The sequence below is a fragment of the Narcine bancroftii genome, chromosome 3, assembly GCF_036971445.1.
Source record: "Narcine bancroftii isolate sNarBan1 chromosome 3, sNarBan1.hap1, whole genome shotgun sequence".
NCBI classification, from domain to species: Eukaryota; Metazoa; Chordata; class Chondrichthyes; order Torpediniformes; family Narcinidae; genus Narcine; species Narcine bancroftii.
The window spans coordinates 200634233-200922590 of NC_091471.1; the positions used below are offsets into that span (position 1 = coordinate 200634233).

General features: G+C 41.6%; 2 protein-coding genes across 4 annotated transcripts; one reads left to right on the forward strand and one right to left on the reverse strand.

The window, feature by feature from the left end:
• Positions 1 to 17851: 17851 nt before the first annotated feature.
• naf1 (nuclear assembly factor 1 homolog (S. cerevisiae)) lies at positions 17852 to 235420 on the reverse strand. Of its 3 annotated transcripts, XM_069926274.1 has the most exons (10): positions 235336 to 235420; positions 232058 to 232641; positions 208232 to 208364; positions 147941 to 148034; positions 109788 to 109870; positions 99696 to 99856; positions 80418 to 80469; positions 41357 to 41447; positions 27569 to 27677; positions 17852 to 18939 (listed from the first exon to the last, which is right to left on the reverse strand). In XM_069926274.1, the coding sequence occupies exons 2-10, from the start codon at positions 232621 to 232623 to the stop codon at positions 18795 to 18797; spliced, it is 1434 nt and encodes a 477-aa protein (XP_069782375.1). In that variant the 5' UTR covers positions 232624 to 232641; positions 235336 to 235420; the 3' UTR covers positions 17852 to 18794. The 3 variants fall into 3 exon arrangements, with proteins under 3 accessions (XP_069782375.1, XP_069782373.1, XP_069782374.1); XM_069926272.1 differs by lacking the exon at positions 17852 to 18939 and having other exon boundaries at positions 26233 to 27677; XM_069926273.1 differs by lacking the exons at positions 17852 to 18939; positions 235336 to 235420 and adding an exon at positions 235100 to 235324 and having other exon boundaries at positions 26233 to 27677.
• Positions 235421 to 240167: 4747 nt separating this feature from the next.
• On the forward strand, positions 240168 to 255055 carry LOC138756361 (uncharacterized). The gene is made up of 2 exons (XM_069922871.1): positions 240168 to 242055; positions 254812 to 255055. Exon 1 carries the CDS (start codon positions 240592 to 240594, stop codon positions 241963 to 241965), a length of 1374 nt encoding a protein of 457 aa, XP_069778972.1. The 5' UTR covers positions 240168 to 240591; the 3' UTR covers positions 241966 to 242055; positions 254812 to 255055.
• Positions 255056 to 288358: the final 33303 nt, after the last annotated feature.

Sequence of the window (288358 nt, forward strand, 5' to 3'; positions counted from 1 at the left end):
TACAGAGCCGTTGTCATACCCACGCTCCTGTTCAGCTCTGAATCATGGGTCCTCTACCGGCATCACCTACGGCTCCTAGAACGTTTCCATCAGTGATATCTCCGCTCCATCCTCAACATTCATTGAAATGACTTCATCACCAACATCGAAGTACTCAAACTGGCAGAGTCCGCAAGCATCGAATCCATGCTGCTGAAGACCCAACTGCGCTGGGTGGGTCACATCTCCAGAATGGAGGACCATTGCCTTCCCAAGATCATGTTATATGGCGAGCTCTCCACTGGCCACCGAGACAGAGGTGCACCAAAGAAGGTACAAGGACTGCTTAAAGAAATCTCTTAGTGCCTGCCACATTGACCACCACCAGTGGGCTGATATCACCTCCAACCGTGCATCTTGGCTCCTCACAGTTCGGCGGGCAGCAACCTCCTTTGAAGAAGACCGCAGAGCCCACCTCACTGACAAAAAACAAAAGAGGAAAAACCCAACAACCAACCCCAACCAACCAATTTTCCCTTGCAACCGCTGCAACCGTGCCTGTCCCGCATCAGACTTGTCAGTCACCAACGAGCCTGCAGCAGGCGTGGACATTACCCCTCCATAAATCTTCGTCCGCGAAGCCAAGCCAAAGAAATAAGAAAGTCTGATCATTGGAAGGGTGTTGTTCCCTCCCAGAACAACCAGGTTACTCAAATACTGACTGATGTGCTGCAATGTTATCAAAACCCATTTTCGTAGTTAGAGTGGTCTGCAAGATGACTGGCTCCTTTGCACAATACTCATATTAGCAACTGAGTCTTTTGACATCTTCTCACACATTTCAAGAACCCACACTGATTTCCTCTTCTAGTTTCTCCTCACGGTTATCTTGCTGTTACTCTTCACCCTGGTGCCTCCACTCTTTCTATGGCAGTGCAAAGTACCTGTCGCTTCTCCTGTGGCACGACACAGAGCGCACCGGAGGCTCTGGAGGCCGCAAGACACCCAGAGCAAAAACATAATAGGAGATCGTCACCAAGAGTTCACAGAGAACTACACTCCTTAGACTTCTCATAGGAGCGGTATCCACACAGGAGGAAAAACCCAACAACCAATTTTCCCTTGCAACCGCTGCAACCGTGCCTGCCTGTTCCGCATCAGACTTGTCAGTCACCAACAAGCCTGCAGCAGGCATGGACATACCCCTCCATAAATCTTCGTCCGCGAAGCCAAGCCAAAGAAAGAAGAAAGTCTGATCATTGGAAGGGTGTTGTTCCCTCCCAGAACAATGAGGTAGTCCTCATTGATGTTCATTGAAGGTTGGCAGTGTTGAAGCCACAATTGGCTTGGATCTCTCTCGCAAGTCACTGTTCATCTCAGTTTTCTAGTCTTGGGATCTTGCCAGCCTGTAGCTGCTATTTGGATCAGTAAAGGCAGTCCCCGGGTTATGAACGTCCAACTTACTTATACTTACGAACAGACTATGTGCAGCTTCTGGTGCGTCAGCTCAAGTAAGGAGAATGCCACCCTCCATTGTAAGTTGGATCACATTTTAACACTGTTGAGTGTGCCTACTTCAAGAAATTGACTTCAGTAATCTTATATGCATTGAAAGATAAAATATTTACTAAATACGAAGACAAACATTTGACTGACGTATGTACTTTTCCGATCTACCTATAAATTTGTCTTAAAGACAGGCTTAGGGACGGATCACGTTCATAACCAGGGTATTGCCTGTATCTCTGTTGCGTCAAGAACATCACTGGTGGTCTCTGCTAAGGGTGAAAGGGGAACATTTTAAAGGGAATATTAGAGGGAACCTCCTCATGTCAAGAGTGGTGGGAGTGTGGTGCGTGCTGACAGCTGAAGAGGACATTCAAGAAAAATTTGGACAGGTACATGGTCGAGAGAGTATGGAAGGACATGGTCCAGGTGCAGGCCAGTGGGACCAGACAGAAAAAATGATTGGCACAGACCAGAAGGACCAAGTGGCCTGTTTCTGTGCTGCAGTGTCCTATAGTTCTACTCTAGAAGAATTCATCGACTTCACATTCATCGCAAAGGATACAGGAAATCTCTTTCAGTTCAGACATCCCAGGGTTCCGGATGTGGAGGCACACGCAGAGCCAATATTCTTCACGTGTGAGCGAGGTTAGAAATAGGAGGATAATGCAGCTTAACACATGGCTGAACATATTTTCATCAGGAAGGTTCATTTGCTCTTTATTAATGGTGAAGTAGTTAACTGAATTACCACTCTCTGAGAGAAGCCAGAGAGTGGTAGTTTATGATGACCTCTCAGAATGAAGGCCTGTGACTAGTGGTGTTCCTCAGGGTTCAGAGCTGTGTCCATTTTTATTTTTTATCTGTATCAACGATCTGGATGATAATGTGCTAAATTGGATCAGCAAGTTTGAAGAATACACAAAGATTGTAGTTGTAGTGGAAGGCTTTCAAAGTTTGCAGATCTGGAACAGCTGGAAAAATGGGCTGAAAAATGGCAGATGGAATTTAATGCAGACAAGTATGAGGTGTTGTATTTTGGAAGGACAAACCAAGGTAGGACATACACAGTAAATGGGAGGGCAAAGAGGAGTGTGGTATAAGAGTGGAATCTATGAATACAGATACATTATTCCCCAAAAATAGCATCACAGGGGTTGTAAAGAGAGCTTTTAGATCATTTGTTTGCATAAATCAAAATAATGAATATTGGAGTTGGGATGTCATGCTAAAGTTTTATAAGGCATTGGTGAGGCTAAATTTGGAGTATTGGGTACAGTTTTGGTCACCTCACTACAGGTACACAATTCTTTATCTGGACATCTAAAATCTGGAAAGCTCCAAAATCAGGCAAGTGGGGACCAGTGGTCGGGGGTGGTGGCCAGAGGAGACTGGCGGGCGGCCAAGGGACCGTGGTTGGTGGAGGCAGCCGGGTGACTGAGGGACCGGGGTTGGGGGAGACAGCCGAGGGACTGGCAGGGGAGACGTCCAGGTAGCTGAGGGACTGCAATTGGGGGAGGTGGCTGGGCAGCCGAGGGACCGTGGTTGGTGGAGGCGGCCGGGTGACTGAGGGACTGCAGTTGGGGAAGACAGCCGAGGGACGGGCAGGGGAGACGTCCAGGCGGCCGAGGGTCCGCGGTTGGGGGAGGTGGCTGGGCGGCTGAGGGACCACGGTTGAGGGAGACGGCCAGGGGACCGTGGTTGGGGGAGACGGCCAGGGGACCATGGTTGGGGGAGACGGCCGGGCGGCTGAGGGACTGGTAGTGGAAGGAGGTGGGGGTGGATACGACAGCACAATTTGGGTGGGCTTTCCAAAATCTGGAAAAATCCGAAATTCAGAACACACTGTCCCCCCAAGGGTTCCGGATAAAGGATCGTGTACCTGTACAGTAAAGATATCAGTAAGATAAGATTTACACGATTATTGCCTGGATTTCAGGTACTGAATTACTGGGAAAGATTAAACAGGTTAGGACTTTATCCCCTGGAGCGTACAAGAGTGAGAGGTGATTTGATAGAGGTATTTAAAATTATGAGGGTATAGACAGAGTAAATGTAGACAGGCTTTTTCAACTGAGGATAGGTGAGATACAAGTCAAGTTTATTGTCATCTGATTGTACTTGACCCGATGAAACTGCATTCTCCGGTCCTCGGTGGAAAACAATCAGACACGCAACCAAACACAACACACATGCAGACAAAAAAAATATATTTGCAGGACAAGTATTTCATCTATACAAATAAATATTGTTTCCTAAATATGAGAGTCTTGGAGGGTTAGTGTGAGCAGTTCCTTTGCTTGTTCAGCATTCTCACTGCTCATGGCAAGAAGCTGTTCCTTAGCCTGGTGGTGCTTTATCTCTTTTATCTCTTCTCTGATGATGCTGTGTGCAGGGAGGAAGGGGTCCTCAATGATTTTGCACACCCTTTTCAGACAATGATCCCAGTAGATCATGTCACTGTGGAGGAGGGAGACTCCAGTGATCCTTTCTGCTACTCTTATGGTCCTGTGGATTGACTGTCAATCCATTTCTCTGCAGCATCCAAACCACACTGTAATGTAGCCGGCCAGGATGCTCTTGATAGAGCTCCTATAGAAGGTTGACATAATGGTGGCTGATAACCTTCCCTGCTTCAGTCTTCTCAGAAAGTCCAGTTTGCAGCCATATTGGAATTATTCATGATTTCAAGAAGGTCAGTAACAATAGCTGCAAAATTTCTCCGCCGTAAGCCACTGGCTGCATCTGTTAAGTTAATTCTGAGGAACCAGGCTAACAATGTAATAAGGGATCAGTCAGCAGAAGGGAACACGATAAGGCCTTGTTCAAATCTGAATGCTATTCCTCATTATCCATACATTGCCTTCACTTTTCATGCATAATACCTGCTGTGTCGTGAATGAATTTCGTCAGAGGTAGATTACCGTCATGACAAGTAGCTCTTCCCGCTTACAAATTTTGCTGAGATTCATCGAAGGGTGACTTAAACCACTATAAGCCAAGACACACCATCAGTTTGGAAAAGAAGAAAGATGAAGTGACAGGATTATCCAGTGAGGCAGAAAGGGTCAGCATATTTTTATTCAAAGAAAATATTTGGCAACAGCTTCATCAAGAATGCACACAAGTGCCTCACTGAGTAGCAAACTGCATTTTAAACACCACGCTCAAATTCTAAATCTCCCACAAAGACACTGTAAATGAAACAGCACATGCGCCCTGTACAGGTTCATCCATCGCTAACACGATGATTAACAGACGTTTCTCACACAGCATAGATAGAGCTTTCATAGATTTAGCCACTTCATGGATTCAATCAGTTGAAAATGCTGTCACATTTACACAATGTCTTGTTTCACTGTCCACTACTTCTACCCATGGAATCACCACATACTGCTATTGATTTATTATGTCATTATTATGTCACCATCAGAAACCTTTGAACAATCCATATGAGTCTGCTATTACAGCTTAACCTGAACAAGTCACCGCTGCTAGAACTGATCGCACTCTGATACCAAGCCTCACAAATTGTCCTGGGTATTTACCTGATGCCTCTGGAGCTTGGATCATTTTGAGACCCCTCAATGGCACAGTTAGTGGAGCTGTTGCCTCACAGCTCCAGCGACCTGCCTCAGTCTTAACCTCCAATACACCAGAGAAGCACAAAAACTGCAGAATCTTGAGCGAGCCTTCTAATGAAGGGTACGGACCCGAAACATTGACTAACCATTTCTATCCAATGACTCTACCTGACCTGTGGAATCCCTCCAGCTTTTCTTTGTTCTCTTGGTGCAGTCTATTTGCATGGTCCCCTTTATTCACATAGCTAGTGTCCACACTCATTGCAGCCTGGCATGGCACAGCTTGGTTTCCATTGTTCAGATGTTTATGTGGTCTTTCAGGTGTTAGTGGTTCGGTTGTGGACATCATCATGGCTTCTTGTGCTTTGTTTGGTCCCTCTGATAAAACCAATAGTTCATCATGACAAAACTCTGCTTCAAAAAGTTTGTCAAGAGAAAGAATCCTCTGGAGCTAGCCTTCCCTACTCCTTCTTTGCCTGTCAGCCTTGACAGAAGGTGTTTCCTTTCTCAAGCTGGCATTGCAGTTCTGGTCTCTTTACTTGAGGAAAGATATATTGGCTTAGAGGTTTACGAGGTTGATTCCTGAGATGAGGGTGTTGGCCTAAGGAGAGATTGAGTCACCTGGGACTATACTCACTGTAATTCAGAAGAATGAGAGGGAATCTTATATAAACATAAGATTATGAAAAGGACAGATAAGTTAGAGAAAGAAAAGTTGTTTCTAGTTTTGGTGAGACTAGAAGTAGGGGACACAGCCTCAAGATTATGGAAAATTGACTGAGGACAGAGGTAAGGAAGAGAAAGGAGTGGAGGCTGCCTCATTAAATAGATTTAAGACAGAGCCAGTTATATTTTTGCATAGAATTAAGGGTCACGGGGAAAAGGCAGGTAGGTGGAGCTCTCCATGGCCAGATGAGCTGTATTCTTATTGAATGGTGGAACAAGTTCAATGGGCCAGGTGGCTAAATCCTGTTCCTATTTCCTGATATGTTAGGAGAATCAGTTTGTTACCCTGTCGGATGCAGGGATTTTTTTTTTAAGTTAGAAGTGCCAACTGGTGGGGTGGGGTGTGGGGGAGGGGGTTGGATGTTGTTGAGACATTGGATGACATAATTTCTAATTCCTCTTCCAGTCTGTCCCTCAAGATAAAGGTGACGTTTAAACAACATTGTAGATTTCAGGTCTGCTGCTTTTGGGATGAAAAGATGTAATTGACTCTCAGGGAGGAACCAGCATTGAATCCTTTTTTAATTATGAGTCTTCATGTAAATCTGTAAACCCCAGTAACTCATAATACTCAGTTAGCTTTCAAAGAACTTGCTTCCTTAATATGGATGAGTAGTTCTCATCTGAAGAGGTTATATCCTACAACACTGTTCATATTGTACTTGCAGTTCAGTTGAAGATCCATATTTAACTGAGTGACAGTGAGACTCAGTGCCAGAAAGGCTCTCAGTGGACAATCTTGGTAATGAGAAGTGGAATATAAAATTCTCAGATCTGATTAAATTAAAAAAAATCAAAGAACAAGAAAACTGAGGACATTCCTCAAAAGTGAAATAGGAAGAAAGAAACAAGAAGACAAGAAAGAAATGAAACTATGGGACAGAGTGGGAAGGTCATTGAAGATAAGAAAGCACAGTGGCAATCAGTATTTGCTTGATGCTCATACATTTTCAAACTGAATTAAAGATTATGGAACAAAAAATAATGATTTGTAAATAGCAAAAGAAGGATTTTATCATCAGAGGTGGGCTTCACTTATTAGAGTGAAACACAAAAATCTGTAGACGCTGTGATCGCAGTGAAAGCACAGAAACATTGGAGGAACTCATGTCTCGCAGCACCCTTAGGAAGCGAAGATATATTGCCGACGTTTTGGGCATGAGCCTGCAGTATTCTGTGATTCAACTCTACTGCTCGTGCTACAGATCACAATAGATGTTTCATTTGATAAGATTATTTAGAAGCTAAAAGCTCATTTGAACCCAACACCAACTCAAAGATTTCAAATGTACAGATTTAATACTTGGAACAAGGTGCCAGAAGAAGCAATTAAGCATTTTGTTGTAGGACTGAGGAAGTTAGCAGACCAACGCAAGTTCATCATATTCCCACATTGAGAGACAGATGATTGTGTGGGTTAAGTGAGAAGGAAATACAGGCCAAACTGTAAATTGCTCTTGAGAAGGTAGTGATGATTGCAGTCACAGCTGCAAAATATGAAGTTCTAGTTGACTCAGGGTGCAGATCTGAATTTATTGGACAAAGTTACAGAGACAATAACGGCAGCTTCAACCAAGTGATCCCTGTTCAGTAAAAATATAGAAATGCTGGAGGATCTAAGCAGGTCTCGCAGTGTCCATAGGAGGTAAGGATATATTTCTGATGTCTGAGCCCTTCTTCATGGTATGGGAAGAAGCAGGCAGGTGCCTGAATAAAAGAAATGGCAGGGGAGAAGTACAGACCAACAGACAAAAGGTGATAATTTGATTTGGAGAAGAGGACAGGAGAAAGAAAAGTAGATGGGGCGGTGGAGGGTGGCGGGGGGGGGGGGGGGGGGAGGCAGGGAGGAGGGCTAACGGAATCTGGATGTCACATTTAACGGCATCTGGTTGGAGCATGCACAGATGGAATATGAGATTTTGTCCCTCCAATTTGTGGGTAGTCTCAGTCAGGGAGATCATGATGAGACCATGGCAAGGGAATGGGGTGGGGAATTGAAATGGATGGCCACTGGGAAATCAGTGTCTGCAGACGTTCGTGTTTCACTTCTCTTAATCAGCTTGGTCACGTGGGCTTTGAGCATGGTTTTAGCACAAAACTCGTTGACTGTGGAAATCCAAAGTCCAGGGAAAGTCTCAGAACATGTGAATGCAAAATGAAAAAAGCCGTATACTCACGATCAGGGAAATCATGCCAGCTTCCCACTCAGAGCAGATTGTTTTTGTAATTGTAAGAACATAGAACATCTGGTACTACTTTGTACATGTAAATGGAACATGGCTGCTGCAAGGAGACCAACTGAATAACAGAGAGGTGCTCTGCCTACCACTCAGGTTAACAGTGAAATTGATGAATACATGTTGAACAGTATTCATCTTGCTCCTCTCCCATGCTATGGATAACAAGGAGACTAAAAACTGCAGCAAGTTCACAACTAGAGATCAAATCAGGACACTGTACTGAGTTGTGGGTACTCTAGCAGGCTGCTCAGAAATGGAGTGATATACCTGAAGTGTCACTATTGAGAAGTCCTATACATAAAGAATAAAGTTCTGTTATTCAGGCGCTCAAGAAAAATCTAGCAGAGACTGGAAGAAGCACCAGGATCCAAGGAAAAATTGAGGTCAACTGTCAATACTCGAAGGAGACTATATTCAAAAGCTGACACTGTTAGATGGGGACTTAGGGCTAACATGATCTGCTTCAGCTCAATGATCAGTGGAGCAGAGATGGATAAAGAGTAAACAGATAGTCCTTCCATCCCTCACCTGGTGTGGCATACATTGAGCTCCTGTACCATGCGAGTCCCCTGAGCCATCTTCTGTTCCATTCATGGTGTTGTGCATTGCTAAGCCAAGGCCACTCACAAATTGAAGGAACTATACCTTATATTCTCTTTTGGCCCTCTCCAACCAGATGGCATTAACATGGACCTGCAGTTTGTGTAGGCCCCTTTCCCTGTGCTTCTCTCTCCAGATCCCTCTATCTCCCATCTCTTCCCTTCATTCTCCTGACAGGAGGTAACCCTCAAACATCTCCCCTGTCACTTCTCAGCTTCTTTCTCTTCTACTCTCCCATCTGCATCCACCTGTTAGCCTGCACACTTCCCCCAATCTCCTCTCTTTTTATTCAGGCATCTGTCTATTTTTTCATTATTCCTGACAAGGGGCCCAGGTACAGTGATAGGTGTACCACACAAAGGTGTGGTTTGCATACTATCTAGAAAGTCTATCTAAACATATAAGAACAGAATAAAATGCATTAGAGTGAGCTTGCAAGGAGAGATCAGCTTGAATGGAGTAAAGGTAACATTATTTGTGTGAGCCTCTTTAAGTAGCCTGATAATAAATAATAGGAAAGAAGCTCTCCTTGAACAGAGGAAGCTCTTGGTGGCATGTGGCAGAGAAAACACAACAGAGAGGAACATTGTTCATCAGAAATCTTCTCCACAAGATGATGTTGACCAATTATCAAGTTCGAGATTTATTGTTAGAAAATCTTGGAAGAAGAGATATTAATTGCTGTCAAAGGAAAGAAAGGGTTTATTTCTGAAATGTATGCATTATTACAGGAAAATATGATTAAGGTTGATGTATATAAAATTAAAGACAAATGGGAGAAAGATTTATCTATCACATTATTGCAGGAGGAATGGTCAACTATGTGTGTAGATAGTGTTATGAAATTAATTAATGTGAGATATGGTTTGGTTATAATTTTTTTACATCAGTTGCATTTGATTCCTGAAAAGCTGAAAAAATATGGTTTTAGTTCTTCGAATTTGTGTTTTCGATGTGGAGAACAGACAGATTCAGTATGGGCATGTATAAACCTTTTTGGGAAAAAAATTATTGTTTTTTAAGATTTATTTAAGATGGATTTGCAACTTGTGTTTAATGGGTTATATGAATACACTAGTGACGGTTTTGCGATTGGACAAATCTCAAATTGCATTTATACGTTTGGGGTTGGCAGTAGCTAGAAAGTGTATAGCTATTACGTGGAAGAACAATGTTGTATTGAATATGCAAAGATGGCATAATGAATTACAATCGTGTCTTTATTTGGAGAATATAACATACAATTTATGAAATAATAACTTTTTTTTTGTTAAAATGTGGACTTTATATATGAAATGTATGGGTTTGGATATAAGGTCAATTTTCTGCTTTACGATTTAAAGGGTTGGCACACCAGGCAGCAACTGTTAATTACCTGACATATGTTTTTTTTGTGCTCCAATGTGGGAGGGGTTATAGGAGGGGATAGGTGGGGGTGCAGGAAAGGGGAAGGGGGAGGAATTTAGTGTTTTTTTTTGGTAGACTGTTTTGTATGTATTTTTAAAAATTTATAGATAAAATTTTCAAAAAAAAAGATGATGTTGACCAAGCTGAAGGAAATCTTTGAGGATGTTAAAAACCTTAGAATCACCACCTTTCATGTCGGTCTGGGACCTTGGTGAATGGATGATGTGAGAATGAAGTAACTATGGAATCAATCCTCCAAAAACTGAGAAATAAATAGTGGAAAAAAACTGGAAGATAAGGTGACATTGCTTCAACTCAAGTTGGGCATTGTAAGAGAAATTTTGTAGGACAAATAAATGACAGGAGTCTAGACACCTCTGGTGCTATATCCTCAAGTGCCAATAAGGGGGGGATTTCTATTGTTTTTCTTTTTCTCAGGGTTTCAGGAGGATTGTGTGGTTGGGGGGGGGATCTTTTTTCTTTTCAACTTGTATGATTAATTGTAAATGAAATATATGTAATGTGTGTAGTTGGTTTCTTCCGATCAGCAGCAAGGGAATGCTGCTTTACCTGTGCATCTAGTACACTGGGTTACCATAAACTGTAGGAGGTGAAAAACCCGCCCTTATTTTTTAATCTCTCCCAGGAACTCAAACTGTCTTATCAGGAGAAGCAAGATTTCACCTGCACAACTTCCAATCCAGTGCATTTGGTGCTAATGATGTGGAATCCTTGACACTTGGGACTGCTTCGCAGTTCAGTTCTCAGGGGAAACTCCAAGTTTACCGTTGTTGTCACTCCCACTCTGACCTATCTGTCTATGCTCTCATGCATTGCTACAATGAGGCACAGCAATGGTGCCACTAGCGTTGGTACCACCCAGTGCGGTAACTCATGGTGTCAACCCCACCGCCCCACCCCCATGGACTTCCTCCTGTACCAGACCACACAGAATCCTTAGTAATGGTCTTTGTACTAATGTTACTCGTAAGTCATAATTTCTGTTTATCACAGAATGTAATGACAGTCGTAGTGAGATAAACAACTAGCAAAATTAAAATTACACCTTTAAATTACAACATTAGTAGTTAGAACATTATTAGTAACTGAGCGGAAGCTCCTTTTTTGATTTTTCTCCTTCCTTTCCTTTAATCACTACTTCATTTCTCAAATGAATTATTGATATAGATTCACAAATATTAATTACCACAATATTGAAGCAGAAACATAAGAAAATTTGACAAAAGCAACGACCATAAAAACACCAGCAGCAACAAAAACAACAGCGTGTGCTTGTAGCGTGTGGAGGCGAAACCATGTGATTCGAAGCATCATTGTAATTGGGTAATAATGACAGCCCTGACTGGAGGGTAATAGAAAGTTCAAAAAGTTCAAAAAGTAAATTAGAATAGAGTTTTAGCCTAATATGATACATATTAGCTGGGTTTGCTAAATATATATTTATTGTTATAACTCACTACAGGGATACTTTTATTTAAAAAAAAATACTTTTTGGCTGAAACACTGCACAAAAATTTTAGTCAGTCATTTTGGTGTCATCCCCTCTGATGGTGTCACATGATGTGATCCGCACCCCCTGCACACCACACACCCCAGTCATGCCAGTGAAGTTTTAAGGAACATCATCTAATCTTCCATCTGAGCACATTCTGGGCTTGTTATTGAATTCAATCATTTTAATTTTGTCTTCTCTATTTTGAGATGGAAATTTAGAGATTGAGCACAACGACAGGCCCTTCCAGCCCATGAGTCGGTACCACCTAGATATAATTTAACGAACTAACTCCATACATCTTTGAAATGTGGGAGGAAGCCAGAGCACCCGGAGGAAACATACCTGGACATGGGGAGAATGCCCAAATTCTTTACAGTCAGTGCCGGACTTGAGCCCGGTCACTGGTGCTGTAATAACGAAGCACTAGCCCCTATGCTAACCGTGCTGGGGAACAGGACACTTGTCCTCCCTATGCTAGGATGGCCCGATCCAAACCTCGGCAACATCTCTATCGTGTAAAATTAACTGAATTTTCTCTTTCCCAGATCTGTCAAAGGATCTTCAACCTGAAATGTTAACTCCATTTCTCGATTCACAGACACTGTCTGGCCTGTTGAGTATTTATTTTGGGTTTCCAGCACTTACAGTTTGATTTTCAGGAAAGAGACAAGTGCTGAAACTACATAGCAACCACAATGCCTAAATAACTCATGCCTGTTTAAGCCAGTGCAACTTGCACACAAAAGTCACACAACCACATCACTCCCATGAATGCAGGATCCCAATGACATCATCACACTACTAGTCAGGAGGGCTCCTTCGCAGCGTGACTTCATTCCCTATGAGGCCAAATGCATCCCAGCCCGTTTCACCTTCATCTGCTGCATCAATGGCCTTCCACCCATCCATCACAAGGGTAAAAGTGAAGTGCTTTTTTATGGTTGTCTATCATTCAACTGTATTTGCAATTTCTCAGATGGCAAGGCAGATCATTAACGATAATGAGTTTATCGTCAAATGCATTGTACAATGTACGCATGCAGCAAAATTCTTACTTGCTGCAGCTGAACAGGTACTTTGTTAAAAAGAACAACTACAAGACAACTCGAAAAGTCTATTTAATCGAATTAAAAAGAGAACAATAGAGAAACATATAGAAAATAATTATTCAGTTATCCTCGTGCAAATAAAAGTATCTTATTCCTACGTCACCAAGACCTTAAAGTCAAACACATACAGCACACAAACAGGCCTTTAAGCCCACTCCCATGATAATCATTTTGCTCATCTACAATAAATTCCATTTGCCTGCATTAGGACCAAATCTCTCTCTATCTTGCCTTTCCCAAGTAATTGTATCTGATTCCACTGGTAGCACATTCCAGATATTAACCACTCTGTGTTGGAGGGGGTGGGGGGGGGGGGGAACACCTTACCCCTCAAGATCTTTAAAATCCAACATTTCTTTCACCATAGACCTGCACCCTCTTAGTTTTGGACTCATTTTTTTTCACCATCTATGATTCTCGTGGTTTCATGTACTTCTATCAGGTCAATCCCTCAGCCTCCTTCACTTCAGGATAAATAAGACCAGCCTCCCCGCACCACCCCCCCCCCCCCCCCCCCCCCCCAACCACCCCCTGATAACTTAAATCCTCCAAACCAGACAATATCCCAGTGGATCTCCTCTGCCCCCTCCCTCTGGTACAGTTACATCCTTGAGATAATCCTAATGATGTAATGGCAATGAGTTTGTCATACACACTGTACCTGTGGACTGAAGCTTTTGTTTGTCTCAGCGAAAAGGGTGCTTTTGTTTAAAAAAAGAGACAACTCTAATAGTATATAGGAATAATTAAGTTACCCAGAATGGAGATAATAAATGTAAAAGACAATTATAAATATTCACAGTTAGTGCAAGAAAAAAATTGCATTTCAATAGCATCTTTCGTGGTGCTGGAGTAGTTTTTGATTTCTGGAGGAAGGAGAGGTGCCCTCACCTGGAGGTGCGAGATTTCAGTCTTCGCACACTTGATCAATTCAATTATGCTCTTAACTTGTGCTTTGTTGATGTTAGGAAGGCTTGGGGTGTTAAGAGGTGAGCCACCCACCACAAGGGAACCCCGCCTTTAACCTGGTTCTTGTAGCCACACAGAACTCTTATCAAGTAATCTTCAAAATGCAAGGTGCTGAAATATTCAGAGTCGCTTGGCAACAGTAGCTGTGATTAGGTTAGAAGAAAGATATTCTGTGATTTGTAACCTTGCATAGGCTTTTCACCAAGTCACTTCCTGGATGAGTGCTACTCAGGGCAAGAAAACAATTCCATCATCTTCTCAAGAGTAATTCATAAAAAACATTAACTATTTGCTTTGACAATGATCCACAATTAATTTAAAAACAACAGTCTGGACCAAGCACATAATTAATGTGGCTCCAATAGATTCTGTAACAAGTGATTCACTTGCTGATTCCCCAGGCCTTTCCACCATCTGTATTGCATTAAGAGTGATTAGGTGTAATTTGTGTGACGGTGTGAAAGCTTGAAACCATACAGTAATTCTTCCCCTGCCTATCCACTTCTTGTAGATACTTGGTTTCTTGCTTGCAATCGAACACCATGTTGAGTTGCTAAGGACATTTTATGGAAGGCGTTCAGTGCAGCCACGTAGCTCACTAAATCTGCAAAGTAAACATTCAGGGCATTTACAGATGTTTATTTGCAGTTGAAATTATGCATTCAGAACATGAAAGCCCTTGCAAAATTCTCTCGTGTGCTGCTACTATTTTGCCAGAGATCCTACTTCCAAGAGAACAGTTTGGAGAAGTGTCAGGTAATTATAGGCAAATGTTATTAGGATATGTATAACATATGTAACCACCTTCTCTATCCACTGAACCACCAATTTTGGTATAACCTGCAAACTTACTTACCATGCTGCACCAAAACTGGCAACTTTGGATATGTTAGCGTATTTTACTCTTCTCCATCTACTCTAAACCAAAATACAGTATCTGAAGGTGAACACTATTATTTTAACCTCACTCTTTCTCACTATAAAATGTGAAGGGTAAACAGAACCCTTCAATAATTTATTGTAGGTGACATCTAATAGCATCAAATGTCACATGCAAAGTAAACAGATTTTAGGTAAATTGTAAATGGGACAAGTCTGTGTGCTAGAAAGTTTGGTTTAAATGTTGCTGAACAAAATTCAATCTGCAAACTTAAAGAGGACAGTGATCAAATTAATCAAAACAGACATGCACTGGATTTATGGCAATAATACGAACCTACTTTTGTTTTATTCTCTTCTACACAGAGTCATAGAGTTTGACAGCATGGAAACAGACCCTTCAGTTTGCTCCATGCTGATCATATGCCTGCCTTTAACGAATATCCCTCTAAAGCTTTTCCATCCACACACCCATCTAAATGTTTCTAAACTCTACCACTTCCTCTGGGAGCTGGACCCATGTACATACCACTGCTTGTGTGAAGAATGTGCCACTCAAGACTCTTAATTAAATCTTTCTCCTCTCTCCTTAAATCTATACCCACTAGTGTTACATTGCCCTATCCAAGGAAAAGAGTATGATTTTCTTATCCATGCCTCTCATAATTTAATAAGCCTCTATAAGGCTGCCCCATAGCCTCCTCCATTCCAGGGCGAAAACATCCAGCCTATCCATCTTCACTTTATAATTCAAGCCTACCCATCCTGAAAACATGTTTGCGACTCCTTCTTGCACCCTTTCCAGCCTAATGATATCTGTCCTATAGCTGGGTGGCTAGAATTGTGCACAATACTATAAGTGCGGTCTCATGTACAATTATGCCATCGTGTTCCTGCTCCTATACTCAATGCCCTGACCAATGTAGGCTGTCTACCTATGTCATCAGTCTCATGGAACTATATACCTGTACCCCCACATCTCTCTGCATGACAACATATTCCAGGGCTCTATCATTCATTGTCCTGCCCTGGTTCATCCTACCGAAGTCTTAACTCGCACTTGCTTGAGTTAAATTCCATTTTTCATTCTTTGGCCCACTTTCCCAGCTCTTCTTTATCTTGTTGTGCTCTTAGGTAACCACCTTCACCTGTTCTTCTTGCTGGTAGATGTTGTGAGTTTAGGAAATGCTGTCACAGAAACATAGGCAATTAACTGCAATGCATTTTATAGATGGTGGATACTGCAACCACTATGCACCACTGGTGAAGAGAATCAATATGAAGGATGCTGGATGGAGTGCTGGATGGTGTCATGTTTCTTGAGAGTTGTTGGAACTGCATTAATTCAGGAAAATCCAGACTGTTCCTTAACTCTCCTGTCTTGTGCCTTGAAGAAAGCCTCGATCACGAAGCAAGTCACTTCCCATAGTGTACGTCACCTCTGGCCTGCCATAGAATTTATATGGCTGGTCCAGAGGAGTTTCTGGTCAGTGGTGTTGCCAAGACATGATGGGGGACATCTCAGCAATAGTAATATAATTGAATGGCAAGGAAATGTGGTTGGCCTCTCACTTGTTGAACAAGGCCAGGAATTTTTAAAAAATCTATGATCAGGAGGTTTAGCACTTGCCTGAAAGGTGAGTTCTTCATCGTTTGATCCCTAGTACAAAGTACTTTTTTAATTTTACCCATTATTTACAATGTAAATTGTGAATTGTGCAGAGTTTATATACAATTACAAAATACCAACCAGAAGCAGCAGAGAGTGAAACAGTGAGAAGCTATTTTCTGTCATGCGTTAACTCGAATCAGAATTTATTATCATGAATATGTCACAAAATCTTTTGGTTTGTGGCAGCATCAGAGTGAACTACACAATACTTTTGATTTTCATTGGGTCCTAGCTGACTGCTGTCTTCTTTCATTCCCCATCTAACAGCTGTAAGTATCTCTTAATCTCAATTTTACTCCATTGTTTCTGTTCAACACTGATAAAAGGTCTTTAATCTGAAATGTTAGCTGTTTTCCTTCCACAACTGCTGAGTATTTTCAGCATTTTCTTTCTGCAGATAAGCATGATAAAATAAAAATATTCCTACCAAATTTACAAACATATGCCTCATGTTAATTCCTGATAAACTATTATTGCAATCCTTCAAAATGGACTGCAAAACTGACACGTTTATTGTTATTACAAGATTATTTCTTTTGCTTTACATGCCACTTTTTTTGATTATGCAGGTCTAGCTCCTGGCAAAGGATATCCTTAATCTATCTGACTAAATAGGTGCATAGATTGAGAGAAAAGAATTGCTTACAAGCTGAGAAATGTGGCTCTTGCCTTTGAGATAGAAGCGTGTACGTTCAAGCTACACTCCAGGGTTTCAACATGCAACACGTTCTTTAAACAGCATTCTATCAGAGATGCAGTCATTAAAAGGGGATTTTAAACTGACGTCTCTGCTCTTTAAATGAATGTAAAAGGAAGGTCCTTTTGGCAGTTCCCAGAGCATGAGGAAAAAGTCCAAATGTAAAGGAGGAGAACCTCCACCAAAACGCATAACCACGTACCTCTTCAAATGTGCGGAGGCCGTCTCCAAGCCACATAATCTCAGAGAGGGATAATCGGCAGAATACAGCGCTCTGCAAATTGATCTGAATGTAGAGTTGCGCTAAGTGGTTGTTTAGGGACATGGTGATGATGTTGTCAGCCTGTGACCCATCTCCCCACTCACCCCTCTCCCTCCAAGTCAGGGATGGCGGGGCAGTGGGAGCCCTCGGGGCAGCGGGAGCTGTCAGCGGGGACCAGCAGGGCAGCAGGAGCCATCAGGGGGTGGCCTCACCAGTCCACTTCGGCCTCCGGGGCCACTCTCTGCAGCTCAAAACATGGCAGAACAATGGCCGTCTTCCCTACCCATAATAGCCCACACAGCTGGAAATGTTCTGGGAACCATAGAGAGAATCCAGCTGCTTCAGGGATTATGGGTAGGGAAGACGGCCATTGCTCTGCTGTGTTTTTATGACGGATGGTACCAGTCGCCCCGCTTCCATCGGTTCTGGAGGGTGCTATAAGGTGCCTCTGGATATGAATGGGACGCTGGAGCAGCCTTTTAGGGGGCTGCTGCCTGAAAGGTGAGTTCTTAGTTTTCCATCCGATCCTGTAGCTGCCCTCCAGGTGGAGGCCTGACATGAAATGGCCTTGAGCCTGGTCTTAGACCCTTATTTAGACCTCCTTTTTTTTTCATTTATTAAATTACTGTTTGATTGTTACAGACAAATTTGTATAATTTGCTAAATTTTTAACAATTTAATGGATACAAACTTTATAATGTCATGTTTGATCAAAGTTGCAACCTGTTAGGCCAAAATCTTTTTTACATTTTTATCTCTTCTGATAATAAACTATGGCATTCTTAAACTTTGACCAGTAGAAATCAATATCATGGCATATCCAAACAGAGCCTCTCCTTGCAGTTTATAACTTAAAGCTTTAAAATACATGAATCATCTACACCAGGGCTTCAAAGACTTTTAGCTCATGAAACCCTTTGGGGAGCACTTGGAAATCACAGAACCCCAATCATCAATTACAATTTAAAAGACCTGGTACATATACAAGCATAGTAAGAAAGTAAATTAACTCACAATTCTCGATGTTGAAATCATTAGTTGCCTCAAATTTGCATTTAATCAATGGGATGCCTTCCGACATCACAATGTGTGTGGGGGGGGGGGGGGGGGGAAGAATCTCTACTCAGTAGTTGGTCTGGGTGGCAAATGACAAGAGAAGACCAGTCCGTTGCTGATGTCACCTCCTCCACCACGCCAGTATTGCTGGTTGTTGATGAGGTGAGTGGGAATCTGTTCTCCATTAATGTCACAATGGCGGGGTGGGGGAAAATCCTCCTTCATCCATTGATGATTGGCTGTGTGCAGACAAGCAGGCCGCTGATTGACAGGTGAGGACGGGCACAACCGCTCTGGGTGGCATCACAGTGGAGGCTTCGTTTACTGATTGGCTGTGCGGGCAATGGTGACATAACCCACCACCATCAGTTGGTGATTTGACAGGCGAGGTCAGCAGGCGCAACTCCCCCACCAAGCCCGTCCACTCACCAATGTCACAATGGCGCCACAGCCTGGTGTTTGGCTGCGCAGGCATGGAGAAGTGACATCACAACATTCCCCCACAATTATTCACATGCTAATTGGTCCAGAACCCCACCCCACCGGATCCTTTGACAGACAGGCTGAGCCCAGGCGCCAATTGCAGTGGGTATTATACAAATGAGCAGCAGAGGTGAGCATTTGAGGAGGGCTGTGTGCGTCTCACCCTCTCTGTCATTTCTTCCAAGGAACCCCTACACAATGAGCTGAAATGTTGTAGAGGTAGATTGGCCAATAAGGCCATCATTCTTTTTTTCCTGGAAAAAAAATTAAATTTGGATTATAAACCAGATAACAGTGAACCAGCTGGTCATTACATAGCCTCTTCAGTTTGGCATTAATTGAACTACTAGACATAATGCAGGAGAGTTTTAATTCTGCTATGCTGGGGGAAAAGATGTGCAAGATGATTCATGATGCTAACCAATTGTTGAAAAGACCCAAATTATTTATCTTGAGCTTTCCTACTTTAGACCACGAGTGAACTGAAATCAATACCAGTGCAGCTGAGCAAAATGACCAGCAAGTTACTCAGGATATCACAGGGTAATAAATGATTGCCACGAACTTTTCCAGCAATGCCCATAAACCAAAGGAAAAACTATCAATGAGTAAATGTGCAGCTAACTTCAATTTTTGTAGCACAAGCAAAGAGATTGAATGTCATCAATAAAATTTGCTATTTTCTGGGTCAAACTAGTAGGAGATATCTTACACTGCATTACAAAGCTCAAATCTGCTATGAAAATACTAGCTTAAAGCTTTCCTCCCAGTTCAGTTAAATATACTTAGTAGATAATCTCACAACTGAATACAGCTACATTTGTGGGAAACACCTTACTATCTACTGAAAACAATGTGCCTTTGTATATAAAATGGTATTTCATTGCTATTTTCAGCAGGTCGTAGAGATTAATGTGCAAAAAGGAATTAAAGTCAACCAGAAGCTTAGTTACAAATGAAAGCAATCAGAAGTGAGGAAGTTCTGAGGCATCTATGGAGAAAAGTACAGTAAAACCCCTGGTATTCAGCACCTTTGGGGGTTGGTAGATGTCAGATATGCGAGTTTTCCAGTTGCTTGAAACTGCTTGTTGCGTGCATGGAGAACTAACGGCAAGGCGTGCCAATTTTATACTTCTGCATTTTTTTACCCATATATTTTGTGATTTTTTTTGCCAGTTGCTTGAATTCCAGATAACAGTAATACTGTTAGTATTGAAAGGAGCAGGCTGGAAATGGAATTTACAAAGCTGATCTTGCAGGAAAGGGAGGACTTGTGGCGGCTCACCACAAGGCAGGTGAACCGCTTGTAAGCCACGCAGCCGGCCAAAATGGCACCGTCGGAGGTTTCCCTTCCTTCCAGCTCGGGACTCAGAAAACCGCGCTTGGGGACCATGTGATGCCCGGGTGACGTCAGCACCCTCCAGGGCAGTTCTTAGCCAGGTCCGGGCTGGGAGTATAAGTGCAGCCCAGCAGCCTGCATAAACTAGTCTGCTCACTGAGCTCAACTGGTCTGGTTGTGTGTGTTCTTTCAAGAGCAGTGTAGCTGCTGCTACAGTTGGTGACCCTGATTGGTTCAAACATCTTTGAACCCATCATGAGCGAGCCTGAGATCAGCGCTATAGCGGTGAAACTGTATGAATTCTGGGTTCAGGAGCCGGAGACCTGGTTTGGCCATGCGGAGGCCCAATTTCACCTCTGCCAGATTTTGTCCGACACGACCAAATACTACCATGTGGTCGTTGCCCTGGACCAGGCCACCGCCAGACGCGTGCTGCACCTTGTTCAGCCCCCACCCGCCGTGGACAAGTACAAGACCATCAAGCGAGTGCTTACCTGGTCCCTCAGACTATCAAGACACCAGCGAGCCGCTCTGGCGCTGCACCTCGATGCCCTGGGGGACAGGTCCCCGATGGAACTGATGGACGAGATGCTCGCGCTCATGGGTGAGCATACCAACTGCCCACTTTTTGAGCACATCTTCCTCGAAAATATGCCCAGGGACATCCACCTGCTGCTGGTTCAGGAGAGCTTCACTGACCCGAGGAAGGTCGTCCCAGAAGACCCAAGAGCTATGGCTCGCACGATTCTCAGAAGGCTCAGTGGTCCAGGGCATGGGCACGACCATGCCAAGCCCACCCCTAGCGCTGCGGTAGAGAACCCAGCCCATGCAGGGGCCCCCAAAAGCATAACCAAGGCCACAGCATCCACTTCAGGCCTCTGCTTTTACCACCAGCGCTGGGGAGCCAAGGCCCGCAAGTGTCATCAGCCCTGCTCGTTCCAGGGAAATGACCAGGCTGGCCATTGTTAACGGCTGCGGCGGCTGGTCAAGGACACAGCCTCCTCTACCTGCGGGACTCAGTCAGTGGCCTGCGGTTCCTTATTGACACTGGAGCCCAGATCAGCGTCATCCTGGCCACGACCATCAAATCCAGGAACCGAACTCGTGGACCTCCCCTCCGTGAGGCCAACGCAACGGCAATCCGGACGTATGGAGACAAGACAGTCCACTTCCAGATCAGCAAGTGGAATTTTGCGTGGAGGTTCACCGTCTTGTACCTTCTGACTGCCATCCTGGGTGAAGACTTTCTCCTCGCACATGGGCTTCTGGAGGACATTTGTGGTAGGCGCCTGGTGGACGGCCGTACCTTCCAGGTCGTTCGCCTCAACATTGCCCGCTCAGAGCAACCGCAGATGGCCAGAATCAGCACGCCCAGAGACGAGTTCCAGCAGATCCTGGACGAGTTCCCGACACTCCTCAAGCCACAGTTCTCCGCTGCCTCGCCGCACTACGGGGTGTTCCATCACATCCCCGCCCAGGGCCCGCCGGTACACGCCAAGGCACGCCGGCTCCTGCCTAACCAGCTCCAGGTAGCGAAAGAGGAGTTTTCACACCGGTTGGAGCTGGGGATCATTCAGCGGTCCGACAGCCCGTGCGCCTCACCTCTCCACCTGGTCCCGAAAGCCTCCAACAGCTGGGGTCCCTGCGGAGACTATCGACGACTCAACGAGGCAACTGTTCCTCACTGTTACCCCATCCCTCACATCCAGGACTTTGCGGACAACCTGCATGGCACAAGGGTCTTCTCCAAGGTTCACCTGGTGTGTGGATATCACCAGATCCTGCTGCACCCTGAGGACATTCCCGAGACGGGCATCATCACCCCTTTTGGTTTGTTCGAATTCCTGCTCAAGAACGCCGCTCAGACCTTCCAGCAGACTCTGTGGGAAGGGACTTGGATTTTGTCTTTATTTATTTGGACGACATCCTCATCGCCAGCAAGGACCGGGTGCAATACAAGGCCCACCTGCGTGCCCTTTTCTCCCAGCCGGCCAACTTCGGCCTTACCATCAACCCGGCGAAGTGCCAGTTTGGGAAAGAGTCCATGCAGTTCCTGGGCCATATCAACATGCTGAAGGAACCACGCCCAGCGCTGTGAAGGCCGCCGCTATCAGGGAGTTCCCATGCCCAGACAGCCTCAAAGGGCTGCAGGAGTTCGTGGGTATGGTCAACTTTTACAACTGCTTCATCCCAGGAACTGCGTGCATCATGCAGCCACTGTTCGCCCTCATCGCAGCCAAGCACAAGATGTTTGCTTGGAACCCAGAAGCCTGCACTGCATTTGAGGCCACCAAGGACACTCTGGCGAAGGCCGCCATGCTCGCCCACCCGCACACCGACCTGCATATGGCACTCTCTGTCAATGCCTCTGTCACAGTCATCGGTACCATCCTGGAGCAGCAGGTGAATGGACATTGGAAACCACTGGCATTCTTCAGCCGCCTGCTTCGCCCGCTGGAACGCGTATAGTGCCTTCGACCGCAAGTTACTGGGCATGTACCTGGCAGTGTGGCATTTCCGCTATTTTTTGGAGGGGAGGACTTTTATCATTTTTACAAACCCCTCACCCAGGCGCTTGCGATGGCAAAGGATCCCTGGTCGGCCCGCCAGCAGCGTCACCTCTCCTTCGTGTCGGAGTTTACCACGGAGATTCGGCACAAATGTGGTTGCCGATGCACTCGCAACCGGCCATCTGCATGCTGAAGCCTGGCCTGGACTTCGACCAGCTCGCCTGGGACCAGGAAGCTGATGAGACGAGGGGCTTCAAGACTGCCGTCACCGGCTTGTGGATCCAAGACCTCCCAACTCCAAGCAGTGAAGGCACCATCCTGTGTGATATCTCCTTGCCAGTGGTTCCCCAACAGTGGCTCAGGCAGGTCTTCGGTCACATCCACGACCTTTCACATCCGTCCATCAGGTCCACGATCCGAATGGTGGGAGAACTGTTCATATGGCATGGGCTGCGGAAGCAGATTGCGGGCCAGTTCGACGTCCTGGCTCACCTCACCAGCGATTGAGGTGTCCAGTTCACATCTGCGCTCTGGGCACAGCTCACCAACAGGTTGGGGATACAGCTACACTGCACCACGCCTACCACCCGCAGGCCAATGGACTGGTCGAACATCTGCACCGCCACCATAAGTCGGCGCTCATTGCCCGCCTCAACAGTCCTGACTGAACGGACGAACTGCCTTGGGTGCTCCTGGGCATCCGCTCCATTCCAAAGGAAGATCTGCAGGTGTCATCAGCTGAGCTGGTCTACGGTGTGCTGCTGGCACTACCTGATGAGTTCGTCAACACATCTCACAATCCCCAGCGGTCACCGCATGAACTACTTCCTCACCTCAGGGCATGCTTGGACTCCTTGGAACCCCCACTGCTGCCCAGGCATGGCACCCGCCCGACTCACATTCCCGGCGAGCTGCTTTCCGTGGAGTTCATTTTCGTTTGGCGCGGCACCTCTGCAACGACCATACGAGGGGCTGTACAGGGTTATACAGCATTCTGGCTCGATGTTCACGCTGGACTTGGGGGGCAGGTATGAGCTGTTTACCATGGACAGGCTGAAGCCAACGCACCTCGATCCCACTGAGCTCATGGTCGTTGCCCAGCCCAAGAAGCAAGGCCGCCTGGCAAAAAAGGACATTGGCGCTGGTTCTGGTGGAGGGGGGTGGAGCTGCGTGGCGGCTCACCACAAGGCAGGCGAACTGACCACGCTTGTAAGCCACGCATTGGGGCAGCCAGCCAAAATGATGCCGTCGGGGGTTTCCCGTCCTTCCAGCTCTGGGCTCAGAAACCTGCGCTTGGGGTCCATGTGACGCCTGGGTGACGTCAGCGCCCTCCAGCACAGTTCTCAGCCAAGTCTGGACTGGGAGTATAAGTGCAGCCCAACAACCTGCAATAAGCTAGTCTGCTCAATGAGCTCAACCCGTCTGGTTGGGTGTGTTATTGCAGGAGCAGTGGAGCTGCCGCTACAGACTCAAAAATTAATCATTCCTTTCAAACTGTCCTCCTATTGACACTTGGTATTCAATCACACTCCTTCTGAAAGCTCATGGCAGGATTACAGAAATGCTTTCCAATAGCTAGTAGTGAGAAGGATTTTTGACCTAGTGGAGCATTAATCTTCAGCTGACTTCTCTTCATATCTCACATGGTTAATAATGTCTGATAAACCTATTGCAATTTTTTTGAAGAGATCACAAGTAGAATTGACAGGGGAGATGCAGTGGATGTTGTGTATTTTGACTTTCAAAAAACCTTTGACGAGATGGCACACGAGGATGCCAAACAAGACAAGTCATGGAATTACAGGAAAGATACTAGCATGGAAAGAGCATTGGCTGATCGGCAGGAAACAGTAGAAATAAAGAAAGGGATTCTATAAGGGTTGGTGTTTGGGCTGCTTCTTTTTACATTGTACATAAATTATTTGGATTATGGAATAGATGGCTCTGTGGCTAAATTTGCAGATGATACCAAAATAGGCAGTAGGACGGGTTATGCTGAGAATACGGAAAGGCTGGAGAGAGACAGATAGATTGGCAAATGGACAAATAGGTGGCTGATTAATACAATGTTGGAAAGTATATCTTCATGTACTTTGATAGAAGAAAGAGACAAGCAGATTATTATTTAGAAGGGAAGAAAGAAAATTCAAATTTCCATGGTGCAAAATGACTTGGGAATCCTCATGCAGGATAACCTAAAGGTTAACCTCCAGGTTGAGTCGGTGGTGAACAAGGCTAATGCAATGTTAACCTTCATTTCTAAAAGAATAGCATATAAGAGCAAGGATGTAATACTGAGATTCTGTAAAGCACTGGGTGCGATCTCATTTGGAAAACTATGTTCAGTTTTGGGTGCATTATTTGAGAAAAGACATGCTGGCATAGGAGAGGGCTGAGAGAAGATTTACTAAAATGATACCAGGAGTGAAAGGGTTAGCATATGAACAATGATTGTGGCTCTTGAACTGTACTTGTTGGAATACAGAAGGACAAGGGGGAATCTCATAGAGGCACTTGAGATGCTGAAAAGCCTGGAGAGATTAGATGTGGCAAGGATGTTTCTCATAATAGGGGATTCTAGGACAAGAGGGCATAACTTCTAGGGTGTCAATTTAAAACAGAGAAGCAGAAAAATCTCTTTAGTTGGAGGGTCATGAGTCTGTGTAACTTGTTGTCACAGGTGGCTGTAGAAGTGAGGTTGTTGGATGTTTTTAAGGCAGAGATTGACAGGTATTTGATTAGTCAGGACTTCAAGGATTATGGGGAGGAATCCGGGGAGTAGGGGTGAGTGGGAGGATGGATCAGCTCATGACTAGAAATGGCGGAGAAGACTCAGTGGGTCAAAAGGCTTACTTCTGCTCCTATATCTCATGATCTTGTCACACATACACCCAGTGGTCAACACAGGGATTCCTCCTGATTTTCCAAACCAAGGTGTTAATGGTATATCATAAACAGGGTTAGCAGAGTCAGGCAGGGGAAGCAGCAAAGGTGCTGGGTGAGGACTACAACCTTGAGCAGACCACAAACAATATTGAAGTAAAACACAAAAGTCTACACAAAATTACTGGAGGAACTCAGCAGGCCTCGTAATGTCCAGAGAAGGTAAAGATATATAACCAATGCTTTGGGCTTGAGACCTTCAGCTTTTGAAACCAAGAAATTGAAAGTCAATCTGGTTGGAAGGGTTTGAAAAGCAAACAGCTTGGAAATCAGTTTCTTGGGAGTATTCAAGGACCAACAACAAGCTGCAAGAGCAAGAAAATAATTGGGCTGTTAAATATGATTAAAATTATGCAAATAGGTGTGGAAAGGAGACAATGGCAAGAAGATTTAAAAATCATCAAGTGAAATCGAGCTTTGCAGAGAAGTTGAATTGCTGCACATTAAATGGCTTTGATGGTGAGAATGATTACAGATTCAAGAAAATCAAGATTTTTATCAGAATGGGCAATTGGGTAAGGCAGCAATCGTGTAAGGCAGCAATCGTTGATTGGTTGATTGCAAAGTATCAATTCTCTATCTTTATGTTTGTGCTACTTTAAATTGCACATAAACCATTGAAGGACCCTCAGGACATTGGACACATTTTACTCCATTGGTCACTACTACAACCAAGTTTGCTCAGATCTGAGAGTAGTACAATTATCTAGTCTATGCCAAATCTTTGAACACATTAAATCAACAACACGTACACATTAACAAAAAAAAATCATTTTATTTTGTCTAAATTTAACATTGTTAATCAATTCGTTCAGACAATCAGACATTAGACTTACTTCCCAATGAAAAGCAAATACAAAAGTGTGCACAGAAATGAAGTGAATGATTGCTATAGCACAAAATAAATGAAAATTTAAATACAGAGCTTAATGAAAGTTGCATACAGAATTGAATGTTTAATTCAAACTTGCACGTAAAAAGACAAAGATGGAATTAGTTCCATAATACATATCAAAAGTAACTGTGTTCTTCAGACTTGGGGCATTGATAAAAGATTTGTCAATTATTTTCTAAATATTTGAGTTTTATTGTCACATGTGGAAGGTCCCCTGATAAATTACCAATGATAAATTTAACATCAGTACCAGGACTACTGCATTTACAAAAGAGAATAATACCAGGTAAGAAGGGGGTGAAACCAGTGATTGGCTGTTTTTAGCTCATCAGAAATCTCTTTTACTTTGACCACAGTAGCAAAGAAAATTGGGTATGGTGCAAAATGATTTGACAATGTGCTTTGGTTAATTTTGCATTTCAAATGAACACCAACTGCATCAAAAGGTGATTGCTTGAAACAAGTAATTCAGTGCGCATACAAAATTGCATTGCTTTTACCTCAGTACTTAAGAGAACTCAAGTTCAGTCTATAATGACCAAAATTTAGCTCTTGCTTTTCAGCTGAGATCAGGACTTTGTCTGGCCACTGGCAGCACAGACTATGATCACTATGGCCACTAATTGTTGCCAGTCCTACATTAGCACAATTTGGAAACCACAAGTTGCATTATTTTTCACCCCATCTACCAAATGTCATTCATTATTTAAAGAATTCACACTAACGTTGTTACCTCACTGGATGATGGCATAATACAGAAGCACTTCTAATAGGGGGGTCTGAATGCAAAATCAGGCTGGCTTTGTGGAGGCAACTGGGGTGAGAATTGAGAATTTAGCAGCTGTGAAGAAGCATTGCGGAAGCAAGAAAAGGGAGAGTTTGGAAAGCAAGGAGGATGTCTTATATTTGATTCTGAACAGCCAGTGCTCATTGAGTGAGGAGGGACAGAAGGGGGAGGAGGAGGAGGTGGAATAGGTGGTAGTGGTGGAGGAGGATGGGATAGAAAAGGAGGTATGTTATTTGATACAGGAGGCCAAAATGAAGGAGGATATGGACAAGGCATCATTGGACTAGATGCGACTGGCTGTGAATTGGATGGATGAAATCTTGGAGGTCCACAAGGTGGCCCTTGATTAAAAGATGGACCAAAGGATCCCCATGGCTGAGCATATCCACAATGAGCTGGGTTTTCAAACCTGGCTGAAGAATAGGGACCAAACCCTTGACCAGAACTGTGCTGAAATCCTCTCCCACGCAATGACTGAGCTTGAGTTTGTTGCGATGCTTGCCCATCTTCTTTTCTACCTATAATGATCAATGATATAGATTTAGCAACATAGATTATTTGCATCAATCGCTACATGACGTACTATTCAAAATGAAGAGCAATACAATGCAAAACTAGGTAAAGAAATAAAATAAAAATGTGTTTTGGTATACATTATTGTCATTGGATTTATGACCTAATTTGTGAGCCAAAGCAACCCAACATTACATTCCTGTTCCTTCTGTCAAATATCAGGCCATATGTTGATTTATTTGTTTTTAAATGCCAGAAGTTAAAACAATTGTGTGACAGCATGCATCAAAGATCAAGCTAATAACTAGAAAATCCTGCAAACTATGGACAGCTTTGTTAACAGAGGAAACCCCCACCTCTCTACCACGGAGGCCCGCACCAATAATCAAGCAGCTCCTTCTCCTCACATCCTTCATTGCAAGAATGAACATATTTCTACAAAGTAGTGTGGTCGAAAGAGTGTAAGTTTAAGATTTTAAGAACTTTCCCATGCCAGTGAACTCGATGCATCTTCTCAGCAATGATCGTCAGCCACAGATTCTGCATACATCAAGGACTTGGAAAGCTGCAGTTAACCACAGCTTCCTAAGGGATTTGATATCAACCCCCATTACTCTTAAAAACCTCATACCTTGATGAAGGGCTCCAGCCCAAAACATTGGTTACGTATCTTTACTACATAAAGCACACTGTTGGACCTGCTGAGTTTCTCCAGTATTGGGTTTTTACTTCAACCACAGTGTCTGCAGGCTTTTGCGTTTAATCTTAAATATCTACATGACTGATATCCTGAACACAGCATCAGCTACAATGCCAGCACTGATGATGGATGGTTCCACGTGGAGACACATTCCATTGCTATAAGCAGCACAGTGTTTAACAAAGATGTCACAGTGATGAAACAACAGTTCTGAATCAGGGAATTATATTATAATACATCCATAGTAACCGCAATCCACCTCAACAAAGCCTTGCTCTGAGGTTGGCATTGATTTTCTGTAAAAGAGAGTAGAACAAGTGGACTTCGCAAAATAATGACACACGGCCAGAATGGTCTTCATCTCAAATCAATGAAACTGTTGCTGTAGGGTCTTCAACAATACATCTTGTTCAAAAGCAAAGTGAGTGTCTCAAAAGGTCAACGGCATTCCAAGCAAAGACCTCATTCTAGATATCTGGACTAGACCTTTGACATAAGGCAGCAGCCCCAAACCTGTTTTTTTTTAAATAAATTTTTAGACATACAGCCCACGAGCCCGTTCCTTCCAATTGCACCCAATTGACCTGCAACTCCCCCTCCCCCACTCCCGTACATTTTGAAATGTGGGAAGGACCCGGGGCAGTCAGAGGAAAACAACACGGACAGAGAGGATGTACAAATTCCTTGCAGACAGTGCCGGATTTGAACCCCACTTGGTGGCGCTGTTCCGGCATTGTGCTAACCGCAACACTAACCGTGCTGCCCTATGTGAACTAAACAAGGAGTTAAAGAAGAAATTTCCAGATGCTGGGGATGAATGCAGTGGACAAGAAGCAAGTCTCTCATGACCTCAAAACCATAACATCAAATTATTAGTTGCTCTCAGTGCCATATGATGCGTACAATAATAACAACAGAAATTGCTTGAAATACTCAGCAGATCAGGCTCCATGTGCAGGGAGAAAAAGCCAGTTAACATTTTAGGTCAAAGACCGTTCACTGAAACTACCAAGGTGACAAAATAAGTTGTTTAACTTCAAGGAGGTTGGGGAGGGGATTGTCTCTGAAAGGTAAATTTTATGGAAATGAGAAAAGATCTAGGAAGAGTGGCTTGGGTATGTTGCTTTCTGAAAAGGATGTGTTCAGTAAGTGGAAGGCCTTCAAAGGCGAATTTTTGAGAGTACAGAATTTGCAAGCTCCTGTCAGGATTAAAGGCAAAGTTAACAGGCATAGGGAACCTTGGTTTTCAAGGGATATTGGCGATCTCATTAAGAAGAAGAGGGGTGAATAGCAGGTATAGGTATACAATCCTTTATCCGGAACCCTTGGGGGACAGTGTGTTCAGAATTTCGGATTTTTTTGGATTTCGGAAAGCCAGAATTAAGCCCACCCGAATTGTGCTGCCGTATCCACCACCACCCCCTTCCAGTCACCTGCCTCTCACCCGTCCGACTTGCACTGCCTGTCTCCCCCCCCCTCGCCCGCCCGACTCGCGCTGCCGGCTCCCCACTTGCCGGATTTTAGATGTCCGGATAAAGAATTGTGTACCTGCATAGGCAACAAGGACCAAATGGGGTTCTTGCAGAGTACAGAAAATGTAAGAAAATACTTAAGAAGGAAATCAGGAAGGTAAAAAGAAGACAAGAGGTTGCTTTGGCAGATAATGTGAAGGTAAACCCAAAGGGATTCTACAAGTACGTTAAGAGGAAAAGGACAACAAGGGATAAAATTGGTCCCCTAGAAGATCAGAGTGGTCATCTATGTGTGGAGCCTTATGAGATGGGGGAGATCTTAAATAGGTTTTTGCATCAGTATTTACTCAGGAAACTGGCTTAGGGTATAAGGAAGGAAAGGAAACAGGCAGGAATGGCATAGAGCATATGGAGATTAAAGAGGAGGAGGTGCTTGGTGTCTTACAGTGAGGAAAGGTTGATGAATCCCCAAAGTCTGACATGATAGTCCTTTGGACCTCGAGGGAGACTAGTGTTGAAATTGCAGGGGCCCTGGGAGATATTTTTAAAATGTCCTTAGCCAAGGGTGAGGTGCTGGAGGATTGGGGGGGTAGCTCATGTTGTTTAAAAAAGGCTCCAAAAACAAACAAGGAAATTACAGGCCAGTGAGCCTGACGTCAGTAGTGAGTAAATTATTGGAGGGTGTACTAAGAGATTGGATATGAAAGTATTTGGACAGCAAAGGCTGATTATGGATAGTCAGCGTGGCTTTATTTAATGCATCTTATAGGTTTTCAAGGTTACCAAGAAAGTAGACGAAGGAAAGACTGTGGATGTTGTCTACATGGACTTCAGTAAGGCCTTTGACAAGGTTCCACAATGGAGATTAGTTCAGAAGGTTCAGACACTAGGTATCCATGGATAGGTTGTAAACTGGATTTGAAATTGGCTGAATGGGAGAAGACAGAGAGTGGTAATGGATAGTTGCTACTTAGACTGGAGGCCTGTGATTAGTGATGTGCCTCAGGGATTGGTGTTGGGACCATTGTTGTTTTTTGTCTACATCAATGATCTGGATAAAAACGTGGGAAATTGGATCAGCAAGTTTGCTGATGACACTAAGATTGGGGACATTATGGACAGCAAGGAAGGCTTTCAAAGTTTGCAGAGGGATATGGAACAACTGGAAAAATGGGCCAGAAAATGGCAGATGGAATTTAATGCAGACAAGTGTGAGGTGTTGCATTTTGGAAAGACAAACCAGGGTAGGACATGCACAGTAAATGGTAGGGCACTGAGGAGTGTGGTAGAACAACAGGATCTGGGAATACAGATACATAATTTCCTGTAAAGAAAGATTTCTGGATCATTGGGATCTCTTCTGGGGAAGGTCAGACCTGTACAAGAGGGACGGACTCCGCTTGAACTGGAGGGGGACCAATGTGCTGGCAAGCAGATTTGCTAGAGCTGTGGGGGTAGGTTTAAACTAGTTTGGCAGTGGGGTGGGGAACAGAGTGTGAGAGCAGTGTCCAGGGAGTATGGCCACCTAGATAGGAATAAAAAAGATAACAAAGGTAGAATGGAGATTAGGGTAGAAGGTAAAAAAGAGAATATATGTGAGGGTCATTCTCTGAGATGCATATATTTTAATGCAAGAAGCATAGTGAACAAGGTAGATGAGCTGAGAGCATGGATAGATACTTGGGTCACGATATTGTGGCAATTAGTGAGACCTGGCTACAGGAGGGGCAGGACTGGACACTTAATATTCCAGGATACATTTGTTTTAGATGTGATAGACCAGGGGGTAAAAAAGGAGGAGTTGCTCTGCTTGTTAAGGAGGACATTACTGCCGTGAGGTGGCAGGATGGTACGGAGGGATCGACCAGTGAGGCTGTTTGGGTGGAATTGAGGGGTAGAGGAGGCAAGAGGGTGCTAATAGGGGTGTATTACAGACCACCAAATGGGCCAAGAAAACTAGAGGAACAAATTTGTAGGGAGATAATGTATATGTGTGAAAATCATAGGGTAGTGATCATGGGAGATTTTAACTTCCCACACATTGATTGGGATACCCAGACGGTTAGAGGGCTGGATGGGCTGGAGTTCGTTAAATGTGCTCAGGATTGTTTTTTAAATCAGTTAGTAGAAGAACCGACTCGGGACGGTGTAATACTGGATCTCCTGTTAGGGAACGAGCTAGGTCAGGTAGCGGACATTAATGTTGGAGAACCAATTGGGTCTAGTGATCATAATTCTGTTAGTTTTAGGGTAGTTTTAGGGAAGAGCAAGGAGAGGCCTAAAGTTGAGGTTCTGGATTGGAAAATAGCAAATTTCGAAGGAATAAGAAGAGATTTGGGGAGTATTGAGTGGGACAGGATATTTTCAGGTAAGGATGTTAATGAAAAATGGAGGATATTCAAAAAAGAAATTTTGAGGGTACAGAGTAGTTATGTCCCAGTGTGGATCAAAGGAAAGGCTGGAAGTCATAGGGAGGCTTGGTTTTCGAGGAATATTGGAAATTTGATTAGGAGAAAAAGGGAGGTGTACAAGAGGTATAAAGAGCAGGGAGCTGAGAAGTTGAAGGAGGACTACAAGGAGTGTAGAAGGAATCTTAAGAAAGAAATTAGAAAGGCCAAAAAAAGGCATGAAGAGGCTTTGGCTGACAGAGTAAAAATAAATCCAAAGGGTTTCTATAAGTACATTAAAAATAAAAGATTAGTGAGAGATAAAATTGGACCCCTTGTAGATAGCGAGGGTAGGCTGAGTGAGAAGTCTGAGGAAATGGGGGAAATTTTGAATGATTTCTTTGCCTCGGTATTCACTAGGGAAAAAAATGTTGAACCAGTTGAAGTAAAGAAAAATAGTGGGGAGGTCATGAAGCATATAAGGATAACCGAGGAGGTAGTGATGGCTGTGTTAAAAAAGATAAAGGTGGATAAATCTCCCGGACCGGACAAAATATTCCCTAGGACACTCAGAGAGGCTAGTGGACAGTTAGTGGGGACATTAACAGAAATATTTAGGATGTCACTGGCCACGGGGGTGGTGCCAAAGGATTGGAGGGTGGCGCATATGGTTCATTTGTTTAAGAAAGGGTCCAAATGCAAACCTGGGAATTATAGGCCTGTAAGTCTGACGTCTGTGGTGGGCAAGTTGATGGAAAGTGTTCTGAGGGATGCTATTTACAAATTTTTGGAGGTACAGGGATTGATAGGGAGTAATCAGCATGGTTTTGTCAGGGGTAGATCATGCTTGACAAACCTGATTGAGTTCTTCGAGGGGGCTACAAAAAAGGTTGATGAAGGGAAAGCTGTGGATGTTGTCTCTTTGGACTTTAGTAAAGCTTTTGACAAAGTTCCCCACAGGAGGTTAGGAAAAAAGGTGGAGGCATTAGGTATAAATAAAGAGGTAGTGAAATGGATTCAGCAGTGGTTGGATGGGAGGTGTCAGGGAGTAGTGGTAGAAAATTGTTTGTCCAATTGGAGGCCGGTGACTAGTGGAGTTCCTCAGGGTTCGGTCCTGGGTCCACTATTATTTGTTATATATATTAACGATCTGGATGTAGGGGTGGAGAATTGGATAAGCAAGTTTGCGGATGACACAAAGATTGGTAGTGTTGTGGACAGTGAGGTAGATTACCGTAGTTTAAAAGGTGATTTAGGAAGGCTGGAGGTGTGGGCTGAGAAATGGCTGATGGAATTTAATACAGATAAATGTGAGGTGCTACATTTTGGAAAGGCAAATTTAAATAGGTCATATACATTGAATGGTAGACAATTGAGGAGTGCAGAGCAACAAAGGGATTTAGGAGTTATGGTAAATAGTACCCTCAAGGCTGATACTCAGGTAGATGGTGTTGTGAAGAAGGCATTTGGAATGTTGGCCTTCATAAATCGGAGTATTGAATTCAAGAGTAGGGAGGTTATGATGAAATTGTACAAGGCATTGGTGAGGCCAAATTTGGAGTACTGTGTACAATTTTGGTCACCAAATTATAGGAAAGATATAAACAAAATAGAGAGAGTGCAGAGAAGGTTCACGAGAATGTTGACAGGATTTCAGGGTCTGAGTTACAGGGAAAGGTTGTGCAGACTGGGGCTTTTTTCTCTGGAGCGTAGAAGATTGAGAGGGAATTTGATAGAGGTGTTTAAGATTTTAAAAGGGACAGACAGAGTAAATGTGGATAGGCTTTTTCAATTAAGAAAGGGGGAGATTCAAACTAGAGGACATGGTTTAAGATTGAAGGGGGAAAATTATAAGGGGAACATGAGGGGAAATTTCTTTACGCAGAGGGTGGTGGGGATGTGGAATGAGCTTCCGGCAGACGTGGTCGAGGCGGGATCATTGGTTACATTTAAGGAAAGACTGGATCGTTACATGGATAGGAGGGGACTAGAGGGGTATGGACTGGGTGCTGGTCAGTGGGACTAGGAGGGTGGGGATTTGCTACGGCATGGACAAGTAGGGCCGAACTGGCCTGTTCTGTGCTGTAAGTGGTTATATGGTTATATGGTTATAAATCAAAGTATTGAGTGTAGGAGTTGGGATGTTATGGAAAGGTTAATTAAGATATTAGTAAGGTCAAATTAGTAAGGTTCTGGTCACCAAGCTACAGAAAAGATTGAAAGGGTGCAAAGAAGATTTACTAGGATGTTGCGTGTCTTCAGGAGTTGAGTCACAGGGAAAGATTAAACAGGTTAGGACTTTATTCCTTGGAGCATAGAAGAATGAGGGGTGATTTGATCGAGGTTTACAAGATTATGAGGGGTCTTCTTTGGCTTGGCTTCGCGGACGAAGATTTATGGAGGGGGTAAAAAAGTCCACGTCAGCTGCAGGCTCGTTTGTGGCTGACCAGTCCGATGCGGGACAGGCAGACACGATTGCAGCGGTTGCAAGGGAAAATTGGTTGGTTGGGGTTGGGTGTTGGGTTTTTCCTCCTTTGCCTTTTGTCAGTGAGGTGGGCTCTGCGGTCTTCTTCAAAGGAGGCTGCTGCCCGCCAAACTGTGAGGCGCCAAGATGCACGGTTTGAGGCGTTATCAGCCCACTGGCGGTGGTCAATGTGGCAGGCACCAAGAGATTTCTTTAGGCAGTCCTTGTACCTTTTCTTTGGTGCACCTCTGTCACGGTGGCCAGTGGAGAGCTCGCCATATAATACGATCTTGGGAAGGCGATGGTCCTCCATTCTGGAGACGTGACCCATCCAGCGCAGCTGGATCTTCAGCAGCGTGGACTCGATGCTGTCGACCTCTGCCATCTCGAGTACCTCGACGTTAGGGGTGTGAGCGCTCCAATGGATGTTGAGGATGGAGCGGAGACAACGCTGGTGGAAGCGTTCTAGGAGCCGTAGGTGGTGCCGGTAGAGGACCCATGATTCGGAGCCGAACAGGAGTGTGGGTATGACAACGGCTCTGTATACGCTTATCTTTGTGAGGTTTTTCAGTTGGTTGTTTTTCCAGACTCTTTTGTGTAGTCTTCCAAAGGCGCTATTAGACACAGCAAATGCAAGTAGGCTCTTTCCACAGTGGAGAACAATACGAAAGGACATGGCTCTAAGGTGAAAGGAAAAAAGGTTTATGGGAAACTTCTTCACTCAGAGAGTGGTGGGAGTATGGAATGAGCTGTCATCTGATGTAGTAAATGTGGGCTCACTCTTAAGTTTTAAGAATGAATGGATAGATACATGGATGGGAGAGGTCTGGAGGGTTATGGAATTGGTGCAGCTCAGTGGGACGAGTAGAATGATGTTTTGGCACAGACGGGAAAGTCTGAATGGCCTGTTTTCTGTGCTGTAGTGTTCTATGGTTCTATCTGCTTTACCACTGGAATAAACTATAAACAAGTTTATCAGGTCAATGAATGAAAGGGAACACTTGGACAGTGGTATCTTGGGCACAAGAATGGGGGACTTGCAAAATACAGAGCACTAAGACATGTCTGGTATGTTGAACTGGACAAGTCTTTCATCCCCAGATGGAAAAAAGGGGGAGAAAAAAATAAACCAAGCCAATATATGAGATGGATGACTGATATTGACAGAAATGAAAGGTACCCAAAGTTGTAGAATTCAATGTTAAGTCAAGAAGGCTGCAGCAAGGTGTTATTCCTCAAGTTTGTGTTGTGCCTCCTTGTAATAGTATTGAAACGCACAAATTTATAGGTCAGAATAGGATAGAGAATTAAAGTGACAGGCAATAGAAAGTTCAGGATTTTCCCTGTGGACTGAAAGCAAGTGCTCTGTAAAGTGATAAGCCAATCTGTGTTTAGTTTCTTGAATGTAGAATCCACATTGTGAACACTGAATACAGTATACTAGATATACTTCAGAAATTATCAAGGATCCACACCAACCATTTTTATGTATTATTGTGTCAATAAAAAGAAAATACAAACACATATCTATATTAGAAAATACAAACATTTGAGAAATTTGTCTGAAATATAGAGTATTAAATATTTGATATGGACTGTATAAAATTTGATGGGTTAGTAGATTTAATCAGCTGCCTTGATATCTTTAGAAGAATATTAAATGATTGTATGAAATGATTGGTACAAAAACTGTCAGAGTTTAATTGTGCTTAGGACAGCAGCTTATGAATTCAAGTTTAATTGTACTACCTGGAAAACACCCAGGTTTTAGTTAATTTTTGTGTGACTATAATACTGATAAAATCAGCTTACAAAATTAAATTGAACATATTCACCAATGTCCCTTCAGAACATTTTATAATGAAAAAGAACACAAGGACTAAATTACAACAAATGCAAAACTGAAAAGAATATCATTATCTTCTCTGATGGCAACTGAACTAAAATTATGGATTCACTCAACTTGTATGAAGAAATTTAATGGTGGTACTAAAAGGATCAAAAACCTGACATTAATTATCTTCATTTTCCAGATATTCACCAGTCTGCCGTGCATTTGCAATTTTCTTTTTATTCAATATCAAGGGATAGGTTGTTTTGAATTAGTCCTAAATAGGACTTGGTCAGGAAGTTGGGAGGGTATGGTCCCTGTAAAATCAGGCTGAAAGGGGAGGAGAGGTGAAGATGTGTCTTTGAAGGGATGGAAACTGTGGCAAATAATGTAGAGACAGGTGGAGAACTCTATTTTAGTTGTCTTGGAGGAAAGCAGTGAGAAGAGAGGCACAAGAAATGGAAAAGATGTTGTCATGGGCTTAACTATGGTTGGGGAACCCTCTTCTTGGAAGATGCATTTTCCCCTCTCATTCCCTTTGATATTTTGCAAAGGCTATTCTCTTTGTGACTCAATGATCCACTCTTTCAATCTCTTCAATCACCCCATTCCAAATTGAGACAAAGTAACACCTATCCTTTACCATGTACTACATTTATAATCCTCTCCAGTGGAGAAAACAAATACAAATTTGGTGACTGCTTGGCAGAACACCTTCATTCAATCCGCAGGGCAACCCCGAGCTTCCTGCCAATCTAATTCTCCATCCTCACTTCCACCCTGAGATATGGGTTGTAACCTCCTGCCCTATGGCAATTAGATTCACACAAGCTTCCAGAATGTAACCTCACACCTGACACATTTCAGGCACCTGAATTCTACTTCAGGCAACTTGATGGATTTGTCTATATCAGTAACACGTTTGTGATGTCAGCTCTGTCTGCTTTTTTCCCTCTTTTTTAAAAAAATTCTCTGGGAGTGGAGGACACTCACAGGCTGAGCTGCCAGGCATGTCTCCAACCTCTGCATTTCACACGCTTACATTCTTTCATCTACATTTTCTTCTCTAACTGTTCTCATTTACTCATTGACTGGATAACCTTGTTTATGGTTTAACTGCATGGCCATCCTATTTTACCTTATCATAGACAGCCCCTTCCTCACCCTGCTTGCAGCTTAACAAGCTCTTTTTTGTCTCCAGCAAACAATGAGAAGGTCAAGTAGTAAGTAATCATGTGCATTTACTATAAACTTTGCACAGGAATAACTTTCTCCAAGACTCCCTAGTTCACTCTGCTCTCCCACCCATCTTTCCATTCCCTTTGGCACTTCCCACTGCAAGCAACCGCAATAGATGCAAAACTTGTCCTGAGATCTCCCCTCTCTCACCTCCAACCAGGGCCATTTCCAAGTGAGGCAGAGTTTCACATGCACTTCACCCAGCCTATTCCACTACATTTGGTGCACTTGATGTGGCCTCTTTGGCATCGATGAGACCAAAAGTAAATTGCATTACCACTTTGCTGTTTACCTGCACCATGAACTCCTAGTTGCCAGCCATTTTAATTTCTCTCACCATTCTCACACAAACATGTCTTTCCTCTGATTGATCCACTGCCAGGGCAAATTCAAACACAAATGTGGAACAACCTGTCATAGTCCTCCTGGCTAATCTAAAGACCAATGGGATTTTCCAATTTCAGGTAACCCCTTCCCTAGTCTGGTTCTACTGTTTCCATCTGTCCTTTACCTGCTCCTGTTCTCACATTTCTTTCAATCCACACCACACTAATTGCTCTCTCTTCACCTCCCACATATCACCTGTTGGAGCCTTAAAAGTTCCCCTTCACTTTTTATACATGTCATCTCCCCTTTGCCTTGAAAGAGACCTGATTTGAAACAATGGATGTCCATTTCTCTCTGTGGATACTGCCTCACATGCTGAGTCCCTCTTGCTCCTCATTGCCTGCTCAAGATTCCAATATCTACTGATCTGCTGAGTATTTCCAGCATTTTCTGTTTTGATTTTAGATTTCCAGCATCTGCAATTTAATTTTATTTATTATAAAAATTAAGCTACAGGAACACCAAACTTTTCTGTGGGAAATATAATTGCCATTCTCAAACCAATGCCAATTAACAAGGATGAGTGATTGGTTGAATGATGGGATAAAGAGCGATTTGACTAATCAATTACATGATTTAAAAAAATCTTTCTATTGATTTTTAGTACTGTAATTTCTTTAACCAAGAAATTATCCCAAACTAGCTTCTAGATCTGCCACAATTCTGATCACTTGGATCTCTCAATGACTCTTCATAACTTTGGTCTATGATTAATAAACTATGGCTTTAACTCCACTACCAAATTTGGATAAATGGCTCTCTGTTCTATAATTTAACTCATTTACAAGTGTACTGGAAAGCCAAGCCCCAGGAAAGATCGCTGGTCACATGCAATACATGCTAATGATCCTGATCCTTTGCTCTTACTCATCTCCTATCAAATTCACTGAGTTCAAATTTAGTGAGAGTGTGTACATACATGACAATCCCGGGATTTTTTCTCCCACAGCCAGGCAGAATTTCTACTTATCATTAGTGCAAAGAGAAACTGTACTCATGAAAAGATACATGTACAAAACAGAGAAATGTAAACAAAATGTGCAATACAGAAAAAAAAATTTGTAAAGTCAAGGTCCTTAGATGAGTCTTTAGCCCTTTTCACAATGACTAACCAGTAGATTGGCTGTTCAGTGAACCTGTTAAAGAAGCTGTTTTCGCTGGTCACATTGGGCCACTGTTAACCTGTTCTCTGCATCCTTTCACATTCATCGCAAGGTATCCCTAGGAATAGAGGAGTCTGACCTCCACAGGTGACATCTGAGTGATGCATCAAGTGATGATGGACCTGCCTTAAATCCTGATCATTATAATCTTGAATTTAAACAAAATTAATCATGCCTAATTATAACATAATCAAGCATTATCTATAGCACAGTATGAGCTCTTTGTCCCCTGTTGCACTTAACTATATTTTCTCTATAAATTTATAAAGGATCGTGAGAAAGTGGTAGCGGCGGTAGCACACAATTTATAAAGACCGTGGGAAAGAATGATGGCAGACCTGCCCTCCCAAAATTCCATGCAGCAGAGAAAGGCCTGTATGCATGGAGCACTTATGGAGGGGGTTCGTTGCTGCACAGAATTTTGGGAGGGCAGGTCTGCCATCACTCTTACTTGTTGCAACTTTCCCATGGTCCTTTAGAAATTTATAAAGGTTTATATAGGTAGGCAAAGTTTATACCTTCTTTTTAATCTTTTGTTTCCTTCATGTCCCTGCACTCACGCAAAAACGTCATCAACTACTTTGTCCCTGGATAATCCATGTCCCTTTCACACTCAGCTAATTGGCACACAGGTGTCAGATGACCATGAGATGATAGAACCTACCTAGGCGGTCCATCCTCAGCATGATTTGACAACTGCATGCTGATTAAGGAGATTTCACACTGGACTCTAAACTAGTATATTGGCCATTATTACAGGTACACAATCCTTTATCCAAAACCCTTGGGGGACAGCGTGTTCCAAATTTCGTATCTTTCCAGATTTCGGAAAGCTAGATTTAAGCCCACCTGAATTGTGCTGCCATATCCACCCCCACCCCCTTCCAGCTGCCATCTCACCCCCCCCCCCCTCATCCACCCGACTCTCGCTGCCAGTCTCCCCCCCCTCACCCGCCCAACTTGCGCTGCCGGTTTCTCCCCCTCGCCGCCTGACTCGTGTTGCTGGTCTCTCCCCACTTGCCGGATTTTGGAGCTTTCCGGATTTTAGATGTCAGGATAAAGGATTGTGTACCTGTACTAGGACAAGGTGCCAGTATGAAAGGGGCTTCTGAATGAGTTTTATGTTTAGAAGCTTGATGATGGAGCAAGTGCTCCTGAACCTAGTGGTACAAGTCTTGTGGCCCCCATATCACTTTCATAATATAGCAGCATGAGCTGGGTGGGGTGGAACCCACAGCAGCAATCCACGTAGATATCGACGGTGGGGAGAGTTTTGGTTGTGATGTGTCCACTACCTTTTGCAGTGCTTTCCGCTCAGAGGTAGTGGTGTGCCCATACCAGGCCGCGATGCAGCCAATCAATGTATTTTCCACTACACATCTGTAGAAGTTTGCCAAGGTTTCGGGTGCCATGCCAAATCTCCGCACACTCCTGAGGAAGCAGAAGCACATCGGGATGTGGCCTCAGCTCCGTTGAGTTTCTTTTTAAGCAGGGAACTTGTTATTTACACAGACTTCTACAAGTCAAATAACATCTATTGACATTTCCTTATATTTTCATGAGATAAGGCTGAAATGGCCGTGCTGAAATGGAAACAATCAATTGTGAAAAGACACTTGAATATTTTCTTTCCAGATACCATGCTGAAATTGGACGGGCATTTCTGGAGGACTCCTTCATCAACTAAAGTACAAATGGCCTTTGCTGTTATTTTTTTCTTTGCTGGGCTTCATATTCAAACTATGGGCACATTTTCCACTCTCAGATGAAAAAAAACCAAGATGCCTGGTATTGATAATGGACTACAAAATACTTCTGGAAATTGCTTATCTCCAGGATGTAATTATTTTTGTGACAAAATATATGATTTTACTGTAGCAGGTAATGTTCATTTATGCACAAAAAACAATGTACTTATTGATTAGAAGTGTTTATTTTACAGCAGGTGAGACTTTTAACTTGACCAGCTGAATTGCCTGGATTTCTAGATAAGTGCCTAATGAGTAAAGACAGAGACCAGTTAAAACAATGAGTAACTCACCAGTTCGAGAGTTTTTATCTGCAGGATTCTGCTGCTTCTTCTTCTTTCGCTTTGCCTCTTTTTCTTTTTCATCATCACTGAAATCCAGAGCCTATTAAAAATGAGCATTGTTTGGTTTATGACTAGTTCTTCATGGGTTTCCTCCACACTGAGAAAATCAGTTATCAACCAAACGAATTTAAATGAGACATCTGTGTTACCTATAATCCGTTCAACTTCCATTTAAGGACATTAATGCCCTTAAACACTGAACACAAGAACATTAACACCAAACCCCATTACCTACATTTAGATCCATTATGGAATTATTACAACTGAAATTAAATAGATGGTCTGTCAATTTATGACACTAAAATTGCACAGGAAGCATATTCAGAGGAAAGAGTTGAGACATTGATGAATGTGCATCTCCCAATAAAAATGGTAGCTCACTGCACTTTTACAAACTTTATCTAAAATGTTTTTGGACATGAAAAAAAAATCACCCATATAACCTCTGGTTTGCACCCTTCTAATAATAACTAACATTCCATTCTTATGGCCAAGGCAGGTTATTGCAAATTGTTTTATTGCACAGCAACAGTGAAATGGTATGAGCAATACATTGTGCCATTGTAAAGTGGCTGGGCAATAAGGAAAATCTCACTTGAGAATGCTAAAGGCCAAGATGATTTATGTTCCTCAGGAAAACAGTCAGAGATAGTTTTAGCTGTACTCCTTAACCATATTCTCCATCAATCAAGATTCAGATATCACTCTGTTGGACATCTTAAAGCAGTTTAACATGTCAATCCAGAATTGCTGGGGCATACAATAGGGTGGTTTCAGTGTTCATTGAGGAAGTGTTTTCCCCAAGGCAATCCAAACATTCACAATTAACTGCAGTCAATTTTATCTGGTTGTCTCCAAGTGCCATTACACTGGACAACATCTTTTTCAAAATGTTTGCTTCCTGAAAAATATTGAGGATTATGATAGACATCTTCAAGCTGATAATTTCGGATTTGCTGTATCACGTTGGAAGTTGGAGAAACTTTAAATTAACTTTGATTGAATTGTTTAATCGCATACTGACGCTGACACATTATGTTAGTTCAACTGAACTAAAAATGTTTTGCTGCTGATTTTCATTTGTACTCAGCATCTGATGCCTCTCATGTCAGAATCCAACAACAGTCGGCCAGCAGGATTCCAGTTGACCTGATACTGCTTTTCCATGGCACAATGTCCTGTTGAAACCTTTCAATATGTTTGTCACTGACTACATCAAGATTAACAGGGAAGACGTCCAAGTGTGAATGCAGAAAATGCACTTTCAATGACACATTGCACTTCATGATTTTGCCTGCTTGAAATAGACTTAAAATATGATAAGAAATCACAAAAATAGGTTATATCTAAAAATGGTACGTGACCTGAAAGTTTACAGGTGATTTTCAAGATCAGCAGGCCAAAATTCATAAAATGTATCCCAAGGTGTTCAGGAAGCAAAATATTTGTTGTCCAGTCTTATTACTCCATCTAATAGGTGTGATGGGCAACATTACAACTCTATCCTTATGGAATTACGATAAAGCAAGTAATTAAAGCTGACAGTCATTAAGGTATAGAATGCTGTTTTCCTTCAGATCAGACAAATAATGCAGTGAAATGACAATTACTAAATGGTTGTCACAGAATTCACCAAAATGCTCAAGTCAAAGCTCTTCCATTAACAATCCTTCTTCAATCAACACTGTGGAAAGAACTAAGAGTTCTTGTGGACAACAGTCTGCTATAACTGAACAATATCTACTAAACACTAGAAAACAGTTCACAACTTGAGGTGTTGTTTTTGAAACACAAGTACAAGTTCTTAGTTTCAACATAAGATTGATGTCTTTGATAAACATTTTATTTCTCATTGAAATTTATCAGTTAACAAAATAGTTTTATGATATTGATATAAAGCTTGATGTATTAATACCAACTTACAGAGTTTTCTGTCAGAATCTGATTCTAATCATCTCAGGACCTTTAAGTGCCACTGGCAACTCTTATTATCACTCTTACTACAAAGCAACTCTGCAAGTGGTTTGAGGAAAATAATGCAACCAACACCAGATCAAACTGATCAGACATTGCCAAAATTAATTACTGATCTGAGTAGGGTGGCTAGATGTCCAGTTTTAGACTTTTGAGTTCTCCGGTGACTTTTGAGCCACCTTGAGCCAGACGTTAATTTGTCCTCCATTTGGGGGTGTAGGCCCTACATCCCCAAATTAAGGAACAAAAGGGGACTTACCGATGCGGCATCCCGGGGTCCTTAAGCCTTGCGCGACCATGTTTTTTCTTGTGTCATCACTGTTTCCTCATTCAAGCCCCTCTCCCTTGAGACGCAGCGGAAGAGGAGCACAAGCCTGCTGCACAACGTGCCTTGATTGGCATCAGGCCGGGCCAAAGGGGAGATGGAAACGGCTGCGGACATGGAGAAATTGCGACCTTTCACGAGGCTGGAGTGGCAGCGGAGAGCTGGTAAAGGAGATACCGTGTCTTGCATCCATCATCCTGTATGCACCAAGAGCCAGTGTCTGCCGCACCCAGTGTGGGCTCAGAATCAGTGTCTGCATCACCCAAGTTGCACCCGGGGCTATAACCTGCAACCCAACCCGTGTGTCTGAGGTGGGTGTCCACTTCTGTCAATGGGTGCTTGGGGTAGGTGCCTGCTGCTGCCGATGTGTGCCCGCTGCTGCTGCTGGGTGTCCGGGGTGGGTGCCCTCTGGTTTTGCACCTTTCTGAAGCAGGTGGCCGGTGGTCCCAATGTCCTCCACCCATCCCAACAGCTGAGAGTTTCTGATGCTGACTCTTGCAGGTCCTTCATTTTGTAAAGTTGGAAATGGCCACTCTAGATCTGAGCCAAGTTAGTCAACCACAAATTAAATACTGCAACGAGCTTTGGTACACAAGGATTTTTAAAAAAATTACAATGGGGCCATTTAGCTGGTCAAACCTGTCCCATGCCTTTCAAAGAATTCCACCCAGAAAAATGCAAGATTTCAGAATGGGTTCATCTATCATTTAAATTTGATATTTTGGCCCAGAACTGTGGTTCTCTTAGCTAACCAAAGAAGACAGTGCAGACAAATTCATGAAATGGATCAGATTTATTGTCAGAGTACATACAGAACATTACATACAACCTTGACTCTCTTTATCCTGCAGGTGAAGCAGATAGTGCAAGAAAAACTGTACACAATGTACACATGTAAACAAAGAAAGAAATGTAAATAGCTGACTGTGCAATAGAGGAAAAAAACAAACAATACAGTGCAAAAGTAAGAGTCCTTAAATAACTTTATTGTTGAGGAGTCTGATAGTGGAGGGGTAGCAGCTGTCCTGAACCTGGTGGTGCGAGTCATATGGCACCTAATCTTGTTTCCTGATGGTAGAAGCGAGAACAGAGCATTGGCTAGGAAGAGGGGATCACTAATGACTGCTGCTCTCTGACAGCAGCATTCCCTGTAGATGTTCTCGATGGTGGGGTTGGTTTTTCCTGTGAGGTCTTAGACTGTGCCCACTACCTTTTGGCAGGCTTTATGCTCAAGGGTACAGGTGTCCCCATACCAGACTGTGATGAAGCCGGTCAGCACACTTTCCACCACACATCTGTAGAAATTTTCCAAGGTTTCCGATGGTATGCCCCAAATATTCAAGATGAACTACTACAATATTACTTGCTTCAGCTTTTAGTTTTGTTCAGGTGCCTCGCCGTTCACCGTGGGTGATCATGTTTCTCCATCCATCACATTGATATTGAGGGAACTATTTAAAACATTTGATTGGGAAGGCTCAGCCTAATCTTTTTTGTCATAAAGAACAAATGTTTGGAAGGACTTTCAATAATAGTGCAAAAGGTCAAAATCAATCACCATCTTGTTATATAATCACTGTAAACTTTTACTTCCACTGAAGCCTGGAAATGAAAACAGGACAGAAATACATACCACTGCTGATCAATAGTGCAACATAGCTTTAAAGTCAAAATAAAATTTAAGAGAGCATTTAAAAATTAATGTATAGTTGCTATTCTCTAACTTGATGGTAACAGTATTTTGCTGCAACAGAATCATTGGGCCCAGAATACAATTAAGCAGAACAAATTCACACCACACCCCATTGCCACACACACTCATACCTGTTCATGGCCTCACATACTACTTAAGTTAAAGCCACCTGTAAATTGGAGAGACAAACAATACTCCATCTTGGCAGTTTCCAACCAGTTGGCATCATCCTCTAACCCCTTCTCCCAGTATCTCTCATTCCCCATGCCTCTGACTCCCTATCTGCAGCTCGCATCCCCTTTGCTTATTTGTCCAATCAGAAAGCTCTTTCTTAGCCCTCTCCCCCTATCATTTCTCAGCTTCTTTCTCTTCTATCATCCAGCTCATATCCACCTGCTCGCTTGTGTTCCCCTCCTCTCTCCAACCTTTTTATTCAGGTGTCTGCCTGATATTTGGCATTCCTGATGGATTCAGGCCTGAAACATTGATTGCCTTTTAATTTCTATCGATGCTGTGTGACCTGCTTATATTTTCCAGTACTTTTGTACACTGCATTAGATCCCACCATACCTTGTTACTCCTTTACATTATCCACCCCTTCAAAGTGAGTATTGGAAAAGGCAACCAGCAACTGAAACATTGATGAACAAAAGGGTCCAAAGTTCCTTTCCCTAGCCAAAGTTATTTAAGCATTGCGAAAGAAAGAGGAAGGCCTTGGAAGGATACATTTGATTGGACAATGTCAAACCGGGAACAGAAATGGAAAGAAATAGGGGACAGAGAGAATGGTCTGAATCATGCTGAACTAGCTCGGGCTTCCCCTAATTAAATAGGAGCTGAACCACTGCAATATGTACCTAAACTCATGATGTGCAGAGTGACAGGTGACCAGAGGCGGAGCCCTGTCTTGCTGAAACTCTTCAGCATCATGGTAGGGAACTGCCTCTCCCAATCAGACCCATTGTGAGATTGGAAGACCCCATTAATTTAAATATGGATTTGGCAGCTAGAGATTTCCATATAACCATATAACCACTTACAGCACAGAACAGGCCAGTTCGGCCCTACTAGTCCATGCCGTAACAAATCCCCACCCTCCTAGTCCCACTGACCAGCGCCCGGTCCAGACCCCTCCAGTCCTCTCCTATCCATGTAACTATCTAGTAAATGTAACCAATGATCCCGCCTCGACCACGTCTGTTGGAAGCTCATTCCACATCCCCACCACCCTTTGCGTAAAGAAATTTCCCCTCATGTTCCCCTTATAAATTTCCCCCTTCAATCTTAAACCATGCCCTCTAGTTTGAATCTCCCCTACTCTTAATTGAAAAAGCCTATCCATGTTGACTCTGTCTGTCCCTTTTAAAATCTTAAACACCTTTATCAAGTCCCCTCTGAATCTTCTACGCTCCAGAGAAAAAAGCCCCAGTCTGCACAACTTTCCCTGTAACTCAAACCTTGAAATCCTGTCAACATTCTCGTGAACCTTCTCTGCACTCTCTCTAAATTTGGTGCCTGCCACATTGACCACCGCCAGTGGGCTGATATCGCCTCAAACCGTGCATCTTGGCGCCTCACAGTTCGGAGGGCAGCAACCTCCTTTGAAGAAAACCGCAGAGCCCTCCTCACTGACAAAAGACAAAGGAGGAAAAACCCAACACCCAACCCCAACCAACCAATTTTCCCTTGCAACAGCTGCAACCGTGTCTGCCTGTCCCGCATCGGACTTGTCAGCCACAAACGAGCCTGCAGCTGACGTGGACATTACCCCTCCATAAATCTTCATCTGCGAAGCCAAGCCAAAGAAGAAAAGAAGAAGAACTTGGTGATCAAAACTGTACACAGTACTCCAAATTTGGCCTCACCAATGCCTTGTACAATTTCATCATAACCTCCCTACTCTTGAATTCAATACTCCGATTTATGAAGGCCAACATTCCAAATGCCTTCTTCACCACACCATCTACCTGAGTATCAGCCTTGAGGGTACTATTTACCACAACTCCTAAATCCCTTTGTTGCTCTGCACATCTCAATAGCCTACCATTTAATGCATATGACCTATTTAGATTTGCCTTTCCAAAATGTAACACCTCACACTTAACTGTATTAAATTCCATCAGCCATTTCTCAGCCCACACCTCCAGCCTTCCTAAATCACCTTTTAATCTACAGTAATCTTTCTCACTGTCCACAACACCACCAATCTTTGTATCATCCGCAAACTTGCTTATCCAATTCTCCACCCCTACTTCTAGATCGTTAATATATATAACAAACAATAGTGGACCCAGGACCGATCCCTGAGGAACTCCACTAGTCACCGGCCTCCAATTGGACAAACAATTTTCTACCACTACTCTCTGACACCTACCATCCAACCATTGCTGAATCCATTTCACTACCTCCTCATTTATACCTAATGCCTCCACCTTTTTTCCTAACCACCTGTGGGGAACTTTGTCAAAAGCTTTACTAAAGTCTAAATAGACAACACCCACAGCTTTCCCTTCATCAATCTTTTTTGTAACCCCCTCGAAAAACTCAATCAGGTTTGTCAAGCATGATCTACCCTTGACAAAACCATGCTGATTACTCCCTAGCAATCCCCGTACCTCCAAATATGCAAGGGCATTTTTATTTATTTTAGTTGCTTTGTGTTTTACTGCAGTTTAGTCTTTAATTATATTTTATAATTTGAATCATTTTTAAATGTCACATTACAGGCCCAGAGGATCCCAAAACCTAGCAGCAATAGAAATTCACCAAGATTAATGGTTACTTAAACAAAAGTTACTTTTAATTTTCTTTAAACATAAAACAGGATCAAACTTTAACTTATTACTATTAACTTAACCTAACTTAGCGCCCTTCTAATTCTAAGCACACATGTATATAATATGTGTATAAGTTCAGAAAAGTTATTTTGAGTCACAGCCCAATCTCACTTCTCACTCCTCCAAGTTCACCGGTATCAGGCAATTCTTATACTGTACACAGAATTTAATATTTACGAATCTTCACTAGGTTTTGGTGCTTGAAAGGTAAATGGTTACCGCACAGGAAAGTTCTTGTCGGTGTTTAGAGAGATATTTGTTGCTGTTGGACACAAATTGATTCCTTTCGATCAGCCACTTCAGTGTCTTTCTGAAGAAACTTGCCCCATCAGGGTTTTCCAGATGATAACCTCTTTCTTTCAGGTCATCATATCACCATATATAACCATATACAGCACAGAAGAGGCCAGTTTGGCCCTACTAGTCCATGACGGAACAAATCCCCACCCTCCTAGTCCCACTGACCAGCACCTGGTTCAACATTATACAGCCAGCCATTTCCTCTTGTATGGATCACAAGGGCTTTGAACAGGCTGAACTTAGAACTCACCACCCATCTTCAAAATGGGGCTTTTCCACAAGCTTGCCAGCTTGTCCTGTTCCAGTCCTAGCTGCTGCTGCTGAACTGTAGAACTGAATTCTCTCTCTCTCTCTCTCAATCAGAGAAAACCACATGACCCTCTTAGAACAACAAACTGCAGTCAGACTGGCACCAGATATAGTCTTCTAAGTCAGTTCATCTGATGCTTTCTAAAACAATAATCTATTACTCCACCACATGCCCAATTAACACCTACTTGGGAACTCCTTATAGGCAATCTTCAAAGTTTTTGCAAAAGCACTCGGAACCTGGACTGTCTGGCTTGAGCGGATTAAGCATTTTAAATGAGATCTGTGTTGTGAAGTGTTTGTATCTTTTTATAACCTAACTGGAAAAAACCCCACAATTTATCTCTTTTAAAACAAATATATGTACAATATAAAATATAACATAATCTGTCACAGTCAGAATATCAAAAATGCTTAAAAACATGAATTACAACATCAATTTTGATCAAAAAATAGCAAATCTGCCAGATGCTGGGGTTGAGTGCAATACCCAAATGTGCTAGAGTAGTGATTCCCAAAGTGGGCACCGCCGCCACCCCCCTCCCTCCCATGTGGGCGGTGAAAAGATCCAAGGATGTGGTGAGGGAAAAGGGGACAATGAGGGAGCGATGAGGAAAAAGGTGGCATTCTGAACGTTCAGTCTTATTATTCACTTTGTTGCAAAGTTTAATGAAGAAACCAGTGCAGTAATTTTCTGTTCAGACACAGGGTAGCAGTAGTGAGCAACTAACCCCCTTCTCAGTGTCCCCACTAAACCCCCCTCAGCTCTGTCACCACCCCACCCTCTCAGCATTGCCACTAAACCCCTCTCAGCACTGCCACTAACCACCACCCCAGCACCGCCACTAACCTCCCACACAGTTCAGCGCTACCACTAACCTCCCACCCCATTCAGCGCCACCACTAACGCCCCCCACCCCGCTCAGCACCACCACTAAACCCCCCACTGCGCTAAGTGTCACCACTAACCCCCCCCACCCCCAACTGTATGGGGGTGTGCGCTGAGACACTCGGGATGTGGTCTGGAGGCCAAGCCAGCGGCAGCCCGAAAAAGTCTGGGAACCACTGTGCGAGAGAAACTCAGCAGGTCACGCACTATCTATAGGAAGTAAAGGGTGATCAACATTTTGAGCCACAGCCCTTAATCAAGGTATGAGCAAAAGCTTTGAGGTTCCCTGTGGATAGATGAGGGGAGAGGAAGATGTGTAGCTGCTCCCTCCACGACTTCTTGGTCCACAGATTTGAGAAACGGGAAAGGTAAGACCAGACTTGTACGGGTGTATTATAGACCACCCAATAGTCAGAGTGAATTGGAGGAGCAAATTTGTATAGAGATAGCAGACTGATGTAAGAAACAGAAAGTTGTGATTGTAGGAGGTTTTAAGTTTCCACATATTGACTGCGTCTCCCATACTGTAAAAAGGGCTGGATGGTTTGGTTTGTTAAATGTGTCCAGGAAAGTTTTCTAAATCAATATGTTGAGGTATCTACAAAAGAGGATGCAATACTTGATCTATTATTAGGTAACCAGACAGACCAGGTGACAGATGTATGTGTAGGCAAACATTTTGGGTTTCAAGTTCATTAGTTTCAAGTTAATTATGGATGAGGATAGGTCTGGTCTTCAAGTTGAGATTCTAAATTGGAGAGAAAGACCAATTTTGTGGAAATGAGAAAGGATCTAAGAGAAGTGGATTGGGATAAGTTGTTTTCTGGCAAGGATGTGTTCAATAAGTGGAAGGCCTTCAAAGGCAAAATTTCGAAAGTGCAGTGTTTGCATGTTCTTATTTGGATTAAAGGCACAGTTAACAGGCATAGGGAGCCTTGGTTTTCAAGGGATATTGGCAATCTGGTTAAGAATAATATAAATAGCAGGTATAGGCAACAAAGAGCAAATGAGGTACTAGAAGAGTAGAGAAAATATAAGAAAATACTTAAGAAGGAAATCACAAAGGTAAAAAGAAGACATGAGGTTGTTTTGGCAGATAATGTGAAGGTAAACCCAAAGGGATTCTACAAGTATATTAAGAGTAAAAGGATAAGGGACAAAACTGGTCCCTTAGAAGATCAGAATGGTCGTCTATGTGTGGAGCCTCACAAGATGGGGGAGATTGCAAACAATTTTTTTGCATCAGTATTTAATCAAGAATCTGGAATAGTGTATAAGAAGGGAAATAAGCAGTAGTTGCATGGAAAATATAGATATTAAAGAGGAGGAGGTTCTTGCTGGCTAACAGTGAATAAAGGTAGTAAATCTCCCAGGCCTGATATGATATTCCCTCAGGCCTTGAGGGAGATGAGTATAGAAATTGCAGGGGCCCTGGCAGAAATATCCACGTGAGGTGCTGGAGGATGGAAGGAAGCTCCTGTTGTTCCATTGTTTAAAAAAGGCTCCAAAAGTAAACCAGGAAATTACAGGCTGGTGAGCCTGATATCAATAGAAAGTAAATTATTGGAGGGTGTTCTGAGAGATCAGGTATTTGGACAGTCAAGGGCTGATTAAGGATATCTGGCATGGCTTTGTGCATGGTAGGTTGTGTTTAACATTTGAGTTTTTCGAGGAGGTTAGCAAAAGGAAGATGAAGGAAAGGTTGTGAATGTTGTCTACATGGACTTTAGTAGGTCCCACACAGGAGGCTAGTTCAGAAGGTTCTGTCACTAGGTATCCATGGAGAAATTGTAAACTGGATTCGAAATTGGTTAAATGGGAATAGACATATTTGTAGCGGAAAATTGCTTCTCAGACTGGAGGCCTGTGATTAGTTGTGTGCTTCAGGGATCAGTGCTGGGACCATTGTTGTTTGGTGTCTATTTAATGATGTGGATGATAATGTAGAAAATTGGATCGGCAAGTTTGCTGATGACACTAAGATTTGAGGCGTTGTGGACAGCGAGGAAAACTTTCAAAGCATACAGAGGGATCTAGACCAAATGGAAAAAATGGTCCAAAAGGTGGCAGATGGAATTTAATGCAGACAAGTGTGAGGTGTTGCATTTTGGAAGGACAAACCAAGGTAGGTTATAGATAGTAGATGATAGGGCACTGAGAAGTGTGGAGGAACAAACAGATCTGGGAATACAGATACATAATTCCCTGAAACTGGCATCACAGATAGACAGGGTTGTAAAGAAAGCTTTTGGCATCTTGGGCTTCATAAATCAAAGTATTGAGTATTGGAGTTGGGAAGTTATGGTGAGGTTATACAAGAAATTGGTGGTCAAATTTAGAGTATTGTGTGCAGTTCTGGTCATCAAACTACAGGAAGGACATCAGTAAGATTGAAAGAGTGCAGAGAAGATTTACTAAGATGTCGCTGAGTTGTCAGAAATTAAGTTACAGGGGAAGATTATACAGGTTAGGACTATATACCTTGGAGCTTAGAAGAATGAGGGGAGATTTGATAGAGGTTTACAAAATTATGAGAGGTTATAGACAGAGTAAATGCGACTAGACCCTTTTCACTTAGATTAACATAACATAACAACAATTACAGCACGGAAACAGGCCATTAGGCCCTTCTAGTCCGCACCGAACCAAACACCCCTTTCTAGTCCCACCTCCCTGCATAATGCCCATAACCCTCCATCTTCTTCTCATCCATAAACCTGTCCAACCTTTTCTTAAATAATACAATTGACTCCGCCGCCACTATTTCTCCCGGAAGATCATTCCACACGGCTACCACTCTCTGAGTAAAGAAGTTCCCCCTCATGTTACCTCTAAACCTCTGCCCCTTAATTTTTAACTCATGTCCTCTTGTTTTAATCTTTCCTCCTCTTAACGGAAATAGTCTATCCACATCCACTCTGTCTATCCCTTTCATAATCTTAAATACTTCTATCAAATCCCCTCTCAACCTTCTACGCTCCAAAGAATAAAGACCTAATCTGTCCAATCTCTCCCTATACTCTAGATGCTTAAACCCAGGTAACATTCTGGTAAACCTTCTCTGCACTCTCTCTACTCTGTTTATATCCTTCCTATAATTAGGCGACCAGAACTGCACACAGAACTCCAAATTAGGCCGCACCAACGTCTTATACAATCTCAACATCTCCTCCCAACTCCTATATTCCATGCAATGATTGATAAAGGCCAGCATACTAAAAGCCTTCTTCACCACCCTATTCACGTGAGTTTCTACCTTCAGGGAACGATGTACCGTTACTCCTAAATCTTTCTGCTCTTCTGTATTCATCAATGCTCTCCCATTTACCACGTATGTCCTATTCTGATTCTTCTTACCAAAATGAAGCACCTCACACTTATCAGCATTAAATTCCATCTGCCATTTTTCAGCCCACTTTTCTAAGCAGCCCAAATCCCTCTGCAATCCTTGAAAACCTTCTTCATTATCCACTATTCCACCTATCTTAGTATCGTCTGCATATTTGCTAATCCAATTCACCACCCCATCATCTAGATCATTAATGTAAATAACGAACAACAATGGGCCCAATACAGATCCTTGAGGCACACCACTGGTGACCACTGGTCACCGGCCTGACAGACAATTATCCACTACCACTCTCTGGCCTCTCCCTTTCAGCCAATGTTCAATCCATTTGACTATCTCAAAATTTATACCTAAAGACTGTACCTTCCTAACTAACCTTCCATGTGGTACCTTATCGAAGGCCTTACTGAAGTCCATATAGACAACATCCACTGCGCTATCCTCATCCACATTCCTAGTCACCTCTTCAAAAAATTCAATCAGATTGGTCAAACATGACCTTCCTCCCACAAATCCATGTTGAGTGCTCCTGATCAGAGAGATAAATACAAGAGGACATGGCTTTAGGGTGAAAGGTTTAGTGGGAACATTTTACTCAGAGTGTGGAACGAGTTGCCATCTGACTTGGTAAATGCAGGTTCACTCTTAAGTTTTAAAAATAAACTGGATAGATACATGGATAGGAGCGATCTGGAGGGTTCTGGAATGGGTGCAGGTCAGTGGGAATAGTGGTATGATGTTTTTGGCACCGACTAGAAGGGCAGAATGGCCTGTTTTCAGTGCTGTAGTTTTCTATGGTTCTATGGAATGGGGAGAGGTGGGGAGTTGGTGAAAAGGAGACAGAATCATAGGGGAAAGAGAGACTGTGGGAAGGGAGGGTTAATGGAATTTGGTGAAGTTGATGTTAATGCCGTCTTGTTGGAGAGACAGAATATTAGGTGTTCTTCCTCCAATTTTGTGGCAGTGCATGTGCATGTCGGTGTGGGAATGATGAGGGAATTTATGAAGATTAAATTAATAAATGTCAGTACATTGTATGTTAGTTAATCAAACAATTCCAAATTGAATTCTGAATAGAGTAATAAATCTAAGGACCTTTCACCTGCATCGAGTGTTGTAGATATTCTTCATGGTTGAAAGAGAGACCCCAATTATCTTTTCTGCTGACCACTATCCTCTGCAGGGCCTTGTGGTCTGAGGTGGTACAGCTTCCAAACCAGGCGGTGATGCAGTTGCACAGGATGCTCACAATACATCCTCTGTCGAATGTAGTGAGGATGGAGGTGGGGGATGAACTTCACAGGAAGTAGAGGCACTGCTGGGCTTTCTTGGCTACAAAGCAGGTGTTATGGGACCAAGTGGGATTCTCCACCTAGTGCTTTCCAAGGAACTTGATAATCTTGACCTCAATGGTCGAGCCATCAATGGTCAGCGGAGTGTGGTTCCCCGAGCCCTCCTGAAGCCAACAACCATCTCTTTTGTTTCATTAATGTTCAGATACAGGTTGTTAGCTCTGCCACAGTCCATTAGCGACTGTACTTCATCTCTGTGTGCTGATTCCTTGTTCTTAATGATAAGGCCCATTACAGTCATGTTGTCAGCAAACAATGACATGGTTCGAGCTGTGTTTAGCTGCATAGTCGTGGGTCAGCAGTAAGCTAACCACACAACCTTGGGGGGGGTTCCCTGAGCTGAATGTGATCGCTTTGAAAAGTGCTGTTACTGATCTGGTCTGCTTGTGATCTCCCCGACAGTAAATCAAGGTGGTTAGACCCAGCAGACTCAAATTCCTTTTCAGGTACTGAGATATGATAGTGTTGAATGCTGAACTTGAATTAATAAACAACATTCGACCATACAAGTCCTTATTTTCCAGGTGGGTGAAGGCAAGATGGAGGGCAGTGGCATCATCCGCACAGCGGTTGGATCTATATGTGAACTGCAGGGGGTTCAGTGAGGGGGGGGGGGGGCAGCAGGAGCTTGATATGCCCCATGATGAGCCTCTCGAATCACTTCAAAACAATGGACGTGAGTGCAACAGGGCAGTAGTCAATGAAGCAGGATACAGACAACTTCTTTGACACGGGTCAAGGGTGGAACTACATTAGGTAGTTCCTGAATCCACATGGGAAAGAAGTTATTGAATTAATCATTGATAACCATCTTGAAAATCATATCTGCGAATTAATCCAAATAAAAATTGAGAAAAGAAAAAAAAAAGAACCCTAAAATCTAAATCTAATCTAACCCCTCCCTCTAATCAAGGTTATCTTTGTAAAAGAAAAGGGAAATTATGGATCGGATAGTGACCTCCAGACTTTGGACAGAGAATCTCCAGAACATTCAAAATTCTTAAATCTTCCAATTACAACAGTATTCTCTGAATGGCCCCACATCTGTACAAATTGAAATTTCTATCTTTAATGTTGTATCTAATGTTCTCCAAGCTTAAATAGGACGTTACATCATGTATCCACTGAGTATGGGTAGGAGAAGGGTGATCTTTCCATTTCAATAAAATTGCTTGTCTGGCTATCAGGTTGGTAAAGGCTAAAACTTTCTCCTGAGTTGCAGATGGAAGTATATCTGGCTTAAGTGAAAAATCAAACAAAACAATTAACGGCCATGGTTCTATCTTAAAAATCGTTGATAAAGTTTGGAAAGTGTCTTTCCAATATTTCTCTAAATTTGGGCACTCCCAAAATATATGGATCAGTGAAGCTTCAAAAATTTTACACTTCTCATGTAGTGAATCAATAACTGCATAAAAACAAAATAATTTAAGTTTGGACATATGCATTCTATGTACCACCTTAAATTGTAATAAGCATTCTTTTTTCTTTGGCTTGGCTTCGCGGACGAAGATTTATGGAGGGGGTAAAAAGTCCACGTCAGCTGCAGGCTCGTTTGTGGCTGACAAGTCCGATGCGGGACAGGCAGACACGGTTGCAGCGGCTGCAGGGGAAAATTGGTTGGTTGGGGTTGGGTGTTGGGTTTTTCCTCCTTTGCCTTTTGTCAGTGAGGTGGGCTCTGCGGTCTTCTTCAAAGGAGGTTGCTGCCCGCCAAACTGTGAGGCGCCAAGATGCACGGTTTGAGGCGTTATCAGCCCACTGGCGGTGGTCAATGTGGCAGGCACCAAGAGATTTCTTTAGGCAGTCCTTGTACCTTTTCTTTGGTGCACCTCTGTCACGGTGGCCAGTGGAGAGCTCGCCATATAAGCATTAATCAAGCTGAAAGTACACAGTGATTTTCAGGGAGATATTAAAGATGTCGGTGACAATATCTGCTAGCTGAGCTGCGCATCCTCTGAGCACTCTGCCGGGAATGTTAGCTGGTCCAGCAGCTTTACGCGAGTTGACCTTGCCTAACTCTCTCTTCACATCAGCCACTGCAAGACACAGCACCTGATCATTTGGAGAAGTAGTTTTCTTTGCCGTCACAACAATTTTTGCCTAAATTTCGCGTCGAGGTTGTTCAGTGCATCTGGGAGGGAGGCATCACCAGCACAGGCAGATGTGTAGCCTTCTGGTTGATGATATCTTGGATGCCCTTCCACATGCGTCGCATGTCCTTGTTGTCCAGGAAGTGACTACAAATGTGCTGGGCATGTCTTACTCTGTAAACTGCCTGAAGGAAATTTGTAATTGTTCTATCTTGGGTATTTGGACCTGAACATGTCTCTCCAAGTTAACCTACAGCCTCTCATTCAAACAAGCATCTGGGATGCAAATCCAAGTTTTTACAACATTCACTCTTCCTGTGAAAAGGCAGTGGCCACATTCATTTGTTTAGAATCTTTTCTTTTCAAAGTTATTAGATGTTCATTTGAAAAAAATTAAAAACTCCATAACAATTAACAGTCCTATTGGTTGAAAACAAATTTGCATGATACAAGCTGTTCCAGACTGCAATAGCGAGCACACTTCCTAAGAAGGCTGAGGCAGGCAAGATGACCAGCCACCAGTCTGTAAACTTTCTACAGGAGCTCTATTCAAGAGGGTCCTGGCCAGCTGCACTACTGTGAGGTATGGTTACTGCAGAGCATCAGATCCGAGATCAATCCACAGGACCATAAAAGTGGCAGAGAGGAGAGTCTCGCTCTCCTCCATTGATGTGATTTACCATGATTGTTGTTCAAAGATGGCTTACAAAATAAGGGAAGACACCTACACAGCATCGTCCAACTAGTGTACTCCCATAGGGAAAAAGATACAGAAGTATCAGAGCCAAAAACCACCAAGCTGAGGAACAGCTTCTTCCCACAGGCATTGAGACTGCTGAATGACTTCTAAACAACACTCTGTGAGTCTACTATTCATTAATCACATTTATTTTAAAATATGTACACATGCACTGAGCATATACTGTGTGATATCTGTGTTGTCTGAAGCATGTTTTGAATTGTTCTGTACCATGAACTGGAGAGCGCTGTCTTGTTGGGTTGTACTGGTACAAGCACCAATAAACTTGAACTTGAAATCCATTGCATGATGTAAACCCCAACTCCCTCCTCCCCTGAACCCCAATAGCAAAGGAAAAAAAAGAAATAAAGAAAAAGCATAGAAAAAGAGAGAAAGAAGTAAGAAAGAATAGAAACCTGGTTGCCGGAGGACCCCCCCCCCCCCCCCCCCCACATGGCATCAATAATTTATATTCTTTAATACATCTGGAGAAGGTTAACAAGGATCAAAGGTTAAAGAAAAGATATATAAATTAATTCCTCAATTTATAGATACGGGGGTCAAATTTTCAAGAATACATCATACTTATTTCTCAAATTTTAAGTAATCTTCTTCAAAGGAACACAGCTGTGCATCAAAACCCAGGTGGGTATCAGATTTCCAGGTTACTTTTATACGTTTTCTTGCTACTGTTAAAGCAATTAAAAAAAACTCTTTGATATATAGGTATTTGACCAAAAAGGTGTCACTTTGGGGCAAGTCCAAGTTGAACGTAAAAAAGTACCTATGGCCTACCACATCTAAAACATTAATCTGGTAAATCTGACTACAATTTATTTAACTTTCGTGGTGTAAGGTATAATTGATGTTAAAAATCACATTGAACCCATTTGTATGTACAAATACCTTTGCTCCCTATAGACACTGCATAACCTGCTGAATTTCTCTAGCATTCTGCATATTGCAGTGTGACAAATCTATGCATTTCCACAACTGTTTACTGGGTAAACACGGTAAATAAATAAATACAAATAAATTTGTATTTACCGTGTTTGTCATACTATCTCAGCAAAAATCTGACCAATTTGATTAATTAATATTAGTATTTAGGACTGTTTCTCACCATTGTCTGGACCTATTATATCCTCTGTTTAAAGTTCCCTTCTGCAATAAAGTGTACATAGCTGAGATAATTTTCTTAATGTATCTACAATGCTTGAACATTCCTACATCACCACATTTCGGTAAAAGCCATTGCAGGACCAAATTTATCTCTTAAATAAGCCTGCATTTGATCATAACAAAATTTTACTTTATTTTCTGTCCCATTTTTATTTTTTAATTGTTCAAATGACATTAAATTCCTTCTTTTGTTATAATCTTTTATACATCTAATTCCTTTCTGAGACCAAATATTTAAAAATTGATTATCCATTGAAAATGGAATAAGTTGATTTTGAATCAAAGGCATTTTCATCAGGTCAGCACTCCTCATTCCAATTTTGTTGTTTACGTTATTCCAAATATTAATCAAATGTTTCAACAAGGGTGCTTTCCTCTGCCGAAATAATTTTGATTCTCATTTATATACAAAATCTTCTAATTTCCTCTCTCTTATTTTATCAATTTCTATTTTAACCCATGCTGGTTTCCTTCCTCATCAAAAAAGGTCAAAAATCTCAATTGAGCAGCATTAAGATAATTTTTTTTAAATTTGGTAATTGTAAACCTAACCAGAATTTCCATGTCAATTTATCCAAAGAAACTCTCAAAATCTTACCCTTCCAAAGAAAATTTCTAATGTTTTTACAGTATAACTCCAATTATCCATTTTGGATAAACGGGTTTTTCAGAGAACTGATCATTTTCTAAAAAAAAAGGCCAGTAGCAACAGCAAATCACTTGTAACAGTGTTTAAACAACTAACAACAAGGTAAGGCTTTTTAAGCAATAAAATAATGTTTAAGTCTCACCAATCATGCCCATCACCCACACCTCCCCACTGAGGCCCCATTCATGCCAGAAGCCCGAGGGTCAAAATCCTGTCCAGGACACCGCGGTCCGCTGTTGCCGGTGCTGGGGGCCCGCGGTCCCCAGTCAGTTTGGCTCCGAATTTTTTTTGGATAAAAGTGGATTTCAGAGAACCAGATTTCAGATAATTGGAAATGTACTGTATTTAATTATTGGTAAAGTTTGAAATAAATATTGCACTTTAGGAAATATATTCATTTTAACACAGTTAACCCTACCCAATAATGTTACTGGCAATATTTTCCACTTATTCAAATCCTTACCAATTTTCTTAAGTAAAGGTTCATAGTTTAATTTATATACATTCTCTAAATTATTATCTACTCGCATCCCTAAATATTTTATTTCATTTACTGGCCATTTAAAATGAAAAATTTGTTGACACTGAGTATAATCCCCTATAGTAAGGGGCATAATTTCACTTTTATCCCAATTTACTTTATAACCAGACACCTTACCATATTCCACCAATCTTGAATATAACTTACATAATGAACCTATTGGTTCCGTCAAATAAATCAGAACATCATCATCAAATAAATTAATTGTGTATTCTTCATGAATAACCTTCAATTCTTTAATGTATCAGTCCAGTTCAGTTCTGCAAGAGGTTCAAGTGCTAATATAAATAAAGCAGGTGGTAAAGGGCATCCTCGCCTATTTGATCTACCAAATGAAAACGGAGTCAAGGCTTGCCCATTTGTTACAACTTTAGTTTTAGGACTATTATATAAAGCTTTAACCCAATTTATAAATATCCGTCCATCCCAAATTTTTCAAACGCCTCTAACAAAAAATCCCATTCTAGTCTATCAAACACTTCCTGCTTCCAAAGCAATTGCTACGCTTAAATCTCCCTTCTTTTGTGTTGTGTATTATACCAAGTAATCTACTTACAGTATCGGTAGATTTTCTTTCTTTTAAACAAAGCCTGTCTGGTCCATATTTATCAACTTTGGTAAAGATTTTGTCAATCTATTAGCTACAATTTTTGCAATGATCTTATAATCTATATTTAACAAAGAAATCACTCTGTCAGATGATGGTTTTAAAGGGTCTCTACCATTTTTTGGTATTACCATTATTATCACAAAAGAGAAAGATAACAGGAGCTTATATGTTACCATCACCTGAGATAATATACACATAAAAAGAGGAATCAATAAATTTGTTCTTTATAAAATTCAAGCAGGAAACCATCTTCTCCCAGAGATGTATTACTCTGTAATATGCTCAATGCTTCCCTCACCTCTCAGCCCCCTGCTCTACTCACTTTACACTTACGACTGTGTGGCTCGGTAAGACAATAACACCATCTACAAATTTGCCGATGATACCACGGTAATGTGTTATATAAAGGAAGGTGATGAGTCTCCATACAGGAGGGAGATTGAAAACTTGGTTGAATGGGGCACCAACAACAACCTTGCATTCAATGTCAAAACTAAGGAGCTGATTGTTGACTTCAGGAAGGGAAATCCAGAGGTATACAATCCAGTGATCATTGGGGATTCAAAGGTGGAGAGGGTGAGCAAATTTAAGTTCTTGGGAATCACTATCTCGGATTTTTCCTGAACCAAACACACTAATGACATCGTGAAAAAAGCACGTCAGCACCTCTACTTCCTCAGGAGTTTGCGAAGGTTTGGTACAACCCGAGAAGCACTGGCAAATTTCTACAGATGTGTGGTGGAAAGTGTTCTGACCAGCTGCATCACGGTCTTGTATGGGGACATGAATACCCCTGAGTGTTAAGCCTTTCAAAAGTAGTAGGCATAGCCCAGGACATCACAGGCAAAATCCTCCCCATTATTGAGAACATTTACACAGAATGCTGCCATTGGACAGCAGCAGCAATCATCAAGGATCCACACCACTCAGAACATGTTCTGTCTCGCTGCTGCATCAGGGAAGAGGTTATAGGTGCCACATGACTCACACCACCAGGTTCAGGAACAGCTGCTATCCCTCCACCATCAGACTCCTCAACAATAAACTCAATCAGGGCCTCATTTAAGGACTGTTCCCTGTGCACTTTAGTAACAAGATAAACCAACTTTGATTTCTTCCCTTTCATTTGATCAAGTAATATCTGCTGATCAAATATCAAGACAAAAAATGACCACAATTGATTCCCATGGTCACAATGATGATTGTGTAACTAAACTGTTAAATCTGTGAAGTATCTATTTGTTTATATATCAGGGGTTGTAGGTCAATTGGGTGTAATTGGGCAGCATGGGCTCTTGGGCAGATTTCTCCTGTTACTGTGCTGTATGTGTAAATTTAGATTTAAAATGTCGTCTGATCTGACCATCCGAGTAGAGGGGTTTCCTCTGGCTGTTAGTGTCCTCGCATATCCCAAAGATATAAAGGATGCTTGGTTAAATGGCCATTGTGTGGGTGAGTGGGAGAATCTTGGGGACAGTGCAGAAAAAATAAAAAGTGACAATTTAAGATTAGTGTAAATAGGTGGTTGAAGGTTGGTCATGGACTCTGCAGGCCAAAGAGCCTGTTTCTGTGCTGCATTACTCCAAGTGAATGAACCTCTGTCCTTTCATTTTACTTCAGTTGCAAATAATTGGTTAATCAGTGCCCACATTGAGATTTACACTTCATGAAATTACACTGGGTTAACACCCTGAAGTACCAAGTTTGCTAAGAAATCATACTGGGCAATTTTTGACAAATAAGAAATTATCACAGATATGCAAACTCAAATGTCACATCAAATTTGAAATAATGGAGAGCGACTAAGCAAGCCTTACAACTGTTAGCACATTTAACATCAAAAAATGGTCTTTATTCATTATCTTTATTTAAACAAGGGAGCTGGTCATAACTGCTGAACCTAGACAAGAAGATGCTCTATTAATATGGCAAGTATTTGACTGGTATAACAACACGCTAATCCTGACGTTCAGAGCTGATAGAGGAGCTGAAAGCTTTCAATAATAAAGGATGTTAATAAAGGATAATTTAAGCTTTGGATGGTTATCATGGGAAATGAAGATCTTAATTCCCCACATCGGCTCAAACTCTGCTGACATGCTAAGAAAATTGCAAAATTTGCATATTTTATTTCAACATTATTTGTCTGGAAATTAATTAAATGTAAATATATTTATCAAAGAGAAGTATATTGACAGCAATGGAGAGTGCTCATGTTCAGGCATTTTGAGATCAAAAAAAGAGGTGGTGTTGGGTCTTTTGAGGAGCATTGAGTAGGATAAGTTTATTGAAAGGGGCAAGTGAAGAGATTGCTGGGGCCTTGATAATCACCTTCACATCTTCAGTAGTGACAGAGTCGTCACAGAGAATTGGAGAGTAACTCAAGAAGGAAAAAAGGTAATCAGGAAATTATACACTGGTAAATGTCACATCAGTAGTAGGGAAATGACAAAAAAAAACAAGAAATAGAAAACATCACGGTCAGATTAGGGAGAGTCAACATGTTTTTGTGAAGAGAAGGTCATATCTTAACAATTTGAGTTTTTTTGACAAGGTGACAAAGATGGTTGATTGGATAAGGTATTGGATATGGTTGACATGAACTTTTGTAAGGTGTTTGACAAGGTCTCTCATGGTAGGCTGACTCAAATAGTGAAAATTACAGGCCCCTTAGCGAGTTGATGGTTTGCATATGGAATTGACTGGCCCACAGAAGATAAAGAGTTATGGTGGAAGGCTGTTACTCAGGTTGGAGACCTATGACCAATGGCATTCTGCAGGGATTGGTGTTGGGACCCCTATGATCTGTGATAATTCTGTATTATATATAAATCACTTGGATGTAAAAGTAGATTTGCAGTCAAAACAAAGAATGATGGAATAGTGGACAGTGGAGAAGGCCATCAAGTAATCTAATTGGATGTAGATCAGTTACTGATAAGGGCAGAGAAATGGCTGATGGTGTTTAATCTGGACAAGTGTAAGGTGTTTAGAAGGTTAAACGTAAATGAAATGTATAAATTTAATGCAAGGGCTCTTAAAATTTTTGATATACAGAGGGATCTGGGAGTCTAAGTTCAAAGATAATTGAAAAAGGCATATAGCATGCATGTCTTAATTATGTGGATTACTGAGTGCAAAAGTAGGGAAGTCAGAATGCAGTTAAATCAATATTTGGTCAGGCTACACTTGGAATACTATGCACAATTCTGGTCAGGCCTATTACAGGAAGGAGGTGGAGGCATTGGGAAAGGGTAAAGAAGAGGTTTACCAGGATGTTGTCTGGTTTGGAGGTTACGATTTATGAGGATAGATTGGACTAATGTGAACTGCTTTCTCTGGAGCATAGGAGACTGAGGGGAGACCTGATATAATCATGGAGGCATTAATAGGGTGATAGTCAAAATTGTCAAGCAAGAAAGGACATGCACTTATGGTGAGGGGGATGATCTTTCAGGGAGATGTCCATGGCAAATATTTTACACAGAGAGTGCCTGGAACATGCTGCCAGGAGTGGTAGTGGATGCAGATACAATAGTAGTATTTAAGAGGATTCCAGATAGAAATAAATATGAAGAGGATGGAGGTATAGTTATCAAGTGCAAACAGCAGAGTTTCAGTTTGATTTGGACATCATGTTTGGCAGAGAGATGTGGGACAAAAGGTCTCATTTGCATTGACCACTTCTACAAGATTTGATTTAAATGTTCTGAGCAATAAAAAAACTTAAAAATACCAATGTCATCAAACTTGACCGATCAATCTTTCTCTGGCCCATTATGTAATCAGCTGGAAAAGCCAAAATTATATAGATAACAATTTCAGGCCAATTTAAAAGAATAGAGAAATTCCATTAAAAAAAATAGAGAACAATCAACCACATTCTGGGAAACTATAGTAACTGGGAAGCACAATAATAATATACACCTGCTTGACTTCTATAGTACCCAGATCCATTTGCCACTTGGTGATTCAGGCTTACTAGTATCATATGCATTTTATACTCTGGAAATTTGTTTCAGAAAATGAAAAATGTGAAAGGTACCATGTCCCAACATCCTCTCTCTTCTCTATCCAATGGAAAAGCCTATCCACTTTGACAATAATCTCCTGCTCGATGGAAGTGCCCACTGTGAAGTATTTGCATTGCACTTAGTCAAAAGAAATTTGGCACCTAAAACAATTTTTTCCATCAACTTTTGCATTCATTGAGATCTTGCAGGTAATCTCCCAAAATCATCATAAAAGTTGCTATATAATCTAATGTCAACGTTTAGTGAACAAATGTTTAGTGTCAGATCCATTTAGAACTGTAATTCATACCTTCTACAACTATAATCAACATTACCAAATCTGACTACAGTTTCACAAGTAACAAACTTATTTCATTGATCTTGCAGCTTCACATAATTCTTCAAATATCAAAGTTCAAATTGTTAACTTTTACTTCCTCGAATGAATATCAGTGTTTGTGTCAAAAGGTTTGATTTTTTTTTCCAGAAGTCACACTACAGATTGAACTTGATGATCAAGATTGCTGATCTCTTCTTCCAACTTGCCTCTAACTGAAGCCAAATTAATATCAGTAATATTCCAGTTTGTCATACTTGAGGTAAAGCAACCACGATTTTCTATCAAATTAACTTAGCCTGTTTTTAAGATGTGGGAGGAAACTGGAGCACCAAGAAGAAACCTGCACAGTCAGAGAGAACATGCCAACGCTGCACACAAAACAGTCACAAGTCAGGATCAAACCCAGTTTTCTGGGAATGTGAGGTTGAATCAACTGCACAAGGGGCATCCATTACATAAAAGTGCTGCCATATTAGGGGCATCCATTACATAAAAGTGCTGCCATATTAGGGGCATCCATTACATAAAAGTGCTGCCATATTAGGCATATCCATTACATAAAAGTGCTGCCGTATTAGGGGCATCCATTACATAAAAGTGCTGCCATATTAGGCATATCCATTACATAAAAGTGCTGCCATATTAGGGGCATCCATTACATAAAAGTGCTGCCATATTAGGGGCATCCATTACATAAAAGTGCTGCCATATTAGGCATATCCATTACATAAAAGTGCTGCCGTATTAGGGGCATCCATTATATAAAAGTGCTGCCGTATTAGCCTTTTTAATACTTTCTTCAATTAACTCAAGAAATATAACTCTTTCTTTGAAAGGATAACACTTTCAGAAGGACCTATTTTGTTACTAGAATATGGAGCCAGAACCATAGGGTCAGGAAAAGTTCCAAAAATTGTATACAAGTAAAAGGGTACAGAATTAATAATGTTCTACACTTTAACCTGGAAATATGTGCTGTCCAGAAAGCATTTACAAACAATGTTGTGTTCTGAACAAAAGCTATATGTACCCGTTGTGTGTGTATGATATATATAAGTAGAATATACAGATGCAATGAAAGTCTCACTTGCTGCAACCTCCCAGATTCATAAAACACACTTACAACAATTCAAATATAATTAACCTTCCAGTTTTAAAAAAAACACAAGAGGAAGATAGAGGGATGGAGGAATAAAGAGATATTTGCAGTTGGTCAGTCAAGCAAAAAATGCAGACAGATCTTGGAGTGGTGTGATGGTCAGAGTAGTTCAAGATTCAGAGATGCTGAAAAAAAATTCTTGAACCTGGAGGTGCAGGTTTCTGTACCTTCTTCTTGAAGATAGCAGTAACAGGAGAGCATAGTGTGATAGGGATCTTTTATGATGCTGGCTGCCTTCTTGAGGCAGTGGTTATGTTGATATCTTCAATTAATTTAATGGCTTAAGTGACACAAAAGGTTTTTACTTCTATTAAAAAAAACCAGAAGCTTACCATTACAACTACTAATCAAATATAATGTAAAATTAACAATTGATCTGTTCACTGTGTCCTGTTAAAATTGATCAGATAATAAGTAATGCATGGCAACTTTAATATATTCTGTATTTCATAACTGGAAATCAATTGATTTCACTACAGTCCTAAATTAATTCAAATAAAAGTCAATGTGCAAGAATACATTTATTTTGTCTATTAAGTAACTCTGATCTATAACTTTATAGGAAAAGTTATCTTTAAGCTATATTTTTATTCTTTTTGTGTGATTAATAGAAATATAAATCATTTTACACTGAAAGTGGATTGCAGATATAAAGGTATTCCATTAATCTTAAATGGACACTCCAGAATCTATTCTAAAACTAAAATGTGAAAGCAGTAAAGTTATAAACAAAAATGTATGATGTGTCGATTAGTGTCTCCAAATATTCCTGGCATATTGATTCAGGCAGAATTTAATTTTGAAGCCTTGTGATAAAATGTCAATTTAAAAATTATTAAAGATGGAATAGTATGGGCAATATTTTTGAATGGGAGGCATCAAATACTTGTTATGAGGAGTTACATCATGTGAAGAAATAATTCTGAATTCTCACTGGAGCTTTGAGGTGAAACAACTGTCACGTCCAAGCTCAAACGATACATAAAACTTAAAGAAAAGTGGTCAGTGGTAGTAGAGTGGTCATTGTTCGTCTGGATTTCCAGAAGGTGTTTGATAAGGTCCCGCATAAAAGACTTATACAGAAGATAAGGAAGTATGAAATGGGAATGATGTTTTAGCATGGTGTTGTGTGTGATCAAATCAGGCTCGGTGGGTTCACGGAGAAACGAGTCCAGACACAGGCTAAACAAGCAAAGGGTGATCTTCATTACACACATGGGGAAATAGTAATGGGGCAGACACTCGGTACTTAAACAATGTAAGCAGTCACATCGGATACAGTGATCTTCTACAGTGATATAGTGATCTTATACAGTGATATAGTGATCTTCTACAGTGATATAGTGATCTTATACAGTGATATAGTGATCTTATACAGTGATATAGTGATCTTATACAGTGATTTAGTGATCTTATACAGTGATATAGTGATCTCTGATACCAGTGGTTGCTTATTCTCTCTCTCACATACATGCAGTAATATTCAGAAACTAGCACACACTTACTATACAGGGACTTCAATACATACTCTTGGTTCCCTGTTCCAATGGGGTACAGCTCAAATCTAAGTATTCCCACAAAATACTATGGTCTCACTCTCAGTGCAGTGCACTCCTTAAAAACAACTCAAGCAATGTCCACAGTTCATGACCTGGCGTAGAGCAGCATTCGCAGTCAGGAATGAGGAACAAAAGAAACCAGTCAGCTGCATGTGGAGGATTTTTAAAGTATAGTAAGCTGTGAAGTATGGCTCAGGTAAGAACTAGGTGATTTTAAGAGGCTAATGGTCAGGTGTGCACTAATGGGTAGGCAGAGTCCAACCTTGAATGACAGGTGATTCCAACTAGGTTCCAGATGAAGAAGTCAAATGACCCTCTACAATCCACATTACACATGGATAAAGAAAGGATTGATAGAAACCAGAGGGTTGGGGTGTCTTTCTGGTTGACAATTGATGGAGAGCAGGGTGCTCTAGGGGTGGGTGTTGGGCCCACAACTGTTCTCAATATACATAAACTATCTGGAAGAGGGAATGGATTGTAGTAGATCCAAGTTAATTGAGTATAAAAGCAAATTGTACTGAGGATACAGAAAGTCAGCAGAGAGATATAGATAGGTTAAGTGAGTGGGCAAGAGTACAATGTTGGCAAATGTGAGGTTACCCACTTTGGAAGGAAAAGTGGAAGATCATAATATTATTTAAATTGCAAGCAATTGCAGCATGCTGCCATGCCAAAGGACATGGGAGTGCTTAAGCATGAGTCACAAAAGGTTAGTTTGCAGGTGCAGCAGGCTATCAAGAAGTCTTCATTTTGAAGACTTCATGAATCAGAGGATTTGTAAGCTGTGAGGGCGAGATCAAGGGCCTAAGGCCAGGAACCCAGATCTCTACAAGAAGTCCAGATATGATGCATAGGAGGTTATCTCTGCCACAAAGTGGCAATTTTGGAGGAATTATGGCAGCGAGTGCAGGCCATTACAGCCTACAAAATGAGGGTGAATACCAAAGGTGGCTGTGATGCTTCATTACCCAATGAGATGCCTGCTTTGAGAAGGAGAAACCAACAACGCTGACAAAAATCCGTCCAAAGGCTGAGGACCCTGTGATATCTGTCTCCTAGGCAGACGTCAAAACATCCTTCAAGAGAGTGAACCTTTGCATGCCATCAGGCCCTGACAGCATCATAGGCAGGGTACTGACAATCTGTGCCAACCAACTCTTTGGAGTGTTCATGGACACTTTTAATCTTTCGTTGCTAGTCAGAGGTTCCCTCCTGCATCAATCATCCCAGCGCCAAAGAAGAGTAGTGTGAACAGCCTCAATGACTATTGTCCTTTAGCACTAACATCTACTGTGAGAAAATACTTTGAGGGGTTGGTCATGGCCAGAATTAACACGTACCTAAGCAAAGGATTCGACCCACTGGAATTTGCCCATCATTACAATTGGTCCATAGCAGACAAAATATCACTGGCTCTCCACTCAGCTCCGGATCAAAACGAAAACTCCAACTCTTCATAGACTATAGCTCTGCCTTCAACATCATTATTCCTTCAATAATGGTCAACAAGCTCCAAAGCCTGGACCTCTGCAATACAGTTGTTTCACCTCAAAGCTCTAATGAGCATTCAGAATTATTTCTTCACAATTATTTGATCCTTAATTTACCCATTGGAAGACCACAGTCAATTCGAATTGGAAACAACATCTCCTCTTCATTGACTATCAACACAGCTGCACCTCGATGCGTGCGTAGCCCACTGCTCTGTTCACAACCTTATACTCAACACTAACAAAACCAATGAGGTGATCGTGGACTTCAGGAGGAAGTCCTCATTGAGGGCTCAGTAACTGAGAGGATCAAGTACTTCCATTTCCTGGGTGTCAACATCTCTTTGGATCTATCCTGGAGCCTCCATGTTGATGCAACCATGAAGAAGGATCACCAGAAGAATTTGGTATGTCACCAAAGAATCTCAAAAACGTCTACAGTTGTACAGTGGAGAGTATTATGGCTGGTTGTATCACTGCCTGGTATGGAGGTGCCAATGTACAGGACAACAAAAAGCTCCAGAGAGTTGTTAACTCAGACTGCGACATCACAGGCACCAGATATCACTCCTACAAGAAAGCAGTCTCTCTCCTCAAGGACCCCCACCACTCAGGCCATGGTCTATTCACTCTGCATCCATCTGGAAAAGGTTAAAGATGAGTACTCAATGGCACAAAGACAACTTTTTCTCCGCTGCCATCAGATTCCTGAATGATCAATAAACAAAAGACTCTGCCTTACCTTGACTTATGTATTTTTGTAAGGTGGTTTATATGAATGTTTGCACTGTGATGCTGTCCCAAAACAAATTTGGTGCCTTGTTCATGACAATTAATTCTGAGAAGGCAAATGGAATGTTGGTCTTCATTGTTAAAGGGATTGAATTCAAGAATAGGGAAGCTATTCTACAACTGTATAAGATACTAGTGAGACCACATCTGGAGTACCGAGTGCAGTTCTGGTCTCCTGATTAAGGATGTATGTAATAGCTTTGGAGCAGTGCAGAGGAAGTTCACCAAGTTTATTCCAGAGATGAGGGGGTGAACCTATGAGGATAGATTGAGTCATCTGGGACTATATTCGCGGGAATTTAGAAGAATTCAAGGTAGCAGATTTAGGAAGATGAGGAGGAACTGCTTTTCCCAGAGGGTGGTCAACCTGTCGAATTTGCTGTCCATGGAATCAATGGAAGTGACCTCAGTAAATATATTTAAGACAAGGTTGGATAGATTTTTACACAGTAAGGGAATTAAGGGATAGGGGGAAAAGGCAGGTTGATGGAGATGAGCTTGGCATCAGATTACATTGAATGGTTGAGCAGGCTCAATGGGCCAGATGCCTACCCCTGCTTCTATTTCATAAGTTCTTATGACCCCTGCACTCCTGTGTGCTTTGGAGACATAGACTACCAACAGTAGGCACAACAAAGCACTGGGGACTTACCACTAACATTGCCTTGACAAAAGCCTCCAAATCTTCTGGTAGTACAAGTGAAGCTATATCAACATTCTCTCCAAGGCCAATATTCCCAGCACTGGGGCTGTTAACAATGAGTAGCAACATCAATCACAAACCCAAAAGAAGAAACAGGCATTTTATTCTGACCTCCTGCACAGCAAAATGGAGAAGAATCAGAATGGCATGGCAATTTTGGTGTCTCTTCATCAGGAGAATGTGCAAGTTCAATGAAAATAAAGCACCAGCTGCTATTATTCATTTGCATGCCTATTTAAGCATTTCCTGTTCACATGTGACAAAGAGTATGGAAACCACATGGGCCTTATCAGCTACTTCAGAATTTGTGAACTAAAGTGGAAGTGTCTGATGATCAACTCTGAGGAAATGCCCAAGAAAAATTTAACCTTTTAATACCATAAACTGAGCATATCTTTACTGCTGCACCCAATTTTGTTGGAAAGGACCACCATTAAGCACTAGAGGAACCAAAATAGTTTTTCCATAGATTCATCAAGTTCTATAGCATGGAAACAGGCTCTTTGGCCTAACCCTTCCAAAACCTTTCCTACTCATGAATCTATGCAAATTAATTTTTTAAAACCTTCTAATTACACTTGCCTCTAATATCTTCTCTGGTAGCTCATTCCATTTCCCCATAGCCCTCTAGTGAAAAACCTGCAGCTCATCCCCTTTAAATCTTTTCCTTCACATTTGGACTCCCATAACCCGGGGAAAAAAGTGACTAACTACCTGAATGATACCCTTCATAATTTCATGTTTGACATAATCTGATTCCAAGAATGGAAAAGCAAACTTTTATGGCTGGGAAAAAGCCAGAGTAAAAATGCATGTACAGTTGTAAATCACATAGATGTGGCGGCCCGCAATTGCAGAGATCAGGCCGGCATATTGCACGGCAGCAGATGCGGACAGAGATCACTAAAGCGACTCCCAGGACAACGAACTGGCGGGGGTAGATGCTGGGGCAGCAACAGACCAACAGGCTGGGGAAGAAGGGCGCTCATATACATGGACATTCTCACCCGCTATTGTTATTCATATGGCTGACTCAGTCAATCAGCAAAAACGACCAGAACTTGAACAGTATAAAAGCAGCCTTTCCAGTCCTAATAAGGGAATGAGCTTAACCTGCCACACAGTAAATGTGTGTGTGTGTGTGTGTGTGTGTGTGTGTGTGTTTCTTTGTAGCGGTCGGCTACAATTGGTGACTCCGACAGTTTAGAAGGAATCTAAACCTAAACAAAGCAGGAGTCAGCCCAGTCGGCCTGAAGCTCCCAACCTTCTGGACAGTTCGACCCGGCGTGTGGTTCGACCAGGTCGAGGCTCAGTTCCAGAATTGGGGGATCAGAGCGGAGACCATCCGGTACTACCATGTGGTCAGTGTCCTGGATCCGCAGACTACAGACAGAGTGGCCAAATTTATCCACAGGCCACCATGGAAGGCACTTAACTGGCTTTAAAGAGCTATTAACCGAGACATTCGGACTCTCGCGGAGAGAGACGTTTGCTCCACCTGGATGGGCTTGGAGACAGATCCCCGTTGGCACTCATCAACGAGATGCTGGCCCTCCTGGGAGATGAGCAGGCCGGCATCACGTTCAAGTAGGCCTTCCTGGAAAAGATGGCTGAAGACATCCAATTACTCCTGGTGGATGCGGATTTCACCGATCCCAAGAAAGTCACAGCATGGGCAAACATCCTGTGAAAAGAGAAACAGAAGTGCTCGGCTACCGTGGAGCTCGTAAAGAAGCCCCACAATCGGACCAGAGCAGTCCCAAGCAAGGAACAGCAGACGAGAGGCAGGAGCAAGTCCAGCGACAGATTGTACTCCTACCACCGGAGATGGGGCACAGAGGCCCGCCGATGCCAGTCCCCCTGCAAGTTCCAGCGAAACATCAAGGCCAGCCATCTGGCTGTACGTCTGGGACTGCCTGTCCGGCAGATGCCTCCTGGTGAATGCAGGAGCAGAGGTCAGTGTGATATCCTCGACAGGGATGGACACTAGGCACAGGTTAGCAGGACCCAAGTTGAGGGCTGCCAACTACTGCAGTATACGAACCTATGGCAGTTGTAGGGCCGAGTTGCAGTTCGGAGGCAGTCACTTCTTGTGTGAGTTCACGCTGGCCACAGTGGAACAACCACTCCTCGGAGTGGATTTCCTGCGAGCCCATAGCCTCCTAGTGGACCTTAAGGGTAAGTGACTCATCCACACTGAGACCTACCAGACCATTCCACTGAGGGACGCTAGGTTTCCGGCCACAGCTCGGAGGTTGAGTTCTCCAAGGTGCTAGCGGATTCACGGCAAAACTTTTCCCTCAGTTCACAGCGGAGATGCCTCGACATGCATCAGACATCACATCCCGACCAAGGACCCACCTCTCCATGCAAGGGCAAGATGACTTACCCCGGAGAAGCTCCGACTGGCCAAGGAAGAGTTCCGCAAGCTCAAGGAGTTGGGTGTTGTTTGACAGTCAGACAGCCCATGGGCCTTGCCCGTGCACATGGTGCATAAAGCAACTGGGGGCTGAAGACCATGTGGTGACTATCGCCGGCTCAACGAGATCACCACCCTGGACCATTACCCATGCCACACATCCAGGATTTTGTGACAAACCTGCACGGGGCAACAATATTCTCAAAAGTGGACCTCTTGCGAGGATATCACCAGATCGTGGTGCATCCTGATTACACCCTTAAGACGGCCATCATCACTCCATTTGGGCTGTTCGAGTTCCTGAGGATGCCATTTGGGTTCAAAAATGTGGCACAGACATTCCAGCGTCTGATGGACGCAGTAGGCAGAGACCTGGACGGCACTTTTGTCTACCTCGATGATATCCTCGTGACAAGTAGAACCCGACTGGAACACCTTCAGCACCTCTGAAATCTCTGTAGTTGTCTGCAGGAGTTAGGCCTCACCATCAACCTGGCCAAATGCCAGTTTGGCCTGAACACCATTGACTTCCTGGGCCACAGGATTACAAAGGACGGGACCACACCACTGCCTGACAAGGTAGAGGCCATCCACAACTTCCCGAAGCCCAGTACAACCAAAGGTCTGCAGGAGTTTGTGAGGATGATAAACGTTTACCACAGGTTTATCCCAACAGCTGCTCGAGTGATGTGCCCTCTGTTCATCCTGATGTCTGGACAAGGAGAAGGACCTGACCTGGTACGATGAATCCACATGTGGATTTGTGGAAACCAAAGAAGCCCTGGCCAAAACTGCACTCCTGACCCACCACAGACCAGATGCATCCACGGCCCTCACAGTCGATGCCTCAAGAACAGCGATTGGTGGAGACCTGGAGCAGCAGATAGAATAAAGTTGGTACCCACTAGTTTTCTTCAGCAAACATCTGCGGCCCCCTGAACTAAAGTATAGAGCTTTCGATAGAGAACTGCTGGCGCTGTACTTAGCCATCCGTCATTTCCAGTAGTTTCTTGAGGGAAGGGCTTTCACGGACCACAAACCATTGACTTTCGCCCTAACTAAAATCTCTGATCCTTGGTCAGCCCATCAAGAGAGACAGTTGTCTTACATCTCGGAGTACACCACCGACGTCAAGCACATCTCGGGCAAATACAACGTGGTCACGAACGTCTTGTCAAGACATAGCATCCATCCCTGGTCAACAGTCTGGGCTTCACAGCACTGGCAGAGGGACAGCAGCAGGACGACGAGATCCCGCAGTACAGGACCACTGTCACAGGCCTTCGGCTTTAGGACGTTCCAGTCGGCACAGGTACTACCACCCTCCTGTGTGTGTTTCAACCTATTGTCCCAACGGCATGGAGGCCATGAGTTTTTGACTACATCCACAGGCTGGCACACCCATCCATCAGGACTACGGTTTGGCTGGTGGCCAGCAAGTACGTATGGCATGGATTGCAGAAACAAGTTTGGGAATGGGCCAAGACGTGTACGCAGTGCCAAACAGCCAAAGTACAGCGACGCACCAAGATCCCCCCCACAGCCTTTCGAACGAATGGAATGCATGAACACATACATGTGGACATAGTGGGACTCTTGCCAGTCTCTCAGGGTTTCTGCTACCTGTTCACAGTGATCGACCACTTCACCCGACAGCCAGAAGCAATCCCCCCGACCGACACATCCACCAGGTCCTGTGCCAAAGCACTTCTCTCGTCCTGGATTGCAAGATTCGGACTGCCACAGCACATCACTTCTGACCGAGGCACACAGTTCACCTCAAGTTTGTGGACTGACACTGCCAAACTGTGGGGCCCTCAGCTACACCATATGACGGCATACCACCCGTAAGCCAACGGCATGGTGGAGTGTTTCCACAGGTACCTCAAGACTGCCCTCGTGACCAGTCTCAAGGGCCCCAACTGATGAGCTACCATGGGCACTACTGGGCATCCAAACAGCGCCAAAAGAAGACCTCCATGCATCCTCCACTGAACTCGTCTACAGAACCCCACTCACGGTTCCTGGGGATTTCGTTCCACAGGCCAGAGGACAGCAGGAGGAGACAACTACCTTCCTGGACAGGCTGTGTGAATAGGTCGGTAACCTGGCTCCGATCCCACCCTCCAGACACGGATAAGCCAAGTCCAACATCCCCAAAAAACGTAAGGACTGTGAGTTCATGTTTGTACATAGAGAACCCCACCATTCATCACTGCAGAAGCCATACGAAGGTCTCTTTCAAGTCATCCAGAACAACGGAGCCACCTTTGAGTGGGGGGGGGTCATGTGGCGGCCCACTATTGCAGAGATCAGGCCGGCACATTGCACGGCAGCAGATGCGGACAGAGATCACTAAAGCGACTCCCAGGACAATGAACCGGCGGGGTGAGAAGCTGGGGCAGCATCAGACCAACAGCCCAAAAATGGTGTTGGTCAAGCTGCTCAGCTAACTCACCAGAAACAGACTGGGGAAGAAGGGCATTCATATGGATGGACGTTCCTGCCCACATTGTTATTTATATGGCTGACTCAGTCAATCAGCAAAAAATGGCGGGAACTTGAACAGTATAAAAGCAACCTTTCCAGCCCTAATAAGGGAGTGAGGTTAACCTGCCACACTGTGTGTGTGTGTTTCTTTGTAGTGGTTGGCTACATAGGAAAGACAACAGAATTTTAACTCAAATTAAGCTTTGAGAGTACAACTAGGTATATAAACTGAGAAAAGATCATTTCAGGAGCATGGGCATGAAATTCTTCACAAAATGATCTGGAATAAACTTTCAAATCGAGTGGTGGAGACAAAATGTCTAGAAGAATTAAACAAAAATTTCGAGATCATTGGATGCATGAATTAAGATGGGCTGAATAGTTTTTATTCATTTATGTGAAAGAAAATAATTCCTGAAAAATGAATTGCTTTTCCTTTCCAATAGCAACCTGACATACAGCTTCCAGTCATTTTCCCAGATTTTATTCAGAATTTATCAGTGAAAATAATCATAGATCAGCCATTCTTGACCTTTTTTTTTGGCTATGCCATCCTTAAGATTCGACTCAAAGTTCCTGTGAAGAGGTCGTTTAGTTGTTCTCTTCTGTACTCTCTCCTACCAACTACATTAAAAAAAATATTTTGATTTCAGTCCATGGTCACCATTAAATGTGCTGTGTCTCCATGGCCCCCCGTCAAGAATGGCAGCTACAGATGACCACTCCCCAATTCTTACATGTTTGGAAAATAATAGGTTTTCTGTGTGTATCAAGTCTACAATAGAGACAGCAGTAAGTATTTGAAATGTGTTTCATTTCATCCTATTGGTTATACTTCAAATGTGATCACGTAATTATGGTTACCAATTTAAATTGTTGTTACCAGATCCCTACTAGTTGCTAATTTCTGTTACCAATAATGATGTTTAATTATTGCTATGTCCTGTTGTAAGAGATCAGTAACACTGATCATTGTGAGAGATCAGTATCACTGATCTAAAAGAGAAGTGAGGATTGTGAGAGATGAGGAAACTTGACAGAAAATATGAAAGATGGGGAAACTAGTGCAGACATGTGGAGTGATGGATTAAACCAGTATGAACAGGCTAAGCATGGAAATTAGAATGCAGGAAGCAGAGTCAGCCTCTGTAAGATAAGAATCTTCTAGTCTTTTAGAAACAGCACATAGGCAGGCAGGATTACCTAATGCCAAACCTCTCCAGGAGGCAGAAGAATGTAAGGGGGAGGGTATTCCTATACTGAAATGAACTGCATAAAAGTTGGGTGAGCCCCAGTGTATATGTGTATTCCCATGGTAAGGGGAAGGACCAAACTTTGCATTGTTGTTTAATAAATGTTCTTTGTTCTCAATTTTTGTCTCGAGCAATTTCTGTGAAGATACATCTATTTCTAACACTGTGAAATCACCAAATTTAGTATCCCCAAGTAAGGTGGCCAGCATTTTCTTTCACAGGCCCTTGAAATTGAGGTAAACCTGGCACTTTAATGAAACAGAAGCGGCATTTCAGGGATCATAGCAATAAGCTTTCAAAGATTGCCAAGGCAGATCTAATTTTGGAGTGAAAAAATTACTTTAAAAATAATTATATTGACATGTACCTGATTTAAAATCAGACTCGCTCGAAAAGGAGACAAGTGAACTCAATCATTCTGCCAAAATGATTGAAGGTTAAAAAGGTTTATTCAAATCAAACCAACAAGTAAAATACTAAACACGCCAAATTTAATTGAGTGCAGCTAAAAATCTGCAGATGCTGGCATTCCGGACGCATACTTATCTTTGTTGGAAATGGTGCCAGCTGTGGCAATGCGATGCGCGGGTGTGTTAAGCGTCAGTATACAGGTGATGAGAGTGAGAGGGTCAGGAGTGTCACTGAGCCAATGAGAATCTCAGAGGAGTCGGGTGGTGTTTGGGGAGTTGAAAAATGCAATGTTGTGTCTAGTGAATAATAAAAGAAAGCCGACTTCATGGTGTGCTGGAAAAAACAAGTGAGTGCATTCTTTATTTGTTTGTAAGCTGTAGTAAATCAGTGCCAATACACTGGAAATCCACAAGAGTAATAGAAAGTCACAAAACCTTTAGAAGCATTCAGTAGGTCAAGAGGCATGCAAGGGAAGGAAAATAGCCATAATTTCATGTTAAGAATCCTTCATCAGAACTATTTAATAATATTTAATTTAGTTAGATTTCAGATTTATTGTCAGAGTACATACATCACATACAACCCTGAGATTCTTTTTTTTACAGTGGGTGAAGCAGAATTACCACACTGGTAGTAAAAGAAAAAAAAAGTACGCAATACCCACATGTAAATAAATAAAGAAATGTAAATGAACTGTGTGTATGGAGGGCCATCGCCTTCCCAAGATCGTGTTATATGGCGAGCTCTCCACTGGCCACCGTGACAGAGGTGCACCAAAGAAAAGGTACAAGGACTGCCTAAAGAAATCTCTTGGTGCCTGCCACATTGACCACCGCCAGTGGGCTGATAACGCCTCAAACCGTGCATCTTGGCGCCTCACAGTTTGGCGGGCAGCAACCTCCTTTGAAGAAGACCGCAGAGCCTACCTCACTGACAAAAGGCAAAGGAGGAAAAACCCAACACCCAACCCCAACCAACCAATTTTCCCCTGCAACCGCTGCAATCGTGTCTGCCTGTCCCGCATCGGACTTGTCAGCCACAAAAGAGCCTGCAGCTGACGTGGACTTTTTACCCCCTCCATAAATCTTCGTCCGCGAAGCCAAGCCAAAGAAGACAAGACAGAGAAAAAAAAAACAATCAATTAAGTGAAAAAGTGAGAGTCCTTAAATGAGTCCTGATTTAGTTTATTCTTAAGGAGTCTGATGGTAGAAGGATAGCAGCTGTTCCTGAACCTGAAGATGCGAGTCCTGTGGCATCTATAGCTCTTTCCTGATAGTAGCAGTGAGAACAGTGTGTGTGCCAGGTGATGTGGATCTTTGATAACTGCTGCTGCTCTGAGTCAGCGTTTCCTGAAGATGTTTTCGATGGTGGGGAGGGTTTTTCCTGTGATGTCCTGTGCTCGGTCTACTATCCTTTGCGGGGCTTTTCACTCCTGATTATTGGTGTCCCTATACCAGACTGTGATGCAGCCAATCAGAACTTTAATACTGTCTTCCAATCTGTTAGCAATTTACCATGGGTTATTAAAGTGCAGTGTTCGCAAATTGCTACACATCTGTAGAAATTTGCCAGAGTTTCTGATGTCATATCAAACCTCCGCAAACTCCTGAGGAAGTAGAGACGATGACATGTTTTTTTCACAATGCCATTAATATGTTGGGTCCAGGAAAAAACTTTCGAGATAGGGACTCCCAAGAATTTAAATCCGCTCACCCTCTCCTGAAGTTGAACTTGAAGTTATGGCTTCAGTTTCAACTTCCTGAAGAAAATAAACACAATAATTCAAACTGATTGCAAGTAAGAACATAAAAAACAGGAACAGGAGTAAAACTATCCTCCTCCATGAGGCTTGGGGCAGCACAGTGGTGTCAGTAATGAAGCTGCTGGCCCATCTCTCCTGCAGCCTGGGTTCAATTCTGGCCACTGGTGCAACCTTTGTGGAGCCTGCATATTCCTTTCGTGACTATATTGTTTTTTCTCCAATATCCCAAAGAGTTGAAGATTGGTAGCTAATTTGCCAATGTAAATTATCTACAAAGGTGAGGGGCAGAATCTAAGGCAGAATTGATAGGAATAAGGGGAGAATAGGATCAGGGGAAAATAATTAGTATGGAAAAGGAATTGCTCTGTGAGCCAGCATATACCCAATGGTCCAACGTTGTAAGAGAAATTTGGAATGATAAGATGAAGTGCCTCTTGAATCTGCTGTGTAATTCAATAACATCACTGCTGATTCAATCTTGGCCTCAACATGACTTTCCCACTCTCTCCTCAAAGCACCTTGTAAACTTAATGCCTGTCAATATCCACCTCGAATGGATCCAATGATCTCGAGAGCTCAGGGGTACAAAAATCTAAAGATTCATGACCAGAGAAGAAATTCCTTCTCATCTCTATTTGAATATGCAACCCCTTATATCAAATCTATATCCCCTGTTTAAGATACCTCTGGTAGGGAAAACAGTTTCTCATTAACCCCCTCAGAATCATGTAGGTTACAATAAAGATTACCGCTCATCCTTCGACACTAAAAGGAGGATAGCCCCAACTTGCTCAACCTTGCTTCACATGTTACTCCTTTGATCCCATGAATTAATTCTTCTGTCTCTCATGCAAATACATCCTTCCTCATATATATAGAAAACTAAACTGTGTGCAATCTCAAGGAGTAGTTTCATTTATGCCTCATAAAGTTGCATCAAAACTATTTTGTACATTGTGATCCATGTAATAAAGATCAACGAGTAATTTAGAAATAAGTTATGACAACAGTTGGCAACAATAAAAGTAATGCAATCATATATACTTGGTTCTGCTGTTTGGCTCATACTGAAGAATTTGATTTTATTTTTCAAGAAATGTTTGGCTATTACCTGGAAATCTGATTCGGCTTTGGGAATGCAAATTTCATTTCAGTATCCTTCTTGAAAATATTACATATAATTTAAGCGATAAATACCATTTTATAAAAAAAAGTATGGAGCCCATATTTGAAAATTCTTGGTTTGAAGATTTGAGCTTTCAATCCGTTCCGGTGAGATTTCTTGGTTTCACAGCCGAGTAGTTGAATTATATATATATATATATATATATATATATATATAATTGATGATCTCCTTTTCTTCTTTATTTCTTAGCGGGTAGATACAGGGGAAGGAGGGTGGGTATTAGTGGGGAGGGAGAGGGAGGTTGTTTTTTCTTTTGCTATTGTCACATATTTTTCTGTTTACAAATTTTTCTTACAATTGATGTTATTGTGGTTTTAAAATAAAGTATTCAAAATAAAATTCTTATGCTTTTGTAAGCAAAGATATAGTAATAGTATAAGAATGCATGATAACTTCACAGAATTTTGACCGAGTTGGTCTTCTGACAACAGATTTGCTAAATTTACAAAAGATGGGTTCAGGACAAATGGTACAGAAAGTGCACCCGTGACATTTTTATTCCTCTAGTTTCAATCATGTATTTTATTCAGTGAGCTGGAAATACATTGCTCTGCAACCATGGAGTAAAACAATCAACTGGAATCAACTCACCTCAGGTGGTGGCTCCTGATCATTTCTCCACGATGCATCTGAACCTTTTTCTCTGTGTTTCAAACAAAAATTCAATTATTAAAAATGTTGTGTGCTAAACTATTCATTTTATTTTTGACAGGGCTAAAATTAAATAAAGATTTGCATTGATGAAGTGCCTAGTCAAATGCAAAGATATACCAAAGCATTTTCAATCAAAACAACCAATTAATTCCAACATGTAATAATCATTATGATGTCGATAAAAACAGGTTTAGGAAAATAATATTTACAGAGATTTTGGGAATGCACAAGATTTTACAATGAATGCTGTTGAATTAAGAGTTCACAATTCCTTCGGAATTGCTAAATGCTTGCTAAAATAATGAGGTAGGATATCAAAATTTTATAACTGTGGCACAAAACATAAACACAGCTAAAATAAACCAAAGGCCTGCTGCTATCCTAGAAGATTAAACTAGGCTTCTCTAGAAATACATTTTTAAGATATTCCCAATTATGCAGAAAAATTAGTATCTGATAAAATACTCCTTCCAAATTGAACTTTGAAAGAAAAAAGCCTTGCTTGTAATTAAGATATTATCCATGTGGAGTAATGGGTGTTGCCAGCATAAATCTTTATTTCCTAGCATCTTTAAGTGATTTTTTTTAGTTCAAAAACTGCAATTCCTTGGTTTGCATAAAATCAAATGCACAGATTGTTTTTCCCCAGAAGTTAGTAAACAGTTTATAACATTTTGGAACACAAAATGATTCAATGATCAATGACATTTGTATTATGACCAAGATATTTACAAAGAATTTAAATTTAGACATACAGCATGGTAACAGGCCATTTTAGCCCACGACCCCATGCCACCCAAAAACACCAATTAACCAAAAAAACCCCAATATGTTTTGAATGGTGGGAGCAACCCAGAGCCCATGGGAAAAACCCACACAAATACAGAGAGATCATATCAACTCCTTACAGTCAGCACTGGATTTGAACCCAGATACTGATTGGTGGTGCTGTAACAGTGATGAGCTAACTGCTACGCTAACCATACCACCCAAAATGATGAAGAGAACACAAGTTTATTATATGCCATAAAACTTGCGTTCACTAATATGACTGTTTTCAGAATCATATAGGATACATCATAAAGGAGATCATTTGGCTGAGCAAGTTTATATTGTTAATACACAAGAGCAGTTCAGTTACTCTCACTCTCCCAAATATCCTGTGAAAAAATTCCTTCTTTCCTCTTCTCACTGTGGTTTTTCAGAAATAGTTTTGTTCCTGCTTATTTTGACTGCAACCGTGATGTAGAGTCTGCCAGTCGACAGATTTGGTGATGCTTCAGTACTCATACAGAGAATTTTTAATTTAGGTTCCACAGAAATAATAGAAGCAGGTTATTTAGCTCGATTAGTTTTAAGCCTGACTTCTTCCACAATTTTTCTATCCCTTACTACATATGCACTTGTCAATTTGTCTCCTTATCTACATGTATATAATTTATTCAATTACCCTGAGATGGTACTACAGTAGGGACTACTTGTCGTCATATCGTTCTCGAAATAATTAAGAGCCATGCATTCATTTAAAAGCAAATGTGCCACAGAGTAAAATCAGCTTTACATTGCTTATTTGCTATCCTCTTTAGGGGCAAAATGATCTTTCCATGCATGGGGGCCATAGCTTCCACACACTGCTGTAGCAGTAAATCAGCTACCCAGTTTTCACCAGACTGACTGCTCGAAGTCACCAGTGGCGGTTAAGAACTCCAGTGAAAAACAAAACTGAAGGACTTAGAATTTGTAGGTATTCAAAATAAATGCGGCATTTCAAAAGTGTTACAAATATAAAAAAAATAGAAGATTATGCAGTATGAACAGTTTTTAAATAAAAACTTTTCTTAACCACCTCTAGGTGTTATTATTCTCCACTTAAGAGCTCCATGGTCTTACAAACAACAAAGAAGTAGTTTTTCAGATGATTCTCTTCTAATCACATGCTTCAGTGAACAATTAAAATAAAATATTGCCGCCTGTCCAACTTTGGCATTTTAAAACTAGCAGTTATTTAGATTGGATGCCAGGTAGTGATTTCCAGGAACCTGACCAAGGTATTTAAATGAATAAATCAGTCTTTCTCACTTCCCTGCCAAAGTTATAAACCATTTGTTAATAGGTTGATATTTATCTTCCAAGAAGAACCCAGAAATTGATGCACATATGCCACTAGACTGGAATTAAATCAAACAATTGTCAGCATAAAAGCAATATTTGTTGCTGCTGCCCTCAGGTCTCTTAACAAGATCTCTTGTTAATATTAGTGACTTTCCACTGGAAGGATTACTATGAGAATTATATTAATACAGAGATTAAATTTTACAGGACTTTATTTGTCCAGGTTCTGCTATCATAGAAAACTGAACATAGAGTGAATTTCCCCACTGTGTTTTTGCGTACAAGGACACATGATCCCAGTTTCAAAATACCTCCTACAAACAGCAATCAAGCAATAAACAAGTCTGATCCAACCAGATATGGTAAAACATCATGTTTCTTTATTTCCTTCCTCATTGCCAAGTGTGCCCAGCACCCTTTCCCCACAATCAAGTCATGTACCACATTTTTCCTGGAAAGGTGTGAAATAGTATCCCATTATCAACTGCAGTTTATTTTAATGATGGCCACCAAAAGCTCTAACTTTCAGTGTTCATATCAACGTGGGACATGACTTAAGTGCTGGCGGTTGATATTTTGATTCAGGATGACTAGCAGGAAATGTGATGTGAAATAACAATGTAATTACTCTATTTAATGAAATGACAATAGCATCCGTCTAATTTCAATGATATAAAGAGAATAATAATTAACTGAGCATAATTAAGCTGTGCCAAACAATCTTTTAAAAATTAGGACTTTTATGAAAATAAAAGTAAATGCTCACATTTGCTACAATTCTTCTAGTGTCAAACCCCATAACCCTACCACTTTTCACCAAATGCGAGCACATTTCACTCCAGTTAACGTTTTAAAGTTTTTTTTTCAAGATTGTGTGCTGCACACAAGATAGGTAGATTGTCTCCCTTCCAAAAAAAATCAGTGCTGAGGTAAGTACAAAAAATGCAATGAAGGTAATTAATAAAGAAAAATAAAGATTTATATGTAAATGTTGTAATAAATGTAAAAAGGGGTATCAAAACTGTTACGTCATAGACCAGCAATAGAAATTCACCAAGATGATGTTATTTTTAATATTTTTATTAATAATTACTCATAATATTGTGTGTGTGTGTGTGTGTGTCCCAAACCATTACACCTTGCGCACAATTCTGCAAAGACAATTCCCAAAGTCTGAGAAATCTTGTGTTCAAACTCAAGACTTTTAAACTGAGGCTCAGAAGTCATTACGAAGTAAGTGAGACACTGAGTGATCAGACAGCTCAAAACTCACATATCCTTGTCAAGTTGCTTCCAGAGAAATGTTCGAATGATTGTCACAACTCCCCTCTTCCTTGCACAAAGTAAATTAAATGTGTGACTTACACGATGCTTCCAAAAACCCAGACAAAATGACCATCAGAATGATCACGATCCAAATTGAAACAATTCTCCTGCTTCCTTTACCCAGATGTGGGTCAATCAAAAATGACCATTACAATGGTCACAGTGGATCACTGTTTCCCCTGACAAGGAAAAACAGCAAAAGTGTCCACTTCAGAGTTCTTTCACTTCTGTGACTTTCGATGACTTGCTAAATGATACTCAATGCAGCTTCTTCAAGTGTCTCAAACACATGAATCATGATCGTTTAACCTGTAAATGTCCAACCTAGTTTTTCTTGTATAAACAATCATTGTTCTTTCCTGTTCTTCCATTAAGTTTGTTCCTGGTTTGAACTGGATGGTGCCCAGCTGGCTGGAAAATGTCATAAACCCTGTGAGTGTTTTGCACCCTGAACCAACCCGCAACTTAACATTCACTAAAAAAGGGAAGCTTGCCACAAAAGGAAGCTTTCATATCAGAATCACATTGATGTCACTTGTAAACATGGGCTGTGAAGCCAACACAATGCCCAATAAACTGAACAATGGAGAATATGGATGAAGACATGTAATGGGGATTTGGAAATACTATAATATGCTAGATTGAAATTAGTTATAGTTATTGCCTACCATTAGTGATTTTTCTTCTCATTAAAGTGACAAAATCCAAATCACTGAAAATTAATACATTTTGAGAGGTTCTTGAATGTTAGGACAGGCATGTTTGTATAATGAAGTGGATATCCTCAAGATATTTTGAAGCATCAATGCTTATATTAACACTTCACGTCTTCTACAGAAGAACCAATAAATAATTCACTTTTCCATAAACACTGAGACAAAAAATGAATGCAAAATATGTGCAGCATTCTAAGTACTCTAAAAACTTGAATTCATTACATCCTCATCATCAGTGTTGATTCTCAAAATGATGGATTCACTCTTTAGAGCCCAATGACCTCAGCAAGTTGGTTATCATGACTGGAGACACAAGAGACTGCAGATGCTGGAATCTGGAGTAAAAAAAAACAAATTGTGGGAAGGATTCAGCAGGTTAAGCAGCACTTGTGGAGCTAAAGGGATGATCAACATTTCAGGCCAAAACCTTGCACTTGAGGTGAGAAAGTGAGAAGGTGTAGAGGTGTGAAAGAGGCTGCTAGGTGAAATGTGAAACCAGATGAAGAGGTAGAGGAAATTATGAGCAAACGGAGCCAGGTGGGGAAGGGGCAGTGAGAAGAAAGTGGCTGACGGGCGATAGATGGAATCAGATAAGGGATAGATGATGTGCAGGCAGAACCAGGTGAAGGAGGGGGATAGGATAGGGGGAAAAAAAATCAAGAAATCCAGGTCAATAGGTATGTGAGTGAAGAAGAAATAAATAAGTGGAGATAGAATGTGATGTGAAATAACAATGTATTTACTCTATTTAATAAAATTACAATAGCATCCATCTAACTTCAATGATATAAACAAAATAATAATTAACTCTCTTGCACAGTGAACATAGATTCTGAGGTCAACAACAAGATTGCCAAAGCCAGCGCCACCTTTGGGAGACTCTGTGAGAATGTCTGGGAGCAGAGAGGACTCAACCTTACCCCCAAGCTGAAGGTCTACTGTGCAGTGTTCCTTACCACACTCCTTTACACCAACGAGACATGGACTGTCTAGAGCAGACAAGCCAAACAGCTCAATCACTTTCCCCTGAGCTGTCTCTGCAGACTCCTCCACATCAGGTGGCAGGACAAAATCCCCGACACGGAAATCCTGGAATGAGCTGGGCTCTGCAGCATCTACACCCTCCTGCTGAAAGGCCAAGCCAGATGGGCTGGACATTTGGTTGGAATGCCAGACAGCTGATTGCCTAAGCAGCTGCTTTACGGGGAACTGTGTCAGGGCAAGCGCTCAGTCGGGGGGGCAGAAGAAACATTGCAAAGACTGCCTCAAAGCATCCTTCAAAGGCCTGGGTGTCTACATCAACACGTTGAAGACAGTTGCCCTCGACCGTCCAGCTTGGCGCAGCAAGATCACCACAGGACCCTGTGCAGCTGAAGTCAGGCATATCACCGAGGCTCAACAAAAGTGTGCTATCCGCAAGGCCTGAGCAGCATCCACTGCCACGACAGCACCCAACCACTTGTTTCCCACATGTGGGCAAGCCTTCAGGGCCTGGATTGGCCTCACTAGTCACTTCCGAACCCACAGCCACCAATCTCCCATTTGATTTTGAAGTCATGGTCATCTTCGACTGCGAAGGACAAACAACAACAATTAAATGAGCATGATCAGGAAGAAAAAAACAGAATTAGAGCCCAATTACCTAATATCTGTCTTAGAATTCTCAGCTAAGGCACTAATAAAAGGGTCTCTAGAAAATAAGAATACAGATGCCTAACCTTTTATCCGGGATCGTCAGGACTGGACACCTGCTGTTGCTTGGAGTCTTCCAGATTTCCGAATCATTTTAAAATGGCAGTCCCTTTAAACAAATGTCCCTATCACTGTGGGAACCCTCTCTTACCTTCAAACTCTGAGCCCTGAACACCCGGTGGGAGAGAATATGGGATCAATAGCCGTCTTCCCTACCCAAGGTGTCAGGCCCTAATGGCATATCTGTCAAAGTACTGAAAATCTGTGCCAAACAACTAGCCGGAGTGTTCAAGGACATTTTCAATCTCTCCTTGCTGCATTCGGAAGTTTCCACCTGCTTCAAAAGGGCACCAAACATCCTGGTGCACAAGAAGAGTAGAGTGAGCTGCCTCAACGACTATCACCCAGTTTCACTCACATCTACAGTGATGAAAGGCTTTGAGAGATTGGTCATGGCCAGAATTAACATTTTTTTAATTAAAGAACTGGACCTACTACAATTAGCCTGCTGTCAAAATCACTCCACAGTAGACAGAAGATCACTGGTTCTCCACTCAGCTCTGGATCGCCTGAAAACACATGCATATGGCTGCTCTTCATCAACTACAGCTCAGCCTTCAACACCATTATTCCCACAGTGCAGGTCAACAAGCTCAAATTCTTGGGGCCCTGCACCTCCCTTTGCAACTAGTTCCTTGACTTGCTCATTGGAAGGCCGCAGTCAGTATGAATTGGAAACAATGTCTCCTCCTCACTGATGATGAACACCTCAAGGATGCATGGTTAGCCCACCGTTCTACTCAGCCTACACCCAAGACTGTGCGGCTAAGCACAATTCAAATGCTGCTTATAAATTTACCAATGAATCACAGAAGGCAATGAGGTTGTGAACAGGAGGGAGACAGATCAATTAGTTGAGTGGAGTTACAACAATGTTATCAAAACCAAGGAGATAATTGAAGACTTCAGGAGGAAATCAGAACATGAATCAGTCCTCATCGAGGGGTTAGCAGTGGAGAGGGACAAGAACTTCAAATTCCTGGGTGTCAACATCTCCAAGGATCTGTCCTGGAGCCTCCATATCGATGGAATAATGAAGAAGGCTCGCCAGCAGCTATACTTTGTGAAGAGTTTGAGGAGATTCAGTCTGTCACCAAAGACTCTCAAAAACTTCTACAGGTGTACCATGGAGAGCATTCTGGCTGGTTGCATCACTGCCTGGTACGGAGGTGCTAATCTTCAGGACAATAAAAAACTCCAAAGGATCATTAATTCTGCCTGCGACATCGTGGGCACCAGGCTTCACCCCATCGAGGGCATCTACAAGAGGTGGTATCTTAAGAAAGCAGGCTCTATCCTCAAGGACCCCCACCACCCTCTTCACTCTGCTGCCATCAGAAAAAAGGTACAGGAGCCCACAGATGAGGACTCAGCGGCACAAGAACAGCTTCTACCCCTCTGCCATCAGATTCCTGAATGAACAAAGAACCACAGATACTGCCTGTCTTTGACATTTTCCTTTTATGTGCACTATTTTTATTTATTTTGTAAGGTGGTTTATATAAATTTTGCACCATGACGCTGCTGCAAAGCAATGAATTTTGTGACCTGTTCATGATAATAAATTCTGATTCCGATATACCAAAGTCTGTTGGAGAAAAGTAAGTACTTATTGAGTGGTGGGTAATAAACCAGGTGCTGTCCGTGCGTTGTTAGCATGTTGTCTCTGTGATTGCTCATGTTTTCTTCCACATGCTAATGATGTGCTGGCAACTGTAAATTACTTCTCCAGTAATAAGCCTTGCCCATGTGAGAGTGAAAAAGAGGCAGTGAAATAGTGTGGGACTTGCAGGCATGGCAGCACCAAATCTCTGATGCTTCCAACAAATATGTTGCTTCTACCATGTCCTCCACCACCACGATTCCAACCAAGTCGGAAGGAGTTCATGAGAAGGTGCTGGTGCTTCACAAGGTCCAGTCAACAGTTGTCCTAATTTCATTTGCTCCTGTTGACTGGGGGAAAGAAGCCAATCCTATCTTCAATGCAGAGGTCGTGGTCATAATGAGGTTGGCATGATCGAGAGTGGACATTGGAAAGACACTAGTTTGGTGCGGACTAGAAGGGCCAAATGGCCTGTTTCCGTGCTGTAATTGTTATATGGTTATATGGATGGAATGGATTAAATGGCTACCTCTTGCGTCGTGGAAAGAAATTGATTAAAAGTTTTTTAAAAATAGCAGGGATATTTTCCGATTTGCAGATTGGTACCAGGTGGGTATCATTACTGGGCCTTCAGTTATTCACAATTTATATCAATAATTGAAATAACATGAACATGTAATCATTGGTTGAAGTTGCAATGCCAGTAATGAATGTGAGCAATGAACAGAGCATTATAATGAAAGAGCTTTCATTTCGCTCCTCATGTTCAAAGTATTTTTTTCCCAAAGTAATCTTAATAAACCACCATTCACACTCCATGGACCACTCATCTTTTCCAAAGTAATGATCAAAAGATGTAAACAATATTATAGTTTCAACCTAAACAATAATGTACATGTGTTCAGCACAACTCTGCTGTTTTTCTAGACAATGACCCTATTTTTACTCCCTGTATTCTAATTATTCATGAAATGGGAAAAAAAATGGAAATGTAACCTTACATGCATTTATGCTCTTTAATCTAACATATCCATCTTGAGATGTTTTCCTTCTTCAAAGAACGTGGCTTCCCTTCCATCACCATCAACTCCGCCCTTACCTACATCTCCTCCATTTTCCATACATCTGCCCTGGCTCCCTCTGCCCCGAGATGGAACAAGAACAGGATTCCCCACCAGCCTCTGCATCCAACATATTATTCTGCAAAATTTCCATTACCTATGACATGATCCTCCCTCGTCCACTCATTCCTTCCCAATAATCGCCTTCTTCCCCTGTGACTATAGGAAGTGCCTCACTTGTGCCCACACCTCCTCCCTCACCATCATTCGGTGCCCCAAGCAGTCCTTCCAAGTGAAGCAACACATCACTTGTGAATCTGCAAGTGTCATCTACTGCATCTGGTGCTTCTGTTGTGTCCTTCTCTACATTGGACTGACTCGACGCAGACTGGGAAATCACTTCGCTGAGCACCTTTGCTCTGTCTGCAACAATGACAGAGATCACCCACTGACCAACCATTTTAATTTTGCGCTCCACTCCCGTGCCTCATCCAGCTTGGAGAATTTTTCTTTTTTTTGAGGATCGTGGTGATTGTCAAGTGCGACGTGCCTAAATTGAGAGCAAAAGCATTCACTGTTTATTCACCTTTGTGTTGTTTAATAACCTTTTGTTTCACTTCCAAATCAACATTACTTCTTTGCCTCTTCCTGCTGCTGTCACTAGCACCGATTTTCCTGCTTTTTGGAGCCATGATAGATAGAAAGTAAGTATCGTACCTACACACGTAAGCTTTTGTATACAAAAGACATGAGATATACATGATGCATGCGGAAAGGCGGTACTTTCATCTGGTTCTCCAATTGGGATTTCTGAACTCTATTATAACCTTATAGGTCCACGGACAATGGATGTATATGCGGTCAGACGTTGCCTGAATGGACATTGAATGGCACATAGCTATACTCTGTTTGACGTGCTGAGTTCCTCAATCACTGTGTCTGTAGACTTTCGTGTTTCAAGTCCATCTTGATTTTTAAATTCAAAGTAAAACTCTTCTCATCAAGCTTCAATGTGTCTCCACCCCACCCTCAATTTTCTCCCTTATGTTTACCAAGCTTTCCCTTAAGCACGTGAATTACCCTGTGGAGGAAAGTTCCATGTATTTTTTAGATGTACTACATGAAACTGCATAGATTGCACAATGCAGAAATGGGTCAATTGCTTCAAATGGTCCACTGAAATAACCAGACTTTGTGTAGTTATGATCAACCAGCCACACAAAATATATAATTAAGCTGAAAAGAGTTACAAGGACACACTAGAAAGGCTGGGACTTTTCTCCCTAGAGCATCAAAGGGTGAGGGGAGATTAGAAGAAGCATAGAAAATCATGAAGGATATAGCCTTTTTCCATGGTTGGTGAACCCAACACAAAGCATAAAATTAAGGTGAGAGTGGAAAAAATTTGAAAGGAACCTGAAGGGCACCTTCATCTGAGAGAGGACAGGTAGGTCTGTGGAATAAGCTGCCAACAGAAGCAGTAGAGGAGGGGACAATTGTATATTCAATTATTAAAGACATTTGGGACATGGATAAGAAAAGTTTCGAGGGATATGGGCCAAATGCAGGCAAATGGGGCCAGATGAGGTAGACAACATGGTCAGATGGACAAGTTGGGCCAAAGGGCCTGTTGTTTTTTTGTTCTACAATGATACAACTCTGAAAGAATAATTGAAAATCAATAAAGATATAGAACAAATTCAGTCCTACATAAAGTTTCATTGGTAATGCTTGCATGCAAGCTCCCAATTGTAATGGAATTATAGTTTGTGTACAGAGGTACATTTTTACTCGGAACACAGAGAAATACTTGGCATTTCCTGAAAAGTTGAGATAAAGCGTTTTGTGCCTCCTCAACTTTTGAATATAAACATTGAGGCCAAATGAGACAAAAGTTAATGAAATCTAAGCTTGGTGAAGTCAGAGATGATGAAGCATGCATGGAGAAAGAAACAAAATTACAAGAGATTAGAAGCCAAAGTAAATGCTACTTGATAGAGTGCAAAAAGAAATGAAGGTATGTTGACCCCTCATAAATTATTGCTTTAGCTCAATTTGGGTGTTGCAAATGTGTGAAGGATTTGGATGTAGATGAGGTTTACTATAAATTACAAGGAAAAAAGAGCAGGAAGTTATGCAGATCATCTAAAGAAGCTGATATTATTTTCCTTGCAGTAACAATCATACTGTTGAATTTTGATTTGTTGAAACAGGAAGCTGTCGACAATAGCTGTATTCAAAGCCTAGCACTAAAGATAAAAGCATAATGGCCTAGATATTCGGTCATGCATCACTATTTACTTCACTGCTACGCAAATGAAAATGTTCTCCCTCCAGAGTGAAAATTGATAATGACGATTTCCAGGTCACTTGTGGAAATTCAGTCAGGCATTTTTCAAATCATGCATTGCAACAGTATGATGCAAGAGAGGCTTTCAGCTATTGAGATCATACTGGCTCACTCTATATTAAACCAATCAGTCTCATTCTTCTAATATAGGTATCCAACAAATGCATTTGCCTCAACAGTCCATTAATTTTCTTTAGAAATCATTAATTATCTCATCGCCCACAAACCCTGTGGGCAGCAAGCTCCAGGTCATTACCACTCACTGCGTCAAAAAATTCTTGTTCACAATACTCATTATCTCTTGACCAAAACATTAATCCATGATCTTTAACCCAATATATCATCAGCTTTTGTTGTTCTGCCTTAATGTTAACCTGCCATCATCTTTTTCACCTTCATCAACTCTCCCCTCAACTTTCTTTGTTCTAAAGTTAAATCTAATCTTGTACCTTAAATCAATCACCCCGAAACCTTTCTGGAAAATCTCCTCAGCACTTTTTCAAAGACATTCACATCCTTCCTAAAGTACGGTGACCAAATTTGGCATTCAAACCCCAGCTGTAGTCTAACCATTGTTGTATAAAAGTTCAGCAAAATGACTCTATTTATAGTTTCTCGAATACCTTTACATACAAAAGATACAAACCATATATATCCTATGTATTTTGCAAATCATCCTCTTGTGGCGGCCCGCAATTGCGGAGATCAGGCCGACACATCGCGCAGCAGCAGATGCTGACAGAGATTGCTAAAGCGACTCCCAGGACAACGAACCAGCGGGGGTAGAAGCTGGGGCAGCATCAGTCCAACAGCCCTAAAATGGCATTGGTCAAGCTGTCCAGCGAACTCACCAGAAACAGACTGGGGAAGAAGGACATTCATATGCGTGGACGTTCCCACCCGCTATTGTTATTCATATGGATGACTCAGTCAATCAGCAAAAATGGCGGGAACTTAAACAGTATAAAAGCAGCCTTTCCAGCCCTAATAAAGGAGTGAACTTAACCTGCCACACTGTGCTAGTGTGTTTCTTTGTAGCGGTCAGCTACACTCTCACATATCCTGCCATCTTCTTTGATCCATTCACGTGAAACCCTTCCTCCAATACTTAAGTCAGCCATTCTCCAATGGGGCCATACAATTCCACTTGGGGCCACAGAATATTTAAGGGCTATGGATTAAAAATCATAGAATATTTTTTAATGCTTTTTCTGTAGTCAGGAAGAGAGAATTATGGAAGAAACCAACAAAATGACTACTTCACAGGGACTTTGAGCAGAGTCCTATGGGGGCCATAGCCAAAAGAACAGCTGAGAATGGCTCGTTTATCAAATCAGATGCTATTTATTGAAATATAATAAAACAGAAATGTAATGACACAAAATGCCTTTAGTCCACTTTAAGGCAAAGATTCGCTATTTGCATTGCCCAGCACCCATTATAGTCAGAGAAGTAGAAGCAAAAGAGAGTCCCCACAGAGTCACTGAGTGTTTTTGATCACTTATCTTCACATAATCTGCTGCTTAAAGCATTTCAGGGCTCTAGTCTGACACATGTCCAGCAAGAAGAGCAGAGGTCATCAGAGTAAATCAGTTTTTAACAGAGATTCGTATAGCTGCATGGATAGGACAGCCAAATATAGCAAAATGCAATTAGAATGGATAGATATCTCAGTCAATATGGACACAATGGGCCAAAGTGTTCTATTTTTGTGCTGTATGATTCTGTGACAGATTTCAAGTCAAGTTTATTGTCATTTGATTGTACAAGTACAACCCAATGAAACAGCATTCTCCAGTCCTCGTTGCAAACCACACATTCAACCAGATATTACATATATACAGACAATTAATGCATATGCGAGACAAGTATTTCATCTATAAAAATAAATAAATATTTTTTCATGACTATGAGAGTCTCGGATGATCAGTGTGAGTAGTCCCTTTGGTTATTCGACATTCTCACTGACCATGGGAAGAAGCTGCTCTTCAGCCTGGTGGTGCTGGCTCTGATATTCTTCTATCTCTTTCCCTAAGGGAGCAGTTGAAAAATACCGTGTACAGGGTTGAAAAGGTCCTCAATGATTTTGCACGTCCTCTTCAGACAACAATCCCGGTAAGATCACATTGATGGTTGATCTCCATCGACATGATCTATTAACATCGACAAACTCCTTTGATTCTTTCTGTCACCCTTATGGTCCTGTGGTTGACCTATGATCCATTTCTCTGCAGCAACCGAACCACACTGTGATGCAGCCGGCCAGGATGCTCTCGATAGAGTTCCGATAGAATGTTGACATAATGGTGGCCAATAGCCTGCCCGCTTTAGTCTTCTCAGGAAGTTCGGTCAGTGTTGTGCCTTCCTGACAGGTGAAGAGATGTTGAGTGTCCAGGATAAGTCATTAGTTAAGTAAACTCCAAAGAACTTAGTGCTCTCCACACTCTCTTCTACAGAATTGTTGATGTCAAGATTCAATATTCAATTTATTGTCATGTAATAAAAACAATGCAATATTACACAAAATTCGCTTTAGTCTGCCGTAAGGCAGAAATTGCCTGAGCACCTTATACAGTCAGAGAACGAGAAGCAAAAGTGAGTCCCCTCAGTCACTAAATGTCCATGGATTCACCTCTAGTGCTTCTGCAGCCGGACAGAGCCAGTGCAAACCATCAGCAACAAGAGCTCTAGATTGAACCTCTGACATGATCACCATTCAGGACTGTCTCGCATCTCAGATCCAATATCTGGTGTCACTTCAGCTAGTCTTGAGCCAGTCTCTAGCTGTCTGCCGCCTGGTATGAATCCTTTGGCTGCAGTCACCAGCTGCCCATAGCCTGTGTGGATTCCTTGCCTTGAGTCTCCAACAGCCCACCACACATGCTTCATCTACCTTGGTCACTGCCCTGTGGGGTCGTCTCCACTGCTTCTACTTCCCAAATGTGGGGGAGGGAGTTGGTGTTCCCATTTTCTAGTGTCCTGTGCCAGTCCTCTGCTTCCCAAGAGTCTGCAACCCCTTGTGGCTGCTCCCTCTTATAGGTGCTGCCATCTTGGGCACAGACCCTGCATTCACAACATATGTCGTCCCCATTTACAGGCCATTTAAAGTCTGTACAGATCTGATGGCTGTAGGACTGGGTGGATGGACTCTGCAGGAGTGCTGTGTCTCTGCTCCCTGCTCTCTGCGGGTCTGTATCAGCGGTACCATTGGTGTTACAGCAGCTTCGCCATCTTGATGTGTAGTGGAGGGTGGCTATTCCTGGTCCTCCTGAAGTTCACGATCATATCCTTCATCTTGTCCATGTTGAGACTCAGGTTGTTACTCTTGTACCATTTCTTGAGATTTCTCACCTCTTCTCTATAATGCAACTCACATGTTGTTGATAAAGTCAACCACTATTGTGACATCTGCAAACTTGATGACACTGTTTGATCTGGATCTTACGATGAAATTGTAACATGAGGAGGTTGACTACCTGTAAAGTGATATCAGTTATAATGTGTGGTGAACTTGGAGTGATGTGAACCTGACCTGATATTTTGAACAGCCATCATAAAGGATTCCATGGATGAGTAAACAGGAGAACAACATGAAATGCCCTCCAATCCTCCAAAACCTCACCCGTAGCTAAGGACATTTCAAATATTTCTGCCATTTCACAAACGATACTATAGCCTTGTCTCCACTCTGTCTGACCCACTTGGAGAACAAGGTCTCATACGCCAGGCTACTGTTCATTGACTTCAGCTCAGTATTTAATACAATCATTTCCCAGGGGCTGGTGGAGAAGCTGTCCTCACTGCAACTCAACACCCATCTCTGTAACTAGATTCTGGACTTCCTAAAGGAAAGATCATGGCCTGTGAATGTCCATGCTGAGCCCTATCATTGAAAGAGCCAATTTCCAACTGTGACATCCCACCAGTCTGGGATAAGTAGTGGTGAAACACAGGCTTTGCCTGAGAAAATATGGTGTCGAGAAAACCTAACATTCTATGAAGAGTACAATCCATTTAAACCAGTGGTTTTCAAACATTTTCTTTCCACTCACATCCCACCTTAAGTAATCCATGTCCTAGTTGCTGTGATTAGTAAGAGTTTACTTAAAGTGGGATGTAAGTGGAAAGAATATGCTTAAAAACCACTGATTTAAACTTTTGAAAGAGCAGGACAACAAAGGTAAGCAAATCTATTATGCCCTGGTGGAATTACTATCATAAAAGCTTTCAGTTCCCATGACCAACTTCCATAACATTCAAGAGCTTATGAACCTGAGAGGCTAATTACATCCAGAGTGATGGAGATCAATCTTTTGCAACCTTGAATTTATGGACAAGTAAGTACTTATTTGATGCAATTGTAACATTGAGGGGAGTTTGTCTCTAATTAATGATTAAACCGTTCAATTTTGAGGGTTGGTGAAGGGAGTGCTTTTGATGTTGTCTACATAAATTTAAGACAGGCTTTTGACAAAACAGTAAAAGCCCATTGGTGTTGTAAATTGGATCCAAAACCAGCTTTGTATCAGGAAGTATGAGGTCATGGCGGATAGTGTTTAGCTATTCAGAGGGCTCTACAAGGGAAATTCAATGGAGGAGATATACAGTACATGCATTTAGATCGATAGAAGAAAATGTGCATGAACTTGTATTGACAAGGTCTAAATTGTAGTTTTCTTAGTGAAGATCATGTCTCACAAAAAATATGGTTGAGTTTCTTTGAAGATGTGACCAGAAGCATTGACGAGGGTAGAGCTACTGACATTGCGTATATGAATTTCAGCAAAGATGCTCTGGAAGGTTAGATCAAATGGGATCCAAGAGATAGCTGAATGGATAGAAAAATGGCTTCAGAAGAAAGCAGAAGGTGATAGTGGAAGGTTGTTTTGTTTGGACTGGAGGCCTGTGACTAATGGTATGGCTTCAGGGTACATTGGTGGGCCCATTGCTGTGTCATCCATATTAATTATTTAGATGAAAACGCACAAGGAATTATTAGCAAGTTTGCAGGCGATACTAAAGAATTCTACAGATGCTGAAGATGGTCGCCAAAAATTGCAGCAGGATCTTGTTCAATTGGGCACAAGGGCAGAGTAATGGTTGACAGAATTTAATGTAGAAAAATGTGAGGTAGAGCATTTTTGGAAGTATAACATGGGTAGGACTTACACAATTAATGGTAGAGTTCTCGGGTGTATTGTAGAGCCAAGTGATCAAGAAGTACAGGTGCATAGCAACTTGATAGCATCACAGGTAGATAGGGTGGTCAAAAAGGCTTTCAGCACATTGGCCATCATCAGTCAGAGTATTGAGTACAGAAATTGGGAGGCCTTGTTACAGTTGTGTAAGACATTGGTGAGGCCATATTTGGAGTACTGTGTTCAGGTTGTCACCAGGGAATAGGAAAGATGTTATCAAGTTAGAGAAGGCGAAGAGAAAATGTATTAGGAAGTCTCGAGGACTCGCAGGACTGAACTAAAGAGAGAGCTTGAGCAGGCTCAAGGGAAGGAGGATTGGGGTGATCTCAGAGGTGTACAAAGAGAGGAATATATCGGGTGAACGCACAGTCTTTTGCAAAGTTGGGAGAATTAAGAACCAGTGGACATAGGTTTAAGTGGAGTGGGAAGAAAAATTTAATCGGGAGTTGAGGGGAAATGTTTTTTTAAACATAGGGTGGTGGGTATATTGAAAAAGCTGCTGGAGAAGGTAGTTGAGATAGGTACTATTGCAGTATTTAAGAAACATTTGGGCTGATACACCCTAGGAATAGGTTTAGAGGAATATGGGCTAAGCACAGACAGGTAGGACGAGTGTGGATGGGACATTTTGGTTAGTGTGGGCAGACTGGGCTCAAGGGCCCATTTCCACACTGTATGACTATATGATTCAGTATTCAGTCCTTTCCTGCTCATAATAAAAATATATTTTTAAATATACAAGTATGATGACAGAGGATTTCATTGATAACACAAAAATTGACCATATAGTTGACATTAAGGAGGAAAATATAGACTGTAGAAGAATATTATGAAAGAAAAATTAAATTGGCCACTTGGTTCCCAGTGAGACTGAAGATGATTGATGGATTGGCCAATTTGGCAGAAATGTAACAAATAGAATCAATCCAGACATGTGATGTAATGTATTTGGGAAGGTGCAACGATTCAAAAATCTAATATATACTTCTGTTTGTTTGTCTGTTCTCCGTGCAAATCAATATGGAGCACTCTAGAAATCTCCAAGGAGGTTCAGTAAGGGCAACTTTTGACACTGAATGTCATGACCACATTTAAGGTCATATGAAGTTCCAAAGTGTTTTTTGACCAGCTTGTACTGACTTGTATTATTACTGTTTATTATATAGTACAATTCCGACTATCCAAAGATTGGATTCTCCAAAATCCTCATTTATCCAAAAAAAAAGTTAAATTTTGGATAAATGAGGATATCAGAAACAAATAAGAAATCCTCATTTGTCTGAAATTTAACTTTTTTTTTGGATAAATGAGGATTGACCTCGTTTCAGATAACTTGCTCCTCTCTCTCCATTTCTTCTTTAACTTCCTCTATTGAGTTTTCTCTCCAACTGCCTGCTTCTGCCTCCTAGCCTCAAGTGGTCGGAAGAATCCATTGTCCCGACATCATCAAAGAGAGTGGCCTCCTGGGCAAGAGCAGGGCCTTGAGTTCAGTGGCATTTTCTCCCCTCCTATCCTCTTCCCTCCATCACTCCTCGGCACACTGATTCCGAATCCTCCCCTCAGCTTACTTCCCTGGTGTGCTTGTGCGGTAGGCCTAGGAGAGGATTTGAAGTCAGGATTCGGGTACGGTTAGGAAGTCTCACTGATTGGCGGCCACGCTGGGTTAGTTTCAGTGATCGGAGGCTGCCAGCATTTTTTTGGTGAGAATTAAACATTGTTTTAATGCTCAAAAAGCCTTCCCTTGTACTTTGTTGTTGTTTAAACATTGAAACAAGTAATTTACTATTGCTACTGGGGCGTTTAAAAATGACCAGTTCTCCAAAAAAATGTTTATCTGGCATAGGCCCGGTCCCAACCATTTCGACTGATCAGAGTTGTACTGTAATTGTGGTAACATTTGTTGCTGAATGGCATGACCACATTGAATTTAACCTTTATCGCAGTGGTCCTCCACCTTTTTCTTTCCATTCACATACCACTTTAAGTAATCCCTATGCCAGCGGTGCTCTGTGATTAGTAAGGGAAATTGCTTAAGGTAGTATGTGGGTGGAAAGAAAAAATTTGAAAACCACTGTTTTAATCGTACCTAATTGACTCGTTATGTGCACAGTTCCATAACTCCAAAGGAAATGGGCCAATGACAATTTTTCTCAAGCAAAATATTTCAGTAACAATTGGGTCAAGAGCAATGATTCTCAACCTTCCTTGGTGTGTATGAGTGGAAAGAAAAAAGGTTGAAAACTACTGCTTTAAGGTCTTATGAAATTCAAAAGTTTAAAAAAAAGAATTTGCACCAGAGACAGCTCAATTAGTTACAGTACTGTGTGTCAATGTACATTCAGAATAAAAATAAGTGGCCAAACCCAGTTCAAAATGGGACAAAAAATGCGAAGCGACAATGGTAGAAACTCTTCACAAGGAAGCAGAGGAACATCAGTCTCCCCTCACTGTTGATGCTTCTCGACATGCAAGGACCAGGCAGCATGAAACAGAGCAGTAGCGAAACACCTGTCTCAGTGCTCAGGCCTCCAGACAGGCAAGGGGCAGGCAGCGGGAAACAGAACAGCCACACCAGGCCTGCCTCAGTGCTTAGGCCTCCAGATAAGGAGCAGGCAGCAGGAAACTTAGGAACAATGACAAGCCTACCTCAACGCTGATGCTGCCAGGCATTCCATGTTTCAACCATTTAATAAACAACTTAGTGTTTTATTTACCAGGCAATGCCAGGTATCCTGCTAGTACTTAATAAATGCTCATTTGAACAAATGGACAGGAGACAACAAAAGGGTGAGGTCACTAAGATAGCTAAAAAAAGGCATGTGGGATGAGAAACTGCAGACATTGGAATCGTAAACAAACAACAAGCAGCTGCAAGAGTTCAGAGATTTAGGCACCATCCATGGGCAGAAACTGTCAATCAACATTTAGGGCTGGGACCTTTTACTGAATTGTGTCCTTCAGTTTTAAATAATTACCAATGAAACATATTAACACCAAACAAGGCCAAAATATAAATGGGAAAATAAAATTGGTAGAGTAACAGTAGTTCCTTTTTCTAACAAGTTCTTATTTACAAAATGTTTGGTAATTAACTTACCGCTTCAGTTGCTCTGCAAAGATGTACTGTGTGAAATCTTTCACTGTAGGGGCGAAATATAACAATTCGTGCAACTCAATTCCCTTTGCAGCAATATCTTCACGAGAATTAAAGCGCAGAACGTAGAAAGGATGACAAACTGGACCAAACACTTCGAATACCTGTTAATTAAAGAAGATAAATAATACAAGCTTTTTGTTTCCAATTATAGCCACAAGCAGCATCAAGTACAGCTCTGGAATTATGAAGTCTTGTAAGATACCATTCATAGTAATTTTTGAGGTGTTACCTCAATAATACAAGCAGAAATAAATGTGTTTAACTTCAAGATATTTTCTCAACAAGAAAGATAATATCATAACCCACTTCATATTAAACTGATAAAACATTAACATCTCCATTTCCAAAGTATATAGATATGAATTGGGAACTGAAGTTCTCCACTGAGAGATTGCATACACATTATCTGCCTTGCTGCCTTATTTATCAATAATCTATCTCTTCTGTAGAATGCTTTAAAAATTGAATATTGCATTTTTTTTTGGTAGGAATGCATAGGTCGGCACAGTATTGAGGGCGAAAGAGCCTGTACTGTGCTATAGTGTTCTATGCTCAATCATTTTTCTCTCTCTGCGAAATATTTGTAGATACAAGCCAAATTGTCTATTCCTTTCCTTTTAAAACAATTTATCAATTTCTGAAATATTTCTAATAAACCATCTCAGCATGCTTGCAATTCATTACATCCTTCCTTAAATGAGCAGATCAAAGGTGTATGAAGTAAAACACAAAAGTCTGCAGATAGAGTGTGGTCTCAGGTCTGAAACATTGGTAATATTATGGACGCTGCAGGACCAGCTCAATTGCTCTGGCATTTCTATGTTTTGACTTAGATCAAAGCTGTACACTTTAACACCTTTTACACTTGCATCCCACTAAATTGACTGTTCAGTGTCCCGGGATAGGAATGAAGTTTTTGCTGTTCATACTTGACCACTCTTAACTGGGACACTGCACGTGTTTACACTTGCAAGGAGCCATCCCCAGGGGTTCTACCTTCAACCAGTGACATTGTGATGCATTGAGCGATGGGGGACTTGCCTTAAATCCTGACCAATGAATATTTGAAGAAAATTAATCATGCCTAATTATAACATAACTTTATGTACAGCACAGTTTGAGCCCTTCAGCCCCTGTTGTTGTTGTGCCAACCTATACAAATGTTTGTAAAGGACCATGGGAAAGTGCTAGCAATAAATAGCAGTAGCAGACAAAGTTGTTTGCGCTAATCGCATATAATTTATAAAGACCTTGGGGAAAAAGCAATGGCAGACCTGCCCTCCCAGAATTCTGTGCGGTAGAGAAAAGACTGTGCATGGCTGCATGCACGGAGCCCTCATGGAGGGGTTTCTCTGCCGCATGGCTTTCTGGAAAGTCCAACTTTCCCACGCTGTTTAAATATTGTCCGCTATTGCTATTTATTTCCTCTCTCTCTCTCTCTCACGCTGCAACTTTTTCATCACATTCCTGCATTCACACAAAAACTTGGGTCATTTCTGTCCTAGAATGCAATTGCCTGTTCTACACTTGCTTGATTGGAACGCCGGCATCTGTAGGGTCAAGGCAATCTATCCCCAGCAATGAGATTATGTCATTTTATATCGGAGTTATGACAATTTTCATTCCACACTAGCAATATTGTAAGCAAACTAAGGAGCTGATCATAGACTTCCAGAGGACGGGCAGAGCTCACTCCCCAGTCCTCATCAATGATGCTGAAGTGAAAATAGCAGATAGCTTTGTTCCTAGGAGTAAACATTTCTCATGATGAGTCCTGGTCCATGATGCAATGGTGAAGAAACAAGAGGAAATTTAGCTTGCCTCCTGCAACTCTAACAACTTCCACAGATGTGTCATTGAAAGCATTCTATCAAATACATCATTGTGTAATATGGGAACTGCCCCACCCTTAACTTCAAGAAACTACAGAGGATTACAGATACACAACCCTTTATCCGGACTTCTAAAATCTGGAAAGCTTCAAAATTCGGCAAGTGGGGAGAAAGACAGCAGCGCGAGTCGAGCGGGCGAGAGACCGGCAGCACGGGTCAGGCGGGCAAGGTGAGGGGGGAGACCGGCAGCATGAGTCGGGCGGGTGGGGGGGGGGGGGGGGGAGAGACGGCAGTGTGAGTCAGGCGAGTAAGGTGGGGAGAGACAGCAGCACGACTAGAAGGGGGTGGGGGTGGATACAGCAGCACAATTCGGGTGGGCTTAAATATGGCTTTCCGAAATCTTGAAAAATCTGAAATTCAGAACACGCTGTCCCCCAAGGGTTCCAGATAAAGGATTATGTACCTGTATGAACATGGCTCCAGCCATCATAAATACCCTGCCGCTTCCCTCCATTAATAACTCCTGTTGCCTTGGAAAATCAGCGAACACATTGAAAGACTCATCCCACCCTAGCTACACATTCTCCATCCCTGCTAATGCAGAAGATTCACAAGTATGAGATCACATACTACCAGATTCAAGAACAGTTTTCTTCCCTCCATTATCTTCTTGAATGAGCCAAAATTTTGCCCTGTACCAACTGATCATTCTCTGTAATTCAGAACTTTTGTTCTGTCTTACTTGTTGTATTACGTTTACTGACTGACCTGCTCACACTAGAGCCTCTATCACTGCTTTTTTGATAAATGTGACATTAAACTTGAACTGATTATCCTCTGTTATTGTTGCTAATTACAATAATTGCATACTCCCCTTTTGCAAAATTATCTAAAAGGATATACTCTAAGGACATATTCTGTACTCTCTTAAAGCTTTATAGGTGCACCATGGAAAGAATAATTACTGGTTGCTTGGTTGGGTCATTCAAGTGCCAAGGAATACAAAAGGCTGCAGAAGGTAGCACTCATAGACAGGGCTATTAACATAAATATACAGGGTGGCATGGTTAGCACAATGCCTTTACATTGCCAGCGATCGGGACCAGGATTCCAATCCCACGCTGCCTGTAAGTACTTTGCATGTTCTCCCCATGTCTTTATGGGTTTTTTCCATGGGCTCCGGTTTCCTCCCATCGTTCAAAATGTAATTGTCTTTAAATTGGGCAGCATGGACTCGGGCCAAAATGGCCTGTTTCTGAGCTGTATGTCTAATTTTTTTTAAATAAAGGACTCTGGTCACAACCTCTTCTCACTGCTACCTTTCAGAAGAAGGTTTATGTCTGAAAACCAACACCTCTAGGTTCAAGAACTGCTTTTTTCCAACAGCTATTAGACTCTTCAAGATTCAAGAACCCTTAAATATCATGTAGTAATACTTAAAATATAATTATTACAGAAAAACCATCAAATTTTGCCTGACCAAAAGACACACAAAGAGACACCACTAGGATTGCCCAGGACCCTAGCATTAAAAGGTAAGCAAAAGAGAGTCCCTTCAGAGACACTGAATCTCCATGAATTTGCCTTCAGCAGCCCACAGAATGGTTTGAGTCCTTCAGCTACTGAGATCCTCGCTGATCCACTGCCTTGGTCATCTTCCCTGTGGGATTGTCTTCCAGGCCTTTCCTTCCAATTAGGGGGTGTTTCTCCTGCTCTGGTGCCCTGCAGTAGCCGACTGACCCTCTGGAGCAGACAAATCCTCGTGGTCCACTGCCAAGCATGGGCACTGCCATCTTGGGCACAAACCTCTGTGGTTTTCAAGATGTTCAAAAAAAGACATCCTCAGCCCCTTTAGAAGGCATTTAAAACACGCAGGGAGGGGCTCGTCAGCATTACAACCAGACAGCAGGACATTGCGGCGGAGCGCTGTCTTCACTACCCACAATAGCAGCAATGTGTCCACACCAGCGGCATTGCTGCCGTTACAACAGCTGCAGCAATGCGACCATTTTGCTCATGTGACTCATGAACCACTCTTTGTCCTTTTGCTCTGAAAGACCAAAAGGACAGCGTATACTATTGCATGTCCCTTTTCTTTGCACTAGGATTACCGTGAATATTGTCTATTTAATCTATTTATTGACTCTTTTCATTCAATCAAGTTTACTGCCATAGTTGTTTTGTTCGGAATACATGTACTTGTTTAGTTGAAGCAAGTAAGAATTGTGATTCATATGTGCATTCAACAATTATATGACAATTCATTATCATTATATGTTGGATCTTTGTCCATTCATTTAACTTACATGTGTCTCTTTGTACCCTCAAGTCCTCTAATAGAAAAGTACAACATAAGAATAGTTCTATCGGCTCACAGAATGTGCACCAGACAGGATGCAACAGGTGCTTTCACCATAACCCCGGCAGCCCATTACAGACCCCTGCCACTCTCTGTATAAAAAAATTCTTGCCCTGTAGCTATTGTTTGAACTTCCCCCTTCATCTTGTGTGTATCTTTGGCAATAATTGACACCAATATTGGAGAAAGTAAAAACTCCCATTGCAACCCTATTGGTTTTATATCTTTCCATAATCTGTCCATAAAACTGTTCCTCCACCCTCCGGTGGCTATTGTGAGCCATATAGTGTACCCCTATCAAAATGATTGTACCTTTCTTATTTTTAGTCCCTACCCACATTCCCTCTGTGGATGAGCCTGCCAGTATGTCCTGAGTACAGTTGGGAACATCCTCCCTGATTAATGATGCAAACCCTCCCCCTCTTTTACCAGTCTCTCTATCTGATCTAAAGCAGCAAAACTGAGAAATTTTGAGATGCCAGCCTTGTCCCTCATGCAGCCAATTCTCTGTACAGGCCACAATATAATTTAACGACTGGTCCAGGCTCTAAGTTCATTTGCCTTATCATAATCCTTCTTGCATTGAAATAAATCCACTTCAAATTTCAGATTTATTGACAGAAAACATACATGTCAGCACATAGATACCTGAGATTCTTTTTTCTGTGGGTGAGATAGAATTACCAATTATTGGTAGTGCAAAAAAAAACTGTACACAGCATATTCATGTAAACAAATAAAGATCTGTAAACAGATAACGAATGAATGTAAAAAAAAACTGAATGTGAAATACAATGAGAATTAAAAATATTCAATAAAGTGCACAAGAGTCTTTAAATTCATTCCTGATCGAGTTTGTGGTTGAGGAGTCTGATGGTAAAGGGTAGCAGCTGTTCCTGAACCTGGTGCTGTAATCTTGTGACACCTTTACCACTTTCCTGATGGCAGCAGCGAGAACAGTGGCACCTTTACCACTTTTCTGATGGCAACAGCGAGAGCAGAGCACGCACTGGGTGGTGTAGATCCCTGATGATTGCTGCTGCTCTCCGACGGCTGTGTTCCCTGTAGATGTTCTTAATAGTGGGGAGGGTTTTGCCTGTGATATCCTAGGCTGTCCACTATTTTTGGAGGGTTTTATGCTCAGGGGTATCGGTGTCTCCAAACCAGACCATAATCCAGCCAGACAGCACACTTTCCCCCACACATCAGTAGAAATTTGGTAGGGTTTTTGGAGTCATACCCAACAGTCTCACTGATTTAATTAATTAGTTCCTTTCCATGATTTGTTTCAGACTTGCATGCCATAATATCTACCATATCCTCAACTCCTCCCCTTGCTGCCATGGTTCCCACCATCCTGCCGCTCAAAGGGCACTTCATAATGCATATATATATTTTAGACCTGCCTTACAGACATGCTTATAACTCTGTTTTCTCATCTCCACAGTATGCTTCAAACTCCCAAATAAACTAATGGATGTACCAGCCATTCATAAGAAACATCTGTCTCATAGGAAATACTGTTGACTAACAGATAAAACTGACAAATCAGTAAAGAACACTCAAGACAAAAATACTAATACAGTGACAATGGCCAGTCTGAAGAAAGGAACAAGGATAAATCATGGGTAGCCAATGTTTTAATGTTGAATTTAGACATACAGCATGGTAAAAGGCCATTTCGGCCCACGAGGACGTACTGAGGTAAATTGGGTGGCATGGATTCATGCGCCGAAATGGCCTGTTACTGTGCTATATGTCTAAATTAAAAATTAAAATGTTGACCACGCCTTAAATTAAAACTTTAAACATTGATCATAACCAAAAACTGGTATTTATGAAAAGAAATGTTTACAAAATTGATTTAACCAAGAACAAAATACATCAGTGATCATTTCATAGTTAAATTACCATAATCAGTGAACTTGAATAGCTACTTCCTAGAATTGGACATCGTTCTCCGCAGAACATCTTAATCAATTAATTTCAGATAAAGGGTAAGCAACTATTTACTCAATTTCTATAAAATTAACCAACAGCTGCAGGCATATAAAAAACTGAAAATTCTTCTTTTGATCTGTCCCGTGTTCCATTTTAATTACCGTCATGCATTCACTTCAAACAGGTTCAAATACTTGCGGCAGAAGAAGAGTATCTGTGTACTGAACAGTAAATAATATAGTTCACATAAAAAGAGTGATTTGCAGTTCAAAAAATAGAAATAATTTGCATCAGAAACTAACTTCTAAGACATTGTTAGTCTTCAGTCTTCTGTAACTAATCATTCAACCATTAATTCTCAGAATAATTCTAACAGAGAAAATCCCTTGGGTTTAGCACAGAAATCTGCCATTTTCTGAATCAAGTCATGCACCTAGAGGTAATAAATGATAGAACTTATAAATATGCTGACTTTATACTTAACTGATAGCAGAGAGATTCACAATGATTTTTTTTTAAATAGGTTATCTAAGGCATATTCTCTGCCATACAGCCTTAAAGTGCCATAGAAAATATCTAGAACCTAAAATAAAATATTTCATTAGACCTGGCAAAAAATAATAATGCTCACCAAGCTAATAAATCATTAAAAAATATACCTTTCTTTGATATTCCACAGAAACTATTACAAAAAATACACAATCCAGATGGTAAAAGATAAGTAGATCCATTGAGCTTAGCCTCAACCTATCTAAATCAGACTTCCATTCCTTGAGCATGTAACCTCCAGAGTAAAGAACAAGATCATATTGAAAATTTCACACAACAGATCAAGAGGAAAATAAAGTTAGGAAATTCCCCTCCACCTCTCTGAATCATTCTAAATGAATTCCAGAGATCACAGCAATCACTAAAGGTTCATCCAATATTATTCTTGCTTAATATACACTTGTATTAGTCTCCACCCTAAACATGGGCAGATGCATTCCAACTTCTGCAAACACAGTTACATTAGTTACACGTCAACAATTTGTCCCAGAAATTAAACTTCTCCCAGTCAAACTACAAGCATCCACACGGAGACATCCTTATAATTATTTCAATTTATTCCAAAGTCTATTCTTTTTTGGGGCACAGTGAAGAGTCACAAAGCCTATTGTGGAAGCCAAATGTTTAAAATTACAAATCAATTTAGTGGGACATCTTTGAAGCTTATCAGTCACTCCATATTGCTCACACAACTACTCAATGCTCAACGTAGTATTCCATAGAATGTACAAGATAGTCTGTACAAGGAGACTGGGATTCTTTAGATTTTCCACTGAATTATCTTTGCTATTGTGGCAGCAAGTGAACCGGCTCCAGCAGTCACGGGCGAGTCTGTAGCCAGCAGTGACTGGGAGGGTCCTGAATCCGGGCAGACCTCCGCCTGGAAGCCCACATCACTTCCTCCCCGCAAAGCACAGGGGTGGCTGGGAGCAGGTTCTTAAGTGTGTGCTGATTTAAACAGTAAACATTTTCAACTGGACCCTGCTCGACTCAGTGTTGCTTTCACTCGCTGCGATCAAAGCAACTACATTGGTGACCCCGAGAGTCCAATGGCATTTAGACCCAGCATGAACGACTTGGCCCCCCAGAATGCAATTTCCCTTAAATTGCCAATTTTCTGGTCTATGCAATCCCTGGTCTAGTTCACGCAAGCAGAGGCCCAGTTCTAGGTCAGGCCAGGTCAAAGAGATTACCTGGTCAGAGGAGGTGACGGCAGATTTTGAACAATCCAAGAATACATTAGCTCAACCCCCACTACCCTCACTGTGGAGGCCTCCAATGCGGCAGTTGGCGGCGTGCTCAGGCAGTTCATCGAAGACCAGTGGAAGCTGCTCATTTTCTTCAGCCGGCACCTACAACCCCCAGAACTCAAGCACTTTCAACAGGGAGCTGCTGGCCAGTGTCTGGCCGTCCAACACTTCAGTTATTTCCTGGAAGGGAGGGAGTTCACGATCTTCACAGACCACAAGCTCCTCACTTTTATGCTTGTCAAAGTGTCAGACCCGTAGTTAGCCTGTTAACAATGCCACATGTAGTATATCTCGGAGTTTACCACCACAATCAGGCACACCTCCGGAAAGAACAACATGGTGGCCGACAAGCTGTTGTGCACTTCCTTCCAATCAATGTACTCTCTGTCTCTGGGGGTGGATTATGCGGCATTAGCTGAGACGCAATGACTGGACTGCAAGATGCCAGCACACCGAATTGCAGTTTCAGGATTCTGCCTTGAAGGCATACCCTTTTTTGATGTGTCCACCAGGCAACCTCAGCCCATTATTCCAACTGCTTGGAGGTGCCGAATCTTCGACGCTTTACAGGGTCTTCCACCCTTCCATCTGGGCGACCATCCAGCTGATTGCAGATAGGTTCATGTGGCTTGGCCTACACAAGCAGGTTGGGCACTGGGTTAGGACATGCACAGAGTCAAACCTCCAAAATCCAATGGCATGTGAAGGCCCCACTGCAATCCTTCCAGTCAACACACAGGTTTGAACATGTCCATGTGGACATCGTTGGCCCACTACTGGTTTCGAGAGGAGCAAGATACCTGTTCGCCATAGCAGACAGGCTTTCGAGGTGAGTACCAATTGCTGAGATGGCCACAGAGACATGCATCAGAGTCTTGATTATGACCTGTGTGGCACAGTTTGAACTCTCAGCCCACGTCATTCTGGACAGGGTACACAGTTCACATCAGCCTTGAGGTCTACACTGGGACAACTCCTTGGAACCCAGTTCCACCGAACGACTGCTTCAAGTGCCAGTGGAAACATAACAAGCATGAAGTCAGCCCTGATGGCACATCTCCAATGGCCAGACTGGATGGACAAACTTGCCTGGGTGTTGCTTGGCATCTGCACAGCACCTAAGGAGGACCTAACAGCATCATCAGCTGAACTGGTTTACAGTGCCCTGCTCACAGTTCTCAGTGAGTTTTTGCCAGCACCCCGTGGTCAAGGACATACCTACGACAGTCCTAACTAAACTCTGGGAGCGGCTTGGGACACTTGCCCCAGTCCCGACATTCCAAGATGGAACAACACCCTCTTTCATGCCCAAGGACCTACAACAGAGCAAATATATTTTCATTCGCCAAAGCCTGCACAGACCACCCCTGCAGTGACCATATGAAGGACCCTGCAAGGTGTTGCACCATAATGGGACAACCTGCACTCTTGACATCGGAAGTTGTGAAGAGACTTACCATTGACTGTCTCAAGCTAGCGCATCGAGACCTTGAATGCCCAGTTGCGGTGCTAACTCCACGACAACGAGGCTGGCCACCTAAAGTAACTGACAGTGTGCAGGCTGTGGACTCTGCACCTCCTATCGCTGGTTCTGGGTGGGGGGGGTGGTGTTTCATGTGGTGGTTCACCCACGCAGCAAGCGAACTGGCTCCAGCAGTTGCAGGTAAGTTCACAGCTAGAGGTGACTGGGGGGGCTCTGAGCATGGGGCAGAACTCAGCCCGGGAAGCTGACATCACCTCCGTCCCCACGAAGAGTGGGGGGTTGCTGGGAGCAGGTTCTTAAGTGCATGCTGATTCAAACAGAAAACAGTTTCAACCGGACCCCGCTTGACTCAGTGTGTTGCTATCACTTGCTTGTCTACACTATATGGCGTGGTATCTTACTGTCCTCGAAGGCCAGATCTCATCAATAAGCATTGTGCTGCATTTACGTTTATCTCTAAATCTTAGTCTGCAACTAAATTGCGATTTCAGTGTTTCAGAACCTTTCCCCCAGCAAAATACAAAGGTAATATATATTCATAACATAAGAGAATCCAAGAACAGGATCTCTGAATTTTGTGTCTGATCAGTTAGTTTTTAATTGTTTTGGCATAATTACCTGCCCAACTGAGCACCTGTTCTTTCTGAAAAGGAAAGTTTCCTCATTCACAGGTGGAATATCCTTTAGTGATTCAACAATTACTGCAAATAAACAGACAAATGCAGGAGTGACGTTAAAAAATTGCACACAACACAAATTCTAGCTTTCAATGTACTTTGAAACAAAATGTACTTGGAAATTTTAATATACTGTACATCAGATATTTTATTTGAGATTTGAGCAGAAATGTGAAAGGTTAACTATTTTTCTCTCTAATGATCATGCCCAACCTGCTGAGTATTTACAGGAGATTTATTTCCAGCAGCTTTATACTTGAAAGATATACTGCTCCACTTGTAAATCAGTAAATAGCTCAGCAAGGAATCATCTGAACTAGTATATTTAGTCAATCATTCACCAGTAGCAATGTGTTGAGATAGAGTTTTGATTCGAAAAATCAACCGCCCACTGTCCTTCCCATCGCAAACGCTACCTGACCTGCTGAGTTCCTCTGTCAGTTTTTTTGGGTTGGGCAGTGTCATAAGCGCTTTTTTTTAAAAATTCCTTACAATTTAATTGATACATTCTGTTCAGAACACCAATCAAGTTAAGATCAACAAACATAAATCAGTTGTGATGGATTATATTTTATATATGATATGCCTTTAAAAGAGATAGATTGTGGAGGTTTAGTGTGTAGGCCTCTTAACAAACAGATGGTAACACTTCACAAAAAAGATCTCATTTAAAATGGTAGTTTTGCTGAAAGTGAGAGTTTGAGGCACCAAGTGCCTTTGCAAAGACAATTAAAAACTGCTTTGGGAAAGAACTTCAAAAGAAGGTGCAAATGGAACAGAATGTTGATCCGGCAGAGGCTGATAAGATCTTTCAAAGACTGGGTCTGGAGCCTTAGGAGGGGTTCTGGTTTTTCGCAAACACAGAGAGGAAAAAAACATGTGATGAGAGAGCGAGAGAGAGAGAGAGAGAGAGAGAGAAAATACAGAGAGAAAATACAGTTGACCAGTGGCTTTTGTAGGCTACAACATAACAAGTGGCGGCTATTGAAAACCCCATTTTAGAAGACAGGTTGTGAGTTCTGAGTTCAGCCTGTGAAAACCCATGTGGTCCTTACAAGAAGAAATAGCTGGCTAGAGTGTTTCACCTGAAATAAAGAAAACAAATGGAACCTGTGGTGAGCTGGAAGTGGCTGATCAGAGGAAATCAGTTTGTGTATGTCAAACGAGCAACAAATCTCTCTCTGAAACCAACATGAACCAATTAACTTTAAGCATGAAAACTCATAAATGTTAAATTCTGTGTACAGTATAAGAATTACCTGATACCGGTGAACTTGGAGGAGAGAGAAGTGAGATTGGACTGTGAATCAAAGAACTTCCCTGAACATATACACATTACGTACATGTGCACTTAGAATTAGAAGGGAGTTATGTTAGGTTAAGTTAATAGTAATAAGTTAAAGTTTGATCCTGTGTTTATGTTTAAAGAAAATTAAAAGCAACTTATGTTTCAAGTAATCATTTGTCTTGGTGAATTTTTATTGCTGCTGTGTTTTGGGGTCGTCTGGGCTCATAACACAGTAAATGGATTGGATTTCATCAGTAGTGATTCTGATGTCATATCGTTGAAATAACCAAGCCATTGTGAGGGGAGGAAAGTTTAGAGAGACATCAGGGGTAAGTGTGGTTTTTTTTTTTTACACACGGAGTTGTGGGTGCCTGGAAATCCTTGCCAGGGGTGGTGGTGGAGGTTTAAACATTTGGAACATTTAAGAGTCTCAGATAGACACAAAGATGAAAGAATAAGAGGGAAGTAATGTAGGAAGAGTTTAGATCTTTTTTCGTAGGAATATATAGTTCGGCACAACATCAAGGGCTGAAGGGCTTGTACTGTGCAGTAGTGTTCCATATTAATTCCTCATACTTGATGGTAGTTTCAATATTTTAACATATAATTTTTGGGAAAAAAAAATTAAAATTTGATTGCAAGGCAACGTCGTTGCCAGGAATACTTCTGACACAGTCCCAGCGAATGTTGGATTAATTCACCATGTGGCAAAATATCAGGAATTGAGCATCGGGAGTCTCAGCAAATTTTTGATAATTTCCTGTTTCACAATGCCCTTTTTTTTAAACTGTGGCTCGGCAATTATTCTCAATGGACCTGAAAATGTGAATCAGTTGAGGAAGATAACTAAAAATATTTTTTGAGATAAAAAAATAATCTTGCCTAAACCATGAAGGTGCAAAGAAGCCAAGGTTTTTAAGAGTGTTTCTGGGAAAAGCTTAAATGAGAACAAGCTTCACTATTGCAATCTTGGATGGCCTTTCCTGAACCCAACACACTATTGTCATTGTGAAGAAAGCTCCTCGGTGCCTCTATTTCCTCAGGAGTTGAGAAGGTTTGATATGATATCGAAAACCTTGGCAAACTTCTGCAAATGTGTAGTGGAAAGTATGCTGACCGTTAGGTCAAGATTTTATTTTGACATACAGCATGGTAACAGATCATTTCGGCCCATGAGTCAGTGCAGCCCAATTTACACCCCCCGGAACGTTTGAACGGTGGGAGGAAATCGGAGGCCCCAAGAAAACCCACACAGTCACAGGAAGAACGTACGCACTCTTTACAGACTGTGCTGGTTTTGAACCTCGGTCCAGGCTGATTGCTGGCGTAGTAAAGGGGTTGTGCTAACCGCTATGCTAACCCGATGGAACAGCAGACACACAAAGAATACATATGCAAGACAGGGATTCATCTATACAAATAAATAAATAAATGCTATTTCTGAATACATGAGTCTCGGATGATTAGTGTAAGCAATTCCTTTGGTCATTCAGCATTCACAGTGCCCGTGGGAGAAGCTGTTCCTCAGCCTGGTGGTGCTGGATCTGATATTCCTGTATCCTTTCTCCGACGGAGCAGTTGAAAGATGCTCCGTGCAAAGTGGAAGGAGTCATCCATGATTTTGCACACCCTCATCAAACAACAATCCTGGTAATCATGTCCATGGGTTGGGAGGGGTGGTGATCTCCAATGATCCTCTCTGCCTATCTTGATGTCCTGCAGATTGATCGCCAATCCATATCTCTGCTGCAACGTACCCCACTGTGATGCAGCCGCCCAAGATGCTCCTGATAGAGCTCCTATAGAAGGATGACATAATGGTGGCTGGTAGCCTTGCTGACTTCAGTCTTCTCAGGAAGAGCAGTCGCTGAGGTTTCCTTCCGGACAAGAAAGGATATATGTGTCCATGATAGGTCACTAGTTAAGTGAACTCCAAGGAACTTGGTTCTCCCTACTCTCTTGACTACAGATTTGATGATGTGCAGCAGAGGGTGGTGGTTCCTGAAGCTCCAACAGTGTCAACGAGTTTGCAGATACCAACTACTGTTGCATCATTTGCAAACTCGTTGACACTGCTGGAGTTGGATCTGGTGACACAGTCACGGGTCAGTAGCATGAACAGGAGCAGGCTAAACAGACAGCCCTGAGGTGCACCAGTGTTCAGCTTAATGGTACTCAACATTCTGCTACTGTCTTAACCTGGACAGCAATGGTGCATTCATCAGGTTGCTCTTTGTCGACAACAGTTCGGCATCTAACACCATCATCACCTCAAAACTAACCAGCAAACTCCAAGACCTCCAACACCCCACTGTGTAATTGGATCCTGGATTTCCTCATCTCCAGACCACAATCTGTGAGGATTGGTAAGAACATCTCCTCCACAATCTTCCTTCTGTATTGGAGCACCACATAGCCCTCTGCTCTACTCTACACCTATGACTGTGTGGTTTGACGTAACAATAATACAATCTACATATTTGCTGACAATGCCACAGTAGTGGGTTGTATAAGGAACGATGTTGAGTCAGCATAGAGTTGGGAGGTTGAAAACTTGGTTGAATGGTGCACCTTTCACTCAAGGTTACCAAACCAAGGAGCTGATTGACGACTTCAGGAAAGAAAAAGCAGAGGGGTACGATCCAGTGATCATTAGGGGAATCAGAGGTGGGGAGGGTGAGCAACATTTAAGTTCTCAGGACTCCCTACCTTTGAGGATCTTTCCTGGACCCAACACACCAATGGCAATCATGAAGAAAGCAAGTTAGCAGCTCTACTTCCTCAGGAGTTTACGGAGGTTTGGTATGATGCCAGAAACCCAGGCAAATTTCTACAGATTTATGGTGGAAATTGTGCTGACCGGCTGCATCACAGTCTGTTGTGTGGCCACCAATACCCCTGAGCATAAGGCCCTCCAAAAGGTAGTAGACACAGCCCAGGACATCACAAGCGAAACACTCCCTACTATCGAGAACATCTACAGAGAACACTGCCGTTGGAGAGCAGCAGCGATCATCAAGGATCCCCACCAACCAGTGCACAATCTTTTCTTGCTGCTGCCATCAGGGAAGAGGTAGAGGTGCCACCACCAGGTTCAGGAACAGCTGCTAACCCTCCACCATCAGACTCCTCAACGACAAACTTGTGCACTTTATTTATTTTTTAAATTCTCTCTGCATTGCACATTCAGCTAGTTTACATTTGTTACCTGTTTATAGTTCTTTATTTGTTTATATGCATCTGTTGTTTAGTTTTTTTTCTTCCCACCACTACCAATTAATGGAAATTATGCCTCACCCTCAGAGAAAAGTATGTACTCTGACAATAAATCTGAAACCTGAATATGATGTAGGTGGTCAGCACACTTTCCACTATACACCTGTAGAGGTTTGCCAAGGTTTTCAATGTCATAACACAAATCTCCGCAAACTCCTGCAGAACAGAGGTGCTGACATGTGACAGTGTGTTGGATTCAAGGAAGGTCATCCAAGATGGTGATAGTGAACAATTGATTCTTCTACTTAAGCTTTTTTCTAGAAACACTACAAAAACTTTGCCTTCTTTGCACCTTCATGGTTTGGACAAGATTATATGTCATTTTTAACCTCAAAAAATATTTTTACTCATCTTCCTCAAGTGATTGCCTTCTATTCACACTTTTGTCTTACGCTTCTTTTTTCGACTTGCTATATAATTTTTTAAAAATCCTGAAATAGCATTTATTATTTGTGATATTTCTCATAGTATCATGAAGAAAAATATAAGACATGGTGGAACCTCTGGAATAATGTACATGTTGAAGCATATTCAATGGAAGCAATGCAGGATTAAATAATCAAAACGAAGTGATGGATCCTGGACAACTCTGTCACTCATCAAAATAAGATCAGAAAGATGAATCATAAGTAATAAGTAAAAACTGCTTGAAAAAGGATCTAAGTGAAAGTTCCCATTAGTCTGTGCACCCTGAAGTAAACTGATTATATGGGTGATGTATAAAAATAAGAAAAAATGTTCCACCATATAGCAGTGATTTATTTTAATGAATATTAATGACAATAAACTATCTTGGAAGCTAGTTGAATGATAATTTAACTCTGAAGGATAGCTATAAACTTTACCAAATGAAATTACAAAGGGGCTTGGGCCAGAAATTGTGTCTCTTTTCTATTGATGCTAAATTGCATGCTTTGTGATACGAATTCACATTGCACTTCACAAATAAAACAAATCATGGAGTATCTGTGAATCACATATTACACTGTATGACTGCAGAACTCTGCAATTTTTAAAAAATGGAAAAGTAGGAACAAGTCAATGTTTTAGGGCTTGGAAAAATGTTGCATTTAATAAATCTGTAATTGATTTCAGAAGTATAAATTCACATTTAAAATTATGTGTAAGCGTTTGTTTCAGATTGGAAAACAAGCTGAAATGAAATACAGTAAAATCCCCATTACGTGGAATTCAATCAACTGGAAACACAAACGACTGGCACAAAAAAGAAATAAATAAATAAATGTCTTTGAAATCGATAAGAATAAACAAATTTTTAATAAAAGTTTAAAATTATGAAGGGTAAATTTTCTCCAAACATATAACCTCTTTGGAGCAAATATTCTGCTCGAGCAGAGCCCAGTCGTACCCTGCTCACAGTAGATATTTGAATAAAATTTTAATAAAGTTGTATTTGAATAACATGGCAGCACCCAGGATGAAGAGCCAGTGGATGCCGCTCGACAGTGGGGTGATTCTCCCTAAGTGTCTCCCTATCACTACCTAGAAAGAGTTTACATCTTTATTAGTATTTGGTATATTAGTAAGGTTTTATCTGTAAACTTAGGGGAGGGGCTTAATTATGATGGCAACAGGTTTACCACAGTGACTAGAACACCACTGTTACACCACCAGCGACCGTGGTTTGAATACAAACTTAAATTTTGTAAGTTACAGGATTTATTTGATTACATAATTAAAGACAACTTATTTTATAGTGAAACCTCGTTGGAACGTGATTCGTTAATCTGCGGAATCGCTTATAACGCGGATGTCTGTGGACCCCAAACTGGTATGGGGCGGGCTGATGACAATCATCCGGCGACCCAACTGCCCACACCTGACAGCCCCCCTCCCCGCTGCCCCTGGCGCGGGACGTCGGGGCAGCCGCCATGGGACTTCAGGGCCACCTCCTGCCCCGACGTCCCGCTGTGGCTGTCCCTGCCATGACGTCCCACTATGGCTGTCCCTGCCCTGACGTCCCGCGCCAGCCACCCCTGCATCTGTTTCGAAACTCGGCTGTAACGTGGTATGAAATCTTGGACCCAAACTATCGCATTCTAATGAGGTTTTACTGTATTTCAAATTATTTTACATTTTGCACTGTGTTTTGTCTTTCCAATGGTGAATTCGTAATGTAGGTGTATTAGTTAGGTGTTGGAAGAGCGAGTCTCAGTCAACCAGATCTGCGATCCCATAGGTGCCAGATATTTACTACAAGTATAAATGATTAAAGGTTGACATATGGCAGTGCAAATTATGGACCTAAGCACCTGGATGTCCATGTACGTGAGTCATTGAAAGGCAACATGCAAAGGCAGCAGGCAATTAAGGCAGCAAATATATGTTGGCTTTTATTACAAGAACAGGAAGTAACAATGTCTTATTGAAATTATACACTGACATGTGAGAATTAAATATCACAAGAAAGAGTGCAGTGAACATTCAGACTTATTACAGTGATACAGGGTATATTTTATATTATATATAAATATATTTTTAAAAGAAAGATTGTGGGGTTTTAATGTAGGTCACTTCTCAAATAGTAACAATTCACAAAAGAGATCTCATTTAAAATGCAACAGATTTGCTGAAACCCAGACATCCAGACTCCGAGGGCCTTTGCGAAGACAATGAAATTGCTTTGAAAGGAATTTTTTAAACCAGATGCAATTAAAACAGTCCACGCTCAGAGACTGATGTTTCAAAGATTGGATTCGGAGCCCTGCAAGGAGTTCTGGTTTTGAGAGAGAGAGAGAGAAAAGACCAAACAGGCTTTCTCTAAGAGTGAGATAGAATTCAGTTCAAGAGTTTTGCAGTGGCTTTTGGAGCCCACCACATGACAAGCTGGCAACTTGCTAAAAACCCCATTTTGAAGATGGGTTGTGGGTTCTGAGTTCAACCTGTTGAAATCCCTTGTAGTCCTTATAAGAGGAAATGGCTGGCTAGAGTGTTTCTCCTGAAATAAGGGAAACAAGAGGAACTCTGTGGTGACCTGGAAGGAGAGGTTATCATTTGGAAAGCCCATGATGGGGCAAGTTTCTTTAGCAAGACACTGAAGAGGCTGATAAGAGAGAATCAGTTTGTGTGTGTCCAATGAGCAACAAATATCTCTCTGAAACCAATAAGAACCTTCCTAAGTGGTAACCAATTACCTTTAAGCACCAAAGCTTGGTGAAACTTCATAAATTCTGTGCACCGTATAAGAATTGCCCAATACCAGTGAACTTGGAAGAATGAGAAGTCAAATTGAACTGTGAACCAAAGAACTTTCCTGAACATATACACATTACATACACGTGCGCTTAGAATTAGAAGGGGGTTTAGTTAGGTTAAGTTAATAGTAATAAGTTAAAGTTTGATCCTGTTTTTATGTTTAAAGAAAATCAAAAGCAACTCTTGTTTAAGTAACCATTTGTCTTGGTGAATTTCTATTGTTGCTGGGATTTGGGGTCCTCTGGACTCATAACAACTGGATGACAATTTCCTTTAGAGATCATGAATATAAGCCTCAACTTCTCTACAGTTCAGAAGAACGAGATCACACTGAATCTTTGTTTCAAAGAACAAAGCTCTTTGAAGAAGACATGATGGGCTGGCTACAATGAGAATGTTTCCCTGACTGAGAAGTCTACTACAAGAGGTCTCCGACTCAGAATAAGGGACAAGACTTAAAGGAATGACATGAGGAGAAATTGCTTCATGCACAGGGTACCAAATCTTTGATTTTCTCAAACAAGTGAGCTATGGGAAAGCTCATTTCTTGACCATTCAAAACAGATAACTATGTATTTTTTGAGATTAAGAAATACAAGAAATATGATAATAGTGCAAGAAAATGGCATTTAGGTAGAAGACCAGGCAAGATATTGATGAACACAAGAGCAGCTAAATGGCTTACTTTTTTTCCCATTGTGTATACTTTTATTTACTACATGTGCTATCTGGTACATGCCAGATATGACAGGTGCTGGTTAACTAAATATACCAGTAAATAAAGAATCAATGAGCACTACCTCAGTTCTCCTTTCTATCAGCCTAGCCAAGGACATCAGGTGTTTATTAAATAAAACCATGCACTTGAAAGGAAATTTAACTCATTTATCTTAGATATTAACAAATTAGACATTTTGTTCAATCTCAGATTCCTGATTTTCCTGGGACTGCCAAGGTGAATATTCTTGATATATTTTTTGAACCATATAAAAGCTTAATATCTTTTATTTATGACAAAAAAAATTGGCCGATTTAAGAACACCTGGGATCAGCATTTGAACCTTTCAATCTCCAAGTTTGGATTTCTATTTTTAAATTAATTAACACTACATCCCTTGGTGCATTGTCTGCTGAAATTTAAAGTGGTTCAGAGCACATTTGTCTAAACTAAAACTGTTTCATTTTTACTCAGACATAAATCCCAATGTGATAAATGTAAAACAGCCTAATTCATGTCTTGGACCTGCCCTAGCTTAGAAAATTGTTGGAAGGAAATTTTTCAAACATTATCGGTGATTTTAAATTTAAAATGGGAACCTAGCCCTTTAATTGCTCTTTTTGGAACATTCCGCGAAGTTGATGTGTTACTCTGTGTTTCAATGCCACATTTTATCTTTTATTTCATTGATGGTCAGACGTGCAATTTTGATTAATTGGAAAGATAATACTCCACCCACACATGTACAATGGCTAAGGGATATTATGCCTTGTTTAAACTTGGAAAACATTAGATATGCAGTTAATAACTCAAATAATAATTTTTTTAAGGATTGGGGTTTGTTCTTGGACTACTATCGAAAGATTTCATGTTAAACTAGAATTTTGGAATTGCGCTGACCCTCTCTAAGAATATGCCATCTGGATTTATTAATGTTAATCTTCAACCTTACTTAGGGGAAGAGATATTACAATTTTTTTGTTTCTTTTTTTTGTTATGTACTATTTCAGTGTATTGAGTGTGCTTTGGAACTTGTACTCATCTTCTCTGACCTTGAGGCACACTTCTCCAAAGGAATACAACTTTGAATTTCTGGATTCCATCTCTCCTTACCTAAATATGCATCTGATTTCCAAGTCACTGCAAAACATTTTCCTGCCATCCCTAATGCTATTTTAATAAATTTCACTTGATAAAATTATAATTTTAATTTAGGTCTTGTTCCTTCTATATTTCCCAATAAAAATAAGTCTGGATTGTTCTAAAAATATTTTCTTAGTTCACCCAAAAAGACCTAACTTTAGAACATGACCAGGTAGAATGTTAAAAAAGTTCCTGTCTCTTCACCATGTCTAAAACATTTATCTGATAAATCTGATTTCATTTTATTCAATTTTTGCAGCATTAAATATAATTGATGTAGATAATTATATTGAACTAATCTATACCTTACATTTATAGAATTTGTCATACAACCCCCCACAAAGATCTGACCACTTTTCTCATCTATTGTAATATTTAGATCTGCCTCCAATTTCTGTCTAGATTTATGAACTCCCCGTTTAAGAGTGCCTGCTTGTAATAAACAGTACACTGCAGAGAAAAAAAATCTTAGTATTACCTCTCCTAATAATAATTTCCAACTCACTACAAGCCAGTAAAAACATAATTGGACGTAACTTTTCCCACAGATATCCTCTCAATTGAAGACAGCAAAAAAAGTGTATTCTGAGTTATTCCATATTTATTCCTTAATTGTTGAAATGACATCAATTGACCTTGTTCAATTTTAGGAAATTGTTAATTGCCGATAGAGGAACTACATTTTCAAACTTGGCTATCTGTAATTCTAGAAGTGCCCATAATCATCTTCATTCCTGGTTGATGATCCAAATTCCTCATCAAATGCCAAATTGGATCGCTTGCTCTGTCACTGAAGGTTTGAATTTATCTACTCTGGCATATGCATCACACAAATGCAGTAACAGCAATCTAGACCCACTGAGATTTGTCAGTATAGCTATGTTGTCAAGAAGTCTCTGAATGAGAGAGATCTGGAATGGAAGGAACAAAATTTGAAGCAACTGCCTCAGATATTGAAATAGGAGGATATTTATGCATTTTAGAAGAGGGTAAAGCCAGCTGCCAGATTACTCTATGGAGCAGGGGTAAATGTGGAAATGAAGCTGAAGCCCACCCTAAAAAATAGAAGATAGTTTTTTTTTTAATTAGATAATCCCTGAGAAGAACCTGGCAGAAGTAACCTTTATATACTGTACAAGCAGGATACCTGGCGCTGCCCAGGAAATAAAAATCTCAGACTTGGCATTGTTCCTCAGTTTCCTGTTGCCTGCTCCTTGTTTGTCTGGAGGTTTAAGCACTGAGGACAACCTGGTGTTGCCGTTCTGATTCCCGCTGCCTCCGGAGGTCTGAGCACTGAGATGGGCATAACACTGCCATGCTATTTCCTGCTTGCCTGCTCCTTGCATGTCTGGAAGCATCAACAGTGAGGCAAGACTGATGTTCCTCTGCTGTCTCCTGCTTTCTCTTTTATCTAAATCTACGGGCTTGTGAAGAGCTTCTTCCGAGGTTGCTTCACTTTTTTGGGCCCACAATGAACTCAGTCGGGCCACTTGTTTTTATTCTGAATGTACAGTGATGCACAGCACTGTAACTAATTGAGGTATCCTTGGTGCAAGTTCAATTTTCATTTGAATTTAACTTTTATGGTCATATGAAGTTCAAAGTGGTGCTACGGAGTCCAGAGGACCCTAAAAACCAGCAGCAATAGATATGCACCATAACACAGGGTTACTTAAACAAAAGTAGTTTTTAATTATATTTGTACAAGAAAACAGAATTAAACAACTTTAACTTCTTACTTAACCTACCTAACCTACTTAATTCCCCCTCTAATACTAAGTGCAGGTGTCTGTAATGTGTGTGCAAGCTTAGAAAAGTTATTTGGATCACAGTTCAATCTCACTGGTTGCAGGAAATTCTTGTACTGCACACAGAAGTTAGCATTAACAAAGTTCACCAGTCTTTGGTGCTTAACAGGCAAATGGATCTTGTTGGTCTTCAGAGAGAGATTCCTTTTGTTCCAGGTCATCTGCATCTGATTCCTGCTTAATCAGTCTTGCTGATGAAACTTACCCCCTTCAGGGTTCTCCAGATGATCTTCCTTCTTTCAGGTCACCTTTCAGACAGACAGCCTTCTCCTTTGACCAGACAGTCTTCCAAAAGTTTGCCAGCTTTGTCCTTCTGGAACTGATTTGTTTCCTCTCTCTGTTTCACACCCTCCCTCTCTGAGAGCAAAACTGTTCTGTCTGCCTGCAAAAATCACATGCTCTCCCAGGCAAGCTTTATGTTGATACCTTGCTGCCCTTTTGCAAAAGCACTCTGTAAAAGTCCTGCAAAAATTCTGTGTTTTAAAATGTGTATGTGCAAGCTGCTCTAGATTCCTCCCAAGCCACCTCTAAATATCTGTCATAGTGGTCTTGATATTCAGCATCAAATGTTACCCCTACTGAACCGCCTTGGACATTTCTAGAGTGCTCCATAGCGATTTTCATGGAAAACAGACAGTGAGACATACTTACACAAATATATATTAGATTATCACGTCATATGTAGCGAGGGGGAGGCAGTCCGCTGGCCTTCCAGTCAAATGATGATCAATAAGTGACATGGAGTTTGCCTGAGGCCTGAAGTAATGTTAAATCTGTCCCTCCTGACAACCACATGGGAAAGCAATGCCTCTCTCTTACTGGGTTGTATAAACTATGCATGATCATCATTCATCTTGATTTTTAGAACAACTTTGACAGACCAGTGAGGGGCTCAGCAGCTGTGGGAGACACACAGGCTGCAAGCTGTTCGATACTGACTCATAGGAACCAGGTATCGGAGCCAGAATTCAAGAGGGTGCTGAGCCCCCAAGAAGTCTCTTGAAGGACCTCAGGCGCTGAAGACTTCTTAATAATGTGGCAGGTTTTGATCTGGAGCTCAGGTTGTTAATGAAGCATGTGCAGTTCCAGAGGCTGCGGGAGTGTTGGATGCAAATTCATAGACACTAAGTGACTCTGAAGGGAATCTCTTTTGCTTCTTTTACTATCGTACTGTAAGGGGTGCCAGGCAATACTAATGGTGATTCTTTATCTGCCTTGAAGCAGGCAGAAGTTAAAAGTATATCAAGGAGGTTACATTTTTAATGTATTGTTACATGAACAACACCTGCTGATGCACAATTGTCCCTTGCAGGTGACACACGATTGGTCCTCCAGGTGCCAATCAATGGTTAGATCTGCCCACAGGTGAGGCTGATATGCAATTGCTCCTCGCAGGTCAAGTGGACAAGGCCTACTTTGAAAAAGCAGCACAGGTTCACTCTCTCTCTTGTTCTGTTTTGTTGCTGGATGGAGATCATCACTGAACACCAGGGTGCAGTTCTGTGAGAATCCTGAACTGTGGGTGATGCTAATGTCAATTATACTTAATTTACTGTTTAGTAGTGTGCTGTGCCTGCCAGATAGAAAGGGTTGGTGTATTTAATGGAACCTTGAACAACTCCAGTTCAATCCTTCATGAAGTGTGATCAGGACTGGATACATTACCATTATGGCCTAACTCATGTTATATGCAACATAACTATCCTGGTGAGAATATTTATAATTAGTGGAACTAAGCAAAAATTAGAAAATTACAAAAGGAGTGATCAAGCAAGTTTCCAAAAGGAATATGATGGATAATGCTAATATCATGAAAATGTTGAAGGCTTCACATTTTTCCTTCAAAACACAGTGACCAAGAAACTCACTATCTTAACAAATGGAAGCAAACCAAAACACCAACTGTTTTCTGACTGAAGTTATGGGATGAGTACTTGTCAGGGTAATTTGATGCAGGGTTTATTCATTCTATCCTCAAGCAAACAGAATATCCGAATTTGCAGACGCCACAAAATTGTGTGTGAAATTGACAATAATGCCGAGAAGCAGTCAGGCTGATTTAGAATTAATTTGACAGAATAGGACAACAGATGTAGCTCCTTTAATTGCACAAAATGTGAGATAATGCCATCACCTAGAACAGACAATCCATTCTTCCAAATAATTAACTTTACATGAATAAAAGCTCAGAAATGAAATATGACAATGTTAAAGTTGACAACAAACTGAAAGAGTGAAAACAGACGAAGTGAGCAGTCAAGAAAAATTAAACAAATTAGATGGGTCTGGCAGCCTTTTTTTTCCTGCAACATATTCCCCCCCTCCCATGCTTATTTACAACATAAAGCAGATGACACGCTTCTGTTAATTTGGCTTTATCAGTTGAAAACAAAGTGCAAGTTTGCTCCTATAGGTTGCTTTTAAAGGCCTTGAAAGGTGGGAGAATCTGTAAGATTCAATCATTTGTCAATGTTCTTGATAATCACTTTGTTAGTTTCATTCTTACCAATGAGATAAACAGCAGTGAGTTAAAATAATTCCCAGATCACCTAGCTTTTGGGAGGATGCAAGTACCATTTTCCATCTTCCCATCTGAATGAAAGTATCCACCTCATTTAAATCTATGCAACTGCTCTCCCACCAAAAGCAAATGCTCTGGTCTCGCTCCCTATGCTCCACCTCACCTTACTCTCCCCCTCTGCCATCTCCTGCTCTTTCAGAGGCCAGCAGCAAACTGACATAGATACTTCAGGTGCTACGTTCCCTAACGTGAATGCACCATTATGCAGCCAAGTTGAATTTGAATGCAATCTATAAATTCACTAATGACACCATCACTGTTGGCCAAATAATGGGAAATGGGTGGGTAGGCAGAGTATAGGATAGAGATCAACAATCTGGTTGGGTGGTGCCAGGATAACAATCTTGTTCTCAACGTGACTGCGACCAAGGAGCTTCCTGTGGATTTCAGGAAAGGGAGGCCAAGGGACAACACACCCATCTTCATGGAGGGGATGGCTGTGGAAAGGGTAGAACCTTCATGATCCTGGAAATCAATATCGCAGCACATCTTGAAACTCCCCTTCCTATACTAATTATAAACTACCCCAAGACAACCAAAGACTGCAATATTAAAGATCCTCTTTTTATCTTACACAAAATGAAACTGTGAATACTTATTTATATTCTTTACATTTGTTATCTCTATTCATACTGGGGTAATTAATACATACTACTGTAGTTGATGCATCTATTTGGCTGCAGCAAGTGAGAATTTCTGTGTATATGTACATTGTACTTACGACAAAAAACTTACCTTTAGAAACAGGCAAGAAAATTTCTCAAGGCTACTGGATGGCTCAAGACAAGGTGAAATGGGTGTTTAGGTTTGGTTCGTAGGTGCTTGCCGACAGTTAAATGAATTAAGGTGGACTATTTTGATGCATCTAGGGGAATAACAGGAAGAAAGGAACTGTACTCATTGATAAAGTAGGCTTGGATTTATGCAGTATGGATTCTGGAAGGGCATGTGACCTCTCCGGCTGGGGCCTGGTTGAAAGTCACCTCACCTGCCAATCAAGGGTTAGCTCTACCCATCTGTGAGGCTATGCGTGCCTGGCCTTGGCAACTGGTGTGTGATTCGTCCTCCAGGTGCCAGTCAATGGTTAGATCTGACCACAGATGAGGCTGACGCACGATTGGATTGCAGATGATCATGTGACCTCTCCGGCTGGAACCTGGTCAGAAATCACCTCATCTGCCGATCAAGGGTTAGATCCATCCACCTGCTGATGTCCGTTGCAGGTGACACGCGATTGGTCCTCCAGGTGCCAATCAATGGTTAGATCTGCCCACAGGTGAGGCTGATATGCAATTGCTCCTGGCAGGTCAAGTGGACAGGGCCTACTTTGAAAAAGCAGCATGGGTTCACTCTCTCTCTTGTTCTGTTTTGTTGCTGGATGGAGATCATCACTGAACACCAGGGTGCAGGCCACAGGCAGTTCTGTGAGAATCCTGAACTGTGGGTGATGCTAATGTTGATTATACTTAATTTACTGTTTAGTAGTGTGCTGTGCCTGTCAGATAGAAAGGGTTGATGGGTACTGTGTGTTTAACCTCTCCAGCTGGAATCTGGTCAGAAGTCATCTAAACTGCAGATCAAGGGTTAGATCTGCTCACCTACTGATGCACAATTGTCCCTTACAGGTACCTATGATTGGTCCTCCAGGTGCCAATCAATGGTTAGATCTGCCCACAGGTGAGGCAATTGCTCCTAGCAGGGCAAGTGGATGATCCCTGCATTGAAAAAGCAGCACGTGGAGTTTCTCTCGTGCTCTCTGTTCTGGCTGCTGCATGGAGACAATTTACTGAAGTCCAGGCTGCAGGCCACAGACACCTCAGGAAGGCTAGGTGCAAATGGGCCCGGCCTGGATCCCAAGTCATGGGCAATGCTGGAGACCAGGTTCATTTTAAATAGTTAGATGGAATTATTTTAGTTTATAAGTATGCTGCGATTGCTAGAGATAGAGAAGGAAGGTGGGTATTTTACGTTTAACCCATGTTTCCAATTTGGATTTCAAAATGTTTAACAGTGATTTATTTGTACCTGATGTGTAGTTATTTGAGTGTTATTCCAGGTTAATCTGTGTGAGTGTGGCCTTTTGTGAATTCCTCTTTGTGTAAATAAAGACCAGTGTTTGCTAATAACACATGTCCACCCTTGATTCTCTTTGAATTTGTCAAACCTATTCTGAACACAATACACAGCTTGAATAGGCTCCGCCAGGTAGCTTGCTCCTGTTACATTCTAAGCATTTTTTTTAAATCATGAAATCAGTTTGATTTCAACTGAGCTAGAGAGATATCATTAAGTTGCAAATTGTGCAGAGGAGATTCAATAGGATGCAACAGGGAGAGGCTGCATCAGTTGGATTTTTATTCCAAGGTGCAAAGGAGGCTGAAGGATGATAAGATCATGACAGACATGAATAAAGTGAATTTTCATCTTATCCCCAGGTTAACAATTCCACAAAAAGATGACATGGGTTCAAGATCAGAGGAGAGAGGTATCTTCATCCACATCTCAAATGAGCTGGCAGAGGAAGCTTTTGGATGGGTTCAATTTCAGCATTGAAGACAGATGTATGGATCAGAGGGCTTAGAAAGATGTGGGCTAAATGCAGGCAAATGGAACTATCCAAATGACAATTTGGTTGGCATAGATTTGTTGAGCCAAAAGGTCCTGTTTCTATGCTGTATGACTACTTTAGTTCAATGACTTGGCTCTGACGTGGAGACAGCACAGGTTGAAAAGAGGCAAGCAAAGGGTAGCAGAGACGTTTTGAAGAACATATAAAGTTCAAGAGTGAGTGAGAGACATAAAACAGATTGCAAGTGTTCAAAGATACACAAAAGCCAAAAGATAAACAAAATTTAATGTAGGTTCCTACAAAGACAGGAGAAATTATGAGAAGAAAATAGAGAAATTAATATCACAAGTCAGACATCTTGGATAAAAGACTCAGAAGAGGAAGGATAGAGTCAGAGATTGATTGAATGTGGGAGCAGAGTGAAAATAAGCAGAAGTATAAATTTTTTTATATTTTATGTAAAGTTTTCTGTAGCTCCAATATCATTATAACATATCAGCAAAAATGTTGAGGAAAGAAGCTTGGATAGGAACAAAAGAAGTATTGTTTCAAGTTAAAAAGGAAAGTCTGCAGATACTGTGACTGAAGTGGAATACAGGAAAGGACAGAAGAATCTCAGCAGGTCATGCAATGACTACAGGAAGCAAAGCCCAATATTTCAGGCCTGAGCCATTCATCAAGGTATGAGTCATGTACTGTTTCAAGTAACCAACAAACAAAAAGACAAAGAAAGCTTAGGGCCATAGTTGCTCCTGGATCTTTTGAATATTACTACTAGATATTACTCCTATTACAATACCAGCGCAGATATAATTATTTAGTTTACTTTTATTTTAAAAGCTACACAGCAATACAAGTCTTCTGATCAACCAGATGAGTTTAAACAGATTATTAAAAATAGAATCCCAGTGTGTTTGAAGGGAACATGGGAAATAGAGATCCAGTGTGTGACAGAGTATATACATATGCTGTTGGGAGATAAATTGGGAAAGGCTTATTAGAGTAAGTCACATACAAACACTTTAAAATAGATCTTCTTTGAAATACTGGAGCTCTGCTAATGCTAGACATATCGGCCCCACAGCTTTTGCAAAAGCTTTAGAGAGACTTCACTAATGGATTGTTGCTTATAAAAAGGCAACAAATGAAAAAGCTTGTCGGGAGCCACAGATTCTCTGGAGCAGTTCTAAGAGGGTCATGTGGTTTTGCAAGCAGAGAGTCAAACAGGCCTTGACTTGAGAGAGAGATAAAACTTCTACAGTGTTACAGCCAGCAACAGCAGCTGGGACTGGAACAGAAGCTGGCAAGCTTGTGGAAAACCCCATTTGGAAGATGGGTTGTAAGTGCTTTGTTCAGCCTGGTCAAAGCCCCTGTGGTTCATGCAAGAGGAGAGGACTGGCTGTTTAATATTTCACTTGGAATAAGGAAAACAAAAAGGAACTCTCTGGTGACCTGAAAGAAAGAGGTTATCATCTGGAGAACCCTAAAAGGGCAAGTTTCATCAGCAAAACACTGAAGTGGCTGATGGAAGTACATCAGTTGTGGATGTCCTGGAACAACAAATCTCTCTCTGAATACCGACAAGAACCTTCCTGAGCAGTAACCATTTACTTTTCAAGCACCAAAACCTGGTGAACTTTATAAATGTTAAATTCTGTGCACAGTATAAGAATTGCCTACAACCAGTGGACTTGGAGGAAGGAAAGTGAGGTTGGATTGTGAACCAAAGGACTTTTCTGAACTTACAACACATATTACATCCACGTGTGCTTAGAATTAGAAGGGGATTAAGTTAGGTTAAGTAAGTCAATCGTGATGTTAAAGTGTGATTCTATTTTCATGTTTAAAGATGATTAAAAACAACTTTTGTTTAAGTAACCATTTGTCTTGGTGAATATCTATTGCTGCTGGGTTTATAGGTCCTCTGGGTTCATAACAAGTGTCACACATTATTTGCTTAAAAAGAGAGTATAGAAAGAAACATTTTCCTACTAAGTTCACAATGATCACCAAGCTCCCCTTTTTACTCTAATATTACCGGCCCATTTTATCCTCCTCAAATTCCTACTGCTCAGTTAGACAATAGCAGCAATTTAATGTCTGATTAACCAGCCAAACTACATGCTTATATGTGGTTCTCAATTTTTTTTATTTCCACTCATATAACACCTTAAGTAATACCTTACTAACCACAGACCACCCATGGCATCCTATGCCATAGGTGCTTTGTGGTTACTAAGGGATTTCTTAATGTGGCATGTAAATGGAAAAAAAAGGTTGAGAACCACTGGTAATAGGACATGGGAGTAATCTTGAGTACCTGAAGGAAACTCATCTGGTTACAGGAGAAATATGCAAACTTCACAGAGACAGGGCCAACACTTGGAAGAAATGTAAGTAGCCAGAATAGTGAGATGGCAGCTCTACTGGCCTGATTGTGCTGAAGTGTTTAAATTAATGTGGGACATAGGACTCTCATTAATTTAAAAAGGGTAGAAAACCAAATACAAAAAAAAACAATAATTGAACTATCAGGATTTCCAAACTGGATGGTGGATTATTAATGTTCACAAGTTCCATTTAGAAAATTATGGTTTACCCCATACATCTTTGGAATGTGGGAGGAAACCTGCACATACATGGATAGAACACACAATTCAACTCCTTATAGACAGCAACTTGTACATTCTCCCTTCTCTCTCCTTGGGCTTCTTCTGGGTCCTCCGGTTACCTCTCGTGTCTCAAAGATGTACGAGGTTAATAGCAAGTTAATTGATCACATAGGTGGCAAAAGTTTGTGTTCCAGAAGAGCCTGTTACCGTGCTGTATCTCAAAATTTAAAATTTTTAATTATTTCTCATAATTGTCCTGACAAAGCATGGTGTGGGATTAATCTGCAAAAATTCCAACCCAGACTATGATTTTTTTTAAATAAATTCAAGTTATATCAAGCATCATTGTAGAATGGACATATTCACCAAGATTTAGCTTTTTTAATTGAATGATTAAAATTTACATAATTTATGAAAGGGAAGGATACTATTCAACAAATTACATGCTTGTCACTGCTCATTTATTTTACCGTAGCTACTTACACCATTACCTTTATTTCTCCACTCATGACTCATATCCTTTAATAACTTATGGCTTGTGTTAAGTCATTCCATGTTATAAGTCATTCCATGGGACTTCCAAGTTTTGGCTCATCAGGCTTCGGCGAAAGCAGGTGAGGAAAAAGGTGGCCTTTCTTATTTACCCTTCATAGGGGAGTTTCCATTAAAGAGCTGAGACATGGCTATGGGGTTAATATTCTGCTCAAGTTGCCAGATGTGGGAACCGTGGGAGAGTTCCTCCCTCCCAAGTGGCCATGTCTGTGCCAAGTGCAATGAGGTGAAGTTTCTTTGAAACCAGGTTTGTGATCTGGAGCTCCAACTTGAGGACCAAAAGCTCATCAGGGAAAGCAAGGAGGCAAGTGAGAGGTCCTTTGCCCTCCCCAGAGTGCATGCGTTCAAGGGGTGTACCGGGTCGCAACTATTAAGGATAAAATTAAGGAACTGGAGTTGCAACTTGATGATCTGAGGCTTATGAGGGTAAGTGAGGAAGTTATTGACATGACTTTCAAGCAGGTGGTTACCCCCAGACTGGGGGAGTCAGGTAAGTGGACTACTGTCAAGGGTGGGAGGAAGGTTGCTCAGTCAGTGGAGGGCACTTAATGTGAGGGCTACTCCTCTTAGCAACAAATATATGGTATTGGATGATGTTGGCGAAGATGGCCGGTCTGAGGTTGAATCAAGGGAGCCAGTGGTGCAGTATGAAAGGAGGAGACAAGGTGGTCACTGGAGACTCCATCATCAGGGGAACAGACAGAAGGTTCTGTGCACCTGCAAAGTATTCCCGCATGATATGTTGCCTTCCAGGAGTCAGAGTGCGGGATATCTCGGACAGGGTTCATGGTATTCTGAGAGGAATGTGTGAGCAGCCGGACGTCCAGGTACACGTGGGTACCAATGACATTGACAAATTAAGAGAGGAGATCCTGAAGAGGGAATACCGTGAGCTAGGACGGAGATTAAAAAGCAGGACCTCCAGGATCATAATCTCAGGGTTGCTACCTATTCTGTGTGCAGGAATGTGCAAAAATGAAAAAATTAGGAAGTTAAATATATGGCTGGAGGAATGGAACAGGGTGCAAGGTTTCGGGTCATGAACCATTGGGATCTCTTCTGGGGGAAACATGACCTCTACAGGAAGGATGGGTTGCACCTAAATCCAAAGGGAGCAAATATACTTGCCAACAATGTTTAATAATGCTGTTGGATATGTTTTAAACAGAATTGACAGGGGGAGGGAAACCAGACTGATAGGGAAATGGATAGGAAGGAGAATGTGGGGTAGTTCCAATAGACTGTGAAATCTCAAAACCGGAGGGAGCAAATAGGGATAGGAGAGTTTCAGAGAGGGTGTCAGGCAGGAGATTGGAGAGAGCAGGGTGGTACAGTTTCAAGGTATTATATATGAATGCACAGAGTACAAGGAATAAAATGGATGAACTTGAGGCACAAAAGGACATCGGAGCATATGATGTTATCGGAGTAACGGAGACATGGCTGCAGAACGGTCAGGATTAGGAAATTAATATTCCAGGATATATGTCCTATCAAAAAGACAGAAAGTTAGGTAGAGGAGGTGAGGTGGCTCTGTTGGTAAAGAATGAAATTCAGGCGATGGAAAGGAAGACATTGAATCAGGTGGAGTAGAGTCTGTTTGGATAGAGTTGTGAAATTGCAAAGGCAAAAGAACCATAATGGGGGGTCATATACAGACCTCCGAACAGTGGTTCTGATGTGGGAATCAATATAAAGAATTTAAAATGGCATGTCAGAGTGGTAGTGATACAGTAGTTATGAGTGACTTCAACTTGCAAGTGCACTGGGAAAATCAAATGGGTAGGTGTGGGAAAGCTAGAGTGAATTTATTGAATGTCTCCGAGATACATTCATGGAGCATCTTGTGACGGAACCTAGCAGGGGGAAGTCGATTCTGAACTTGATACTGTGCAATGACGTGGAGTTAATAAGGGACTTTGAGGTAGGGGAGCAATTAGATAATAGTGACCATAGTATGATTTCTTTTAATCTGCAAATGGAAAGGGAGAAGAAAAGGAAGTCAGAAACATTAATGCTACAGCTAAATAAGGGTGACTATACAGCTTGAGGGAGGAGCTAGCCAAAATATAATGGAAGGACACTCTAGCTGGGAAGACAACTGGGCAAAAATGGCAGGTATTTGCAGACATTTTCACAGGATTCAGAATATATTCATTCCAAGGAGGAGGAAAGGCTCTAAGAAGAGCAAACAGCAGCTGTGGTTGACAAAGGAGATCAAGTGCAGTATCAGGTCCAAAAGAAATAAGTATAAGATGGCAAAGCAAAGTGTGAGGTTAGAGGATTGGGAAGCCTTTAAAAAAAAAGAGGAAACTAAGAAAGTCATTCGGGAGGGGAAAATGAAGTACGAGGGTAAATTGGCAAGTAATATAAAATGGGATAGCAAAAGCTTCTTCAGTTATGTTAAAAGGAAGAAATTGGTTACGGCCAAAATAGGTCCCTTAAAAATGAAGAAAGGTGAAATTATCAATGGGGACATAGAGATGGCTGAGAAATTTAACTTTGCATCTGTTTTTACCAAGGAGGATATAGATTTTGATCAGATAAGGGGTAGGGGGTCAAGCAGCATCTTGGGATTTGGTGAAATTACTGAAGGAAACAGAGAATTTGATGGATATTCAGATCCAGAAGCAGGTGGTTGTGAGCAAATTGTTAGAACTGAGGCCTGATCAGTCCCCTGGGCCTGATGGGCTGCATCCCAGGGTGCATAGGGAGGTGGCTCTGGAAATTGTGGAAGCACTAGATGACATTTTCCAAAGTTCTTTAGATTCCGGGGAAGTGCCTGCAGACTGGAGAGTGGAGAGGAAGGGAGAAGGGAGAAGGGAGGGAGAGAGAATATGGGAAATTATAGACCAGTCAGCCTGACAACGGTGGTGGGAAAGATATTGGAATCCATCATTAAAGGAGAAATAGCAGAACACTTAGGAAGGAATGATAGTATCAGTGCTGGTCAGCATGAGTTCCTTAAAGGAAAATCTTGCTTGACTAATCTCCTGGAATTTTTCGAGGACATAACAAGGAGGGTGGACTCGGGAGAGCCAGTGGATGCGGTGTAGGACTTCCAGAAAGCCTTTGATAAGGTCCCACACAGGAGGCTAGTATCAGAGGTAGGGTGCTGTCAAGGATTGTTAGTTGTTTGAGAAATAGGAAACAAAGGGTTGGGATAAATGGGTCATTTACTGGATGGCAGAATGTGACGAGTGGGGTCCCACAGGGGTCGGTGTTGGGCCCCCAGATGTTTATCATTTCTGTAAATGATTTGGATGAGGGGATTAATAACTACATAAGCAAATTTGCAAATGACACTAAACTGGGTGGGAGTGTAAAGTGCAAGGAGAATGTCAGGAAATTGCAGGGGGACTTGGACAGGTTAGGGGAGTGGGGGGGAAAATGGCAGATGAAGTTTAATGTGAATAAATGTGAGGTTGTCCATTTTGGAGCCAGAAACAAGAGAGCAGAATATTATTTAAATGGTGTTAAGCTAGGGAGTGGGGTAATACAAAGGGATCTGGGTGTACTTGTTCACCAGTAATTGAAAACTAGCATGCAGATTCAGCAAGCGGTGAAGGCGGCGAACGGTATGTTGGCTTTCATAAAGAGGGGATTGGAGTATAGGAGTAGAGAAGCCCTCCTGCAGTTGTACAAGGCCATGGTGAGACCTCACCTGGAGTACTGTGTCCAGTTCTGGTCCCCATTTTTAAGAAAGGACATACTTGCTATAGAGGGAGTGCAGTGCAGGTTTACTCGGTTAGTTCTTGGGATGGCAGGTTTGTCATAAGCGGATAGGTTAGAAAGACTGGGATTATATGTGATGCAGTTTAGAAGGATGAGAGGAGACATGATTGAGGTACTTAGAATTATCAAAGGGCTTGACCGGGTGAAATCAGAGTACATGTTCCCAATGATGGGAGAGACTAGGACTAGAGGGTATAGTTTAAGAATACAGGGAAGGTCATTTAACAGAAATGAGGAAATTTTTTTTTACCCAGAAAGTTGTGGGTCTGTGGAATGCATTGCCACATATGGTAGTAGGGGCAGATTCGTTGGATAGATTTAAGAGAGAGTTGGATAAGGCTCTTGTGGGCAGGGGAGTTAAGGGTTATGGGGATAAGGCTGGGATTGGTTATTGAAAGGGAAAGGTCAGCCATGATCCGACAAATGGCGGTGCTGGTTCAAAGGGCCAATTGGCCTACTCCAGCACCTATTCTCTATTGTCTATAAACACTACAAATATATGTTTTTCTAAAGTCTTGCTTTATATTTTATTCCCTAACCAACTTAGCAATGAAACTGATCTTTAACATTTCACACCTTTTAGCTCAATTAATTACCTTTAAGATGGGTTTTAGATCTTCCCAACCTTTGATGTTCAAGTCATTGTTCAGTTACTGCACAGCAAAAGCTCAATAGCCTAAGTACGCCTGAGATTGTCTAATCTTGGAAGCTAAGCAGGCATGGGTCTGGTCACTACTTGGAGAGAAGACCGCCTAGGAACACCAGATGCTGTAGATTTCTGTGAGGGGGCGCTGGACAAAGTGTCTGCCTTATGGTAGGCAAAAGTTAAAGAATTTCATGTATGTTACATTCTAAATGTAGCATTGCATGACAATAATGGAACCTTTACCTCTTGCTCCACTAAAGAACATGGAACTACATCTTTTCTCAACCTTATCTCGCAACTTGCTTAATTGCTTCTTTGACATGTATAAGAGAGTTAGGCTTTCTTCTTAACTTTTGATCATCTGTAGTTGTTAAATGAAAGTAAAAAAAGCTATTATGAGACTGAAAGCAGGAATAAAACAGAAAGCGAGATCTTTGGATTACCAAAATCATATGTTTGGATTATCATTTAGAAGAAAGAGCAGATTGGTGAACTCAGGAATTGCAAAGGGACTGGAAAACCAAGGAAAACCTCCACTAATGAAAAAATTCTCATCATAATGAAGAAAAATCCCCAAACACCTGTCTATCAGATCAGAAACACTCTTCAGGATGGAGGTGTGGATGTGTCAGTGAACAGAAATACAGAGGTTACACTGGCCAGATTACAGTTTGCCAAGCTGTATTTAAAAGAGCTTGTAGAATTCTGGAAAAAGTCTTGTAGACAGATGGAGTCCAAGATTAACTGGTATCAGAGTGATGGCAAGAACAAAGTGTGGAGGTGTAAAGAACTGTACGAGACCTAAAGCATACCACCTCATCTGTGAAACATGGTGGTGGGGGTGTTATGGCCTGGGCATGTACAGCTGCCACACACACTGGCTCACTTATCTTCATTGATGATGTAAATGCTGAAGGCAGTGACAAAATAAATTCTGAGGTCAACAGAAACATCTTATTTGCTCAAGTTCCAGCAAATGCCTCCAAACCCATTGGACGGCACTTCATCCTACAGCAAGACAATGATCCCAAATAGACTGTTGAAGCAACAAAGGAATTTTTCCAAAGCTAAACATTGGAAAATTCTTGAATGGCCAACTCAGTCACCAGATCTAAATCCAATTGAGCATGCCTTCCATATGCTGAAGAGAAAACTTGAGGTGTCAAGCTCCCGAACCAAGCAGGAGCTGAAGAAGGCTACAGTTGAGACCTGTCAGAACATCAGAGAGGACACTCAGCACCTGGTGATGTCTATGAATCACAGACGTCAAACAGAGATTACATGCAAGGGATATGCAAAAAAGTACTAACCATAACTACTTTAATATTTAGAGACCTCCATAATGCTTGGGACAAGGACACTATTTTCCCTTCATTTGCCCGTGCTCAACAGTTTTAAATTTGTAATCAAACAATTCACATGTGATTAAATTGCACATTCCAGATTTTATTCAAGGTTATTTGTTACATTTTGGTTTGATTATGAATTACTGCAATTCTATATATCATCCCTTCATTTCAAGACACCATAATATTTGGGACATAATAATGGAATGTATATTAAAATAGTCACGTGTTGGGGGGGACGTGGCAAGATGGTGTAGAAGAAAGACGTGTATTCCACCTTTCCCCAGCTGGATCACCAAATACCCAGTTTTTAAAAAACATAAAAGTGGTTAAAAATAAGAATTACAGTTATTTAAATAACAGTGATTTATGATGGCATCCAATGTGAAAAAATTTAAACCTCAGCTTCAGAAAAAACTACCATATAAAAGTGCGGAAGAATTGAAGCCTACCTGCATTTTTGAATCCACGGAGTCGTCGCTGGGAGTCTCCAAGCCTCAGAGGACTCCAGCCCATTCCAGTCTGATTCCAGCGCCGATCCTGCCTCGGCAAGATGGCGCCGGTACATTGGTGAGTTCGGCCATTGCCGACCTACATTCACATGAAGCCGTGCGCGCAGGCAGCACGACCAATAAGGGGACCCACGACCTCGCTGAGTGGCCCAGTGGCATGCAGTGTAGTGTCGGAGGACACTCCTGCGCGTCCGACGGCTTTGCCTGGCCTATGTAGGGCATCGCGGGTCCAAGAATTGCTGCAGAAAGTATGGGCTGTGGGGGAGCCCAAATGCTGGTGTCCCGAAGAGGTCAGGATCCTGGCGTCGGGTGTCCAGACCCGCAGCCATTCAGCTAAGGGACCTACGATGACTGAGGAAGAAGAGGAACTTAACCTTATTGGAATTCGTCCAGGAGGAGGAGCTTGCAGTCAAAGGAAGTGAATCTCAAAAAGTGGAAGTGGAATCTGAACTAGATTCGGTGTTTACTGTTTTGGAAGGGAATGCTTGTCAAATGCATAATATGTCAAAACTAATATCAACTCAAGTGAATCAAGGATTTATGGAGATGAAAATAAAAATGAATACCTTCTGTGATGAAATGTCAACTGTGAAACAGGAAATGACTAGTTAAAAATGATATTAATAGATGTATAAAATCAGTTGATACTGTGCAAGATAATTTTAAGAAAATTGAATCAGCCTTCTCTGAGTGTCAAACTCAGGTAGAACATAATAGAGAAAAAATGGAAAAAGCGGAAGGTTCTTTTGTAGATTGGAATATTCAAAAATGAGACTTAATGAAGAAGATTGATTCATTGGAAAATCAAAGTAGAAGGAATAATGTGAAAATAGTTGGTCTCCCAGAGGTCATTGAAGGTGCTGACCCTATAAAAAATTTTAAGCACTGGATCCCAGAGGTGCCGGGTAAAGAGCTTTTCCCTGAAGGTTTGGAATTAGATTAATGGTTCAAAATAACAGAGTGTATTTTTATGCTGAATTGAGTTAAGAGGTTATCAGAAGATGACGGGAATTTAATATGGCCAAAGATGTTTTGTGGCGAAAAGGCTACAAGTTTGCTTTTCGTTATCCTGCAATTTTGAAGGTTTTCTATGGAAATTTTCAATCTCAATTTTTTGAGAATGATCATGATGCTTTGGTTTTTGCTATTTCTTTGCCAGAATTGCAAAGAAATGGGTGTTCTCCTCCATTATCTCCTAAGAGGAGGGCAAATGGACATGGAAATGGACATGAGAATGGAAAGAATGGAAAGAAAGAAGAGTTGACACAAAGTCTTCTTGATGTTGAGGATCCAGAGCAGTCGTTGGGATTGGAATCATTAGGCTGAATATATGGACTATATTCTATTGCGTTTGATTAAATAATAAATATGTATCTGGCTGCGGGGGGTGGATGACACTTACCACACCCAGATTTTTAGGGTATTATTACCATTGGATGGTTTTTTTTTTAATTTTTCTGTTGTTTTCTTTTAGGGTTTTTTTTCTTGGAAGAATTATAGAGGGGAGCATTATTTTATAGTGTGTAAATATATTAGTAGTTAAAAAAGATGTCTAAATTCAATTTTGCAACTTTTAATGTTCAGGCATTAAATAATCCAATTAAGTGAAAGGGAATATTGGCTTGTATAAAAAAATGAAAATTTATATTGCTTTTTTACAAGAAACATTTGATTGAGAAAGAACACTTGAAATTGAAAAGAGATTGGGTTGGTCATGCTTTTTCTTCTTCTTTTAATTCTAAGGCAATAGGAGTAGCGATTTTGATCCATAAAAACTTACCATTTGAATTGGAACCTTCAGAGGGGTATGCTGGCAGAGTATTAAGAGTGAACTGTAAAATTTTTGCTGAATCTTGGACTATGATGAATCTTTATGCCCCTAATATTGATGATGAGCAGTTTATTTCAGAAGCTTTTTTATTGTTAACTCAAACTAATGAAAATGTTTTACTTGGTGGTGATTTTAACAGTGTTCTTGACCCTTTATTGGACAGAAATCCAAAAAGTATAAGGAAATCAAAGATGGCAACACAAATTAATGCGTTAATGAAAGATTTAAATTTGGTGGATATTTGGAGAAAAGTTATTCCTACAGAGAAAGATTTATCTTTTTATTCTTCAAGACATGATTCATTTTCTAGAATTGATTTATTTTTTGTATCAGCACATTTCTTTTTTCTTTTCTTTCTTTGGCTTGGCTTCGCGGACGAAGATTTATGGAGGGGGTAAAAAGTCCACGTCAGCTGCAGGCTCGTTTGTGGCTGACCAGTCCGATGCGGGACAGGCAGACACGATTGCAGCGGTTGCAAGGGAAAATTGGTTGGTTGGGGTTGGGTGTTGGGTTTTTCCTCCTTTGCCTTTTGTCAGTGAGGTGGGCTCTGCGGTCTTCTTCAAAGGAGGCTGCTGCCCGCCAAACTGTGAGGCGCCAAGATGCACGGTTTGAGGCGTTATCAGCCCACTGGCGGTGGTCAATGTGGCAGGCACCAAGAGATTTCTTTAGGCAATCCTTGTACCTTTTCTTTGGTGCACCTCTGTCACGGTGGCCAGTGGAGAGCTCACCATATAATACGATCTTGGGAAGGCGATGGTCCTCCATTCTGGAGACGTGACCCATCCAGCTCAGCTGGATCTTCAGCAGCGTGGACTCGATGCTGTCGACCTCTGCCATCTCGAGTACCTCGACGTTAGGGGTGTGAGCACTCCAATGGATGTTGAGGATGGAGCGGAGACAACGCTGGTGGAAGCGTTCTAGGAGCCGTAGGTGGTGCCGGTAGAGGACCCATGATTCGGAGCCGAACAGGAGTGTGGGTATGACAACGGCTCTGTATACGCTTATCTTTGTGAGGTTTTTCAGTTGGTTGTTTTTCCAGACTCTTTTGTGTAGTCTTCCAAAGGCGCTATTTGCCTTGGCGAGTCTGTTGTCTATCTCATTGTCGAGAGTATTACGAGCTGAATATAAGAGTTATATCTGATCATTCATTATTACTTTTCTCCTGTGAAAGTTTGGAGGTAGTACGTCCATTGTTTATATGGACGTTTAATGCAATGTTATTGAAAAAACTAGAGTTTGTTACTTTTGTTAAAGAGCAGATATCTTTATTTTTGACTGAAAATGTTAATTCTGTGGATAGTAATTTTGTAATATGGGATGCTTTAAAAGCTTATTTGAGAGGCCAGATCATTAGTTATTCTACGAAAGTTAAGAAACAATATGTGGCAGAAAGTTTAGAGTTAGAAAAAAGGATTGCTGAGTTAGAGAAAGATTTTCAGAAAGGTGTAACAGAAAATAAAAAAGTTGCATTATAATACTCACAAACATCAGTTTGAGTGCTTAATTAATCGATCTAAACAACGTTATTATGAGTTGGGGGAAAGAGCTCATAAGGTACTTGCTTGGCGATTGAAAGCTGAACAGACATCTTGGACTATTAATGCTGTTAAGAAAAATTCAAAAGTTACTTACACACCTCAGGAAATCAATGACCAGTTTTATTCATTTTATTTGAAATTATATACTTCTGAGGGGAAACAGGATAATGGTTCTATTGATTCTTACTTATCCAAATTAAAGTTACCGGTATTAGATGGAAATGATGTTCAGGAATTGGAATCTCCATTTACGGATTTTGAAATTAAGGAAGCTATTCAGGAAATGCCTAATAGAAAGTCCCCAAGTGATGATGGATTTCCTGTGGAATTTTATAAACTCTTTTATGATGATTTTTCTAATGAATTTGGAGAAGTGTTGAATCGAGTTACTGAAGATCAGAAGTTACCAAAAATCATGTTCAAGTGTTTTAATAACTGTAATTCCAAAAAAAGATAAGAGATCCATTAAAAGTGTCTTCATATAGATGAATTTCTTTATTAAATGTAGATTATAAAATTATAGCGAAAGTATTAGCTAATAGACTTGCTAAATATTTACCCAAATTGGTACACATTGATCAAACTGGTTTTATTAAGATTAAGAATAGAAATGCATCGGACAATATATTTTGATTAATTACTTTGGTCAACACATATCGAAAGCATTAGATGCAGTAAAAGTTTTTGATAGGGTTGAGTGGGATTTTTTATTTAAAGTGTTAGAGAAATGTAAATACGGCCTTTTTGTTTTATTGGTTGGGTTAAGGCTTTATATACGAACCCAATTGCTAGGGTGGTGACAAATGGACAGATTTCTTCACCATTTAAATTGACTCATTCAACTTGACAGGGCTGTCCATTGTCACAGGCCTTATTTGCGTTGGTTATTGAACTGTTAGCTCAGGCTATTAGACAAAATGAAGAAATTAGAGGGATGAGGGTTAAGAATGAAGAATATAAAATTAATTTATTTGCGGACGATGTGTGGGTATATTTGACGGAACCGGAACGGTCGTTGAAACAATTGCAAGAGTGTTTGTTGAAATTTGGAGAATTATTGGGATATAAAGTTAATTGGGATAAAAGTGATATTTCACCAGTTGGAGTGGGAGATTATTCTGAATTTAAAACAATTACAAAATTAAGGTGGACAAGTAAAATTAAATATTTAGGTGTGTTTATGGATACGAGTTATCAATCATTATATCAATTAAATTATGTACCTATATTAAGATGGATTAAAGCAGATTTGATTAAGTGGAAAGATCTTTCATTAACTTTGATTGGTCGGGTTAATTGTATTAAAATGAATATTTTTCCTCGAATTCAGTATTTATTTCAGTCACTACCTTGTTTACTTTCTACGGGCTTTTTTCAAGATTTGAATAAAGCAGTGCGAGAGTTTTTATGGAAAGGTAAATTAGCCTGAATGGCGTTAGACTTACATTGGGCGGACTACAATTACCACATTTTTAAAATTATTATGAAGCGGCCCAGTTGAAATTTATTAGTAGATTGATAGATGATAGATTTGGATCAGCCTCCCAGCTGGGCTAAAGTGGAAATGGCATATATATCCAGGGTTGAAATACATGAATTGATATTTCGTTGGAACTTGATTTTGTTACAGCAATATGATATGCCGATATTGAAACATTTGTTAAAGATCTGGATTTTAAAAAACAGGGTGTTAAGGTTGAAAGATAAATTATCAATTTTAACTCCATTGTATTACAATCAGCTCATTCCTTTTTCAATGTTTAATAATCATTTAAAGATTTGGGATTCTAAAGGTATAAAGACAATATAAGATTGTTCTGTAGAGGGGCAATTTCTTTCTTTTAATCAATTGAGAGAAAGATTTGATATACCTGTCAATTCTTTGTTTGCGTGTTATCAACTTAGAGCTTTGATAAAAGATAATTATGGTAGAGAGATGATTTTACCTACTTTGTCGAGATTTGAATCTTTGATTTCCTCTATACCGAAAAAGGGTTACATTTCAGTTATGTATAATTTATTACAAGATAGTATGGATAAACCAGATTGGGAGAAATTTAAACTTAAATGGGAGAGTGATTCAGTATTTATTTTTCCCAAAGATGATTGGGCAAATATGTGTCAGGACAATGTAATTAAATTGACTAATGTACGATATGGAATGGTTAAATATAATTTTTTACATCAGTTATATGTGACCCCGGAAAAATTAAAAAAAAATATGGGTTTAGTACTTTGGATTCTTGTTTTAGATGTGGCTCATGTATTGGAACTTTTCTACATGCTGTTTGGACTTGTGTTAAAGTTCAATCATTTTGACAAAGCAATTAAAGTAGTTTTGGAGAAATGATATAATTTTATATCACCTTTAGATCCAATGATTTTCCTGTTGGGAAATTTGTGTTCGTTAAGGGGAATGGGATTGGATAAAATTCAAATTGCTTTCGTACGTCTGGTGTTGTCAGTAACGCGTAAATGTGTTGCTAGTACTGCGAAAGATGATACTGAGATTAATATAGCTCATTGGCATAATGAATTGAAAGTATGTATTGTTATGGAAAAAATTACTTGTAATTTACATGATAATTATTCTTTCTGTTAGTAAATGGTTTCCGTATTTGAAATTTCTTTCTTTCTTTCTTTGGCTTGGCTTCGCGGACGAAGATTTATGGAGGGGGTAAAAAGTCCACGTCAGCTGCAGGCTCGTTTGTGGCTGACCAGTCCGATGCGGGACAGGCAGACACGATTGCAGCGGTTGCAAGGGAAAATTGGTTGGTTGGGGTTGGGTGTTGGGTTTTTCCTCCTTTGCCTTTTGTCAGTGAGGTGGGCTCTGCGGTCTTCTTCAAAGGAGGCTGCTGCCCGCCAAACTGTGAGGCGCCAAGATGCACGGTTTGAGGCGTTATCAGCCCACTGGCGGTGGTCAATGTGGCAGGCACCAAGAGATTTCTTTAGGCAGTCCTTGTACCTTTTCTTTGGTGCACCTCTGTCACGGTGGCCAGTGGAGAGCTCGCCATATAATACGATCTTGGGAAGGCGATGGTCCTCCATTCTGGAGACGTGACCCATCCAGCGCAGCTGGATCTTCAGCAGCGTGGACTCGATGCTGTCGACCTCTGCCATCTCGAGTACCTCGACGTTAGGGGTGTGAGCGCTCCAATGGATGTTGAGGATGGAGCGGAGACAACGCTGGTGGAAGCGTTCTAGGAGCCGTAGGTGGTGCCGGTAGAGGACCCATGATTCGGAGCCGAACAGGAGTGTGGGTATGACAACGGCTCTGTATACGCTTATCTTTGTGAGTTTTTTCAGTTGGTTGTTTTTCCAGACTCTTTTGTGTAGTCTTCCAAAGGCGCTATTTGCCTTGGCGAGTCTGTTGTCTATCTCATTGTCGATCCTTGCATCTGATGAAATGGTGCAGCCGAGATAGGTAAACTGGTTGACCGTTTTGAGTTTTGTGTGCCCGATGGAGATGTGGGGGGGCTGGTAGTCATGGTGGGGAGCTGGCTGATGGAGGACCTCAGTTTTCTTCAGGCTGACTTCCAGGCCAAACATTTTGGCAGTTTCCGCAAAGCAGGACGTCAAGCGCTGAAGAGCTGGCTCTGAATGGGCAACTAAAGCGGCATCATCTGCAAAGAGTAGTTCACGGACAAGTTTCTCTTGTGTCTTGGTGTGAGCTTGCAGGCGCCTCAGATTGAAGAGACTGCCATCCGTGCGGTACCGGATGTAAACAGCGTCTTCATTGTTGGGGTCTTTCATGGCTTGGTTCAGCATTATGCTGAAGAAGATTGAAAAGAGGGTTGGTGCGAGAACACAGCCTTGCTTCACGCCATTGTTAATGGAGAAGGGTTCAGTTATTCTTTCTGTTAGTAAATGGTTTCCGTATTTGAAATATATGCACTTAAATATACTTTGAAATGTTATTAATATTTACAATTTGTGTGTATGTATATATTTTTTTTTTGCTCCCCTTAAGGGAGCTGGCTGTAGGGGTGAGATGGGTGTTAATGTAAAATTTTCTTTGATTATTTCTACACTGTATGTTATGTCTTTGTTATCTTTTAAATAAAGTTTGGGAAAAAAATGTAGTCATGTGTTCATGTGAGAGGTGCTCATTTGCACAAATAAAAATATAATTTTGTCGTCTTCCCATTCCTATAATGTCATGACACATTAAATAGCAAGTGTCAAATTCTCTCAGAAGAATTACTGGTATGTGCACCATGATCAATTATGTTGACCTAACTTTCTACCCCCAAATGATACCTCATTTAAAATCAGTTTACTCTGAATATGATGGGTATATTTTAACATTAATTTCAATGAAACTCAAAAATATACATTTGTTAGCTTACTCTGTGAAACTGAATTCAATTATCCAGTGATCCACTGCCCAGGTTCAGGATAAAGTACCAGGAAAGTTGCTGATTCTTGTAAAATTCCAACCAATTCACTAAAGATTTTAATGGAACGGAACCTGTCATCCTTACTTGACATCACATCAAAAACAATACTTCAAAATTGTTGATCCTTGATGCTCTTCAATATAGCAAAGCAAGCATTTCAAAAGTACCCCAAAAAAATCAAAAATCTCATAACCAATTAAATTTGGAATGACCAGAGAACAATCAGCAAATTAGGGTTATGAAGTAGTTTTAATAATATAGATACAAACCTTCAGAAAACTCAGATTTTTGGTTATAATATACTTCTTTATTATCACATAGTGACCAGTTAGGACAACTTTACTGTGTTCACTATGTCCTATTCCACTCTGAATTGAGAAGCAACACCTAATGATTCATGGCAACAATTTGTTCGAAGAATGAACAATAAACAAAATAAGGGCTGCAAATGTTCTTTGTCAGACTATACAAATATAGATCCCAAACATGTAATCTGGTAAATAACATAGAGTAAACATTGTGCGTGTTACTAATCAAAATTATTCTAACAATTAAAAATTCAAACAACAAGTCACTTTATCACATCAAGGATTATAGCTTATTCAAACCAACTGATGTATGAAAAGGATCATAAAATTGGTTATTGTAATTAAGTTAATATTTCTCATTTAAACAAACAAAGTTTGTGGAATGATCCTCCTGTAAAGTGGACCACATATGCTCCAAGTACAATTTATAATACAACTTCCTTGGAGACACGCAGAGGTCCTTCTCAACAGAAACTGTCACCAGGTAGCATATTATGGTAACAAGTTAATCTTAAGTGTCATCAAACAATAAATCAGGAAAATGAAATACAGACAGAATCAATGCAATTCTCTACTTAACAAGTTTTCCACTGAATGGCTAAACCCCTGGCTAAATAATACTGACTGCAGCACTGTAGCAATAAATAAAGAAAAAGTGGAAAATACATTCGCGGTCAAGTAGGATTTGTGCAGAGCAACTGATTCAATATTTCAGGTCAGCAACCTTTATCAGAACAGAAAAATGTTGAAGAATTTTGAAAATATTTTCAAGCTAGTGAATGATAGGAAAGAGTGCAGAGAAAAAAATAATGGTTAACAAGAGGATGGGGCTGATTTAAGGAGGTTGGTTAAGCCCAGGGAAAAGGCTTGACTTGTATCCAGTAGAGTTCCTAAGAGTAAAAAGAGGCATACAAGATGCAGGCAGAGAGATGCACAAAACTGCTGGAATCTGGTGCCAAAAATAATCCATTGAGGAACTCAGTGGTCAGGCAGTATCAATGAGGGGGTAAAGAGGAATTGTCAAGGATTTGGTCAAAATCTTTCATCAAAATCCCAAACAATGAGGAGATTAAATTTTCCAATTTTCTCTCTGCAGATGCTGAATTTATTTCACAAAGGATGGTGGAAGAAGAGTACTGGAATATTTTTAAGGCAAAGATGGTAGATTCTGATCAAGGATAAAGGTTACCGCAGTTAAATGGAATCGCAGAGTTGAGGCTATATTCAGTTCTGCATCTAACTTGTAGAGAACAAAAGGAAGATCTGAGGAAGGTGCAAAAGGAGAAGAATCAAATCAAGTTTAGGGATAGAGAGACAAGAGAAAGAATAACTGAATGAAATTATGAAAAAGATGGAATGCATAATTATTTGAATTTTCAGAATTCATTATTGAGCTGAGAGAAAGCAGTTGTGTCTGGAAAAAAAAAACGTATTTTGAGCATTGTAACAGTGGAGGAAATCTATATCAAAAAGATCAGGGTGGGAATGAGATGTCACATGAAACTGGAAGCTCAGTTGCCTTTTTGGACTGAACCAGATTAGGTGGATATCTGATATCTATTAATATAATTTAATCTGAAAACACATGCAAACAACAAAAAAATCTAATCCATATCTTGTCCATTACAATCCCAATTATCAGCACCTATGGGGATTGTTGATACCAGTGTGGTGAATCTCTGCTGAGCTGTCAGTCTCCCTCTTGCCTAGCCTTGCCTTACTGACATTGGCCATGTATTATCTCTACCATTAAAGTCACTCCCCTTGAGTATAACTGTGTATGCACCCATTGTCTTTCATTATTGTACCATTAGTTTCTGCTAATAAAAGCCATGATTATTGTTTGCCTACATTGTCTGTCTTTGTCTACTTCATGAACTGGCACCTTCCTCAGATCTTCCTTTTGTTCTCTACAAGTTAGATGCAGAACTGAATATAGCCTCAACTTTAAACATGAAAACAGGATCAAACTTTAACTTATTACTATTCACTAACCTAACCACCCTCTAATTCCAAGCACGTGTATGTAATGTGTGTGTAAGTTCAGAAATTATCTTTAATTCGCAGTCCAATCTCACTTGTCATTCATCCAAGTTCACTGGTTGCAGGAAATTCTTATACTGTGCACAGAATTTAACATTTATGAATTTCATCAGACTTCGGTGTTTGAAAGGTAAATGGTTACCGCTAAGGAAGGTTCTTGTCAGTATTCAGAGAGATTTGTCGTTCGCTGAACACAAACTGATCCCTTTTCATCAGCCACGTCAGTGTCTTGCCGAAGAAACTTGCCCCATCAGGGTTTTCCAGATGATAACCTCTTTCTTTTAGGTCACCACAGAGTTCCTTTTTGTTTCTCTTATTTCTAGTGAAACATTGAAGCAGCCAGTCCTCTCCTCTTGTATGGACCACAAGGGCTTTGACCAGGCTGAACTAAGCACTCACAACCAGTTTTCAAAATTGATTTTTTTTTCCCCACAAGCTTGCCAGCTTGTCATGTTCCAGTCCCAGCTGCTGCTAATTTTGAACTGTAAAAAACTGTAGAACTGAATTCTCTCTCTCTCTGAGAAAAGCCTGATTTACTCTCTCTGCTTGCAAAACCACATGACCCTCTTAGAACAGCAACCTTCACTCAGACAGCCTGGTGCTCCAGACCTATTCTTCTGAGTTCTTTCATCTGTTGCTTTTCAAAACAACAATCTATTAGTGAAGTCCCTTGGACACTCTTCAAAGCTTTTGCAAAGGTATTCGGAGCCGGCCTGTCTAGCTTGAGCAGAGCTCCAGTATTTTAAATCAGAACTGTTTTGAAGTGTTTGCATGTGACCTTCACTAAAAAAAACTGCCACACTTTATCTCCCAAAATCATATCTAAATACAATATAAAACACAACATATTGTGTCACAGTACATGTGTATGTAAGTGTACACACACACACACACACACACACACACACACACACACACACACACACACACACACACACACACACACACACACACAAACAGAGGGAGGCACTTTGGGAGAGTTGCCCCAGTGGTGAGTGGCCCCAGCCGGCTCTTCGCCCTGAGTGCCCCTATTTTATTCAAACTAAACTTTATTCAAACAGCTTCTACAAGCGGGACACAACCAGGGCACTGGTTGGCCAAATGTTTGCTCCTAAAGGGTTTGTGCGTTGCTTTGGAGAACATTTACTTTTACAATTTTAAACTTTTATTTCTCTTAATTAAACATGTATTTATTTTTATTTATCTCTTCAAACTATTTATTTATTTATTTATTTGCCGGTTGTTTGAGTTTCCAGTTGAGTGAATGCTAGATAATGAGGATCTTACTATCGTTGAGCAAAGGAATTCCACAATCACGTTCATTGATGATTGCAAACTACAAATCTATGATTACTACAACACTGGTTTTAAAGAGGTAGCTCTCTACAGACAAGAAATAAACCATAAAATTTCCAAAAGCCTGAATGCTTGTTTTCACATTTGATTAGAAGATTTGAGGACAGTATGTTTCTTTTATCTTTCTTTACATACAGCATGGTAACAGGCCCTTTCTGCTCGCGAGCCTGTGCCGCCCAATTACACCCAATTAACCTATACCCGGTGTAGATATTGAACAATGGGTGGAAACCAGAGTGCCCGGAGGAAATTCATGCAGACACGGGGAGAACATACCAACTCCTTACAGACAGCACCGGATTCAAACTCTGGTCACTGGCATTGTTCTAACCACTCTGCTAACCATGCCACCCACAATTTAATACAAATTTGATGGTTCTCTTTAACAATAGACAAAAATAAAATTTTATTTTGTGTTGTGGACATGGGCTGTTGGAATTTGCCAGTGAATGTTTCTTCTGATTGCTTGTTCTATAGACACCATCATGAATGAGCCACCTGAACAGTAAATGCCACATAATGCCCACTATTAATATTAAATTCATATGATTATGTGCTACATTACCTAAACTCAATTAGGAGTGATGATTCCTTTCAATTATATAAATTTACTTACCGAGTTGATCAATAATACTGGAAACTATCCCAATGGGTTCATTTTGTACATCTTCAGGAAGAACAATATTTATTTCTTCCACTTTTGGCAAATCCTGAATTAAAAGAAAATAAATTCAATACAAAGTAAGAAACTATCTGTAATCACAGAAAATAGGCAATTGGAACTAGTTTTGAACTCTTTCCTTGAATGGGCATGGTACATTTCATCATTTCAGGAACACATTTGCTGCAACATTTAATGAAGCAACTTGGCACAGCAATTTGTTAACAATGGCTGTGCTTAACACTTACAGGATTCTACACCGTTCTATTGCTGATACTTTTAAAAAACAGAATGACAGCCACACAAACCTCTCGAGACATTCCAAGATGTAATCACTACACATTAACTAATCCAACAATTAACTGATAAAAGCCTTCAGTTGAGCATCGGCTACCAATGAAAAAGTGAAGTTACTGTTTTCTGTAGATTTATAGCTATTAATTGCTATGCCTTATTGAGGTTTACTGCCAACATTAATACACAAAGTGGAACTGAAGGAAAAGCATTAGATAGCATGTATGATCTATGTCGATGAACGTAGCAAAATCTTCTTAACACTTGGTACCTGATAGTTTTGACACTCGATTGGAATAGATCTTATACTAACAGACTAGAAATCAAACTGCACTAAATTGACATCAGTTTTAAGTAAAATCAATCTTCTGTAAACATTTTCTATGAAAAAAATATTCATATTTATAAGACAACAGGGAAATTAGAAGGGGAATTAGGGTGGTATGGTTAGCGCCATGCTATTACAGTGCCATGGATTCAGGTTTGAAACTGATGTTGTCTGTAAAGAGCTTATATGTTTTCCCTGGGTCTGCATGGGTTTCCTCTAGGTGTTCTGGTTTCCTCACAGCCTTCAAAGCATTCCAAGGTCATAGGTTAATTGGATTATTTGAGTGCCACGGGCTCAAGAGCCAGAAGGGCGTGTTACTGTGCTGTATGTCTAAATTTTTTTTTAATGTAAGAATTTATAAAATTGCTCTGCTGGGAGCCCACCTGTAACTGATGGGTCAAAAAAAACATTTGCGTTGTACTATCCATAACACAAAATCATAAATCACAATAGGAAAAAGGGCCATTCAGTCCAAAAGCTGTTTCATTAGTCAACAAGATCAGAACTGATCTGATATTTCTTTGTCAATTTTCCTGCTCTTTCCTCATAATCTTCCATTCCCTCCGCAGTCCTTGGCAATGAGTTCCAAAGTTCGGAGGCCATATTCTCTGTTCTGATCTCTTCCATAAGACAAAATATCTGCCCAGTCTGCTATGATTTTGCCTTTTGGATAATGACTGCTACCAAAGCCAGGAGCATTAACCTCAAGTGTATCAGATGCATAGAAGGGGCAGAAAAAAAGCAAAAATCAATAATGATGGGGGATTCAAATGACAGATCTGACATTTACAAACTGCTGGAAGAACTCAGTAGGTCAAGCACTGAAAGCATGAGAAAATAAGAATAGATGGATTTTCAGTTTAGAACCCTTCATCAAAAGTCCACACACATAAGAATGGGATGACACGTTGCCGCTCTGCATTCAGATGGAAGGATATCACTGAAAAGCTACAGACGATCCAGCGGGAAAGGGGTAAAGAACTAGAAACTGTGCTTTACTCAGTAGTCACGACATAGCTAAAAGGTTGAATCAAGTTTTACAAGCAAATTTTAAGGAAAAAGGGAAGATTTTTTTTTAAAAACAGGATTTCAGAATTACTCCCAGTGCGGTCATATCAAGTTCAGAAATAGGGCAGAGCAAAGTAGATGTGTGGCTGAAGAGAAGGTACACGAGGGGGAACTTTAGATTTTTGAAACTTTGAAATCATTTTTACAGCAAGATGTTATGTGTACTTGCCTCAAGGATCACACCTCAGCAGAACCAGATCAAAAACTCATGAAGTCTTGCCCTAGTTAATTTTGGGAAAGTTTAAACTAATTTGGCTGGGAGTTTGGAACAGGAGAGTTAAAGGGAGTGGAATAAAGTTGAATTGAAAGTTATAAATGAGAAATTGAACCAAAAGTAGCAAATTGGATCAATGTATAGAAAAGTTAGATGGCCAAGATGGATAAATTAATGTTACAAATAGTCATAAATGGGTATGATCGAATTATCATTACAGAAAAATGGCTATATGATGCTCAAACTAGAAAATATTCCTGGATATTAAAAATGAAGGGAGGATAAGTTGAGGGGGGAAAAAAAGTAGCTTATGACATCAATATGGTTAACTAGAAAGGATCTACTCTTGGTAAATGGTACAGATTTAGAATCAGTTAATAAGAACTAACTAAGCAGCAGCATGACAGCAGTGAATATTGGTGTGAGTTGTATAAAAGCCTCTGTGCAATAGTTGTGATCAAAGGCATGGCTTAAATCAGGCTATGGTAATCAGACCCATCATCCGACTAATAAAGTAATTTATACAAAAGAGCATCTATCCCAGCTGTCCCCATCCAGCTTCAGGGGACACCACTTTGGAATCAAACTGTAAGAGAAAATCAAGAACACCTGAGATAAAGGTAACCTTACCAAACTAAATACCTCCCTTTTAAACCCACCCCCAAATCTGACCATCACCAACCGCAGTTGGGATCTGCTCAAAAATAAAAGAATCAAATAGGTCAGTTGAGGATCTTAATGCTCCAGACCGACCATCCACAATGTGTCCCCCAGCCTGAACTACACCCAGTTGGCTCAGGACCAGAGGGGCGATGAGGAGACGCAGGCCTTCCGAACCGTCATCACTGGCCTGTGCCTAGAGGACCTGCAGTTGCCGGGCAACCACGACATAGTCCTGTGCGACGTCTCCACTGGTTCTCCACAACTGGTAGTGCCCCGGAGTGGAGGCACGAGGAATTTCGGGCGATCCACAACCTGGTCCATCCCTCAGTCAAGACAACAGTGCACATGGTGGCAGAACGCTTCATCTGGCACAGATTGAGGGAACAAGTGGTCCAGATGGCAAGGAACTGCATGCATTGCAGTGTCATGTCAGAACCCCGATACAGCACTTTGACCCGCTGGCCAGGAAGTTTGACCATATTCATGTCGGCATACCTTCTGACCATGGTTGAATGGACAACGAAGTGATCGGAAGCCATCTCCCTCAGGGACACTTCCGCCGAGTCCTGAGCCAGAGCCCTGCTCACGAACTGGGTCGCACATTTCGGTGTCCCAGCCCACATTACTAATGACAGAGGTGTCCAGTTCACCTCCGCCCTTTGGGCGTATCTGGCAAACCGCTTGGGGATTCAACTCCCACCACACAACAGCCCATTATCCATAAGTGTATGGACTCATAGAACGTTTCCAACAACACCTCAAAGTGACTCTCATGGCGCGGCTGAGAGGACCCAAGTGGACAGACGAGCAGCCATGGGTCCAGCTTGGCATATGAATGGCTCTGAAGGAAGACCTCCAAGTCTCGTCCACAGAGCTCATCTACGGTGTACCCCTGTGGCTACCAAGGAAGCTTCTTGGAGCAGATGCCGGGCCAGAAGGTGAGACCCTGGTGCTTCTCTCGGACCTCCACAGCAAGCTCGCCTCGTTAACACCCTCACCGCCAACCCACAATGGCAAGCACTTGGCAAACATCCCAAAGAGCTGGACTCAGCGGAGTTTGTTTTCGTCCGGTGAGGCCCGCACCCGGCCCCCCTGCAACACCCATACAAGGGCACGTATAAGGTCCTCCAGTGATCGGGCAAAGCCTATACTCTGGACATTGGATCAGAAAGAAACTTTACACTGTCAAACTGTTGAAGCCGGCACACATGGACTTGAGCTAGCCCGTGCAAACGGAGGGGCCGACCGCTCAGGTGGGGGGGGGGGGTGGGGGGTTGTGTGATGAAACACATCTCTGTAAGCGAACCGACCCCATTTATACCGCCATGGTGGTGGGGTAACTGCAGAAGATGGCGCCATCAGGGCTTACTCATTATCTCGTGGCTTAGGCCACTACTCGTGCCCCGGGTCACGTAATGACATCACCGCTGCGCAGGGCTGAACTCCCGTTGGCCTTAAATGGGCGCATGTGAAATTCAAATCAATAGTTCTACTGGAAACCCCACAGAGTCTAGTTGTGCTTTCTGTGTGTAGCAGCAGCTACAAACTAAACAATCTTTTTTTAGATATTTACAAATTTGGAACTTATAAAATCTCCCTCAAGATTTGGAATTAAAGATGATAGAGGAGAGTGAACAAGATTTTTTACATGAATTTTGTGATACTACATGGGGTTCTATTATGAAATTAGTTAATTCATCTTATTTATGCACACGACATTCATTATTACAATTTATAGTACATCGAGCTTACTTTTCCAAAATTCAATTGGCTAAATTTTATTCTAATTTCTTGTCAAAGTGTGATAGACGCAAGACTGAAGAAGGTACATTATTTCATGTGTTTTGGTCATGTTCCTCACTTTCCAGTTATTGGGGAAGTATCTTCTGTCCGTTGTCTTTAGTTCTTAATGTTAATTTGGCTCCTAATCCTTTTCTTGCCCTATTTGGAATAAGTAAGTCACCTGATTTAAATTTGTCTGGGCTACAATCCCTTTGCTCTTCTTATTGCCAGATGGGCTAAACTTATGAGATGCAAGGATGCTGTCCCTCCTACATATACTTAATGATTATCTGATGTGATGGCATGCTTGGCTCTGGGAAAAATTAGATGCTCTACTAATGTAATGAAATTTAACTTTTAAATTTAAGGGGCACTTCCCTTGATTAATTTCTGAATTTATAAGATTATTGGATCCCATTTTATGCTATACATCATACATACACATAAAATAATAAAAAATATTGGAAATGGATAAAATATTTTACATTATTTATTCACTTTCCAAAGTGTGAGTATCGCAGGCAAGCTGAGCATTCTTTACTGGTTCCGTAGATATGGAGAGGAATGGCTCAAAATCAACTTTTCTATGCAATTACTTGATGGCCTATCAATTTTCTTTTTATTGGGAAACAACAACTAAAAAGCTTAAAAAAAAATCAGGTCAGCAGTATCCATGGGTAGAAATGGTCAGTCAACATTTAAGGCCAGGACCCTTTATTTACATGAAAGCAGAAGGGGTGATAATGTGGGGAAAAAAGGGAGAAGGAAACTGCAGAGGGACTAAGAGGTGAGAAGACACTGTACAGTAGGTGTGTGAAGTGGAAAGTCTACTGATTCGATTTTGGATAGAAGGTAGAGGAGGTCAGATAGGAAAAGGTCAAGGGATGTAAACTGTACAGCCAATAATCTAAAATTGGAAAAGGCCATGTAGAAACATGTTCTGCACTAACTGTGATTACAACGCGAAATGGTTTAACTCGGCATTTGTTCCCAGGATGAGGCCTTCTTAAAATTATCTTTCTTTAGCATAGATTCTTCATGACCCCAACCCCCACAAATTCAATTAATAAATTAATAACTCCACTTATCATACATCTGTTCTCATCCTCCTCCCTCCAGGCAAAATACAGACCAAAAGAAGAGAAGACAGAGTCCCTTTGGTCCTTATTTTCTCTGACAGTTCCGACAACTTCACCGCAATCCTTCCATCACCCCAGGTCTTCCCCTCTGCACATCTATCCATTATTCACAGGGATCAATCTCTCCAAGATTCCATCATTTGCTGTTACCACCCACACATCCTTCCACCGCTAAGGCACTTCCAGAAAGAGCAAAACACATCCCTGTCTCTTCACCCATCTCCATCCAGGGCCACAAACAGACTATAAGGCAGAGCTTTACATGGACATTATCCACCATAATTTACTGCATTATGTGTACTCAGTGTGGCCTTCTTGACATCAGTGAGCCAATATGCAGATTGGGTGTCCACTGTCTGTAGGTCCAAGCAAGAACTCCCAATTCCCAATCATTTCAATTCACCTCACTATTCCCAAACCACTGCCACCAGGAGTCCAAATCTAAACAAGGAACACCGCATATGTCCCCTAGATGGCCTTACACCCAATGGCATGAGTATTGTGCTCCCAATTTTAGGTAACTTTATTCCTTTTTCCCCTTGTTACTCCTCCTTCCATCTTTACACTCGATAAAGGACTTGACTGAAAATGGTTACTGACTATTTCTATCCATAAGTGCTATCTGACCCTCTTTGTCTCGTTTGCTCCCTTTTAACAGGGATCAGAAGCCTGGGAAAACCACTTAGAATTTAAAGACTGCTTTGTTTTCAGTTCTTTGGCAATAATTTTTGAGTTTTAACATTATTAAATTAACAATATTTTATTAATTTTCTTCACATAGAAGCCACAAATGTAATTACCACATATATTTAGGTTTAAAATAACAAATGATATTCACTACATGGAACTTTTTAAATTGTATTGACACAACATTGACATTTTTTAAAAATCTATGCATCAATTTAGTAAATTTGCATTATAATTCCACACCTGACTTGTCTTATTTTGACCCTTGGGATAGTACAGATAATTCCAGTGGAGCACTTCTCAAGATATACAACTTATATGTCTAGCTTCACTGGTTTCAGACCCTTCAAGGCAATTGTTATTTCAACATAATTGTCTTGATGACTGAAAATATATCATTCTACGAATTCATGAATGTTCCTAGTCTTAATCAACCCATAATCAATAGACCTTTGCCAGTTTCCACTGCCCATTGTCTGTTCCTGTATTTGCTGCAAACCTTCATTTCATCCTAGTTCTGCCAACCCTTGGCCTTCAATCAATTTATTACTAGTCAAATAACAACAAATTTAATGAGTCAAAGAAAAGGCAAACCACTGAAAAGAACAGATTATAGCTCATCCTTAATTGCCCAGTACCTGATGTCTTGTGGAGCCGCTTAAGACATCACCATATTGCTATAGGTCTAGAGTTACATGTAAAATCATATTGCATTGACATAGGCCCTTCAGGCTATTGTGTCTGTGTCAGCCATAAAATATCTGTCTACACTAATCTCATTTTCCTGCACTTAGCCATGGCTTTCTCTACTATGGTGTTTCACACATCTAAATACTACTTAACCATAGTCACACTGCCTCCAACACTCACTCAAACAGTCGGCCCTTTCAAACTGCTGCAGCACCCAGGTAGCCCTCCTGGGACCCGGGTGCGATTACTAGGTCTTGGGTGCCAGATGCACCTTTCAAATCAAAGGCAGACCTACCTGCTAAATTGCCAATCCAGCCAGCGGGCTAGTCACCGGTCAACCGGGGCAGGCCAGGCAACGGGCTGGCGATGTCTTTGCTGTTGTTTCTGCACTCACTGGTCGTTCACGATGCTCAGATGCTGGCAACGTCTCCTACGCTGATGTCACTAGAGTAAGCAGGTCAGCCATTTTTGTTTTAAAAATCAGCTGCGGAGGAGACCTGGGTAAGTTTAACTGGTTTCCACGACCACCTCTGAGGGAGATCAGAGTCCCGGTTGGGTTCTGACCAGTTGACCCAGTCGGACCCATTCAAATTGCCATGTAACTGGGATGCTAACCACGCAAATTGCCCGGTTAACTCCATTTTACATTGTGTTCCAGATTTATATTTTCCCTCAAATCGTTCTAAATATTGTTTCCCTTACCTTAAACCTATGTCATCTTAAAGAGGGGAAGCTTTTCATTTTCTCCCTTATGTCCATCAATTTGTCCTTCAGCTTGCTTTACTCCAAAGAAACCCAGCCTTTTCACCCTCTTTTCATAACAGAGAGATTCCAACCCAGGCAACATCCAAGAGAAATTCCTCTACACCCTCTCGAGTGCAATCATGTAGTTTTTGTTGTCTGGTATCTAAAACTGGACACAGGGGCTCAACTGTAGCTCAATTGATGTTTCATTTAGTTGTGCCATAACTTCCTTATTTTCGTTTTCTGGGCATAAAGTTGAGGACAAATATCCTACATACCTTCTTAGCGATCTTATCTCCTGTACAGTTTCCTTCAGGGATTCTTGGACGTGTACACTAGCATCACCTTTTCCCTCCTCATTTCCTCATTGCTTAATTATTCCTCCCTAATATAACTAAATTTTCAGGATTAAATCCAACTTGCCATTTTTCTGCTCTTCTTACCAATCTCATCTGTGTCCAAAGACCTTCCTCATTATCCAAAACACCAGGAATTTGCATGTCCTCTGTGAATTTATCCATCGTATCTCCTCTTTTCACAACACAAAAGCATTCAAGCTGCACTGACTGGCTCAAATTACCAAAATGCTAAATTCTACGCCACGTTGCCAAGATGCTCTAGATCCCACTTGCTCTTCTTTTGAACCAGTCACTTAAACCTTCAATGATCGTGTACGATGCGACCCCCATTTTTGAGGGGGAAAAAGGGGGGAAAAGGGGGAAATTTTTACCCCCGTGTATAATACGACTCGCCTCCCCTTGCCCGCCCAAATCGCGCTGGCGTCTCTCTCCCCCCCTCTCATCCGCCCAATTCACGCTGGTGTCTCTCTCTCGCCCCTCGCCCAGGCCGCACTGTCGTCTCTCCCCCATCGCCCACCCGAGTCGCACTGCTGTCTCTCCCTCCCCCCCGCTTGCCCGAGTCGTGCTGCCATTTCCCCTTCGCCACCCCCCCTCCCCCAGTCAGCTTGCCGTCAATGTAGGCATCTGCTAATAATCTTACTTATCGTTAAACCTGGCAGAAAAACAATTTAAATTATCTTTGGCTTGGCTTCGCGGACGAAGATTTATGGAGGGGGTAAAAGTCCACGTCAGCTGCAGGCTCGTTTGTGGCTGACAAGTCCGATGCGGGACAGGCAGACACGGTTGCAGCGGCTGCAGGGGAAAATTGGTTGGTTGGGGTTGGGTTTTTCCTCCTTTGCCTTTTGTCAGTGAGGTGGGCTCTGCGGTCTTCTTCAAAGGAGGTTGCTGCCCGCCAAACTGTGAGGCGCCAAGATGCACGGTTTGAGGCGATATCAGCTCACTGGCGGTGGTCAATGTGGCAGGCACCAAGAGATTTCTTTAGGCAGTCCTTGTACCTCTTCTTTGGTGCACCTCTGTCACGGTGGCCAGTGGAGAGCTCGCCATATAACACGATCTTGGGAAGGCGATGGTCCTCCATTCTGGAGACGTGACCCACCCAGCGCAGCTGGATCTTCAGCAGCGTGGACTCGATGCTGTCGACCTCTGCCATCTCGAGTACTTCGACGTTAGGGATGAAAGCGCACCAATGGATGTTGAGGATGGAGCGGAGACAACGCTGGTGGAAGCGTTCTAGGAGCCGTAGGTGATGCCGGTAGAGGACCCATGATTCGGAGCCGAACAGGAGTGTGGGTATGACAACTGCTCTGTATACGCTTATCTTTGTGAGGTTTTTCAGTTGGTTGTTTTTCCAGACTCTTTTGTGTAGTCTTCCAAAGGCGCTATTTGCCTTGGCGAGTCTGTTGTCTATCTCATTGTCGATCCTTGCATCTGATGAAATGGTGCAGCCGAGATAGGTAAACTGGTTGACCGTTTTGAGTTTTGTGTGCCCGATGGAGATGTGGGGGGGCTGGTAGTCATGGTGGGGAGCTGGCTGATGGAGGACCTCAGTTTTCTTAAGGCTGACTTCCAGGCCAAACATTTTGGCAGTTTCCGCAAAGCAGGACATCAAGTGCTGAAGAGCTGGCTCTGAATGGGCAACTAAAGCGGCATTTAGTTGCCCAATTTAAATTATAACCTCGTGTATAATGCGACCCCCCCCCCCCCCACTTTGGGCTCAAATTTCGGTACAAAGTTTTTTGTGTTATACTCGAATATTTACAGTAATTCTTGATGCCCATCAATTTCAGTTTTACCAAGTTTCTTGATAGCACACTTGGTCAAATGCTGTCTTAAAATCAAAGGCAGTGAATCCCATCCCACCTCAGGAATTCTACTCAAAGGTCCACATTTGAGGTGAGGCTGGGAGCAGAGTGATCCTGGCAAAACCAAATAAGGGCATCAGTGACCAGGCATTGTGCCAATAAACGTAACTTGACAAGACTGTCAACTGCATTTTCATCACTTTGCTGATGAGAGAAACTAAACTGAATGGACAATAATTAGCAATTAGCCAGATTAGTTTGACCTGTTTTGTTGTGTACAAGACGTTACCATGTTATCATATAAATGTCAATACAGGTATGCGCCGCTTAATGTCTGTTTGGGCAATATCCGACCGCATATATATCCGTGGTCCCATAATTATCCAGTTACCACAAACAACTCCACAGCAATTTAGAAAAAGCAATCGCTAGCTATAGGAAATTGTATACCCAAATTGATTTGACTGCCTGGCTCTTTTCCCACAGCTCTATATCAGTCCCAAATAATCCCACTGGCCTGTGCTCTCCCCACAGCCCTGTATCATTCCCACACTGATCCCACTGTCCCACTCTATGCCCCACAACCCCATGTCAGTCCCCACCCTGATCCTATTGCCCCTCTCTCTGCCCACAGCCCTGTGTCGCACACTGATCCCACTGCACCACTCTCTCCCCACAGCCCTGTGTCGGTCCCAACACTGATCCCACTGCCCCGCCATCTCTCCACAGCCCTGTATCAGTCTCCACACTGATCCCACTCCCTTGTGTCAGTCCCCAGACTAATACCACTACCCTGCTCTCTACCTCAACCCCGTGTCAGTCCCCAAATTGATCCCTACTTACAAAAATGTTTGCAGATACACTACGGTATCTCATATAGCTTTGCTAAGTATACAATATGGTGTTCACACAACATTCACATTGCATAACGACCAATTTCTCAGACGTATCATGGATGTTAAGCAGCATATATCTCTACTGTAATTAAAGTGGAACAACTTGACTAGGGATGTAGCTGGTTCTAGACCACAGATCTTCAGAACTACACCTGGGATGTTGACACAAGAAACTGTGAATGCTTTGATCTGGAGCGGAAAACAAACTACTGGAAGAAAGCTAGTCAGGCAGCATGTATGATGGTTTAAGGATGGTCATGTTTCAGACTGAAACCCTTTATCAGTTTGTTTTCTTTTACACCTGGGATGTCTGCTTTCATAGCTTTCCTAGTATCCAGTACTCTTAGCTGCTTCTTGGTATTGTGTCAAGTGAATCAGATTGGAGAGAAACTAACATCTGTAATGGGAAATTTCATGAGGAAGCCGGTATGGATCTTCTGGCTAAACCTGGTTCAGGCATGTTAGGGCACCATCAGCAGTGGACAGAGATTTCTTGGAGCCTCCTCCTGTTAGCTACTTAATTGTCCTGCTCCGTTGATGAAACCTCAGAACTTTAATATGAACTGCTGGTTGCAAGATTTCTTAGCTATCTATTATATGCTGCTTATGTAACAAGTTTATTAGGGCAAAGAGTCAAAGTGAATTTGCAGTTGGTTAACAAATAGAAAACAGAATTAAACTGACCCTTCTCAAGCTAGAGCATTAGTAGGCATGATGCTTGGGCTGGAACCATTCACAACCTCTACTGAGAATTTATCTGAGGAAACAAAATGCCATACCTCAGAGCTTAAATATGACACAAAACTTGATGCGAATTTGAGTAATGATGAGGGTGCCAAGAGATTTCAAAAGGTGCCAGCAGGCTAAATGATTGGGCAACACATGGGTAGATAAGTATGGAAAAATACAAAGATATCCACCATTTCACAAAACAAATGACGAATCAAAGACGAGGAGGAGCTGATGCTCAACAGGATTTGGATGTCCTTGGACATGTCACTGAAAAATAGCACATGGTTGCAAAAAAATATACATACATTTGTCTTCTGGAAGATTTGAGTATAAGGATTACTACAATTATATATGGGCTTGGTGAAACCATGCCTATTTTTCAAAAAAATATAATGTTGGTCTTCAAAAAGGGATATTAATTTTGACAGAGGGAGTACAAGTCAAATTCACTCCCCGGACTGAAGGGAGGAAGGATATTTATATGAGAAAAAACTGAGTAGGTCAGAATTCTTTTTCATGAAGTTTACAATACTGAGTAGTGACCACATTGGATTCCATAGATGGATCAGAAGGCTAGATACAAGGATATTTCTGTCCATTGAAGAGACAAGAAGCAGATAACACAACCTCAGAATAACTGGTACTTTTTAAAGATTGAAATGAGGAAAGTGTTCTCTGCTGAAAAAGGTAGTAAATCACTAAATTTCACTCCGGGAGTTGCAGAAACTCAGGTATTGATAGATTTTATTAGGGGAGGGGGGAAAATTAGAGGAAATTTGGACTGCAGTGTGAAAGATCCAGGAGGTTCTGCCTTCCCAGGAATTTCATCCAGGTCCAACTAGGGTCACGGCTCGCCGACAGTATGAAAAGGATTATTGACTTTGATGACCATGTGATAGGAGGACAGTACCTAGAACATAATTTAATTTTTGACAAAAGCACAGAATAAGATGCCAAAGGATTCCTTATCCCAAAGCATTGTCAACACTTGCAATAAAATGTTGACCCTCCAATGAGTGCAAGTAAGTATTCAAAGTTGAGCTCTTTGTTTTGGTGGATAGACCAAGAATAAATGGATTATAATTTTAAATTCTTTGGTGGGTAAATCATGGGAGATTTCAGTTAATATTTCTTCTTCTTGCAAAGAGTGCAAAAATTCTGTAATAATATCCACCAATGTCTGAGATAAGATCAATTAAACATTTCAAAACTGAGTTGAGAGATTTGTTCAGTATGATAGTATTTGGAGGTAAAATGCAGATTAACCATGAGGTTGATAAATGATGGCACAGGTTAGGACAGGAGATTGAATGGCCTATTTCTGTTTCCATGTCATTAGAACCAGGTATTCTCAGTGTGCATTATTTTCTGAATTTATCACTGCAAGGATGTGATAAAAAAAAATCTTTCTTTTGCTTTCACAGGAGGTAGAGTGGAGAGAGTAGTGGCTTGTACTAACTGGGCTCCAAATAACTGTAAAAGCTTTGAGAACAAGCCTTTATTTGTTTTTATGTTGGAGTACAAATCAGTGAATTTAAGTTACTTGACATTTTCAGGATAATTAAATGATTTATGTTTTAAATCGAAAAGCTGATCTTAGCAAATTCTGAAAATTAATTCTACAGATTTGTTAACATGAGTAAAAAGAACTCTACTGTATTACAAAGATTTTACACATTGATAACTGGTACTGCTATTCATTACTTCAATAGCAGTTTGTTTCTTGTAAATGTGTAACTGTCAACTACTATTTGATTTAATGTGGCATCTAATCTTCAATGAAACAAGAACAAGGACTCAAAAGAAAATAGGGTTTTTTTCCTACTAGTTCATGTCTAACCTTATCTCTCAATGACTTGAATATCCTCCTCCTAAATTGTTCTAACTAGGGATTTTCTCCATTCCAATCAAGATGACTTCCTGAGGTTAGTTTCATTTTTCTACCTACATTTGGCCCAGATACCTCCAAACCATTCCTATCCATGTATTTATCCACATCTTAAGCACTGTGTGATGATGCCCCATCTGCCATTTCCACTAGCTGATCCCATATATCCACCATAATCTGTCCACTTTAAATCTTTCCCGTTACCTTCAACCTATCTCCTTGAGTTTTGAACTCCCCTACATTGGGAAAAAGACCGTGACTATCCACGTTACCAATGTCCTTCTTGATTTCAGAAATGTCTATAAAGTTATCCCTCTACCTCCTTTGTTCCAGCCAAAGCAGTCTGGCCTATCCAGTCTCTCAAGCACATCAGACTCAGCATCATCCATGTGAATATCTTCTGCACCTTCTCTAGCTTATATTATGGTGACCAGACCTACACACAATACTCCATAAATGAACTCACTAACATCTTGAATAAGTGTAGTATGATGTCGCAACACTCCTATCTTAATGCCCCAACCAATGAAGACAAGGATACCATTTCCCTTCTTCACCACCCTGTCTACTTATGTTGCCAATTTTTATGGAACTATGTACATTATTTGAATCACCATGGTCGTTCTGCTGTACCATATTCCCCAGGGCTATGTCATTCACTGTATATGTCCTGGCGTGGCTAAACGTCCCAAAATACATCATTTTGCATTTGACAAAGTTAAATTTCATCTGGCAGTCGCAGTATATCTATTACAATTCCCAGTGGATCTCGATCTTATTGTTACCTCAGACAACCTTCTTCACTGTCCACTACACACCAATTCCGACTCGTGCTGTCGGTCTCTCCCACCCCCCCCCACCTATCATAAGAGTCCATTTTTGAATGCACCATGTTCCTCAGAGAACTACACATTTATCAGGAAGGTGTAACAGCAACTGCACTTCCTAAGAAGACTGAGGCAGGGAAGGCTACCAGCCACCATCCTGTTAACTTTCTACAGGAGTTTTATCGAGAGTATCCTGGCTGGCTGTATCACAGTGTGGTACAGTTGCTGTCGAGCACTGGATTGGAGATCAATCCACAGGACCATAAGAGGTGCAGAGAGGATCACTGAAGTCTCCCTCACCCCATTGGCATGATCTACTGGGATCATTGTTTGAAGAGGGTGCACAAAATCATTGAGGACCCCTACTCCTCTGCACACAGCACCTTTTAGCTCCTGTCAGGAAAGAAATACAGGAGGATAAGAATCAGAACCACCAGGCTGAGAAATAGCTTCTTCCCATGGGTAGAAAGACTGCTGAACTCTTTATACAAACCCTCCGAGACTATTATTTACTTTTATATATGTACTGGATATGTATCGATTGCCCGTATGTGTGTTTGCATGTTTTTGCACCGAGGACTAGAGAATACTATTTCATTGGATTGTACTTGTACAATCAGGTAATGAATGTGAAAAAAGGCAGAATTTTCATTTCTCATACAAAGCTTTACACACACGTTCATTGCTAAAATGCATCGACAAAATTATTGGACAATTTACCTTAGCACAATGGGCTGCATCATGCTTGACATCAATACAGTTCTCTGGAATGCTGCCAACGCGAGTGTACAAATCAATACATTTCTGGCAAGTTGCATGTGGAAGTCAGGAATTCAAGGTCACAAACTTGTTCATTTGACCTCTCATCACAGAGTCCAGAGGCTGTTCTGAAGAGCCAAAGTTGAAGGACTGAGTATCCATCGACTTTTTACTCTGCCGAGCAAATCTAACATGCCTCTTGCATCTGATGGATTGTCAATCAGGATGGGAAAGCTAATTGAAAACAAGGATTTGTTTTTAGAAATATTAATGGTGAAACGAATTTGTACAAGACAAATTAATTTTTAAATAATAGTTTTTAATGGAAAACCATTGCAACAGGTTTTAATTGTTGCAAACCACCAATATTTGTTGGGGAGATGAGGGATCGATCAGCACAGCCATTTTAATAAGAAGATGTGGAGTTCATTTGAACTGGACACCTACACGAGGTTAATGCAGCTGAGGGTAAAGTCGCTTTGAGATTAGCCAAAATCTGGCTCAAAACAAAATTACATATTGGATGCTCGAATTCACAATTTACTAACAAAAACCAAAATGCAATTCAGCACATCCCCAATGTCTTCCAATTGTTTTTAAGGATTGACCATAGGAAGTAGTATCCTGTAGGAATAGATCACAAACTGACAGGGGAATTGGTCTGCCAAAGACTGCATGAAACCTGCAGAGAGTTGTGAATTCAGCTCAGGCCATTCCAGGTTTCCTTCTGATGACACTGTCTATACTTCCCAGTGCTTAGGGAAAGCAGCCAAAATAATAAAGAACTCTTTTCTTCCCGGTGAATCCCCTCTCCCATCAGGTAAAACTAAAATTGGAGCCACTGCCGGAGCTGTTTTAATAGGAGCGATCCAGCCAGTGTGGACCCAGGAGAATGCGGTGTGGAGACACAGCGCTGCTCCGGAGTGTTCTACCACCCAGTCCTAAAGCTTAGAGTGCCGTACAGGCTTTTCTTTCTTTGGCTTGGCTTCGCGGACGAAGATTTATGGAGGGGGTAAATGTCCACGTCAGCTGCAGGCTCGTTTGTGGCTGACAAGTCCGATGCGGGACAGGCAGACACGGTTGCAGGGGAAAATTGGTTGGTTGGGGTTGGGTGTTGGGTTTTTCCTCCTTTGCCTTTTGTCAGTGAGGTGGGCTCTGTGGTCTTCTTCAAAGGAGGTTGCTGCCCGCCAAACTGTGAGGCGCCAAGATGCACGGTTTGAGGCGTTATCAGCCCACTGGCAGTGGTCAATGTGGCAGGTACCAAGAGATTTCTTTAGGCAGTCCTTGTACCTCTTCTTTGGTGCACCTCTGTCACGGTGGCCAGTGAGAGCTCGCCATATAACACGATCTTGGGAAGGTGATGGTCCTCCATTCTGGAGACATGACCTGCCCAGCGCAGTTGGATCTTCAGCAACGTGGATTCGATGGTCAATGTGGCAGGCACCAAGAGATTTCTTTAGGCAGTCCTTGTACCTCTTCTTTGGTGCACCTCTGTCTCGGTGGCCAGTGGAGTGCTCGCCATAGAACACAATCTTGTGAAGGCGATGGTCCTCCATTCTGGAGACGTGACCCACCCAGCGCAGCCAATTATAATTTTTCTTTAATCCTACAACAATTTTATTGTCATCTGATTGTACAAGTACAACACAATGAAACAGCGTTCTCAGTTCCTCGCAGACACACACATCCAAACATAACACATATAGAAAATAGTACGCGTAGGACAAGTATTTTAGCTATAAAGATAAATAAATATTCAGGAATATGAGAATCTTGGATGTTTAGTGTGAGCAGCTCCTTTGGTCGGTTGATCAGCGTTCTCACTGCCCATGGAAAGAAGCTGTTCCTCAGCCTGGTGGTGTTGTTTCTAAGACTCCTGTATCTCTTCCCTGATGGGAGCAGCTGAGGGTGGGGGAGGGAAAGAAAGAGGGAGGCTCCAGTGATCCTCTCTGTCATTCTTATGGCCCTGTGGATTGACCTCAGATCAATTTCTCTGCATACCACACTGACGAAGCCAGCCCGGACGCTCTCAATAGACTTCCTATAGAAGTTTGATATAATGGTGGCCAGTCGCCTTGCCCCCTTCAGTCTTCTCAGGAAGTGCAGTCACTGATGCGCCTCACTGACAAGTGAGGAGATTTTGAGTGTCCACAATAGATCACTAGTCAAGTGAACTCCAAGGAACTCCACTCTCCTGACTACAGAGTTGATGATGTGAGGCAGATGGTGGTGGTTCCTGGTCCTCCTGAAGTCCACGATTAAGTGAACAACAAGGAAGGGTGCTCTACACTCTCTCTGCTGCAGAGTTGTTGATGTGTAGTGCAGGATGGTTGTACCTGGTCCTCCTGAAGTCCATGATCACCTTTCATCTTGGTCATGTTGAGACTCAAGGTGTCACTCTCACACCATTTCACAAGATTTTTCACCTCATCTCTGTAGTGAGGCTCATTGTTGTGGCCCAAGAATGTGGTGCCTGTGCTGGGCAGCGATCCATGAGAGTGGCAGACTCTATGAAAGCAGCAGTGTGGGGTTGCGAACCAGAAACAGACTTGTTGAAAAGAGAACCATAGATTACCTCACTGGACAGTGACCATAGCAGCAGATCAGGGAGGGGTTCAGCAGCTGAAGATCCCACACAGGCTGCAGTTGGTGATGCAGTCACCGAACTCACACAAGTTGCAGGCAACCTGAGGTCAAAGGGTCCATGCAGACTGCAGGCTGCTGGAGACTAGTTCAAGGGACCATGTATCAGAACAGAATTTGAAACGACACTTAATGTCTCTGAATGGACACTCTTTTGCTTCTCTTTCTCCTATTGTTAGGGGTGCCAGGCAATGCTCATGGCAAATCTTTCTTTGCCTTACAGCAGACAAAAGTTTATCATGTAAATTATATTGTTTACATACTATTACATGACAATAAAAGGAATCTTTGAAAAGATGCACAAGTTTGAAGCCACCAGATTCAAGGCTATTTTCTTACCCTCTTATCAATCTATTCAATGAATTTCTCAGAAATAAAAGATAATCTCATAATCCCACAAAAAAAAACAATTGCATCACAGCCCTTCCACTGATTTTTAACTGCACTTTTCTCTCGGACACTAGATTCTGTACTATTTTTTTCCCCCGCCTACACTATTTCCTCTTCATGCCTGGATAGCTTGCAATACAAACTTTTTCACTATATCTCAATGCATATAAGAATAAACAATTTAATTTGAGAAAGTGTTTCAATTTCAACAAATCAGAAAAAATTACTATTGCAATAATGTTTTTTTTTAAATCATATAAAATGCAGTAGACAGCAGATTGTCCTTAACAAAAAACTGAAAATGGCATGCATTACTGATTGGTACTTTTTAAAAAAAAAACTCATGGTTGTTTCATACTCAAGAACTTTGCAAATTATCCAACAGCAGCCACCATTGTCCTGGTACCAAAGATGGCGGCAGTATAAGGTCTCAACGACAATCACCCAGTGGCACTAACCTCCACCATTATAAAATGCTTCAAATGCCTGGTGGTGGAACGTATCAAAGCACACCTCCCAGAGACATTTGCCCCATTTCAATATGTCTATAGATGGAACCACTCTGCCCTGACTTACCTAGAGAATGATGCCTCATACACAGGCTGTTGTTCATTGATTTCAGCTGAGCATTTAATATAATCATACCCAAGAGGCTGGTGAAGTAGCTGACATTGCTGGGACTCATCATGAATCTCTGTAACTGGATCCAAACAAAAAGACCATAGTTCATCTGAGTTTGCAGCAAAACATTGAGTACCATCAAGCTGAGCACTGGTGCACCTCAGGGCTGTGTGCTGAGACCACTCAAGTTCATACTACTGACCCAAAACTTCAACACCAGATCTAGCTCAGAGTCATCAAATTTGCAAGTGACACAACAGTAGTTGGCCTCATCAGCAACATCGATGAGTAAAATGGTGCAATAATAACAACCCAAGTCTCAATGTGGATAAGACAAAGGAGATGATTGTGAACTTCAGGAAGACTAGAGATGACCACCCTCCACTATACATTAATAGCTCGGAGAGGGCAGAGAGGGCCAAGTTCTTTGGAGTCCACATAAGAATTGGTTTATCCTGGACACACAACATCAGCCCACTTGTCAGGAAGGCACCACAGTGTCTGCACTTCCTTAGGTGGACAAGACTATTGGCCACCATTCTATCAACTTTCTACTTGGGCTCTAATAAGAGTATTCTGGTTTCTGTAGAGCATTGCATGAGAGATCAATCCACAGGACTTTAAAAGCAGCAGAGAAGATCACAGGGGTCTCCCTCCCATCAATGTAATTTACTGGGATCATTGTTTAAAGTGGACTCGTAAAATCTGTGCAGACTCTTATCCTGGATCCAACATACAAATGGGCATCTTGAAGAAAGCACTTCAACGCCTCTACTTCCTCAGGAGCTTGCAGAGGTTTAGTACCACATTGGAAACCCTGGCAAATTTCTACAGATGTGTAGGGAAAAGTGTGCTGACCTGCTGCATCATGGTCTGGTATGGCAACACCAATAGCCCTGAGTGGAAAGCACAACAAAAGGTAATGGACACTGCCCAGAAATCACAGGGAAAACTCTCTCCACCATCAAGAATATGTACAGGGGGGGGAGTCACGTGATGGAGTAGTGGCTGGACGGTGAACTCCAGCCCTCTCCAGAAAAGTCGGAAAAAACACAGGAAAACACAAAGGCACAGAAATAAAAATTAAAGAAAAGTGAGTATAAAGGTGGAAAGAAGATGGCGACAAAAAAAGAAAAATCGAAATCAACGGTAAGAAGAGAGGAAGAGAAGACAACGGAAGAAGAAGGAGAAGGCCTTACCTGTTCGAAGAGGCCCGCGGTGGAGAGAGAAACCCGCTCCCTCAGGTCGGTAGAAAGTGGACTACAAAAATGGCTCGCTGAGCCGAGTAAAAGTGCGCAACCGCGCATGAAAAAAAACACACCGACGGGAGGGGTGACCAGCTGGGGAGTCGATCTCCACAGCCGGCAACGACAGCTGCAGAACACCTGCAGCAAGAGGAGAACACAGAAGACAATGAAAACAAGAGAGAAGAGAAGAAAAGGGCAACAAAGAAACAACAGATGGCCAACCCAGAGGAAGAAGAAGATGAAGAGGAAGAGTACAGTGAAATAGAAGAAGAAGGGAAAGGCAAGATAAAGGATATACTTTCTCTTATTAAAGAATACATGGAGTCATTTAAAGAATGGCAAACACAGGAATTTAATGATTTAAGAAGAAGAATAAACAACACAGAAGAGAAAATGAATAAAATAGATATGACCTTAACAGAAATGGGAAAGAAAATGGACAAGATGGAAGAGCGGGAAGCAGCAGTAGAAATGGAGGTAGAGGACTTAAAAAAGAAATTAGAGGAATCTAATAAAAAAGTTATAGAGACACAAGAACTGTTAGCTCAGAAAATAGATATAATGGAAAATTATAACAGAAGAAATAACATAAAGATAGTGGGCCTTAAAGAAGATGAAGAAGGCAAGAATATGAGAGAGTTTATAAAAGATTGGATCCCCAGGATCCTAGGATGTCCAGAACTACAGCAAGAAATGGAAATAGAAAGGGCACATAGAGCATTGGCCTTTAAACCACAACCACAACAAAAACCAAGACCTATTTTAGTAAAATTCCTAAGATATACTACAAGAGAAAAGGTACTGGAGAAGACAATGAAAAAAGTAAGAGAGGGCAACAAGCCACTGGAGTACAAAGGGCAAAAAATCTTCATTTATCCAGATATAAGTTTTGAACTCCTGAAGAAGAGAAAGGAGTTCAATACAGCAAAGGCGATTTTATGGAAGAAAGGGTATAAATTTATACTAAAGCATCCAGTGGTATTGAAAATATTTATTCCAGGACAACAAAACAGACTATTCTCGGATCCAGAAGAAGCACGAAAATTTGCAGAACAATTACAAAATAGACTGAGGGATGAAGACGTGTAATGAGAGTACAAAAGACTGAGCACTAAAAAAACACATAAGTTTTGAATTCCTGAAGAAGAGAAAGGAGTTCAATACATCGAAAACGATCTTATGGGGGAAAAAAAAACTATTCTCGGATCCAGAGAAAGTAAGGAAATTTGCAGAACAACCACAAAACAACCAGAGAGATGAAGACATGTAATAAGAGTAAAAATGACCACGATTTATATGTATGTGGGTAAAGAGGTATATGTGTGTATATGTATAATGTGCATACATGAATGTATCCGTATTTAGAGGAAAATATAGATAGTATAGACAAGAATTAATAAGGGAAGGAAATGGAATAGAGGGAATAAGGAGGAAACTAAAAGAGTGACCTTTGTTACATATGAAAAGTGAAATCTTTTCTGGGGGTGTCTGGGTGGGGAGGAGTTGCGGTCACTGCAAAATCAGCTGACGCTTGCGAGTGAATTTGTAAATCCAAATGGAGAGGGGAGATGTGGTTGTCCGACAAGAGATAAAGGACAACTCAGGAGGGGAAGGGGAGATTGGGGCTAAAGAAGTTTTAAATAGGAGAATAAGGAAAATGTTTGATGTTTTAGGAATGTTGTCTTATAAAGGGTTTAAAACAAGAAAACAGAAATGGATAAGGAGGAAAGGTAATGATGGAGAAACGGAAAGGGAAGATAAACAAAGTATAAAATGGCTACGTTGAACTATATGACTTTAAATATTAATGGAATACATAACCAAATTAAAAGGAAGAAACTGCTAAATTTACTGAAAAAAGAAAAAATTGATATAGCATTTGTGCAAGAAACACACTTAACTGAATTGGAGCACAAGAAATTAAAGAGAGATTGGGTAGGACACGTAACAGCAGCATCGTATAATTCAAAAGCAAGAGGAGTAGCTATATTAATTAGTAAAAATGTGCCATTTAAAATAGAAGAGGAAATAATAGATCCAGCAGGGAGATATGTAATGATAAAATGTCAGATATATTCGAAGTTTTGGAATCTACTCAATGTATATTCACCTAACGAAGAAGATCAAAAGTTTATGCAAGATATCTTTTTGAAGGTAGCAGATACGCAAGGGAACATATTAATAGGAGGGGATTTCAACCTGAATTTGGATTCAAATATGGATAAAACTGGGAAAAAAATTAACAGAAAGAACAAAGTAACCAAATTTATAATTAAATCAATGGAAGAAATGCAACTTTTGGATATATGGAGGAAACAACACCCAAAAGAAAAGGAATATTCATATTACTCGGCTAGACATAAAACATACTCAAGAATAGACCTATTTTTGTTATCAGCTAGTATGCAAGATAGAGTAAGAAAAACAGAATATAAAGCTAGAATACTATCGGACCATTCACCCTTAATATTGACATCCCTCCAAGAATGTATAGATGGAGATTAAACCCCATGTTACTTAAAAGGCAAGATTTTAGAGAATTTATTGAAAAACAAATAAAAATGTATTTTGAAATAAATACGGAATCAGTGGAAGATAAGTTTATACTATGGGATGCAATGAAAACATTCATTAGAGGGCAAATAATAAGTTATGTAACCAAGATGAAGAAGGACTATAATCAGGAAACAGAGCAGTTGGAAAGGGAAATAGTAAATATAGAAAAAAAATTAGCAATGAAGGAAGATACAACTAAAAGAAGAGAATTGGCGGATAAAAAAATAAAATATGAAACACTACAAACATATAAGGTGGAGAAGAATATAATGAAGACAAAGCAGAAATATTATGAATTAGGTGAAAAAACACACAAAATCCTAGCATGGCAGCTTAAGACAGAACAAGCTAAGAAAATGGTATTGGCATCAAGGAAAAAAGACAAACAAATTACATATAATCCAAAAGAAATTAAGGAAAACTTTAGAGAATTCTATGAACAATCATACCGAACTGAAAACAAAGGGAAAGAAGGGAAAATAGATGAATTTCTGACTAAAATTGAACTACCAAAACTACAAATAGAGGAACAAAATAAATTAACAGAGCCATTTGGAAATACAAGAGATAATAAAAAAATTACCAAATAATAAGACACCAGGAGAGGATGGATTCCCAATAGAATTCTACAAAACATTTAAAGACTTATTTATTCCGCTCCTCCTGGATGTAATCAACCAGATTGATGAAACACAAAGCTTACCAGATTCATGTAAAACAGCAATAATTACAGTAATACTAAAGCAAGGGAAAGATCCACTCTCACCAGCATCATATAGACCAATATCTTTACTAAACACAGATTATAAGATAATAGCTAAACTATTAGCAAACAGATAAGCAGAGCATGTACCGAAAATGGTAAATTTAGACCAAACTGGATTTATCAAAAAAAGACGCACAACAGACAATATTTGGAAGTTTATTAACTTAATTCATGCAGTAGAAGGAAATAAAGCACCTACAGTGGCAGTTGCTTTAGACGCTGAGAAGGCCTTTGACAGAGTAGAATGGAATTATTTGTTCAAAGTATTGCAAAAATTCAGTTTACCGGAGAAGTATTTTAATTGGATTAAAGCATTATATAAGGGACCGTTAGCGAAAGTGACAGTAAATGGACATGTATCAAAGCAATTTAACTTAAGCACGTCAACGTGGCAGAGATGCCCACTATCACCTTTATTGTTTGCGTTAGCTATAGAACCACTAGCAGAATTGATAAGAATAGATAATAATATAAAAGGAATAAAAATAAAAGACAAGGAATATAAAATCAGTTTATTTGCGGATGATGTTATAGTGTACTTAACAGAACCAGAACTATTAATAAAAGAATTATATAAGAAATTGAAGGAATATGGAGAAGTGTCGGGTTACAAGATAAACGTAAATAAAAGTGAAGCAATGCCTATGAATAATGCGGATTTCTCAAAATTTAAGAAGGAATCACCATTTAGATGGCAAATGCAAGCAATAAGATACCTAGGTGTACAAATAAACAAAAATCTCGACGAACTATATAAACTCAATTATTATCCACTAATGAAAAAATTACAGGACGATTTAGAGCATTGGAAAGATTTACCACTAACACTAATAGGAAGGATAAACTGTATTAAAATGAACATTTTTCCAAGGATATTATACTTATTTCAGGCATTGCCAATACAACTGACAGAGAAATTCTTCAAGGAGTTAAAGAAAATAATAAGGAAATTTTTATGGAGAGGGGGGAAACCGAGGATAGCACTAGATAAATTAACAGAATGGTATAAACAAGGAGGCTTACAACTGCCAAACTTTAAAAATTATTATAGAGCCGCACAATTAAGATACCTATCAGATTTTTAATCAAACAAGTGAAAAGCCAGATTGGACGAGATTAGAATTAGATAAAATAGGGGAAAAGATACCTGAACACATATTATATAAATGGGATGAAAAATTGGTACAACATTGAAGTTCTCCAGTATTACATCATCTCCTCAATATTTGGAAGAAGATTCATGTAGAAAGAAATAAAACAAATTATCAATTACCAAAACTAATATTGACGCAAAACAAGTTACTCCCTTTTACAATAGATAACCTTTCCTTTAGAGAATGGGAAAAAAAGGGATTAAAAGAATAGAAAATTGTTTTTCAGGAAATAGATTCTTATCCTTTGAACAAGTGAAAGATAAGTACAATATAACTCAAGATACAGCGCTGGCATATTACCAATTGAGATCCTACTTGAAGGATAAATTAGGAAGCAGTTTGAGTTTGCCAGAGGCAAGTAACCTTGAATATGTGATTACAGATACAATGATAATCAAAAGATTTATAACAAATATGTATATTAAACTGCAAGAAAAGGAGAATGAGGAAACAAATGGTAAAACTAAACAAAAATGGGAACAAGATTTAAATATAAAGATAAAAAGGAAACATGGGAGAAATTATGTTCTGGAATGATGAGAAATACAATAAATACGAGGCTACGTATGATACAATATAATTGGTTACACAGACTATACATTACACCGCAAAAGTTAAATAAATGGGACCCAACAGTATCTGATAGATGTTTTCGATGTAAAAAAGAAAGGGGAACAACAATTCATGCAATCTGGACATGTGAGAAAGTAGAAAAATTTTGGGAAGATCTCAATCAGATATTAAATAAAATAACAGAAAACAATATACCAAAGAATCCAGAGATCTTTCTCCTAAGTAACATAAAAAACGAAGAATTTGGAATTGATTTGGAGGATGCACAAAAAAGATTTGTTAAGATAGCTCTAGCCGTAGCAAAAAAAAGTAAAAAATGGAAATTGGAAGATAATTTGAAAATACAACAATGGTATATAGAAATGAATAAATGTATTCCATTAGAAAAAATAACATATAGTTTAAGAAATAATATTGAAATATTCAAACAAATATGGGAGCCTTACATTAAATACAATAGCGAAAACCTACCGGGGACAATCATTACCTAAGTTGATGGAAGGAGAAGGAAATGAAAAGAATGGACTCAGTAGAATTTCTGGTGTATTTTTGTTGAGTGACAACATTGTCTGACTGGTTTAATGTATCCTAGATTGTATACCTTAAATGGATGGGGGGGGGGGGGTTGGGGGGGTGGGTTGGGAGGAGGGGGGGGGGGAGAAAATGTCACTGTATATGTGTGAAAAGGAAAAAGTGTGTATCATGGTTAATGTGATTTATGGTGTGAAAAATAAAAAAAAAAGAATATGTACAGGGAACACTGCCGCCTGAGAGCAGTAGCAATTATCAAGGATCCACATCACCCAGCACACACTCTGTTCTCATAAGGAAAGAGGTACAAGTGCTACTCTGGCATACTGTGTTCCTCCCAGATAAGGGGGACCATGTGATCTGATCTTCCCAGCACAAAACTAGGAGATTTTAAAAATAAGTGAAATACTCAACTAAAATCTTGCCCCAATTCACTAAAAATAAAATTAAAACTTAACATCCACACCTCTTCTCCAGGTGCCTCCAAATCATGATGTGTATGGACTCTATAACTTCACAACTGATCTATTGGCCTTTTATCCTTGTGGTTTCTCCATCTGGTCATTCTTCCCCAAACCCTTAAAACAAACTTACCATTATGGAATCTCACAGCCTCCACAATAATGATGACAGATCCCACAACCTAATATTTTCCTCTAACCCTGTAGTGTACACTCTTTACCATGAAGAGCTTGTCCTCTACCTCCAATAATATGATTGCACCTCCAATTCTTCTGCATCTCACATTGCCATTATATCCCCAATTCATTTGCTCCACATGCTCCCTCACCCACAAACAATCGCAACTTTAACCTCTCACATTCCACCCAAATATCCTGAGTAATCGGCAATCCTCAACCTCCCACTTCCCTCCCATTACCAACCAACAATTCTGGTGTGGTCCAAGATTCTGATTCCTTCCATTTCCAAACCCCCAAAAGAATGCCAGTGCATTTCCAATTCTACCAATGCCTGTTCTATTACCCCATCCAAATCTAACTTCTACAGGATTAAAGGAATGGCTCATCTCCAGAAAACAGAGACTTCAGTCTCAACAAAGCAGAGCTGTCTAAAACTAGAGTACACTGATTTAGGTTAAAAGGCAAAAAGTTGAGAGGAGACGCAAGGGGGATTGCTTTTACGCCCAAAGGTAGAATTAAATCTAGAATGCACTGAGAGAATTGGAGAGGCAGGTGCTCTCACAATATTTGACATCTATATGAGAATCTGAATCATCAAAGCAGAGAAAGCTGCAGGCCAAGTTCTGGCAAATGGTATTAGTGCAGATCACTACTTCTTTTAAAAACTTTATTTATTTATTCAAAAAACAAATAATATGACATAAACAGCAATTAAACATGAACTTTATATATATATATATTATATATATAGATAGAAAAGAACAACCCCCCCCCCCCGCCTTCAGCCAACTCTCTTAAGGAGAGCCATAAAAAGAGAAAAAGGAAAGAATATTTAAAAAGAGTTAAATATAATGAATATAAATTGAAATGTAAATATTCTGAGTATAACAGCCACTTATTAATAAAAATTATAATTATCATGTGAAACATATGTGATTTTTTCCATTATTAAACAATATTTCATCTCATTATACCATCTATTAATATCAATCATATTTGTATCTTTCCATGTACTAGCAATACATTTTTTCGCTACGGATAAAGCTAAATATATAAAAGCAAGCTGGAATTTAGCTAATCCCAAACCTTTCAGAGGTTGCAAACTACCCAATAAAACACTATTGGATCTAAAACTATTTTAATCTTATACAGATATTCTAAAAACGATTGAATTTTCTTCCAAAAAGATTATATATGTATACATAACCAAACAGCATGAAAAAAAGTTCCAACCGTATCACCACATCTAAAACACAAATCTGATTCATTAAAACCATATTTCTTAATTTTTCAGGTGTCAAATATAATTGATGTAAAAAATTGTAATTAATCATTGCATAACGTGCATTTATCAATCTAGTTACACTATCATAACAAATATCTAACCAATCATCTTCAGAAAATAAAACCAATCTTAACTTCCCATTTAATTTTAGATCTGTCCCAACCCTTTTTATCCATACCATCCTGTAATATTTGATACATAAATTAAATATAACCCTTCTCTGGTACCTTCATAAGAAAAGTCTCAAATTTAGTCATTTTAGGTAAAATCATATCTCTACCAAACATACATTTTACCAAAGATCAAATTTCATAATAAAGAAATAAAGAATTCTTATCAATACCAAAATTTTCCCTCATCTGATTAAAAGATAAAAACTTACCCTCTTTAAAACATTCTCCCAAATTTTTCACACCTTTAAATCTCCAATGCAATAAACTTTGATTATGTATTGAAAAAGAAATAAGTTGATTATTATACAACGGAGTCAAAGCCAATCATTTACCCCTAGAGCTCATCATTTTATTTTTCTTTATCCATAACTTCTTTAAATGTGCAGATGACTACTTGATGATCTGCATGGACATAGTGAGCTGTAGACTCATGTCACAGGATTCTATAAAATTTGTTGCAAGGCGATAACAATAAAAGTGGTGACATCTGGGTCATTGAGTGGTGGACTAGCCTCGCCAAGCAAACCCAGCTCAGCGCGGACATTGGCGACTTCAGGGGTTTCTACGAGGCTCTAAAGGCTGTGTACGGCTCCTCACCCCAAGTCCAAAGCCCGCTGCGCAGCTCAGACGGCAAAGTCCTCCTCAGCGACAAGATCTCCATCCTCAACCGATGGTCAGAACACTTCCAATCTCTTTTCAGTGCCAACCGCTCAGTCCAAGATTCCGCCCTGCTCCAGCTCCCTCAACAGCCCCTAAGGCTAGAGCTGGATGAGGTCCTCACCCAGGATGAGACATATAAGGCAATTGAACAACTGAAAAGTGGCAAAGCAGCAGGTATGGATGGAATCCCCCCAGAGGTCTGGAAGGCTGGCGGCAAAACTCTGCATGCCAAACTGCATGAGTTTTTCAAGCTTTGTTGGGACCAAGGAAAACTGCCTCAGGACCTTCAGGATGCCATCATCATCACCCTGTACAAAAACAAAGGCGAGAAATCAGACTGCTCAAACTACAGGGGAATCACGCTGCTCTCCATTGCAGGCAAAATCTTCGCTAGGATTCTCCTAAATAGAATAATACCTAGTGTCGCTGAGAATATTCTCCCAAAATCACAGTGTGGCTTTCGCGTAAACAGAGGAACTACTGACATGGTCTTTGCCCTCAGACAGCTCCAAGAAAAGTGCAGAGAACAAAACAAAGGACTCACCTTTGTTGACCTCACCAAAGCCTTCGACACCATGAGCAGGAAAGGGCTTTGGCAAATACTACAGCGCCTCGGATGCCCCCCAAAGTTCCTCAGCATGGTTATCCAACTGCACGAAAACCAACAAGGTCGGGTCAGATACAGCAATGAGCTCTCTGAACCCTTCTCCATTAACAATGGCACGAAGCAAGGCTGTGTTCTCGCACCAACCCTCTTTTCAATCTTCTTCAGCATGATGCTGAACTAAGCCATGAAAGACCTCAACAATGAAGACGCTGTTTACATCCGGTACCGCACGGATGGCAGTCTCTTCAATCTGAGGCGCCTGCAAGCTCACACCAAGACACAAGAGAAACTTGTCCGTGAACTACTCTTTGCAGACGATGCCGCTTTAGTTGCCCATTCAGAGCCAGCTCTTCAGCGCTTGACGTCCTGTTTTGCGGAAACTGCCAAAATGTTTGGCCTGGAAGTCAGCCTAAAGAAAACTGAGGTCCTCCATCAGCCAGCTCCCCACCATGACTACCAGCCCCCCCACATCTCCATCGGGCACACAAACTCAAAACGGTCAACCAGTTTACCTATCTCGGCTGCACCGTTTCATCAGATGCAAGGATCGACAACGAGATAGACAACAGACTCGCCAAGGCAAATAGCGCCTTTGGAAGACTACACAAGAGTCTGGAAAAACAACCAACTGAAAAACCTCACAAAGATAAGCGTATACAGAGCTGTTGTCATATCCACACTCCTGTGCGGCTCCGAATCATGGGTCCTCTACCGGCATCACCTACGGCTCCTAGAACGCTTCCACCAGCGTTGTCTCCGCTCCATCCTCAACATCCATTGGAGCGCTTTCATCCCTAACGTCGAAGTACTCGAGATGGCAGAGGTCGACAGCATCGAGTCCACGCTGCTGAAGATCCAGCTGCGCTGGGTGGGTCACGTCTCCAGAATGGAGGACCATCTCCTTCCCAAGATCGTGTTATATGGCGAGCTCTCCACTGGCCACCATGACAGAGGTGCACCAAAGAAGAGGTACAAGGACTGCCTAAAGAAATCTCTTGGTGCCTGCCACATTGACCACCGCCAGTGGGCTGATATCGCCTCAAACCGTACATCTTGGCGCCTCACAGTTCGGCGGGCAGCAACCTCCCTTGAAGATGACCACAGAGCCCACCTCACTGACAAAAGGCAAAGGAGGAAAAACTCAACACCCAACCCCCAACCCCAACCAACCAATTTTCCCCTGCAACCTTGTCTGCCTGTCCCGCATCGGACTTGTCAGCCACAAACGAGCCTGCAGCTGACGTGGACATTTACCCCCTCCATAAATCTTCGTCCGCGAAGCCAAGGCAAAGAGAAGAATATCAGAAAGAGGGAACTCTTCCTCAATAGTTCTACTCGAACACTTCTACTTCAATGAGTGCAAATTAGCTTCTCTTCAGTTCCCTTGAGTTTTTTCTGTAGACTGGATTTTACTCTAATATGTAAAAACACTTTGAATAATCCGTTTTTTTTTAAATGTTACACATAGTACACCAAGTTTCCCAGTGAACAAGGGGAGCTGAAAGAAGAGCAGGAAATGAGGGCGCAAAGAATATGAAAGGAGAGAGGAGTCTGCCAAACCAGAGATTTTCCAAACAATATGTGAGATTATTATTGTTTATTGAACATTAATGAAAATGAGAACTCCATCAATTACATTTTATTTGACATCTCTAACTGCAATCATTCATTAGAATCAACAGCCCAGTTCAGGACCCAGAATAAGATAGAACAGTCAGTCTTCTTTATTCATGCATTAACTGGAAGTTCATTTCATTTTAATTGTTGAATTTAGTGATTTGAAAAAAAACACTTCCACATGCAGTGAGATAAATTGGTTTCTCATTTAACAGTCCTTTATAGCAACTTGATATTGCATCACTTTCCAAATCAGTACACAGTTCAAAGAGCAAATGTTTAAATTATGCCAGTGGAATAAAATGGGGAGCTGATGAGACAGAAACTTCTTGTTTACAGAAACACTTTAAAGGTCTTTATTTATTAAATTCAACAGCTGGCTTGCTGATATCACTCGTCAAATTCCAACAGAACTCAAGTCTGTTAGAAGTTAATGATAGTTGCAAATTTTTTTTAGGCATTAAATAACAGGGAGTTGGAGGCCAGAAGGACCAAGGGAGGAGAGTATAATTTAATTTTTTCACCAGCTATTTTTTTTCAAACTGTTTTGTTGAATTTAAGGAAAAGACAAACTGCCTTTTTTACTCAGTCCTAATTATTACTTAATGTAAACAATATGAAAATCTATTTGGAGGGATCAGCAAAGATTTCCTTAATGAAACAGGTGAAAAACCTTTCAAGAAGCAAACATGGGCCAGAAAGGTACCAGGAGGAGCACTAAAGTTTTCCAACAATAATAGCACAATTCAACTCCTTGGTACGTTAGCATGGCAGTTAGTGCAAAGCTATTACAGCACCAGTGACGCGGATTCGAATCCAGCACTGTCTGTAAGGAGTTGTACATTCTCTCCATGTCTCCATGGGTTTCCTCCAGGTCCTCTGGTTTTTATTTTCCCCCACACCTTTTAGTGAAATTAGGTGGCACGGGTACATGGGATGAAGGGTCTATTACCATGCTGTTTGTCTAAATTTAAAATGTAATGAAATGCAGTAAAGATATTTGTAAATTAAAAAAACAACTTCAATATTTAATCTGATATAATGTTTATTTAAGATTTAAAAGGATCCATGGCGACAAACAAGATAAAGATACTGTTACCTGTTGCCCTGTGCTTCTCCCCCTTCCTTTCCCCTCTTCCCTCCCCAACCTCACATACTTCTTTATTTCAGCATCTAGCTATTCCTCCAGATTCCTAACAAAGGCTCATGCCCGAAATGTTGACTACCTTTTGCTTCCTGTGGATGCTATATGATCTTCTGAACTTCTCCAGGAATTGGCAGTCTTCCTGGAAAAGTTTTTTTTTGCAAATATGAGCTCAGCTCAGTTTCAGATGGAACCCAGAAATACAGAGTCAGTGGTTACAGAATGGAGTTTATATTGAAGCCCAGTCATGAGTTCCAGTCTGCCTGATAAATTTCTGTGTTTCTAATCTGAACAACCAAAGATGAATAGATCCTTCTGAGCATCAAAGGCATGGGAATAGCTTTGGAAATCCATGACTTGATCAAATCTAGACTTTGACAAACCTCCCTCATTCTGTCCTCAATATTCTCCTTCTATATTTCAACAAAGTTTTCAATACATCATAGTAATCAGTCCTAAATTTAATAGTTCCACTACCAGCATCCAAAACCCATACTCCGGAAGTCCCACTCTAGATCTCTCCTCCTTGCTTTCCAGCAATTCTTAAAACCCATCTTTGTTCGAGTTTTTGGTCATCTTAAATCTCTATTTATGACCTTTCCAAATTCATGTTGATAACAAGTAGAATTTCTAAAGTGCCTGGGTCATTTTGGTGCTATTTACATACAAGTTGCTCTTGTTGACTTTCAATGACACCAACACCTTTGAAACTTTGGCACAAAATATGTCAATATGTCAATGACTGTCCAACAACACACAAGTCCTGTTCCTCCATCCACAATTTTATGTCCATGCAATAGCGTCAAGAAATTGGTTTTTTTTTATTCCCACCATCATCCCTAAATCCCTAAATAAATTTCATTCTTTCTGATCTAGTGAAACTTGTATATTTCCCTAATTATCAAATTTAACATTGGCAAATTCCTTCAAAACTTGCTTCCTTTACTTACCAATCTCTACAACTTTTTAGTCCTTTCCTCCAAGCTGCATGCCTCCATCCCCAGTCCTTCATGCCCCCTCTTATGCCTTATATCTCCAAACTGTTTTCATTTTGTCCCTCCAGAGTTCACCGACTGTTCTCTTGTGGTTTTTATTTGTCATTGGAATTTATCCTGGAGCATTGCAGGGACTTCTTAAAATGCAAGCAGTTGCAGTATTTCTTTACAATGATTGGAAATTGCATTTTAACCCGTCATTGTAACAGAATTAACAATTATCCAGTGTTCAAGATAAAAAATTTCCTGTGAAATTGTTAGCTGTGAGAGTTGCAAAATTTCACACGATTGTGATTAATCTATACATTCCAAGCAACTAATTAATTAATTAATTAATTGTGTTGATTCGAGTAGTTGGTCTGTTGAGGCACAAATGAAAAGTGTTACAAGCATAAAAAAGCAAATGACTCTGCAATGAAAGAGGATAAAAGTGTCAGGTTGAATTTATGTTTCTGCAAGGTCAGTGTTATTGCTTAACAAAAGTGGCCTCAATTTTGCAGATGTTGAACACTAACTTTCCACATCTCCTCCTACATTTCCTAAATCAGCTATTTGGTTCTTGAACCTTGCTATCAACTTAACGGATAAACTGATTCAGGGCCCACGTCACTTCAATCATTGAAATAGTTCAACATCGCCTCTTACTACAGGTTGCTTGCCAAACACACTTCTCAATTTTGTCCTTAGCGGTTTCAATGAAATACAAATGAGCCAGGAAATAACTAGTCATTGTTCAAATAGGCACATCATAACAGAGCAACAACTGAACTCAATGCTGAAGTGATAACGATTCTGAAATTCTATTTACTCCTTTGGACTCATCATTTGAATCATTAGGCCTTTTCACACTGCCGTGTAAAATGGGGATTCCACGGTAATTTCCCCGGGTCTCCCTGTCCCTACGGTGTGAATAGGCAAATGGCCAAGCAGGTGAAGCATCGTGACATCAGTACTTGCGTGCTGTGTCACTTTGGCAATTAAAATAAAGAATCATACCACAGAAATCCTGACAACAGCAGGCAGTTTCAGGGCCGCTCTGGTACCTTATGGCGGCTGCTTAATACTGCATCAATAGCCGTCCTCGTTACGTATAAATCCCCCAAGCAGTTGGAACCGCTCTTCATTTCCCAGCTGCGAGGATTATGGGTAATGAAGATGGCCATTGATTCTGCAGTCACAAACTGTGTGTGGGGTGGGGGGGGAAGCATCTCATTAAATATTTGGACCATTCACCAAATCTGAATCTCATTCAACGCCAGTTGGAGAACTGGATAAAGAAATGCTTTAAAGATGATTCCGTGATGTTGAAATAAACACCTCATATCCAGTTCACATATCAGTGATGGTCAGTTTCAATTAACATTGGGGAGTGCCATAAAGGTCCAATTACAATATCCTGAGAACTTTGGTTAGAGAAAAGCTCTTACACCTAGGAGTGCGCAATGCATCATCGCTGGGGACAGTTTCCACACCTCCACCAAATGGTCGGGGAGAGCAAATTATAGGGAGTTTGGACTGCGGTGTGAAAGGGCCAGGAGGTCCTGCCTTCCTGGGAAATTTCACCCTGGTCCAAGTAGGGTGACCACTCATCCTAATATCACTCCTTACCACTACCACTGGTTCTTTTTGCTCGACAGCCTTTTGTTTATCCCTTCATTCCCCTTTTCCTACTGCACATCTTCCATTTTAATTCATCCCTCCATCCCACATTTCCTTGGTAACATTTCTCTTAGGTCTTCCTCTTCAACTACTCTTCAGCTTCTTCCTGTACCAATGAAAGACCATCAGCCAGAAACTTTTCCTATCACCCAAATAGGGCAAGGATTAGACATGGCAGACTCCATACTCTGACCCTCCACTCAGCACTGGAAAACCTGAATGCCAAGGCAACCCAAGCCAGATTATTGTTCATGGACTATTCCTACCCCTTCAATAGTATTGTTCCCAGTAAACATCCCAAACTTTGGAATCAAGGATAAAGACCCACACCCCATCTCCCTTGCGCTGCTACTTGATCCTTGACTTCCTGAGTTCCTCCAGCATTTTGGTGTGTTTTTACCACCAGGATGAGGAACAGCTAAATGAACCTTCCTGAGAGGTAACCATTTACCTTTCAAACACCAAAGCCTGGTAAAATTCATACATGTTAAATTCTGTGCACAGTATAAGAATTGCCTGATACCAGTGAACTTGGAGGAGTGAATCAAATAACTTTTATGAACTTACACACACTACATACAGGTGTGCTTAGAATTAGAAGGGGGTTAAGTTAATAGAAATAATTTAGAGTTTGATCCGGTTTTCATGTTTAAAGATAATTAAAAGCAACTTTTGTTTAAGTAACCATTTGTCTAGGTGAATTTCTATTGCTGCTGGGTTTTGGAGCTCTCTGGACCCATAACAGCATGTTTAAATTAAATGAAAAGAATATCAATTAAAATTAAATCAAGTGTGTAAATAACCAGATTCTTAGGAGTAAACATTTCAAATAGCCTGATCTGGGCCAAATTCATTGACACAACAGTCAAAAAAGCACACCAATTCCACTACAAAACATGTTCAGCATGTCCCCCAGGACCCTTGGCAACTTCTACAGGTGCATCATCAATATACTTGCATTGTATGGGAGCTACTCTCCACAAGATCAAAAGCTGCTGCAGAAGATAATGAACGCAGTTCAGAACATCACACAAACAGCCCTCCTCTCCATGGACTTTAAGTATATGTTCCGCTGCCTAAGAAAGGTAATCAAAATACTCAGGAACCAAGGCATATTCTCTTCGCCCTCCATCCACTGGGGAGGGGGCTCAAAAGTGTGAAATCACACACCAACAGGCTCAAAGACCATTTCTTCCATGCAGCCATCAGGCACCTGAATAAATCCCACAGTGGTCCTCCCATTTTATCCTTGCTTTGTACTAATCAATCTTTTTGTCATCGTAATTCTATACTTTGTACTTGTGTGTTTGTTCTCCTACTTCATACAGATGTATGAATGTTAGAATTTACCTGTTATTATTAAACTGCTCATGGAATTACCTTTCTCATTGTAACAGGTATAATGTCACAAATAAAGTTTTCTGCCCAACATATTGAATCTTTTTATTTGAATTTATATATTGATGTAAGCAAACAGACATCCTAATAATGGCACCACTGATTTGTTAATGTATGTTGTGAAAGTTCATTGTCTGGCAACATCAGCACTGATATGAAATATTAAAGTACAACAATTCATGTGTTTGGCCATTTTAACATTGACAGTTATTAAGGATGAATTACTGAAGGCCATACCCATCAACCCAACTCACCATCTTGAGTCACCACATATTCAACTTACAATTTTGCAGACATGAGTCACCATTTAAGTGATTCAAATTATTTTGTTAAAAATTCAAAGCACATCAAAACATTAAAAAAATTGAGCTACTTAAATAAATGTGCATTTTCATTTATCTTTTTAATAAAGTAAGCACCCTCAGGGTTCCCTTCTGTCATCAGAATTGCTAACCATACAAATAAGGGCTGTTGTGCATCCAAACCATCTTTTAAGAAGTCACTATTGGAATCAATAGTGATGTGGACAGTCAGATATGCTGGCCCCTGAACTTCAGGACATTCCAAACTTCCTGCACATGGGCCCATCTTAAATGTCCTAAGACGTGTACAGCTGGTAGATCCCTCTGGAAAACAATGCTCCAATTATAAATCAGCCCACAGCTAAAGCACCTGATACAAGTGATTTAGTAAATGGATTTTTAACTTTTAAAAATAATACATCACATCTGGATTTACAAAATCACTCAGGCAGTAGATCAAAAATAAACATTAAATGTTGAAAATTGCAGCACAGAAGTACAACTGTTACCCTGCCAGGTCATCATGAAATACGTAATTCCTCCCAATGAGTTATCCCTGTCAATTTCTTGACTTTTTTTTAAACTATTCTTGTTCATTTACTTTTTTATGCATTTAAAGATGCGTCATTCTATATCCTACTTGCGCATGAAAATCACAATATTTTATTCTCACTACAATTGAGTTTGCACCTCCATTTACTCAAGGAAACGCAATATTCAATCTCTCAAAATTCTCATTCTCTTTATTAAATTAGTTGCTTTCAGCTGTATGCTGAAGGTCTGATGTTCATGGTGGATGATGTTGTTTTGATTGCTATTGATGTTCGGGACAAGAGGGAGGCCTACACCAAATATAAAAAACAAGGGATTGAGGAGATGATGTATGGTCGTTACTTAGATTGCAGGAAGAACCTCAAGAGGGAAATTAGAAAGGCAAAAAGGTATGAGGAGTCCATAGCTAATAAGGCAAAGGTGAATCCTAAAGGTTTTTACAGATATGTGAACAGTAAAAGGAGGGTTAAGGATAGAACAGGTCCACTGGATGATGGGACCGGTGAACTATGTCAGGAACCATATGAGATGGGAGAAATATTGAATAATTTTTTCTTGTCCGTATTCATGAGGGAAAGGGACATTGGGCAATATAAGATAAGAGAGGCAAAGGGCTTAGTTATGGAAAGGATAGGGATTAGTAAAGCAAGAGTTTTGGAACTTCTCAGTCAATTAAGGTGGATGTCTCCTGGTTCTGATGGGATTTTTCCCAAGACTTCAAGGGAAGACAGGGAACAAAGAGCGGGGGCACTGACAGTGATTTTTCAAAGATCACTGGAGGAGGGGGTGGTAATGCAGAATTGGAGGACTGCAAATGTTGTTCCATTGTTCAAAAAAGGCAGTAGGTGTAGCCCAGTAATTATCAGCCAGTAAGTTTGATTTCGGTGGTGGGGAAGGTTATGAAGGGTATTCTTCGAGATAGTATACATGCATATCTGAATAGGCAGGGATTGATTAGAGGCACCCAGCATGGGTTTGCAAAAGGAAAGTCATGTTTGACGAACCTTGTTGACTTTTGAGGAAGTGACAAAAAAGGTGGATGAAGGTAGAGCGGTGGATGTGATCTACTTGGATTTTAGTAAGGCTTTTGATAAGGTTCCGCATGGAAGGTTAATTTTTTTTTAAACTTTATTTATTCGTTCAAAATATAGATAATAAGTAACATGTATAACAATAAACAAAGCATGAACATTATATTTTGTATATATTTTTAAAAAAAGAAAGAAAAAGGAAAGAAACCCCCCCCCCCTCTTTCAACCAACTCTCCTAAGGAGAGCCATAAAGAAAAAAGAAATAAAGAAAAGTAAAGCATACATATTAAAATCTAGTCAATATAAATCAAAATGTAAATATTCTGAATATAACAACCACCTATTAATAAAAAAAACTATAGTTATCCGCGAAACATATGTAATTTTTTTCCATTATTAAACAATACTTCATCTCATTATGCCAAAAGTCTCAAATTTAATCATTTCAGGTAAAATCATATCTCTACTGAACACGTTTTACCAAAGATCAAACTTGATTAAAAAAAAAACACTTAATCGGACTGTTTAAACCCCAAACATTAAAAGTAGCAAACTTCAACTTTGACATATCCACTAATATTACTAAAAACTAATAACATCAATATATAAAGACTCAGATCAATGTAAATAGGCCCTCCAATAGGAGAAAAAGAAACCACAAATTAAAGTCTAAATAAAATGAAAATAATAAAAAGATAAAAAGAAAAAAAACCCAAAAAAAACTACCAAAAGCCCACCAGTGGCTGGATTGGAGCAAATTTCTCCCTGCCCATCCAAACAAAGAATAACAACAAGATATCATAATGACATAAAAAGAAAATAAAAATAAAAAAGTTCTTCTATTCATCCAAGAAAATCCAGACTCTGCCACCCCATTTCAAGTAAACGGACTCTTCCCATTCCCATTTCTGCCGTTTCTTCCATCTCCAGAACAACCAGATTTTTCTTTAGGAGACAATGGTGGGCTACGTCTTTGACCTCTTACATCTGGCAATGAATCAGCAAAACTCATTGCTCACACTCATTCTCAAAAAACCGAGATTGAAAGTCTCCACAAAACACCTTCAACACTACTGGATAGCGAAAAGTAGACTGACAACCTTTACGCCACAAAACTTCTTTAACTGGATTGAATCGACGCCGACGCTGAATAACCTCTCGACTCAAATCAGGAGAGAAAAAAACTCTACTATTCTGAATCATTAACGGAGCTTGTCGTGGTCTCACGTTTTGCACTGCTAGACGAAGTATCGTTTCTCTGTCCAAATAATTCAAACATCGAATTATCACGGGTCTCGATGGTTGACCAGGCAGAGGTCTTCTTCTTAAGGCTCTATGGCTCTTTCCAATACCAGACCTCCAGAGACAAATTCCTGCCCCAGTATTTGTGGAATCCATTCGGTAAAAAAACGAAGAGGATCTTGTTCTTCCATACCTTCTGGCAAACCAACAATCTTCACATTATTCCTTCTATTTTGATTCTCCAAATAATCTACTTTCCTCTCTAACTCCCTCTCACGTTCTCGCAATTCTTTAACGGATTTTTCCACCTCCAACACTTTTTCTGTATTAGAAGCCACTTGTTATTGACATTTCAAAAAAGCAACCTGAAATCGTTTAAAATCCTCACAAGATGCTTCCACACGTATTTTAACTATATCCAGTTCCAAACTGAGCCTCTGAGACATTTCATTCAGCATAGGCTGAATGATAAGGCTTAGCTGTTTACATGGTAATTCAGGAAAGCTCAGCCCTGCTTTCTCTTGCGTCGTGGCAGAACCAGGTAACTGCAGCTCCTGCTGCATCTCAACCACGGGCAGTTTAACAGTTTTACTGTGGGTCTGGACTCCCAGCGACGGCACCCTGACTTCCTCAGGGGGCCCGACGCTGTTCTCCCCCCACAACCCGTTGTTGCTTCAAAAACTCACAAAAAAGACCAAAATATTCAGATTGGAGTATATCCTGGGGTATTTCAAGCAATGGAGTCATCTTCTTGCATGCCCCCTCCGTTAAAGTTGGCAGGCTGCCAGAATCAGGATCCACATCGGGGACACATGCACCTTCCTTCTGAGAATGGGTAATTCCAGCGATGTCCTCTCCTGGTGAGTAGTAGTTATTTTTTCAGCTCCCACAGGCAATCTCTGTGGTTTAGGCTTGAAAGAAAGCAAACCTGAAGTTGTAGCAGACTGTTTAGGCTCTAAATCTTCAACACTCCGAAAATGTAGTTTCTTCAGTACTTGAGGTTTAATCTTTTTTACTATTAATAGCCATAACAATTCCTTGATACTTTAAACATAGAAACATAGAAGATAGGAGCAGGTGTAGGTCATTCGACCCTTTGAGCCTGCTCCGCCATTCAACGAGATCATGGCTGATGTTAAAGTTCAGTACCGCATCCCCGTCTTCTCTCCGTAACCTTTAATACCCTTATACTGAAGAAATATATCTAATTCCCTTTTAAATATATTTAATGAACTTGCCTCTACTGCCCTCTGTGGCAATGAATTCCACAGATTCACCACCCTCTGGGTAAAGAAATTCCTCCTCATCTCGGTGCTAAATGGTTTGCCTATTATCCTCAAACCATGGCCCCGGGTTCTGGATTTTCCCATCATTGGAAACATCCCATCTGCATCCATTCTGTCCAGTCCTGCCAGAATTTTATACGTCTCCATGAGATCCCCTCTCAATCTTCTAAAGTCCAGCGAGTACAATCCCAATTTGTGCAATCTTTCCTCATAAGTCATTCCTGCCATTCCAGGTATCAGTCTGGTGAATCGCCTCTGCACTCCCTCCATTGCAAGAACATCCTTCCTTAGATAAGGTGTCCAAAACTGCACACAATACTCCAGGTGGGGTCTCAAGGCCCTGTACAGCTGCAGTAAGGTATCCTTGTTCCTATACTCAAACCCTCTTAATATGAAGGCCAACATACTATTTGCCTTTTTAACCGCCTGCTGTACCTGCATGCTCGCCTTCAGAGACTGGTGTACAAGTACCCCTAGGTCTCTCTGCACTTCCCCATCCCTTAATCTATTGCCATTCAAATAGTAATCTGCCCTCCGGTTTGTATTACCAAAGTGGATAACCTCACATTTATCCACATTGTAGTGCATTTGCCATGTATCTGCCCAGTACCTCAATTTATCCAAATCACATTGGAGCTTCCTGACCCCCTCTTCCGTGCACACAACCCCTCCTAGCTTAGTGTCATTTGCAAATTTGGAGATATTACATCCAATCCCCTCATCCAGATCATTAATATAAATTGTAAACAGCTGGGGTCCCAGTACAGATCCCTGTGGCACCCCACTGGTCACCGCCTGCCACTCAGAAAATGAGCCATTTATCCCAACTCTCTGTCTTCTACCTGCCAGCCAGTTCTCAATCCACATCAATACTTTGCCCCCAATTCCATGAGCCTTGATTTTGTAAGCCAGTCGTTTATGCAGGACCTTATCGAAGGCCTTTTGGAAGTCCAGGTGCACCACATCCACTGGCTCTCCCCCATCTATTTTACCTGTCACCATCTCAAAGAATTCCAATAGATTTAGCACGATTTATCTTTTGTAAATCCATGTTGACTATGTCCGATCCCTTCTCTGCTAGTCATATGCATCCTTAATAATGGATTCCATCATTTTGCCCACTACTGATGTAAGACTCACCAGCCTATAATTCCCCGCTTTTTCTCTACCCCCCTTTTTAAATAGTGGGGTAACATTAGCTACCCTCCAATCCATGGGTACGGATCCTGAGTCTATCGAGTTCTGGAAAATAATTCTTAAAGCATCTGCTATCTGAATGGCCACTTCCTTAAGTACCCTAGGATGTAGATTATCAGGCCCTTGGGATTTATCTGCCTTCAATCCCATCAATTTCCCCAAGACCATGTCCTTAGAGATAATGATTTCTTTCAGTTCCTCCCTTGCATTAGTCTCTATGTTTCCCAACATCCTTGGGAGGTTATTTGTATCCTCTCTTGTAAAAACAGAACTAAAGTAAGAATTTAATTGGTCTGCCATTTCCTTATTCCCCATTATATATTCCCCTGATTCTGACTGCAAAGGACCTACTCTGGATTTCACCAATCTTTTCCTCTTGACATATTTATAAAAGCTTTTGCAGTCGGTTTTTATATTTGCCGTAAGCTTACTTTCGCAATTTATTTTTGCTCTCTTGATTAATCCCTTTGTCCTCCTTTGGTGCATCTTGAACTGCTCCCAGTCTTCGGTTGTGGTACTTTTTTTGGCCAATTGATATGCTCTCTCTTTGGACCTAATGCTGTCTAATTTCCCTTGTTATCCACGGTTGAGTCACCTTTTTTTGTTTATTTTTATGCCAAACCGGTATAAATGATTTTTGCAATTTCTCCATTAGATCTGTGAATGCTTTCCATTGTCTATCCACAGTCAACTCCCCCATAGACACCACCCAATCAATCTTACTCAACTCCCATCTCATACCATCATAATTCCCTTTATTTAAATTCAGGACCTTAGTCTCGGTTTTAATTTCATCACTCTCCATGTCGAGTGAGAATTCGATCATATTGTGATCGCTCCTACCCAAAGGGCCTCGTACAACAAGATTGTTGATTAACCCCTTATCATTGCATAATACCCAATCTAAAATGGCCTGCTCCCGAGTTGGTTCCTCAACATATTGGTCTAGATAACTGTCCCGTAAACATTCAAGGAATTGCCCCTCCTCAGTATTTTTACTAATTTGGCTAGTCCAATCTATATGCAAATTAAAGTCTCCCATGATGACAAGTGTTCCCTATTGCACGCTTTTCTAATTTCTCTTTTAAACTAAGTTTTAAAAAAACAAAGAGTTAAAAACAGGTTCTTAAAAGTCTGGCCAGGGAGGTCGAGATTACACGTCTAGACTCTACACCATCTTGCCACGCCCCCCCGCATGGAAGGTTAATAAGGAAGGTTCAGTCACTAGGAATTAGTAGAGAGATTGTGACATAGGTTCAGAGGTGGCTGGGAGATAGACAGCAGAATCATAGTGGACAATGTCTGTCAGGTTGGAAGCCTGTGATGAGCGGTGTGCCTCAGGGATCAAGTGCTGGGTCCTTTGTTGTTTTTCATTTATATTAATGATTTAGAGGAGGGTGTGATTAACTGTGTAAGCAAATATGCGGATGATACGAAAATAGAGGAAGTGGTGGATAGTGAGGTAGATTTTCTTGGATTACAGAAGGATTTGGTTTGTTTGGAAGAGTGAGGTGAAAGATGGCAGATGGAATTCAATGTAGACAAGTGAGAGGTGTTGTATTTCGGTAAAAATAACCAGAATAGGACATATACAGTTAAGGGGAGGGCATTGAGGCACGCAGAGGAGCAAAGGGACCTGGGGGATATGGTAAAGAGTTCACTGAAGATGGATTCCCATGTAGACAGGGTGGTTAAAAAGGCATATGGTATGCTGTCCTTCATAAATCATAAAATAGAGTATAGGAGCTGGGAGGTGATGCTGCAGCTGTTTAAGGCATTGGTGAGGCCAGGTTTGGAGTACTGTGCTCAGTTCTGGTCTCCAAATTATAGAAAAAAATAGAAGGTGGAGAGGGTGCACAGAAGGTTTACAAGAATGTTGCCTGGCTTATAGCATCTGGATTACAGGGAGAGATTAGGGAGACTGGGACTTTATTCATTGGAACGTAGACAACTGAGAGGGGACTTGATAGAGGTATTTCAAAATTATGAAAGGAATAGATAGACTAGACATAAACAGACTCTTACCCCTGAGGGCAGGGGAGGTTAGAACAAGAGGCCACGAATTAAGGGTAAGGGGGCAACACTTTAGGAGAAATATTAGAGGTGGCTTTTTCACTCAGCGAGAGGTGGCAGAATGGAATGATCTTCTGAATGAGATAGTTGCGGCAGGGTCCCTTCTGTCATTTAAGAGAAGATTAGATGTGTACATGGAGGTGAGGGGGATGGAAGCTAGTGGAGTTGTTCTAGTGAACCGGTGCGGACTCGAAGGGCCGACATGACCTGTTTCCGCTCCGTAAATGGTTATATGTGCAGAAGAGAAAGAATCTGTCAAAGATATTATCATCTACACAATGATCTTGCTTTCTGACATTTCTATTGTCAAATGAAGGAAAGGAACTGGATACAAGATTCCTCAGGGATCTGACTTAGGTGTTTCAACAGCATTTGTTTTGCCGGAAATGTTATCCTCAAAGTATCATAAACGAGTGAAACTATCAATGAAATAACAAAAAGAATGATTTTGAGCTTCACTTCCAGAAATAACAAGTGCTAAAAATTCATTGCAAGAAAAATATTTAGATCACAGTCCAGGTAAATTCCTTTTTCATTAACTTAAACATGAAGCTCAGGGTACTTGACAAAAAGAATACAAGAAAACAATTCTATAAATAGTTTACAACATAAATATCTGTAATATTAATTATCATTTATAGCTGCTTGCCCCATTCCAACCAAAGGGTAGGTTCTTTCAGATTGCTTTGTGAAATGGCCTTCGTAAATCAGTACTAAGTTTGCTCAGGAAGCATTATTTTATAACATTTATTTATAAAACCAAGATAGAAAAATTACACCAGAAGCTTCTCATTTAAATTTGATAAACTAAATACATAATTGTTCCATTATTATGTAGTGCAATCAATTATTCATTATAAGGATGTAATTACTGAACTGCAAAAAGGTCATGAAATTGATTTGATTTGTAGATTGAACAAAAATGTCTTGCTTCTATGTCACAATTATACAATACAAAAATTGGAAAATTTAGAAGTTTGTAGTACACTTCACAAAATTGAAGATATCTTCACATTTACTTAGTAGACTGGACTTACTCAACAAAAAATATCCAAAGTTAATGATAATTATTCTAAATCATCCAAAAGGAAAAGAAAGCAAGTTAGTACTTTAACAGAGCTCTTTTCGCTTTACTTACAGGAAAACCTACCCGATCCATAGAAGAGTGCAAAGATTTTAATAATCAACAGCAAGAAAAAAAATGGTGAATACAATTCACCTGTCTGACAACTGCTCAAAGTTTTGGTTGTACTTTTAAGCAGACTTTCTCCATTCTGACATCTGATCTTGGAGTGTCTTCTAGAAGTCTGTTAACATATTGTAAAAGAGCAAACTTCTTCAGACTAAAGAGTCTACACCAAGAAAGTCTGAACCAGAAGTGTAAAGCAGCAATATCAAGTTTATTATGATCCAATTGTACAAGTACAATTCTTTTGTCATCAGTGCAAGAACATGCAAGCACAAAAACATTGCACACATACAGAAAAACTATTCATATGCAGTACATATATACATACCGCGTACATAAAAATAAACAAATATTGTTAAATAAATAATCTCAGAGGGTTTGTTCGAAAAACTCATCAGTTGTTCAGCAGTCTCACTAACCATGGGAAGAAGCAGTTTCTCAGCCTGAAGGATCGCTTTCCTGACCCGAGTAGATGGAAGATGTGTGCGAAGTAGTAGGGATCCTTAACAATTTTACAAGGCCTCTTCAGACAGTGATCCTGGTAGATCACATCGATGGGGCAGGGGTGTGGGGGGAGGGATGGACATCATCTCTGCCAGTCTTATGGTACTGAGATTGACCTTGGATCCAATTCTCTCCAGCAATCATACCACAGAGTGATGCAGCCACTCAGGATGCTCTCGATCAAGCTCCTACAGAAACCGGTAGCCTTGCCTGCCTCCGTTTTCTCAGGAAGTGCAGTCACTTTTGTACTTTCCTGACAAGTGAGGAGATGTGTATCTACGATAGATCACTACTTAAGTGGGCTCTGAGGAAATTGGTGCTCTCTGCTCTCTCCACTACCAATCTATTGATGCATAGTGGAGAGCAGTTGTTCCTAGTCCTCCAGAAGTTCACAATCATTAGTTAATCAATATTAGTCACAGAAAGTTAAAAGTACATTGACAGGATTAACAGAAATGAAAAAAGAAAAATTTAGAACCTTCTATTCATTAACTTTTCCAAGAATGCAAAAATCTACACAAAATCAGTTTTTCAATGTGGCAGAAATTATCTGGCCATTATTATTTGCCACTAACATACTGAGTTCTGAATTCCCCCTATTCTAATCTCTTTTACATATAATATACATAAGCATCCCAGGTTCATGTGCTTCCATTTACTGCACATTTGAGTATATCCAGGAGGAGCGCACATTGCACTGAGGAAGAGCAGGGATGAAAGCCCCATCGTTACTCCAGTTACTAAACCAGCATGCTACAGCAATCATCAAGGATCCACACCACCTAGCACACACTTTGTTCTCATTGCTGTCATCAGGCAAGAGGTACAGGTGCCACAAGACTCGAACCACCAGGTTCAGGAACAACTGTTACCCCTCCACAGACTCCTCAACGTCTGCACATTATTGATGTTTTTATTATCTTTGTATTCCAGTTTTAGATTCACTATCTGTTTACAGTTATTTGTTTACATGTATACGCTGTGTACAGTTTTGTTTTTTTCACTACCAATGTGATAATTCTGCCTTGCCCACAGATAAAGAATCTCAGGGTTGCATGTGATGACATGCATGTGCTCTGACAATAAATCTGAATCTAAAATCCAACTTTTTTTTTCTTTTCAAAGCCAAGTAAATTTACATCAGTGAAGGTATTTGCTCATGTTTGAAGATAATATACTCTCAAAGATTAAATCATATTTCAGAGCTGTCTGAAATGAAACACCATCCTTTTCATGGAATTATTTAATACAAGCTAATTCATGAGGTTCAAAAGTTCTATGTTCATATTTATTGTCAGAGTACATACATGACATCACATACAACCCAGAGATTCTTTTTCCTGTGGGCCAGGCAGAATTTTTACTTATTAATACTGCAAAAAACTGTACTCTAGGAAAGATACATATACAAAAGAGAGAAATGTAAACTATGCAATAAAGAAAAAAAAATTCAATAATAAATAATGTGCAAAGTAAGAATTTAATTGAGTATCTGATTGAGTTTGTTGTTGAGGAGTCTGATGGTGGAGGGGTACCAACTGTTTCTTAACCTGGTGAAATGAGTCTTGCGGCTCATATACCTCTTTCTTGAGGCCAGCAGCGAGAACAGAGCATGCCCTGGGTGTCATGGATCCTTGATGATTTCTGCTGCTCTCCAACTGCAGCGTTCCATGTAGATTTTCTCGATTGTTGGGAGAGTTTTTACCGTGATGTACTTGGCTGCCTTTCACAAAGATTTCTGCTCTGAGGTATTGGTGCCTCCTTATCAGGCCATGATACAGCCAGTCAGCACACTTTCCACTATACATCTGTAGAAGCTTGCCAGAACAAGCATTATATTCATCCTATTGTTATTTTCCATCACCTACTCATTCTTTCACAAAATTATTCTGCCCACAGGGACTGAAAGAACCAATCATTGATGCTATCCTATCCCTATTCATTTTGAAGCAAAGTGTACAGCTTTGCTTTTCTCTAATTTAGTAGTCAATTACCAGGATACCATGTTCTTAGAGCTATAACATAATCTCTTCTTTGGCTTGGCTTCGCGGACGAAGATTTATGGAGGGGTAAAGTCCACGTCAGCTGCAGGCTCGTTTGTGGCTGACAAGTCCAATGCGGGACAGGCAGACACGGTTGCAACAGTTGCAAGGGAAAATTGGTGAGTTGGGTATTTCCTCCTTTGTCTTTTGACAGTGAGGTGAGTTCTATGGTTTTCTTCAAAGGAGGTTGCTGCCCGCCGAACTGTGAGGTGCCAAGATGCACGGTTTGAGACGAGATCAGCCCACTGGCGGTGGTCAATGTGGCAGGCACCAAGAGCTTTCCTTAGGCAGTCCTTGTACCTCTTCTTTGGTACACCTCTGTCTCGGTGACCAGTGGAGAGCTCGCCATAGAACACGATCTTGGGAAGGCGATGGTCCTCCATTCTGGAGACGTGACCTACCCAGCGCAGTTTGATCTTCAGCAGCGTGGATTCGATGCTGTTGGCCTCTGCCATCTCGAGTACTTCGATGTTGGTGATGAAGTCACTCCAATGAATGTTGAGGATGGAGCGGAGACAATGCTGGTGGAAGCGTTCTAGGAGCCGTAGGTGATGCCGGTAAAGGACCCATGATTCAGAGCCGAACAGGAGTGTGGGTATGACAACGGCTCTGTATACGCTAATCTTTGCAAGGTTTTTCAGTTGGTTGTTTTTCCAGACTCTTTTGTGTAGTCTTCCAAAGGCGCTATTTGCCTTGGCGAGTCTGTTGTCTATCTCGTTGTCGATCCTTGCATCCGATGAAATGGTGCAGCCGAGATAGGTAAACTGGTTGACCGTTTTGAGTTATGTGGGCCGATGGAGATGTGGGGGGGCTGGTAGTCATGGTGGGGAGCTGGCTGATGGAGGACCTCAATTTTCTTCAGGCTGACTTCCAGGCCAAACATTTTGGCAGTTTCCGCAAAACATGACGTCAAGCGCTGAAGAGCTGGCTCTGAATGGGCAACTAAAGCGGCATCGTCTGCAAAGAGTAGTTCACGGACAAGTTGCTCTTGTGCCTTGGTGTGAGCTTGCAGGCGCCTCAGATTGAAGAGACTGCCATCCGTGCGGTACCGGATGTAAACAGTGTCTTCATTGTTGAGGTCTTTCATGGCTTGTTTCAGCATCATGCTGAAGAAGATTGAAAAGAGCGTTGGTGCGAGAACGCAGCCTTGCTTCACGCCATTGTTAATTGAGAAGGGTTCAGAGAGCTCATTGCTGTATCTGACCCGACCTTGTTGGTTTTTGTGCAGTTGGATAACCATGTTGAGGAACTTTGGGGGGCATCGGAGGCGCTCTAGTATTTGCCAAAGCCCTTTCCTACTCACGGTGTCCAAAGCTTTGGTGAGGTCAACAAAGGTGATGTAGAGTCCTTTGTTTTGTTCTCTGCACTTTTCTTGGAGCTATCTGAGGGCAAAGACCATGTCAGTAGTTCCTCTGTTTGCGCGAAAGCCACACTGTGATTCTGGGAGAATATTCTCGGCGACACTAGGTATTATTCTATTTAGGAGAATCCTAGCGAAGATTTTGCTTGCAATGGAGAGCAGCATGATTCCCCTGTAGTTTGAGCAGTCTGATTTCTCGCCTTTGTTTTTGTACAGGGTGATGATGATGGCATCCTGAAGGTCCTGAGGCAGCTTTCCTTGGTCCCAACAAAGCTTGAAAAACTCATGCAGTTTGGCATGCAGAGTTTTGCCGCCAGCCTTCCAGACCTCTGGGGGGATTCCATCCATACCTGCTGCTTTGCCACTTTTCAGTTGTTCAATTGCCTTATATGTCTCTTCCTGCGTGAGGACCTCATCCAGCTCTAGCCTTAAGGGCTGTTGAGGGAGCTGGAGCAGGGCGGATTCTTGGACTGAGCGGTTGGCACTGAAAAGTGATTGGAAGTGTTCTGACCATCGGTTGAGGATGGAGATCTCGCTTCTGCCCGGACCGGGGGCTCCGCCTGCCTCACTCGACCGAGGCCGGGGCCGCCGCCTCCCCCTTGCTTCTGCCCGGACTGGGGCCTCCGCCTGCTTCGCTCTACCGAGGCCGGGGCCACCGCCTCCCCCTCGCTTTTGCCCGGATCGGCCGCTGCCGCCTACCTTCTGCTCGGACTGTGGCCGGGGCCGCCGCCGCCTTACCTGTGCCCGGACAGGGGCCACCGCCTCCTTCTTTCTGCCCGGACCGGGGCCTCTGCCTGCTTCGCTCTACCAAGGCCGGGGCCACCGCCTCCCCCTCACTTCTGCCCGGACCGGGGCTTCCACCTGCCTCACTCGACCGAGGCCGCGGCCGCCACCTCCCCCTCGATAACATAATAGCAATCAATTAATTAACCTGTGACTGACCCCAGCATGAGGCCAAGAAATTTGAGAACCACAGTATATGTGCAAAGCCACCACTAGTTAATTATTTTGCACCTCAATCAGTTTCTTACAAGCATGGACAATTGGAAGAATGTAATCAGACTCGTTTTACATAACTTTATTAATTCTTCACTCTTTATTTTGGGGGAGGAAAGGGGGGGTTGGACTAATTTGAGTTGGGTTATTAATGTGTAATAATTATTGGGGAGGGTATAGTTTATTTAGATTACTGATACTGTATTGTAATTTGATTATTTTATTCTTAATTTTTTTTAATGTAATCCTATATGTTATTCATGTTATAAAATCTTAAATAAAGTTTAAAAAAAAAGACTCATTTTACATCATAAAGGTTTCAGGAAACTGGCATAAATAGGTATCTTTTGTGCCACTCTGATAAAAGCTTCCTGCTATTTTTTCCAGTAATCACAAAGCTAAAAAAGATAACTCTGGCTTTGATGTTTTAATATTTTTATAGGAAACCTATGAAATGCTGCTTCTACCTTGCACAGTGAACATAGCATATTCCATCCACATGGCATGGTACAGCTGCCACGGTGAAATTGTCAGTGGAGGACAAATGTATCCACTAGTTTCAATCCACAAATATGGATTCTGAGCTCAACTGGTTTTACTAACGCAAGCCGCCAGGCCTCCCAAGATAGCCATACTTTTCACTGTATTCGTTTGCTGGAGAGCTTGTGCAAAATCGGAAGGGACAAAAACAAAGGTGCCAGCTTAGGTCAGGAGCCAGAATGAAGGCACTTCCCTGCATCTCCTGGCCCTGCAAGTTAAAAAAACTCATGAGGAATCTGTGCTTCCAGCCTCCAGTGATGTCATTAAGAACAATGAACTATGTAATGGATCAAAGTGAAAATGCATACACAGTGCCTGGTTTCAAACCAATTATTTAAAGAGGATTATAAAAAGGAATAAAACATCAGCACCCAGCTAAGGTGGCTCTCGGGGGTCTTATGAATACAATTCAAGCCAGAATGGTAACAGATGCACAAGAGGAGCCTGTGATGTACAATTTAGTAGATAAATTCGTACCTTTCCAGTCATGCCAGGCAAATCAGTTTAGTTTTGCCAAAGAAGTACCATTTTTTTTTTTAAAAAGAACTGTGTGGAACTGGAAATATTAAGCAGCCCGTAAAAGTTAAAAGTGAAACATGGTTTCCATTCCCTCTCAACTTTAGACTCCAAGATTGATTTAATTAAGGTGGTTAAAATGACAATATAATTCAAAAAGCCAGCTATGAAGGATCAAGGTCTCTCCCGCCATCTTGCACAAAATCACAAGTCAATTTTTCCCTTCCAATTTTTGTCACAACATAAAAGTAAATAAAAATATTCATATCTTTATGAAAATAACTGGTAAATATTTAACATATAAAATCAAACAAGCAATAAAAATACTTAAAATGGTGTTTAAAAGAGAAATGCGAGACTATTCATAAAAGAGACCAATGATTAATGGGAAGAAATGATACCTAATACTACTCTGGTACAAGAAATTAACCAAGACACACTAACAGAAAATTCAGGAATTAGTACCAAACATGACAAAAATACTGCAAGATCTTTATCCAGTGCAAATAAATGATAAGGTCCAAATAATAATGACAAAACCAAATTATATAGTTTTGATGGAATTAAGTCCACTAAGTTAATTGAAACTTTGAGATGAAAATTCATAAATGGGCAGCATTCGAGAGTATTATTTGATAAAAAGAGCTGCAGATCAAATCTAGATAAAATCCAGATCTTTGATTCGAATGTCATACTCTAAATTATGGAAATATTTGAAAATTAAGGTATTATAAATCTTTTGCAGTCACATATCATTTTAAAGCAATGACCATTTAAATTAAATTCACTAAAACTTGCAATAACTATCTTTGTTTATCCACAAATATGTCTTGCACCTTCCTTTCCCTATGTTTGGTTCATATGCACATGCTTTATTATAAATTGCACAAATAGCATTTTCTCATTTTTCTCCAAAATAAAAGTTTCCAATTATTATATTTCTGACAGAAAGAAAGAAAATACAAAGGTGTAATAGGACAAAAGAAATAAGCAAGAAACAACAGGAGGGGAAAATCATTAGGTTTAAAAAAAGAAATAAACTTACTTTTACCAAAAGATATTGTATTTGTTTACCCATGTCATCACTTCCAGTATATTTCAACATGTTTTAACACCAACAAAATGTTTTCGTTGATTTTTCTACTATACCATAGCAAACATAACACCCATTTGTCAAATACATCCTGGTACATGAACAGCATTGGTGAAAATAGCTAGATAATCTATCTTCAAAGTGTTCAAGCAAGCACAAAAACTGACTCAAACAGTAGATGTAATCCCTGCTTTCTTCAAAATGTTCTTTGAAATCTTTTGCATCTACTTGCGACTGCAGATATAACCTCAAAATAATTTCTCATCTTGACATTTCAATAGTATTCTCAATACTAGCTGTGAATTTCGTAGGACATGAATTACAAGCAGTTCAACACAGATGAGCCGTAGGTGACACATTCACTCAAGCATCCTCAAGTAGGCAGTCATACTGTATTTATTGCTAATCTCTTTTCTTTCTTTGGCTTGGCTTCATGGACGAAGATTTATGGAGGGGTAATGTCCACGTCAGCTGCAGGCTCGTTTGTGGCTGACAAGTCCGATGCGGGACAGCCAGGCACGGTTGCAGCGGTTGCAAGGGAAAATTGGTGGGTTGGGGTTGGGTGTTGGGTTTTTCCTCCTTTGTCTTTTGTCAGTGAAGTGGGCTCTGCGGTCTTCTTCAAAGGAGGTTGCTGCCCGCCAAACTGTGAGGTGCCAAAATGCACGGTTTGAGGCGATATCAGCCCACTGGCGGTGGTCAATGTGGCAGGCACCAAGAGATTTCTTTAGGCAGTCCTTGTACCTCTTCTTTGGTGCACCTCTGTCTCAGTGGTCAGTGGAGAGCTCGCCATATAACACGATCTTGGGAAGGCGATGGTCCTCCATTCTGGAGACGTGACCTACCCAGTGCAGTTTGATCTTCAGCAGCGTGGATTCAATGCTGTCGGCCTCTGGCATCTCGAGTACTTCGATGTTAGTGATGAAGTCGCTCCAATGAATGTTGAGGATGGAGCGGAGACAATGCTGGTGGAAGCGTTCTAGGAGCCGTAGGTGATGCCGGTAGAGGACCCATGATTCGGAGCCGAACAGGAGTGTGGGTATGACAACGGCTCTGTATGCGCTAATCTTTGTGAGGTTTTTCAGTTGGTTGTTTTTCTAGACTCTTTTGTATATTTATTGTTAATATACCAGTTATAAAACTACTCTACTCCTTCCATATTAATGACTTTTTTAATATTTAGGTATACACATTAAAAAATGACAAATGCAAAATAAGCAACTACCAGGAATTTAAATAGGAGTCCAAAATTTGCCTCCCCTATCTTAACCAATTTTCAAAACACAATGCTTCTGAATCCTTAGGATAAAATGAACGTTCAAAATTATTGTGCCAAATGTTAATGACACAAATTTGACACAACAATTAAAATCTAACGATACCAATGCCTTAAACCCCACAGTGGAAAACTGCACCAGGACTAACATGTACGAGCTTTTTTGAGCAGGTTCCTGAGCAGGGGAATTTTCTCATTTTTTCACTGCATTTGTTTGTCGAATGGTAGTTGAAATTGAGCTAAAAATAGAAACTGATATAGATCATAGAACACTACCCTTTGGCCCTCAATGTTGTACCAACTCTTATTCCTTTAAAAAAAATACTAAACTTCCTTACCCCAAAACCCTCTTTTTCTATCATCCATGTGTCTGCCTAAGAGTTTCTTAAATGTCCCAAATGTTTAATCCTCCACCACCATCTCTGGCAAGGTATTTGAAGCACCCAAAACTCTGTAAAAAATACTTACCTACGACATCTCCCCAAAACCTCCTTTCCTTAACCTTGTACACATGTCCTCTAATGTTTGCTGATCCTGCCCTGGGACACAGGTGATGGCTATCCAACCTATCTATTCCTCTCATGACCTTATAGACCTCCATCAAGCCTCTTATCCTTCTACACTCAAAAAAGTCCCAGCTCTGCTAGCCTTGTCTCATAAGACTTGTTTTACCATCCAGGCAAATCCTGGTAAGTCTCCTCTGCCTCCTCTCTTTAGCTTCCTATAATGGGGCAACCAGAACTGAAAATACTGTCTTACCAGAGATTTGTAGAGCTGTAAAATGACCTCTCTACTCCTGAACGCAATCCCCCTATTAATGAAGCCCAGAATCCTGTAGGCCTTCTTAACTATCCTATCAACCTGTGCGGCAACCTTGAGGGATGTATGGATTTGAACCCCAAGATCCCTCTGTTCATCCACACTCTTAAGTAACCGACCATTAACTTTGACTCAGCCTTCTGGTTTGTCCTTCCAAAATGCATCACCTCACATATATCCAGATTGAACTCCATCTGGCACTTTTCCTCCCAACTCTGCATCCTGTCTATATCTTCATGTAACCTTTGACAACCTTCAGCTCCATCCACAACTTCTCCAATCTTCGTGTCATCCATCCCTCTTCATCCAGGTCATTTATAAAAATCACAAGGTCCTTTCAGGTGGCCTGAACACCCCAGTGTAAAGCCACACAATCTCTCCCAGTACAGCTAAAGATATACTCACCTGAATGCAGCAGAAGTGCCTCCAAGGCACTGACACCAACCCTCCTCTGGGAGGGAAGAGAAAAAAAAATTCGGCAGAGTGTGATGCTCCACCAAAGCACCTGAATGTGCGGCCGCTGTAAGCAGCTGCCTGGGGGTTGGCTGATCACTCCATCAACCAGCGACCCAGCTCCCTGCTGCCCGACAGCTCCACCCCGCCCAGCTACATAGCAGCCCCCACCCCACTGGGGAGGGGCGGCTGGTGTGGGCTGTCACAGCCCAGCTGACAGCTCCTGCACCAAGACCACTCTCTGTGGTTCAAAACACAGAATAGCAATAGCAGCCTTCCCTCCCCATAATCCCCCACGCAGCTGGAACTGTTGTGGAAAACAGAGCGTTTCCATCTGCATGGGGGATTACGGGGAGGGAAGACTGCCATTGCTATGCCACATATTTATGACGGATGGCGCTGCAGCACCAGTCCTGCCTCCATCAGATATGAATAGGCCCTTTCAGGTGGACCAGGCAATGCTGCAGCAGTCTTTTAGGGCTGCCACCTGAAAGGTGAGCCCGCAAGTTAAGATCCGCTCCTGCTGCCGCCATCAAGGCAGAGGGTCCACTTGAAAGGGCCTACGAAGTGTAGGGGTCCCAGAACAGCTTCTTGGAGCACTCCACTAGTCACTGACCTTCAGGCAGAATACTCTCCTTCCACTATTACTCTCTGCTTTCTACATGTAAGCCAATTTGTTATCCACACAGCCAAGGTTCCACTGATCCCATGACATGACTTTCTGGATGAGTCTCTCACAGGGACCTTATCAATTGCCTTGCTAAAATTCATGTAGTCCACATCTACTGCCCTAACCTCATCAATTTTGCTTGTTTCTCCTCAAAAAACTCAGTGAGGCACAACCTTCCCTTCACAAAACCATGCTGACTATCCTCGAGTAGTCTGTACTTCTCCAAATGCTCATAGATCCCATCCTTATGAATCTGCTCCAATAGTTTGCACACTACTGACACAAAACTCACCGGTCTAGAATTCCCAGGATTCTCTCCATTATGTTTATTTTTAAAAAGGGGACTACATTTGCCATTCTTCAATCCTCCAGCAATTCCCCTGCAGCCAAAGAGATCATAGCTATTGCCTCAGCTATCTCTTCTCTCACTTCCCTCAGCAACCTGGGATATAATTGCATCTGGTCCCAGGTACTTATGAATCTTTGTTTTTAAGAAGATCCAACACCTCCTCTTCCTTAATCTCCACATTGTCCAGCACACAGGCCTGTTCTATTTCAACCTCACTATGATCAAGGTCCTTTTCTCTTATAAATACTGAATCAAAATATTAATTTAGGACTTCCCCAACCTCCTTCGCCTCCAGGCACATGTTGCCTCCTTTATCTTTTAGCGGCCCCACCTTCATTCTCATCATCCTTCTGTTCTTCACATAGACACAGAACACCTTGGGGTTGGGACTTCCATATTTTCTCAGCCACACACAAATCATGGATGGACAATCACCTACTTCAGAAACTTTGCAGCAGTTCCACAATATCAGACTAATGTTTAAAAATGTTCTTTCTCATTTCACTTTGGGGCATCAAGCTCAAATGATATTTGGTGTAACCACAAATTTCACCAACCCAAAATTTAAACCATAAAAATCCTTAATCAATTGGTAAAAATGGAAAAAATCTAATTTTACTCATTCCTTACCATACATACATGCATTTTTTTTAAAAAAAAACATTTTATACTTAAAGCCTTACTGAATTATTTAATGTTACTTACCCCAAGATATATTGAAACGGTCTGTTTGCATGCGAGTGAGACAAGTCAACACTTTCTTAATTGCATTAGGTTGTGCAAAATAAAATAACAGCATGGGGAGAGTTTAGAATATGTTGAAGAGTAGAGAGCAGAGAGTTAAAATTACAGGGCAGAATATAGAGGAAAGTACATTTAAAATAGTGCATTTGTGTATTATCTTTTACCAATATAAAATCCATTCAAGAGTCTGACAACAGAAGGAAAGAAACTAACCTTGTACCTGGAGAATTGCTCTTTTAAGCTCATGCATCTTCCAACTGATTAGAGGGGGAAGAATTAGTCTTTTAATATGTTGGCAGCTTTACTGAGATAGCAGGAGGTGTAGATGGAAGTTGAACGAGGGGAGGTTGGTTGTCACAAGATCACACAAGATATTGGTGCAGAAATAGGCCTATAGGTTTATCAAATCTGTTCTGCCATTCTATCATGAGTTGATCCATCCTTCTACTCAGCTTTACTCCCTGGTCTTCTACCTGTAACCCTTGATGCCCTGACTAATCCAATACCTGTCAATCTCTGCCTTAAAGATACCCAATAACATCATTTCCACAGCCTCACAACCCTCTGACTAAAAAGCTTCAACATCTGTTATAAATTGACATTTTTTTATCCTTAAGTTATGCCATCTTTTCCTAGAATTCCCTCTCACGGGAAACATCCTCGTCATATCTACTCTGTACAGGCCTTTCAGCATTTCCAATAGGTCGATGAGGTTACCCCCCCCCCACCCCCATCCTTGTGTACTACAATGAGTATAGTCCAAAAGCCAACAATCATTCCTCATCCTTTCATTCCTGGTATAATTCGGGTAAATATTCTCTGGACCCTCTCCAACACCAGCATGTCTTTTCTCAAATGAGACACCCAAAACTCTACACTGGTGGTTCTCAACCTTTTTCTTTCCACTCACATACCATTTTAAGTAATCCCTATGCTAATTAGTAAGGGATTGCTTAAAGTGTTATGCACTAGATCCAATTGTTACTGAAATATTTTGCTCAAGAAAAATTATCATTGGGCCATTTCCTTTGGAGTTATGAAACCATGCACATAATGAGCCAATTAGGTACATTTATAACAGTGGTTTTCAAACTTTTTCTTTCCACCCACATACCACCTTAACTAATCCCACATATGGCATAGGGAATATGTGCCCTATAGATACAACATTACAACCCTGATTTTATATGCTATTCCACTGGAAATGAATGCTAACACTGCACTTGCCTTCTTCACCTCCAACTCAACCTGGAGATTAACCTTTAGGGTACCCTGAACGAGAACTGCCAAGTCCCACTGCATCTTGAATTTTCTCCCTTCGAAATAATAATCTGCCTATCTAATTATTTTACCAAAGTGCTGAAATGAACTTTCCAACATTGTATTTCATCTACCACCTCTTTGCCCATTCTTCTAATTTATCCAAGTCTCTCTGGAGCCTTTCTGCATCCTCAGCACCACCCACCCTGCCACCTATTTTTGTATCATCTGCAAATTTAGCCATAAAGCCATCTATTTCACAATCCAAATCATTTGTATACAACAAAAAGAAACGGCCCCAACATTGACCCCTGCAGAGCACCACTGGTAACCAGTAGCCAACAAGAATAGAATCCCTTTATTACCACTCCCTGCTTCCTGCCAATAAACCAATGCTCGACCCATGGCAGTATCCTTTCTGTAATTCCATGGGCTCTCAAATTGTTCAGCAGCCTCGTGTAGTACCCTGTCAGAGGTCTTTTGAAAGTCCAAATACACAACATCCACTGCATCTCCCGTTTATCCCATTTGTGATCTCTGCAAAAAAAATTGTAGTTGGTTTGTCAGGCATAATTTTCCATGAAAATCATGCCTGACATGATTGATTGAGCTTCATTGTGTCTTAACACTTTCTATAGTGTATGAATAAAATCTGGTAAGAGACCTCTAGGACATGATGAATTAACAAAGGCTTCTGAGAAAGCAAAGTCATTGGTGCACTTTCAAAGTCAACTTTCAGATTTATTGTCAGAGTACATACATGACATCACATACAACCCTGAGATTCCTTTTCCTGTGGGCCAGGCAGAATTTCATCATCAGTGGTGCAAAAATCTGTACTCAAGAAAAGATGGATCTTATGGCACCTATATCTCTTTATTCATGGCTGCATGAAAAGAGCATGTCCTGGATGGTATGGATCGTTGATGACTGCTGCTGCTCTCTGACAGCATGGTTCCATGTAAATTTTCTCAATGGTGGGAAGAATCTTGCCTATGATGTACTGGACTGTGTCCACTACCTTTTGTTTTGCAGGGCTTTCCACTCAGAGGCATTGGTACCCCCATACCAGACCCTGATGCAGCCGGTCAGAACACTTACCACTGTACATTTATAGAAATTTGCCAACATTTCCATTTTTAGACCAAACCTTCGCAAATTCCTGACGAAATAGAGGTGCTGATGTATTTCAAGTTTATCATCATCTGATTGTACACAACTTTTGGTTATATTAAAGGATTTCCACCCATATCTCTCTTGATCTGACTGTACCAAGGATTTGATCATTTATGTTACATAAACAAAACAAAAATCTCAAAGTGCAGGTTACATTCCTTCATGTTTCTGTACAATTTCTAATACATATTGAAGAACTCTGACAACACTAAAAGACAAAGCACAACTGCAACTACATATTTGTCCAACTTCACCAAATGCTGCATTGGAATCATGTGATTGCCCATTGCACATCCCAGCAGTTGGATCACAAACCTTATAGGTTAACAAAGCATACAAAACACTAATGGGAAACTTGGCACCAAGATGAAACCTTGCAAACAAAAGAACATCAAATGCAAATTATAGCACATAATGTTCTGACAATGAATGGATTGCTTTACTTGGGGGACAATAAAGGGAACTTGGAGAAAAACAAATTACACCTTGTAGTGGGTTGCACTGAACCGCAAGTGAACTGGGCCACGGAGATGCAAGCTCGCACTGGGTTAACTGGAGTGACATCACAAAGGTCCTGGTTTTGTTTTGGGGGGGAGGGGACGGCGTAAAGGATCACGGGGGCTCAACAGATGCCAGAAGACATCCGCCTACTCCTTGCTGAGACTTCAGCAACCCACACAGATTAGCAGCCCGTGCGGATGTCTTGTGGCATGGCCTGCATAAATAGGTCGGCCACTGGACCAGAACTTGCCTGCACTGTCAGACATCCATGGTGCAGAGGCATGTGAAAGCCCCTCTTCAGTCCTTCCCGCCAACACACAGATGATTTGTCCACATCCACGTGGACATTGTTGGGCCGCTGCCAGTTTACAGAGGAGCCAAGTACCAGTTCATAATGGTAGATACAGAATTGTCCCGCTCTCAGACACTTCCACAGCATCCTGTGCCAGGGCCCTCATAACCAACTGGATAGCCTGTTTCAGCCTTCCTTCCAATAACACGTCGGATGGGGAAACAGTTCACATCCGGCCTATGGGCAGTTCAGGAACAGCTCCGAGAGATCCAGTTACATCACACCACAGACTACCACCCACAGTCTAATGGCTTGGTGGAAAGGTTCAATCAGCATTTGACAACGGTTCTCATGGCGTGGCTCCGAGGCTTGGATTGGGTGGTCAAGCTGCCTTAAGTGTTTCTTCGCATCCGCACAGCACCAGAGGAGGATTTGGCCACGTCCTCTCCAAGCTCATCTATGGCACCCTGCTGACAGTCCTGGACAAGTTTGTGCCACCGGCTCGTGGGCAGGAGGGAACATCTACAGCACTGCTAACATGACTTCACGAGAAGGTGGGCACCCTAGCCTCCGTTCCAACCTCACGCCATGGTCCAGCTCCATCCTATGGCCCGAAGGATCTCGAAGACTGTGAATACATCTTCATAAAGGACGCCCCTTCATCGCCCATTTGAGGGTCCATACAGGATGTATGTATGACTGCGTGCCTTTTGGACACTGGGGGTAGGCAGGAAACTTTCATGGCCCAAACAGGCACACCTCAACCAACCAGTAAATATTCCAGCCCCGCGACAGAGATGTCGTCCTTCCAAATGTACGAACTGTGGACTCAGAACCTCCAACGCAGTGAGCTGCACTGATCCACAAGCGAACTGGGTTACGAAGGTGCAGGCTCCCACTGGACTGACATCAAGGTGGGTCGCAAAGGATCATGGGAGATCATGCTGATAAACTCTCGGGAGAGTTCCAGTAGACAGTTGGTTGGTTCAGCTCACTCAGTTTCTGTGTGGTTCTTCTTTCCATTCGCTGCACAGCACAAAGCAACAACCTCTGGTTCCAAAATGGTACATCTTCATTAGAGGAGTTAACTAAAAATGTGGGTTAGAGATCTAAACATGCAAATAAAAAGTTTGAATGATTCAACAAAATTCACACTTCCAATTCTCAAGCCAGCAAACTAATGATGAACAATGTGAAATTCCATTGGCTGCCATTTTGATTGAATGTTCAGCAAAATATGAAACCTGTACTTACATCCAATAAAAGCTCATCTTTTGTTTTCACTGGAGGAGGTCTTTTCTTTTCTCCTGGTTCCTGTTCATCATCTTCTCCTTCTGATATGACAGTCAATGACAGTGAGGAAGACGAAGATGTAGTATCTGAATCACTGTGTGAAATACAATTCAAATATCACACCACGAAGATCCCCAAATCCTTACATGTGAGCAAATATTATTGCACATGGAACTATATGTATTACTTCATTTTCATACAAAATACAAAGCAAATTCCAGTGATTATAATATAATTGGACTGAAGGAACATTTTATTCTGTCTCAGCACCAAACAGAAGGCTCTTCAGGTTTATTTTGGAACTGAAAGGAAAAACTAATGTTTTACAGAAACTAACTATTTACAGAAAAACTAATGTTAAATAAATCAGCTTTCCAAAATTAGAATTGCCTCCCCACTGCAATAAAGTTCCTTTCCCCTATAATTAGTCAATCCACAAGCAGCTTCCAATAATAGACTCGATTTCAAAGTACCAGAATTCACATTTACATTGTCTACTTAAGTCAATTATTTGTTATCAGGTCAGATTTACTCTATTGGGTTGCAGTTTGGGGGAAAATCAAGGAGATTATAGAAAAAAAATGCTGACCAGAGCCTATGAACACCATCTGAAATTTGGTATTCAAATAGTGCAAAAGAACTGGGGAACTACAAGTGTTATACTCTGTTCAAAACAAAGTGGGATTAACAGTGGGATTAAGTCAATGAAGTTTTTTTTAATATACAAGATATTGTGACAGTATTTAGAGGTGGTTTGGGAGGAATTGTTAGAGCAGCTTGCACACACACATTTTAAAACACGGAATATTTGCAGGACTTTTGCAGAATGCTTTTTGCAGGAGGCAACAAAGTATTGACATTCAGCTTGCCTGAGAGAGCATGTGATCTTTGCAGGCAGAGGAGAACAGTTTTGCTCTCAGAGAAAACAGAAGGCACTTTCAGGTGGCCAATTGCCCCGCTTGTAAAGCCACATATTTTGGCAAAATGCAGCTGTGGGAAGGCCACGTGAATGTGCAGGAGGCGCCTGCAAGGCGAGCTTGATAAAACCCTCCTCGGAGAGGGATAATCCTCGCAGCACAGTGGCCTCCCCAGCCATCCGAATGCAGCCGCCAAAAAGCGGCTGCATTCGGATGATAGTCAGCTGGCCGGCGCCTCTCCCAGTCCCCACACTGTCAGTGCAGCGATGTCCCCACATTGATCCCCCAGCCCCGCTCTCCCCCCACTCACGAAATCAGTACCCACACTGTCGGGCAGCCGACGCAGGCTGTCCCCACACTGGGGACTGATTTCAGGAATGGGGAGAAAGGGGCTGGAGCAGCCAGCAGGGGAGAAGTGGGCTGGAGCGGTTGGCAGGGGAAGAAGGGGGCTGGCTGAAAAAATGCCAGTCCCCGACTCAAGCGCCTCCCTCTCCCCCGCCGGCCGCTCCAACTTCCTCCTCCCCTGCTAGCTGCCCCAGCCCCGTGAGTGGGAAGAGAACGGGGTAGGGGGATCAGTGTGGGGTCGTCCCGCGCAGGACGCCACCATGCTGATAGCCCGCGCTGGCTATCCCAGCTGACAGCTAGCCATCCTGACTTGACAGCCCAAGGGACAAGAGCCAGAATGCACTCAGATGCGCATCTTGGTGCAGCTGTCCTTACAGGTGGCCAGCGCTGCTCTTTCAACGCTGCCACCTGAACTGCAATTTAAAGGGCCACTTCCGCTTCTTCAGGTGCTTTCTTAGCAGAGAATGCCATGCCAGAAGGACAAGCTGGCAAACTTTGAAAGGCTACTTAGTCAAAAGGAGGAGATTAGCGGTCTGAAAGGTGACCTGAAAGAAAGAGGATCATCTGGAGAACCCTGAAGGGGGGTGCAGTTTCATCAGCAAGACTGATTGAGAAGGAATCAGTTGCAGATGTCCTGGAAAAGGAATCACTCTCTGAAAAGCAGCAAGAACCCTCCTGAGTGGTAATCTTTTGTCTGTTAAGCACCAAAGACTGGTGAACTTTGTTAATGCTAACTTCTGTGCACAGTACAAGAATTGCCTGCAACCAGTGAGATTAGAAAAGTTCTCTGGATCACAGTCCAATCTTAAATATACATTACACCCACCTGTGCTTAGTATTAGAGGGGGGGGATTAAGTAGTTAGGTAGGTTAAGTAATAAGTTAAAGAGTTTAATTCTGTTTTCTTGTTCAATTATAATTAAAAACCACTTTTGTTTAAGTATCCCTGTGTTGTGGTGCATATCTATGCTGCTGGTTTTTGGGGTCCTCTGGACTCCGTAACATAACACTACTAAATAACAATCAAAGCGAGTTCTTTGGTGAAATATCAAGGGCTACTTTTGATTAGAGGTTTGTAAAGATGAAGCAAAATGAAAGTGTCCAAGGAACAGAAAGCAGAGCAAAAGATTCAAATTTGGCACCAGATTGATAGAAAGTATAATGATCCTCAAAAAAATGCTGTGATCACTTGAATTTTTAATATAAATAACCTAAATTTAGACGTGGAAGACATGACACAAAACTTGGAACTGCAATGAAAAGAATGTAATATACCCAGAAGTTGATGTGGCAAATCAAAATCCATTTAGATAAATTCAAAATGATGCACATTAGAATTAAATATCAAGAGAAGGTTATACAATCCAATTGGTCAATGCAAAAAAAAGGCATTAATCTTCAAAGGCCATTGAAGGTGCTGAACAATTTTAAAATCCTAGAATAATGTAGAATAATTGTAATTACAGAACAATACATGCCCATTTAAATACAAGAATTTTAGATAAACTTTTCTTGACACCACTTCAGCCTGTGAACACAAATCTTAAAATTAATGACCCATCTTTTTTCTGAGTACTTAAACATGGGACCCAAGATAAAAACAAGTTGCCTTTTACCATCATTGTTGTCACATGAAACAATATTGATGCTATTTTCTCATGTTCATTAATCTCCATCAGTTACAAAAGATCCAGGTAAAAGAAATGCCAATGGGCAAAAGGTTAAAAACATTGCATCTTGTTGAATCAGCAGAAAATATACAGAAGCTTCCTTTCCTCATTAACTCGAGTAGCAAAACTTCAGAACCATAAGTAATAGATAAAACAACAGAATAATGTATAAATGAATATTATCAAACTTAAACACTCAAGTTTTTGTGCACTCCTCGTGCACCATTGAGATTCTAAAATGAATCACTATCGGAGAAAAATCTACTTGTTCAATAAGCTCTCGTTCTTAGGATTCTGCTCAAAGATTGAATGATGCAAAGAAAAGTTTTCCTTTGCAATCAAACTGATAATAAATTTATTAAGAATCAAGTAAGCTATATCCTCCTTCCTCAAAAATTCAAAGCAACTCCAGAAGTGAACACCACAAACTGTAAATTATATCCAAAAGGATATTTCCATCTATTATCCTTCTACTACAACTGAACAATTCTTAAGGTGTTACAGAACAGGTAAATGCTCATAAACATTAAAATTTAGCACGTCAGTAGTTGCAAGGATAATGCATTTTCTCAGGTTAAAAAAAAGTAAGAATTTCAGCAATTTTAGTGTTTGTCTGAATCTGAATGGCAGCTTCAACAAAACAGACATTATGGAAATACATATGTTTGGATTATTTTATATTAATAGCAAGACCCCAACTGGTAAACTTCATCACATGCCTTGACTATTGGTCTTCACGTTTTCTCTCAAAATCAATTCCATCTACAGGGACTGTATACCCGCTTTATAAAAGTAGAACATTCGCTGAAATGGTGTAAAGCGAAGACCCATTCACTACTTCTTTTGCACAAAGGAAGTTGAAGAGCTGTTGGTTGACTCATGACACTTCTTTAAAATGCCCCCCCCCACCCCACCCCAAGCAAAACTGTGTATTCAGTCTTAATCTGTTGGTCACATGGTTTCTGGACCTGGGTGCCTGAGTCACTGCCTTGCTTCTCTTCAAATGTATCTATTTCGGAATGTGATCTCTTCAAAGCTTGCTGCTAGTTTCAGTCACTTCAAATCCCACAGGCAGGTTGTTAAACCGTTCTCTTAAAGGGACAGTCCCACACAACAAAATGAATTGAAAAATTGGAGATCGTCACATGCAGCTCCTCAGCTGTGCACATGTGGACTCTGCTGCCATACACACATTCACAGCCTTTTCCCAGAGTCAAATCTTTTTCACGTAACAGTCTTTCTCCAAGTCCATTATCTGGGGTTCCGCAAACTATTCTGTCTTTAATGAGTGAATTTTTCAAATCTCCAAATTCACAGGAAAATTCACAGGACTTACTCAGTGTGTGAAGCTCAACTAAATATTGGTCAAAGCTCATACCATATTTCTGATCACAGGAAAAAAATATAAGTCTCTCAAACGTGACTATTTTTTAAACTTGGAATAAAATATTCCTCAAATTTTGTCATCAGTGTCAAAACTGTTTTAGATGTCCAAGGCATCTTCACCCATCACATGCAAAAACAAACACTCGTTCTATTTTCCATCAGTCTCTCCCATTCCACCAGCTTCAAAATAAATGTTAAATCACTGTTTGAAGGAGTTCCAATTATTGGTTATATTGCTGCTAAACTGCATCAATGTGGGAGGAGTTAACTTATCCATGCTTATGAATTATTGTCTTCTCTTACTCACTCAAATGCTTCTGACAGCATGTTATGCTTGTTCTGTCAAGAACAACTTTACATTCATTTAACACTAAACCAACTTTATTTTCCTTAAGATGCTTCATTCACCAACTTCCAGCAACAACATCCACAATTCCCGTTATATATCACTTCTGCTTTCTGCCCAACCATGTCTGTTGCATGCTGGGAAATGTAGCTCTTATTTACAAACATAACACCACTGCCCACTACATCCATGCAAACCATTTTGCCCATTTATACCAATCCTATTTGCCTGCATTAAGATCATTCCTTTTATTCTTTCCTTAATCAAGTGTCTATCTAAATATTCAATATTTTGATTTCTATTTTCACCACCTTTGCCAGCAAGTTTTAGATATTGATCACACTCTGCGCATGTACAAAGATTCCCTTCAGATCTCCTTTAAAACTCCTTCATCTATACCATCTTACTTCATTATCCATATCATAGGAAAATTATTCCACTTACCTAATTTATATTTCTTAGTTTTATACACCATCAGGTCATTCCGCAGTTCCCTCTGTTCCAGAGAAAACAGTCAATCCAATCTCCACCCATAACTAAAGTCCTCCAATCCAGAAAACATCCTAGTGAATCTCAACATTCTCTCCAGTGCAACCACTGGATTATGGGGCAATGTAACAGATTATGGGCAATGTAAAGGATTGTGGGGCTTTTGCTGTAGAAGTGAACTAAAACAAAGAGCCAATGTCTTCATCAGGAGTGCTGACAAATAATGCACATTTGCAAGAGCGTTATCTATGTCAGGAGGGGAAAACTTGCTGCTGAGACATTCCATATCTGCGTAGATGTCATTAACTGTGACAGGATGGAAGTGAAAAATTAGAGATAAGAGTAACAGAAAGTCTTTGGGAATCACTGGTTGACGGATGGAGGAAACTGCTACGGACTCTAATTAATGAAAAAGCGTGTAAAGCGGTTTGCAATTAGTGAGAACTTGTAAAGCTGCACATAGGCATCTGTCCAAATGTTCTTTGAGTAATGACTCAGTACCGGGAAAGAGGTCACTGAATTCTTTCTTGTGCTCCCTTAATCCCACGAGCATTACTAGTGTTGAACAAATAAACTGTTGATTGTTTAATTAGATCTGCTGTATCTTTTGTTGACAGTGCGGGCTGACTTCAACACCACATCTCCCCTACAGTACAATAACCAAAACCACACAAGAACAGAACTTCATAAACATTCATACTCATATTAGGAAAACAATGTCATATAATGTGAACTGCACATAATACATTTATGCTAATTTCACATAGTCAGTGAATGGGCTTGTGTTAAATATGTTTCAATTTGATCTGAAACATTTCCACGCCCCCCCCCCCCCCCAATAGATTGGTACAGTTTCTTGAGGCTGTGACTTCAAGTTATACCTAAAATCTCTTCTCTCTCTTTGGCTTGGCTTCGCGGACGAAGATTTATGGAGGGGGTAAAAAGTCCACGTCAGCTGCAGGCTCGTTTGTGGCTGACAAGTCCGATGCGGGACAGGCAGGCATGGTTGCAGCGGCTGCAGGGCAAAATTGGTTGGTTGGGGTTGGGTGTTGGGTTTTTCCTCCTTTGCCTTTTGTCAGTGAGGTGGGCTCTGCGGTCTTCTTCAAAGGAGGTTGCTGCCCGCCAAACTGTGAGGCGCCAAGATGCACGGTTTGAGGCGATATCAGCCCACTGGCGGTGGTCAATGTGGCAGGCACCAAGAGATTTCTTTAGGCAGTCCTTGTACCTTTTCTTTGGTGCACCTCTGTCACGGTGGCCAGTGGAGAGCTCGCCATATAACACGATCTTGGGAAGGCGATGGTCCTCCATTCTGGAGACGTGACCCACCCAGCGCAGCTGGATCTTCAGCAGCGTGGACTCGATGCTGTCGACCTCTGCCATCTCGAGTACTTCGACGTTAGGGATGAAAGCGCTCCAATGGATGTTGAGGATGGAGAGGAGACAACGCTGGTGGAAGCGTTCTAGGAGCCGTAGGTGATACCGGTAGAGGACCCATGATTCGGAGCCGAACAGGAGTGTGGGTATGACAACGGCTCTGTATACGCTTATCTTTGTGAAGGAAAGCTCCATTTATCCTCAGAAAGTAGTCACCACTCTAGTTCATTGGAGCACCAGCTCAGTCACGTAATTCTTTACTGTCCCCAATTATAATGCCAAAAATAACTTTTCCCAGTTCTGATTAAAGGTAATTCAACTGAAACCTTGAAACTCTGCTTCTCCTTCTACAGATGCCGCCCAAACTGAGTAATTCCAGCATTTTTTGTTTTCAGATTATGTGCCAACTACTCACTTTTGAATAATGATGACCTTTTCCATCACTCAGGTCAAGTTAATTTGTCTGTACATCTCCAGACTTGGTCTCCCTTTTTAAATACAGGAAACTCATTAGGTCTGTGCAAACCGTCTGCCAGTTTTATTTTATTTAATATAAAGTTGAGGTGGCACACCACTAGGCAGGCTAACTGGCCCCGCTTGTAATCCACACGACAGGGCAGCCGGCCAAAATGGCGCCGTCGGGGGATTCCTCTTCTCAGCACAGGGCTCAGAAGCCTACGCTGGGAGACCACGTGACACTCAGGTGATGTCAGCGCCCCCCAGCGCGGTTCTCAGCCAGGTCCGGGCTGGGAGTACAAGTCCAGCCCAACAGCCTGCAATAAATCAATTCTGCTCACTAAGCTCAGCCCGTCTGGTTGTGTGCTCTTTCAGTAGCAGTGTAACTGACGCTACAAAGTCTGCTAAATCTTTCCCTATTGTATTATGTCCTTGCGCATCTAAATGGGATTCATTTTCAATTATAGATTTTTTTCTATCATACCTTTCTTGATCTCTTTTGCCAATACATTTCCACTGTATTAAATCACTGCTAATTATTTTATGTCTCTACTTGCAAAATTACTCAGCGAGTGACTTACTGATCTATTGATTTTTGTTATATTACATATGCATCAATAAAATACTCTATTGGTTTTGCTTCATAATTTTGCTTGCATTCCTAAATGTTTGATTTTGTTCAAACATAATCATGTGCATTTAGATCTTCCCTTCATATTTATCTTAGTTACAATTTTGCCTTTTTTTAAAAAAATTATCTAATGGGGATAAAAGAAAAAAAGGCAAATTACTGGCTAAATTGCTCTGGTTTTTTTAAAATGGGATGCATCTCTCCTGAATGATATTGATCACTGCTTCAATGACTCACAATGCTATTCAGGCTTTGCTAATATTAATTTTCCAATTTTGTTTCTTAGTTTTATTCTCTTCTTCTTAATATCATCTTTTGTTCCAATCATTTCTGCAGGGCTTTGTCTTATGTCCTTCTCAGACGTTCATCTGAAACAGTTTTTTTCTAAATGTTCCTTCTATTTCTCACTCCTGGATGTAATGAGATAATTAGATCCTTCAATGGGTCTAGTTGTGCTCCATGCTACTCAAGGGAAACATGAAAAAAAAAATGTCATTATTATATCTTCCACCATTACCTCATGCTGGTACATTTTCAGATTGTTAAAATCTCCCATGACCATCACTTTACATCAGCTAATTATTTTGAAGATGCTACCTAAATTACAGTATGACGTTCAAAAATTGCAAGAATTTAAGCCATGACAGGCAAACTTGCAGAATTATAACTAATCTGCAAGCAAACGCATTTCTAGGGACAAACAGCTTCGATTCCATAAACTTTTCATACCTTTTGTTAAAAGCATTTTCTGTCCCAGCTTTTGTTTCTGATAAACATTCTTCATACCTTTGTAAAAAGCATTTTACATATCACCTAATGTTTCTGATCAAACATTTTTTCTGCAATAACAGTATGAAAAAGATTCTAGCCAACTGATAGCTGTAATCTATGAAAATGGTTCGGAGGATTCACTTGTGGATTAAAAACTGCTCAAATACCTCATGGTTTCAGACAGTAACTGCTTCAGGGCTGTAATTTCTTTGATTCATCAAAATCTACAACAGGAAAAATTAAACCTGGATTTTAGGATTAGATAGAAACAGCATGTCCACAGAGTGGCCAAGAGGGAGGAAAAAGAGCCTGAGAATGGCAGGACCAGAGCCATTCTGACACCCAAGGTGTCAGCCCAAGGCAGTGATGATACAGAATTTTCAATATTAATGATATGGTGGTAACATTTCAAATAATTACTTAAATATTTAATGTTAATGTTAACATTGTTAATGTTTAGAAGGACTGTTATTAGGATTGATCATTTCCCACTATTTGTTTTGATCTACATTATTTCCCTTTACCACACTCACTACAATAATGCAAATTGTTGTTGCCCCACACCTATTTTCCTTGACATTTGGTGCATTGCCTCCTGGTTGCAATGATCACAGATGTCTCAGAGCAGCTGCAGGGCATTTTGAAAGAGGGTGAAGAGCCAGCTTTAGGAACCAATGAAATAGCAGGATAAGGTCTTGCAATCTTAATTTAAGGAGCACAGAGATGAATTAAAAAGTTGGACATCAAACTCAGGATTACCATGTGTGCCACGTGTTAAACAAAGTAGGAAAACAATGAACAGATAGATGGCTTTAGCAGTGGCACAGGAGGGATGGTTTCAGATTCCTGAGCCATTGGAACCAATTCTGGGGAAGATGGGTCAGTCCAGTCTGGAAGGTCTACACCTAGGCAGACTGTTGTTGCGGAGTTGTTCGCTAATGCTGTCCGTAGGGTTTAAACTAAGCTGGTGAGGGTCGGTATCCATGCAGAAAGACAGAAACATAGAACAAAAGATAGAAAATATAAAAATAAAGAGGGCAGAAAAATCAGATGCAAAAGACACAAATATTGCTAGATTCCAAAAGGACATTGTGTTTAAGGATATTTTATCTCAGTGCCCATAGTATTTATAACAGTCAGTGAATGTGGCACAAATCAGTCCAGGAGGGTATAATTTAGTGACCATTACAGAAACGTCGCTGCAGGCGACACACTCATCAAAATGTATTATATCAACTACAGTTTGGCATTTAACACCATTATCACCCTAAAACTGATCAGCAAAATCCAAGACCTGGATCTCAACCAGCCCCCCCCCCCCCCACTATTATGTAATTGGATCATGGATTTCCTCATCTCCAGACCACAATCAGTGAGGATTGGTAAGAACATCTCCTCCACAATTTCCAACAGTACTGGAGCAACACAGGGCTGTGTTCTTTGCCCCCTGCCCTACCCACTTTACACCTATGACTGTGTGGCTCAGAGGACAATAACACCATCTACAAATTTGCCAAAATTACCACAGTAGTGGTAAAAAGTGTATAAAAAAAGGCATCAAGTCAGTATACAGGAGGGAAATTGAAAACCTGGCTGAATAGTACACCAACAACAACCTTTGTACTCTATGTCACCAAAACTAAGGAGCTGATTGTTGACTTCAGGAACAGAAAACCAGAGGTATACAATCCAGTGATCACTGGAGAAATCAGAGGTAGAGAGCCATGAGCAAATTTAAGTTCTTGGGAGGATCTTTCTCAGAGGATCTTTCCTGGACCCATCACACTAATGGCTTTGCGAAGAATGGATATCAGCACCTCTACTTCCTGAGGAGTTTGTGGAGGTTTGGTCTGGTACAAGAAACACTGGCAAATTTCTACAGAAGCATGGTGGAAAGTGTGCTGATTAGATGCATCACACTCTGGCATAGGGACACCAATACACCAGAGTGTAAAGCCCTGCAAAAAGTAGTGGACACAGCCCAGCACATCACAGGCAAAACCCTCTCCAGTATCGAAAACATCTCCAGGGAACGCTGCCATCAAAAAGCAGCAGCTATCATCAAGGATTCACACCTCCAAGCACAGGCTCTGCTCTCGCTGGTGCATCAGGAAAGAGGTATAGGTGCCACAAGACTTGCACCACCAAGTTGAGGAACAGCTGCTTCACACCGACCATCAGACTCCTCAGTAACAAACTCAATCAGTACTCATTTAAGGATTTGAGAGCTTTATAGATTTTTAAAAATTTTCTCTATTGCATTTGTTATCAGTTTACTGTTCTTTATTTGTTGTGAGAATGCAAACCTTGGTGGCTGCTTTCCAAGCTTTACTCAACTTAATCGTAGTTAGAACTATTTAGAACAATTAAGAATAACTTTGTAATATTACAGTCTTCCCTCCTAAAAAAATAAAAAAACCAGCAGTATCAAGCAACACTTTTTACAGGACTGCTCCCATCCATATCAATTATGTGGTTTTGGTACTTAGTTCTTGTGGAGCTACTGTTTCATCATCTTCTACACTATGGCATGTCATATCTTCCTCTTTCCCCAGTATTTGTAACACCAAATTTATTTTTTTCTTGTTCCACAAAAAGAGATATGGGATTGTCTGGGCTTCTGGACAAGGTGCCAAGTCCCAAACAGACACAGTAGACTCCCATCCATCTGAATACCTGATGTTTGCACATGTTGGATTATTATCACGGTGTTCAACTTGATCTACAAGTGGTTCATTCTTGCTACCCCTCACAAACCTTCTGAGTAGCATGGGTCCAGGGATCATAAGCCAGGAAGGCAGTGAACTCCATGGGATGATCACCGTTGGAACGCTTAAAAAAAAGCGTAGTATTTGTTGCTGTATTCAACAGCGATCTTAGGGAGTGTGGTACCTCAGGAAGCATCAGTTATGTGATCTAAGGGCCAAATGGACTGCCTTCCAGAAGATGCCATTGAACCTCTCTACCTGTCCATTCTTGATTGGGTGGTATGGGATAGTATAACTTATGGCAGCCCCCTTCTGGGAGAGAGAATCTTTCAGTTTCTGAGACACAAAGGTGGTGCCTAAATCTATGTAATTGGGCATTCCACATGAGCGGAATAGCAGATCCAGGCATCTAATCACTGAATAGTATGCATAATGGGACATGGAAAAGCAAAGGGGAAAACACGAGTATTCATCAACCACTTCTTCTTTGCCTTGGCTTCGCGGACGAAGATTTATGGAGGGGGTAAATGTCCACGTCAGCTGCAGGCACGTTTGTGGCTGACAAGTCTGATGCAGGACAGGCACACACGGTTGCAGCAGAAAATTGGTTGGTTGGGGTTGGGTGTTGGGTTTTTCCTCCTTTGCCTTTTGTCAGTGAGGTGGGCTCTGCGGTCTTCTTCAAAGGAGGTTGCTGCCCGCCAAACTGTGAGGCGCCAAGATGCACGGTTTGAGGCGATATCAGCCCACTGGCGGTGGTCAATGTGGCAGGCACCAAGAGATTTCTTTAGGCAATCCTTGTACCTTTTCTTTGGTGCATCTCTGTCACGGTGGCCAGTGGAGAGCTCGCCATATAACACGATCTTGGGAAGGCGATGGTCCTCCATTCTGGAGACGTGACCCACCCAGCGCAGCTGGATCTTCAGCAGCGTGGACTCGATGCTGTCGACCTCTGCCATCTCGAGTACTTCGACGTTAGGGATGAAAGCGCTCCAATGGATGTTGAGGATGGAGCAGAGACAACGCTGGTGGAAGCGTTCTAGGAGCCGTAGGTGATGCCGGTAGAGGACCCCATGATTCGGAGCCGAACAGGAGTGTGGGTATGACAACGGCTCTGTATACGCTTATCTTTGAGGTTTTTCAGTTGGTTGCTTTTCCAGCCTCTTTTGTGTATTCTTCCAAAGGCACTATGAAATGGTGCAGCCGAGATAGGTAAACTGGTTGACCGTTTTGAGTTTTGTGTGCCCGATGGAGATGTGGGGGGGCTGGTAGTCATGGTGGGGAGCTGGCTGATGGAGGACCTCAGTTTTCTTCAGGCTGACTTCCAGACCAAACATTTTGGCAGTTTCCGCAAAACAGGACGTCAAGCGCTGAAGAGCTGGCTCTGAATGGGCAACTAAAGCGGCATCGTCTGCAAAGAGTAGTTCACGGACAAGTTTCTCTTGTGTCTTGGTGTGAGCTTGCAGGCGCCTCAGATTGAAGAGACTGCCATCCGTGCGGTACTGGATGTAAACAGCGTCTTCATTGTTGAGGTCTTTCACGGCTTGGTTCAGCATCATGCTGAAGAAGATTGAAAAGAGGGTTGGTGCGAGAACACAGCCTTGCTTCACGCCATTGTTAATGGAGAAGGGTTCAGAGAGCTCATTGCTGTATCTGACCCGACCTTGTTGGTTTTCGTGCAGTTGGATAATCATGTTGAGGAACTTTGGGGGACATCCGATGCGCTCTAGTATTTGCCAAAGCCCTTTCCTGCTCACGGTGTCGAAGGCTTTGGTGAGGTCAACAAAGGTGATGTAGAGTCCTTTGTTTTGTTCTCTGCACTTTTCTTGGAGCTGTCTGAGGGCAAAGACCACGTCAGTAGTTCCTCTGTTTGCGCGAAAGCCGCACTGTGATTCTGGGAGAATATTCTCGGTGACACTGGGTATTATTCTATTTAGGAGAATCCTAGCGAAGATTTTGCCTGCAATGGAGAGCAGCGTGATTCCCCTGTAGTTTGAGCAGTCTGATTTATCGCCTTTGTTTTTGTACAGGATGATGATGGTGGCATCACGAAGATCCTGAGGCAGTTTTCCTTGGTCCCAACAAAGCTTGAAAAACTCATGCAGTTTGACATGCAGAGTTTTGCCGCCAGCCTTCCAGACCTCTGGTGGGATTCCATCCATACTTGCTGCTTTGCCACTTTTCAGTTGTTCGATTGCCTTATATGTCTCATCCTGGGTGAGGACCTCATCCAGCTCTAGCCTAAGGGGCTGTTGAGGGAGCTAGAGCAGGGCGGAATCTTGGACTGAGCGGTTGGCACTGAAAAGCAATTGGAAGTGTTCTGACCATTAGTTGAGGATGGAGATCTTGTCGCTGAGGAGGACTTTGCCGTCTGAGCTGCGCAGCGGGCTTTGGACTTGGGGTGAGGGGCCGTACACAGCCTTTAGAGCCTCGTAGAAACCCCTGAAGTCGCCAATGTCCGCACTTAGCTAGGTTCGCTTGGCGAGGCTAATCCACCACTCATTTTGGATCTCCCGGAGTTTGCGCTGAAGATGGCTGCATGCGCGACGGAAGACTTGTTTCTTCTCTGGACAGGACGGCTTTGTAAGGTGAGCCTGGTGGGCAGCTCGCTTCTTTGCCAGCAGCTCCTGGATTTCCAGGTTGTTTTCGTCAAACCAGTCCTTTTTTTTCATGGAGGAGAAGCCCAGTACCTCTTCAGTGGATTGCAGTATGGTAGTCTTCAACTGATCCCAGAGGGTTTCAGGGGACGGGTCCGTGAGGCAGATTGCATCCTCGAGCTTTGCTTTGAGGTTTGCCTGGAAGTTTCCTCTCGCTTCGTCTGACTGCAGGTTTACAACAATGAACCTCTTTCTGGGGGCTTTACTGTTCCTGGGCTTTGGCTTGAAGTGAAGGTTGAGCTTGCAGCGAACCAGCCGGTGGTCAGTGTGGCATTCCGCGCTGGGCATGACCCTGGTGTGGTGCACATCTCGTTTGTCACTTTCTCGCACCAGGATGTCGCCCAGGAGGTGCCAGTGTTTGGATCGGGGATGCATCCAGGTAGTCTTAAGGCTGTCCCTCTGCTGAAAAAGGGTGGTTGTAATGACAAGCCGCTGTTCTGCGCAGAGCTCCAACAGGAGGCGCCCATTGTCGTTGCACTTGCTGACGCCATGCTTGCCCAGGATTCCTGGCCAGGTTTCTGAGTCTTTGCCGACGCGAGCGTTGAAGTCGCCAAGGATGACAACCTTGTCGGCTGTAGGGGTGCGTTGGATGAGGTTGCGCAGGTCAGTGTAGAACTTGTCCTTTTCTGCTGGTTCCGCCTGGAGGGTTGGAGCATAGACACTGATGAGGGTGATGCGACGCTTGTTTTGAAGGGGTTTTCGAGTTTGGAGGCAATGAAGTTCTTGACCATGAAGCCTACACCAGATAGGCGTCGGGGGAGGACGTGGAGGGGGAGGACGTGGACATGTCCTCGGGCCTGCGCAAAGGAGCTTTTAGGTGGAGAGCAGTGTGCGCAGTACTGGCCCCATCCTTTACACCCATGGTTCGTGTGCCGTGGCCAAGCAAGCTGGGACGTGGCAGCGAGGTCCTTGGGTCGTAGGTTTTATATATTACCACTGTAAATAGATATGAATTACGTGAAGCTGTAGGCAAGGGCCCCTTGAAATCAATACTAACCTTTCCACAAGTTTTGTTGCTTTGATAAAAATCCCTCCTGGCAAGTGGAAGAACTAAGGCTTTAATTCAGCACAGACCCTGCATGAAGCACAAGTCTTCTTGACATCTTCTGTTGCTCTAACAAAATGAAGCAGCCGCGTTATTCCTGGATGAAAAAGTCCGTTGTGAATGTCAGCAAGTGTGAAGGTAGTAAAGGCAAAACAAGTGTACACACTACTCAATGTGTCGTGGACCACATTCTCTTTCCCAGAATAGTACTTTATTGTGTAATTAAATGCTGCAAGTTCCAGCCTTCATTCTTTAGTCTTTGCTTTCTTTATCTGTATACAGCTTTCACTGTCAAACATAAAGGCCACTGACCTCTGATCAGTGACCAAGCTAAAGTGGCTCCATTTGCATACTGCCTCTATGACGGCAGTCGCTCTTTCTCTACAATGTGGTAGTGAAATTTACTTCCTTGTAGCGTTATTGCAAAAGGCCATCCTCCTTGGTTAAGGACAGCAGAAATAGCCATATCAGATGCATCACACTCTATCTCAAAGGGTATAAAGAGTAAAATTTTCATCCAGAGTGCAGGATGTCTTCCTCCAACTCTCTTTAGAAAGTTAAAGGCATTCATGGCCTTTTCCTCCATTGGAAACTTCTCTGTATTTACCATCAGTTGAATCTTGTTAGAAAACCCATGAATCCATTTGGCGTAATGAGCCAACATCCCGAGCCCCCTTTTTAAGGATCACACATTTTCTGGTGGAGGGGGCTCTTGTAGTGGACGATGTCTCTCAGGATCTGGCTCAATGAGACCCTTCCCCACAAAGTATCCAAGGGCATTAATGGAATGCACAGACTCTAGTCTTTGAATCATTAAGTGTTCGGTGCCTCTGACTTTTGGTCTTGAAGAATTTCTTTACATTTTGATCATGTTCCTCTAGTGTGCATGTCCAGCAATAGTGATATTATCAAGGTAAGGGAAGGCACCTTGCAGTTTTTCTTCTCTAACTAACTTGTCCATAGCTCACTGGAAGGCGGCCCCCTTTTTGTGACTCCAAACCGAATCCTACAAAATTAGCATAAAGGTCCATTGGCTTCAAAAGCCATATACTTCTTATTTGACTCCTTCAGTGACACTTGGTGGTAGGCACTTTTCAGGTTAAAAGTAGAGAACACTATATCATGCAAGTTCATTCACCATTTTGCCAATGGTTGGCAAGAGGTAAGCAACCAATTCAATGTTTGATTGTCCGTGAATAATCCACACACATTCACTTCTTGTGTCGGTGGGTAGGACCCTTCACCATTACCTCTTGGGCTCACCATGGTGATACGCAGGTCTCAATTATGCTTTCTGAAAGTAATTGGTGGATTTCCTCTGCAATTAAGTCCTGATCATCTTGGCTAAAGCATCGTGATTTGACAGCAATTGGCTTACAGCGTGGTGCCAAGTTTGGAAAAAGGGATGGCTCTTCTATTTTTACTGCTGTCAGTGCACAGTAATGATCAGCACCATTCAGTTAGCTCAGACGAGGGTCTTTCATATTCAGATTTCACACAGATACGGACTCTGGAAATCCTGGCCAAGTATTGTCAATGCACCAAGTCATGTGGCAGCATAAGACTGGCTATTACGACTAAGAGTTAGGTCAACAGCAACATATCCTTGGGAACTAGCTTTTAAAGTATTCTGAGCCATAGTTAATGTCTTTACTGAATGGGAGAGCCTTTAGTTTTAACATGACTTTCTTGCTAATATAGTTGAAGCTGCACGAATCCAACAGAGAACTTTTTAACGTTCACGGTCACAAAGGTTACGACTTGAGCGAGTCCTGTGGCGCATTAGTAAGTGTAGCCAGTACCTGAGAATTTACTGTTTTAATTGACCTTGGTGAGGGCATGGATTTGCACATCTGGGCACAATGTCCTTTCTTGGCACATTTATAACACGTAGCCTCACATGCTGAGCAGTTATCCCATGAATGGCAAGAGAAACCACAGAAGAAACATTTCCATTTTGTAATACAAGTGGCAGCCACAGCTGGTTTCTCAAGAGCAACTAGAAGGTTATCAGGCAGCCCTGTGAAAGAATCCTTTGTTGCCGCACACTACTCGAAAAAAGGCCCACACTAGCATAGGAAGGATAAGCTCTGAGTTTTATTAGGGTTCAAGTCTGACTTTTATACTTGCGCTGTTCCCGCCATAGCCCCCCTTGGCTGACATCACAGCATGCCTAAGTGGGTTTCCCGTGCATGGGTACTTTCCTGCTTAACAATGCCTTTCTTCCCCACGCAGCAATGTCAGCATCATTTTGGGGCCGCTGGTCTTAAAGCTGCTCTTGCCGTTCACCCGCCGGCTCGCTTGTTGGAGCCAGTGCCGCTGGCCTTTGGTTGGGCTTGCTGGAGCGCCGGCTCAATCACTGCCGCCACGGGCCACCATACCTTCTCACATACCTTCAATGGTTCAGGATTCACTACTGCAGGTGTATGGGCCACTGGGGTAGGGAATACATCATTATTGCATTGAGCTACATCTAACGCAGAAGCTTTGTTATAAACAGTCTGTAAATCAAGTGTTTTGTTTTCTAAGAGATGCTAGCATGTTGCAGGTGAGCGATCCCAGAGATGAACACATCACACATTACCTCATTTCCACACTGCTCTGCACTATGATCTTTAAATTACAGTTTCTCTAACTTTTCCAACTCCCTGAAGAAATTATCTTATGATTCTCCTGGCTTCTGCCGCCTGGTAGCTAGAAAATCTCTGGCAAAGACCTCTTTGGGAGTCTTCATATGTTAACCGTTCAACTTAAGAGTTGGCCGAGTTAAAATTTTCACAACCTTCTATGTATTTGAAAATGTTCCAACTCACACAGCCTAATAGTGTTCTGTACTCATTCAGTATCTTGTCCTCATAATCGACAATGTAGTTCATCAAAATCATGCGCCAGTGTCGCCAACCCTTGGCGGCTGTCGGTGAGCTGGGGTCGATCTCTAAGTACTTGGGCCTCCACGCCGTCTCAATGCTTGACAATTGAGTAAATTGTTGTGAGAATGAAAAACTTGGTGGCTGCTTTCCAAGATTACTCAACTTAATTGTACAGTTGGTTAGAATATAGAATTTTAAAATTATGTAGAATTTTAGAATTATGTAGAATTTTAGAATTATGTAGAATTTTAGAATTATGTAGAATAATTAAGAATAACCTTATATTATAAGGTGTACATTATGTAAAGATTTATTTTTGCACTACCAATAAATGGTAATTCTATCTTGTGCACATAAAAAGAATCCCAGAGTGATATGTACTCTGATAATAAATCAGAGATCCTGAAATCCAGAAGTTCAAAGAACCACTAAGCAAGCAATAAAAAGGAAAATAAATTATGAAAACATATTTGCACAAAATATAAAACAGATGGTTAAAAAATAGAATAGGGGCCTGGAGTGAATGCTGGTCCTTTGGAAAATGAGAAGGGGGAATTAATATTGTGCAATGCAGAAATGGCAGAAGACATGACTAACATACCAAAGAGTTCAGGATGTGATGCAGGTGAGGACCTTGATACAATCACTATCACTAAAGAGATAAGTGCTGAGGTGGATACGGAAAGAAACTATAAGCCAGTTAGCTTAATTTCTGCAGTCAGGAAACATAGAAGAAAGGAGCAGGAGTAGGTCATTCAGCCCTTCAAGCTTGCTCCGCCATTCAATGAGATCACGGCTGATCTTAAAAGTTCAGTACCCCATCCCTGCCTTCTCTCCGTAACCCCTAATTCCCTTATACTGAAGAAATATATCTAATTCCCTCTTAAATATATTCAATAAACCTGCCTCTACTGCTCTCTGTGGCAATGAATTCCACAGATTCACCACCCTCTGGGTAAAGAAATTCCTCCTCATCTCGGTCCTAAATGGTTTGCCTATTATCCTCGAACCATGGCCCCAGGTTCTGGACTCTCCCACTGAAGCGATCATGAAGGGAGAAAAAGAGAGACATTGGAATATAAATAGTACCAATTGTTCCACATGGCAGACACAGCATGGATTTAGAAAGGAAGGACATGTTTGTCAAATTTACTGGAGTTCTTTGGGATATAACAAGGGGAATGGAGAGAGGAAAACAGGTGGATGTTGTGTACATGAATTTCCAGATGATGTTTGATAAGGTGCCACATGAAAGACCTATCCATAAGGATGCATGGGGTTGGGGTAAATTATTAACATGAATTGAGGATTAATTAACCAATGGAAGGGAGTTAGGATAAATGGCTGTTTTTCTGGATGACAATCAGTGATGAGCAGAGTGCCACAGGAGCAGGTGCTAGTCCTGCAACTGTTCAAGAGAATAGAATAATGTTTTAAAAGAGGGACCAAGTTTTGCATATTTAAGTTTGCTAGCGACATTAAATTGAACGGAAAAGCAAATTGTGCAACAGATGTCGAGAGTCAGCGGAGAGATACACAGAGGTTAAGTGAGTGGGCAGAGTCTGGCAGATGAAATATTTCATACATTTTAGGAGGAAAAATAGATCAGATTATTATTTAAATGGTGAAACTTTGCAGCATGCTGCTGTTCAGGGAACTTGGGGATCCTTGTACATGAATTGCAATGCAGATGCAGTAGGTAATAAAGAAGAGATTTTGAATTTAGAGTTTCTGCGGTAACTGCACAGAGCGCTGGTGAGGCCTCACTTGTAGTAATGCGCGCCTTTCTGGTCTCCTTACTAGAGGACAAATATACGGATTTTGGAGGCAATGCAGAGTTGGTTTACCAGATTTATTTTCAGAGAGAAGAGTTCAGCCTATGAGCAAAGATTGGATTGGCTGGGACTATACTTGCTGGAATTCTGAAGGGATCTTATATAATGAAAGGAGTAGATAAGATAGAGGCAAGAAAATGATAGATAAGACACGAACTAAGCAATATACTCTCAAAATTCGGAGAGTAGATTTAGAATGGAGATGACAAGGAACTGCTTTTCCCAGAGAATAGTGAATCTATTGACTTCTGTTCAAGGAACCAGTGGAAGCTACTTTATTAAATATATGCAAGACACAGTTAGATAGACTCTTGCATAGATGGGGAGTTAAGAATTATGTGGAAAAGGCAGGTAGGTGGAGCTAAGTCCATGGCCAGATTACTCATGATCGTAATAAATGGTGGCCAAGACGTGACAGGCCACGCGACTCATTGAGCCTGCTCTGCCAATTCATCATGGTTGATTTACTATCCTTTTTAAACCCCATTCTCCTGCCTTCTCCCCGCAAGTGTGAGGTGTTGCATTTTGGAATGACAAACCGAGAAAGGAGATTCTTGGTAAATGGTTGGACACCGAGGAGTTCAGTAGAACAGAGGGATCTGGGAATAAAGATACCTTAATTCCCTGAAAGTGGCATCATAGGTGGATGGGGTTATAAAGAGAACTTTTGATGTAATGAACTTCATAAATCAAAGTTTTGAGAACAACAGTTGGGATGTTATGGTAAAGTTATAAGTTGTGAAGCCAAATTTGGAGTATTGTGGCTAGTTCTGGTCACCTAACTATAGGAAAGATATCAATAAGATAGAAAGAGTGCAGAGATTTACTAGGATGTTTCCTGGACTTCAGGAACTGAATTACAGAGAAAGGTTAAACAGGTTAGGTCTCGATTCCCTGGAGAGTAGAAGAACGGAGAGAGATGTGATAGAAGTATTTAAAATGAGGGGGATAGACAGTAAATGTAAACAGGTTTTTTCCACTGTGGGTAGGTGAGATACAAACCAGAGGGCATAGGTTAAGAGTGAAAGAGGAAAAACATTTGAGAACATGAGGGAACTTCTTCACACAGAATGGCAGGAGTGTGGAACAAGAAGCCAGATGAAGTCGTGTATGTGGGTTCAATTTTAACATTTAAGAAGAAACTGGAAAGGTACATGGACGGGAGAGGTAGGGAGGGCTATGGACTGGGTGCAGGTCAGTGAGACTAGGCAAAAAAAAAAGTTCACCACAGATTAGAAGGGTCAAAGGGGTCTGTTTCTGTGCTGTAATCTTTTATGTTTTTAAACCCAGATTCCCCTTCTAACCAAGAACTTATCTACCTGTCTGAAATATACTGAATGTTGGCCTCCACAGAAGTCAGCGGCTACAAATTCCATAGATTCATCACCCTCTGGGTAAAGAAATTCCTCCTCATCTTGGTTCTGAAGGGATACACATGTATTCTGAGACTTTGCACTCTAATCCCAGACTCCCCAACCAGATGAAATAACCTCTGCACTCCACTCCTTTCAGTATTCATTAGGCTTTAATGGATCCTCTCTCATTCTTCTTTCTCTTTTCTTAATTTATTTTTATTGGTTTGGAAGAGAGAAATATTACATGCCATATATTGAACAAACAATAATTTTGAATCTCAATTCAATAAAATACAGAACATGAATCATAAGAAAATTATACATCTGCGTGCCTAGCAAATGCACAATTCGAACTACCCATGCACAGCTCCTTTGACAGAGGAGCTCAGTTTACTTCCAGGTTATGGTCCATAATCACACAGCTGTTGGGCATGCAACTGCATCAGTCAAAGGCCTATCATCCCCAGTACAATGGCTTAGTAGAGTGTTTTCACCGTCTCATGAAAACTGCTCTCATGAGTGGTCTTAAGGGACCAGATTGGATAGATGAACTGCCTTGGGAACTTCTAGGTATCCATACCTCGCCAAAGAAGAATCTGGCTATGTTCTCCACAGAATTGATGTATGGAACCCCTCCTACCCCCCCCACCCCCACCCAAAACGGTCCCAGATTTCATTCCGGCATCTTTTGGACAACAGGAATCTCCCTCTTCGGTACTCTCACACTTGAGGGAGAAGGCGGGTACCCTGGTGTCTATCCCGACCACCTGGCATGGGTCTACAACTTAATACATTCCGCCTGAACTCAGGATTGCCTTTATGTATTCCTGCGCAGGGAAGCACATCAGATATCATTGCAATGGCCACATGAAGGTCCTTTCAAGATGCTATGGAATAATGGTTCCACATTTGTTATACATTTTGGAGGGAGGCAAGAAACTGTTTTGGTAGATCACCTTGAGTCGGCACATGTGGACCTCGATCAGCCGGTACAGGTGGCATGCCTCCAGCACAGGAGGGCACGCACTGACCAATGCTATTCATGATAACAGGATTAGAATGTCAACTCCTCACTCCGGTTCTGGGGGATCATGTGGCAGACCGCGCTACTGCTTACCTCATTGGAGCTTCGGAGTCACGGGTCTCCACAGGCCTGGGAGTTTCCCAGGGACTAATGACAAAGGTTTCTGGGAGCCACGTTATTTCCAGGAGTCACGTGACATGGGGAGCATGCGAATCTCAGATATTTAAATGACTGCAAGATCATCATTAAACTAATCAGCTCAAAGCACGTCTTGTGTACTTTGTTGCTTCACCACTCCCAACAGTGCTGATCCACCACAATAGAATAATCATATATAGAAATTCATTTGGAAAAAACTGGTTCATATTCTATTATTGAAATAAATTCCTGACAAGTTAATAAAGTAATCTCTTCGAGATGTAATGAAAAAAGGGAAAGAAAAAAGGAAAAATATCAGAAATCAATAAAGAAAAAAAGAAAAAAGGAGCCCCCCCCCCAAACTAACCCTACCCCTCCCACTAAATACGATCTGCAAAAAGTAACAGTCACTTCTGACTGACTCATATCTAGGTAAAGATCATTCTTGCATATGGATCATGACTATTTTGATAATTACTTCATCTGAACCTTGCCTGGGTCTTTGAAAGCATTCCCGAAGTCACAAGCTTCATAACCCCTAGACAATAAAGGGGGAAGCTGTGACAAATCATTCACATGAAGGTACATTTCTACAAAAGCAACTCAACAAGAATTTGCAAGTTTTGAAGACTTGGTGCCTCATCTACTCCATAATTACTTTTGAAAGCAGTTTAAAGATTCTGAGTTTCAAATTTGACTTTTCAGAATTTTGCCTAAGCTATAATGGTTCGTGCATAGTTAGAGTTGAGGATATATTATTAATAAAAATTATTGTTTTAAGATACCATTGTCTTGGTGAATTTCTATTGCTGCTGGTCTATGACATAACACAAGTTCATTTTTACCTGAGCATTAAAGAATCTTATGTTATTTAATTCCATAGCATTCATTTTAAATGTTATTTGAAGAAACTGACACTCAACTGTGGATGACAAGTTACAATCCACCTTTGAATATAGATTTACTGAGATTCTTCACTGTCAAAATTAATATTCCAGTATTATAACAATTACTTATTATATTCAACATACAGACACTTCTTTCAACAGCCCTTTTTAATAGTGAAAAAAATAAGTGAGTGTAAAGGAGGGGTATTCTCCACCCTTGCGTTGTTTAACTTTCCTTCATAAAACTTCCACATGCAGATCCATCATGCGAACTCTGATCTGTCCTCAGGCTAGTCTCAGAGGTGGAGCGAGTTGCTCCACCTCACTCCATAAAGGCAATGCTGCTGAATAAAGCTGCTTAGGAGCAGGCTGATTACATCATGATGATGCAGTCAGCCCACGCCCCAGACGCCACCACCAAGAGCTCCCAAGGTGATTGATGCAGGGGTTCGGGATCCTTCCTGCCACTCGGAAATGTCCACTTCCCATTCCCCCTCCTCCTCACTCCTTCATCGAGCTGGGCCAGGAGGCAGACAAGGGCACAGCAGAGCATGGCAGGGTGGGCTTCTTTTTATTTTAATGTGGGATCAATGGCCGCCGTTACCCATAATACCCTCTGCATCTCCCAGAGTGGTTCCAGCTGCGTAGGAAATTATAGGTAACCAAGACTGATATTGCTCGGCACATATGTTTGACCTCACAGCACTATTGTGTCACTCACCCCCACCTCCCTCAGCTCTGGAGGATGGTTTTCAATGCCATTCTGCATAACAGCAAAGCTGGATCAGCCATATAGGCCTTCTCCAAAGATAAGTTCACCTTTTTTTCCCCCTAATTGAGCTAGCCTCAATGCGGTGTTGCTCCATACAAAGTTAATGAGTGCTCACCTTTCTGATGAAGTGTCTTCAGATGAAGAGGTATCATCGTCTTCAGTGAATTCTTCCTGAGCCGTAACATCACGCAATGCCTCGCCAGCTTGGGGAAAATCATGGCAATGACCCAACTGCTGGCCTGAGTTTTGGTTCATAATCTGCGATCTTTCAAAAGATAAAATCTCCAACTGAGCAGATACAGACAACTCCATCTTCTGATGATCTGCGACCACAGAACTAACTAATGTATCACACTTCTCAGAAGCAGCAACTTCTGATGATTTCCCAGCATCCAAATTCCTTTTGGTATCAGGTGTTGCTGGAATTACAGAAGATATTCTATTGCCATTCATTTCATTTACAGTGCTTTCTGGTGAGCAAACACACAGCTCTTGCTGAATTTGAGAACCTATCTGCTTTACCACACTAAGTTGAGACTCTGGGAGCAAAGATTCATTTGTCAAGGCTTTTTGACAAAATTCTGTGACTGGCTGTGTAGGTTGTTCAACAGTCAAGTCAACATTGCCTTCTATTTTCTGTTCATAGAGTTGAATATCTTCATTTTCTCTCTGATCTGCCATACTTCTTCAAAGTCTGACCTTTAAAGACAAAAGCAGTTTGAAAAAATGCACAAACAATAATTGTTATTTAATATATTACACATCGCAGAGGCCATCACACAGGGGAATTTAAAGTTTAAATAAGTAGGTATGCTGTCACATACACGTACAATGTATAGATTGATAATACACAAGGATAGATAAACATTCAGTTGCAGCAAGTGAAGAAAATTAAGTAATGTTTCAGTAGTGCAAACTACTGGCACTTCCAGAGTAGTTTATAGTTGTAGTTAAGGCAGCACAAGGAGATTCAATAGCTTAAGAGCTGTTGAAAAAAGACTGTTCTTGAATCAAGAGGGGCTGAACTTCTGTACTTTCTGCCAGAAGTAGCAATGAGAAAAGGTTGTGACCAGGATAATCGGGGTCCTTTATGATGTTGACCACCTTTTTTAGGTAGTATCTAACACAAATGGTTGGGAGGTCAGTGTCCATGATGGACTTGACTTTGTTTCCCACTTTCTGCAACCTTCTGCTTTCATGAGCTCTCAGGTTACCAAGCCAGCCAATAATGCCACCAATTGTTACATTCTTCATAGTAAACCCAAAGTTTTATAGGAGTAATCCAGAAAATAGATTGTCCACTATTACCTCCAGGGTGAACAAAGGCTTGAAGAAACACAAGCACTTGCAGGTTTCATTCTAATCTGAATTAGCCAGTTGGAAATATATCACCATTTCTTTTTCACTCCTGGGTCTAACAGGAAGACTGAATGCTGGCCCAGTTAAAAAAAAATCTAGGTTAATTAGGGATGGCAATAACTGATGATTTTGCAAATTACATTTTTTAATAATCATCTCAGTCAAGGGGGTAGTTTTTAAGGAATATCTTACAGGACAACGAAGTGATTTAGAAACTGAATTTAAAAGGTTAGGATTTTGGTTACAAATGGCAGTCACCAGAGGTGAGACACACCCACAAGACACCAGGACTGGAAAAGCAGAGTTGTAGGAAAGTCAAAGGAAACATGAGAAGCATCAAAAGTTTTTTTGGTGTTTTTTTATATATAAAAAGTGGCATATCTTAACAGCCAGTTAACAAATGGAATAAAAGGATGCAGGTCACATTAAGAACAAAATTGACTCCTCATTGAACAAGATCACATCTTGGTTGTCCCCAAGCTATGCAGCTGTGAATAGATACAACACATAATTTGTCAGAAGTTTTAACTTTCATGAACCCACTGGACAAAATATTGTTAGCCTTGCCCAAGATCATGCCAGCCTTCAGCAAATAAATGATGTTAATTCAGTATAAAAAAAAGTAGGTGAAAAAAAATCAAAACATTTTAAAAAGGAACTCATCTTTCATTTTCTGTCTTCTCCACACCACTACATTTGCTCTTTTTAAAAGAAAAATTGCACTAAAATAAATAGTTTCTCATGTTTTGTTCTAACTGGATCTCTCACCATCATTTCATGTGAAGTTTAGTAGATGTTATTAGGAATGAAACTATCATGTTTAATAAAGAAACAGCATTGTTTCTGGGGGTAGCATGTTATAAAAGTTAAGGGTACATTTTTCTTTTTACTGCCTCTTCCTGATACTATAATATTCCAAGTGCCCAGTTCCAAATTCTTAATACTGGGTATAGTTGCAATTTTCTCACCCACTTTGGCAAATGCTGTAATACATTGTCTGTGTTCCAATTCTTTGAAACAACTCTAAAATTCAGGGGTTTTTAAAAAAAAAGTCACTACTAACATGCTCATTTATCTCCGTAACCACCGCATATTACCAATCCAATTTTGGATCCAGTCTGGAGCTTGCCCTAGTTCTCATGGGCACTAACCTTTCAGTCCAGAATCCTATGTGGGAACTCGTCAATTGCCTTATTGAAGTTTAGCACCAACGCTATTATTCTCTGAAAAAATTCATCAAAGCCATGCTAACCAGTTTTGATTAATTTATGCCAATTCGTGTCCAGATTAATCTTACACAAAACTTTACAGTGCAGTCCACTATCAGATCTACTCCTATCACCAGACACTGTGTAAAAGCCTGTCTCACACATCCCCTTTCAACTTTCTCCCCCTCATCCTTTGGTATTTGGCATTTCCACCATGGGGAAAGGACCCTGACAATCTACCCTGTCTCTGCTCCTCACAGAACTTCGATCAGGTCACCCCTTGGTCTCTGACAATCCAGAGAGAACTGAAGTTTATCCAACCTCACCTTGCAGCTAATACTCCCTAATTGAAGTAACATCCTGGGGATCCTCTTCTGCGCCTTCACCATTGCCTCCAAAACTGCGCAAGTTTTCTACAGCTGCAACATGACTATCTCAGACAAGTAATTGAGCTCCATGGCTCCATACTGAATTATAATATACCCACATAATCCTCCCATTACTTAAACTACCCCATTTACTTAGTGAAATGAAACAATTTATATCAAGAAGAATTACTGATAAGATCTTAGCCACAGCTGGAAAACTACCTGGAGTGCCCACAAGCGTAGAAAGACGGAAAAGCCAAGTTAAACAAGGATGAGGACAGTCTGGCCACAGTGGATTCGCAAGCTGGAGGGGCCACGTGTAATGAGACCCGAGCGGCGGCAGCGGGGTTGCAGCATCAAGCCAGCTGCTGAGTTTGCAATGCGGAGGCGAGAAACCGAGGCGTCGGTGCTCCCTTCCTTCCCCTTCCCCTCCACACCCCGAACCCAGGTCCACTTACCGCCAGCCATGCGCCGGCCACACTCTGTCGCTGCCTGTGACGTCAGCACCCCAGCGCGTCACAACCAGCGGCTGAACCCAACCCGGGAATAAAAGGCTGACGCGGGCATGGGGCTGTCAATCACCGCTGCAGCAAACTCCTTCAGTGCAATGCCATTCCTTCCTCTGTCTTGGGCATCTCAGCGGCTGAGTGATCCCGTCCGAAAATAGAGACAGTCGAAAAGCAGACCCTCTGTTTCCTCTCCATTGATGCTGTTTTTTTTTGTAAAGGCAAAATCTGAATATGGATCAGACTGTGAGAAACAGAAGTACCTTCACAGATTTCGCTCCAGTCAAAAATTGAGAACAAAGAACATTTATTGTACAACAGTGCAAAGTTGGGTGCTTCCCCTGGGAATACACACACACATACTGGGGCTCACCCAACTTTTATACAGTTCATTTCAGTGTAGAGGTACCCTCCCCCCACTAACATTCTTCTGCCTCCTGGATTGGTTTGGCATTTGGTAATTCTGTCTGCCTACCTGCAGTTTCTGTAAACTTGAAAGACCATGGGGTATCCTGTCTGGGTCCCATCATGTCATTGTCCTTATTCATGAATCTGACTTTGTCCTTATTCACACATCTCAACCTCCAGGACTTATTAAATTCTATATGCAGAACTTGCTAATTCTTAGACCCTTATTCTATTATACTTGCGTAACCCTTCCTCACACTCTTATCAGAATTCATCCCTACTCAGCACTTACTTAACTTCCTCTAGTCCAGTCCAGTATTCCTTATTTCATTCATACTAGCTTTACTTCCTATATTCTATTATCTCTCACAATCCACACTTTTTCTTTAGCTACACTTAGTAAATTCTCCACTGAAAGCTTGGTCTTTTTCCCAGCAAGTCAGCAAACGAACTGCAATCTCAGCATCATCAGACAGAGCTTGGGAAACATACATCTTTTGGGTTCTAGTGATCTGACGAAGAGTCTGTTGAATTAAACACTACACACAAGTCAATAGGCAGGGAAGTATCATGATGGCTAAAATAATGAGTCCAACTGCTATAAGTCACCAGTAAAAAGTTCAACCGCCTGACCATTGTGACCATTGTCATCAATCGATCTTCCACAAACGCCGCCCTCAGCAGCCAACAAGTAATCGAGAGCCAGGCAGTTTTGATAAGCTGTAGCTCGTATCTGTCGTTCTTCAGCCAATAAATCCAAGGCCGTCGCTGTCTGTTTGGTGATAATCTCCAAAACTGCCTGGAGTCTGATTAAACGATTTAAATGCCAAACAGCTGTGGTACTCTGGAGCAGCTTGAGCCGTTTACAACTGGAATCCCCCTTATAGTGATGGCCTTTAGCCTTCCGAATGTATTCGTGACCCAAAGGATGATTTACAAGATGCCAAGTTGGGGGGGCGTTTATTGTTACCTAACCTGTGAGTAGCAGTTTGTCTGCAAGCATTAGCATATATACCCCCTTCATCCCTACTCCAGGTATAGCCCTGACTAATGTTCTGCCTATCATTTTCCCACCATCTTCTTTGTACCATATTTTTAGCACTCATCTCTTTAATATCTGTAGAGGCGGGGATGCAAACGTAATCCACTCCTCTAGAGCAGTTCTGTTTCCCTGGTCCATGTTGGGATCCTAAATTAAACCATACTAAAAAAGGTACCCCACTATGAATACACTCTATACCTGTGCCCTGTCTGCATTCTAAAGGTAAACTTGTCCATTTCTCAAAGTAATTATCACCTCTGCTGCCCTTATTCCAGGAGGACTTAATACATTGTGTACAATTGGGTGGTTTCCCAAAAATTGGGAACCAGCAGAAAAACAATACAGCAAATAATAAAAATAACATTACAGCACTTTTTCCCGGCATAGCGTAACTTTCATACCAGAAGGATGCGAGACTGCACGCCAGGTTGAGGGTATATTATCAACGTCTTTAGTTCGTGGATTAGCTTGTTTAATGCGTTGTATGTGAGTCCACCCCTTTTCTTTTGTTCTCACTGCAGTGTCTGTAATCAGAAGTACACAATAAGGGCCGTCCCATATCAGTTTTAGTTTATGGTCTTGCCACGCTTTTACATATACCCAATCACTGGGTTTAACAGAATGAATAGGATAGTCCAGGGGTGGGTTTTGAGCTAATAAACCCTTCTGTCATAAGTCATACAGAGAAGTAGAAAGTCCTTGTAAATATTTAGATATGTACTGGTCATTAGCCTCAGGGGTAGGGATATCAGTGTGGAATCCCATGTAAGGAAGACCAAACATCATTTCATATGGTGAGACAGCAAGGTCCTTACGAGGAGCTGTGCGAGTCCTAATTAAAGCTAAGGGTAACCATTTAATCCAGGAGAGGCCAGTTTCCTCATGAAGTCGAGTGAGTTGATTTTTCAAGGTCTGATTCATCTGTTCAACACGGCCAGAACTCTGGGGATGCCATGTGGTATGTAACTGCCAATTGTTGGAACCAAGGGGTTAAGTAATCATAGAAAATATTCCTATGTACTATTCATTATGTATTCATTAATCCAGTACTATGTAACAATTTACTATTTACTTCAAGTATAGTGTTTAAGGGAAATAGGAATGCAATTAAGTAATAGCCACAGTATGTAGCAAAGTTGGCTGAGTATAGTATGTGCAGAATTTGCTGTCTCCAAATACAAAAGAGAGAAAATGTATGAACCAATCTAGGAGTAATGCTAAGACATGAGGAGGTGTTGAGTAGAACAGAAGATTATGGCCAGAAGAGAACCAAAGAGTACCATGACTGAGAATGTCGGAGACAAAGAAAATGTATAAACCAACAGTAGGAACGTTAAGGCATAAGGAGGTGTTGAGTAGAACAGAAGGCTACGGCCAGATGAGTACAAAGAAATAATTAGAAATATATGGGATATGAATTGATTTCTGATCAAGACAACAGGATGTTCTACCCTTGAGGATTAAGATGGGAGGTCTACACCCTAGATAACTGCAGAGCAGGAAATTGCTTGAGATAAATCTTATGCAAGGAATCTAGCAAAGAAAGCCAACTTTTGTTCAGTGTAATAATGTTGATCTATATAAACAGAAGAGACTGGACAGTAGGAGTCAGTCTTGGGGAATAGCTCACTGAGCAGGTGACCTATGAACTAACGACTGAACCTGAGCTCTGTTAAGCTTTATTCTTGTGCTGTGTAATAAATTGATTGTTGAACCGAATACCTTCTCCTATCACTTCATTCAACGAGCACGCTGGACTCAGACGACACATAGACTAAATTGAGGGTAGGGTAAAGCCAGAGTCCGACAATTTGGTGACCCCGACGTGATGAAGATGGAGAAGTGATGGAAGACAAAGAGATGAAATACCGGTTGATTGTGGTGTGGTGATAACAACAAGTGGCCACTCAACAAAAGGAGGTAAACAGATGCCTGTTTAAACGAAGTTCTGCTATTGGCAACGATAAAATTGTGTGTTGTCACCACTCTGCAAAAGTCCTAGTAGAAGTCAATGAATAAAGCTTAAAAAATCTGGGGGTTAGAGTCCCCTGGAGAAGAATCCGGGGGTTAGAGTCCCCTGGAGAAAAACAGGGGTTAGAGGCCCCCTAGAGGAATAGGAGTTAGAATCCCCTAGTAGAGTCATAGATATAAAAGTTAAAGGTCTTGGCCATTTAGTTAACATATTGTATAAGAGTTATTTGTTTTAGTATTGTGTAAGAGTTATTTGTTTCAGTATTGCAGAAGAGTTATTTGTTTTCGGATTGCATAAGAGTTATTTGGTTGAGTATTGCGTTAAGTTTTTCTTTTGTGGTTACGAGAAAGCGTTAAGGTTCACAGTAGGTTGAAGGGCGGCAAAATTCTTCCAGGTGAGAGACTCATTGAATTACGAGGTCTGAAGGAAAAAAGATAGGAACAAAAGATGGAAGGAGAATTAGGGGAATGTCAGGAGTATGGGGGATGTGAATGGATTCCTCCATCTGTGAACCAGCAATGGGAAAAAACAAGGAGTCAATTGCTGGGAGGACTGCAAAAGGGGGAGGAAGGAAAGGTTATGAAACGGTATGATCAGATATGGAAAGAGCTGCAGAGTCAGGGGAAGGTGCCACTAGGATTGGAACGGTATCTAGGAGAAGCCAAAAGGGAGGCGACAAAGGAGGTACAGAAACATGAGAAAAAGGGACAAGGGTCTATCTTGAATAGAAGAAAATTTAAACAACAGAAGGAAGGAAGGAACAGAGGAGGGCAAATTTACATAATATGATATTGGCTTGCATGGCTGTGGAAACAAACCTTCAGCATTCTACTAAAAAGGCATCCCCTATCACAAAGGAGGAAAAGGGGAAGGAGGTGACGGGGAGGTTAAGCCATCAGCCCCGCTCTATCCAAAGTTACCAGAGACGTTGCCACCACCTTATCCGATTCCCCAGATGCCAGTGATGCAGATAAATGAGGGAATAGTGAATGTCACTGAATTAACAGGACAAGAACTCCAGGAGGTGAAAGAGAGATTTAAAGTAGTTGTGCAGGAAAGTGTGGAGACAATAAAGGAATTGACGAAGGGAATAAAGAATGATGTATGTAAAGTAAAGGAAACTAGTATGCGACTGGAAAAGACAAATGAGAGAGAGCAAGAACAGCTGGGGGGGCTAGGACTGCCAGGTGGGGTAGTTTTGATCCAGTACGTAGATGACATCTTATTGACAGCACTTGAGCCTGTCTCCTGTTTGGAGGCCACAAGGCTCCTGCTAATGCAGCTGTTGAAGGCAGGTTTTAAAGTCTCTGATTTAAAGTTGCAATGTTGCAGACAAGTGGTCTCTTTTTTTAGGAAGAATGGTCTCAGCGAAAGGTACAGAGATATCCCCTGTGCATCGAACAGCAATACTACATCATCCAAAACCAAAGACAGTTAAGGAAATGCTTTCATTTTTGGGCTTGACGGGTTATAGTAGGCAGTTTATCCCATCGTATGGTGAGTTGACACATCCACTGCGAACTCTGGTGAATGAGCAGGGGATGAGGAATCTGGGGGCTACACTTGATTGGACTGCACAGGCTGAGATGAGTTTTATTCTACTTAAGCAAGCTCTTACAATCGCTATAGATTTGGCAATTCCAAGTTATAGAGACCCTTTCTTTTCGGATGTTTCTGAAAAAGCACACACAATTGATGGTGTCCTTTTTCAGAAAAAAGGGGGTGGAAGATGTGTGCTCATGTATGTGAGTATCACAGTGGATCCGACTGAAGACAGACACCCACCATGTATGAGACATGCAGCAGGGATAGCAAAAATTTTACAAAAGGTGGCAACATAGTGATGGGACATGGCCTGACGGTATTAACAACACATAGTATTGTAGCATTTGTGAGCTCGACAGCATTTAGAATGACTTTGATAAGGCAGACGAGACTAGAAAAGATCCTGAATGCTCCAAATGTTACGTTTACCCATGAAGGCATTAACATGGCAGACAATATGGGAGAGGGAGAACCACACTGTTGTAAAAAGAAGGTTTTAAGGGATAGTAAAATAAGACCTGTTTTACAGGCTACACCCTTGAGAGAACCAGATGAAACCTTATTTACAGATGGTTGCTGTTACAGACACCCCAAGGATGGATTAAAAGCCGCCTATGCGGTAGTACGCAAAACTACAGAAGGATTTGAAGAAATTATTACAGGAACAGTGAGAGGAAAGGAGTCAGCACAACTGGCCGAACTACAGGGAATGATAGCAGCATTAGAATGTGCAGAAGGAAAGGAGGTAAATATATATACAGATTCGGCATATGTGGTAGGAACAATACAGGTTGAGCTTAGTCAATGGATTAGAAGTGGGTTTTTAACAGCAGCAAGGACCCCAATTAAACACGAGAAGGATGGTAGGAAATTGGCTGAGGCCCTTCTGAAACCGAGGGCACTAGCAATTATTAAATGTAAGGGCCATGATAAAACAGATACGATGGTAGCTCGGGGAAATCAGGAAGTGGACACGGCCGCAAAAAGGGCAACAGGGTACGACTCTCAGTTTATTATGATGCAGGCAGATAGAATGGCACATGACTTATTGCCACCTTGTGAGGTAGGAGTAATAATTCAGGAACAGGCAAAGGCATCGCCTCAGGAAATGATGGTATGGAAAGAAAGGGGGGCAACCAAAGATCAGGGACTGTGGAGATCAATGGACGGTAGGCCAGTATTACCATCTGGACTCATGAAACCCCTCCTGGAGGAGGCGCATGGGTTAACCCAGTGTGGGAAGAAACAGATGATAAAGTATTTGATACATTGGTGGCACCCCTTCCTGCTGGCGATGGTGGAGAATCATATCAGAGAGTGTAAGGTATGTATAACATATAATGTCAAGGCGACTGTGAAACCTCACAAAGGACAGTTCCCGTTGCCTAAGTTACCAGGGCAGGAAATTGTAATTGATTACACGGGCATGATAGAGAGGGCAAGGGGATATCGATACCTCTTAGTAGCAGTAGATGTGTACACAGGTTGGCCGGAGGCAATCCCTGCCAAAAGAGAAGATGCAAAGACGATAATTAAGTTCCTAATCAACCAGTATATTCCTATACACGGGAATATAATGGGACACATTTTAAGAATAAAGATTTACACGAAGTAGAAGCGATGTTGGGGTTGAAACATGCCTTTGGAATGGAGTATCATCCACAATCCCAAGGAAAAGTGGAGAGAATGAACCAAACAATAAAAGGTAAGATCGGGAAAGTGCTGGCACGGACCAAATTAAATTGGGTGGATGCGCTGCCCCTGGCATTGATGTCAATAAGGAGTTCGGTAAGTTATGTGACAGGATTTACTCCTTATGAACTGCAAACGGGGCACCAGTTTCCGGGACCTGGAGCCAGGATTCAGACCACAAAGGAAGAGGTAAGTCCAATGAGATGTAAGCTTTATTATGATAAACTAACGGCTCTGGTATCAGCTTTTTCACAACAGGTTACAAGTACCAAACGAAAAGGTGAAACCCCGATACCATCCGTTGTGGAGTGGATTCTGCTAAAGGTGATCAAGAGAAAGTGGTCAGAGCCCAGGTGGACAGGGCCCTACAGAGTGGTGGAAAGAACGTCCCACACGGTTCGACTACAGGGAAAAGGAGAGACGTGGTATCATTGGAGCCAGTGTGCAGCAACGGACCCACCGACACGGACACTGGAACAGATTCGAACGGAGATGACTGAGACCCTGTGAAGAAACTACGGACTAAGAATTTTTTAACGGGTCCCTTTAAGGAGACTAATGGATTACGGTGACTGTATATCAGTATTTGAAGTGATACATCTATATCGAAGTCAACAGAATTTAGGGGGCTGTGATGAACACTATGTGTGGACTATGGGTGATGTTGTTCCTAGCCCTTGAAGGGTCTGGAGAAGGAAACAACTGTACAAAGTGTTTGCGGTCAGCCTGGGGGGCCCATAACGAACCAGAACAGTACTTTGCGGATTGGACTGACTTTCCTGAACACTGTGTTGGGGCCCCCACTGGACTGAAGTGTGTTCATAATGGCCAAGTTTATGAGGTTAAGTTTAATAAGGGGTCGTGGATGCCGGTCTTTGCCAAAACTCCTGAGGTCCCATAAGTTAACGGGTGGTTTGGTTGGTCTCATTTTCATGAGACCAAAAGGGGAACTGTTGGAACCAAGGGGTTAAGTAATCATAGAAAATATGCCTATGTACTATTCATTATGTATTCATTAATCCAGTACTATGTAACAATTTACTATTTACTTCAAGTATACTGTTTGAGGGAAATAGGAATGGAATTAAGTAACAGCCACAGTATGTAGCAAAGTTGGCTGAGTATAGTACGTGCAGAATTTGCTGTCTCCAAACACAAAAGAGAGAAAATGTATGAACCAATCTAGGAGGAATGCTAAGACATGAGGAGGTGTTGAGTAGAACAGAAGATTATGGCCAGATGAGAACAAAGAGTACCATGACTGAGAATGTCAGAGAAAAAGAAAATGTATAAACCAACAGTAGGAACGTTAAGGCATAAGGAGGTGTTGAGTAGAACAGAAGGCTACGGCCAGATGAGTACAAAGAAATAATTAGAAATATATGGGATATGAATTGATTTCTGATCAAGACAACAGGATGTTCTGCCCTTGAGGATTGAGATGGGAGGTCTACACCCTAGATAACTGCAGAGCAGGAAATTGCTTGAGATAAATCTTAAGCAAGGAATCTAGCAAAGAAAGCCAAGTTTTGTTCAGTGTAATAATGTTGATCTATATAAACAGAAGAGACTGGACAGTAGGAGTCAGTCTTGGGGAATAGCTCACTGAGCAGGTGACTGAACCTGAGCTCTGTTAAGCTTTATTCTTGTGCTGTGTAATAAACTGATTGTTGAACCGAATACCTTCTCCTATCACTTCATTCAACGAGCACGCTGGACTCAGATGACACATAGACTAAATTGAGGGTAGGGTAAAGCCAGAGTCTAACACAATCTATTCCCAGGATTTTACACACAGCCTGGAGTACCTGAGAGGTAAAATGTGTACCTCGATCTGAGTCAATGGTTTGAATAATGCCATAACGCGGAATAACACACTCTAGTAATATCCGGATAACGGTGCTAGCACGATCATTAGGGGTCAGGAAAGCCTCAACCCATTGAGTAAAATGATCCACCATCACCAGGATGTATTTATAAACCCCTATCTTAGGTAATTCTGTGAAGTCAATCTGTATTCGTTGAAACGGGCGTACGGCTATATCGCGACCGCCAGGCATTACCTGGCGCATGACTTTCTTATTCACTCGCTGACAGGTTGGGCACCCCCGAGTACTTTGCTTGGCTATGGTGTATATTCCCGAGCAATTAAAGGACCGTACAAAAGCATCAACAAGTGCCTGTGTTCCCCAATGTGTCTGCTGGTGGAGCTGATCAATAATCTGACGAGCCAAGGCTTTGTTCAGTACTTGGCATCCCTCTGCCATCCACCACAACCCATCGGCAGTTTGGTCTTTCATATAAACCTCCTCTTCCCGTGAAAAGATGGGAGTCTCTTTAACCTCATGTGGGGTGGGGAGTAACAGCTGCATGTCTATTTTTTCTGTGAGTGCAGCCTGTTTGGCAGCTTCATCTGCCCGTCTGTTCCCCTGTGCTTCAGGACTGTCAATAATTTGATGGCCCCGTACATGAACTACAGCTATCTCCTCAGGTAACATAAGAGCATCTAAGGATTGAACAATTAAGTTTTCATGGATCAACTTTTGTCCTTTCCCAGTTATCATTCCCCACTCTTTCCAAATCTTTCCAAAGGGTGTGCACTACACAAAAAGCATACCTTGAGTCGGTATAGATTGTGCCCACCTTTCCCTCTAAATCCTGGAGAGCTCTACAGACGGCATATAATTCACAGGATTGTGCCGACCAATGATCGGGAAGACGGCCGGCGTCAATCACAACTCCTTTATTCCCATCCACTACACTATACCTGCTATACCGAATGCCATCAATGCAGCGGGAAGAACCATCAATAAACCATCTTTCACCCTCCCGTAAAGGTTCATCACTTAAATCATCTCTAATTTTTGTCTGTAAATCTATCACTTCTAAACATACATGCTCTAAATCATTGGGGACAGTATCAGAATCTGGAGAAACCAAGAAGGCGGCTGGATTCTGTTCTTTGTTCATAATCAGTGTCAAATCATCCCTATCCATGAGAATCGCTTCATACTTTAAAATTCTAGAATCAGTGAGCCACCTTCCGGCATGTTAAAATTGGGGTATTAAAAGGTGACATACAAGGTTCAAGTATACCATCTTTCACCAATTGGTCAATTACTGGCTGCAGCCCCTTTTGGCCAGCCATAGGAATTGGATACTGTTTTCATCTAATTACTTGGTCAGGGTCTTTTAAAATAACTTGCAGGGGAGGAACATTTAACCCTCCTCTATTGCCTCTTTTTGCCCATACTCTAGGATTTATTAGTTCCCGATCCTCCTCTGTTAGTACATAAAATTGAACCCCGATACCTGATCCCTGTGGTCTGATACCAATAGCCATTTGGTCCTGTAAATCCCGTCCCAACAAGCAAACTCCAGCTTGGGAACTAGTAAAATATCCTCTGTTATTATCTTTTCTCCCATTTGTATCTTTACATTCTTTAGTATAGGGACCGTAAAACCTCGTCCTCCCACTCCTGAAATCATCACTGTCCCTTCTGTTTTAACACCCTCGGGCCGTTGTAAAATACTAGACCGGGCTGCCCCAGAATCTACTAGAAAAGTCATCTCGTCAAATTTACCAATGGTTCTCCTTGCAGTTCCACGGTGTGTATTGACTGAGAACCATGACCCCCCTATTCATAATCTGCCTCCATCAATGCATAAGATCGCGTCTCCCTGGCTCGCATTGGGCATTCCCTCTTAAAGTGTCCCTCCTTTTTACAATAATAGCAAACTAATACTCCTGTTTCCCAATTTCTACCAGGGTCTCCACAGGGTCCCGGGAATGGTCGTCGTCCCCGGAATTCTCCTCTACCCCTGCCTCTGCTCTGGTCTCTACTTCCCCACTCCTGGCTCTCCTCCCAACGTCCAGGAGCTGGCACACAACTCCTAACATTTCCCTGCTGTCCCTCCACAACTTCCTTGACTGCCAAGGGTTCTGCCCTTCCCTCCCGAAGGGTCTCACACTGTTCTGAATGACCCTCATAATCAAAGCCAACAGGCTGCATATTCTCTGCTCTCGGTATTACCTCCTTGATTTTGGTAGAGACAGATGTTCGTTCAATGCCTGACACATCCAGTCCTCGTCAGATCTGAACTTTGGCCAATATACCGAACTCCCTTTTATCGGATTCTTAACCCATTCCTGACAGCAATACCTGACCATGGTCTGTTTATCTTTCCCACGGGTTTTCCCCGCACCCCAGTCAGATAACATTAATCCTAACGGACTATGTTTAGGTATCTGATCTTCCCGTCCTTCTTTAGGACTGATTTCCTTGCTACTTACTCCTGCCATACTAGCAGGTAAATAAAATTCCTCTTACCAGGATCCAGTAGCTATTCCTAGCACGCTTCCTTAACATTCTCCTGTCGTTTCTTCTCAATGCCTCTTCTCGGATATCACTCGCTTTGTCCACTGACCAGTGTCGGACTCTGGCTTTACCTTACCCTTAATTTAGTCTATGTGTTGTCTGAGTCCAGCGTGTTCGTTGAATGAAGTGATAGGAGAAGGTATTCAGTTCAACAATCAGTTTATTATACAGCACAAGAATAAAGCTTAACAGAGCTCTGGGTCAGTCGTTAGTTCATAGGTCACCTGCACAGTGAGCTATTCCCCAAGACTGACCCCTATTGTCCAGTCTGCTCAGTTTATATAGATACAAATTACCATACAGAACAAAAGTTGGCTTCCTTTGCTAGATTTTTACATAAAGTATATCACCAGCAATTTCCTTATTCTACAGTTTATCTCGGGTGTAGACCTCTTATCTTAAATCTTCCAGATCAGACCATCCTATTGTTTTGACCAGAAATCAATTCCTGCCCCAGATATTTCCAATCATCGTTCTGTTCCTGTCTGGCCAATGTCTTCTGTTCTCCTTAACACCTCCTCATGCCTTAATCTTCTTCCTAGACTGGCTTTCCATTCCCTTTGTTTCTTACAGGCCATTCTTTGTTCTGGTCTGCCCTGTGTCTCCTGCGCTACTCAACACCTCCTTCAGTTGAACATTCCTCCTAAATCGTTTCATCCATTTCCTCTCCCTGTATTTGGGAGCAGACAATTCTGCCCCTACTGGACTCAGCCAACTTTGCTCCATGCTGTGATTGCCACTTAATTACCTTATACTTTTCCCTTAACCATGAAGCAAATATAAAAATTGTTATATAGTCCTCTATTCCATGATATTTTAGCCCCTAGATTCCAACAGTCCCCCTTTTGGTCTCATGAAAATGAGACCAACCATCTGCTACCTTATTAGACCGAGATCTCAGGAGTTATTGCAAGGACCGGCATCTCCGACCCCTTGGTTTCAGTATACTCTTGGGAGGGCAGTAGGGACAAATACATGCCTTGGGATCTGGGGATGGCTCTCTGTGAAAACGCTCGTTAAACCATGTACTGGAGGCAGGGAAGGATGCACGGAATCAGGATCAAAGCCAACACCACCACTCCAGCAACTAGCACTGCAGTCTGTATCCATCCCCAGCCTCCTGAAAACAAATTTCCTAGCCTTGCGCTGCCCAAGGGTCGCCAGGTCTGAACCGGGACATGAGCTAATTTGCGAATGCCTGAAGAAATATCCTTTACTCGATTTTTAAACAATTAGTGAGATTCAATAGACAGCGAAAAGGGGGATATCTATGCCAAAGCTAAATGCCAGGCAGCAACTCACAGAGTAGGCGACAATAGATGGGTAGACCTTAGCCAAACTACAGCAGAACTCTTGGAGGTAAAATTCCCTGTAGTTCTGCCAGTTGTGCTGACTCCTTTCCCCTCATTGTCCCTGTAATGATTTCTTCAAATCCTCCTGTAGTTTTTCGTACCACCACATAGGTGGCTTTCAATCCATCCGTGGGGTGTCTGTAACAACAACCATCTGTAAATAAGGTCTCATCTGGTTCTCTCAAGGGTGTAGCCTGTAAGTCAGATCTTATTTTAATATCCTTTACTACCCTCTTTTCACAACAGTGTGTTTCTCCCTCTCCCATATTGTCTGCCATGTTAATGCCTTCATGGGTAAACGTAACATTTGGAGCATTCAGGATCTTTTCTAGTCACGTCTGCCTTAGCGAAGTCATTGTAAATGCTGTCGAGCTCACAAATGCTACAATACTATGTGTTGTTAATACCGTCAGGCCATGTCCCATCACTGTGTGCCACCTTTTGTAGAATCTTTGCTACCCCGCTGCATGTCTCGTACATGGTGGGTGTCTGTCTTCCGTCGGATCCAGTGTGATACTCACATACATGAGCACACATCTTCCAGCCCCTTTTTTCTGAAAAAGAACACCATTAATTGTGTGTGCTTTTTCAGAAACATCCAAAAAGAAAAGTTGTTTATAATTTGGAATCGCCAAATCTATAGCTGTTGTAAGAGCTTGCTTCAGTAGAATAAAACTCATCTCAGCCTGTGCAGTCCAATCAAGTGTAGCTCCCAGATTCCTCATCCCCTGCTCATTCACTAAAGTTCGCAGTGGATGTGTCAACTCGCCATACGATGGGATAAACTGCCTACTATAACCTGTCAAACCCAAAAATGAAAGCATTTCCTTAACTGTCTTTGGTTTTGGATGATGTAGTATCGCTGTTCGATGTGCAGTGGAAATCCCTGTATCTTTCGCTGAGACCATTCTACCTAAAAAGGAGACCACCTGCCTGCAGCATTGCAACTTTAAGCGAGAGACTTTAAATCCTGTCTTGAACAGCTGCATCAGCAGGAGACGTGTGGCCTCCAAACAGGAATCATGATCAGGTGCTGCCAATAGGATGTCATCTACGTACTGGATCAGAACTACCCCACCTGGCAGTACTAAACTCCCCAGCTGTTCCTTCAAAACCTGATTGAAAATCCCTGGAGATAAGATAAAGCCCTGCGGAAGTCTAGTATAATGTAATTTTCTACCTCTATACGTGAAAGAAAACACATCTCTTAATTGTTCTACCAGCGGCAAACAAAAGAAAGCATTCGCTAAATCTATGCAAGAGAACCACTTGTGGTCAGGGGTTAAAGCAGTCATGGCAGTATATGGGTTTGGTACTGGAACTGTGGGTGTTCGCACAATACCATTGATGAGTCTTAAATCATGGGCCATCCGATATTTTCCCGTCTCCTGTTTCGGAACAGGTAAGATGGGTGTATTCCAACTTGAGCACGAATGCTCCAACACCCCTGAATCCATTAAGCCCTCAATGGCCTTTGCCAGACCCACCTCAGCTTCAGGTTTGTGGGGATACAGTGTCTGCCAAATTGGATTATAATCTGACAGTTCGAAGGTTATGGGATCAGCCTGCTGACAAAAACCCACATCTGCTGATCCCACTGACCACAGGTTCTCAGGGAGAGAATCTAGCATAGGGGCCGAGTCGGGGTGATCCATCTTCTCTCTACCATGAAAGCGTTCAATCTGTCTATGCTCAAGGAGGACTCGATCATTTGTCGGGTACAAAATCCTGTACGCCTGACCAGATGAGGAGAACTGCACTGTCGGTATTTGGGTATCAGACCAATCCCTTAAGGACATCAAGTTCCGACACATCGGTCCCAAATCTTTTGCCTGGTGAGTAGTGCCAATTGCAAGGGTGACATGCGGAATGGCCTCACCTGCCATCACATACCACTCTAGCTGTTCAGATGTCAGTGCTACCGTAGTGGCTACTCCCTCCTTTCCTACCACCATGTAGTCCGAATTAATCTCCCATTTGTATGCCCTCTACCTCTTCATAGAAGGCATGCTGATAAATTTCATCCCCATCCCTATCGTAAAAGAGGGTCACATGGAGGGGGTCCGAGGGAGGGGTATATGGGTGTAATGTCTGGATCCACGGCTTCCATTGATTATAAAGCTTTAGCAGCCCTCCCTTTTGTGGGTCCTCTGGTTCCAGCAGCCCCCAGTAAATGTCAGCCCATAGTCCCTCAGACGTGGATCCTCCAGCGGCTGCCAACAACATCTGAGAACCGGAATGAAGTGTAGTTAATGAACAGTTCATAGAATATCCATTTGGAAAGGTGATCTCTATTCCGCTGGGTCCGCAAAGGATCGATGCTCCGCACCTGACCAGCAGGTCTCTGCCCAAAAGATTAGTAGGGCACCTGGCTGACAAAATGTATTGATGCGTGAAAGTCTGTCCCGCCACAGAAGTGACTAGCGGTGTAGAAAATGGCAGATTTTCTGGTGTACCCGAGAACCCTATCAGCTGGACACTAGAGGATGATGTTTTCGCTTGAAACTCAGCGCCAATGAGTGTTGAAAATCTGGCTCCCGTATCCACTAAAAAGGATACTTCCATGTCCATTACGTTAATCTGCAGGAAGGGCTCTGCCAACCTAACCTGCTCTTGGGTGCTCGGGCCCCATCACTGCTGGTAATATGGCTCCTCCTCCGTCAGCGATGGGAATTGTCCCTTTGGAGCGAGAGCCGCATGGGGTGCCTGATGTCTCGGGGGTGGCTCTGACGATCTCTGGGGCTGGACCCAAGGCTCATATTGTGGTGGTCCATATCCCCTTCCCCCAATGTCTTGAGGACCCCATACTAGGGGGAAATCTCTCTTCCAGTGTCCTGGTTGACCACATCGGAAACATATGGCTGGCGGCATTCATGGAACACCCCGACCTCTCCCTCTTTCTCGGAATCCCCCCATTGGACCTCCAATTCTGCCCCCATAGGTGGGACCCGGTGACCAATTTGGGGCCGGGGGCCAATTTGTATTATTCCCTTGTGGTGGCTGCAGTGGCTGCTGAATCATCTGGTTCGCACCCTTTGAGGAATTTTTTTTTGCCTCGTTTGCCTTTTTCCTAGCTTCTTCCAATTGAAGCTGAAGGAGTTGCACTTGTGCCGACTCCGTAATTTGTTTGTCCTCCCTTTGCTTAGCCCTGTAACGCTTCATGTGATGGGTCAAATGTCTTTCCCATTGCTCATTCAAGCAACCAGGAATGTCAGGGTTATTCTCTAACGCCTCCCTAACTACAGCTGGCAGCCCGCTCGTTACTGCAGACCTAAACAGTGTAGTCTGCAAGGGATCGGTGGCTGGGTGTACTCCTGCATTATCCGTCCAACTCTCCCTACACTGACTCAAGAAAGTCGCGATCTCCTCATCCTCCTTAATGGAAAAGGTCAGGGACTGCATGACCCTGGGGGGAACGGGAAACTTATCCCGCATTGTCCCTCCTATTGCCGTAGCATGTTTGGCAAATGGCTCGGCATCGGGGCACCTAGTGATTCCTGCGACCATTTCTACCTGCTGTATCTCCCACAGCCCAAGCTGTTTCCCTAATAATGCTCTCCAATCCCCTATGGCTATCTTATGTCCCATCATATATTGGCAGAACTTTCCCATCCACACTCCACCTCTCTCAGTCAGAGGTGGCATTTTGTCCAAAATACAATTCATGTCGGTGAATGAGAAGGGTTGATACCTTTCCCCAATTTGCGGACCCTTATAAATTAACGGCATCTGTCTATACCTTTCTGGAAGCCGTACTTCCTTCGTGTCTCGCAACGCGTATCCCAAAGGGGAGCGAGGATTTTCCTGACCCTGTCTTCTGAGTGTGACCATTTTTCCCCTGATCATGACTGGCTGTTCCTCATCCTCACTCTCCACACTCACACTAGCTATCTCATTTTCCTCTCTCCCGCTCCCATCTGACACTCACTGGGTCACTTCCCCTCCTATTCAGCTCTTCTTGTCCCTGCTCGCTCTCATCTGTTTTTCCCAGGCACCTACTAGTTTCCCTTACTGCACATATATCGTTCTGTATTTCGTTCATCAATTCCTTTGTTTCCTCCACTCTCTCCTGCACAACGCTCTTAAGTCTCTCCTTCGCCTCATAGAGTTCTGGACCTGCTAACTCAGTGACATTCACTATTCCCTCACTTATCTGCATCGTTGGCATCTGGGGAATTGGATAAGGTGGTGGCAATGTCTCTGGTAACTTTGGATATAGCAGGGCTGATGGCTTAACCTCCCCCGTCATCTCCTCCCCCGTTTTCTCCTTTGTGATAGGGGATGCCTTTTTAGTAGCATGCTGAAGGTTCGCTTCCACACCCATGCAAGCCAATGTCATATTATGTAAATCTGCCCTTCTCTGTTCCTTCGCTTCCTTCTGCTGTTTAAGCCTTCTTCTATTCCAGATAGATCCTTGTCCCTTTGCCTCATGTTCCTGTACCTCCTTTGCCGCTTCCCTCTCGGCTTCTCCAAAGTACATTACAAGCCGGATCTTTTCAAACCCTAGCGGTACCTTCTCCTGACGCTGCAGTTCTTTCCATATCTGTTCGTACTGTTTCATAGCTTGTACCTCCTCTCCCTTCGGTAATCCTCCCAGTAATTGATTCCTTGTTCTTTCCCACTGTCGGTTTACAGATGGGGGAACCCATACGTCTTCCCCGAACTTTTGCCATACATCCCCACTTACTCCTTCCATCGTATGTTCCAATTTTTAACCCTTCAGACTTCGTACTTCAATGGGTTTCTCCCCGGAAGGATTTTGCCACCCTGCAATCTACTTCGACCCTTCACACGTTATTATAAACACCCGCGGCACACTGTACACAATACTTAACCAATAACTATTACTCAAGATATACAATCCTTAAACAAATACTTATTATACACTACTAAACCAAATAACTATAACACAATGTACCCTATTCTATTTGGCCAAGTGTCTACACTAATATCTCGAGATCTCTACTAGGGGCCTCTAACCCCGTTTTCTACAGGGGACTCTAACCCCCGTTTCTACAGGGGACTCTAACCCCCGTTACCTACAGGGGACTCTAACCACTATTCCTTACAGGGGACTCTAACCCCCGTTACCTACAGGGGACTAACCCCCGTTCCTTACAGGGGACTCTAATCCCCGTTACCTACAGGGGCCTCTAACCCCTGAAGCTTTATTCCTTGGCTTCTACTAGGACTTTTGCAGAGTATTGGCAACACACAATTTAATCGTTGCCAATAGCAGAACTTCGTTTAAACAGGCGTCTGCTTACCTTCTTTTGTTGAGTTGCCCCTTGTTGTTATCACCACACCACAATTGACCGTTGTGTCGTCTTTTTCTCTTCCGTCACTTCTCCATCTTCATCACATCGGGGTCACCAAATTGTCAGATTCTGGCTTTACCTTACCCTTAATTTAGTCTATGTGTTGTCTGAGTCCAGCGTGTTCGTTGAATGAAGTGATAGGAGAAGCTATTCGGTTCAACAATCAGTTTATTATACAGCACAAGAATAAAGCTTAACAGAGCTCTTGGTCAGTCGTTAGTTCATAGGTCACCTGCACAGTGAGCTATTCCCCAAGACTGACCCCTATTGTCCAGTCTGCTCAGTTTATATAGATCCAAATTACCATACAGAACAAAAGTTGGCTTCCTTTGCTAGATTTTTTACATAAAGTATATCACCCGCAATTTCCTATTCTACAGTTTATCTCGGGTGTAGACCTCTTATCTTAAATCCTCAAGATCAGACCATCCTATTGTTTTGAACAGAAATCAATTCCTACTCCAGATATTTCCAATCATCGTTCTGTTCTTGTCTGGCCAATTTCTTCTGTTCTCCCTAACACCTCCTCATGCCTTAATCTTCTTCCTAGACTTGCTTTCCATTCCCTTTGTTTCTTACAGGCCATTCTTTGTTCTGGTCTGCCCTGTGTCTCCTGCGCTACTCAACACCTCCTTCAGTTGAGCATTCCTCCTAAATCGTTTCATCCATTTCCTCTCCCTTGTATTTGGGAGCAGACAATTCTGCCCCTACTGGACTCAGCCAACTTTGCTCCATGCTGTGATTGCCACTTAATTACCTTATACTTTTCCCTTAACCATGAAGTAAATATAAAAATTATTACATAGTCCTCTATTCTGTGATATTTTAGCCCCTAGATTCCAACACCAGTCACCTGTCATCCGGGAGTCCAGCTGAATCAGCCAGGGTGCACCTACCCCCGTCGTCGGGCACTCTATCAATGGAGAGAGTGGGATCCCGGATGAGCCCCCATTTGTGAGAAACAGAAGAACCTTCACAGATTTCGCTCGAGACAAAAATTGAGAACAAAGATCATTTATTGTACAACAGTGCAAAGTTGGGTGCTTCCCCTTACCCTGGGAATACACACACATACTAGGGCTCACCCAACTTTTATACAGTTCATTTCAGTGTAGAGGTACCCTCCCCCCACTAACATTCTTCTGCCTCCTGGATTGGTTTGGCATTTGGTAATTCTGTCTGCCTACCTGCAGTTTCTGTAAACTTGAAAGTCCATGGGGTATCCTGTCTGGGTCCCATCATGTCATTGTCCTTATTCATGAATCTGCCTTTGTCCTTATTCACACAACTCAACCCCCAGGACTTATTAAATTCTATATGCAGAACTTGCTAATTCTTTCTATCACTATAAGACCCTTATTCTATTATACTTGTGTTCCTCACACTCTTATCAGAATTCATCCCTACTCAGCACTTACTTAACTTCCTCTAGTCCAGTCCAGTATTCCTTATTTCATTCATACTAGCTTTACTTCCTATATTCTATTATCTCTCACAAGACCGTGGAGAGGAACAGCCGTATTTCATCACGTTCAGATCGTTCAGCAATAACTTCATGCAATCCGGGTTTGACCGATCAAACTGTGTTTATTGTTCACTGTTAATTGCTCAAGCCAACTCAGTGTTAATTCCAGTAAGGAATCAGTCGATGATGATCAAAATTTATTGTCACATAAATAAATGCAACATTCTGATGCACAGAAATTCTTCCTTGCTGCAGCCAAACAGGCACGTAAGATACACCAACGACGATAGTGTGGTGGTACACTACCGGCCTACTGGAGGGGGCAACCTCTGTACCTGCAGGAGTCTCAGGGGACAGGACAACACCTGGCCAGCTGCCAATCAGTCGGCCTGAATGGATCAAGCCCCACCCGGTCGAGTGTCAATCACCCTCCGGGATATAAGCCTGCACAGGCCTCCTGCAGCTACAGCCAGCCTGGCTCTGTGGAAGTCTTTGTGGATTAAAGCCTGTTGTACAGTCTTTACCTTGTGTGTGTCTGATTCTGGCTAACAGTGCACCACAAATAGTATAAATTAAATTTCCACAATATGCCAAGAAAGAACTAAATTTAAATATAAATAAATATTCAAGTTAAATGTCCTGATTGTACGTTCAACCCAATGAATCATGCAGACATAACACATATACAGACAAACAATTCTTATGCAGGACAAGTATTTCATTGATACGAATAAATAAATATAGTTTTGTACATGTGAGAGTCTCAGATGGTTAGTGTGAGCAGTTCCTATTTGTTCAGCATTCTCACTGCCCTTGGAAAGAAGCTGTTCCTTAACCTAGTAGTGCTGGCGGTATCTCTTCCCCGACGGGCACAGCTAAAAGATAATGCAGAGGAGGAAAGGGTCCTCAATTATTTTGCGTACCCTCTTCAGAAAACTATCCTGGTAGATCACGTCGGGGTAGGGGGGGAGGAGGGGGGAAGGAAACTCCCGTGATCCTCTCTGCCACTCTTATGGTACTGTGAATTTACCTCCGATCCATTTCTCGGCAGCAACTACATATTGTATCATTACAACCAGACGAAACAGTATTTCCCCAGACACATGTAATATATTTTTCACCCAGCACATAATAACCACACGCAGTACATACAACAAAAAATAAATATATTTAAATGTTTTGGAATAATTTGCTCCATTTATAAGAAACCCGTGGTTACAGGATACTGCTCATCAATCTCACAGCCTGCTGGAAGATGCTGTTTCTCAGCCTTGCCGGTCCTAATTTTGATGCTGCTGTACTTCCTCTCTAGTGGTAGTGGGCCAAAGATGTGTGATGGACAGTAAGAATCCCCAATAATTCTTTAATGCCTACTTAAGCAACATTCCTGGTGAATGTCATCAATAGAGGAAAGGGAGAGCAGTTTTAATGATCTCTTCCCATGGTGAAGAGCTTAAAACCGATATATTGGTTATTTATCTTTATCTTTGCTCTATAAAGTACACTATTTGACCTGCTGAGTTTCTCCAGCATTGTGTTTTTAATGGTCCTCTGTGTTAACTTCTTGATTGATGTTTTACAGTTACCACACCACACAATGATGCAACCAGACAGGACACTCTCAATTGTACTTCTGGAACATTTTGTCAAGATTGGGGCTACAATTAGTGCAACAAAAACTGTGACATTTCAGTCATGCAAACAGATATTTTGCTGGTGTAAGGTCATTTATGCTTTGGGTTAGAGAAGAGGTTCAAGAGGTTGATAGAAGTTGGATTAAATCTGCTCTTGAACTTCGAGGTGCTGTATTGCACCTTATGCCTGAAGGTAGCATTGAGAAGACATTGTGACCAGAGGGATGGGATACTTCATGATATTGATAATCTTCTTAAGGAAACATCTCACTTCAATGAATGGGATACAATGAGATTCATGATCTCCATCTTGTATTCAAACTCATAATTTTCCATTATTCGGTCAACAACAGTGGAGGCATCATGAATTTAGAGATTGGTTGAAGCCAAACTTGGCTACACAATCATAAGTGGACAAGGAATAGATCAGGGGTCTAAGCATGCTGCTTTGAGGTGTCCCAATATTGATGGTCAATGAAAACAAGGTGATAATTCCAACCACACTGACTGGGATTTTACAAATCAGAGTTTCTGTGATGTTTTAGGATTTAAATATAAATAAGAAGAAAGGAGGTTCATTTGGAAAAACTAGTTATGAAAGTGTTGACCTTTCTAAGGGCCACAATAATCAAGACTTTCCCCTGGAATCTGTTTCAGGAAGTGGAAACCTTTAAGATCAACAGGTTGTTAATGTATAACTCTTGTGGAAGCCATGTGGTTGTGCTCACTCCTGATTTTGCCATTTGCAATGGTTCTATCCACTGGGGATGAACGTGAATGAGGACCAGAAAATTGTCACATCTCTTTCAACAGAAATGTATGTTCACTTATTGAAGCAATTTTTGATCATGAGTTTATTGTCATATCCAGTATACAATGTAGATATGCACCAAAATTCTTATTTATTGACCCTGTATAATTTTTAAATGGTGTTTTTATGGGAATTGATCTGCACAGCTGGTGGCCAACTTTAAATATCATGATTCGAACCTTAAAATAATGCAGAAGTATAAACAATTGCCTTCATTGCCACTATTAGTTTACATTCCATATGTGGCTCAGCAACTGTATCTGGTCTTAGAGCTTCAGTTACAACATGCACATCCCATGATGGACAATCTTGATTGAAAGGTAGCTTATTTTATATAAAGTAAATGATTTAGCCCTCATGCAGACAATTTTGGACTAATTTGTGTGCACAAGCATGACTCCCAGCCATAGCTTGTTTCTTTCAGCTGCACCTTTCAACCAGGTAATCATCATTTACTTCCCTTGGCATATTCGTATCCTATTTTGAACTCACATGAGGTAGTATGGACAATACATTTGCTATGTATCCCATGTTCAGTTTGGTAAACAGACCAAGATAGAACACATGTCCATTATTTCATCTATGATGCAGCCAACTTCAGGCTCAAAATACCTCTAATGGTTTGTGACCGGATACCAATGAACTGATTTCCAAGAAGGAGCCAGATTAAACATCTTTATGCTGACCATGAAAGGGAGAATTGCCTTCTCTATTTAATCATCTCTTGGTTTACTTTTTATTGCAATACAACATAGAAAATTAATAAAAATTATGCTTATATGAATGATAGATCACCCAATGCTATAGTCAAGTTTATTGTCATTTGATTGTACAAGTCCAACCTTATGAAACCGCTTCTCTGCTCCTTGGTACAAAACATGCAGGTGCACAACCAGATAAAGCACACATACGGACAAACAGTACAGTACAATACAGGACAAGTATTAACGTATACAAATATATAAATAACCAGCTTTTTTTCATAAATATAAGAGTCTCGGATGGTTAGTGTGAAGGATTCCTTTGGTTGTCAGCATTAGCAATGCCCATGGGAAGAAACTCTTTCTCAGCTTGGTGGTGATGGCTCTGAAACTCCTGTATCTCTTTGCTGATGGGAGTATTTGAAAGATGCTGTATGCACGGTGGTAAAGGTCCTCAATGATTTTGCTTGCTCTTTTCAGACAATGATCCCGAGGAACACGTCGATGTGAGGGGAGGCAGGGTGGGAGGGGGAGGTAGTAGGGAGACTCCAGTGATTCTCTCTGGCACTGTTCTGATATGGTGGATTGACTCCGATCCATTTCTCTGCACCAATTGTAACACACTGTGATGCAGCCAGCCAGGATGCTCCCAATATAGCTCCTGTAGCAGGTTAACATAATGGTGGATGATAGCCTTCCCTACTTCAGTCACTTTTGTGCCTTCCTGACGAGTGTGGAGATGTGTGTCCAAGATAGGTCACAAGTTAAATGGACTCCAAGAAACTTGCTGCTCTCCATTCTCTCTATTATAGAGTTGTTGATCTGTAGTGGAGGGTGGTCTTTCCTTGTCCTCCTGAAGTCCATGATCATCTCCTTCATCTTTTCCATGTTGAGACTCAGGTTGTTACTCTCACATTATTTCACGAGATCATCCACCTCTTCCTTGTAGTACAACTCAGGATTGTTGCTGATGAGGCCAACTACTGACGTGTCATCTGCAAACCTGATGGTAGTGTTGGTGCTGGATCTGATGATGCAGTTGTGGGTCAGTAGTGTGAACAAGAGTGGGCTGAGCACACAGCCCTGAGGTGCATCAATGCTCAGTGTGATGGTGCTCAACGTTCTGCTACCGACCCGGACAGACTGATTTTTCTGTCAGTGAAACTTGAAGCATCACTCTGCAATGGAATATCTGGGGGATAAATTGGTAAAATTAGAGTAGGTTACATACATACACACACATTAAAACAGATCTTATTTGAAATACTGAAGAATTCATATTCAGTAACTTTGTAGAAACTATGGAGAATGCTATGCACATTTCACAAGTAGGTGCTAATTGAAATGACATCATAAAAGCAACAAGCAGAAGACACTCTGGCTGTTGAAAGCACTTTGCAAGGGTTTTGACAGAGTGCACAGAAAGGTCACTCCTGAGTTTTTGTTTACCTAAAGACAACAGCTTGACCAAGAAGACTAACTCCTATTGTTTGCTGGAGAAGGTCAGGGGCTTTGTAAGTGAGAGAGTCACATGGGCTTTCTGGCAGTTGGTATCTCAGATGAGAAAAGAGAGAGAGACACAGCTGAAACAAGCAGGAGAAGCTGATTGGAACTGAAACAAACTCCAGAGTGGCAGATGGCTATCAGTGTTATCCATCTGATGTTTCTCTTGGAATAAGGCAGGCAAATAGTTGCAAACAGTTCTCATCCTTCTTCACTGCAAAGAAAAAAATTCTAGCTCGGTCATCCTTATGGCAGGACCAGTGCTAGAAATGATGGCACAAGCTTTGGGAGCTTTCTAGAAGCCATAGTTGAACACAAGTAAAAAATGAACATCCAGATATTTAGTCAGTCACTAATTTGGATGTCTCAATCAACATGTTAGGGAGAAGGAGAGAGGTTTACTTAAATCCCACAAGGGGCTATGAACCCTTCAAGGTAAGTGCTTAGGTATCAGTTGGAAAAGGCTGTTGTGAAGATGAAGCAAAGTTCGAAACTTCAAACACATGAATACAGTGGGGAAAATGTAATAATCTTACATGTGAAATTGTCAGTAACAACATTTAGAAATCATATTGTCTATCAGCTGTAACCCTTACATCACATACAGTTCAATTTATCACAACACTATCACTTATCCACCAACAAACTATCAGTAAAACCTACATCGAAAGACTCCACCAGACTGCATTGAAATTAAAGGCTTCCAGGCACAGCCAGCTATTTTATCAAATCAAAATTCTTGAAAGAAATTCATTAACCCACTTTCTTGTTGGAGAGCAGGTGTGCAACAGGGATGTTTGAAGGGATGAGAAAAACTTACAACTACATTGTTACAGACCCCAAAGAATAGAATGAAGTGGCTATTAGACTAGATAAGCTTATTCAAGGGGATGATTTGGAATCATGATTTTATATTTATTATTGTCAATTATATATTGTGATAATGGAGTTATAGTACACAGAAAGAGGCTCTTCAGCCTACTGGTTCATTTCAACCAAGTTGTCTGCCAGAACAAGTCTGATTTGCCTGGGTTTAGTCCATGTCTCTTTAAACTTTTCCCATCTATGATACCATTGAAATCTTTTTTTTAATTATTTACTTGCACCCATCACTATGCCTTCTCTGACAGTTTGTTTGATATGCGCATTATGATCTATGTAAAAAATCATTTCTATCTCATCTTAAGTCTAGGCCCTCAAAATTTAAATTCCACTCCCTGGGGAAAGTATTTACTTTATCCATGCCCCACCTGATCTTATTAATCTCTGTAACATCACACCTCAGCCTCCTCTGCTCAAGGGATAAAAGTCCCAGCCCTCCCATTCTCTCTTTACCACTCTAGCTCTTTAGTTCCATCAACATCCTTGTGAATGTTTTCTTCTCCCTTTCCAGTTTAATGACATGGTTCCTATAGTAAGGAGAACCAGGAAAGAGGTTCTGCTAAGGGAATTTGAGGAACTAGGGACCAAATTAAAAAAGCAGAACCAAAAAGGTAGTAATCTTTGGATTATTACCTGAGCCACATGCAAATTGGCACAGGGTCCAGAAGATAGTCAAATGTGTGGCTCCAGATGTGCTGTGGGAAAGTGGGTTCAAATTCATGGGAAATTGGGAAAGGAAGGAACAGTTCAAATGAGATCTGAACCATGATGGGATCCAGATCCTGGTGAATCGCATAACTAGGACTATGGACAGGAATTTAAACTAAATAGTCAGGGGATGGGTTCAACATATTGGAAAGATAAAGTAAAAGAGAAGAATATGCATAAAGTAAAAGTTTAAGAAGAGAAAAGTAAGAGTAGAGTGTATAAAGAGGCAAAAGAGGCAACGATTACCAGATTTTAAAAGTATATAATGTGGGATCTGAATGCCCAGAGTATTCGAAATAGGGTTAGTGAACTTATGGCACAAATCAGTACAAAAGGGTATGGCCGTTACAGAAATGTGGTTGCAGGGTGGATTAGATTGGGAATTAAGTATCCAAGGATATCAGGCAATATGGAAGGACAGGCAGGAAGTTAAGGGTGGTTGAGTAGCACTCTTAGTTAAGGATGAGATTAGGGGAATGGAGAGAGATGATGTAAGATCTAAGGAGCAAAATGTTGAAACTATCTGGGTAGAGATTAGGAATAGTAGAGGGAGCTGTCTATAGGCCACCCAATAATAACCTTATGGTGGCACAGGCAATAAACCAAGAAATATCAGTGGCATAAGTAAGGATGGAACAGCATTTATCGTGGAGAACTTTATCATGCACAGAAACTGAGGGAATCAAGTTGGTTGAGGCAACTTTGAGGAGGACTTCATATAATGCATGCATGATAGTGTTCTAGAATAGCATAATACTAAAGCTGCAAGAGAACATGTTATCTTGGATCTGATCTTGTACAATGACACAGGTAAAATTAGCGATCTTTTTTTAAACTTTATTTATAATATATAAAGTACAAAATTGTATATAAAAACCCCATATTACAGTTCATCATTTATAAAATACATAATGATAGATTAGTAATCTACCCCTCCTCCCACCCAACCACCCCACTACAAAACAACCCAAACTACCCCTACCCTTTCATAATAACAAAGCCTTTTACAAATATCATTTGTTAACATATGAAAGTGAGTGCCTTTTTGTTATAAAAAGAGTGATTAAAATATATTCAGACCCATATATTTTAAGTATAGTTCCCACATTTTAGTAAAAAAAGAATAATTATGTAAATTAAATGTTATTTTTTCTAAATAAATACATGATTTCAACTCATTATGCCATCTTTGAATATTTATCTCTTCACCATCCTTCCATGTTACCGCAATACATTTTCTAGCCACAACTAGAACCAAGCAAATGAATGCAATTTGAAACTTATCCAACTTTAAGCTTACTTTTAGATTCGTCATAAGTCCCATTAAAAAGAATAATGGGTCAACCAGTAACTGGATATTGTACAAACATTCCAAAAATTCTCTAATCTTCACCCAAAAACTTTGCACCATTTCACAAGACCAAACTGAGTGTAGAAATGTCCCTTTTTGTGTTCCGCATCAAAAACATAAATCTGAATCCCTAAAACCATATTGGTTTAACTTTTTTGGTGTCAGATATAACTGATGTAAAAAATTATAGTTAACTAAACTATAAATCACATTAATCAACCTAGTTACAGCATCTTTACACATCTTTACCCAATCTTCCTCCGATATAAAAAATTGTAATTCCTTTTCCCATTTATCTTTTATTTTAAAAATACCAGGTTTGTTCATCTTTTCTTCCAATAAAGTATACATTTCTAATATAAAAACCTTTTTTCAAGTTTTCTGTAATCAACTTTTCAAACCTAATCAAATTAGGAAGCTTGTTCCCGCCCAAAATTTTCTTTTAACAAAGCTTGCACTTGATAATAAGCAAATATTGAATTCGCTGATATCCCAAATTTATCTTGCAATTGAGCAAAAGAAAGAAAAACGCCCTTCTCAAAACAATCTCCCACCATTCTGATACCCTTCAATTCCCAATCCTTTAAATATCAACTATCCATAGAAAATGGAATAATCCTATTCCGATAAATAGGGGTTTGCACAGTGATTTTACCCTTGGTTCCAATTATATGATCTCTCTTATACCAAATTTCCAATAAATGTTTAAGTTCAGGTACGTTATAATTCTTAAAAAAAATTCAATCTCCATTTTTATATAAAATAATTAGCACTACTCTCTGATATCTGTGACAATTCAACTTTAGCCAATACTGGAAATTGTTCAGCGTCTGACATTCGGTTAATAAATTTCAACTGTGCTGCTTCATAATAATTCTGAAAATTTGCTAAATGCAAACCTCCTAAAGCATATTTCCAGATCAATTTTTGCAAAGGAACTCTAGATAGCTTACTTTTCCATAAAAACAAATGAACTGAAGCATTTAATTTCTTTTAAAAGGCCTTTGGTAAAGAACAAAGAATAGATTGAAAAAGATGTTGTATATGAGGAAATATATTAATTTTAATACAATTCACCCATCCCATTAAAGTCAAAGGTAAGTCCTTCCACTTCTTCAAATCTGCCTTAATTTTTTTTTCAGTAAAAGTATATAATTCAATTGATAGAGCTGTCAATACTCCACATTTACCATCACCCCCAATACTTTATCTTATCCAACCAATGAAATTGAGTAATCTGTTTACAATCTGAGTAATCTTCACTTGAAATTGGTAATAATTCACTTTTATCTCAATTAATTTTATAATTTTTCCAAATTGTTCCAAACATTTCTGCAAATTTAGGATTTGTTAATATATTAACACATCATCAGTGTGTAAGGCAAAAAGTACTCCCACTGATAAGAAGAAGAGAAGCACCAAGAAAATACGTCCTGGAGCTGCAGGAATGGAAGGCAACTGTGAAAATGGTGAATTTTTAGACGACCAGGCTGAATCGACTTCAAATGATGGCGAGGTGAGATCCCCTGTGATAGCTCAATTTTGTATGGCTATACATTCTGCCATCTTAGTTTTTCTTAAAGATTTTGGAGATTTGTCCAATGAAGTGTCCATGCAACAATTAAAGTTTCCTCCCACTAATATATTATAATTTGCTTGATTCAATCCCATAAAAGCCTCAGTAATAAACTGTTCATCATCTACATGAGGAGCATAAACATTTTACAAAGTCCAAATTTCAGAAAAACAATTACAATTAACCATCAATACCCTACCCTTCTTCTTTGCAACTGATTCCAATATAAATGGCAGTTTTTTATGAATTAAAATTTCAACTCCATGGGCCTTAGAGTTAAAAGAAGATGCAATAACCTGTCCAACCCAATCTTTTTTTAATTTTAAATGTTATTTTTCATTCAAATGAGTTTCTTGCAAAAAAGCTACATCCACTTTCATTTTCTTAATGTAAGCCAACACGCACTTTCTTTTTATCAGATTATTCAAACCCTTAACATTAAAAGTTGCAAAATTCAAGCTAGACATATTAATAACTACAATTCGGGCACATCACACCAAAAATACAATATTAAAATAAAGGCTCCTAAAAAAGAACAAAAAAAATAAACTCCTTTATTTTAAAAAAAACTAAAAGTTAAACTAAAACAAAAATATCCCTTAAAAAAAAACTGCTAAAGCAATACCCCCCTCTATTAACTGGGTGTGGTTGTCTAGTTTCCAGCTTTTTTTTCCCCTTTCCATTTCCAGTCTTGTCTATGCTCACCAAAGGTTTTGTAGACAAATCTTGAGTCAACTTATAATTTGACAAAGAATTAGCAAAAGTTAATGCATCTTGCGCCTTTTGAAAAAATTGTTACTGATATTGCCCATAAAATACTGTCTTGATGTGATATAATATTGCTGAATATCGAAAGGCAAATTTGTACCCTTTCTTCCACAACACAGCCTTAGCTGGGTTAAACTCCTTATGCCTCTGAATAACCTCTTGGATTAAATCTTCATAAAAAAGACCCTATTACCCTGAACCATCATCGGGCTCTGAGTCCTACAAGCCTGTTGAATTCATTTCCCAATCTTGATATCGAAGACATCGAATCAATACAGCTCTCTCTATAAATCATAGTATGATTGAGTTTCTCATATAAATGGAGGGTACAATAGTTCAGTGTAAAACCACTGTATTATGCCTAAACTAGGGTGCCATAGTACAGAATACTATCACCAATGTATATATTTACATATAGTGGTAGTGATTGGCTGAGAGCATTGCCACGCCTACTGGCAGGTCATAAAGGGCCTCTCCTAACCAGACCCAGGTTAGTCTGGACTGATCGACCTCGAAAAAATACGCTCCAGTCTTTTGTTAATAAAAGCCTTGGTTTGAGTCAACAAGTCTTTGAGTCATTCAACGCGCTACATTTTTATTAGCAAAGATTTCAAAGGATGGAGCGAATGCTGCAACCAGAATGCCTCAACATTGATCCACAGTCAGCTATTGCTCAGAGTGGCTTTATGCACTTTGTGAGGTGCTTCAAGGCATTCCTGCAGTGATCAGACCCCATCGTGGAGGAAGACACAGATAAGCTACTAGTCTTGATGTCTATGGTGTCCATGAGGGTCCATGAAAACATCCAGGATGTGACCTTCTACACGGCTGCCATGAACGTGCTGAGGAGACTCTATGAGCAGCCTGTGAATAAGATCTATGCCAGACACATGCTAGCGACCAGGAGGCAGCAGCCCGGTGAGTCCTGCAGAGCCTACCTCCAGACACTGAAGTTACTGGGTAGAGCATGTGCATGCACCGACAAGACAGCGGCCAGGATCACCAACGACCTGATCTGGGATGCTTATGTGGCAGGAGTCCATTCCAATGAGGTGAGGCAATGAATGCTGGAGCTTGGAGGAGACAATCTGGTTGAGACCATTCAAATCGCTGAAACAATGGAGGCTGCAGGTCTAAGCATGGACGCCTATACACAGGGCTGGGCCCCCCGCTATGATGTGAGTAGAACGCCTTCATTTAACCCAGCCTCGCCGCCACCGCCACTCTACCCGACGTGGTCCCGAAGTGCTACTTAGGCAGGAGGGTGATGCACAGCTGATCCCTGTGCCCTGCAAGGAAAGCCCGATGCCAGAAGTGCAGGAAAAACAGCCACCTTGCCACTGTCTGCCAGTACAAAATGGCCGCCACCAAGCATAGTGCCTCATGCGAGGCCCCGCCATCCCCAAGTTCAAATCACTCGTCCTCAGACCTCTCATCCAATGAGAGCGAGGAATCGATCGCGCACCAATGCTTGATGTCACAACGCAAGCACCGCACGCAGAAGGCGCCACCCTCAAAACACTCCATCCTCATTGCTGTGATGCTGATCCCCGACGTGGCCCCCCTGCCCTACAGGACTTTTGAGCCAGCAGGACCCGAGGGACTGCCGCACAGCAACTGTCACCGCCTCCACAGCTTGCCACCACTGCCGACTACGACCGGATCCCAGAACCAAAAGACCCCGCCGACCCACCTGCACCACGAGTATTGCACCCTCCACAGCTCGCCACTGACTCTGGCCGAATGCTGCTGCCTCTGCAACTCACCGCCGATGGCCCACCCACATTGATGACGTCACCACACGAGTGAAGTGCACCATGTCAAGGCCCCACGACGCTCCATCCCTACTCCAGCGATGCGAGGATCCACCAGACGGCCCACCCTGTGACGCGTGATGTCATCACACCAGCCCCCACAGTCGACACCACAAGCAGCAGTTTCACTCCTTGTATCAGTTGCTGCATCAGTGACATTAAACCAGGACCAGCCACACCCCCTAGCTAAGGCTATGGAAGCGATTAAGGCGAACAATCAATTCACTAACTGTCTGCTTGATTCAGGTTCAAAAGAGAGCTTCATTCATCCAGACCTGGTCCAACGATGCGCGCTAACAGTTCACCCGACAGACCAGAAGATCTCGCTGGCCACAAGAGCCCACTCAACAGGCATCAAGGGGTTATGTGTGGTGAATTTGAAAGTTCAGGGCATCAAATTTACAGGGATTAAGTTGCTGGTCCTATCTCAGTTATGTGCACCTGTGTTGTTGGGGTTGGATTTCCAATGTCATTTTAAATCGGTCGGTGTCACTGCACTGCGGGGGTCCCCACTCTACACTCTTGGTCTGCCACCACTCTACCCAGGGGATCTCCTGCCAGCGACAGCCCACACCAGTCCCCGAGCCCCGACGCTCCACTTGCAGCCTCTCCACCCTCTGGGTCGCTCCTCCAATACTCTTCGCCCACCTCACCCCTGGCTGGAAATCGATCACCACTAAAGGCAAGCAGTGCAGCTTCAGGGACAGGAAATTCATTAAAAGCGAGGTGCACAGACTGCTGGATGAGAGCATCATCGAGCCCAGCACAATTCCCTGGAGGGCACAGGTGGTAGTGGTGAAGAACGGGGAGAAACTGCGAATGGTGGTTGAAAACAGCCAAACGGTCAACGACTTCACACTCTTGAACACTTTCCGCGAATCACAGATATGGTGAATCAGATCAGCCAAAACCGTGTGCTTTCCACCATTGACCTCCGATCAGCCTACCACCAGCTCCCAATCCGCATGGAAGACCGCCCTTTCACGGCCTTTGATGCGAACAGGCATTTGTATCAGTTCCTCAGGGTTCCCTTCGGTGTCACAAATGGTGTCACAGTCTTTGAGCGAGAGATAGACCGGATGGTAGAGCAGAACGGCCTAACAGCTACATTCCCATATCTGGACAACATCACCATTTGTGGCCACGACCCGCAGGACAACAATGCCAACCTTGAGAAATTATTCCAAACGGCAAAACAGCTGAATCTGACCTACAATTTTGACAAGTGTGTCTTCCGGACTACCCGCCTCGCAATTCAAGGTTGCGTGATGGAAAATGGGGTGGTAAAGACAGATCCCAACCGCATGCGCCCTCTCATGGACCTTCCAATGCCCCAAACCCAGAAGGCACTCAAACGCTTCTTGGGGCTTTTTCCTATTACGCCCAATGGGTCCCACAGTACGCTGACAAGGCATGACCACTCATCAAGTCCACTTCCTTCCCCTGTCAGCCAGAGCAGCCTTCAACTGCATCAAGTCGGACATCACTGCGGCCACTCTGCACGCTGTCGACGAATCCATATTCTTCCAGGTGGAGAGTAATACATCTGAATTTACACTGGCAGCCACCTTAAACCAGGCCAGTTGGCCTGTCGCCTTCTTTTCTAGGACCCTCCAGGGCCCTGAAAGCCAACCCTCCTCCGTTGAGAAGGAGGCACAGGCTATCGTAGAGGCCGCACGTCGTTGGAGACACTATGTCGCTGGCAGGCACTTACACTACTGACTGACCAACGCGCGGTCTCTTTTATGTTTAGCGGTAACCAGTGGGGTAAGATCAAAAATGACAAGATCGCCAGGTTGAGAATTGAACTCTCTACCTTCAACCATGACATTCTGTACCTGCCTGGCAAACTCAATGATCTGCCCGATGCCCTTTCCCATGTGATATGCGCCAGTGTACAACTGGACAGGCTGCAGAGACTCCATGAGGAGCTATGTCACCTGGGGATCACCTGGTTCCCACACTTTGTAAAGGCCCACAACCTGCCCTATATGGTCGAGGAGATCCGCTCTATGACCCGAGCCTGCCCAGTATATGCTGGGAAGCCCGAGAAGACTCACGTCATCAAAGCCACCCAGCCTTTCGAATGTCTCAGTATGGACTTCAAGGGGCCCCTACTGTCAACGAACCATAATACTTACATTCTCATGGTGATCTACGAGTACTCCCGCTTCCCATTCGCTATCCCCTGATCAGACATGACCGCCTCCTTAGTCATAGATGCACTGGGTGGCATCTTCACCATTTTCAGGTACCCCAGTTACCTCCACAGTGACCGGAGGTCCTCGTTTATGAGTGCAGATCTCAGGCAGTATCTTCTGGAGCATGGTATTGCTTCGAGCAGGACCACTAGCTACAATCCGCGCGGTTACGGGCACGTCGAAAGGGAGAATGCCACCGTCTGGAAAGCGGTCAGGCTTTCCCTCCAGTCCAAAGGCTTCCCCACCACTCTTTGGCTGGATGTCCTCCCAAACGCCCTACATTCCATCAGGTCCTTGTTATGCACTGCCACCAAAGCTATCCCGCACTAATATATGTTCTCGTTCCCACAGACGTCAGAATCAGGAATGACCACACTGGCTTGGCTGACAGTCCCTGGACCTGCCCTGCTGAGACATCATGTCCGCTACTCAGAAAATGACCCCCTAGTCAACCAGGTAACGCTGTTACACGCAAACCCACACTACACCTATATCGAGTACCCGGATGGGCTGGAGGACACGGTCTCAGTAAGGAATCTGGCCCAAGCCGGGTCTAACATTGTCACGTTCCAACCCCAACCTCCAACCAATCCTCCCCTCGGTTACATGCGGGGACAGCGGGACCAGCAGTACCTCACGGACGACAACAGCAGTAGATTGGACCAGCCCATGTCCAATGACGTCTGTGGACTAGGTGAAACTGTGCCCACATCTGGGGATCCCAGCGATGATACTCTTCCAGCTACCCTGATTCTGGCACCATGGCGATCACGTTGGACAATCAGGCCTCCTGACCATTACAGCCCATGACCACTGCATGCTACCTCCCTATTTTTTTTCTCTCTTCTTCTCTTTCTTTCCCTTTTACTCACCCCGGGATCAGTTCCTAAAGAAGGGGTGAATGTGATAGTACAGGATATGATCACCAATGTATATATTTGTATATATTTACATATAGTGATAGTGATTGGTTGAGAGCCGTAGCCACGCCTACTGGCAGGTCATAAAGGGCTGCTCCTAACCAGACCCAGGTCAGTCTGGATTGGTCGACCTCGATGTACTACACTCCAGTCTTTTGTTAATAAAAGCCTTGGTTTGAATCAACAAGTCTTTGAGTCATTTGACGCGCTACACAGGGCAAAGGGGATTAGGGAAGAGTTAGCCAGAATAGACTGGGAACACAGGCTACATGGAGAGACGGTTGAGGAACAGAGAAAGACTTTCAAAGAGATTTTTCACAGTGCTCAACAAAAGTATATTCCAGTTAAAAGCAAGGACTGTAAAGGTGGGGACAGCCAGCCTTGGATAACTAAGGTAATAAAGGAAGGCATCAAACTAAAAGCTTGTGTGTACAAAATTACCAAGAGCAGTTGGAAAATCGAAGATTGGGAAAATGTTAAAAAGCAACAAAGAATCATGAAGTGAGCAATAAAGAAAGGGAAGGTAGATTATGAAAAAAAGATAAGCACAAAATATAAAAAAAGGACTGTAAAAGTTTTTACATCTCTACAAAGTGGAAAAGGGTGGCTAAAGTGAAGGTTGGTCCCTTGGAGCTGAGAAGGGGGAATTGGTATGGGCCAAGGCTTTGAATGACTATTTTGTGTCGATCTTCATGTCTACAGTGCCAAAGACTGATATTATAGATGTGATGGGAGGTGACTGAGGACCTAGATGCAATGAGCAATGAGCAAACTTGTGGGTTTAAAGAAAGATGTCCCCTGGTCCTGAGGGAATGCATCCAGGATACTGAAAGAAATAGCAGAAGTTATTGTCGAGGGTTTGTTGGTAGTTTTCCAAAATAAGTCTTGGTAGATTTGAAGATGTTGAATGTCATGCCACTTTTGAAAAAAGGATGAAGGTAAAAGGCAGGAACTATAGGCCAGTTAGTTTAATATCTGTGGTTGGGAAAATGGCGTAAGCTATAATTAAAAAAGAAATAGTGAGGTATCTAGAGTGAAATTGATCCATCAGGCAGATACAGCATTGATTAAGCAAAGGCAGGTCCTGTTTCATGAACCTAATAGAATTCTTTGAGATTATAATGAGCGCAGTAGATAGAGGGGAGCAGATGGATGTTGTTTAGGTGGATTTCCAGAAGGCATTCGATAGGGTTCAATAAGCATAAAAGATTTATACAGTGGATAAAAATACATAGTTGGGGGTGATGTATTAGTATGGATAGAGGATTGGTTAACCAATAGAAAGCAGGGAGTTGGGATACAGGGGTGTTTTTCTGGTTGGAAATCAGTGATGAGTAGGGTGCCGCAGGGGTCGATGCTGGGCCCGCAACTCTTCACAGAACATATAAATGATCTGGAAGAGGGGACAGAGTGTAGTGTATCTATATTTGCTGATTACACTAAATTGAGTGGAAAAGCAAATTGTGCAGAGAATATGGAGAGTCTGCAGAGAGATATAGATAGGTTAAATGAGTGGGCAAGGGTCTGGCAGATTGTGTACAATATGAGGTGATTCATTTTAAATAAAAAATGGAACATCAGATTATTATTTAAATGTAAAGCTATTGTAGCATGCTACTGTGCAGAATGACTTGGGAGCGTTTGTACATGAATCACAAAAGGTTGGTTTGCAGGTGCAGCAAGCTATCAAGAAGGCAAATGGAATGTTGGCCTTCATTGCTAGAGGGATTGAATTTAGGAGCAGGGAGGTACTAGTACAGGTATTAGTGAGGCATCTGAGTGCTCTGTGCAGTTCTGGTCTCCTTACTTGAGGGAAGATGTATTAGCTTTAGAACTGATGCAGAGGAGATTCAGCAGGTAGATTCCAGAGATGAGGATGTTAGCCTTTGTGTTTAATTTAGAAGAATGAGGAGATAGAAACATTTAAAATTATAAAAAGCATAGATTTGTTCCCATTAGTGGGGGGAGACTAGAACTAGGGAACATACCCTCAAGATCCAGGGTAGTAGATTTAGGACAGAGATGAGGAGGAACTGCTTTTTCCCAGAGGGTCGTGAATTATGGAATTTGCTGCCCATTGAAGCAGGGGAGGCTACCTCAGAGAATATATTTAAGACAAGGTGAATATCTTTTTACAATGTAGGGTAATTAAGAGATTTAGGGAAAAGGCAGGGAGGTGGAAATGATCTTATCATCAGATTAGCCATGATCTCATTGAATGGTGGTGCAGGCTTGACAGGCTGGACGGCCTACTTCTGCTCCTATTTCTTGTGTTCTTATATTTGGGAAACCAGAACTGCTCATAATACTCCAAATATGGTCATGATTTGTAACACAACATCCAAACTCCTGTACTCAATGCCCTGACCAATAAAGGCAAACACCTTCATCATCACCTGTGCTTCCACTCTCAGTGAAACATTTATTTCTCGAAGTCACCTATTTATATGAGTTGTTTTTCAGTATTAAAATTGGTTGTGAGGAACTTTACCTAGCTCCATTTACACTGCAAGATTTTAACTTTCTCTTTCAAGTGAATCTTCAAGTCACTTTGTCTCAATGTTCACATTAAACTTAATGATGAAACATGAGGCTACTTTGACATGCAGAGAGTGGGTGCACAGTAGCCAGCAAAGTGAAGTTAATTTGAATGATGCCCATAACATATGCATTGCATGGTGGTCTAGAATCGAGAAGCTGACTGTGACTGCTGTGAAGCCAAGTTGACACACAATGTAGAATGTCTCAAGAATATTGCTGAAGTTTGGCAGGACTATGGATTGAATGCCATTATGTTTCACAAACATATCAAAGAAACTGGAACAACTAAAGTGACTTGTTGTTTTCTCTGTGGTGTGCTGTCGGTCAGAAGCAAACACACAAAACCAAAAGTTTATTCGACATAAACTTCCACAGAGCCAGCTGTGAGGAGAGCTGCTATAAACTCTGAGAGTGAACTCAAAGGGCCAGCTCAGGCTTATATCCCGGAGGGGATTGACACCCGACTGGGTGGAGCTTGGTCAATTGACAGCCGGCCAGGTGTTGTCTTGTCCCCATGCTCTTCTGCAGGTACAAAGGTTTCCCCCTGCAGTAGGCCAGTGGTGTTCCACCACATTCACCCCCTTCTTTAAAATTGTCCTGGGGGGGGAGGGAGGAGTTGCAGTAAAGCCCCAAAACATATATACAATATTTATAGATTGAGATAGTCCGGTAGCCGTCGGAGTCTCTGCGACCGTCGCAAGACTGGCTCCTGGTCACTGGTCGGTGATGGTGTGTGGAGGAGCGGCTGGGAGGCCGGGGTTAAGGCGTGTGTGTCGCATCAGATGGGCAGGGGGGCGGGTTTGTTCCTCAAGGTTGCACTCAAGGTCCCTCCTTGGTGCCCAAGGAGGTCTTGAATGCCCCATAGCTGTCCGGGGTCGGGGATGTGTGTCAGGCCGGCATGGTCCTGGGCTGGAGGATGCAGTGCTGCAGTGGGTGCTCCTGCTGTGCCAGGTCCCTGGTTGAGACAGTGTCATCCCTGTCGCTGCTGAACCTAACGTAGGCATAATTGTGGTTTGTGTGTAGGAGGAACACCTGCTCAACCAGGGGTTCGGTCTTGTGCTCCCGCACTTGTCTACGCAGGAGCGCCGGTCCCGGGGATGCGAGCCATGCTGGGAGAAATGTTCCCACCATCAATCTCCTGGGGAACGAAGTCAGGCTTTTGTGAGGGGTTTTGTTGGTAGCCGTGCACAGGAGTAATCAAATGGCATGGCATGCCTCACGAAGAGCGCCCTGCCAGTATTCTACAGACCACCCCTTTGACTTAAGGGCCAAGAAAACTGCCTTCCAGACCACCCCGTTTTCACGTTCCACTTGCCCATTACCTCTTGGGTTGTAACTAGTCGTGCGACTAGTCGCGATGCCTCTTGCTGTCAGGTACTGGCATAGTTCCTCACTCATGAAGCTAGACCCCTGGTCACTGTGGATAAATGCAGGGTAGACAAACATGGTGAAGATCTATGTCAGTGCCCTGATGACAGTGGCCATGGAGGTGTCTGGGCAAGAAATAGCAAAAGGGAAGCGGGAGTACTCATCTATAACCGTGAGGAAATAGACGTTCCGATTTGTGGAAGGCAGGGGCCCCTTGAAGTCCATGCTGAGGCACACGAAGGGCCAAGTGGCCTTCACGACATGAGCCTAGGGTGGGTGGAAAAAGTGAGGTTTGCATTCTGCGCAGACCGGCATGCCTCGGTCATAGGAGGTGTATGGGAGGTTCCGGAACTTGATGAAATGGTATAAGCAGGTGACGCCCGGGTGGCAGAGGGACATGCAGTGCCTGCAGCTGGTCATCGTGGAGTGACACACAAGTCCAGGAGAGGGCGTCAGGGGAGTCGTTAAAATTTGCCGGAAGATACTGGATGATATAGCTGTTTGTTCTTTTCTTAATATTTCTCCTATGGGTGGTGTTGAAAATGAACACCATGGCCCGCTGGTCGGTGAGGAGTGTGAACCTCCTGCTGGCCAGGTAGTGGCACCAGTGGTGGACCGCTTCCATGATCACCTGGGCCTCCTTTTCAATGGCGGTGTGCCCTAGCTTGGAGCCATGGAGGGTCTGGAGAAGAAGGCGACTGGGTGCCCCCCTTGATTGAGGGTAGCAGCGAGGGCTGCATCAGAGGCATGGCTATCCATCTGGAAAGGGGAGTCTTCATCCACGGCATGCATAGTGGCATCTGCCATGTCCTGCCTGATGTGCATGAAGGCTGTCTGCGCCTCAGGTGGGATCGGGAAAGTTGTGGCCTGGGCCAGTGGGCCGACCTTATCCAAGAAGCGGGGGAACCCATTGTGAGTAGTAAGAGAATAAGCCAAGGCACCTGCGGAGGGCTTTGAGCATGGGGGGGAGGGGCATCTCCATTAATGGGTGCATCCGTTGTGGATCTGGGCCAATGACACATGTGCCATGATGTACTCCAAGATGGCGAGGTGGGTGGTGCTGAACACGCACTTCTCTTTGTTGTAAGTGAGGTTCAGCTCCTTGGTCATCTGGAGAAATTTCTCCAGATTGGCATCGAGGTCCTGGTGGTCATGGCCGCAGATAATGACAATATCCTGGTACAGGAAAGTCACCTTTAGCTTGTGCCAGTCTACCATCCAATCCATCTCCTGCTGGAAGACGGTGACCCCATTTGTGACCCCCAAACGGAGCTCGGCGGATCTGGTACAGACGCCTGTCCGCCTTGACGGCAGTGTAAAGCTTATTCCACAGGTGGATGGGGAGTTGCTGATAGGCTGACTTCAGGTCAATTGTGGAGAAGACCCGATAATGGACAATCCTGTTCAACATGTCAGCTATCCTTGGTAAGGGGTAGGCATCCAGCTGGGAGTACCGGCTGATGGTATGGCTGTAATCCATGACCATCCTCGGCTTGCTTCCCCCCTTTGACCACTAGGTCTTGGGCTCTCCCAGGCTGTTGCTGGGCTCTATGACACCTTCCACCAGAAGCCGCCTCACTTCCGCCCTGATGACGTCTCTGTCCACGGCGCAATAGCACCTACTTCTGGCAGCTATCGGTTTGCAGTCTGGTATGAGGTGTGAGAAGAGTGTGGGAAGGGTGATGCGCAGCATGGACAGGCTGCAGCTTGGCCAGGGCTGGTTTGACAGTGTGCTGTGGAGCGTGAGTGGAGGTAGTGGCCCCCTGAAGGTGAGGGTGATGCTCTGCAGGTGGCATTGGACGTCTAAGCCAAGGAGTACTGGGGCACAGAGTTTGGGCATGAACAGGAGCCTGAACCCAGTGTATGTCTCCCCCCACCCCCACAGTCAGATCAGCTGAGCAGCGCCCAAGGGTGTTGAGAGTCCGGTCCTTGGCGGCGAAGGTGATAGAGAAGGTGGTGGGGTGGATTTTTAGCTTTAGTGAGTGGGCCACACTTGGTTGAATGAAACTCTCGGTGCTGCCACTGTCAATTAGGCACTTTATTACCTGCCTGTTGATTTTTACATCCATCATGGAGTGCCCAAGTTCATGGGGAACGTTTCTGGTCAAGGTGGTGGCTGCTAGGACCATCTCGGGGTCCGAGTTGTCATTCTCTGATGGTGGAGGCAAGTTATCATCGTCGGTGTCCTCCTCAGGCATTGTGAGAGGTGAGTGTCGACTGGTGGTGCTCTCCATAGTCATGGGGTGCGGTGTGTGGCGGATAGTGGCATCCAGAGCCATGGGGTGCGTCGGTAGGGCGATCTGCTCAGTGCCTGTGTTGAACATGTTGTCATTGTTGGAGGCCCAGGAGGGCCTGGGTGACCGTGGCATCCACGCATGTCCAGCCCAAGAAGGCGGCATTACGTGGGAGGGTGAGACATGGCTGGCCTTCTTCCCCAGCTGTGCTCGTTGCGCCGGGGGAAGTGATGTCATGCTGTTGGCTGTCGATGAGGACGATGTCATCACAGCCGGCGGAAGTGACAACATTCCGTAGGCCAGAAGTGACGTCATTGTAGTCTTCGGAAAGCGACACTGCCGAGAGCGAGGGCTGGTCCGGGTACAAGGCGTGCACGCGGTGATCATTGTTGGTGAGGCCGGAATTTGGGCCACCAGGGTTGGGGAGGCCGTAAGTGGCTGCAGAGGCAATGGCGTCACCTGGCAATAGCACGTGGCAGGGACTGTGAGGTGGGGAGGAGGTCGTAGAGGGCCGATGAGCTGCCGGCTGGCATTGAGAGGCATATTTTGGCGGTGGCCTTTCTTGATTCATCTTGAACAATACTGGGATTTGGCCTGGCAGTTTTGGCGCGATCAATGATCAGACCCACACTGGGACCCACAGGAATTAAATGGGCACTGGGAACCCGCAGCAGCAATGTTTTCTTCCCCAGCTTGATCTAGGGCCACGACAGCCGAACGTGCTGACCACACAGAGGCCTGAGGAAGCCTGGAATGGAAGGCTTCGGTGTGCAGGGCTGCTGCCTCCAGGGTTCGGACTACCTCCACTGTTTTGGCCAGGGAATAGATATTGTCCTCCAGCAGCTTCTGCCTGACAGCCCTCGTGAGTAGCCCTCATAGGCGTCTCTGATCAGCCTCTAAACATCCCTTTCATTTAGCCCAGGTTCAGCCAGACAAGGTTGGGCCAACACGTGCAGGGCTCCCAGGTAAGACTCGGCCGCCTCCCCGGGTAGTTGGGCTTGGATACTCAGGAGGTACCTTACAAAGTCCACATTCGTGGGAGGTATATACATGGTCTCGAGGGTGTTCATCGCTTCCGAGTACCCAGTGCAGTCTTTGAGTGTGGGGACCTAGCTTTGAGCAGAGTAAGACGAGCCTCTTTTGATTGGAGTCCAGGATGCCGTCAGAATGAGCCTCAATGATCGCTTCGACCGTGTGCTTCCAGATTTCGAAGTGGGTGGTGTGGGTCAAGTTCGAGGCTCCCGGCGATCAGGAGCTTTTCCATAGCAACTTTAAGAATTTATGTCGAATAAATTGTGGTGCACTGTCGGTCAGAAGCAAACACACAAAACCTAGAAACTGTACATCAGGCTTTATTCGACATAAACTTCCACAGAGCCAGCTGTGAGATTGTGCTACTGTAAACCCTGAGAATGTCTTCGAAGGGCCGGCTCAGGCTTATATCCTGGAGGGTGACTGACACCCGACCGGGTGGGGCTTGGTCTATTTGGGTAAGTTGATTGACAGGTGGCCAGGTGTTGCCTTGTTCCCGTGCCCTTCTGCAGGTACAGAGGATTCCCTCTGCAGTAGGCCAGTGGTGTACCACCACAGTCTTTATATTGTAATCTATTGGACAGCAAAGTCAAATATTGTGCCTACTTCTCAAACAATTCAGTTTTCAACAAGCTTTAACATCTCCATAAGTAAATACAATAAACCCTTCACATTTTTGAGGAGGATGCATTCCAGAAATGGACATAAATCCCCAAAACTATGAATATCACTATTTCTTTGCTCACTCCTGCTGATTACTTTGAGATCAAGTTTTGCAGGCCGAGGGAGATTTGCCCTGAATCATTTCATTGGTGAGTTGCATAGATACCAGTAAAGGACCAATTTTGATTTTTGTTCTTTGGCTTGGCTTCACGGACAAAGATTTATGGAGGGGGTAAAAGTCCACGTCAGCTGCAGGCTCGATTGTGGCTGACAAGTCCGATGCGGGACAGGCAGACACGGTTGCAGCGGTTCCAGGGGAAAATTGGTTGGTTGGGGTTGGGTGTTGGGTTTTTCCTCCTTTGTCTTTTGTCAGTGAGGTGGGCTCTGCGGTCTTCTTCAAAGGAGGTTGCTGCCCGCCGAACTGTGAGGCGCCAAGATGCACGGTTTGAGGCGATATCAGTCCACTGGCGGTGGTCAATGTGGCAGGCACCAAGAGATTTCTTTAGGCAGTCCTTGTACCTCTTCTTTGGTGCACCTCTGTCTCGGTGGCCAGTGGAGAGCTCGCCATATAACACGATCTTGGGAAGGCGATGGTCCTCCATTCTGGAGACGTGACCCACCCAGCGTAGCTTGATCTTCAGCAGCGTGGACTCGATGTTGTCGGCCTCTGCCATCTCGAGTACTTCGATGTTAGGGATGAAGTCGCTCCAATGAATGTTGAGGATGGAGCGGAGACAATGCTAGTGGAAGCGTTCTAGGAGCCGTAGGTGATGCCGGTAGAGGACCCATGATTCGGAGCCGAACAGGAGTGTGGGTATGACAATGGCTCTGTATACGCTTATCTTTGTGAGGTTTTTCAGTTGGTTGTTTTTCCAGACTCTTTTGTGTAGTCTTCCAAAGGCGCTATTTCCCTTGGCGAGTCTGTTGTCTATCTCGTTGTCGATCCTTGCATCTGATGAAATGGTGCAGCCGAGATAGGTAAACTGGTTGACCGTTTTGAGTTTTGTGTGCCCGATGGAGATGTGGGGGGGCTGGTAGTCATGGTGGGGAGCTGGCTGATGGAGGACCTCCGTTTTCTTCAGGCTGACTTCCAGGCCAAACATTTTGCCAGTTTCCACAAAACAGGACGTCAAGCGCTGAAGAGCTGGCTCTGAATGTTAGTGGAACAACAAAATACTTGGTTGGAAAAAGCTCTGATTTTCAACATGTTCAAAAAGTTCAAACTTTTAAAAATAATGAAGAAACTTCCCCAGGTATGTTTCAAATGCTCATTTTATTTATCTTATAGTGTCCTCAATCCCTGGATTCAACAACTAAGTTAGGTGTAAAGTCATGAGATCAACTACCATTTGAATTTCAGAAATTGTCTATAGTTTCTTCCTTAGCCAATCTGAAAGATCTTTTGGAATTAAAGTTCATGCTGTGCTAATCTCAGAGTTTAATTTTTACAATGTTTATTTACAGAAAGTTGTAAAGTTATTCATAACTTTATATCAGATTGACTATTTGGAAATGTTCATGCGTGATACCTTTTCACCACGTTGCAAGTGGAATGGGGGAAAAGAGAGAAAGAGATTGACACTTATTGTGGAACAAATAGAGGCTGGATTGTAGAGATTCAAGGAGAGAGGCTGAAATGCATGGGGAATAGTTTAAAAAGTAAATTTTAATTTTAAGTTTCTTGGAAAGATACGTAGAAAAGAATGAACGCATGAGCAAGGAATGAGTTGAGATAAGAACAAAGATAGAATTTATTGGAATATGCATCCCTCTATCAAATAAGCCATAATTCAAGGATGCAGATGAAATTGTTAAATCAATGTCTGTTATTGGTTGCCTGCCTGAGGAGGACAAAATACAAAATCTTGATGAAGTGAACTTGATCAGCAGAAATTGAATCAACAAATGAAGACTAAACCCAGGATGAGGTGTGTTTGTAGGTGGAACTGTTATGTTATCCATCTGTAATATTGGCTCATTTTTTCTTCATCTTTGCTGTGTCCTCATATGCCATTTATAACACATCAAATGCTTTAGTAGTCCTCTAAATGCCTGCTTAGCGATATGTCCCACAGCAATGCTGGCCTCAGGCCTCCAAAAATATTCTCTTTGACTTATCCATTCCCATCCCAACCTTCTTTCAAACCTAAAGCTAGCATATTTTCTCTCCTTCCCAGTCCTGATGAAGGGACACAGACCTGAAACAAACTGCTTCTCTTTCCACAGAAGCTACGTGGCCTCCTAAATGTTTAGGCATTTCCTTTTTTTGAGGCAAAGCTGTAACTCCTTCCTAGTCAAGAGGGGATGGGAAGCAACACCACTGAAGAAGAGATTTTATTCTCACATTTGACAAATTGAGTAAGTCAGGTGAACAAGGGAATTATAACAAATGAGTAAAGTTGGAGGAGCTATACTGGAAAAAGGACAAGCCAAAAAACCTTGATCTAGGGCTACATCGAACATTGGATAACTGGTTGGTAGATGATCACAAGTTTCTCCAAAGCCAGTTAAACAGCCCAAAACATTAGCCATTTTCTATCTCAGAATGACACTGCGCAACCCTCTGAGTTGCTCAGCAGATTGTTTTTTTGTTCAATTTATGTTTAATTAATTAATTCCACTCATGGAGCCCAAGGGAATGGAAGAGTGAGCTTGGTTTAGTTGAGGGAAATGTTTGTAGATTTCAGAACAATACACCAGCCTGCACCAAACATTTTTAATCAATAAAATGACTAAATGCCATTAATCCAAGGTGATATCTGTTGGTTAAAAGTAACAGAATAGAAGATGATTAAGAAAAATGTTTCAATCAGAAGCATAAAAATGAACAATGTAATATTAATGAAGAAAGCCAGATACTAAAATAGTCTGTATTTTAGCAATAGGTCAAAAATAAAAACAGAAACATATTTTGTAACCCTCTCAACAAAATGGATTAAATTGAGTTTTTTGAACCTTAGTCAACAAACAATTTCTTCACATCAATAAAATGTCTTCTTTGAAACCCAAGTTTTCCCCTTACATTAGTTAAGGCTAATCTCTCTTCCTTTTGATCAATTACTCTATTGCATCATTCTGGAGGCCTTCACTGATGAGAAATGATAAAAGAAGACTCGCTTGTTGAATAGTGCAAGATAATATTTTAAAATATGCAGGCTAGAAACACACCTTGAATTCTTGGGTTCCTGATTATCGCAACCTATTAATATAGGATCCTGATTTTCATCTTTAAACATAGTCATTTATATATTGTAGACCAGATGGTTCAATGTGTTTGTGCTCAATGATGGCACTTCTTACCATTGAGCTACTTTGCATTTACCAGCAGGGTGGCATGAATCATAATGCAGAGATATAGCGGTAGACCATATGTTAAAACAAGCAGGAGAGGAAGCAAACTCAGCTTGACTCATTTGTTTCACTCTTCTGATTAGTCAGAAGATTATGTCTACAAGCCACACTGAGAGCTGAGCACACCAAAAATAAAAATAGAAAATGCTGGAAATGCACAGCAGGATATCAGATCTGATGAAGGATCGTTAACTGAAATAATAATTCTGCTGCTCTCTCCACAGACGCTACCTGATCTGCTGAATATTACCAGTATTTTCTATTTATAATATGATGGCATGTAGTGATTATTAAAATGCTATTACAGGTTAAAATCCTGGGTTCCCTTCTGATCAGCATGCATTTTCTCCAGTTTCCACCTACCTTGCAAACCACGATCAAGGTTGGTATGTTAATTGGGTGCAATTAGGAAGCCGATGTTTCATGACCCAAAATGCCCTTCTACCATGCAGTATCATTATTATTTTAAAAATTAGATTTTAAGCATCTACAGATTTTTGTTCAGTTTAAGGACACTAAGAAAGGCCTTTGCATTGAAGCTCAGAATTTGATGCGCTACCTTTCAGCTTTGTCTGTCAGTTCATAATGGCTGGAAAAAATAATCATGGGGCAACAGTGAATTTTCACTTCTTTAACCATCAAAAGTGGAAAAGTGATCATTCATTAATTCATTGATCATTAATTAGCTGTAATTAATTAGATTTCACCTGCAGAAGGTATAGAACCATGAAAATTCTAGGTTCAAGATTAGTTTCTTTCTAACAGCTATCGGGCTCTCGAACCTCCCATTGCCAACACTAATCATGGTCTGTTCCAACTGCACAAAGGAGAGTCCGCACTATTGCAAGTCATTTTTTATTTGCACGAGGATTACTCTGAATATGCATTATCTCTTTCAATTTAATTCAGTTAAATTAATTTACCATTACAAATTTTTTTTCCTTTACAAGTACCTTTTTGGCCGCAGCAAGTAAGAATGTTGGTGCATATGTAGATTGTACAATCTGCATTCATTATCATCTCTCATGATTTAATATTCAACTTGAATGCAAATTGTTTCTCCATTGTCAATATTTTAATAATCTCAATTGTGGAAAAATATCTCATGTCCAAAAACCAAAAGAGTTTGTTCCAATTTTAAAAATGTTACAAATAGTTGTAGTTCTAAGATTTTTATTTGTGAAGTCTCTTTTGTTTAACCAGCTTGCTGGATACATTCTGCAGTCCATGTTAATAGACCTACCATGCTCCACTGACAGCAACTCCACTTAACTTCTGCAGTGAAGGAACTGGTACGCTGTTAAAGCACAATGCATTCAGAAAGAACAAGTAAAAAAATAAGCTGCCTCTCCCTGCAGTGTTCCTCCTCTCATTCTTTTTTTCCCACCAGGATACATGTTCTTAATCTGAGAATAATAGTGGCTGAGCTCGAGGTGGACAAAGAAAAAAATAAAATAAAATTCACAGTTATGGGATCAGCACTTCAAGGTCTATATTTTAAGGGAACTTCACATTCCCTGGAGATGAACTCCGATCAGATGTTGATTGTCATTGGACTTTGACATAAAAAAATTGTCAATGTTTTTGCATGAAGAAAAGGAATAAACCCACAAATCAGGCAGCATTGAGATATCAGTCCTGTTCTGATGGCAAATGACAGATTTGATGAGGGAATTGTGTTTATAGTAAATGTGGACTTGAAAGAGGCACCACAATAGACCAAATAAAAGGCTTTCATCAAAATGGAAGCCCATGAAGGGTGTGAATGATTGGAAAGGGTGAAGGAGTTAACTCAGTGAAGTGTGATGTGATTCATTGTGGTTACAAGTTAAATATAACCATTTCAAAAGCAGTCAGGAACTCAGACCTGGAGATATATTTATTAAATCTTTGAAGTCAGCAAATCTTTGAAGTCAGAAGAGAAACTCTTCTCAGCAAGAGTTTTGTGAGAACTCTTGGAAATAAATGTGAATCTATAGTGACTAGTTTCTTTTCTAGTTGTTTGGAGGATCAAAGAATGTTGTTGTTGTCTATGACTCATTCAAACACATTTGTACTAAAGTTGAGTTTTCCCAAGTCTATTAAACGATATTAATCATTGTTAATGTTATTATAAGTTGCTAAACTTTATTACACACCATCTAGCAGTTGTTAGATAGTCCATAGGAAATGTCAGAACATCCTCTGGATTTGTCCATTTCGCAGAATAAAAGAACTAAACTAAAAAAAAAGATCTCTCAAACAAGCCAAATGACCTTGGCTCATGATGTTGCTAGCAGACAGCATAAAAATATGTTAAACAAAGCCACAAACAGACTATTTATGAGGATGACATGTATTTTAATCCTTACAATACTGGCCCCTAATTATTATGTTTAAAAAGTAATAATTACCATCATTTAAAAAAACCAAACATTGGAGTTATGTATTTCGGTTAAGTTCAAAATAAAATAAAAGTCAGTCATCAAAACTTTCTGCCTCTTGTAAAGGACAGAATTTGGTAATTGGTCTGTTCAGAATGCAGGTTTAATCTTGATGTACAAGTCCCCTTTTGTCCTGAATGGTATCAACAATCTTCTCCATCAACCATCAATTTTGAGGTGCTGAATTGTCCATGATGATTATGATATCCACTAGATTGAAATTACACCTAATCTTAGACCATTTTTGATGCTCCTGCAACAGTGAAAGATATTCTTTCATCCATCTTTTCCAGAACAAATCTGAAATAAATTGTTGCTGCTTCCACCTGTGATGAGCTTATATTATCTTCCTTTTGAAAAAGCACGGTGGCATTGAAGACTTTGTTTTAAGGAGTAGAAGATCATTTGGGCTAAGTGTGTCTGGTTCATTTGGATCTGTCGAAGTCTTAGTGATTGGATGACTGTTGAGGATAGCTTTAACCTCACAAAAAAACTGTGCAAAGACCCTCTTTGTTAAGATTCTGTCCATCTCGGATGGGATTGAGAATCTTTCCCCTACACCTCCATGGTGTGAGCCAGCAGGCTCACATATCATCTAAATGATTCCTTTCTGGAGTAGTTCATCATGAATCTGACTCTGTTTCCAGTGATAAGTGCTTTCTTCAATCATGTTGCGCCCCAACAAAGTTAGAACCATTGTCAGATCGCAGTTCTTTTACCTGACCACACCTGGTAGTAAAACACCAAAGGGCATTAATGAAGGAGTCTATGTCAAGTGATAATGCCACTTCGATGTGAATTGCTCTTATGGCTAAACACTCCTTCCACACTACTCCAAAGGGACCAAAATAATCAACTCCCACATATGTGAATGGAGATTCATCAGGAGACACTCTGTCCAGGGGAAAAATCTGCCATCTGCTGATGTCCAGGAGGAGCAATTACATGCCAACAAACAGCACATTTCAACATTTTTTAAAAAAAATTGACCCAATGGCCACCAGGAATTTGAACAGCCATTTGCTCCTGATTTCAGGGTCCTCTGGTAAGATTTCTTCTAATTTATCAGGATTTTGAGGCCTACTCTTTCTGAGTCTGTAGAAGAAACTAAGACCACATTTCTTTCTTTAGACAAGACTTGACTTTCAAACCTCAGGAAGCCAGATCGACAGGATTGTTAACTGCATTAACGTATCTCCACTGCATTGGACGTGAGACTTTATCAATTTCTGTGATTCTGTTAGCCAAGAAAGTTCAAAACCTTGTGGTTTTATGGTTGATGTATGTTTTTTTAACTTTATTTAAAATTTTCAAGAAAAACTTATGCAAAGTCCATAATATAAAAATGAAAAACTACAACGAACCCTCCCCCCTCCACCCACCCTCAGAAAACTCCACAAGGGAAGCATACAAAAAACATCATAAGCACATACAACAATTTAAGATATTACAAAGTTCATACATTTCAAATATGGCGACCACATCTTAATAAAAGAAGTCATAATTAACATGCAAATTATATGTTAATTTCTCCATATAAATACAAGACCTCAACTCATTATGCCAACGAGTTACATTTACCTCAGCCCCATCTTTCCATGAAATCATGACACATTTACGAACTACAGCCAATGCTAAATGAAGAAAAGCTGTCTGAAACTTGTCCAACCCCAAATCAGTAAATGGGGCAGTACAACCCAACAAAAAATGTTTGCATCTCGCAAAACAATTTTTGAAGAAATTCCCTATTTTTGCCAAAATTACTGAACCTTATCACAAAGCCAGACTGAGTGTAAAAATATTCCTACAAATAATCCACATCTAAAACACACTTCTGAATTACTAAATCCATATTTTTTCAATTTCTCAGGGGTCAGATACAACTAATGCAAAAAATTATAATTAATCATACTATATCTTACATTAAGCAATTTAGTCACACCATCAAAACATATCGTCTCCCAATCAGCCTGATGAATATCATAAATTAAACCATTTTCCCATTTAATCCTCGATTTATCTAAATTTATTTTATCCATAGTATCTTGCAACAATGCATACATCTCAGAAATAAAACCCTTATTTAATGAATGAGAAATCAAAAACTCAAATTTCATTAACTGAGGAATTTTCATTTCTCTTCCAAAATTATCTTTCACTAATGCTCTAATTTGATAGTACACAAATAAAGAATTCACTGAAGTTCCAAATTTCTAAGTTGATTAAATGATAAAAAATTACCTTCTTCTAAACAATCCTGCAACAACTTTATTCCTTTAATCTGCCATTCTCTTAAAAATGAAAAAGGAATCAATTTATTTTGATATATTGGAGCCTGAACTGATATTTTACCTTTCGTACCTATCAATAAATTCCTTTTAGTCCAAATCTCTAACAAACGTTTTAAAATTGGTGCATTATATCTCTGTAATAAAATAGAATTCCACTTAAATATGAAATGGTGTGAAAAAGGTTTTGAAATACCAGCCAATTCTACCCTAGCCCAACTAGGAGGATATGAAACATCCAACATGCGATTGATAAATCTTAATTGAGCTGCTTCATAATAATTTTGAAAATGAGGTCATTGTAAACCTCCCAAGGCATATTTCCAAGTCAACTTATGTATCGCTACTCTAGCTAGTTTCCCTTTCCATAAAAATTCTCGTACTACTTTATTTAAATCCTGGAAAAAAGATTTTGAATGTAGACAAGGAATCGACTGAAAAAGATACTGAATTTGTGGAAAAACATTCATCTTAATACAATTTATCTGACCTACTAATGGTACATAATTTAAATTATAGAATGATTGAATATTTACATCAATCATTATACCCAAACACTTGACTTTATCAGTCCAATGAAATTTAGTAATTTGTTTACACTGATCATAATTTGCATCAGAAATTGGTAATATTTCACTTTTATCCCAATTCACCTTGTATCCTGACAATACACCATATTGTTCAAAACATTCTTGCAAATAAATTAAAGATCGTTCCGGATTAGTGAAATATATCAAAACATCATCAGCAAATAAATTAATCTTATATTCATCATCTGCTATCTTTATATCTCTAATATTCTCGTTCTGCCTTATAGCTTGAGCTAACGGTTCGATGACCAATGCAAATGGAGCTGGCAACAAAGGACAACCTTGATGAGTTGAACAGACTAATTTAAATAATGAAGAAGTTTGACCATTTGTCGTCACTCTAGCAACTGGATTATTATATAGTGCCTTTACCCAACCAAATTAAAAAGGGTCTAAACTTAAATTTCTCCAAGACTTTAAATACAAAAATCCATTTGACCTGATCAAAAGCTTTTTCAGCATCAAGAGCAACTACCATTGGTAGATTGGGTTGCTGACGTGATGCATTAATCAATGAAATCACTCTAAGAATATTATCAGAGACACTATTATTTTTAATAAAACCAGCTTGATCTACATGTACCATTTGAGGTAAATACTTAGCAAGTCTATTTGCCAATAATTTTGCTATTATTTTATAATCTACATTCAATAAAGAAATTGGGCGATATGAAGCTACATTCAAAGGGTCTCTGTCTTTTTTTGGTATAACCATTATTAATGTACTCAAACACGAATCTGGTAAAGCTTGTTCCTGTGTCATCTGCTGAAGAACGTCCATAAATAGAGGAGACAAATCATCATTAAAAGCTTTATAAAATTCAACAGTAACCCCATCATCTCTTGGAGACTTCCCATTAGGCATTTGTTGAATAACATCCTTTACCTCTAAATCAGTATAAGGAGAATCTAATTTCCTCACATTGTCTTCTCCTAATATTGACAAACTTAAATCCGACAAAAAATATTCAATATAACCATCACCTCTAACCCCCTCAGAAATATATAATTTCTGATAAAATGATAAAAATTGGTCATTAATTTTCTGGGGGTTTAAAAGTAACGGAATTATCTTTTCTCGCAGCATTAATAGTTCTCGATGCTTGTTCTGTTTTCAATTGCCACACTAGAACTTTATGAGCTCTATCTCCTAACTCGTAATAATGTTGCTTGGATTTTTGAATCAAATCTTCATACTGATATGTTTGTAATGTATTATATCGTAACTTCAATTTAGTTAAAGCTGCTTTATTATCCTTGTACAATTCCTCTGAAATTCTTTTTCCAAGTCAGCTCTCTGTTTTTTCCAACATCTGACTCTCCGCCAAAAATTTCTTCTTTTCTTTTGATGCATAACTAATAATTTGACCACGTAAAAATGCCTTCAAAGCATCCCATAAAGTGAAATTACTCTGAACTGTGTTCCTATTCAAATTAAGAAAAGAAACCATTTGATCCTTAATAAATTTTCCGTTTTTTTTTTCAGTAACATTGCATTAAACCTCCAACAAAAAGTTGATTGAGTAACTTCCGGCCCGACTCAAGAAATAAGTAACAATAAATGGTCAGAAACTATTCTACTCTTATATTCAGCTTGAGTAAAACGGGATTGCAAATGTGCTGATGCCAAAAATAAATCAATCCTTGAAAATGAATCATGGCGCGAAGAATAAAATGAAAAATCTTTCTCAGTAGGATTTAACCTTCTGCGAACCTCTATCAAGTTTAAATCTTTCATCAAAGAAACCAATTGGACCGCTGCTTCTGATTTTTTCAAAGTTTTTGGAGATTTATCCAATGATGGATCTAATACACAATTGAATTCAATTCAATACACAATTGTAATCTCCCCCAATCAGGATATTTTCCTTGGCTTGACTCAAAGTTAAAAAAGCTTCAGACATAAATTGTTCATTGTCAATATTAGGCGCATACTCAATTAACAAAGACCATGACTCGGCAAACAATTTACAATTAATCATTAAGATTCAACCAGCTGTTTCCACCGAGGATTCAAGTTCAAATGGTATGAATCAAAATCGCCACTCCTCGTGTTTTCGAATAAAAAGAAGATGAAATTACATGACCAACCCAGTCTCTCTTCAATTTTAAATGTTCTTTTTCAGTTAAGTGAGTTTCCTGCAAAAGAGCAACATCCACTTTCATCTTTTTTTATATAAGCTAAAACACGTTTACACTTAATCGGGTTATTTAAACCCTGCACATTAAATGTTGCAAAATTCAAACTAGACATTATTTTATCAATTAAAGAAAACCCTCTATTCACTCAAACAATAAAAAACCCTCTCCTCAATAAAATAAAATGAAGCTCCCCTTGCCAAATAACCCTTAAATTAATCAACCACTAAACCCCCCCTTAATAAACAAAATAAAGATTACACAAAAATAAACTAGAAACAGAGTTTAAGCCCCTATTGGAGTA

Excerpts from the sequence above, each read along its gene's own strand:
- naf1 (XM_069926272.1), bottom strand. The coding sequence starts at position 232,623 with ATGGCAGATCAGAGAGAAAATGAAGATATTCAACTCTATGAACAGAAA. Across the intron at positions 41,448-80,417 it reads ATCAGGAGCCACCACCTGAG|GCTCTGGATTTCAGTGATGA; the intron begins GTGAGTTGATTC and ends CATTTTTAATAG. Across the intron at positions 27,678-41,356 it reads AGATAAAAACTCTCGAACTG|GTAGAAAAGAAGATGGGCAA; the intron begins GTGAGTTACTCA and ends TGATCATTATAG.
- LOC138756361 (XM_069922871.1), top strand. The coding sequence starts at position 240,592 with ATGTATGAGACATGCAGCAGGGATAGCAAAAATTTTACAAAAGGTGGC.